At 57.3% G+C, this 218969-nt stretch overlaps 3 protein-coding genes across 8 annotated transcripts; 1 reads left to right on the forward strand and 2 right to left on the reverse strand.

Annotated features, from left to right (window-relative positions):
* Nucleotides 1-13358: 13358 nt before the first annotated feature.
* On the forward strand, nt 13359-65599 carry DENND3 (DENN domain containing 3). Of its 2 annotated transcripts, none has more exons than XM_048212411.2 (23): nt 13359-13597; nt 20124-20382; nt 21294-21409; nt 23616-23758; nt 26710-26821; nt 30959-31078; nt 31434-31652; nt 34996-35111; nt 37167-37322; nt 38300-38396; nt 40209-40312; nt 40797-40996; nt 42702-43223; nt 47080-47339; nt 47991-48161; nt 49290-49419; nt 51824-51931; nt 55114-55253; nt 57586-57740; nt 58955-59088; nt 63438-63556; nt 63638-63775; nt 64009-65599. In XM_048212411.2, exons 1-23 carry the CDS (start codon nt 13496-13498, stop codon nt 64207-64209), a joined length of 3822 nt encoding a protein of 1273 aa, XP_048068368.1. In that variant the 5' UTR covers nt 13359-13495; the 3' UTR covers nt 64210-65599. The 2 variants fall into 2 exon arrangements, with proteins under 2 accessions (XP_048068368.1, XP_048068369.1); XM_048212412.2 differs by having other exon boundaries at nt 63641-63775.
* Nucleotides 65600-78821: 13222 nt separating this feature from the next.
* Nucleotides 78822-152099, reverse strand: SLC45A4 (solute carrier family 45 member 4). Of its 5 annotated transcripts, none has more exons than XM_057307923.1 (9): nt 127980-131179; nt 114514-114620; nt 110843-111494; nt 86932-87120; nt 84861-85040; nt 83273-84309; nt 82537-82636; nt 81252-81463; nt 78822-79246 (listed from the first exon to the last, which is right to left on the reverse strand). In XM_057307923.1, exons 3-9 carry the CDS (start codon nt 111093-111095, stop codon nt 78887-78889), a joined length of 2331 nt encoding a protein of 776 aa, XP_057163906.1. In that variant the 5' UTR covers nt 111096-111494; nt 114514-114620; nt 127980-131179; the 3' UTR covers nt 78822-78886. The 5 variants fall into 5 exon arrangements, with proteins under 5 accessions (XP_057163906.1, XP_057163908.1, XP_057163907.1 ...); XM_044380380.3 differs by lacking the exon at nt 78822-79246 and adding an exon at nt 79259-79434 and having other exon boundaries at nt 127980-131180; XM_057307925.1 differs by lacking the exons at nt 114514-114620; nt 127980-131179 and adding an exon at nt 152026-152099.
* Nucleotides 152100-187427: 35328 nt separating this feature from the next.
* GPR20 (G protein-coupled receptor 20) lies at nt 187428-200993 on the reverse strand. The gene is made up of 2 exons (XM_026489310.4): nt 200915-200993; nt 187428-190316 (listed from the first exon to the last, which is right to left on the reverse strand). Exon 2 carries the CDS (start codon nt 190288-190290, stop codon nt 189217-189219), a length of 1074 nt encoding a protein of 357 aa, XP_026345095.1. The 5' UTR covers nt 190291-190316; nt 200915-200993; the 3' UTR covers nt 187428-189216.
* Between the last annotated feature and the right edge of the window lie 17976 nt (nt 200994-218969).

Below are 218969 nucleotides of genomic sequence, written 5' to 3' on the forward strand. Positions count from 1 at the left end.
AAGAGAAGGGGAGGCCCCATACTCACTCGTTCATGTAAGACCACCACCCAGGCCCAAACCTGCTGTCTCACGTGACTCACACTGAAGCCCACCCAGTGGGGCTCTCACTGTCCGATGGGGCCCACGTGTACAGGGTCTGGGAGGGTGTGTAGAATTGGGTGGGGAGCACCCAGCTCTGAGCTCACTGGGAGTTTTCAGTGACCTGGTCAATAACAAGGGCCCATGGCAAGGTCCCCAGCCTGTTCGCCTGATGGTCCTGCCTCTGAGCCATGAAGGGGCCTCCACGAGGACATTTTGGATGGAGGGGATCCTGGGGAGTGGGGCTCTCAGTGCAGGAACAGTCCTGGGTAAGCCAGGCGGCAGGCAGCCCAGCTTCTGCTCACATGCCCCCCCCACCCCGCCCACTCCAGGGGGCCCCTCCCTGCCTGGCAACACGCTGGCGACCTCACTTAGCATCTTGTTTTGGGTGAACTGCTTCTGCGTCCGTTTGCTGGGCCAGCAGTTAAGCTGTCTCCCCTTGGTGCCTCCGTGATCTGGCTCCGTCCGTGTCTGAGTGCCTGCCATCCCTAGACCCCGACTTAGCACCCTGTTCTCAGAGTCACTCCTTCTAATTACAAAGTGGGATAGGACACGGGCCGGGGTGCACCTGCTGGGTAAGCCAGGGCACTTCCAAGGAGGAGGCTTGCTGCCTGGGGACGTGGGGAAGGGAAAATGGCATGGACGGGTCTGGAAGGGCCTGGAGAATTAGACGCTGCCGAGCCTCTTCTAGTTGAGAGGCAGTTGGGTGTGTGGGGAGCAGGAGTTGAGACCGCACAGGCCAGCCTTGCATGGGCCACGCCGAGGGCTGCAGGCCATCTTGAGGGCACCAGGGAGCCATGGAGCACCCTAGGCGGGGAGGTATAGGACAATCCGATCGTGGGCAGAGCAGCTGGACAGCCTTGCCAGACTCTGGGTGCCACCCCCAGCCTTCTGCTCAGCTCGGCCTGCACCAAGGGCCACGTCCCACGGCAGGCAGCAGTGAGAACTGGACCCTTCTGCCAGCAAGCGGCTGTCCAGCAGGGCAACTGCTATTAGGGGGCCTGGCGGGCTCCCTATGGCCATAGCGTCCGCTCAGGAGGGCAGTCAAGGTCAGGCCAAGGCCCCAGCTGGGGGCAAAGGCGGCTCCACCAGGCCAGGCTGGGGACCTGAGAGCCAGGCTGGACAAGGAGGGCAGCCCGGGGTGGCCACCAGTAGCCCTGGCTAGGAGGCAGGTGGGGGACATGCTGGAAGTCAAGGATAACAAAGATGCCCTGAGTTAAGGTGCTGGTGCGTGATGGGGATCAGATTTGGTGGCAAAGGATCGATGCTCCACTCCGCTGTGCCCCGAGGGCTCACCGGGCCTCTGGGGATGGACAGACACGTGGGCCTGGCTCCCAGCTCCAGAGCTGCCTCGGGATGCCTCCACGCCTGACTTTTCTGAAGTAGGTCTAACGGGAGTCCTGGCCCAGAGCATGCTGTGGGGTGGGGGTCAGTGGGAGAGGCTTGACCAGAGACCCTCGAAGAGAGCAGGCATCCAGGAACCCTCGGCTCCAATAATCACCAGCTGTAAGATGCTGGGCAGCTCTAGCCCCCAACGTTCTGTGGTGTGAAATGGGATACTCGTTCTTATCTCAAGAAATGTGGTGAAGATACGATAATAAAGTCCGTAGATAACGCTACGATTTGACAGATGGCACTATCGTCACCCTGCGGGTCTCTTCAAATGCCGAGATTTTAGGAAGAGCTCTGCTAAGGTTTGCAAGCGTAAAGGATCTGAGAGCGTCGCGGCACGTGTCTTTCATGTGTTTCCCTGGGTGGATTTTTTCCCACAGAATCATCAGCTGAGCATTCGTCCAACACGTCAAACACAGATAAACCAGGAAGTTAAGCCAGGGCGCCGACGCGGTGAGGGCAGGTGCTTAGCCTTCGTGCTACGCTGGCAAAACTCAGGGTGAGAACAAACTGCTTTCGGGAAGACTGGACCCCGGAGCCGGCTGCCGCCAGCACGGGGAAGTGGTGAGGCGGCCTCCTGACCCGTCTGGGGGTTGGGAAGACAGATGCAGAGATCAGGGCAGCACTTGGTCTGTTGGAGGAGAGGTTATTTTACATCGATGCACTTTTGACTAAAGAAAGGTTTCACAGTAAGGGAAAGAGCAGAATTACGGGTCGACTCGGCACTTCCATTTATGATTCTTTAAAAAGCATTTCATTAGAACCGGTTCCAAATGGTTGTAGGAAAACCCCCACAGTACCCACGAATCCAGAGTCCTCTTCCTGTTTGAGGCAGGGTGCCATGGCGTTGGGGAGGGTCGCCCCGTCTGACTTAGATCCCTGCAGTGGCACGAGACGGTCACTCGGTCACTCAGCTGGGGAGCAGTGCAGGGGGGGCCACGCCCTGCTGCTTCCAAGCTCTGTGCTTCTCTGTGCCTGGCACGGGCTGAATGGCTGTCTCTGAGAAGGAAGGACTGACACCAGGCTTAGCAAGCCTCCTAGCACCCCTGGGGGCAAGCATGCAGAGCAGGGGCCCTAGACCCGGGCCTGAGGCCTGCCTCCCCACCGCCTTGGAGCGTGGCCTGGAGCAGGGCCCTGGCACTGTGGGGAGGTCTGGGGGTGCGGGCACCTGCTGACTTGTCTCTGCATCCCCGACACACAGTGGACGCTCAGTGAACACCATTGTAGGTGCATTGGGGAATCTGTCTCTAGATCCCCTTTCAGAGACTCATTAAATACGGGCCAACACTGTGCACGAAAAACAGAAGGGCAGCTGTCCTCAGGTCGGGTTTAGGGCCTGCCCTAATCCAGGATGACCTCGTCCGAACGTGGCTTCACATCTGCAAAGATGCTATTTCTGAGTAAGGTCACGTTCCGAGGCTCAGGGGATGTGGATTCCGAGGGACCCTTTTCCCTCCGGCCGAGGGTCTGATGGGCGCCCCTGCTTCTTCCCCGTATTATCTCACAGTTGTCCCCTGATACAGTCCCATGTGAGGTCTGCTTCTCAGGGGCACAGGGCTGACGCACAGAGCTGTGGGGCGAGATGCTGGGGCTCGTCCAGGGGTGGGGTGGGTGAGTGGCATCCAGAGTGGCTCCCACAGGCCCAAGACTGGCTGCCAGCTGGACAGGCGTCTGGGGGGGTGGTGGGGGCTCTGTGGGGGCAGGTTTGGAGGAAGGAGAGACACCGGGTGGTACTGAGAATGCTCAAGGACAAGTCCTGGGGCCCAGAGGTCATTGCAGGAGGCTGGCCTGGCCCCTGACCTCCTCAGTCCCCAATCTGGTTGCTAGGGTGAGGGACACGGAGGGGCCCTGAGGGTGTGCCACACCCCCACATGCAGGGGCTGCCTGGGAGGGCAGACCTGGTTCCGTTGTCCAGGGAACCCGGGTCATGGTGCTGACCTGAGGCTGGGCACTGAGGCCCAGGTCAGAACCAAGAATGGCCAGTCCAGGAGGGGATGCGGCCAGAGAGGAGCAGAGGAGGGGTGGGGGTCAGTGTGGGATGCTGCAGGTGAAGGCTGCGGGCAAGTTCTGGGTGGGGGGGCGAGGTGCAAGATGACCCTAGGTTCCTGTGCCCCCTCTCCTGGGTTTCCAGTCCCTGATTGAAAGGGGAGCAGGTAGACACCATCCTGCCTGCAGCCCCCTGTCCGGCGGGGGAGGAGCTGTCTCCTTCTCCAGGGTCTGATCCCCAGTAGGAGCGGAACGAGCTCTTAAACCCACTCGCAGGTCAAGGGCTGTGTTTCAGGTAATGAAAATGCCTGGGGCCCAAAGCCTGTGTTGCTTTTAACAAAACGCACCTTGGCTGACTCTCCCGGCCAGGCCCTTCCAGACCATTTGATGTCAGCGTCCCCAGTCCTCCCATGCAGGGTGGGGTGTCTCTCCCATGGAGCCCCTGCTCAGTGCCTGCGGCCTCCACCCTCTTAGCAGGAATGTTCCTAGATGCGTAGGGGGGAAGTGGGAGGGGCTCCTTCCTTCCGTAAAGCCCCAAGCTGAGCTGAGTGTAGGCCTTGGAAGGGCTCCAGTACTTGATAAGGACTAAGGACGTCTCTGGGTCAGGGGTGAACGGAGGAGGGGGTGACCCGGGTCCCAGGGATAGCTGTCCACCAGATAGCTCTCGGTCTCCCTCCTCCCAGGTGTGCACGTGCAGAGGCAAACACACAGGTGTAAGTGCACACCTGGAAACGTCGGAACCAGCTGGGGAAGGAGGGTTGGGGCTAGGCAGCAGGGGGGCCTCCAGGCCTCTGCCCCTCCCTGACCCTGGGGTCAGCCTGGCTTTGGCTTTGGAGGTAAAGAGGGACAGAGATGGGACAAGAGAGCCCCACTGCCACTCTGACCTGAGCTGGTCCAAGGGACCCAGCTCCTGGCTGGGGCCCAGGCAAGCCCAGCACTTCTGAGGGTTCTCTGTGGGTGGGAGAAAGACCACCCTCCTGGGCTGGTGAGAGAGAGTGTGACCTGCATGGACTGGCCTCCACAGGCTCCCTCAAGAGCCCTGAGAGAATGAATCCCCTCTCTTTTGGGAAGGTGGTATTTCCAGTCTGGCCTTGGAGGCCCTCCTCTGGGTTCCTGAGGCCCTGTTCTGTCCTCTCTGAGCTTCATTCAGGACCCAGCTAAAAACACTGCCCTGGGTCGTGGGGAGACAGGGAAGCCACCAGGCCACCCCAGTGTCTATGCCAACATGCACTGTGTGTGCGGAGACAGGTCCCAGTGGATTTACAGAGCACTGTGAGGTGATGGCCTTGAACTCTCACGGTCCTGGAGCTATAGATTTGATCGACTTTGGCCAAATGGTCTGAAAATCCCTACTAATACAGTATTCCAGTGAGGGAGCTATTGTTAACTGCCAAGCGAATGCTAGAACCCCCTGAAGAGGAGCCGAAGGACCCACGGGGTGAGCCTGTCCAGCCGGGGAAGGCTCCAACCACGCACAGAGAAGCAGGTCGGCCTCGGGCAGGGGCCTGGGCTTTGGGGGCAGACTGACCCAGGTGCGTATCCTCACACTGCCCACCGTACGTTCCTGGGTCAACAGCTGACCGGGTGAGCCTCGGTCCTGATCTACCAGATGGGGTGGCACATTGTCGTCGCGTTGCAGGGACAATCGATGAGAGAAGGCCTGTGTATGCATCAGGCACTGAGCAGCGATTGGGCGAGCAGTCCGCAGACTTTGCCGTCATTACCACGCCTGCCCCTCACCTCCGTCGAACCCGGACAGGCTGGGTAGCACTGCAGACGGTCCCAAGGAGGGGTGAGTCCAGGGCAGGGTGGAGCAGGAGCGTCTGACTTTTCCTGAGGGTCCACCTATCACTCATGCCAGCCTCGTGGGGTCTGCCTGGCCCTCCCCCCTTGCAGCTGGTGAAGGGTTGAGGGTGGGCTTGTAGGGGTCATTCTGCCTCTAATGCCCATGCTCTTTGCACCGGACGGGATGTAGGGCAGCACCCTGTCTTCTGAAAAGTGCCGTGTGAGAGGGGCTGAACCGAGGCTCCGGAGCCAGGAGCCAGTGAGGGGGAGGCTGGCCAGTAGGTCGGAAGCCCAGGGGCAGGCACAGAGGACATGAGCCTCATGGTCAGAGGAGCGTGACGAGGGACTGAGGGGTGTGTTGGGGTACAGAGGGTCGCCCTAACTTGGGAAGCAGGGAGGCAGGTGCAGGGGGCTTCCTGGAGGAGGTGGTATCTGAACGAATGAAAGGTAGGTCAGAGTTATCAGGGAGGGAAGGGGAAAGAGCGTTCTAGGGCAACAGGAACAGCAGGTGCAGAGGAAAATTACCTTGAGTCACCTTGGGCCTCTCTCAAGTGCAGGTTAGCGCCTGACTTCCTCTTTTCCCCCCATTTACTGTTAGCTGTCTATTTTTACTTGTCTTAATTCCTGGTCTGGATGGGTTAAGATAGTTCTCGCATCTGTCCTCTCCTCCCGCCTGAGCACCCGGCGGCAGCCGACCACAGCGGCAGCCAACGACCCGTTGGGCAGGGCCGGCTTCCCTGTTTCCTGTGGAAGTCACCTTTTGTCCCCATTCTCTCAGCCTGCCCGCTGTCTCGGGGCGTCTGGGACAGGTGCGCGGTGTCTGAAGTGGGGAAGTACCCTCCATGCAACTGCATTGTTTCAAACACAATGGTGCTCCAGAAATAGACGAGACCGTTGGCTTTCTCTTTCTTCATATATACAAAGTATTTTGTATTTACAAAGAATATGTCTAATTGTAACACGGGCACCGCTGGCCCACCCGCTGAACCCTCAGACGGCCACTGCGCCCGGCCCGCACTCAGCGTCAGCACCCCGCTCTGCCTCATACTCTTACCAAGGTGTGTCCTGTCCACGCTTGGACTTTGTTAAATGATGCCATAGCGGGTGTTCTCCTGTGACTTTATCCTTTTACTCAGTATTAGGCTGGGGAAATCCCTGCTGAATGGCAGGCACCCTGCAGCCCAGCTGGACCCTAACCAGTGGACAGGGGGACTTTGTTCTTCTTTTCATCAAATACTCCTTGAACCCCTATTACTCTGTGCCAGACGAAGAGCCGGGACCTGGGAACTAACGTGCCCAGAGCACAAAAAGCCTGCCTGGGGGCCCCTAGCCTGCTGGAGCCGGGCTGGGTCCATGTCGGGACAGGTCCAATTTCAACGACACTACGCCCTGGAACGGCCAGGCACAATGGCGGCCCGCACACAGTAAACACTCAATAAACGTTTGTTGTGCAGATTGAATGTTGCTCTTTAGGGGAGGGAAGTACTCTTGCTTCATTTCGCCACTGACGACATAGAGCATTGACCCTGTGCTTGTGAGGCCTGGCTGGACCCAGGCATGGCCTCGATCCCTGCAGGACCACAGGGCCCGGCCCGACACATGGCCCTCCACCGCTCGTGGGGTGTCTGGCCGAGGGCTTGTTGGTCCCGAGGCCAGGGTGAAGGGCCTACCTTTGGACCCGTCCAAACCCTGTGAGATGCTGAGCTCAGAGATTACGCAGTCTCCGAGTGAACCAGCGGTTAGCATTTACCAACACATGGCTTCCTCTTATTTACGAATATTTGAAAGAGAAAACTACTTTCGACAGCGGGGCTCTAGCTGCTTAGGGTGGGCTGTCTGGGCAGGTCGGAGGCATTTGGCAAGGCGGCCCCCCCCTGAGGCGTGGCGGCCCCGCGGCTTTGCTTCGACCCCATCTCTCCGGGTGGCGCTCGGGCTTCGTCGGCTGTGCAGCCGTTCCGCGTCCCCTCTGCTGGAGCTGCGCCCTGGCTCTCTCGCAATCCCCGTCCTTCCGCACCGTGGGAGCGGACGAAAGAGGCCCAGCCCGAGGCACAGGAGTACACGAGTTGCTCACCACACGTGCACACACATGCACACACACACCCAGCCCCCAGGATGCCCCATTTAGATGCTCACAAGCCCGTCAAGGTCATCAGTCCCTCTGAGGCTCCTCTGCCCCACTCACCCGCCTGGTCCCGACAAGAGAGATCTTCCTGTGCGATCACTGTGCTGGGCTCCAAGGGAGTGGGCATCTCAGCCACAGTCCCTGCCCTGGGAGTGGACGGACCAGCACGAGGGCAGAACATCAGGCCTCTAGAGGATGGTGTTGTCCACGCTGGGGAGGTGGCACGGGGGCCCGTCATCTGTGGGGCCACAGAGGAGAAGCCTGGACTCACACCTCCCCCCCAGCCCCCTCCCTGTCCTGCCATCCTGCCTCCCAAGGGTTCCTCACTCTGGGCGCTCCCCATTCTGCACCCACTGCTCACTCGGACCCCTCGCTCACCAGCCTGATGACTGTAGAGCTCAGATCCCACTTCCGGCTGACCCTGCAGCCTGGGTCAGTCTCCTCAAATACCTCACTGGCCCCATGTCTTTCCTGGGCCAAGTCCTCAGCCTCTTGTCACCATCCCCAGGACAGTTGCCAGCCTCCCGAGCATGGCGCCTGAGCCTTCCCAACCTGGCCCCCGCCCCCTCTCCCGCTGTCTTCATCCCTCCCCAGTGTGCGCTGGAGCCCATGCACTGGACCCTGTTCCGGGGCCAGGGCAGAGCCAACGGCAGGACAGACCTCCCCACCAGCTCCTCAGCTGCGGGACCCAAGGACTTGCTTGTGGGGCTCTGCACACGCCACACCGTCCCCTCTGCCTTGCCTGCCGTGCTCTCCAGGCCTTTTCTCCCTGGAATATGCCTCTTCATCTTCCTGGCTGGTCTCAGGGCTTTCTCCTCTTGCCCGAGCCCCCCGCCGGAGCCCTGCTCTGATTCCTTAGCGCCTCTGCCCCCCTCTCTTCCCTGGGTATGCACTTGCTGCCCAGGGAGCTCTGGGGGGAGGGCCGGGGAGGGCTTGTATTTTATTCTTTGCGGGCCCAGCTATTATCACAGGACCAGACGTATAGTAGGTGCTCAGTAAACATCCCAACAGAAACGAGCAGGCGAAGGCTCAGGAGGGGAAGCGGCTTCCCAGCGAGCGACTTCGGACAGCTTGGGTCTGGGAGCGGTCACGTCTGACTTCTTCATAGCAAACATTTTCTCCTGATGTGCTGGTCCTCTTATTTCCCAGAGAAAATCTTTATTCAGACTCATGTTTTTCTTTGTTTATGGATATGTAAACTTTACCAAGAAAAGTCAAAGCCTGGCTTATATTTTCAGGTGGAAAACCAGCTAGCCCTCAGCTCAAGACTTCTGTGAGGAAAAAATAATTTAACTGTTTAAAGACCAGCTGTAGTGCTGTTCCGTGTTGCTGGAGAAGGAGAGAAGTGCCCTGGATCCTTCCAGAACACTTGTTCTCCTGGGCCCTGGGGGAGGAAAATGCTCTGGATCCCTGCAGGATTAATTTATTCCAAAGAAATAACAGAAGAATGCTCGATAGGCGAACATCGGATGAAGTGCCAAAGGCCAAGACAGCCTGTCCTCCGGAAGCTATGCCCTGGGAGCAGAAGGAGGTCACACAGAAAACCTCTGGGGAGGGCGGACCCAGCCTGGCCACGGGTGGAAAGAGGACACGCCCCTGGGGCATTTGGACCCTGGAGAAAGGACAAGAGGAGTAGCTGAGCCCGAAAGGCTTAGGGAAGAGAGAAGAGTCAGAAACAAGTTTGTGTTGGTGCCTCGTAGGCCAAGACACTCCCTCAGCTGTCCTCACCGTGTGTGCTCTAGGCCTTGAGTTCCTGCTTTGCCTCATGTGAAAATCTGGCCCCTGATTTCTTTCTGTTAGCGTTTCTGGTGTACCCCTGACCTTTGTTTTACTCTAATCATCTGGTGGAATTTCGTGTTAGGTCCTTTCCTTGTTACCAGCATCGCACTGGATTTTGTATTTTGACCTGTTTTCCAGGTCTGTTTTTCAACTGGAAGGTTTCACACATCTGCGCGAAAGTATATTCATTCCAGATTGTAAAGCAAAACACAACAGATTACACAGCAGTCTGTTTAGTATCAGCTCACAAATGTAGGACTAAATCCCAAACTGTGTGGGCGGAGCATGTGTGTGTATGGACGTACATCAAAAACTTAACTGCTTATCCCGGGTGGTGTGAGCTTTTTCTTTTTGCTTAAATGTATTTTTTCATGAACACGTGTCACACACACACAAAGGATTAAAGTTTCATAGGTTAAGAGTCAAATAATTTGCAACCAGATTTAAGGGCAATGGGGCACCTCAACTCTTGATGGAAGAAACTCACATTACCTCTGGAGCTCTCGGCCAGAGGAGTAAAAAGGGCAATGATTTGAGGACAAAAAACACTGGCTGGAACATGGTGACGAGCACCCGAACGCCGCAGTGGGCATTTCGGGTCTGTCGTGTGTGGACGCTTACGGTTATACATGGCAACATGACCCAGTGTCCACTTACCATTAAGTCAGAGGACGGGCCCTGTAGATGATTCCTATAAACCATGAGAGCAGAAGGTCATGCTGATCGCACCTGACCATCGACCGTGGTGTATGTGACGCTGGACCCTCAGAACAACCCTGCAAAGTAGGTAGTACTATTCCATCTTACAGACAAGAAACTGAGGCCCAGAGAGAGAAAGTCACTTGCCCAAGGTCAAAGACAGCACATATTGGAATCAGGATTTGCAGCAGGGGTATGAGAATGAGGAGGCCGGAACCCTGAGTTCAGGGTTGTAGCTTGGAGGGAAATAGCCCCTCCCACTGGGGGAGGAGGTGGGAGAACGCAGGTGCAGGTGCAGCCCTCGCTGAGGTGTGTTCTGGGCAGCCCTGCAGGGAGGCGGAAAGCACCATGCATTTGGTGGGGGGGCCCTGACCAAGTCTGGGTAGTGCAGGACAGGCTCAGGGAGGGGTGGGGCTGGCAACACGGGGGCCCAGACTTCGAAAGGCCCATATGCCTCCTGGGTCGGACTTGTAAATATTCAAATGTCCCCGCTCTCTGCACAAGGCTCTTCCACAGTCACCGGTAGGTTCAATTTTTCCAACAGCCGGTGAGGTGGGGGTCATCCCTGTTTTACAGATAAGGGAACAGGCAAATATTTGTCCCATTCGGTGGATTGCCTTTTCATGCTCTTAATAGAATCCTTTGATGCACAAAAAGGTTTTAATTTTGATGAAGTCAGTTTCTCTCTCTTTCATTGGCTGTGTTTTTCTGTCATATGCAAGAAATCATTGCCAAATCCAACGTCATGAAGCTTCCCTCTATTCCCTATATTTAAAAGAATTTTAACACCTAAACCACTGCTAAAATGCACAAGGCGTGCTGCTATATACCAGTTTGAGACCGGGTCCTCCTAAACTCCGTTAGAGGGATGCCTGGGTGGTGCAGTCGGTTGGGCGTCAGACTCTTGGTTTTGGCTCAGGTGGGGGTCTTGGGGTTGTGGGATCCAGCCCTACGGGAAATCTGCTGGAGATTCTCTCCTTCTTTTTGCCCCTCCCCCACACTGCACGCGCTAAGTAATAAACCTTTAAAAAAAATAAATTCCATTAAAAAATAATTTATTGAGGTGAAACTCCATAGCATAAAATTAACCTTTTCGAAGTCAACAGTTTGGTGTTGTTCAGCATTACTCACAACGGTGTGCCCATCCCCCTATTTTTGCCTCTGTCCTTTACGGTTTACAAACAATTTTCATATCTATTTTCTCCTTTGCTCTTCACAGTAATCCTGAGAGTGAGACAGAGCAGCAAGGCTAGCCCCTGTAACAGCGAGCTCTGCAGCCAGTCCGACCTGTCCCTTCCCTGGCTCCAGCGTGGGGCGGTGTTACGCCCTTGCAGGTGGCCCCGTTAGCCAGGCTCTGCATGCTCCCGCTTCTCCCTTGCCTGCAGCGTCTGCCTCTAGATGACCGTTACGTGGCTTTTCCACCTGCGCCTTTGGTGGCTGGTTATCTGCACTTCTGTGTCCAATCCCATCAGCACTCAAGGACAGGGCAGGCGTCTGCAGCATGAGCACTGGGGACTCACCGAAAAGCACAGGGTAAAGAAGGAGCCCTGTGGAGGACCTGTGGCCTTCTCGGGTGTTAAGGGTGAAGCCCAGAGAAGCAGAACCTCGCAGGCCCCGTGCACGGCGGGAGCCAGGCCCGGACCCGTTCCTACCCGGAGCTCCCTTCCTCAAACCCACCCTTGCACTTCTTGGAGGAAAAGGGACACTGCTCTCGCCTGAGCCTCACTTAGGTCTTCTTGACAGCCGCCAAGTGTTTACCTCCCCGAATCCTGAACACACCCAGCAGCATTTGAACAAACAGGCAGCCGCCGAGGCTTAGGGCCAGCGAAGAGCTTGGCTTTCCCACAGCTCGCACAAGAGCCAGGCTCCAGCCCAGGCCCCTAGAGCCCAGGGCTTTGCTGCCTTCCTGGAGTGGCTCATGCCTCCAAGCCGCATCAGTGAGCCTTTCCTGGGCACTGGGGGTTCATGGGTATCTCCACTCTGCCCTGTGCTGAGGCCACCAACAACGAAAACACCACGGAGAGAGCCAGACAAGTATGAGCAAAATCTGTCCTGCTTTGCAAGTCAGTGACTGTAACTACTTGTCTCATTGGTAACTACCAATGAGATCGCGGATGCCAGGAGGCCTCCAGACCTAAGTGAGAACCAGCAGTGACCCACAGCCAATAAATAGGTGACTTAGTAAGTGAAACTCGGAACCCATGAGTCAGGCTGTGGGCAGTGAGGGCCTCACCAGGCTGGGAAGGTTGGAGGAATACTGCACTCCCAGGTCCAGGCCCACCCATCCCCCTTGTGATTCTGACATTGCTTTGTTCCTTTTCATCTTAGGCTGATGACAGATGTTTGACATTATTATTAAACATTCATGGTTTTTAAAAAATGAATCATGGATTATTAGAACTAGAAAAGTTCCTTTCGTATCATTTCCCGCTTTTTTTTTTTTAAGATTTTATTTATTTATGTATTTGAGAGAGCTAGAGTGAGAGAGCACAAGCAGGGGGGGCAGTAGAGGGAGAAGCAGGCTCACCTATGAGCAGAGCTCTCAATGTGGGGCTCAATCCCAGGACCCCAGGATCATGACCTGAGCCCAAGGCACACACTTAACCCACTGAGCCACCGAGGTGCCCTACCCGCTCGGTTTTATAGATGCTTATGCTGGCCTGCAGAGAGGGATAGGGATGTGCCAAGGTTGGCGGGCAGGCAGAGTTGGGACTGGGACCAGCCACGAAAGCCAGCCTCCTGGGCCCAGTCTGTGGCTGGGGGAGGCCCACGGTCCCCCGGGATCAGGTCAGTCTGGAGCTGGCCAGGTACGGGCCCTGTCTCCTCTCAGACCCTCCTCATCACTGTGCTCCCAGGCTCCATCCATTCCAGCGGTGCCCACCCCGTGGGGTTTCCTGCCGAATGTTGCTCAACCTCTCACTAGACAGGGCCAGCAAGGTTAACCGGGTTAACCAGGAATGGATCTTTCTACCCCTTCCCCGCCAGCCTTTTCTGCCGTCCACTCCCGACCAACTCCGCAGTCCAGGGCACAGGAGGGCTTCCAGGAGGCAGCGAGAGCCGGGGTCGCGCCCGGCCTAGGTCTCTCCTCGCCCTGTAGAGCCGGCACGGGGCTCGCCAGAGCAGGTGACTTTCAGGCCCTCGGCCCCGGGGGCTGGGCGCCCTCGCCTGCTACCTGGGGACTCCGCCCACTTTCCTCCGTTCCCCGGGAAGGGGGCTGCCGGTGGGGCGGGGCCAATGGGGGGTAATGCGCGCGCACAGACACGGCGCACGCGCCAGGACCCGCGAGCCGGTAAGGAAATGACGACCTGGCGCGGGGCCCCGAGGCCGCCCCTGCCAGACCCCGCCCCTGTAGGGGCGCCGCCGCGGGGAGGCCCCGCCCCGCCAGGCCCAGTTAGGGCTCCGCCGGCCCCGCCCCCACAGAGGCCCCGCCCCCACCGGACATAGCGTGCGGCAGCCGGCCACGCCCCCATGGAGGCCCCGCCCCCGGGGAGGTTCCGCTCCACCGACCGCTCATTGCTCCGACCCGGCGGCTGGCTGTGGGGCGCCCGGGTGCTGTGCAGGCGGCGCTGCGCGGGGCGCCGGGCTGGGGTCGGGGTCGGCGGCCCCAGGCGCCCGAGTGGGGTACGCCCAGCGGGCCGCAGCCGCCAAGCAGCCATGGCGGAGGCCGCAACGCAGCATCTGGCGCTGCCCTCAGGGCTGCTGGAGTTGTGCGCGCTGCTGGGGCCCTCCCGGGACAGCCTCCGCGGCCCCGAGCAGGTAGGGGCCGGTGGGGAAACGGAGGCGGGGCGCGGCCGGGCGGCGGCTACGGTCGGAGCGCGGGTCTGGCCCCGGCATCTCGGGCGTCTGCGGGGCGGGGGCGGTGCTCGGGGCTCCGGCCAGGCCCCCCCTCCACCGCAGCCCGCCCGGTGCGGGGACCGTGGCTGTCCTGGCCGCGGAGGAGTCTCGGGGGTCTGCGGACTGGGGAGCGCCCGCCGGAGAGGAGCGCGCCCGCCAGAGTGGAGCGCGGGCTCGGAGGACGCCCCTCCAGGTGCTCCGCCTTCGGCCGCTCGGTCTTCGGGAAGCACACCTGGGCAGGGTGAAGGCGGCTGATGGGGGGAGGCGGGGGTGCGCCGGGGCGCCTGGGGTTACGTGGCGGAAGAAAGGATTTCATTCATTATCCCGGACTTACTGTCTCCTCGGTGGTGGGTGCTGTGCCAGGCACAGCATCGTGAGGTTTGGGGTTTTAGATGTAAGGGGCACTTTCAAATGTTCTGCATTTAGTCATTTTGCGATGAAACGTAGCTGTTTTTCTCGCTTGCAGAAAAGGCTGCCTACTCCCCCGCCCCGGGCCCTTTTCTCTTTCTCTGTGCGCTAGCAGCCAGAGTGACAAACCCTTTTCCCGGAAAGCAGTTTTGGACACTCATTCTCTGTGTTTCTTTACTGTGCCCCTGCTTTTTCTTGGTTGTGTAACCCAGGCTTTCTTTTGAATTGGTTTGTGGCCCTCTTTTTCTCTTGGTCCAGGATGTCCATATGACTCTATCTGTGGCATTTTTCTCTGGTTAGTGGTGATGCCCAGAGTACTCCGAGATTCCGGCTCTACCGCCCAGTTACCTGGGCAAGTCCTCATCTCATTCTGGACGACAGCAGTGAGAGGCACAGGAAGGCACCCGAGTATTTAGGAGTGCAGCGTAAAGGGTTGAGGTCATCAGGAGAAGCTAGATATTGCTAAAATTAACTGGATAAATGTCTCTTAATGTCTTGGTAGTCGCCTTAGCTTTTTTTTTTTTTTAAGATTTTATTTATTTGAGTGAGGGAGAGAGAGATAGAGCAGGAGAGGGGGTAGGGGCAGAAGGAGAAGGAGAAGCAGACTCCCCACTGAGCTGGGACCCACGACGACCCCGGGATCATGACCTGAGCAGAAGGCAGATGCTTAACTGACTGAGCCACCCAGGCGACCTGTCTCCCTTAATACAGAGCCAACTTCGATGGGTTCTGCATTTCCCTCCTCCTTTCTTACTCCCCAAATCCCGGTGATGTCTGCATCCCCTTTTGACTCTGTCTCCTCTGACCCTCATCGACTGAGTTATCTCCCTGCCTCTAATTTGCCAATGGCATTTCCTCCTTTTTCTTCTGATAGGAAATGACCTGGTTTCAGTTGCTTCTTGGGTGATTTCAACATGCGTGTTGGTTGCCCCAGTGTGAGACGTGTCTCGAGAGCAGGGTGAATAGCACGGTGGTGCTTTCCTGCCCCAAACAGGCCACGGCTTTCCCAGGCAAGTGGCAGTTTGCTACTCTGCATTTTAGTGATTACCCTTTTTATCCTACACGCTGATTCTGTTAGGGGCTCAGCAAGAGGTGGAGAGCAAATATTTGGAGTAGGAAAAAGGCAGCCTTTCGGGATGGATCCAACTTCCTGGACTGAGTCTCCTTTAAGGCCGATGTTGACGTTACAGTTAACTAAACATATGACTTCACTTGGCTACTTTGCTGTTATGGCAGTTCTATTTCTAACGTCTGAGGCTTTTTTTATAACTCTGAAAATCACCATTTCTCTGTCGTTGAGGCATTCCTGCTCGGTGACAGATGAAAACAAGCCTGGAGGTATGAGAAACATTCCACTTACTGGTAGGGTAGTAAGGAGTCCTAACTTTCCATTTCATTTCTTAGATGGGTGGTGTTTTGTGAGGGTAGTGACAAAGACTTGGAGAATACGTCCTCCCCATGGGAGGTTCTGGCTTGGTTACATCTCTCTCTACTCCGTGGTTGCCGTGGAGACGAGGCGTGGGGTGTGGAAGGATCCACCACTAACCCTCCGAGTGGGCCGAGAGCTCCGTGCCTCGAGTAGCTCACTGGCGTAATTCTTGGTGTGAAGGCAACATTGTAGCGGTTCTTGGTGGACAGCGCCCGGCTTTCGGTTTCTAGAGCAGCGCTGTCCACCAGAACTTTCTGAGTGATGACGCCAGTGTTCCTCATCTGTGCCATCCGTGTGTCGGCCACTAGCCACACATGGCTACCAGGTGCTTGAGGCATGGCTAGTGCCCCTGAGGAACTGGATTTTACACTTCATTGAATTTTAATTTCAATATCAATAGCCACGTGGCTATTAACGGTGGTGGACAGCAAGTTCTAGAGCGCTAAACAAATCTGTTTTCTGTTTTATTTCACGAATGATGGCCCATCCTGTGTGAAGATCAGTGCCGCTCTATAATCTAACAGAAATAATCTGTGGGTGCGCCTGGGTGGCACAGCGGTTAAGCGTCTGCCTTCGGCTCAGGGCGTGATCCTGGCGTTCTGGGATCAAGCCCCGCATCAGGCTCCTCCGCTGGGAGCCTGCTTCTTCCTCTCCCACTCCCCTGCTGTGTTCCCTCTCTCGCTGGCTGTCTCTATCTCTGTCAAATAAATAAATAAAATCTTAAAAAAAAAAGAATAAGAAATAAATCTGTGATGCTATCAATCAGGGTGCGTGTGTCTCACTTTTTTAATTAGCTCTGGTTTTTTGGACTGAAATGGTTGTTCCCGGGGAGGGGTTAGTAAATCAGTGTGGGCGAGAGAAGAGCAGGAGTGACTGTCCCCAGGCTGTGAGAACAGACCTTGTCTTGCCCGTAGGGGAGGGGCCGTTGCAATGCTCTGGGATCCAGGACTGTGCGTTCAGGAACTTACTCTGATGACACAGTCGGACACGTGCACGTATGTATGGCAGACACTGTTCACCGCTGCCTTTGCTCAGGTTGTGTGTGTGACGAAGAAGAGATCACGCCAGCTGTCCCTCGGTAGGGCTGTTACTGAGTCGTCCCCGTGTGGCACCATACAGCTGTGACAGGGAATCAGCCACCCCATATGCTGAAGTGGAGAAAAAAGCTAGTGGAACCAGTAAAAGGAGATGATTGTATGTAGGGGGTCAAATCATATTGATATATACGCACGTAAGAAACGGGAAGGCTGTAATCTACGCTGTGCATAGTATTACCCACCCTTTCGTGGAATTAGGGGGAAGGCCTTTCCTTTCTATTCTTATTTATTTTATTCTTCCTGTATTGTCGTTAGCTTTTAACATGAGACTGTATTGCTTATCCAACCAGAAAAGACGCAAGGACATACGTTCGGTGGAAAAACAGATGTGTGATGTATGGCCAAATGCCAAGTTGGCTGAATTTAGGCCATCTTACTTTAAGGGACTAGATAAATGGCGGGGCGAGAGGTAGTCTCCTGCCGTTAGCATGACGACCGCATTCCCTGCGGCATCCGGACTGCTGCGCTCTAAGAGGTCGCGGAGCGCGAGGATGTGAATGGATGAGCAACCTCCGCTGAGAGCCGTCTGCTGGCTGAATGTGGGGACACAGGGAGACCACACAGTCCCCGGCCCAGCCCGCCAACAGCTCTGAAGGTGATAGAGTACAACGTGGAAGGCATCAGTGCTCTAGGTGCTGAGCCAGGGCAGGGGGAGGCGGAAGGAGGTGCTCTAGGAGGTGAGGAGGGAGGAGGCAGAAGGAGGTGGGGGAGGTGGAAGGAGGTACTGTAGGAGGTGAGGAGGGAGGAGGTAAAGGGGAGGTGGAAGGAGGTCCTGTAGGAGGGAGGAGGTGAAGGGGAGGTGGAAGGAGGTGAGGAGCCAGGGGCTTGATGGTCTAGAAGAGGCGCCTTGTCCTGGCTGCAGGTGAGGAAAGTCTCCCTCCAGGGGGGGTGGAGGGGGGGTCCCTGGTGAAGAGGAGGAGCGGGGAGGGGGTGGGCACGTGTCAGGTGGAGTGGAGAGCAGGGAAAAAGCACAGCATTGGACCATCGGCGCTTGTGTCTGGAGACCGAGAGGTTCAGCGGGGCACGGCTTTGGGGGCACCCTGGCTTTGGAAGCAGGCTGGCCTGCTGCTCAGGCGTACGATGCGGGTCGTCGTCCTGCCCTGTGACGTAGCACACGTGTGCCACATACATGGAATACGTGGTAATAACGGTAATGTATGGAAACAGATTCCGTTTTCATTCTGGTGGAGGGACGGAGATGGTGTGTGAGGCTGCTTTGGACCCATCGAAAGGTCTGCAGGGGTAAAAAGCTGGTGCCAGGTGGCAGGAGCCACTGCCCATTGGGGCAGGTGATGAGGTCACATATGTTCTGTTTTTTAAGATTTTTATTTATTTATTTGAGAGAGAGTGAACAGAGCAGGGAGAGGAGGGGGCAGAGGGAGAGGGAGAAGCAGGCTCCCCGCTGAGCAGGGAGCCTGACCTGGGGCTCCATCCCAGGACCGAGATCATGACCTGAGCCGAAGGCAGACGCTTCACTGACTGAGCCACCCAGGCGCCCCCCCTTTGTGGAATGGACAGTGCGGGTGGGGCGCCCTGGGCCGGGTGGGAGGAGGCGATGCCATTCTCATGGCAGAACCCTTGAAGGATTAGTTTGTGGAGTCTGTAGCTGCTCTAAGTCCCGGGGTGGGTGGCTGCTTGGTCTGCAGGTGTGCAGCTGGGCTGGCACTGGGGCTGCTTTCAGAGACCTTTCTGCGGTTGGTGGCTCCGAAGACCCGAGGGTCACTGTCTTTATCACAGGCAAGCATATGGGCGGAAGCTTGGGTTTCAGGGAAATCAGCAGGAGCTTAATTTTTGAAGCTGTGAGTTTAAGGGACCCGCCAGGTATGTCTGGAGGCAGCTGGGTGCGGTCTGGGACTGGCAAGAGGTCTGAGCTGGCAGTGGGACTCTGGGCGCCGTCCCTAGGTGAGGACACCATGTGAGTGTGGAGACTGCCAGCCAGGCGGGGCACTTGAGGAGGGGCAAGGAGTCAGCCCTGGGGGGGTCACAGCCTGGAAGGAGGGGTCTGCCGGGGCCCTACCCAGGAGCGTCAGGGCAGAGGGGAAGAGCAGAGGGGGGTTTGCAGGCAAGGGGCCGGCTCCACGCTGTGCTCACCGATGTGATGTTTGATGTGAGGAAGGAGCGGACGTGCATACTTTCATAGTTAAGTAGGTCCGAACTGCTGGATGGTGATAAAGTTTTAGAAAGGTTTTATAGAACTCAAGACGTGGTTTCCTTTCATGCCTGATACACAAAGATGTAAACATTATCCAGTACTATGGATTTCCCATGTTTGGTCTTTGTTCCCACTGGTACTAAACTTTTTTCCAAATATAAAGAAATTATTGCCTGAATTTAAATTATACAGAATAAAAATACGCTTTTTGAGTTTAGAGAGTGTATTTACTGATGGGAGTTCCTTGTATGAATCCTCTCAAGGGTAAGAGTTCCCCTTTGGCTCCACGATTCTTACTGAAACGGTGATGCTGGCTGTCCCTTCCCTGCCGGTGACAATTCCATTTCTCCTCGTGACAACGATGTCCTTCCTGATGCCCTCTCTGAGTCCCTCAGAGATCTTTGATTCCGCGCTGCCCACCCCACCCCGGCGTCCTCCCACCTTCCCACACGCTTGCCACCCAGCGAATCCTGCCCTTGACTTCTGTTTCTCCACTAGCTTGGAGCTGACCTGCCCGTTTCTCTGTCACGGCCTGTTGACCTCTTCTGGGAGCTCGGGGAGCAGCCCGGCAACTGCCTCTGCGGAGTGGCCCGTCTCAGGCATCGTAGCTAGACAGAACGGAGGTCGGAGGCAGAGCCCGTGCTCTTTATATTATCTGGGGGAAGACTGAAAAGACAAAAGGTTTTGTAAAAATCGGGTTACCAAGTTAAAGTTTGAAAGTGTTCAGGCTGAATGACCCTGTTGTGTAGACCTGGGGTGACCGTTTGGTTGCTGGAGGAAGGGTGTGTCTCTTCTCTCTGAGGCCTGCAGTCCTTCTTCTCACCCCTCGGTCCGTGTCCCCAGGTCAGTGGCAACAGGACCACTGGCATGGGGCATGACGCCAGCACCCCATCTGTACTGGGCTGGACAGTATGCGGCCCCCCTCAACCTGGGAGGGCACTGGGGCCTCTGGTGTGGGGGCTGGGGTTGAGCCTTTGACCTGCGACCTTGCCCGCTTGAGAGGGAAGCTCAGGGATGCGGCGTTCGCTGCTGCAGTCCAAGCAGAGCTGGATGTGAACTGAGGTCTGCCTGTCAGTCCTGGGCTGGCAACTGCTGGGCTGTGTGCCCAGGGGCAGCCGGAGAGCCAGACCCTGTGCTGTGGGTGACTTGCCTGAACGCATGGCCTGATGGGTCCCTAAAAGCAGCTTCTGTGCGGTCCTTCCTGTCCTGGGCCACTGGTGGGTGAGGCCACACACACACGTGGGTGCGGAACCGGCACTCTGGCGGGTGGAAGGGGAACAGAGCGACAGTGGGTGCTTGGACAGAAGGTGCACAGCGGAGCAAGGGTGAGCGCTGTTGGCTTACGCGTATTACTCCCTTTAGGTGTCCCTGAAGCAGGGGGTCAGCAGCCCCTCTTCTCTCGATCCGGAGGTCCTGTCGGTTTTTGTGCCTCCTTTCGTCAGTAAGGAGGACAGTCCGACGGCTGGTGCCCCCTCTGCGACTCTGAGCAAGACCAGAAGGCGCTCCTTCAGAAAGAAGAGGGACAAGCCCAAAACGGAGCCCTGGAAGGGCCTCCCTCCTGAAGACATTAGTGTCCCCAACGGTGTGGACCTGCTTGCCCTGCCTCAGCTCTGCTTCCCAGGTATCCCCCGCCCTGCTTTCCCACCTCCCCCATGGTGCTTTCTAGAAACCAAGTCAAGAAAGGGTGACAGACGGGGGGCTGGTTACCCCTGGCAGCCCCGAGGCCAAACTGCAGGTCTCAGTTCTCTTAATCGTGGGGGTTTGGGAGCTGAAGGACGCGCAGCCCAATAGTGCAGCCCCCGTGTTTTGGAGAGCGAATCCCAGACGAAGGGCTGTCGGGATCGCCAGCACGGTTGGTAGAGTGCTTTCCAAGGATTTTCACTTCTGATTGACAGGCCTGTCTTCCAGAGGTCCGGCCAGTGGGTCAGGATGAGTCCAGTTAGCCTGCAGCATCTCCCCCCAGAGTGCACTTCCGTCTGGGCTCCCTGGCCCCTGTTTTCTGGGGACCCCGGGGCCTGCAGCCCGGGCTCACATGCTTTCCCCACCTGGCCTGTTCCCGGCAGTGGGTGGCCCTCATGTTTTCCACTGGTCTTTGAGAAACGCTGAGTGGCTGGTGTAGAAGACTGAGACTAGGGACTTCCCGTCCGTCATTCCCTGTCTGGGAGGTTCCATCGGGAATGCCTGCTGTCTCCCGGTCTCAGGGATTACAACCCGGGGACAGCTGGGACAACCCCTGCACCTGCCATGCTCAGAAATGGTCGCCTCCCCCAGGCACACCCCAGAGGGTTTGTCTGCGGTTGTTCTTATGTTCCTTCGCTAAATTCTGCAGAGCACAGAGGGTGGCTGAGAAATGGGCACCCACGGAGGGACAGAGGGGGCCACGGCTGGCTGGCGGCCCGACCCCCCAAGTGCCACAGCTGGCAGGGCGAGGACAGGTTCTGTAGGCCGCAAAGTGGGCTCACGGAGAGCCCAGCCTCGGAGGTGGATGCCACGGGGCCGTGCCGAGATTTCCTCTCCTTTCTCTACCCGCAGGGGGCGTGTACGTGGCCTCCGAACCGAAGGAGGACTGTGTCCACTTCCTGGTGCTGACCGATGTCTGCGGGAACAGAACGTATGCCGTGGTTGCCCAGTACTCCCGACCCCTGCACGTACGTGACCGCCGTGAATTCCCTCTGAAATCTGCTGGTGTTTATTTTTGCTGAAACACGCTTCTCGCAATCACCGCGATTGTAATCATTTTAGCGTGTGTGGGTCAGCGGCACTAAGTACACTCCCGCTGGCGGGCAGCCCCTGCCGCGTCTGGTTGCAAAAGACGTTCATCACCCCGGAAGTCCCGCCCCCGGCCCCCGGCCCCCGTTCTGCCCACATGGGTTTGCCTGCTTCGGACACCTGGTGTCAGTGGACTCAGGCTGCATGTGGCTTCTGTGTCTGGCTTCGTGCACTCAGTGGATGGGGTCAGAGTTCATCCACGTTGGGGCAGCAGCGTCTCTGTCCTTACGGCCGAGTCCTACCGCCCAGTGTATGTGAGCCACAGCTTGTTTCCCACATGTCCGTGGAGGGACATTTGTGTTCTTGTATGCGGGGTGACGACTTTGGGCTTCCAGAGCATGACTCGGCCCTCCCCCGCCCGGAGGGCCACGAGTGCGAGCCAGCCGGCCTCTCGGGAGCTCGCAGGGCCCGCCGTGCACCTGAAGAGGCGGGGTGACCCACGGCCTGTGTCCAGAGGGTTTCCAGAAGCGGCGGTGCTTTACCCCGGGGAAGTCCAGGAATCCCACACCGAGGGGGAGGTGGCTGCCCGGATGTTCCTCCCCACTCTGCCGTCAGAGGCTGGGCCAGCTGTGCTGGGAGAATTATCCCTAAGTGTCACCGGCATAAGGCTCAACTCGATGGGCTCTGTCCCTTCACGCCTATGGATGTGCCTCAGAAATCTGTGGCAGCCCAGCATTCTGCTGACGTCTGAGTGCGCGACCTCCGTGTCTGGACTACGCGTCCCCTAGACCCCTGGACTAGGGTGGGCAGCGGGCAGCGCGGGGAGGCCACCCCTCATGGCCGCGTGTGCGGGCTGCTGGGCCTGCAGTGTTGGCGGTCTGCCTGCTTGCCTGGGTTAGGTAGGGGTGGGAGACGAGACGGGGGCCGAGTTCCTGCCCCTCCCTGGCCAGCGCTTCCGGCAGAGACAGGATGGGAGGCTGGATTATTCAGGAAGGTGCTTGGGAGCCTGTCTGTGAAGTGATCGCTATGAGAAGTACATGTTATTTCTCTTATCCTTAAATACATTTTAAAAAGGTCACAGCCTCTGCTTTGCCTGTGACTCCCCCACTACACCTGGCTGCTGGGGTGTGCGTGGCCCCTCGCCCATCCTCTCAGTGCCTGCGTCGTTTCGGGGTGACTCCGGGCCCTACATGCTGGCCTCCCCACCTCCCCGCGTGCCCAGTGACCAGCCACGCCCTGTCCTGCGCTCCTGTCTTTCCGTGGACTGCACGCGCAGCCCCGCCCGGAGTGCAGACGGCACTGTGGTCCTCATATGCCAGCTGCCCGTGTGCTCAGCCCGGTGCCGACGACCCTCCTGCACAGTCGTTCATTTAATCCACAGCGAACGGGGCTGGGAACTCTCAGCATCATCCCCGTTTTACCGCTGAGGGAGCAGGCAGTCGCACAGGGAGGTGAGGGGACTTGCCTGGGGGCCCAGCACACTGACTTGAGGGCCTTGGTTCAATGTTGGTGGGTAGACGAATGGCGTGCCCACTGCTTGCCGGGCTCTCCCCGTCTTGCAAGACCCTCGCGTTCACACCATCCCCAGGTGGAGCTGTTATCACGGTCTGCCATCCCTACTGAAAAACCCCAAACAACCTTCCACGGGGGCCAGACTGTGGCCCTCAGTGATGCGCCACTCGTAAGCTCTGCAGTGGTCTGTGCCTTCTGGAATCTCGGTGCCGGTGGTTTTCTCCAGCTGAGAACCCCCCCTCCCCCCCGCCGACACACACACACATATGGCCCAGTGCTGGAGGTTTTTTCCTGTGTAAGCAGAGCCCATGGCCCCTTCTGTGTCTTACTGTGTTTTCACTGTGTTCCCATCTGGGGTCGGGACGTGTCATCGTCTCTGCCACCTCAGCACGTCACACACTGGGGGAGGGGGGCATCAGCGAGGACTGGGACTCCCAGTGACACAGAGGGGGCATCCACGCTGACTGGGACTTGCGGTGACACCGGAGGGAGCGCCGGCCGGGCGGTGGGGGAGCAGGATGCTGTCTGGGCCCCGGCCCTCTCGCTTCTGTCTGCAGAGGCCCACACTGCTGAGGATAGAAGCTGGGACCAGCTGGATCGGAGGGTGACACGGGCCTGTTGCTGTCTCTCCAGGACGAGTCGTGTTTCTACAACGGCAAGGCGCACTGGGAGCCATCCTGGCCGACCGCGGGCGTGGCTGGCTGCTTCGTACCCTTCGCGGTGTGCGTGGTCTCCAAGCTCCCCTACTACAACGCCCTCAAGGACTGCCTGTCCTGGTGAGCCCGTGCGGTGCCCGCGTGTCTGCGAGGCCACGCCTGGCGCTGGCGGTGGTGGGCGGGCTCTGGTTTGGTGATGGGAGCTCCTGTGAAGGCCCAGAGGCTTCCCAAGGTGGTAGCCTGTGGGGAAGGTCAGCCAGACAAGGGAAGATGAAACCAAACTGTGGGAAGTAAAATTAGTATGGAGGATTTTATGTTGTTTGGTTTTTTAAAAAAGACGTCCATCAGAAATAGCTCTTCTCCTGTTATCTGAGAAAATCAGGCTGCCGCTGCTGTCAGTCCTGTTAAGTTCATGACAGTTAACGAATTATCTTTTCTTGGGGTGGAATCTTGAAGTGCCTTAATGCTGATGATATTGAGTAGAAAGCCTGAGGACGTAGAGAAGTTTTGAAAACTCTAGAGAGAATCGCGTCGGGCGCACTTGCCGCCTGTCGTCGGGGGATGATTGTGGCGTGTGGACACGGTCCATCCCCCGGCCACACGCGCCCTGGCCGCCTGGTTTTCGTTCTCACAAAGTTCTAGTCTTGGAATTCTCAGTGGTTTGGTTGACGACAGAGGCGGCCAACGGAGGTTTGCCTTAATGTCGTAATACCCACCCTCCACCCCTGGCAAGTCGCAGACTTCTGGAAAGACCGTCATTTTGGTTCTCACACTGTGGTCAGAGGGACGAGCAGGAATCCTTCCTGACCAAACTCATGACCTTCGGAGCTCAAGTTCCAGCGCCTTAATGTTTTAGTTTTCAAAATGTGGCTGGTGTTTGCCCATAGTTTGGGTCTAGCCCGCGTTTTATTGCCCCCGACACAGAACAGAGCGCTCGCCGGGTCTCCCTCCGGGACTGCGTGCTCAGTAGGGCATGTCTGCCCGGGCGTGGGCAGTGATAGGATGATAAATTAGGACAGGGTCCCTTTTCGTTAACTGGTAATCTTCAGCACCTGAGGGTAGGTGGCTTGTGCACCCATCTCGTTTCCTCTTCTGTGAATTGGGGGTGGTGATGCCACCCTTTCTCGAACAGAACGGGTTCGGGCCTGCGGGGAGGACAGCACCTGCTTCACGTTCTCGGCCTTTGTACGCGTGATCATTCACGTGTGACTGCCAACAAATACCATCCTGCTAGACGTTAATGCAAAGGAACATTTAACTCGAAAAACGTGTTTAGTTTCCCTGCTCCTCGAGTTTTCTGTCTACTGATGGTCGTTGCTAAATGACCCGAACTAGAAAACAGAAAAACAGATGACAGAAATGCAAAAGGCAGTTTATAAATACAGATTTATGGATTTTTAAAATCTGTTTTTCTGCTATAATGGTAGCGTGTATAGGCCTCTGTGTGGACAGAAATTGGGAGAGAATGCTTAGTTGTATTTGGGGAATTAGATTATGGAGAGTCTGTTTTTTTTTTTTTAACTCGATACTATTCTTTGACAATAATTAAAATATGGAAGAATATTGAATTTTCTCCATTTCCTGACACTAACCTCAGGAAGAGCTATTATTATTTTTAAAGATTTATTCATTTATTATTTTTAGAGAGAGAGAGAGAGCAGGGAGGAGGGACAGAGGGAGAGAGAGAAGCTCAAGCAGTCTCCATGCTGAGTGCAGAGCCTGACACGGGCTTGATCTCATGACCCTAAGATCGCGACCTGAGCTCAAATCAAGAGTCAGATGCTTAACTGACTGCGCCACCCAGGCGCCCTGACTGACCCCAGGCCGACTTATGATTTGTTGCTTAAAGTAACAGCGTAAGCGCTTGGCTTGCGGGACACGCATGGGCCCTGCTGTGGCGAGTGAGTCCGGGGACCGCCCCAGGGCACGGAGGCGGGGTTTCCAGGTCAGTTGGCTGAATTTTGCCTAATGTAGACACCATGTCACCACCACTGCCATTAAGACAGAGAACATTTTCACCACGCCCCAAAGTTCCCTTACACCTGTGGTCGCTTCCCAGCCGCCTGCCCCCAGGCACCTGCTGGTCCGCCATGCGTTTCAGTCACTTGCCGCTGTGCCTTGAACAACGCGGTTTGAACTGTGCGCGTCCACGTACACCTGGATTTTTTTCAACAAATACAGTACAGTCCTGTATATGTATTTTCTCTTCCTCAGGATTTTCTTAAAAACATTTCCTCTTTTCTAGCTTACTTTATTCTAAGAATACAGGATAAAATGCATATTACATGCAGAATACCTGTTAATCGATCGTTCGTGTCATCGGTAAGGCTTCAGGTCAGCAGCGGGCTATCAGCAATTAAGTTTTTTGGGGGGTTGAGAAGTTCTATGCAGGTTTTCAACTGCGTGGGGGAGAGCACCTTTAACCCCTCACATTGTTCAAGGGCCAACCGTACTTCAAAAGTCAGAATGCATTTGGGAAACAAACGTGGCCAAGCACTTTCCTTTGAGATGTTTACTCGCTGCTGAAGTATGACCCAGACAGAAAATTGCATGAATTTCAGCTGAGTAACCAGCACCCACAGCAAGAAACAGAACATGACCAGCCCCCATCCCCCCACGCCCCACCTCTCCTGTGCCCCCCTGCAGGCAGGTCCTGACCCTGGGCAGCCTCGCCTTGCTGTCTGAGGCCTAGGGTTGTCGTCAGTGTCCTCCCGCCGCCTCCCCCGCCCCCAGCCTGGAAGGCCCTGGGGCTGCCCGCACTGGCAGACAGGTCAGCGCTGATTAGAAATGCTAAGATGTCCTCCAGTCCCCTTCATGTCACTGCAATGTTGTGTAATCGTTCTTTCTGATGGCTGAGTAATATTCCATTGTGATGGGTAGTAAGGAGGGCACTTATTGCATGGTGCACTGGGTGTTACACGCAAGTAATGAATCATGGAACTTTATATCAAAAACTAAGGATATACTGTATGGTGACTAACATAATAAAAAATTATTATAAAAAAAAGAAATGCTAAGATGACAATTGGATACTCATACTTATTTTGTGATTTGACTTTTTTTAATTTTAGTTTATTGACTCATCTGAAGCTCTGTAAAGATTTTGAAGTTGACAATCACATAAAAGATTTTGCTGCAAAACTGTCTTTGATACCTAGCCCGCCGCCTGGACCGCTTCATTTGGTAATTAAATCTGGAATTTTGTCTTTTCTTTATGAATAGTGAAAGTCATATGACGATGATGGTTTTAATGTTTTAAACTGTTTCTTACGTTCCAGGGTGTTTAAATTATGCTTCTCAGGTTCCTTACAGAATCATCTAATTACGCTGTTTCTAGAGATGCGTTTGCCAGGCGGCCCGTGATACGTGGTGTGGAGCTGGTGATGGGCCCCCTTAGTGCTTAACACACCGGTTCATTTGGTTTATTTGTCTGGAATATTGGGTATTGTATTAAACTGATTCATGTTTTCTCCTGTCCGGGGTGATTAACGAAAAGTACCTGGCTTCCTATTTTTTGATTTTTCCCAGTGCCACTGTGTTGTTGAATGAGTGGCCAAGTGTTTCCGTGGGTCTGGGTTCCCTGGCACGCTCGTCCTGAGATGTTGTTGGCTCTTTCACCAGTCGAGGGTTTCGGGCTAAGGACAGTTGCAGAAAGGCAGCCCACGTTCCCCCTTTGCCGAGTAATGGGCCAAGACGGCTGAGCTGTGATGACACCTGTCTGGCTCGGCATCTTCCAGACTGACGCAACCACCGGGCGCTTCCTCGTTCTCAAACAGGCACCTGCCAGATTAGTGTCCGGAAGAAGGTCATAGATGTCGGCTCTGCTTCACTCAGTCCTTTCTGGAAGATTAGACATAGAGATCTCGGTTCTCTATGTATTTATTATTCACAGTTGAAAAATTAATTTTATTTCGCAGGAGACATGTGATCATGAACTTAAAATGTATATTTTTAATATCACACTACAGTGTGTGGGATGGGGGAGGAAACCCTGCCAGATGCATTCCAGGCCCAGAGACAGAGCAAGTTGCCCCAGTACCTTGGTTCCGCTCCCAGAAACCTTTGTAGGGACGTTTATTGGGTTCTTGTTTTGTGCAAGGCTCTCATCTTTATCATGTGAATAATTGGTATTTTTTTATGGTTCAGTGAAGTCATCAAAGTTTCTGTTCTTGCTCTAATCACTCAACAAGTGTTCCCTGAGGACCAGCTAAGCAGTGAACAAAGCCGAGTTCAGGGCAGTTTGAGGGTTAACCGTATGTACTATGTTCCGCCTTTGAGCATGAGTAATGCACGAACCGCACCCATACCCATCTTCTGTACCTCGGAGTCTTGGATGAGCTCATATTTGGTTCTCCGACTTTTACCACCCCCGCGAGAAAGTTTCCTGGGGGTCGTTCTTGATGCCTCTTCTCTTCACCCTGCATTCCATCCATGGCTCATCCCTGACCGGCCAGCTCCCCGCGTTTGCCTCTAGTTGGCCACGGCCACCACCCCACGCAGGGCCACTGGGTCCCACCTGCGTGACTTGGGGAGCCATTGGTCTGGCCACGTCCATTCTTGACCCTTCATTCAGTTCATCCTTTGCATAGTGGCTGCAGGGCCACTGGGTCCCACCTGCGTGACTTGGGGAGCCATTGGTCTGGCCACGTCCATTCTTGACCCTTCATTCAGTTCATCCTTTGCATAGTGGCTGCAGGGCCACTGGGTCCCACCTGCGTGACTTGGGGAGCTATTGGTCTGGCCACGTCCATTCTTGACCCTTCATTCAGTTCATCCTTTGCATAGTGGCTGCAGGGCCACTGGGTCCCACCTGTGTGACTTGGGGAGCCATTGGTCTGGTCACGTCCATTCTTGACCCTTCATTCAGTTCATCCTTTGCATAGTGGCTGCAGGGACTGTTAACATCTATCCATTGGACTCTCCTCTTGTGCGTAAAAGCCCACAATGGCTTCTCGCTGCGTAGCTGCCGCAGTCCTGCATCCCTAGCCCCTGTATCAGTGTCCTGCTCTGTCTCATGTCCTCACTCCCTTGCTGACTGTTGTCCAGCCACACTGGATTTCCCTCAGTCCCTCGCAGGTGCTGCCCCTAGGCCCTTGCATATGCTGTTCCTGGAAGTCAGGTTCTTCGGGATGGCCTCTGTGTGACCTCCCACCCGTCTCTCTGTGCCCTGCTCCCTTCCTGCAGAGCCCAGCATGGTCTGCAGTTAGGGCCCGCACACGTGTGTGTTTTGTTCAATGTCCATCTTCTCCATCGGCCTCCAAGCTGCATGAGGAAAAGGCCCCGTTCAGAGCTGCGTTTGCGATGCTGTTACCGTGCCTGCTGCTCCCACAGCTGTCGAGTGAATGAATGAACGGATGGGTCGTGTTTCGGTGTTAGCCTGTCCTGTTCACAGAGCAGGGCCTGCGTCTTGGTTCTTGCGCATTTGTCCGAATGAGCCGAGCCTGGCTCAGACTTGCTGCTGTGATCCCCCTCGTACGGCCTCACCAGCTCCAGGGTCCCCGTTGATACGTGGCCCTGACCCATCTTCGGGAGTGTTGAACCACTGTGGCTGTTCCTTGTTTTGGAAAAACGCAAGGCCAAGGTTCTTCTCTAACCCCGGAGCTGATTCAGCGTGGAATTCCAGAACCCACTACAAGCAAACATTGATGGAGAGGCTGTGTAGCTAGTGGTCGGGAGCTGTGGTTCCTGTGAATCAAGTGTGTGGGTGCCGGGTGGGGCATCTCCTGTCTGCGTCAGGGGCGGCGGCGCCCAGCCTCCACCGGGCCTGGCTTGGTGCCCTTTCGTGGACGGCGCCTGGACCACCGGCCCGAGAGCAGCAGACACCCCGCGTCCCTGGGCCCGCTCTGCCGCTTCTCTGCCCACCAGCGGGTCTGATTTTATGTGCTTTCAGAGCACGGGCCAAGTCGCTGGGTGTGCACGCGAAATGCGCCTTTTCCGTCTCACTCTACCTGACTCACTTCCTGTGTCGCTTTGTGTGCGGATCCTATTGTCTGTGTGGGGCTACAGTCAAAGCTGAACTTTGGAAAGTGTTTCCCCGAAATCTCTCTCCCTCCTCAGTCTCTTCAGCTGTGAGGTGGGGTGGACAGCAGAGCCCAGCTCAGAGGGTGTGGGTCTCACGCACGTGAGGTCGCTGGCATCCCGGGGGCCCAACAGCGTCCCTGGTAGAATGACTGGTGTTTGTATTAGTTTCTACCTGTAGTAGGGAAGCTGGTCGATACGTTTATTTTTTGAAATATTGAGGGGAATTTTTCATATAAACTTTACAATGATTCATAGTTCATCACCGCTGGGAGCATGTAACTCTGCTCTGCCGTGTTTTGTTTTAAATAAAAAGGATGTTACTGTCCACACAGCGCGTCCGCCTTGACTCTGACATGTCTTGCTTCTGTGGGCCAGTGGGTGACAAGACGGTGCCGTCGGGGGGCCCTTGCAGAAAGAAGGCTTCTCCTGCCCTCAGGTTCTTTGCACGAGCGTTCACACAGAGCCGTGGTGACGCAGGTGTGAGCACGTGTGGAAGGCGAACATTTGTTCTCCAGCCAGTGCTCTGCATCTCCCCGTGTGTCCTCCTTCCACACTTTTCCTGGCGGGAGCTTCTCTGTGCTCAGATTCGAATCTTCTCTGTGCTTGCGGCCCGGTGCTCCTCACACTTGGGTCACTCCGTTCTGCTGGTCCCCAGGGCTCCAGGGACGCTCCTGGGTGCCCCCCAAAAGGCTGACACCCACGGTCAGGAACGAACTTGCCAATGAGCTGGAAGGCTTCTCGGTGGAGGGGCCCCTACCGTCCCCCTCCGTCTACCGCATCCTTTTACACAGAAGGGGCATTCTGCAGATACTGAATTTGAATCGAAGTGTAATTTTGAAATACCATCATTGGGAAAAATAAATTCTTTCTCAGCGATTTCTTAAAGTGCATGTCTTTAAGGAGCTTTGACAATTACGTTGAAAATACTAAGAGAATTTGTAATATGCAGTAAGTGTTCTGAGATTAACCCGATCGTGTTTGACTTAGAACCTGTGCTGATGGGGACAGATGTCCAGGTGTCAGTTTATCTTTGCCGATGGGCAGTCTGCTAATGAAGTAAAGAGTTTAGGGAAGTTTGGCCGAAAAAGACATTCAGCACTTGATTCACGTCTGAGCCTTGCTCAGCAGTTCTGTGTGTCTCTGGACTGTTTGGTTCTGTGACATATACGGGGATAGCGTGAGTCTTCAAACACGTATCCTAGGTCAGACACCCTCGGTGCCAGAACGGACAGTCTCAGTGCATTTTGGCCTCTCCTGGAAGCGGCTCTCTGAACTAATTACGGAACTTGGTCGTCACAGATATTTAACATGAAGCCACTACAGATCGTGTTTCCCTCCCGCGCGGACCCTGAGAGCCCGGTCATCGACTTGGACCTTCACCTGCCCTTGCTGTGCTTCAGGCCCGAGAAAGTGCTGCAGGTAAGCGTCCCTCCGGACTGGGGCATCCGTGCTGGTTGGCTTGGTGGGGCATCTAAGCTGTCGTCATCTGGAGGGTGATTCCAGGGCACGTGTGTTCCAGAACATTCCAGAATGTTCCGGAATGTTCCACAACGCACTGGGAATAGTTGCTTTTTGGCTTCAAGCAGACATTCAGGACTGTGCACACCATTTACAAGCAGTGCTTTTGGGGGTTAAAGGGGCTTTCGTTTTGGCAAACAGCAGGGAAACCAGGTGAGACCTAGGCTCCACGTGGTTTTGGTGGCGCGTTCACACGCATGTTCAGTGCATGGCGTGTGGTCAGAGGTGTGTACACAGTGTCGTTGATCTCCCCCAGATCCTAACGTGCCTCCTCACGGAGCAGCGGATCGTGTTCTTCTCCTCCAGCTGGGCGCTGCTACCGCTGGTCGCTGAGTGCTTCCTGGCCTACCTGCACCCCCTGCAGTGGCAGCACACGTTCGTGCCCGTCTTGTCGCGCCAGATGCTAGACTTCGTCATGGCACCGACGTCCTTCCTCATGGGCTGCCACCTCGACTACTTTGAAGAAGTCAGCAAGGTTAGGCCTTGGCCATTTGCTGTAGAATGTCAGATCCTTGTGACCCCTGTGGGGACTGGTGGGGAGGGGCTTCGAAAGGGCCCCGCAGGGAGGGCCACGCGCCCCGGCCACAGGGAGAGGGTGGGCATTCCTGTCCCTGGGGCTCATGCTCTGGGCTCCACGCACGTGGGGTGCTGTCGTGCGTCTGCACCATCCTCCTGCAGTCCTCCAGGTGTGTTCGAGGCCGTGGGGTTCTGGGCGCCGGGACCCCGTGTCACGTGCCAGTCCCCTTAAATTCCTGGGGCTCCAGCGAGGAGAGTGTGGGTGTCGGCACTGATGGAGCCTGCTAACCGGCCTGGCTGTGGCTGCTTTCTAGTTTTGTGGCCTCGAGTGAGGTGCCAGCCCTTACTGAGCCTCAGCCTCCTTGGCTCTAAAGTGGGCATGTCCTCCTGGGCCGGGCTCTGTGTGGGGACCACCCTGCACCCGCCAGCACAGGGGAGGGGCTTGGCAGACCGCAGCAGCCAGTGTCCCGGTCCAGATCTTGTGTTTCTCTGGTTAAGCTTCTGTTGTTCAGTAATGCTGTGGACCCTCCTACTGGAAGACGCCCGTCCACGCAGCGTGTCACCCACAGCATTAGTGGGTGCGTAGGCCTTGCTGCACCCGCTTGCTCGCCGTGCCTGACCCGCGGCAGAGCGTTCGGCCCTCTTGTGTCCTAGTCGTAAAAGGCAGAGGTTAATGGGATACTTCGGTCGTCAGGGCCAGGGTCCCCAACAAGAAAGCGAAAACAAAACCGCACTAACATCCTGCTTTACAGTGTAGACGAGACCACAACGCATCTTGTCTAGCAGCCTCTGCGGGAGTGACTTTTGCAAAACATCCTGAAACAAAACAATTAACTGTAAAACATTGGTCACTGTCACAGGTTGAGACAGTCTTCAGATGTCAGTCCAAAAGACCAACACGTGAACAATGACCCGCTAGGTAGACAGGGGCACGATCAGAGCCCTGACTGGTACATCGTAGCGGCCAGTCCACGGGGGCCCACACTCAGGATGCTCGTGATCGTTTCTCAAAAGAGCTTATAAAACCCCCTAGATTTGAACGGTAGAATGGCAGCCCTCTTGGGTCCCCTCCCTCTCGGGGAGCTTTGTACTGTCGCTCAATCAACTTTGGCCTGCTGCCCACCACCCTTCGTCTGGTCGACCTCTTCATTCCTCGAAGTGGTCTGACCAAGAACCGCGGGCACGAAGGGAACAAAAATCCTGTAACAGCAGTAAGTGTGGTGGCCTCATTATCGTGGCAGGGATCAGAGGAGCCAATAGCACAGCACTTGGCATACAGTAAGTGTTTAATAACGTACGTGTAGATGGTGAGCTGACGCGAATTTGTAATACACTTGATATTGTTGGCGGGCAGAGCATGTTTGGGTTTTTAAAACACCTTTATTCACATAAGATACCACAGAGTTTACCCTATTAAAATGTGCGATTCAGTGGCTCTTAGTAACCTTACAGAGCTGTGTCAGCTAATTTTAGGCATTTTTAGCACCGCACAGAGAAGCCCCGTATGATCAGCGTCGCCCCACGCTGTCCTCTGCCCGCTCCTCGCCCCCCCACCTACTTCTGTCTCCACGCATTTGCCTGTTCCACACGTGTGGTTCTGGGTCCGTAGCTGGTCTTTCGTGGCTTCCTTCGGTCAGTACAGCGTTTTCTAGGTCCATCCACGCCGTCCATCCACGTAGCTGTAGTTCTGCTGAATAGGATCCCGTCGCGTGAACGTGCCACGGTTTCTTTGTCCGTTCACCGGTCGATGGACGTTAGAGTTGTTTCGACTTTTGACTGTTGTGACCGGTGCAGCTGCGAGCCTTCGTGTGTGTGCGAGCTTCTGTGTGGCCCTGTCTCTCCCCTCCCGTGGGTACACGCCCGCGGCAGACGCTAACCATCCAGCCGCTTGAGAAGAGGCCGGGCCGTGTGCACACGTCCCACCAGCAGCGTGGGGACTGCAGTTCCTCCGCCTCCTCGCCAGCATTGTCCCCGTGTGTCCTTGCCATTCTGGCCGTCCCAGCGAGGGTGACGCAACGTCTCACTGTGGATCTGATGTGCGTTTCCCCAGTGACTAACCCTGGAGCACCTTTGCACGTGCTTACTGCCCGTCTGCTCAGGGCACGTTTCCTCTTGCTGTGGCTGTTTCCGAGTGTGTGCAGACACGAGGCAGGGTCGCGCGTCCCCGGGCACTCCTTCTCGTCCTCAGCGCTCATCCCCTGCAGCCCGCTGCCACGCGGGGCCCAGAGCATTTCAGAGCAAATCTTGGGAAGATGCCCAGGGAGGAGCTCCATGCTCTGTTGGGCCTGGCCGCTCCCAAGGGGGAGGCAGGTTCTTTCCACGGTCTTGTCAAAGCCAGTGACTCACCAAGCGACAACACACTCTGGGGAAAGGCCATTCAGACCTTCATGGGAGGAATGGAAAATGTCTCCCAGTCTGCCTTGCAAATGAGGAAGAAATAGAGCAATGCTCTGAGGCTGAAAATGTGTGTCTTTTTTTTAGTCATTAGGGAAAATACCATCTTGTTTCAGGCCCTTCCCTGGGAAGCTTTGTGGGCACACCCACCTCACAGCTCCCGTCCGCAGTCACGAAGGAAGCCCACTCAGGGATTTACGTGTTCTCGAAGATTTCAGGATAGGCAGCAGGCTGGGGAGCGTGTGTTGGGTTTGGATGTTTTCCTCTGTGGGGCCTGGGCCTCGGACGTGGTCGTGCTGCGCGTGTGTGCGAGAATGCTCACCTTGCCCAGCCAGTGCCGTGTGTTTGCGCTGGAAGACGGCGTGTGCTCGTTTCACGTGCCACCTGGAACACGCATTCAGAGTGGGGCCCAGAGAGAGAGCGGCAAGGCCTTCAGAGAGCCCAGCGCCACATTCCCGGGACTGCCTGGTGCGGACTCCAGTGTGTGACTCAGTGTCTGTGTATCTCATTACACATCAGGCTTTACAGGGAACCCGGGCACGTAGTTCCGAAATCTGAAGTGTGTGTGCTCACTGAGCCCGGGGCCCGGCCCACACTCCAGTTCCGGAATGTTCTCTCCAGGCTGCCTGAAGTGGCCCTCAGAGTGTTTGTACCAGGGCAAGGGAAATCCAGGTGACACGTATGGAATCCTGACTCAGACTGAGGCAGACTTCATCGCATCGAGCTTGTTGACCCGACTCACAGCATATCCTACGTGTTTTGGTAGGGGCAATCTAAGGCGCGGTGTACGTGTTAAATATGGCAGTTTAATCAACGGTGACACTACGTCAGGGAACGCAAAATGTGTTTTTGTGTTTTCGAAGAGGTCTACAATTCAGATTCTTACGTCAGCCTTTTCGAACTTACAGGAAGCTGATGGTCTAATTCTGATCAATATTGATAACGGGAGCGTCACATGCTCGAGTGACGAGGACGTCGATGTCCCTGACATGCCCCTGCTGGCGGCCCAGACGTTTACTCAGAGGTAAAGGTGGGCGTTGTGTGTGCTCGGAACGGCTCTGTCCCACCTCCGTACTTGCCGGCTCTGGGCATCTTTTCCATCTTACGTTCCAGAGCCATGCTTTTTATCTTTATAGTTTGGAAATTATTTGTGAATATTTTAAGGTGAAAGTCATTGGTCCTTATTCTGATCTTGTTTGGATACTGAGGATGGCCCCACCGAGTCAGGTGATGGTCCCGTTACCCAGGAAACCTCCCACCCTGTCTCTGTGCCCCTGTTGTCTGCCTGTGACCTCGGAGCTTCCTTCCCCTCCCACCCGCCTCCTCCCTTCCCTCCCCCCTCCCCCGCCACGAGACAGTATTCAGACCCGTGGGGTGCCCCCGACGTGCGCTGCCCCTGCCGTGCAGCGCAGAGGTGAGCGCCTCACGCCCGTGCAAGACGTCTTCCTGTCTTCACGCCGGCCGCTATTGGCGCTCTCGCTGCCTCCCGCCTTGCTCATGGCTCGGATGGTTTTTCCAGCTCTGCTGCCCCCGACCTTGGCTACCTCAGGCAGCAGCAGCTGCTTCCCGGAAGGGCCAGGTCAGGCTTCGTGGCCTCTGTCGTGGGGGTCGAGGACTTTCTTACCTGAGCTGCTCCTGGGGAGGGTGAAGGAGGGGTCGTTCCCACCTGCCAGGATGCTGGTGCGTCCCGGGGTTGGGGGCATCTGGCCACCGGGGGCGGGACAGGAAGCAGCGCCCTGCCCCCTGAGACGCCCGGCTCCTACTTGCCCTCTGTCCCCCGTCATCCTCCCCTGCATCCGAATGTGTGTTCATGGGGTCCTCCCTGCCGCGCCCCATCCCCCCGCTCTCCCCAGGGCAGGACAGGGACCCAGCTCTCACAGGCGGACTGTCACAGAGTGCCCAGTAGGAGGGACAGCCTTCTCCTCCAGCGGAGGGGTCGTCCCTGCACAGAGCGCGGAGGGGGAGGCCGCCGCCGCAGGCAGCACCATGGCTCTGTATGGAGTCCTTCCCACGGCGCCCCTGTGCTGCCGGGTGTGCGGCCGCTGGGTGTGTGGCCAGCTTATATTCCTTCCGGGTGGCGGGTACCTGAACAGGTCAGCTGGGGTCGGCGGGGCTGGGACACTTGTTTCCAGCAGCAGCTTCTCGTCACATGCAGGGTAAATCCAGAGTGCTCCCTGGCCTGCCCCGGCCTTGCAGACCACTCGGACCGGGTCTCAGCCCTCTCCCCCATGTCCCCATGCCTCCCATGGGGCCTCTGGCCGCTCCCTACCTGCCAGGGCCGTTTGTGTCTGTCTGGCTTTTCACCTTTCAGGTACAAGGTCCTGGAGAGATCCTCTCCAGCCACCAGCCAGGCTCTTGTCTAGCTGTCATGGTCTCTGATCCCTCCTCCCTCCCCCACCCCCACGACCTCCCATTTGGGGTGAGTCTTCTGTTTTTCTCTTTCTTCCCACTTGAGTGTGAGCCCTGCCCTGGAGCTTTGCCTGTGGTCACCACGCAGCCCACACCCAGACGGTGCCTGGTGTGCAGGAGGTGCTCAGGAAACACGGGTGGGATGGGTGTGCGTTGTGTGTATTCTGCATGTAGACCGCAAGCTTGCTGGTTGGTTTCCAAAGCTGCAGTCTTGATTGTGCTGGGGAGGCCGGGTGGTCGAAGGGCAGAGCAGGGGGTACGGGGACAGAGTTCCACCAGGCGGCCGAGAGCCGAGACACACAGGACGTTGGGTGCATCCGATCCTCCCAGGCGGGGTGTGGTGGTGGGAAGTCGCTGGCCAGGAGGCCGCCTGCGCTGGAAACCCTTTGGCCTTCCTGGGGTGGGGAGTGTGTGCGCTCGCCAGGCGGAGCCGGGGGAGGGACGGACTCGGCTCGGGCGAACACGTGCATGGTCCCCAGTGGAGGCCTTCGTGGGTTCCGCACGGACGAGCTGTTTGTATGGAGCAGTGAGTGGACCCAGCCCGGAAGTTGCTGATGGTCTTCTGAGCATCCCGAGTGCTCACGCACCCGGGAGAGCATCCTCCCCCGCCATGGACAGCAGTCCCGGCGCACGGTGTGGGCTGTGGTCAGCGGCCGCCTGTCCTTTTCAGGGTCCAGAGCCTCCAGCTGCACCACGAGCTGGACCTTGCGCACCAGGGCGCCAGCACAGACCTGAACGGGGGGCGTGCCCGCAGGCGGGCCTGGCAGCAGAGACTCAACTGCCAGGTGCAGCATGCGGCCCTGCAGCTGCTCTTCAGTATCTTCAGGTACCGGGGACCGTTTCCGACTCCCTGGCGGCGCAGCCCTGAGCCGACGTGGCTCCAGTCCTCCCCCTCTGGCCCCCAACCACTGGGGGGGTCGCGCCAGCGGAGGGCTTGGGTCTAGCCCGGGGTGGGGACACTCGGGTCACTGCGGGAATGAAGCCCACCATCCAGGCGGCAGCATTCAGGGTCTGTCCCTGTGAGAAAGCCTTTCTCTTTGTCCTCATTCCCGTGGGTGCCACCGTCCTGCGGGGTTTGGACCAGAGCCTTTGTGATTACTCAGCGGCTGTGTTCTTCAGATATGTATTTCCACAGAACGGATAATCGATCAGGAAAAAAGTGAGATCGTGTATTGTAGACAGGTTGCGTTATCTCTGCTCAAAGCAGTGTAATTGGTGTGGACACAAATACGTTATTTTCATTCTGTTTTTTTGAAACAAAATCTTTCACGAACGAGGTTTGTTTTTTTTTTTTTAACACTTTATAAGCTTGATGAATTTGTAAAAAGGCAGAGACTATGAACACAGAGGATCAGACTTCATGTCCCTTACGTAACTTTCTCCCTGATGATGGAAGGAGTACATTGAATGTCCGACACACGGAATGCGGCCTGTGGGCTCGTCGACCCCACGTGTAGACTATGCTTTGGCCGTGGCAGACCGTACGCGTTCACGCGCAGAGTCTGCCTGCCCCAGGGGTCACCCCCCAGTCCACCCTGTGCGTCATCTGCGGGAGGAAGTGGGGGCTGGAAGGGGAAGAAGGCCGTGACGGTCCCTCCTGGGGGGGGAAAGCCGTGCTTGCCTCACTGAGCAGCCGGAGCGGAGGGTATGCCCAGACCCAGCCCTCCCGGGGGCAGGTCCTCTTGCCACGGGACTGGGCTTGCAAAGGGTGCCCTTCTTGTCATTTCTGTGGTGCTAAATCACGACGACTCTCTCACATATTTACACGTATTTCCACACTTAGCCCGTCTTTCTCTTTGTCAGGGAGGTGAAGAACCACCTGAATTACGAGCACCGAGTGTTTAACAGTGAGGAGTTCCTCAAAACCAGGGCTCCGGGGGACCAGCAGTTTTATAGACAGGTGAGGAGCGCGTGTGCGCGTGTGTTCCCTCCTGCGTACATTTCTGTATTTACAGCATTGTTCACGGTACGTTCTTTCAGCATCTGTTAGTATTTTATGAAGTATTAGCGTTTCCAGAAAGTTTGTTTCCGCATGGTTCCTTTGGACCCCTCTCAGTTTTTTGATCTGCTTTTCAGAATATAATTTATCTGTCAGGAAATGCACCCATTTTAAGCGTAGCGGGTGATAAATTTTGACAGACATGGGTGCCTGGGAGCCACCTCCTCGGTCCGGATCGGGACCTCTGCATCAGCGCAGACGGCTCCCACCCCAGGCGCGGGGCCTCTCCGTCCGAGGTGGGAGGCAGCGCTGTGGTTCTGTCCACCCGCTCCAAGCCTGCGGGACGCTTGCGTTCTGTCCGTTAAGAGGAGTCGTATCTGGGGCTTCTAGCTGGCAGGTGGTGCAGCTGGGGCTGACCTTCTGGGTCCTTTAGGGCTGTTCTCACACTTTTCGGGTGGGTGAGAGCAGCCTTTGCCCGAGGGCTAGTTTCCCCCCTCCAGCAGGTGCTGATGCCCCGGCCGTGGAGGGCTCACAGGTCTCCCACTGCACTTCACCCGCCCGCTCCTCTCCGCCTGCTTCTGCGTGCTTCCCCCTCCAGGGCAGGGCCTCCGTGCCCAGCCCAGGTTAGGGGGCCACTGTACAGACTTCTAGAACTCTCCGCAGAGCTGCCTCAGCCCTGAGCTCCAGGCGGGAAGCTGGGCAGCCTGTCGGTGGCGCCCCGTCCAGGTGGTGGCCGGAGGGGTGTCTGAGCCTCACTTCCACGCCGCGGCTCTTCTCATGACTAAGGTGCACACAGGAGTCATTCACACCAGCTGGCAGCCTCTGCCTCTCTCTGGACACGGCCCATGCCCGCGTGTCTGCTCTCTGACATTTGCTGGACATATTCCATGTTCCCCCCATTCGCGGGAGTCCCAGCTGTCGGCTCCCTCTGCACGCACTCCCTGGGACACAGAGCCTGGCCTGCGGGGTGAGGAGACCCGGCCACAAAAGGCACCACTGAGGAGCACAGGGGAGCCCCAGGGATGCACGGGGGGTCAGAGCAAAGCTGGGAGCCCTGTTCACAGCCGGGTCACACCTGTGACAGGTGCCTGGGCCGAGCTCCCTGCCGTCCGCCTCCTTGCCCCATAGGCTCATGGAGAGTATTCCAGTGGTCCCCGTGAGCCTCAGCTGCCACCTCCCATCCTGCTCCTGCCTTCATTCTTCTGCGGGTGTTTTACACATGGGGTTTCCAGCACCTTCCTCGTGGGCCCTGTACCCCTGCAGCCCTCCTGTCACCAGGCTGGGCAGTGGCCTATAGGCCTGCGCCTTGTCCTCTGCAGGCCGCTGGCCCACAGCAGGGAGCAGGGTGGGGACAAGCACCGGCTGCTGGAGGGTCGCCTTGTCCAGCAGCCGGGTCGTGAGAGCCACAGGCGGGTGCCAGACTGTGTGCTTGCTGTGAGAAGGGGGCCGTGGTCCCCAGAGATCTGAAATCAGAGGCCAGAGGGCACTGTGGCTCTTGCCGTCATAAGGGGAGGTGGTTGAGCTTTGAATGTTCGGTGATTTTTCAGACATAGGGTGGCCGACCCTTTGCGACGGCCTGGGGAGGACCTGGAGGCTCGCACTGCAGGTGGATCAGTGAAGACAGCTGCCTGCCTCGGAACTTGTGTCCAAGGAGCCGGGGTCGCGGAGGGGCCAAGGCCGGCGAGGAAGGGGCCGGGCAGCCGCTGCAGGCGCTCCGGCAGCGCGGCGAAGGCCAAGAGCGCAGCGGTAACTGGCCTCCGTGGTCTGTTTCAGGTGTTGGATACCTACATGTTCCACTCTTTCCTTAAAGCCCGGCTCAGCAGAAGGATGGACGCCTTCGCCCAGATGGACCTCCACACACAGTCCGAAGAGGACAGGTGCTGCCCGCAGTGTGCGCGCTCGACTCTGGGGACCAGACACTCGAGTAGCGTGGATTTATTTGGGTGGATGAATGATACATTCGACCAGAAGGTCTCACATTCAGAAACGTAGAACACGTCGGGCTCATCCCCGAGCGTTTCTGTTTGGGGTGGGGGGACACCCAGCATAGTGTGTAGGCCCTGCCGTCCGCTGCTGTCCGCCTTCCCTCTCCCGCTGCATCGCCACCGCCCCCCCATGCTGTTCCAGCTCTTCCCACACTGTTCCCGACAGACTTTGTATGTATGTGTCCCTTCGGGGGTACGGTCTGTCCTCCAGCCACTGGCTACGCCAGGGAGACTCAGACACGGTGCTTCTGCTGTTTTCCACTCGCGTGTGGGAATAGCGGGCACCGGGTGTCGCGTGGGAGAAGAGGCTTAGGCGTTGAGACGTGTTCTGCAGTCGTACTTGAATCTATGAGGTGTTGCTTTTTTCTGACCCCAGATTAAACGGGATGCTGGCAAGTCCAAGAAGACCAACCATTGAGAAGATGGCCTCACGGAAATCCTCGCCACTGCATGTCGCTCACAGGAGAATGGTGGTCAGCATGCCCAACCTGCAGGACATCGCGATTTCTGAGCTGCCAGCCCGGAACTCGTCGCTTCGCAAAGTGGACACCGCGGACTACGGAAGCGGCAGCATAGGTAATAAACCGGCCCCTGTCCTGGCGCTGTTCCCGCCGCTGGGCTCTGACGTGGCAAGTCGCTGGACACAGCCGGGGTCTGTCTCAGGGCAAGGGAAGGGTTTCTTGTTTTTTGTTTTTTAGCAGTTTAATTGTTTGAAATATTTTTAGAATGTTTATTTTGCAAATTTGTTCATTATGGAAAATGACTTCTTACCCGTGTTTTCCATCCGCCAGTCACGCTGCTGTGGCTAGCGGCTCTGCACGGTTTCAGAGTCCCTCGTGTATATGCACGCCCGCGTGTGTGCGTGTATGTGTGTACATATAAAACACACGTTTATACCTATCCCTGTCCGACGGACATGACGACCGTTTGGCCCTAGTGGGCGCCATGCCCACTCTAGATCCTGGGGCACAAAGGACCCGGCGTCCCAGCCTCATGGAGCCGTGCTCCCGGGAGGAAGTCAGACCAGAAGCAGATGAACACAGAGCGTTGGGGTGTGCGGTGTCCCAGCACGAAGGAAGCAGCCTTCTCACAGCAACCCCATGACGGGCTCGGGGGTGGCAGCCACATTTCAGCAGACACAGAGGGAATGACGAGGCCAGACCACCCCAATGGCAGGTGGCAGGAGGACAGACAGCAAGGGCCATGGGTGCCGTGACAGGCAGCAGTTCCGTCTCGGAGGCGGGTCTGTGTGCACAGCCCCGAATGTCAGCCGGGAGTTTCCTTGGCGTGTGAAGTGCCTAGAACACGTGTGCAAGCCCGTGTCTCCCTCCCATGTGAGCTGCAGCAACGCGTGCCACGTGCACCTCGGTATTTACATCCCGGGCCCCTCTCCGCGTGGTTCCATCCACAGCAGCCAGGAGACGCGGGTGAGGCCGGGCGCCGTGAGCTGCGGGGGCCTCGTGGCCGCTGCCCCGGGCCCCGTCGGTGCCTCCTGATGAGCACAGAGCAGAGCGCAGGCTGAGTGAGGGGCCGAGTGCCCGAGAGAAAAGTCCCCAGTGACAGAGCAAGCGTCCTGGAGGCTCCTGCTGGGTCTGAGTCCCCTTACCGCGGCCCCCTGGCTGTGTGACCCCGGGCAGATGGCTTCACCTCTCTGGGCCTGTAGTTCCTCTTCTGTAAAACCCAGTGACGCTTTTCACCCCTGGCCGTGCTCCACTGTGGGAAGGCGCTCTGCCCTCTCTGCCCTCCGAACCTTCACCTGGAGCCCCCCTACCCCTCCCAGGCTCCTCCCTCTCCTCCGGGCTTCACTGGCCTGGTCCTGGTCCCCTGGTGCCACCTGAGAGGCACCTCGGTGACATCTGTGGAAGGAATCGGGGTGAGACACACCTGATTAGGTTGGCTCTGGCACTGAGCGGCTGGGCACCTGGGACGTGCGAAGGCTCAGTTTGCGCGTCTGTACAACGGGTCGATGGCAACGGCTGTCTCACAGAGTAGGCACATCTCGGCTTAGGTCATCAGCTTAACCCTCCCGTGAAGACTCGCTACCACACGTTTCCATTTAGCGCTAGAGTCTTAGCAAATACGATTATCCCTATTCTCAGGGTGCCATAGAAGCGGGGTGGGGGCCCATCCAGCTCGGGGTGTGTGGAGCTCTCTGGAAGAGACGCAGAGGTTCTCGCTTGATGATGCACCCGGGGCCCAGAAACACTGACCCGGACAAGATGACAGGGAGCCGGGTCTGTTTCTCGGGTCTGACTGTGTGCGTGTCTCCTCTCGGCTCTAGTTGTGAGTGTGGCCCCGAAGCCGACGTATACGTTCAAGATCCCGGAGATCCACTTCCCCCTGGTGAGCCAGTGCGTGCAGGCCTACTACTTGGACTGCGTCGCGCTGCTGAGCAAGGCCATGAGCCTTCTGGCCCCCGACAACTCCGCGCTCCTGGCGCGGTACTTCTACCTGCGCGGGGCCGTGCACCTGATGCACGGGCAGCTGCTGGACGCCCTCCTGGACTTCCAGAGTCTGTACAAAACAGACATCAGGATCTTTCCTGCTGATCTCGTTCGGAGGACAGTGGCGTCCCTGTCGGGCCCCCAGCGCGCCCAGGCCGAGCGGGTGCCCGAGCTGCGGCGGCTCATCAGTGAGGTGGTGGACAAGCCCGGAGAGGCCCCCAAGCCGGACGACCGCGTGAAAAACTTCGAGCTGCCCAAGAAGCACATGCAGCTGGACGATTTCGTGAAGAGGGTTCAGGAGTCGGGCGTCGTGAAGGACACCAACATCATACACCGACTGTTTGAGGCGCTGACCGTAGGTAAGAGGCTGGCCGCGGCCCAGGTGGCGGGGTGCAAACACGTGGGGACGAGTCCGCTGATGGTGCTGCGAGCCCAATGTGGGCAGTCACAGGACTGGGGGGGCAGGGCCGCCCTGGGGTCTAGGGGAGCGTGGCCGGAGACCCCGAAGCCACGGTCGGCTCGCTCTGGGCCCCCACTCACTGCGCCATCCCTCAGGCGGTGGGAATGCTTCACGTGACCTGACGGCACAGACGGCAGTGCTGCTGCCTTGTCCCACATTTACTGCCGCTGCCTGGTTCGCTGGGGACCTTTCGCCCCCCCCCCCCCAAAGGGACCACCGTCCCCAACTTGAGCCTGCCCCTCCGACCGTGTCTTTATGTGTTTACTGGACGCGGTACGTAGATGTGTGTGGTTTTAATGACAGGACACATGCGTCCTTCCGCGTCAGTCTGCAGTCGCTCCGTCATTCAGCCTTCTGTCTTCACGACTTACTGTGCTGACGTGTGTGCGTCTGGTTTATTCCCCGGAACTTCCGATGGAGGGGTAGTGGGACAGCACAGTGCCCCTGTCTGGCCGACGGGTGGCGTTCGGGCTTCTTACTTTCCCAGACGCTGACGTAGTGACTTTCACCGCACCTGCTTCCTTAAGTGGCTGTGCACAGGTCTCCCTGGGATTTGTGCCAGGAAGCCCAGTCTGGGCGTGAGCACCGCCATCCTGACGGCGAGCTGCCTCCTTGCCCTTGGGGGCTGCACGGCCCGTGAGACCCTCACGTCCTCCACCGGGTGGCGCCGGTCCTGGATGCTCTGCCGGCTTGATGAGCGCCCGCTCGTGCACTTGCGGCTGCTCTGGTATCGTCTGTCCGTTTCTACATCAGGATGTCCGTCTTTTCCTTACGGCGTGTGGGAGCGCCCCATGTTCCCTGCAGCGGCCGTCCTGTGCCGAACGTGGGCCTGGCAGCATCGCTCCCCAGTCTCGTCCGGGGCTCCACGGGCGGGCTTGGCCGTGCGACACTGTCTTTACACAGACGTGTGCTGCTTCTCCTGCCAGGAGGAATCAGGTGGCTTGTTCGCTGGCCCCAGGCAGTCGGACTGACCAAAGGGCAGGCCAGCCCAGCCCTCACCGGTCACCTCCACGTGCGGGGCTCTGGAGATGCTGTGGAGAAGGGACACCACCTTGGCCCGGGCCGGGCACAGTGGGGCTCGTCTCGCTGGGCATCCAGGAGGCACCCGTGGGGCGGACAGCTTGGGAGGGTGAGCTGTGTCCGAGGGGAGACAGGTGTTCGCAGGGAGCCCTGGGCAGCAGCGCTCGACGGCTGCTGGGAAGGGGGAGCGTGGGCCCCCACGACTCCGGGGAGACCCTGCCCCTTCCCCTTGTGGGGACTTTACATGGACGCCAGGGCCAGCCAGTTCTGTGGCGAGGGCTGAGATGGGAGGGTACGGCCACTGGTGGTCCTGCTCTTGGGGACGACACGTCCAGGCTGTGTCTGGCTGCTCCCGGACGTCACCAGGCTCCCCTGCTCTGGCCTTGGTGCTTCCCGGCACGAGACGCTGATGGCCCCACGTAGCGCTGCTCTCCCGGCAGGAAGAAGAGGGTCTGTCTCCACTCCTGTGGCCAGAAGTGTGTCCCACAGCACGTAGCTGCCTGGGAAGCTTGGTTTTATGGCTGGACACACGGATCGTGTCCAGCATTCCCAGACTTATGCTAGCAGGGACACGGAGGACACCCGGGAGGGCACCGGCAGACATGGCCCACGCTGATGGGACCATCGACGGCCCCGTTGTCACTTCGGTTCCATTCAAATTGCAAAATACATCAGGGAATGGTTCCGACTCTGGGACGTGTGAGCCGCTGGAGGGCAGCGCCAGAGGGACGTTTCGGCCTAACGGCCGCATGTTAGAAAAGCTCTCTTAAGTGAAAGCTGTTACCGTCTTGGAACGAACTGCTCTGGCCTGAGAACACATCTGAGATTTTATTTAGACGATTCCTGTCATTATGTTGTCATTTCACATTTTAATAGACGTTTTGAGGTCTGGTGTTGGCACTGCAGGACCAGTAATTCCCACACCGCAGCCACTCTCTGGGGGTCACAGGGCAGGCAGGCGGACGTGTGCGGGAGCCTGGGGTCCAGTGCCACCGCCTGCACCACGGGATGGGGTGTGTGGGTGACGGGGTACGGGAGGGAACAGCTGGCACCCAGTGCGCGGAACTGGGGACAGATGAAGCGTATGTGACCTGTCCGCACGGCCACGTGCAGGAGCCGTGGCGGTGCATGGTCCCCCCCCCCGCGGTGTGTGCATCGGGCGCGTGGGGAGCTCACAGATGTGCGCGGTGCCCGCAGGCGTGCACCGTCCAGTTCCGTGGCGGCCCCGGAGGGTGTGGTGGCCCAGGCCTGCAGACGGCTGCAGGGACGGCTCAGTTGGGCCAGACTCACTGGTGGCCGTGATATCCAAGTCCCCAGGGCACTGTCCCCCTGACACTGTGTTAACGGAGCCATAGCAGGGACGCGGGGGCACTGGGGCTTCCCGCGTCTTTTGTCCATTTCAGATCCGGTCTCCAGCGGGGCTGGCGGGGGAGGACGCGGCTCCTGCTCTCCCAGCAGCCTCAGCAGGAAGGCACGGCCACCCCCACGCACAGCCGGGGCCCAGCTCCACACTTAACCCCCAGCAACAGCTTTCCTCCCCATGCCTCGGTTTCCTGATTTGTGAACAGCCTGCTAACAGTGCCTGCCTCCTGAGGGGGTGGGAGGATTAAATGGGGCCCCATGTCGTGTGGAGGGGTGCGTGAGTGAAGTGTGTGTGCAGCGTGGCAGCTGCCCGGCCGAGACGAAGGCCTTGGGAGGGAAGGGAGCACGTGCGGTGTTTTATCTGGGTCTTGTGTCCGATGTGTAGAGTTTTCTGGTCCGAGCAGTCTGGACCAGTGTGTGCAGACATGGGCCTATTTCGGAATATACTTGGTATGACTGGAATGTGGGAGCGTGAAGGGCCGGAGGGGCCAGTCCTGGAGGAATTTTGGGCCCGGTGTAGATGAGGAGCCCTGAAGTGTTTGAACGAGAGAGAGGGAGCGCCTGCTTGTATCTGAGGGCGTTCCGGGCGCCCGGTGCAGCAGGCTGCGAGGCCGGGCAGCTCTGCAGGCAGGGCCGTGTGGGAGCTTGTTCCTGTGCAGGACCGGAGGGGCCCCGCTGCATGACCGAGGGATGCGGAGCAGAGGCCAGACCCGGCCAAGGCAGCAGCAGACACAGGGAAACATGGGGATCAGAATGGGCCAGACTTCTCGGCCGTCGGGTGGAGCGGGAGTGGGGTGGTCCTCTTTCCATCGCCTGGATGAGCAAGTGGGTCTGTTACACAGCTCAAAGTCACACTACTAACCAGGAAAGCTGGGCTTCAGACTTGGGTCTCGGACTCCAGAGCCCGTGACTGTTGGGCATTCAGAAAGGTTACTGTATCAAGTTCATCTTGGTTACAATTGATAAAACTTATTTGCTCACGTAACCAAAGAATACTGAGGTAGGGCTAGCTTCAGGCTAGGCTTGATCCAGTGATGGAGGAACGTCACCAAGGATCTGGTCTCTTGAACGTGAACTTTATCTTTGGACTAGCTCCCCTCATGGACCCAGGATGCCTGCCACCAGGTCTAGTGGTGACCCAGGGCTTTGCCACCGTAAAAAGAGTGTCCTGAGAGTTACCGTGGCCACCAAGCTTAGGTCACATGGCAGCCCCCATCCCCTGGATCGAGTGCCCACCCTGGGCGCTGGCGCCACCTGCTGGCCCATGTGGACAGCACACCATGTCTTAACCGGGAGGTGAAAATCCACCCCCCCACCCCTGCGCAGGCTGTGTATGTGGCTGTTAAGAAACCTCTTTTCTTTACAAAACCGAGGACACCAGAAACAGATTGACCCAGAAACATTCAAAGATTTCTACAACTGCTGGAAGGAGGCAGAAGCAGAGGCCCAGGAGGTCAGTCTGCCCTTGTCGGTGGTGGAGCACCTGGATAAGAACGAGTGTGTTTATAAGCTGTCGAGCTCCGTCAAGACGAATCGCGGCGTGGGCAAGATCGCCATGACCCAGAAGCGCCTGTTCCTCCTGACGGAAGGGAGACCGGGCTACGTGGAGATTTCCACCTTCAGGAACATCGAGGTAAGAGTGCAGCCAGCCGGCCCGTGCTGTGTGCTAACTCGAGGTGCCCTTCTAGCGTAAAGGTGGTCATCGTCCCCACTGAGGATGCTCAACTGTGGCCTCATCTTACACCTTATGTTTATTTTCGCGAGGCGTGTTGGACGTGTTAATCCAGCTCTGACTACTCCTGGAGACGGGAGCAGCAGCAGGGTACTCAGCCTCGGTGAACGCTGGCCTGTGGACCCCCCCGTCCTCCAGTCCCCCCCACACCTGCTGAGTGCCTTTGTGTGGATGTGCTAACGGGTCACGCCTGTGGTCAGCCAGGAAGGTTCGTGAGCTCTCGGACACGGGCCAGGGTCCCCGACACCCTGGGACCTATGTCTGACAGCAGGGTCACACGGAGGCCCGTCTCTTGGCCCATCCCTCTCCTCCTGGCTGGGACCAGGCTCCGCCTGGGGCTCCCTGCACCTCACCCCGGCCAGCCCCAGCTCTGCCCCTCGGTCCTGGGCCTGTTTTCGCACTCAGGAGGAGCTGCCGAGCACCCTGGCTGGTGTGGACAGGGCGCGTGTGCGGACAGGGCAGTGGGGATCTCCAGACCGCTCCCCTCACTGACCCAGAGTTCCTGCCAGGGGACATTTCTCAGACCTGCTTCTTCTTCTTCTGCCTCCGTAGGAAGTGAGAAGTACCACCGTAGCTTTTCTGCTCCTGCGAATACCCACTTTAAAAATTAAGATGGCATCCAAGAAAGAAGTGTTTGAAGCTAATCTGAAGACGGAGTGTGACCTGTGGTACCTGATGGTGAAGGAGATGTGGGCCGGAAAGAAGCTGGCTGATGACCACAAGGTCTGGGGACGCGTGCACGTGCTCATTCCACAACTCACGGCTCGTCTCGGGGGCTCGGGCATGGTCCCGTGAGCACAGGTCGGGTTAGACAAGCTCCCGCCAGAGGCACTGGAGATGCCATGGTTTGCATGGCCCAGTGCACGGCAAGCGGCCTCTGGGGACACTGTGGAGGGACAGGGGCTGGACTCGGAGGTCTGAGTTGGGTCCTACGGGCACACCCTGCTCCAGGCTCTCCTCTCTACCTCCCAGGAGTAGGGTTCTGGCAGGGGGCACGTCCTCTGGTAGACTTACGTTTACAGCCTAGGGGTTTGTGTGCTTTCTCTAACTTGGGGCCACATTGGTAGCTTTGAGTACACGGAGTGAGGACTGCGCGGGCTCGAAGGGCACCGTGGACAGAGGCACTGACGGCGCACCCATGGGGTGAGAGGTCTTACTGTTTAGATGGCAGGATAAGCCTGGAAAGCCCACAACCCAATGCGCAGAGCGTGGATGGGAACTCACATAGGGGCAGGTCAGGGGCCACAGAGAGGTGCGCAGGCCACGGTCGTCCGAGGGAAGGTGGGGGAGGCACCCGGCGCCACAGGGGCAAACAGTAAGAACGGACTGTGCATGGTAGAAGCACTGCCTTTGTGAGCAAAGTCGCCAGGCACTGGGGGGCCTAGACCACGGCTACGGAGGGAGTCTGTCTGTCTGGAGCAGGGAGGGGGCCAGGTCCTTTCCAGGGTTCGAATACTCTGTGACTTTCAGACCAGCCGTCTGATTTTATGCCCGCTGCTTTATTTCACACAAACCAGCACAAATAGAGCCCACAGGCCACGGGCCGCCTCTGGCTGTCTTTGAGCCCCGGTCACAGAGCCGAGTGGTTGCCAGAGATCCCAAGGCCCATGGAGCCCGAGGTATTAGCTGCCTGGCCCTTTGCAGAACGCGTTTGCCACCCCTGGTATAAATGATCAGCGTTTGTCTTAACTAAGATGGTAAAAGTCGTTCACGTGACATCAGCTCCAAATGTCAACCATCCGTGTTGCCTTGAAAAAACACGCCTCTTTAAAGGTATTGTTTGATGTAATGTCACAAAGTCTCACAGGCATTTTACTGACCGTGTTGAAATGAGCGCCTTTCCTCCCGCAGGACCCCCAGTACATCCAGCAGGCGCTGACGCACGTCTTGCTGATGGACGCCGTGGTCGGCACGCTGCAGTCGCCGGGCGCCATCTATGCCGCCTCCAAACTGTCGTACTTCGATAAGATGAAGAATGAAAGTAAGAGACGCGTGTACCTGACAGAGCCGTGCTGCCCCGAACGTGTCTTCTATATTTTTATCCGGTTGACGTTAGAACCGATCCCAAATTTCTCACTTTTTTCCTTTTACACTTTTACCATTAATTTTTGAGTAGCCCCTGGGCGCCCTGCACGTACCAGGACCCCTGGGGGGTTTCCTGTGTTTGAGGTCTGAGTAACGTCCGTGCCACAGAGGCCGGGTGCTGTTTGTCGGCATTCTTCGTTGCCAGCAACACATCTCCAGCAGCTGGTTACGTGGAATAGGGATTTGTGGACGGCTGTTGAGTGGCTCGCGGAGTCCCCGGTGAGCTGTGTATGGTCGGCGAGTCGACTGGAGCCCACGTGGGGGCCCCGGGTGGATGGATCTTTTCTTCCCCTTGATGGGGTCGGTTTCCCCAGACAGGAATTCTCTGATCACCTGCGTGCAGATCTGAATCTGGCTCTCACATTCTGGAAGCCACACAGAGACAGGTTGGAAGTGGGCTGTTTTTATTTGGTGGGTGGTGGATTTTTCCAGTCTAGGAAATAGCAAATGGGTGAGAAGAACTTTATGCGCTGCTCTAGCTACTTCTGCTTTGTTTCAACTTTTAAATGATCGAAAGCCAACGGTCTTGTGATTTGCACGAAGGAGAGAATACAGAGAACTGCTTACTGTTACCATCACTCCGAGCCCCGGCTGCCCTGTGCCAGGTCCACAAGCCACACCAGGTTCATGAAACACAGGCGAACCATGTGGGGATGTTTTTAGACCATCTCTAGTCCTGTTTGTATGCACTGTTTTTAAATCGCAGCTTTACTGAGACGGAATTTACGCACGCTGCTCGGGGCGGGCGTCCGACTCCGCGGTGCGAGTGTGTTCACAGACGTGTGCAGCATCAGCAGAGCGGGCTTTAGAACATCTTCATCGCCCGGAAAGAGAGTCCGTGCCACTTAGGAACCACCCCCAGCCCCCAAGCAACCACTGATTCTCTCTCTCTCTCTCTCTCTCTCTCTCTCTCTCTGGATTTGCCTGTTCGGGCATTTTACATACGCGGCTCCTACAGCACCTGTCCTGTGAGTGGCTTCTTTCATTAAGCACAGTGTTTCAGAGTCCGTCCCTGAAGCAGGTGTCCTGTGTCACCCCTTCCTGTGGCTGAGTGACGTTCCATCGTGTGGAGGGACTGTCAGCTGACCGCTTGGGTTGTTTGCACATTTCGCTGTTGCAGATGGCGTGGCTGTGCCCACTCGCGGACAGGTTTTGTTTGTGCCTGCTGTCCTAGCTCCTGGGTACAGAGCTGGAGACTCTGGGTTTTAAAATGTTCCCAATTTAGAAGAAACAAACCTCAGCTAAGTGTTTATTCGCTTTGGCGCATGTTGCTCTTTGCCACGTCTGTCGCTAACTGTGAGCTCTCTGATGCTTCCTGTGTCCCAGACCCTCCTCCGACTGTGTCCTGGAACCCCCCATCCCGGAACCCCCTTTCCTGGGAGCAGGCAGGAGGCTCTGGTCACCACAGCACCAGCAGAAGTGACTGGGAGGGGCTCTTGTCGACAGGCCTGGAGGCAGACGTTGCTTCCTTGTTACTTTTCTCGTTAGGAACAAAATCCTACACTTCAGTTCGGCTGTTTATCTCAGTCCAAGCTCAAGTCTCACCTTTGTCAAGAGTTTCTGCAAAAGACTTCTGATCCCTTCATAAACGAGGCACACTGTCCCCTCGCTGGCTGCCAGCGCCTACCAGCTCATTCTTAAGTGTCACCCACCCTGTTCCCTACGGTGAAGGCGGGCTGTGTAGGCTGTGTCCCTGACCCCTTGTCACCCACAAGAGCTGCTCTCTGGTGAGCAAAGTTTAATGAGGTAAAGGCAGTAATCCAGGATTCAGTAGCCTGGCATCCGCTCACGCCAGAGGTCTGAAAATTAAACTTTATGAAATTCTGCACCCTGTCCCCAGTGGGAGGCATTTGGGAATGCTGGAGACCTCTGTGGCTGTGCAGGGTGCTACCGGCAGCTCCTGGTGAGGCCGAGGCTGTCACTGACTACCCCGCGGCAGCCACAACTGTGTCCTGAGACGTCCACGGCGCCCAGGCTGAGAGACTGCGCTCAGGCTAGTTGTCTTGGTTTTGTCTTGAGAATAATCACTGAGAAATGTTTTAGGTCTTATCTTTGGTGGGTAATCGGAGACGGCTGAGAGCGGACAGAGGTCAGATCACACAGCTTCCTGGTTGGGATGTGAGCGGTCTTGCCCGCAGTCCACACACACAGCAAGGGAGGGAGGCCGCCTGGACGGGGAAGCCTTACTCTGATGTCTGGTGTCAAGCGTATGAAGTTCCTGGTGGGAGCGGCGTGTTCAGGCTGGGGGAGAACACCGGTTTCCCCGAGTCCGCGAGACTAACAGAGTGCTTGCGTTTCAGTGCCCACAGCGTTTCCAAAGACAACCTCGGAAACCCTGAAGCACAAGATCAACCCTTCAGCGGGAGAGACTTTGCCACACGCTGTCGACGTCTTGCTGTATACCCCAGGTGAGGGGAGCTGCTTGCTTGTTGCTGCTCTTTCCAGCACTCGGTGACTTCGGGTTTGTGTTGAGGTCAGCCCCGAAGTGAAGGGGGACAGGATGTGACGGAGGGCGGGTGGGGACCGGGTGGGTTTCTACCTGTTGAGGTGAGGCCCTGAGCAACGAGGTAAAGCTGGGTAGCCATTCGTGGGCTCCACCTTGTGAAGACCAGAGCCAGGGGAGCCCGTGGAGACCCTGTATCGTGGAGGACGGAGCCAGGGTGCCCACGGAGACCCCACATCGTGGACACCCTGCATCGTGGAAGCCAGAGCCAGGGGAGCCCGCGGATACCCCACATCGTGGAGGCTGGAGCCAGGGCGCCCGCGGAGACCCCGCATTGTGGAGTCCAGAGCCAGGGGAGCCCGCAGGCACCCCACATCGTGGAGTCCAGAGCCAGGGGAGCCCATGGACACCCCACATCATGGAGGCCAGAGCTGGGGGAGCCTGTGGAGACCCTGCATCATGGAGGACAGAGCCAGGGGAGCCCGCGGACACCCCACATCATGGAGTCCAGAGCCAGGGGAGCCCATGGACACCCCACATCATGGAGGCCGGAGCTGGGGGAGCCTGTGGAGACCCTGCATCGTGGAAGCCAGAGCCAAGGGAGCCCATGAAGACCCCACATCGTGGAGGCTGGAGCCAGGGGAGCCTGCGGAGACCCCGCATCATGAAGACCAGAGCCGGGGGAGCCCGCGGAGACCCCGCATCGTGGAGGCTGGAGCTGGGGGAGCCCGCGGGGCCTGCTATGGGCAGGACACTCCATGGAGACTCTGCTGCAACCCAGCTGTTCCTCACGTTGCACGGCACTTTGCAGTTTAGAAAGTGCTTGCACTCACATCCTTTCCTTTGGGGCATTTAATCTGCGCCTGCTGTCCTAAGCGACTACACCCGGGATCTCGTCTGAGGAGTGGTAGGTGCGTTTGCGCGTCCGAACGCATGGCAAAACGGGTCCTCTTCATCCGGCGCGGCTGTGCGGCCGTCTTCCCGGCCGCGGACCTCCTGGCTCCCCGCAGCCTCCGGCAGAACGAAGGTCGGACAGGAACGGGAGCTGCCGCAGGTCTAAGCAGGAACGAGGATGCTTTTATTTACGTCTGACTTGTAAAGAATTGCAGCGGGAGGGTTGCTCACTGAGATCGCCGAGTTGGAAAGCAAAGGATTTCGTTTTGGGCAGAAAAGAACCTCACGGTCTGGGCGCTTTGCTTCGGCTCATTGGAGCGTGAGGTGAGCGACAGTGAGCACCATGGATGTGCTCCCCTGTCGCCTTCGCGGTTCTGACCCCACAGCTGTCCCCCAGCTCACTGGTTCCTCATGGGCAAATGGCAGCTCGGTGCCAAAGCTGTTTCCTGGCAGGAGAGGACAGTTTTCTCTCTTCACCGGTCATCCCGAGGACCCCGCAGAGTGACAGACTGAGCGTGAAGGAGGGCAGAGCCCAGCTGGACCTCGCCCCATTAGAGACGGACCAGAGTCCTCCAGTCACGGCTGCTCGTTGACTCTAACACCACAGACAGACAGTTCTCATCGTGGGGTCTGGATAAATGAGTGTCCTTAGACTGAAGTCGGTGTCCTGTATTAACGCTGACTGGACTCCGGCCTCCCGTCGTGGTGGGCTGAGTAGCTCTGAGACCATCTAGAAGGGCCGGATGAAGTATGAAACCACCATGAAGAATTGTGGAGCGCCTTTCTCCTGTGGGTTGTCTGCCAACTCTGGAAGTGGTGTCTGAGAAACTAGGCCAGAGCCGGGGGGCGACAGGGACAAAACTGGTCAGGACCTGCTGAGAAGGGGAGTCCTGGTAAACCCGTTAGTGGGGGCTCCAGACGTCACGGGTTACCCGAGCGTTAAGGAGCCAGCCCTCCGGCACTGAAGCCCAGCCTCAAAGCATCGCAGTCCCTGGTGGGGTTGAGTGTGTATGGTGGTATCTGCCCAAGGGGGCCCGGAGGCCAGTGGAATGAACACCCCAGAAAGATCAACACCTTTACGCGTCCTCGATTTGTGACAGAGGTGATACGACCAAGCAGGGGCTTGAGGGAAAGAGCGTCGTCACCGTAAATGACGTTGGGACATCGTGCATCCATACGGAAAACATGAAGCTTGGCCGCACCTCAGGTCACACACGGTCAGTTCCAAGTGGACGGACAGGTACATGGGAAGGCACTAGCAAGCGTAAATGAATGAAGCGGGCAAGCTTCCAGTAGCTGGCACACAGGAGCACGTTCACGACCTGGGGTGGAGGAGACCATACGGAAGAAGTAGCCGTGAAGGAAAAGCTTGGTGGATTTGACTAAGATGATGGACTTTAAAAAGACAATTTCTGGGCACCTGGGTGGCTCCGCGGGTTAAGTGTCTGCCTTCGACTCGCCCACGGCGGGCTCCCTGCTCAGTGGGGAGTCTGCTTCTCCCTCTCACTCTGCCCCTCCCCCCCAATTCATGGTCTCTCACCTGCTCTCTCAAATAATAAATTAAAAAAAAAAAAAAGGACACTTCAAGAGAGCGAACAGGCAGTCCGGACTCGGACAGGATGCTGGCAACACGGCAGAGCCAACAAGAGGCTCAAGTCAAGGAGAGTAACACCACCTGGTTCAGAAATGAGCAAGAGACAGGACACCTCCCCCCAGAAGATTCCCTCCGCGTGGCACTTAAAGCCGTCAGCCACTTGTGCAGTCGGGGAAATGCAAGCCAGTCACAGTGCAGCGCGAAATGTTCCCACCGTCAGAATGGCCAACACGCAGGCCCGACCCACCGAGTGTTGGTGAGGGTCGGGAGGGGTTGGGGGGCAGGGGGTGTGCGCCGGGGCCACACGGCGGCTCCTGCCCCGGCTCTCTGCACGCCCTCCCTCCTGCTTTCTGTCCCTGCCGCGCTCTGTCCCTGCTGCGCTCCTGCCCGTCTGCTTGGGGCGCTGGTCTTCGGTGACGGCGCAGCCATCCTCCAGACCCCAGCTCGGGGAGCCGCCCAGGCCAGGCGCCCTGCCCGCTGCCTGCGTGGTCCTCTGGTCAGACCAGCGTGTCCCCGCAGGCACGGTGGTTCCCGCCACGCTCCCTCCCGTCCCGGCCGGCTTGGCGCCTGGCACCCGGCAGCGGCTCAGGTGGTACCCGAGTAGCTGGAGCGCCAGAGGGCTTCCCCTGGAAATCACGTCCGCGTGCTTCCTTCTTCAGGGCACCTGGACCCCGCAGAGAAGGTGGCGGACGCCCACCCCAAGTTGTGGTGTGCTCTGAACGAAGGCAAGGTGACCGTGTTTGACGCTTCCTCTTGGACGATTCACCAGCACTGCTTCAAAGTGGGGACTTCCAAATTGGTGAGTAAACCCAGTGCCCTCCGATGCGGCTTCCCAGATCCAGCTGCAGGTTCTGGAGAGACGGACGCATCCACCTGTACACGGCAGTGGGATGCTCGTGACCCCACAGCAGCGCCCCGTGCGGAAAACAGGAGGTTGGATGGTGAGGTTTCTCGCTGGACGGGAACCTGGTCTGTCCCGTGAATGTTCTTATTCTCGAGAGCAGTCAGTGGCTTAGCCACCCCCCCACCCCCGGCCTTGGAACCCGAACGCGGATTTCAGTGACGCGGACGCGGTCGTATCTCATGTCTGCGTCCCCAGTCCCAAGCAGACATGTGCGTGATCTTAACATATTTGGGTTGAGAACCAAGAGAAGTTTAAAGCACATGGGCATGACGTTAAGGTCTGAGCTTGTAAACTGGTGACTTTTTAATTAAATAAAGCAGATCACGTTAGTTCGTGCCAGAATAGCCCCCACCCCCTCAATCCAAGGTCCTGTGTAAGACCCGTGGCGGGCAGTGGGACGCACACTCAGCCCTGCTTCCCCGAGAGCTCTGAAAACCGTTGCTTACGTTCCACGCTGCGTGGCGAGGCGCCCGCAGGCCCCGGGGCCACGCCTGGCACGTTTCACTTGCATCCCGGTGTTCGCAGGTGAGAAGGCGCTGCTGCTCCGGGGCCGCGGCCTGACGTCAGCTCAGTGACCCCGGCGCCTCTCTTCCACACTGTCCCCCGTCTCAGAGTACGTTCCCACCGGCCGTCTGGTGGGAGTCATCTGCTCGGGACGCTCTGAGCGTAGAAAAGCAGCTGCTGTCCCAAGAGGTGTTGCTAGGGAAATCCTCACTCCTTCCTCCTTTACCGTGAAACCTTGTTTGTTCAGGTGTAATGTGAGAACAGTCTAGCGGAGTTAGGTAACTCAGCGTTCAGCATCACTGCGTATCAACCTTTGTGGCCACATTCCATCACGTAAAAGTAATGTGGCCACCTGGGGCAGAGTCGCAGCTCTCAGAACTGCTGTGAACAACAAATACCGTGAATTCAGACGCATGTTGCTGGGGGCTGAGCCCATTCTTCATGCGTGAGCAGCAGACCTCACGTGAGCCGAGAGTAAGAGGTTAAATTATTTACCCCCATAATCCACAGTGAGCCTCAGATGATAAAGTACCAGGATTCAAGATAAAATAGTTACTAAGGTCTAATAATGCCTGAGACCAAACAAAAAAAAAAACAAGGAGAAATTGAAGAAATCATTTTTTATTCTAAATTTAATTTTTTCCTGTTGAATCTTAGTTATGTGTATTTCAGAGATTTTTTTAATAACAGAATAACTTAAAATCCTAGTTAAGATAAAATCAAAAGGCTGCATCATGTGGCCGTCTGTGCTGCTCCCAGCCAGGCCGTAGCATTTAGGTAAAGCAGTGAGTTCTCCCACTTACGCGAGAACACCTTTGTGCTCGTCTCGCTGGGACTCTCTGTACTGTTTAACAAGAAGAAAACCCAGATAATTATCTCAAGAAAATGCTGCATCCTCTGAGATTTGAGGTTCAGAGCAGTTTCTCTCAGACATCTCTGGGTCACTAAAGAAAGACATTTTACTAAAATGATACCAGTTCTCAGGTACATGCCTCAAAAAAAGGGCTTTTTTTTTTTTAATATATACTTTGTTTGGTACCAAACAAGTAAGCTTTTTAGGATTTTATTTATCTGAGAGAGAGAGAACGTGAGCACAAGTTGGGGGGGGGGCGGCAAGGCAGAGGGAGAAGCAGGCTCCCCGCTGAGCAGGGAGCCCGACGCGGGACTCGATCCCGGGACCCTGGCATCATGACCACAGCTGAAGGCACGTTCTTCACCAACTGAGCCACCCAGGTGCCCCAAGAAAGGGCTTTTTCAAACGATTAATTCTGAAATTAGTAAGCTAGCATCCTTTTCTAACTTATGGGAATATTTATTGGTAAAATTAAAACTACCAATTTTTAGGGGTGTCTGGGTGACTCGGTCTGCCCCTCCCCCCACTCATGCTCTCATTCTCTCTCACAAATAAAATCTTTAAAAAGTAAGTAAAACTGGGGCGCCCGGGGGTGCTGGGATCGAGTCCCACGTCGGGCTCCCTGCTCAACAGAGAGTCTGCTGCTCCCTCTCCCTCTGCTGCTGTCTCTCTTTCTCTGTCAAATATATAAATAAAATCTTAAGGAAAACACATAACAAGTTTACATACTGGTCCATGGAGAGCACGTGACCGGGGCTCACAGGATACCCGCGTGTCCCCGGGGCAGAGGGGCGGTGTGGGCAGTAAGCTGTAGGACAGGACTGCGTGGCGGCCGAGACGTGACCGCCGTCTCTCCTTGGCCGCCGTCAGAACTGCATGGCGATGGCGGAGCAGAACCAGGTGTGGGTGGGCGCAGAGGACTCGGTCATCTACATCCTCAACGCCCACAGCATGTCCTGCAACAAGCAGCTGACCGACCACCGCTCCAGCGTCACGGACTTGGCTGTCCAGCACGGGACGCCCAGGTACCGCCGGGCTCCGCTGGGAGAAGGGCTCCTGGGCGGGGGGGGGGGAGCCCCGAGTGGGAAGGGTTCAGTCGTCGTGGGCACCTGCCTGCGGGGCCAGGCCGGCCGTGTAGAGCGAAGCAGGTCTGTCACGAGCCAAGTCAGACGACATTCTTGTTTCTGGTCCTGAGCACAGAGGAGCAGGTCTCTCCCGTAGGCCAACTGCAGGGTAAGTGGGACGGTCAGCGGCAACTGGCAGGTGGCCTTCCTCGCCCGCTCTTGGCGTCTGGGGGTCAGCCTGAAACCTGCGGCCTACAGACATGTCATTCCGGTTCTCCGTCTTCACACGGTGCTTCCTGTGTCCAAATTTCCCTTTGGATACGGACGCCAGTCATACTGGATCAGGGTCCACCCTGATAACCTGAACTTGCTGCCTCTATAAAGGCCCTATTTCCAAGTATTTGCACTTGAGGTCCTGGCGGTTGGGACTCCAGCATTCTTTCTTGGGGGATACAGTTCAGTCCATAAGATGTATTTGCTTCACCCACTGTCTTTGCCGTATGAAGAACATCAGCTCAGAGGCAGGCCCTGTCTGTTCTGTCTTTGCTGTGCGTCCTGTGTTTAGAACAGGGCCTGGCACACAGTGGGTGTCCCGGGGAGACTGGAGAATGCGGAGGGTCCCATTTCCGTCTGTGAAGGAAGCGTAGGCTCCGTGACGCACGAAGGTCACCTACTTCAAACAGGCAGCCCAGCCCAGGGCACGGGTACCCCCAGCTCTGCTGCTCTCCTCCATGCAACCCTCCCCCACCTCCTCGTCCCGAGTTTTAGGGGTGCTGTCCTCAGTGGGGCCTGGCTCAACATAAGGCACTGACCTGGAAATTGCTCACTGTCAGGAGGGGCCACGCGTGGCACTGGCTCACGCACACCCCTCTCCTGTAGCCGCTAGCGGCTGACACGGGGCTCCTTTGTGACCTTGCACTGGGACAGCGTGCTTGCTCTCGCCCTGGGTCACGAGCTCGGCTGGCCTCAGCGGTCGTGCTACAGTTCTCCAGAGCCGGCAGCAAACACCGCGGGGCAAGGAGAGGCACCCTCAGAAAACCATCTTCCCCGTGGCCTCGGTTACGTGCTAACGAACCGCTCCGTGGACGTGGATGGTGTTTGCTTGGATGCTGGACTGTAGGTAACATAACTGTGCTCTTCGAGCCATACTTACTCCTGTGTGTCCACACCGCCAGCAAGGTGTACTCGTGCAGCGCGGACGGGACTGTCCTGGCATGGAACGTGAGCTCCCTGCGCGTGACCAGCAGGTTCCAGCTGCCCGGCGGCAGGCTCTCGTCCATCAGCCTGCATGACGGCCACCTGTGGTGCTGTAAGTCCTCCGTCCCCTGCCGCCCCCTGCCCCAGGAAGAGGGGACTGAACGCAAGCTCACAGCCTATTTCCTTGGCCGCGCACCTTCCCAGCCTTCCAACTCCGACCCCTCCTCTGTGCTCGCTGGCTCCCTGCTCCCCTCCTGTGTTTGCGGCTCCTTGGGCCTCCCTCCTCCCCGGCAGCCGGGACGCCAGCCACCCTTCCACCCGCTGCCTCTCTCTCTCTCCTGCTCACCCTGGGCCTTGCTTGGAGCGGGACTGCAGCCCACGTGCCCCCAGGAGTCATCACTGCTCCTTCCGGGAGCCCTCTGTGGCCCCGGCACTTTGTGTGTGGCCCACGTGCCCCCAGCCCAGGGCGAGCGGGGCAGGGCCTGCAGGGTGCGCCTCCGCACAGACGTGGGGCCAGAGTGCCTGTGGAGCTGGGCTGGGCGTCCTGCCCGGGGCGGGGGCGGGGACAGGGAGGTGCAGCGGCTGGGCCTCGGGCATAGGGCCTGTGTTTGGGAGCATCCCAGAGCGCAAACGTCGTCTGAACTTTCCCGTCTTCCCTGGGCTGTGCCAGATGCCAGGGTGATGGTCGTGAAAGCCATTTTTTAAACTTGAAGCGTATTTTACGTATGGTAAGATGCACAAACTGAGTGTCTTTCATTGGATTTTGACAAAAGCGTACACCACATAACCGCCCAATGACCCGGACATTCCCATCACAGCGGAAAGTTCCTCTGCGCCCCTCTCCAGGCAGCGCCCGCCCAGAGGGCACCCGTGGTGGATTCTGCCGCGTGGGCTGCGTCGCCTGTCCCCGGGCCTTCCCTACACCGACCCCGCCGCAGGGGCTCTGCCGTAGCTGCCCGTTCCCGAGCCTCGTATGCTCAGGGCCACCTGCGCTGTGTGCCAAGTTCTAGTTGGTTATAGGGCTGTACCGCGACGTGGTCCTCCAAGGGTTAACCCCGTGTTTACCCCTTTGAGAAACCCTCCGACTCTTCCGCCACCACCACCGCCACTGTGGGGAGGGTTCCAATTCCTCCGCATCCTCACCAACACCCGGGCTGGGTGCTACCGTGGGCGCCCTCGTGGCTGCGTGCGGTGGCATCCGCGGTGGCCGGGCCGGTGGGCTGTGTGCGCGTCGTCTGCAGAGACGTCGTGCCGGTCTGCTCACTTCTGGCGCTGTCCCCTCCACCCGGCCCTTTGCCACCTGTCCTTCTTTGCTTTTGTCACTCCGTCTAAAAGAAGGCAGCGAAGGAGAATTATCCAATTCATTTTTGTGCGTTTTTTGTTTTACTTTAGTGGTTGCTTGAAGGGTTGCGATGTCTTCTGGCGCCGACCTTAAGCAACACGTCCCCTCACGTGTCCCGTAAGCAGCTCACGGCCCATCAGCCACTCTGTTTACTGCTTCCCGCTCCTTTCGCTACTGCGTTAAAGCACTATTTGAGTCCTACAGCTGTGATAAACCTCAGAAAATATTTTTAAAATTTCTGCATAAGTACTCACTGATTTTTGCCCATACATTTACCATGTCTGGAGAGCCTCGTTCCTGGTTTGCGTCTGGCGTCGTGTCCCTTAGCGTTTCTCACGACCGGGGTCGGCTGTCAGCAGGTTCCAGGCTGATAGACTGTGTTTCCCCCCAACACTTCAGAAATATCTTTCCGTCGTCGGGTAGCTTTGTTTGTTCCTGACGAATCTGCCCTCGTTCCTACTGTTCGGCCGCATGTGTCGTGTCTGGTTTCTGTGGCTGCGTGAAGGGTTGTCTTCGCTTTTCACGAGTCGGACGGCAGCGTGCTCGGCGGGAAGGTCTTCCTGTGTGTCTCGTTGCGGTTTAGTTTCGTGAGTGGGGGAGACTTCTAACCATTATCCCCTCCAGTATTTCTTTTCTCCATTCTCTTCCTCCGTGTCTTCTGGGATTTTAATTGTGTGTGTTATAAAATTATATTAGAATGTAATATATATAATAACATCATATTCTAATGTATGTATTAGGCTATTTGATAAATCCCGCAGGTCTCAGGCACGGCTGTAATTTTTTCCTTCTTTTCCTCTGCTTTAGCTTAGTTAAGACCTGAACCTTTCTTCATCTGTGTCCTGTCTGCTGCAGGACCTGTCCAGCAAATTTTCATTTCAGTTTAAGAATTTCCATTTCTCTTCTAAATTCATGTCCACCCGTCCTCTTTATATCTTCCTGTGAGTTGTTATGTTTATTCGTAATTGTCGGTCTGAAGTCGTCCTCCGCCGGATCCCGGATCATCTGTGGGGCCGCTCTGCGCCCTTCTTCCATTGAGTTCTGGTCGTATCCTCGGGCTTCACGTGTACAGGGGCTCTTATTGTATCCCGGAAGTTGTTGATGACGCATCTAGGAGACTCTGGATTGTGTCCTTCTTTAAGAACCACTAGGTTTTGTCCTAGAAGGTCATTACTGACCGGCCAGTCGTTTTAATCCTGTGTAGACGCTTGGTTTTTGGCTTTCTGGGGTAAATATATCTCACTTTCGGCCTTAGCCCTGGAGCACATAACACCTGGCTCAGGTGCGTGGTCTTCACTCTCGTAGGCATGGCTCTTTCGGTGCCGCAGGGTGCCCGAGGTCCTCACGAAGCCTCTCCAGCTTGAGAAGCTACAACGTCCAGCTGTGCGGTCTTGCCTCCTGTTTACACACAGTTTAGCAGTCGGCCAAGGGTTTGAGCATTTATACATACATTTTTGGGTTCCCTCTTTTGGGGGTATTCCCGCTCTTTCCAGCCACACCGGCGGCCCCCCACCAGATGCTCAGGCAAGGTGGACTGTGACAGCACTGGCACGTTTATTCGAGGACCGGGAAGTACCTCAGCGAAAACCTGGGTGTGTGTGGTTATGAGTCTGCTTTTCTTTCAAGCACCATACGCCTCAGCCTCGGTTGATGTCCAGAGTGTGTGCGTGTGTCCACCCCTGGATGCACTTTGGACGACCGGAGCTGACCGAACGCTGGGCTGAAAGGTGCCTGTTACACAGTGAGGGAGAGAACAGGAGCGCGACCCCAGACCTCCATGTCCCCCGGGGCTGCGCGGCGGCTGCCCTTGCTCGGGCACCCCGTGCCCATGTGCTGGGTCGTTTGCTAGGAGGGATGCTCCCCCTTCCCACACCCCATGGTTCAGGCTGCGGCCTTCAGGTGGGTGCATTCAGTGTGGATCCAGGCTTTGCCGCCAGACAGCTGGTCACTTTGGGAGTCTGTGTCTTCATTGAAACGTGAGACGGAATACCACCCTCCCCCTGCAGAGCCTGCTAACGGCTACGGGATGCGAGAGGCCAAAGCGCCATCGTCCTCAGCGTGCTGAGTGTCGGGGACCGTAGCCCTCCTCTGTTGCTCTGCTGCACGTGCCCCTCTTGGGCCTTGCTCTGTCCGATGCCCTGTCCTATCGGGGCCCCTTCTGGGGCTCTGTGTCCAGTGCAATGAGGGGGGCCTGGGGGCAGAAGTGCCTTCACAGGGCGCGCCCAGTGTTCCCAACCAGCCGCAGCATCCCAAGGGCCTCCCGGGTGAGTCCAAGTGGGTGATGGCGTATCTGGCTAACGGGCCGTCTGCAGGATGACGTTTTGCTTTTGAGGTCCCAGGAAAACCACCTTGACCCGAGCTTAGCAGCAGGAAAGAGACATGTGATGGCCGCTCTCGCTTTCCATGACTGAAAGCCCAGCTGAGCTTCCACGTCCTCTGTGTGGAGGCTGAGTGTCGGGGCCTGTGGCGCGCTGGGCTGCGACACGAAGCCGGAGAGGCACATCCGGGGGCTCCCGCCTACCTCTGCCTCCAGCTGGCGCTTCCCCGAGGCTGCACCCGCCTGTCCCCATGTCTCTGAGGCTGGCGCAGTGGCCTCGCGCTGGGGGCAGGGGGCACGGGCAGGAAACACAGAAGGACAGCCTCGCGGCACGTGTGCCGTTCAGAAAGACGACCCTCGGTCTGCCCTGCAGCCTGGCCTTTCCAGCCTCGCAGCAGCGCCGACGCCGGCCGCCTGCAGCTCTCCAGCTGGGGCGACTCGTGGTTTGCAGGAGGACATTTGAGTGATCCACAGACACCGAAGCACTTGGTGACGTGTGCCACTGTCACCTTTGATGCTCATCCCCGACGGGGCGAGGACTGCCTGTGGCTTCAGGGGATAGGAGAGCCAGAACAACGGGGCGGGAAGGGTTCCCAAAGCTGCCGTGTCCTCGCCGGGGCTGCGGGGGTGGCCTCCTTGTCGGTACCGGCGGGGCTGACGGCCACGGGGGTCGCCAGGAGTGCACGGCTGGCGCCAGTGCGGGCCGCATGTGGAGCTGGGTGCACGGGATGACGTTTCCAGTTGCTTCATCCCTGTGCCCGGGTGCGTCCCCGTCCCTCACGCTAGCCCCTTCGTCCCGCAGGCACAGGGAACAGTATCGTAGTTGTGACATCGAGCGGACTCCTTTGTCAGGAGCTGAAGATCAGCGAGAACTTCAAGGAGACCAGCACCTCCTTCCTCAGTTTCCAGCTCCTCCCCGAGGTACGTGTCCCCGCAGCGCCGTCTGTGCCGGCGCCCCGGAGCCGCGCGCCGCCAGCAGCCACACCGTGACTTCCGTTTCAGCAGGAGCAGCTCTGGACGGCGTGTGCCGGACGCGATAGCATCTACGTCTGGAGCCTGAAGGACCTGACCCAGCGCCCTCAGAGCGTTCACCTTCAGGACTGCTCCGAGGTCAGCTGCATGATCAGGGTGAAGAAGCAGGTAAGGCGAGGAGCCACGCCTCCCCTGGGGCCTCCCCTCCCCTCCCCTCCCCTCCCAGCTCCAGCTCTTGCCCTGGCCTCGTCCACTCGAGGCCTGTCCAGGAAGGACTTGGATTTGGGGGTGCACCATTCCACTCAGTATTCCGGGTAAAGCACACCTACAGGGGGTCTTGTTTCCCGAGCTGGGCTGCGTGTGGCCAACGCCTCCCCTCCCCCACCGTTTCTCCCTGGCAGATCTGGGTAGGTGGCACAGGTGCGTCACAGGGGAAATCCAAAGGGAAAATCTACGTGATCGACGCGGAGAGGAAGACGGTGGAAAAGGAGCTGGTGGCCCACATGGACACGGTGAAGACCCTGTGCTCGGCCGAGGACAGATACGTGCTGAGTGGGTCAGGCAGGGGGGAAGGGAAGATCGCCATCTGGAAAGTTGAGTAGGTGCGGGTGAACGTGCTGAGCAGGCTATGTTCTGCCCCCGCCGGTGCTCTCGGAGGGCGTCGGCTGGGGAGCCGCTCCGGGCCTGGTGGGGGAGGGCCGTGTGTCGGACTTCCCTGACTGAACCGTACCCACAGCGTGTCAGGTTGGGGTGCTTCTCAGGCAGGCGGCTGGATCAACTTGCTAATAGGCTCTGTTGTGAAGTTACCCTGGGTGTTGTCTAGAAAGTTCCAGAACCCAGGACCAGGGGCCAGCACCAGAGCCTGAGGGAAGCGATGTAGCCAAATCACGTATGACCTGCAGACCTCAGGCCTGGTTTGCGTTTCCTCTATTTCATTCATTCACCAAGCGTATAGTAAGCGTCGGGTCTGCAGGAGACCTACAGCCCTAGGCTGGCCCCTTGTTTCCAGCAAAGTTTATGAGAGGAGATGCTTTTTAAATGGCCACTTTGTGGTTGAAGAGATCTGTGCCTGCCCTCGCTGTGCCTGCTCAGAGTGGGGGACGGGGCGGGGACAGCGCTGTGCTCAGGGTGTCTGGACGGCGGCTGGGCGAGCTGACGCCAGCTCTGGGTTTCTTTTCCTTTAACTAATGCCAAGTTTTTAAATGAAGAAACCTAGAGAGACTTTGCTACCAAATATCACCGATGAAGAGTTCCACCTAAAATAGCATTTGTCATCGAGTTTTCTAGTGACGTTGCTGCCACTCACTCACGTAGCACTTCAACCGTCTGCCTCTTGTGCGCAGATAGACCTTCGTAGATGGTGCTTTATTATTTAACCGGAGATGATCTTATCAGCTAAAAACAAGTTTTTGCAAAAAAGACCTTGTACACATTTTTACTATAACATTGAGCTGTTCCTCCCTCGGTGTCCAGCAAGCAGGTTTTGACCTAGTTACCAGATGTGGAAGCAGCAGCCCGAGAGCACCGTCCCCGACAGACCCTCCATGAGCTCAGCCGCCGCGCCAGACCTCACGCGCCCTGAGAGGTTGCGGGGGGGTGTTCGCCAGGCCCCCAGGACAGGCCGACCTTCAGTAGCATCCAGAACCTCCAGACGGAAGGTTTGACCAGGCCCTGGGTTAGGTCGCAGGACCTGAGCATCTTGCAAGGTCCCGATCCCTGACCCACATTCTGGGGTGTTCTGGGAATATGGTGCAGAGAACAGCTGGGCAGCCTCATGTCCCCGACTACGCTTACGAAGAGGGTGTGTTCCTGACTTCTGGAAGGAAGACTCGGCCATAGCAAAGAAAAGGACAGAAGGTTGAATTCTACTTTTGTAAACACATGAAAAATTACGGTCAAATCTTGTCAGAAATACTCCTAAGTTATTTAATGTCAATCCACACGTAACCAGATATTTTCACCTTGTCAATAATAAATTCTTTGTTTCCTAAACGCTGTTGTCCGGCCTCCTTACTTTCCCCACATTCACTCATGGGAGAGAGCTATATAATAATACAAGACCATTTCGGGTTTGCTCTTGACTCATTCTAAGCGCGTATCAAGTTATTTTAATGCAGAATTTTCATTCCTTTTATTCTTGGTGATAATTTCCAAGATCTTATTTGACAGTGATGGAGTGGCCGGTGGCGGTTGTTAAAATGGAAAGGGCACTTTGTGCCTTCGGTGTTTCCTCTGTGCTCTGAGGAGGTTCCGTGAAGAAGGATTTGTCACGGGAAGCCCCAGAAGAGCTGGAATTCGCTACACAGACAATGCCTTCCTCGCCTTGGCTTTAGAAACCTGAATTAAGTTGGTACGAAAAAGAAAAAGTGTTTATCTTGAACAAGAAGCCAGTCTACTTTAATACGATTTCAGCTCTGCAGCTGCGTTTCAAACACAAGAAGAGAAAGCTTGCTGGGGCTGCCGGCACGAGGCTGCAACGCCGACCAAAAGCCTGCCCTGTCCCGGTACTGCCGACGTCGTACAGAGGACCGCTTGGTGCCGTCTTTACGATCTGCTCTCATCAGCCACTCTCAAATGACAACCTCGGAACCATCTGAATTAAAAGTGAGTGCATGACTTCTGTCCATTTCTAGAAGATTCCTTAGGAAGATGAAGGGGCACTTTCTGTGCGTGGCTGGGGAGGGCTGGGATGGAAAGCCAGGCGGAGTTGCCCGGCTGTGTCTGCTGCCTGGAAGGGTCTGTACTGCTTGCCGCACTGCCACGGAATCCCCTGGGTAAGAGGCTCAGACCCTCGGGACCTGGTGTCTCACCTGTGCTGCTACTGCTCGCTACGGCATGACCTTGAGCGTGCACCGGACTCCACAGCTCTGGGTTTCTGCGACTTGGAACAGAGGTGGCCCAGGGCTGTAGGTGAGGCAGAGGACCAGGGACCCTAGTCCAGGCCTAGTGCACGGAGTCCTGGGCTGGTGTGGTGACTAAGAAGGGCACTCCACTGCTGGGCCCAGAAGAGCCCAGATACTGCTCCCGCCAGGCTGCCTGGCTGAGCACTTGTGAAAATACTCAGAGCTTGCAAACGTGCGACAGCCACTGCAGTGGCCCAGAAAGGCCAGTCCGTGTCCTGACCCCAGCGCCTGTGGGGGTGGCCCCAGAGATCTCAAGATGAGGTCATCCTGGATTAGGGCGCACCCTAAATGCAGCGACAGGCGTCCTTGGAAGAAGCCACAGACCAACACACATGTCGTCTACAAGAGATGCACTTTAAATACACCAACCCGGGGAGGCGGGAGGGGGGAGCCGTGAAAGCTGGAACAAGCACGCCAGGCAGACGGCACAGTCGCCGTATCGCTATTCGCGTCAGACAACAGACTCCAACTCCAGTGCGCGGAATGCTAAAAAGGCAGTTCGGTGCCCTGTGATACTGTTATTAATCCTAAGACATAATAACCCTACAGGTATGTGCACTTAACGGAGATTCAAGACCCACGGAGCGAACAAGCCCACACTCGGAGTCAGGAGACTCGCACACCCTTCCTAGATTCAGCTGGCTGATAACTCTCTCTGGTGAGAGAGCCAGTAAACAAAAATTCAGCAGCGACACAGAAGGTTCGACGCCATCTGCCAGTGCGACCCGACATTACAGAGCGCTGCACCCCACAGCAGCTGAGCACCCCTTCTTTTCAAGCGCACATCGTGTTCATCAAGCTAGATCACACGCTGGGCCATAAAGTAAGTGTGAAAAGATTGAAATCTTACAGAATATGTCCTCGGACCACACCAAACTTAACTTAGAAATCAACAGCAACAGGGGCGCCTGGGTGGCACAGCGGTTAAGCGTCTGCCTTCGGCTCAGGGCGTGATCCCGGCGTTATGGGATCGAGCCCCACATCAGGCTCCTCCGCTAGGAGCCTGCTTCTTCCTCTCCCACTCCCCCTGCTTGTGTTCCCTCTCTCGCTGGCTGTCTCTATCTCTGTCAAATAAATAAATAAAATCTTTAAAAAAAAAAAAAAAGAAAATCTCAACTGTTCTACATCTACTAAGGAGGCTGGCTTTAGTCAAAAACCTTCCCGCACAGGAACTCCCAGGCCCTGCGGGCTTCATTACCGAGTTCTAACAAACTCTTAAGGAGGGGCTACTAGAAGCCCACAGAAGTCTTTCAGAAGGATAGGGAGCACTTCCTGACCCATTTAGAAGACCGGCATGATGCCATGCTAAAATCTGACGGAAGATCTTACAGGAAAATAAAAGTACACATCGGTTCCCCTCATGAACACAGACGCAAAATTCCTGAACAAAACATCAGCCAGTTGAATCCAGGAACATCCTGAAAGGGCAAACCGCATGACCGAGTGGGGCTTGCCCCAGGAATGCAAGGTTAATTTAACATTCAACAATCAGTCTGTAAATTCCACATATTAACAGAAGAAAGGAGAAAAGCCACAGTGGTTAACTCAACAGATGCAGGAACAAACTGACAGAATAAAATAATCGTCCACAATAACTATCCCGGCAAACCGCGAAGGGCACTTCCTCAGGCCGACTCGGAGAACCCATCCCACCTGATGGCTGACGTCCCACCTGACGGTTGACGTCCCACCTGTCAGCAGCTGTCTGGCTGCTCCCCCCTAAGACGGAACAGGGCAAGGACGCTCACTTTTATCCCCCATTCCACACCACACCGCAGGTCCTGGCCTTGGCACGAAGGCAAAGATAAATGATTAAAAGACTGGACTAGGAGGACAAACTGTCTTTACTCACAGCCACCATTACTGATTACATAAATCCTAAAGGGTCTTTTAAGGAAGTATTAGAGCAAGCAAATTCAGCAAGATTGTGGGATACAACGTCAATATAGAATAATCATTGCATTTCTCTATTTTAACAGCAAACAATTGGGTAATGTAAAAATACGACTTACGATAGCATTAAAAACACATCAAATAGGAATAAATTTAATGAAAAAGATGTGCTAGACCTGTATACTGAGAACTCAAAAACACTGCTAAGAGAAATTTTAAAAGGCCTAAATAAATGAAAAAGTACACTATGTTTATGGATGAGAAGATTAAATACCGTAAAGATGTTTGTTCTCTCCACATCAACCCAGCAGATTCAATGTAATTCCAATCCAAATCCCAACACAATCTAAAAGTACGTATGTTGACAATTTGACACGCGCAGGTGTGCTCGCACACACAGAAATGCAAAGTTGAACAGTCAAGATAACCTTGGAGAAGATCGGAGCTAGAGAACTCACACTGTGATTTAAAGCTCCCCCCAGAGCTACAGTGATTAAGACGTAAGACTGGGGGCATAAACAGATCCGTGCAACAGAATGGAGGATCCAGAGACCCAAGCGTACAGTCAGTTGATAGTCGACAAAAATTGCAAGACCATCCAGTAAGGAAATCATTTCAACAAATACCCAGTTGCTGCGACAACTGGATAAGTGCATGGAAATAGGAAGAAGCTCAACCCTAATCTCACTTCAAAAAATTTAAGTCGAGGTGGTTCATGTGGATGTAAAGCTATAACTTCCAGAAACTAACAGAATATCTTGGCAACCTTGGTACAGATACAGATGTCTTGGAGCACACACAATAAAAGCTAAACAGGAAAATAATGATAAATTGTACGTCATTAAAATACATCAAGAAATAAGAAGTTGGAAGGAAATATTTACAATGCTGGATCTGACAAGGACTGACGCCCATGACGTACAAAGAGCTTCTACAAGTCAATACAAAGACCAGCAGCCCAGTTAAGAAATGGGCAAAGGATGCTTTACCAATGAGGATACGTAGATGCCAATTTGAAAAGATGCTTAAAATCATTAGTCATTTAGGAAGGACATGAAGCCACGATGAAATCCTACCTGATGGTCATCAGAACAGCTTCTATTGAAGAGTCACAATAATGACCGCGGTCGTCCACTGCTCGGTAAATCGGCATAGCCGCTTCGGGGGAACTGCTGGCCAGTTTCTTTTTCCTTTTTTAAAGATTCTATTTATTTGAGAGTGAGCGAGCGAGTGCACAGCCAGGGGGAGAGGCAGGGGGAGAGGGAGAAGCAGACTCCCCGCTGAGCAGGGAGCTGGACGTGGCGCTCGATCCCAGGACCCTGAGATCATGACCTGAGCCGAAGGCAGACGCTTCACTGACTGAGCCACCCAGGTGCCCCTGTTCGCCAGTTTCTTAATGACAGACCTACCATACAACTCCACAGTTCCACACCTCATTTTTTTTTTTTAAGTTTATTTGAGAGAGAGAGAAAATCCCAAGCAGACTCCCTGTGAACAGGGACTCCAACATGGGGCTCGATCTCACAACGCTGAGATCATGACCTGAGCCAAAATCAAGAGTTGGACGTTTAACCGACCAAGCCATCCAGGTGTCCCCCTCACCTTGTGTTTTACCTGAGAGGAATGAAAACCTGTGTCTACAAAGAGCCTCTTACGTCTGTGTTCACAGCATCTTTCTTTGTGATCACGCTACACCGGAAACACCCATCACCCAGAGAACGGATGTGGCGTGTGCTCACATCAGCGAAGAGAGACCGGCCCACTCTGCACACAGCGGTGCGTACGACTCTCAGGAGCGGTGTGCGGAGTGGGAGCTGCCAGGCAGAAAGGCTACAGCCTCTGTTTCCACTCATATTTAGTCCAAAACAGACAAAACTAATCCACGGTGACCGAATTCATATCAGTGGTCGCCCGATAGCTAATCAGTGTGACTGTAGGGTGCTCAAACTGGAAGGCTTCAAGAGAGAACTTTCTGGAGTGAGAGGATGTTCTGTGCAGAACGTGTGTCCGTTAGTCGGGTGTGCGTGTGTCAGAACTCGCACACTGTGCCTGTCGCCGTAGTCAGTTCACCTCAGTTAAAAACCAGAACAAGAAAATCACTATGGATCCTACAGCTGTTGAAAAAGACGTTAAGGGAATATTTTGAATTTGATGCTAATAAGTTTGACAACTGGGCTGGAATGGTAACATCTGAAAGGCACAAACCAACAAAGCTCATTCCGGAAGAAATAGCCTGAAGAGCCTCATTTCTAATCAAGAGATTTAACCCATAGTTTAAAACCTTCACATGAAGACAATTTCGTAAAGAATTCACCAGCAGGGGCGCCTGGGTGGCTCCGTCCGTTGAGCGTCTGACTCTTGGTTTTGGGTCAGGTCATGATCTCAGGGTCGTCGAGCCCTCGCGCGGGGCTCTGTGCTGAGTGTGGAGCCTGCTTGGGATTCTCGCTGTCCCTCTGCTCTGCGCCCCCCTCACATGTTTTCTCTCTAAAACAAATAAATAAATCTTTATAAAGATTCACCCTCGAACACGTCCAAACACACAAGGAAAACGTGTAAATTCTATGCTAATTTTTTTCATAAAAATAAGGAGTGAACATTCCCGATCTCATTTTATGATACCAATATTACCTTGCTACCAAAACCAGACAAGACATTACAAAGGGAGAAAACAACAACCAGAACCATTTCCCTTCATAAACATAAACATTAAAATCTTTAACAACATTTTAGAAATTCAAATCCAGCAATAAGTAAAAAGGAGACTACCTATGACCAAAGGGAATTCATCCCAGGAATGCAAGACGGGCCCGACGTTCGAGCCCGGGATGTAATTCACCGCGTGAACAAACTCAGAAAGGGAAACGCACTTTCATCTCAACAGATTCGCAAGGAGCCCGGACGGAATCCCGTGTCCGCTCAGGACGGAAGCTCCCGGCCAGCCGCGCACAGCGAGAGCTCCAGCTGCTTCGAGAGCAGCCGCGACAGCCCCGCCGCGAACACCGTACTTCTCGGCCTTTCCCTCTGAGCTCAGAACAAGGCACACGTCTCTCTCTCAGACTAGACTAAACATTTAGCAGGACTTGTATCCTCAAGAACCTAGGAGTAAGAAAAACCCACTAAGAAACAGGACAAAGAGTCCAGTTCGACAGTTCACTAAAGAAGATGGACAAACGGCAGGCACGGAGAGACGCTGGGCCTCCGAGTGCGCCCGGAGCCCCCGGGGTAGCCCTGCCCGAGCGCCGCGTGGCCGGCGTGGCCGGCGTGGCCAACACAGGACAAGCCGGCCCCGCCGGGACGGTGGCGAGCAGGCGCAGCCCCCGGAGCCCTCGCTCGTCGCTGGGGCTGCAGTCATGGGGCCCCCAGGAAAGGCTGGTAGCTTTTTGTCACGTGAACAATGCACGTCGCACGCGACTCAGCGGTCCCTCCCCGGTGGCGACGTATGAGAACGGAACGTGTACAGCTACGCGGGCTCGTGCTCAGTGTTCGCGGCCATTTCAGTGAAAGAACCAGAAGGTGGAAGGACCCGCATGTCAGTCGGCGGTCCTGTGGCTAAACACAGGGTACTGGTCACCCTCAACAACAACAAAGGCGCAAATTCATGATACCTGAGCGCACACGGGCCTCAAAAATGTCGACGCCCCAGGAGAACGAATCACACTGTGCAGGTCTACGTGACACAGAGCAGATCCGTGATCGTCGCGTTGGTACGAGGGGCGAGGGGGGCCTACGGAGGGGCACAAGGGAACTTTTTGGTGGGACGAGATACCCTCCCGTGGGCATGCGTGGTGGACGTTTTTGTGGGAGCGTGAGCGTGTGTCTTCGTTTCCCTCGGGCACACGCCGAGGCGTGAACTGCCCGGCCGTCCGTGTGAGTGTGCGAGTCATTAGAGATCGTGCTTGCGGTGGTGGACACACTGCACACTTGTCCGAACGTATCGCGTTGTGCACTTAAAATTGGTCAATCTCATCACATGTAAATCATACCTCAATAAAGCTAAGTTTTAAAGCAAAAATAATTGAAATCAAAGAAACAAATCACAATCAATCCTCGATTACATACGTTACTGAGGCAGTGTTCCAATTAACAAACGATGCCCATCTCCGCTCCCTCCATACGGTGCAGGCCCAGCCACGTCCAAAGCCTCCGTAGCCGCTCGAGCAGCTTCGAGGGTGAGGGTCGGTCCTGGAGCCGTCCCCTCCTGTCAGAGAGCTACGGGACGTGTTAGTTGCCTGCAAACCTCCTCTCCACGGACCCTCCGTCCCCCAACTCAGTGCCTCCCCAACCCTTTGCAGAAGTACCCTGTGAGCACTTCAGATTGTGTTTCCTTCTTCAGTCTGATGGCTTCCCTTCCTTCCAGGGTCCCTCCTCTTGTCTGAGTGTATGTGTGTTTTCTATCATTTCTCAGAGCCTGGAATAGAACCCTGCGTGTCCGCCTTCCGGTCTCCTAGTGGTTTCCTGATCTAAAAATTGTAACACAGTCTCTTTTCCATTTTGTTGGAAGAACCAAGTAACACAATGGTGTTAAGGAGCCACGTTAGTGGAAGCACAGACAAGACTGATAATTACAACCAATGTGTTCTCCAGACGGAGTCGGAAGCCCGATGTGACCTCTCTCATTAATAATTTAACCGTTTCATAAATAAATTGTTCTTGTCTACATATGTCCTATTTGAGGTGTCCCACTCTTCCCAGGAAAATCCTAAAGCGCATCCCCCAGAAAAATTAAATTAGGGCTGCATTTTTACAAAGATAGAGGAGATATACACAGTAGACAGATAGAAACTTCACTAACAAAAAGCAGAATCCCCCAAAACAAAAACCTCTGTTCATCTTATTAAAAGGATGTAGGAGACGTCTACATGTGTATGATCAAACACTTTGCTAAACAGAACACGTAGACCGCAAACCCATGTGCGGTTCCTGCATCAGCACGTGCGATCTGGCGAGCGGTGGCGGGGCGGGGGGGGGGGGGGGGGGGGGGGCGGTGGCTGGTCTTCCGTCCCGCCCCTAGCCCGGCAGGCGACACCTGCGCCAGGTGAGGCTGGCGGAGGCCGGGCGGGCGGCAGGGGGCGCTGTGGCTCCAGGCAGCAGGAAGGTGAGCCGGCAGGGAGCTCTAGGGGCCTCCAGCCTCCTGCCACCACCCATCCCCAGAGGCCCCACTGAGACCACGCGCCCCCTCCCTTCCTCCCCCCATCCCCGGGCCCAGCCCAGCCTCCTGGGCGCCCCGTCCTGGGTTCGGATATCACTGGCCCTGGGGCCTTGGGCAAACCCCCACCCCCTCTGCTTCCTCCGGGGCCATGGGGGTGGGGGGAGGGGGTGTGTGGCAGCAGCTTCCACCACCCAGGGCCCCACCCAGCCTGAGGCACAGGCACCCCAAACCTCAGGCTTCAGCTGCTTACCTGTGTGGCTGGAGATGCAGGCCCAGCTTCTGAGCAGCTGCCCCCCTTCACAGGAGGGGCTGCCAGACCTGTGGCCACACCTGTCCTGGGGCCCCCGCCCCGGGTCAGCCCTCTGGGTATAGCCAGCGTGCTGGGTGGGTGTCACCCCCAGCCGGCTGGGCCTGAGCTCCCACTGGGGCACCCCTGGACACTGGGAGGCAGGCAGAGCCGTGAGCTCCTCACCTCTGGCCGAAGGAGCTGTCCTGGAGGGGCCTGGGCTGAAGACGGCTTGTGCTGGGGGTTCCAACACGGCCCCCAGGTTTGGGAACTGGGCGGGGGGGCGGGGGGGGGAAGAGGCTCTGGGGAGACTTCATGAGCCCATACTTTGTCTACACTCAGCAGCAGGCCTGGGGGCGCTCTGCCCTCCCGCCATGAGACCGGGGTGGGGGGGGGGCAGGCCTAGGTTCCCCAGCCCAGCCACAGGAAGGCACAGGGAGGGGCTGCGGGGGAAGTGACTCAGACACACCCACGTGGTCACCTGGTAGGGAAAGGTTTATTAAGATTTAACCACAGAGTTACAGCAAAACAGACCCAGGGAGGCCCCGGGGGGAGGCCAGCCTGGCCTCCGTGGGAGACGGAGCACTCCACAAACAGAACCGGGTGCACAACAGAAACAAGGCAGACCCGCAGCTCAGGATACCTGGAAAGAAACAACACCGAGGGCTCCGCGTACAGACACACAGACATCAGGCCACTTTTCATCACCTAATAAAAAAGTTAATATGTGGTATTACTCTTCTTTATAATCCCTTTTCCTCATAAAACATTATGTGTTTAACACACACTTATATCGTTGCTAAAATCAGCAAGAGCTATTACACTGCCCCAACTTAATTAAGTTGATAAAAAAAGTTGTCCTGTGGCCAGTTCACAATGGAACTAAATAGTGTTGTTCCGAGATGCCTGGGGAGTTTCTCTCGTAACAAGAGACATTGCCAACAAATGGGTCCTTCTGCCACCAAGAGACATCTCAGTCAATCCACGGCACAAGGAGGTGCCCGGGCAGCCCGGGGAGAGCCAGGGGACCCAGCAGGTGGGGGCTGGGCACGCAGCTCTCCCGGAGGTCCTGGTGGAAACAGCCGGCTCCCGAGGATGGGCCGGCCACGGGGCCACCTCTTGACTCGGGGTTCGGGCCAGGACGGTGGTGGCTGGCTTCCCGCAAGGAGGTAACGAGCAGCTTTGAGGCTGGGCCCCCAGATGTGACGCGTGTCCAGGGCTGTGCCGCATGGACCCCACGAGTCGCCGCACTCCCACTGCAGGAGGCTCAGAAGCGGGCTTGCAGCCCCCCAGGCCCGGAAGCAGGCAGAAGATGGACGCTTGCAGGGACAACACGGACACAGGTCTGTCTGCAGCAGCGAGCTTCCCCAGAGGCCTGGCTGCCAGCGGCCGGCCCTCACAAAGGGTGGACGGAGGGTGGACAGCGGCTCAGCTAGCAGCAGCCGGACAGCTGGGGGAAGGAATGTTCGGGGGTGTCTCTTCCGAGGCGGGCCTGTGTCTGTGAACGGGTGTTTTACAAACCCGGTCAGTGACGGGTCACCGTCTCCGGCCGCCACAGTAACCATCAGACTCAGAAGGGAACAGTCGGCACCTCCTCGACGAGTTGTCAGACACGCGACGCAAGCGTCACATGCTACTGAGGCGGGGGGCCAGACAGAAAGCCCTGGGCCTCAGCCCGAGCTCAGCTTCCCACCACGTCCTGCTTCCTGCAGCCCCACAGAGAGGTCGCCCTTTGAGGATCTGGGGGTCAGAGACCCACTTCCCCACACACTGGTACCTTTAAGGAACATACCTGAGCACCTCTGAGGGGGGCCTGGCCACCCCAGCCTGCTGCTCACCGGGGCTCCAGGACCTCCCAGGGCGGATGTCGGAGGTGGGGGACAGACGCTGCAGGATGAGACACCTGCCCCCGCTCCAGCCCTCAGCCCCTGGGAAGGTCCCGACGGCGCTCTGCCAACAGAACAGGGACGAAGGGGTGCAGAGGCAGGTGGCCTGGCCTGAAGCGGACGCCTCCCCCCCCCGCCCCGGGCTCCAGCACAGTCCAGACTTCGGCCGCACGGGTCTGGATCATCTCTTTGCGAGATTCTTCACTTAGTTGACTTTTACAGGGAACAAAAGGGCAAATCAGACCCACATCACCCCATGTTGGTAACAAGCCCATTTACAACACCCAGCAACCAACTCAACGGAATCCCTGCCGACCATACTCCCAGCCCACGGACCTGTGCCCACAGACCCCGGGGCCACGTGTCCCGGGCATCGACGCCTGCCAGCCCACCCAGCAGGCACACATGGGCCTGTCACAGGACCCTCCGGCACCAGGCTGCAGATGGCCTGCTCCGAGACATTCTCCTGCGTCCCTGCCGGGTCCACCTGAGCTACCGTGTAAGAAAACACACCCCTCCACCCACCCCCACCGAGCCACAGAGCGCAACCACGTTGTGCAAACGGCCAGCTCCTCCTCGCAGCTCTTAAGACACATGTGAAGACACTCCAGTGTTCAAGTCACTGCGATCCTGAAATCATCTCCCTGCGAGGGGGGGCAGAGGCGCCCTCTGTGCTCACACCTGGAGCGAGGGCCCAGGAAGGCAGCTCCGGAGACCAACCCTGACCTGAGCCACAAGGCACCGCCTCTCCTTGCAGGTCTGCACACTGACCAGACCCACGGAGTAATAAGAAAGACTGGTCAAAACATCCCAGGGCTTCAAAACCTTCAGACATCTACTGAGGCACCCCGCACTTGCTCCTGCGCTGAGGGGCAGAGAGCAGCCCACCCCGGGCCAGCTGTGCCCACGAGGGGGGCACTGTTCCTCTTCTAATGGGGGCTTCAACCAAGTGTCCTCTGGGTCCTTGTTATTTCAGGGCATGGTGACGTGGAAGGCTGGGACATCAAGCGTTAACACGCTTTGTGAATGCCGGTCCCACCGTAAGCCCCTCGTGCCCACACACCAAGTCCCAGCCAGGCCCCGTGCGTCGGGCACACGCAGTGCCCGGGAGCCCTGGCCCTGGGGGAAGGCGGGTTGCCCAGGAAGCTGCGCCCCCCCCCAACCAGAGGCACATGCTCCGTTCACTTCACATCTGGATTTGGGACTGGTCCACCCCCCTCGCATCGTCCACTCTCCTGCTGCCCACCTTTCCGGCTGTAGGGGGAAACCCCTCTGGAGCACGCCGCCCTGACGGGACGCTGTGACCTCAAGGACCCAACTAGGGTCCCGAGACCCAGTGCGGGGGGACCCACAGCCACACAGCCATCAGGGGGATGGGTTGAACTGGACGCAGGGACCTGCCAAGGGTGCCCAGCCCGGCTCGCGCAGGAGCCTGGGGCTTCGTGCCAAGGCCAGCAGCAGCTTCCAGCAGCAGGACGGACTCTCCCTGAGCTCCACGTTCACAAGGCCAGCCTCACGTGTGAGCATACGGAAAACGCGCGCGTCCTGGCGCCCACTCTCTGAGGTCCTGGGCTCCTGAGTGGACGGGGACCGATGCGGACGGGCCCCACTGCTCCTCGGACACAAGACACAACTTGCGTCGCATGCCACCAGCGGCTGGGAGACGGCACGACCAGAGGCCGGCCAAGGACACTAGACAGCCAGTCCTCTGAATACACAGAAAATTCAAGTAATTTATTTAAAAACTGCTTCGTCTCATGTTGAAATATATATGTATATGTATATATATTTGCTTTAGAACGCTCATATTGCAGCATGATTGTTCATGCATCTTAAAGTTCTTTATTTAAAAAAACAACTTGAGGCAGCGAAGTATTACCATCGTCTGCGTCCAGGTGACATCCGGAAGCGGAGACTGACCATTCCCGAGAAGACAAGCAGAAGCTGCCCAGTGACAGAAAGACTGTGGTCTGGAGAGCGTCCCGAGTAGCTGCGGCGGTCCGGGACGGCACCTTCCCCCAAGCCCGAGTTTGGCTTCGATGCTGAGAGCAGAGACACGGCCGGACTCCTCCGGGGGGTGGGCCTTCCTTCGGTCCCAGACACCGGCTTCACGTGGCCACTGCTCCGATTCCAGCGTCAAGTGGGGTGAGCAGGCGAAGAGGTCAGAAGAGGTCAGAAGAGTCCCAGCGGGAGGCGTCCCACACACCCGAGGTAGGCCTGGCGGCAGGAGCCAGGGGGCAAGGCCGCGCCTGGAGCTCTGCCCTCATGATTTCCCCAACAAATGGTTTAAACACGAGTCAAAGTGCAACGAAAGAGTCCACAACCTCTCCGGGAAGCTTCGGACAAAGACGACGGGGCCGGGGGGCCGGGCGTGGACATGTGCGCGCACCTGCCTGGGAGCCATCTGCTCGTTGGGACGCTGCCCGCGTCCCCGCAGGTCACCCTCAGCTCACCCTCTCCCGCCCACGGCGTCCCTGGGACCCTGCCTCCTCCTGGTGCTGGGTGGGGGCGGCCGCCACCTCCCGCTGCCCAGAGGCAGGCCTGCCCCACGCGCCATCTGTCAGAATCTCTGAGGAAAAGAAGAAACGCTGTTTCTTCTAAGAAAACCAGTTTTGAAAGAAAAAAATTTTTTTCTAAAATAATGATAAAGAAAAATACTCTCTGATAACTGCAGCACCAACAAAACGTGAGACCCGACAGCACATGCCTGCAGGCGTCCCGTGAGGTGCAGGGAGGCTCAGTCACTGGCTACGGCTGCCGCCTGAAGGGCTCGGACAGCAGACAGCGAAGGGCAGCACGTACTTCTGTTTTCAATTATAACCTTGGAAATGAAAATCGTATTTTTCTCTAAATTGCTTGTGTCTACTGTAAATCTGGCTTATAATTTAAAAACATGCAGAATAATATACCTGCAGAATAAAAGCTGAAATTAGAAGATCTTTTTCAATTAAAAAAAAATATTTCAAATGATTTTTTTAATTGTGGAAAAAGTAATTAGTGTGGTGTTTTTGCCTAGTGGCTCAGCCCCACCCTACAGCTACCACGCCCCCCCCCCCCCGCCCGCCCCGTGTTGTGGAGGAACTCTGGTTTGTGCTGCCACCAAAGCAACAGTGACCAACCCGCCCCCCCGCCCCCCGGAATGTGTGTGCACAGGGGCGAGGCTCAGACCATGGACTCCGTCTCCACCAGCCCCTGCAGGCCCTCCTTCCGGGACAGCGTCAGGACGGTGGGCTTCTGGCTGCTGTCCCCACCGTCACCTGACGGCTGGGAAGACAGGCCTTTCTGCTCCTCCTTGGCCTCTTCCGACACCTCTGGGTAGATTACCAGGAATGTGGCTGTCAGGAAGCCCAAGAAAGAGCCCACGGAGGCCACCATGGGGATGACGCGCACGGTCCCAACAGCATCAACCACGCCCCCGAGGGCAGACGCTACCAGGATCTGGGAGATGTACACCTGGCAGGACAGGATGGCGCAGTCTATGCCAAAGCCACGCTTGGAGTTCCCAGGGCTGTGGTGGACATACTGCAAGAGAAGAGAGCACAAGAGTGAGCGCCGTGGGTGCGGGCTGAACCATCAGTCAACATTCCCGTGGTTTGAATATTAGCTCAGAAGTCTGGAAACAAAACTTGCCTTCCACTCAGCTGCTTGGCGACCACTCAGCCTGTCTCCCCGACCCCGTCCCACTTCTATTCAACATTGTATTGGAGATTCTGGCCATTGCAATAAGGCAAGGAAAATAAATAAAATGTATTAAGGATTGGAAAAGAAAAAATAAATCTCATTATACACGGATGATGGGATTGTGTATGATGTCCGAAAGATTCTACAGATATGCTCTAAGAATTAGAAGAATGCTATACTATAAAGTACTATACTATACAGTACTATGAAGTTGATAACTCTCCCCAAACTGATCTATATAATCGATGTGTTTCCAACGCAAAAGCCCAGAAACTGATCTAACATTTAGATGGAAAGTAAACGGTCAAGAATACCCAAGACAATCTTAAAGAGGAACAAGGTTGAAGGACATACAGCACCAGGTTTCGGTCTTATTATGAAGCTACTTAGAAAAGAACACTTGTCTGAGGACACATCGGCCAGTGGAAGAAGACAGAGGGACCAGAAATGCCACCCCCACAGACAGGCACCCAACTCGGACAAGGACGGCACAGCAGTGCGGGTGGGGGCCATGTGGCCCTAACAATGAGCGGCACTGGGTCACGCAGCTACCCGGACGTGGGAAAACAATGAAGTCACGCTCTTCTACCTCAAACCACACACACGCACAACATATCCCAGGTGGACTGCAAGCGCACACAGGACAAGGGGGAACCCAATGCCACCATCGGCAGAACGGAGCATAAGCTGTGGCCAGACGGTGAGGTACGAAAGGGAGGGAAGAGCCGCCCTCTGCAAGCACAGGAGGGAAGCACAGGTGTGAAGTCAAAGCAGACATTCCAGTCACATAAGGTTCAAACACAGGCAAGATGCCTACACGGGGTCAGAGGTTAGTACGAGGACCAGCTTTCTGCTGTTTCTGGGTCAGCATTAGTTTTTCCAGTTTGTTTTCCAAAAATCCACTAAGCTGTTCATTTACAGTTTGTGTACTTTTCTGTAACCATGTTATACTCCAACTAAAAAACTTATTTAAAAAATGCTATTACTAGGATTTTCCTTAGTTTGGGATCTGGTCGGCACCTAATCACAGTGGATTTATTTTGCTTCTGTAATTGTGCAAGAGAAGATTAAACATAGTTTAGGTTTAGGAAGAAAGAAATCTGAGTTTTGTGTTTCTTCCTTTCCTTTTAGGGTCTGTGTTTGAAGTTTGAGAACCATGGTCTACACCTGCACTGTGGCTACGGAACACTTTGGAAGGTGGCTGGTCTGAGTCGGGAGGTACTGCAGGCGTAAGATACACACTCATTTCAAGGCTTGGGGAGAATCATCAATATTTTATATTGAGTGTGTTGAAATAATGGTGTTTTGGATTGCAATAAACAGAATATGCCATCGAACTGCTCTCACCTGTCCCCTCCCTCTTTAGATCTAGCTACTCAGAGCATAGACTGACCCTGGTCAGTCATAGGACAGTGCTGGCCGAGCGCCCCTCCTCAGGGGTCTATGAGGGGACAACAGGGGGCAGGTGGTCTCCCACGTGCTCCACCAAAGAGCCCAAGATGCACCCGAAGCCTCCGGGCAGGTGCCAGTGGCCAGGGGTGGTGGCGGCCAGGCCACTGAAGGGGCAGAGCCTTTGCAGCCTTGCAGCCTGTGCCTCAGACTGACCCGGACAGGTGGCAGCTCTGCCGGTCCCTTCAGAACCAAAGACCTAGGGGGATCATTTGCACCCAAATGTCCCCCAAGTGGAAGGTACAGAGCTCTGCCTAGAGAGGAGTGGAGAACGAGCATGGGCTTTGGAGCCAGATGGCTCTGATGATCTGACCTGATGTGCATTTTGGGCTGGTGACGCAGCACTTCATCCACTGCCCCCCGTGTCCTCCCGCGCCTCCCCCCGCCACGGACGCACCTCCTTGATGTCATGGTACTGCCCGAGCAGGGCGTAGGGGCAGTAGGAGATGCTCATGGAGACTACGCCCATGGTGCTGATCATGACCATGGCGACATAGACGTTGGCGAACATGGCCATGACGGCCGTGCCGATGGAGAAGCCCAGCGTCCCCAGCACGTAGATGACCCTGATGCTCAGATCGTAGTTGTCCAAGTACTTCTGTAACAGGGCTGCAGAGAGAACGCGGCCACAGTGACCCACAGGCCCTGTGCTGCGCGCTCACCTCGCTTACCGCCCGCCACCGCCTCCGCTACGCGGAGCCCCACCTGTGCCTTGCGCAACTCCCCGGGGCTCCAGCACCTCAGATGTCAGCCCTCCTGGGTCCCAGAGGCCCGAGCCTGGTCCCATCTTGCAGCTCCCTGGGGCCTCCCTGGCCCAGACCCTTCCCACTAGTCCAGTCCCACACCCAGTCTTGATCTCGAGTTGTGGCTGGTTTCCTCATGGGTAAACCCCTCCATCTACAGAGATAAACTGCTCACCCTTCCTGACCCTGCAGCTTATGTTACCTCCCCCAGGAACCATCTCTGAGGCTTTCCTGAGAACTCCTCTGTCAAACACAGAGGATGCTGGCTAAAAGCTGCTTCATGGCCTTGGCCTTGGCCAGCCTCAAGTCCAAGCCAGGCTGCAAAAAAGCTGACCTTCCCCTCCACGGTTCACGTACAGAATGGGTAAGACCAAGGCCAGACTTGCTTAGGAGACCCGGGACCCTGACTGTGCCCCATTCCCAGAAGGTGCCACAGCATGCTGCCCCCAAGGCTGAAGCCTGTCACCCCGACCCCCGTCCTCAAGGGAGAAACTGCACCTCCAGGGAAAGCCTCTCCTCCGTGGCACACTGCTCCCACAGCCAGCCTGATGGGTGCGGGCCCCGAACACACCTCATGCCCTCACGCTGGCCTTGGGATGCCGGCACCACCTGTCCCTCCTGTCCTTCTGGCTAAGATGCACAAGACCCCTCTCCCAGGCTCACGGGCATGGTTCCTGCAGTCCCACCGTTCCCCTGACCCCGTCCCTGGCCAGAGCCCCTCTGTGAGGAGCCCCCGGGCAGGAACCAGCATACAGAGGACAGCCTGCATGGGGTCTCAGGGTGTCCCATTCCGGACACGCAAGTCTCCATGCTTCTGCCCCAGAGCTACAGCCCTGTTCCAAGTCAGGCCCACCTTCAGAGCAAGATGACCTTGGCCCTATTTCCCGTCACTGCGCAGCTCCCAGGGAGCGCTGCTTCTCCACCACGAGAATCGCTTACCTGAGCAAATGGCACCGGTGGCCGCGTAAATAACCAGGCCCCAGCAGCCCATCTTCACGCCAGCGTTGTAGGCCTGCCAGGCAGTCGAGTTGGAGGGGGCCTGTTCCAGAAATGAGACTGGGGTTCAGGGGGGCAGGGATCACGTGCCCCACCCTTTGGGCAAAGGAAGTGACTTTACATCTCACCTGCGGGCAGGCTGTTTATTTTATAAACAGTGAGGAACGCTACACTAACAGGAGACTCGGCCACAGTATGGCCTGATCTCGGAGCAAGTGGTTTTAACCCCTCCCAGCCTCGCCCCTGCCCTGCACCGGAGCTGGAGGGGAGGGAGGCCAGAGCCTGTGCTGAGGCCACGTGGCCTGGTGTCGTGCAATGCAGCCACAGGTGTAAGCCAGCTGACGGCACGGGGAGAAGCAGATCCCAGCCGAGCTGGGCCACGGGGCAGAGCAGGTCCATCCTCGAGCCGCTGAGCTCTGGGGCAGGCTGGTGCACAGCGGTGGGGCGCTGAAGCAATGACACCACCCCCCCCAGGCTCTGCTCCCGCCTCGTGGAGCTCCTGGCGTTCCCAGCTACTCTCTGTGGCCCTCCAACCATAGCAACAGGGGCACACGCCGGCCACCTGCCCGCTGTGTGCCCGCCCCCTGCAGCCCCCGGGCCCCGGACGCGGCCTCAGGAGCAGCGCCTCTGATGCAGCACGCCAGGCTGTCGCCGCGGCCACGCGCCCCCGGGCTCTCACCTTGGGGTCCCCTTCAAAGATGACCTGGCCCATGAAGTCGGTGTAGAAGACGGCCTCGGCGATGACGGAGAACCAGGTGAGCAGGTGGCAGAGGCAGAGCCGCGTCAGCTCCTTGGGCATCTTTAGCATGGACAGCCAGAGCAGCCGCACGCTGGTCTCGCCCTCGCCCTCCTCGCTCTCTGTGTCCCCGCTCGAGGTGGTGGCCCCGCTCTGGTTGCGATGCCGACAGCGCTGCCGCTGCCGCTTCTGCAGCTCGTACAGGTCGCTCATGCTGCGTGAGGGCTTGATGAGGACCACGGCATTGGCCCGCCGGTAGCGGTAGCGGTGGGACCCGATCTTGCCGTAGTAGGAGAAGGTGCTGGAGGCCTGCCGGCGGAACATGTGCCTTCGCCGCCTCATGGAGCCAGACGCGGCGGAGGGCTTCACGTCTACCCTGGTGTAGCCGACGGGGCCGTCTTTCGGGGGAGAGCCGCTTCCGTTGGGGACTTTGGCTTCGTTCAAGTGATTATCGAGCAGCGTCTCGTCCTCTTTCGTGGTTTCCCTGAGCAGTGAGGCCAGGCGGGGCGGCCTGGCTCTGGTGAGCTCCTGGCTGGTACTGCGTGGGGTGCCGGGGTACGAGCCGTCGTGGAAGATGGAGGGCTCGATGTCGGGCAGGAAGGGCAGCTCGGGCTCCAGGTCCAGGGCGGCGTCGGGCACATGCAGCACGGAGTCGCTCTTGCTGCGCACCATGTCCACGCTCAGGCAGTCCAGCGTGAGCTCGTGCTCCGACTGCACCTCCTCTGGGAACAAGGTGACGCCACCATCCAGGACGTTCCCGCGGGCGGTGGGGGGCAGGGCGTCGGCCGCCTCCCCGGCCCGCTCCTGCTGGGGGCTGTACTGCTCCTCCTCGATGCTGAACAGGTGCAGGGCCACCGACACCACGAAGATGATGGCCGCAAAGAAGAAGAGCACCTGGTTCTGTGTCCGGAACCAGGCACCCAAGAAGGTCTGGGTCCAGTCCAGCCCCCCCAGCACGTAGCCGATGGCCCCGCCGAGGCCTGAGCAGGTGGGAGAGACAGACGGAGCCTGTGAGCGGTGCTGGGCACCTCGACACTCCCTCCCAGAGGGGGAGAAGCTAGGAACTAGGAGAGATCTCGAAGGGCCTTTACCCTTAATCGTGGACCAGGGCCAGCCTTCATAGCTATGTCCTGAGTCAGGACAAGTTTTGGGGATGGAAAATGAGAAAACGGTAGGAAAACAAGATGAGAAACTACAGCTGACCCTGGGTTTGGAGTTCTCACTTAACAGACTCCTGCCTAAGGAATCAGGAGTAGCTATCTGTCAGGATAGGAAACAGATGGTTGCCCATGACTCTGGGCAGCGCTGACCGCCATCCTTTAAGCTCAGGAAGCTGCTGTTCCCAACGGATGTGAACAGTGCCCGAGTACAGGGAGAGGTCAGCAACGGCCTGCCCACCGCCTCGCCGACCAGCACCATCCAGCACGCCCGCCCCGCCTGATGTGGGGAGGGAGGGCCTTGGGAACAGCCTGCCCCACGCTGGTCGTCCCGGGACAAGCCAGGGAAGGGCAGGGGGAGGGCGTACTCTCACCTGCAGAGAAGGCATGGATGTTAAGGGCCATGTCCTGCTCCTCGCTGTCCACCACATCCAGCAGGTAGGCCCGGATGGGGCCCTCGGTCGCATCGGCACTGAAATCCAGGACGACCACCCCCAGCACTGTGAGGACGATGCCAATGGGCTGCCGGTTGGGGACATCGCCAAGGGACAGACCTGACCGAACACACAGGGGCAGTCGGATCTCAGTTCCTGAGAGTAGACCGCCTCCTGCAAGGGGAGATGGCGACACTCTTGCCAACGCCAGAAAGGGGTGTGTTCCCTGGCACAGACTTTCAGTATAGACGACAGGCCTTGTTTTTCCATTTCTGTTATTTGCAGGGTTATTTTTTCTCCGCAATCGCGTCAGCTGTTAGGTGAACCTCAAAGCTTACTTACCTTCACATTTTGTCACTGAGAAAGGAAAACGGTCCTTCCTCCCCAACCTTCACCGGGGAAGGAGGGCCGTGCTGCGAGCACTAAGTGAGCACCAGTGAGAAAAGGGGACGTGAGCCCCGGTCGCGCACACCCAGGTGCACGCGCCGCACTGGGGTTCAAGGTCAGCTCCCGGGCCAGGGCCTGCTGCGGAGCGTGCGCGTCCACCTGGCCCAGGGCCTGCGGGGGCGCCGCCTCGGCGCTTACTGAACACGTGATGGGTCTCGCTGGTCATCCACTGCGGTTTCACACCTTCCAAGGGAAGACTGAATCTGTCCTACCGACGCTACACAGTAAGCGTGTGTTTGTTTTCCAACTCGCTTCACGAAGAACGAAGCTTTCAAGGCCAACGCTGATCACGTTTCGTGTGTCAGACCACACCCGAGGCACCCCACCAAGAACACGGGCCTCCTGTGTGGAGGACCACGGCAGACCTCAGGTGACAGACCACAGGAAATACTCATGACCTCCCCCGGGGTCAAGCGCATTCTCGGAGCGGCCCGGAGTTCCAGAACGGTGTGGCTCAGGAGTGATGGGAATGGCCCCACGTCCAGCAAAATTCGTCCCTCAGCAGGTTGTGAGCACCCGAAGGAAGCGACAATCACACGCCACATCTCACCTGCCTTGAACCCAGAGACCAAACTGGTCCCCCGATGGCTGAGCTACAGCTGGGTCCACGACACTGGCTGGCATCCTGTACCCGCGGATGCGGAGGGGCCGTGGGCACAAGACCCAGGGCTCTGGGGTGGGTCAGCTGCAGCACAGGTGCAGGGGAGGCGCCCAGAAGAAGCGTGAGCACAGCGAGATACAGGGTGCCAAGCAGGGGCCCACCCCCCCAGACAGCCTAGGAGAACGCCCCGGCTTTCTCTCTGGGTCCAACCACTGGGAAGGGACACCTGCTCTGGAGGTTAAAGGGGACAAGCTGAGAGCGCCAGCAGCCCCGTGCCCACAGGTTCCCAGAAAGTGCCCCCCCCCCGGACTTTTGGCCAGCAGGGTGCAGTGGCCTTCCTGGGCCCCAGCCCGTCCCCACACAGGCCTCTGAGACACTGAGGGTGTCTGGGGCCTCTTCGTGAGTGTGGCAACGTCACTGCTTTCCACCGTGCTTGATGCAGACTCGGGGCACGCTGGCGTAGGTCAGCACACAGACGAAGCCTCGGTCTTAGAAAGTCATTTCCAGAAAACAGGGTCTTGTTTTCAATAATTTTGATAGGCTCCCTCAGGGCAAAAACTATTTTCCCACATAGAGTTGCTTTAAAGACAAAACAAAACAACAACAACAAAGGCAGAACAAACCGTGAGTACACGAAACAAAACAACAAGTATGGAACTGGGTCTGGATGTTTTCAATACCAAGTCTGAGAAAAGGAGAAAAAAGAAGGGGGGATTTCTGAAACAACGCTGGAAACAGGACGTGCTGTCAGATACGCATGGAAAACAAGCGGGTCACAACAGGAAGTGCTTCCCTGTGAACAGGTTCCCACGGCGTTCCCACGTGGGGCCCGGCCCCAGCCCTGCCAGGAGCGCCCGGAAGCCCCGCGCCAGCCCACGGCCGGCCAGGCTGACCTCCGTGGCGCCACACGCGCGCTGGGAGCAAAGCTCCTGCCAGGACGCGGCGGGGCGGAGGGACACTTACCGATGGCAGAGCCGTTGAGGAAGAGAGCCACGCCGAAGAGCACGCCGACGCACAGTGCGAGGATGAAGGGCCGCCGGCGGCCCCAGCTCAGGGTGCAGCGGTCGCTGGCGGAGCCGATGATGGGCGTGAAGATGAGGCCGAGGATGGGGCTCAGGAACCAGGTGAGGCTGTAGTACTGCTCCGGAAGGCCTGCGGCAGACACGGCGGCTGTCACGGGCGAGCACGCAGACACACCACCCCGGGGCCGGGGCGCCGCCGGGCACGCACACGGGCCACAGGTACACCCGGGCCGGCAGAGACAGCTCAGGGTCCAAGAGCCTACCTCCGAAGCTGGGAGATTTGAAACCCACCAAAGGCCGACTGGGAAGCATCAGATGGCCGGAGGCCAGCACATGGGCCTTGGAGAGGGCGCCCCCGACAACCAGGCGCCAAGTGTGACAAGCAGCACCCATGGGGCCCTAGCGCTGACCAGAGCCCCACATCTCCGGCTGTTCCACGCCCCCTCACAGGCACCAGGCACCGCGCCCCCATCAGCCCAGAACTGGGGTAGGAGTGAGGACCCACCCTGCCGCCATTCTGGGCCATTCTGGGCCTCACTGGCTGAAACCTACCCCAAGAGTCCCTCTGAGGGGCCGCACAGCCACTGATGTGCTCAACGACTCCCACAGTGGGCTTCTGAGAGGCCACTAAGGGGCCAATGAGAGGGGAGGCATAGGCAGGTGTTCCAGCCGGCACTGGAGGCCCACTCTGCTCTAACCCCCCTCGCTGCGCCCACCGTCCAGATGGGGAATCTCCAGCTCAGAGAGGTTAGGCAACCTGTGCTGGGTCGCACAGTGAGAAGGCAGGAAGACCCCCCTCGCGCTACACGCTGCCACTCTATCGCACAAACCCCGTGCCTGTCGCCAGGGGAACGGTGCACTCTTACACCAGAGCGCTACACAGCAGCTCTGCGCGTGACCGGCCAGACCCCACCCGTGCCGGCCATGGAAGAGCACACACTGTGGCTTCCGCTTACATGAAGTCCAAGTGGCTAACGGAGTCTCTGCCGGCAGAAGCCACGGTGGCCGTGGCCCTTGCGGGGGGGGGGGGAAGGGGGTTTCGGGGCTGGTGTGTTCTCTTCTTGATCTGGACTGGGATCCCTGGTGACCAGTCACCCTGCTGCAGGCTGCCGTTGTGCACCTCTCTGTGTCCTACCTCCGTGAAAAGTTTACTCAGACAATGACAGTGCCCCGGCACGCCAGCGATCCCCCGGCACGCCGCGATCCCCCAGCTACCGCTCTGCACCGCCACGGGCACTGGGAAATGGGGTGCTGGGGTGCGCCACTGGAGCCACACTTGTCTGGCAGAGGAAAGCACCCTGCGGCATCATCGCAGATGTGCCCACGAAAACCCTCCCACACGCGGCCTCTACACCACACAGAACCTTCGGAAGGATGAACCGTGCTCCTGCTGTAGTCAGCAGACTCGGGACATGAGCGGTTTGCTGCGTATGTTCCTGTGATGTGCTACGGCTTCTCCGGCAGGCCTGGGGCCTCGCCTTTCCTCATCAAAGGCAGGGAGAGGGGCGAGCATCAGCCGCCCAGGCCAGGCCCGTGGTGCCCTGGTGCAGGAGCCCATGCCCGGCTCCGTGGGCCTCAGAAAGGTCCGCCAGCAAAACTATGCCACACGTGCAGCATGGTCACCATCCCCGAAAGAACAGAAAGCGTTCTTACTCCCCCGGGGACACGGACTCTTACTTTTGCTGGGGTGGTTAACATGGCACAACTTCACGAAGAAACACTGACCTGGAGGCAGGTGGCTCCCTGCAGAGCTCACACACGCCTGCCCTCTCTCAGGGCCTGGCCTTGCTGCCGGTCTCCTGCTGCAGCTCCCGGGGGGGGCACCCCTCCCCGGGGAGGCCTCCCCAATCACCCAGGCACCACTGCTGCTCTGTTTCCACACCTCCTGAACCACCTGTACGGGCTCCCTCAAGACTGTACATTCCCGACGGTGGTCACTGGTTGGTTTGTCCCTGCGTGGTGTGGGACCCACGGAGGGGCTCACGTTTGTTCAACAACACCAAATCCTGAGACGCACCTACGGGGCCAGCGAGAAGACCCCCCCGCCAACCCTCTGTGAACCCGTCCTTGGGCTGCAGAGGCCAGCCCGTGAACCCCCTCTGGTCCAGCCCTGGGCTGCGCCGGGTTCCCGACAAGCCCCCACTCTCCAGTGAGATGAACTGACTCATCCCAGCGCCGCATGCCCCCTGCACCCTCCCAGCCACAAGCACGCCTCCCGGCTTGACCTCACCGTGGCTCAGGGCTCAGGCCATGCCCACACAGTTGGTCCAGGTGCCGGGGGATCAGCACACATGACCGCCCGGGACCTGTGGGGCCTGCCGTGGGGGTGTGGCAGCGAAACCCTGAATTCTGCTCGTCCTCGTCTTTGAGCCCTGTTTGTCAGGAGCACACATCCCCGTGCTTGCGCCTCGCCACTGACCTTTCACCCTGTGAGCTGCTCCCTTTCTGGCCGGCAGTGCCCGTCTCCACCTGAGGTCCGCGGTGTCTGAGGCAGATATGCTCAGCGCCCCACACGCGGACCTCCTCCTCGCACGACCCATCTTGAGCCATCCGTTTCCAGGCCACTGCGTCACATTCTAAGAGTGTCGCTCTCAGCACATCAGCGGCTCTCCTTCACCCCTGCTGCTGACCCTGCTCCCCGGCACCGTGTCCGCTTCTGCGGAGCGGGACTCCTTCCATGCCACGCTCCTGTCCGCTTTCCCTGTCCCTCCCAGTTTCTCCGCACCTCTTGTTCCTGCTGCTTTTGGCCAAGTTAACGCAACACTGTCTTGCATTCCTTTCAATTTATATATTGGCTTTTTACTATTATTTTGTAAGTGGCTGCTGAAGAGATTTCATTACACACCAACTTTTCAGTCTAGTGGATGAGAAGCCCAGCAACTAAGAACCCTGCCAGTGTCTGTGTCTTTGCCCACGAGCCTCCTCACGCCACATGTGGGACACGCATCACATTTACAGACAGCATGAACCCCGTTCTGGGCTCCGGTCTTTGCTTTAAACAGTCATACGTTTAAGGGACTTAAAAGGAAAACTCCTTTTATTTTTACCTCCCATTTAATCATTTCTTCCTTCCTTCCCGAAGACCCGAGTGTTCACATGGTATCACGTCCTCTGCCCGAAGAACCATCTTTAGTTTCTTCAGCATTTCTTACAGCAATCTGCTGATGGCAAATGCTCTTGATTTTAACTAAAATCTCTTTCACTTTTATTCTAAGGATATGTTTGCTGGATAAAGAACTCTGGGTTAACTCCTCCCTCACCGCCCTCTGGAGCTGTGAGGCTGTATTCCTGTTTCTGCAGAGAAGGCGGTGACATTTCATGTGACTGGAGATGTGAAATGTCTTCCTTTCCTCCGGGTGCTTTCAAGATTTTCTCTTTCTTGTTGGTTTTTAGCAGTTTGACTATGATGAACCTCAGCGAAGTTTTCTTTTTCTTTCTCCTGCTTGGACTCCACTGAGCTCCATGAAGCCATACACACACGTCTTTTGGCACACGAGGGAGATTTTCAGGTAGTACTCCAAATTGTTCACACCCCCTCCTCTAGCTCCTCTCCTCCGGGACCCCAATCACAGGTGCGTCAGACCCACTGACACGGGCGACGGCGTCCCGAGGCCCCGTCCCTTTCTGGTCTCCATCTTTGTCCTCTGATCTTCCATCTTTCTGCCAACCAAGCCTTCAGTGAGCTGCGTCTTTCTTCTGTCATCCCCCATCTCCTCTAATCTTCTCAGACATTACATTTCTCAGTTCTAGAATTTCCATTTGGTACTTCTTCTTCAGTTGTTTCTGTCTGTTGAGACCTCCTACCTCCCAATATGAGCATGTTTTCCTTTACGTCATGAGCATACTTACACACACCTGACGATTCCTACCAGTTACCACCACCCTGGGGTGAGTCACCACTGCTGCCCCTTCTCTGGACTAAGGGTCACATTTTCATCTTCCCTGTTTTTTATCTCGAATAATACTAAGCTGTACCCTACACATTATAAATGATATGTTGTAAAGACTACATTCTGCTATATTCCTTTGAAGAGTGTTGATATTCTCATTTTAACAAGTAACTTGGCTAGACTCAAACACAAAACTCTCCCCTGCAACAGGAGCCCGCAGAAATCTGTTCCATTCTTTTAGCTTTTAGCTCAGCTGCTTAAAATCTGGCCCATAAATCGACATTTCAAAAGCAGCCAGAGGGGCGCCTGGGTGGCTCAGTCGGTTGAGCATCCGACTCTTGGCTTCGGCTCAGGTCATGATCTCAGGGTCGTGGGATGGAGCCCTGCGGCAGGCTCCATGCTCATTGCTGAGTCTGCCTAAGATTCCTTCCCCCTCTGCTCCTCCCCCTGCCTTAGCTTGCGCTCTCTCTCTAAAATGGATAAATAAGGTGCCTGGGTGGCTCAGTCGGTTGGGTGTCTCCCTTCAGCTCAGGTCATGACCTCAAGGTCCTGAGACTGAGCCCCACATCGTGGTCCCTGCTCAGTGAGGAGCCTGCTTCTCCCTCTGCCTGTCACTCCCCCTGCTTGTGCTCTCACTCGACTCTCCCTATCTCAAATAAATAAAATCTTTTTAAAAATTTTTTAAAAAATGGAAAAATGAAATTAAAAAAAAAAAAAAAGCCAGAGATCGGAGCAGAGATGTCCCAGGATATGGGGTTCCCCTGACTCAAACTCTGCCCCAAACTTTGTCCTTGGGTCCTTCCAGTAACAGAGCACGTATCCAGCCATCGTAGCTGCCCACGTTCAGGCTAAAGGTGATAAAATGATGCAAACTTGCCCAGCACCACTCCCCTCTTCTGGTTTCTATTGTTCTCCACGGGCTTCAAGGAGCTGCTTTTATATTCGGCCCACAATTTCTGGTAACGGCAGGAAGCTGTTCCGGTGGGAGCTACTGTGCCCTAGCTTCTGCTTGGTTTTCAAAATGAATAATGCCGACGATCATTTCACTCGATCCTTGCTCACCTCCGTGAGGCCCAGAGTAAGGCCTTTACCGCACCCCATACTCCCACCACCTCTCCTGGCCTGCTTTACCACATGGGAAGCTCTGTGAAGAAAGGGACGAGGCGTGCTCTGTGCCCTCCCGTATCTCCAGCAGGTGCTCAGGAACTACCGGCCGAGGGGACAGCTCCCAATGCCCTGCGGTCACCAGGCCACCCCATCTTCCAGCTTCTCTCGATGTCCCCGACGAGGAAAACCTCGCGAGATAATTTCCAGAGCACAGTCACTGATCCTCACAGGCAGCCAGAGAGCTGGGCACCACTGTACCCGTCCTACTGGCGAGGGACCGAACGCGCAGAGAGGAGACTTGCCTGTACAGATGGTGAGGGACGCTCCGACGCTTGAACCCGGCACTCTGTCACCAGAGCCCACATCCTCCTGCTGCTGGGCCCCACTGAGGACCCTGCTGGGCACATCCAGTGCTCAGGTCTCCTGTGTGCCACGGGCTCCACGGCCAACCAGAGGGCCAGCAGCTGCCCCACACTGGAGTCTCTCAACACCCCGAGGCCTCGGCGACCAGCTCCGCAACCAGCTGCTCCTGCAGGGCGTGGGGGCCTTGGGGCAGGAAGCCAGGTTCGGATGCAGAGGGCAGAATGAGGCAGGTGCAGAGCTCCAGCACACATGCGTGACAAGGAGCACCCTCTGGGCACCACGACGCAGCCACCCAGCGACTGTAGATGGGTGTGCACGCCCCACTGGCGGGTCCTGAACGGTGGGCGCACATGCTCACGGGCATCAACTCCAGTACCCAGGCCCATGGCGCTAACAGGCAGAGAGGACACTGCATGGAAAACGCTCCTGAGACACGTGGCCTCAGCTGGAGAGGCGTAAGCAGTGGCCCAGCACTTCCTTCTGGCCACGCTCGGTCATTCCCAGAGCTGTGACCGAGCGCTGAGAGGCTATGGGGCTGGTCACTAGAGAACTGTGTGCACGTAATCCCTCCTTAACAAACCCCGTAAGCCTCTCCAGGGTGCGAGGCTCCATGCCAGACAGCAGCACCTGAAGACAGAGTGCGTGCAGACCAGCACCTGGGTGCGGCCAATGCCTGGTGTGAGACGAGCCCTGACCCTGTGACCCACCATCCACTGTCCGCTAACCCACGGCCCACTGGCCCCTGGCTCATGGGGGGCCGAGGACAGTGTCCCTAGGAAGTCCTCGAGGCCAGCAAGTATGAGACACAGCAGGGTCTGGCTGACACAAAGCCTGTACTCTTTCCCAGCATAGACTGCAACATGGATGTGGCTTGAGAAACTGGCTGTCAAGAGGACAGGGAAGGGAGCCACTCCACCAAAGGCCCTCTGGAAAACAGGGCTTCCTGTCCCTCCAGGAAAGGGCCAGCAGCATGGGCAGAAGCCCAGCACGGCCCCGGACAGCTCCCCATGCCCAACGGATGCCCAGAAAATGCGCGGTGGTAGCGACTGAGCCCAACGGCATGCTCACGCTGCGGCTCCCGCTCCAGTCCAGGACAGGATGACGGTGGGTGAGCTGGGGAAGTGGTGTGCATGCTCCTGGTGCCCCCGTGCTCTGCACAGGAGCTGATGGTGTTTCCAGCACGTTCCAGCGCCCGGGGGCAGGAGACCCTGCACAGTAGGAGCCCGGCCCGCTCAGCGTGGACTCCCAGAGCCAGCCGAGTTCATCCGTCTGCCTCTGCACAGACCACACGCCGGCCCGCCCCAACGGCTGCTTCCTGCCCTAGGTTTGCTCAAGGCGGCCTTGCCACGCAGGAGCACCGGGACACATGTGGGGGCTTGTGGGAGCCCCGCTTGGGCCATGTCCCGTAGATGCCCAGACGGACTCTGGCCCGCAGCACCACTACAAGGGGAGAAGAACACTGGGAAGGTGCTACTCCTTTCTAAGAACAGGCACATGACCGAAACCAAACGGTCATGTGATTCAAACCCCCGATCTTAGAAATACATGAGGAAACCAACCACAGGGACAGGGGTCAGCAACTCACCCCAAGCCTGGGTAGTCGCACAGAGCGCCGGCTGGCCTCGGCAAAGCGGAGGCCTCGGCAAAGCGGAGGTCAAGACACGGAGCATGGCACATGCCCTGGAGGCTCTATTCCCTGAGAGACAACAGGCTGGGGGTGAGCCACCCAGCAGCCCTACAGAGCACCTGGGACCTGCACGGTGCCGGCTGCCCTCTCGCCCCAGCCTAGATAAAACGCACCGCTCTGTGGCAGGTCATCCTCCCCCTACGGCGCCAATCCCCAAACAAGCTTCTCCCCGCCCCTACCTTGCGTTCACCCTCCACCCCTGGCGGTCCGGCCTACCCCAAAGCCCTCCCAGGTCTGCCCTCTCGCGGGCCACCAGTATCACCGACTTGCCAACAAAGCTGGTCCTTGTGTGTTCCACTCAGCCCAAGCGCCATAAGGGCAGAGTGCTGGCATCGTGCCTGGCATACAGCGGGCACGCAAACCATGTGCCGGATGGAGGCGATGTTGAGCAGCCGTCCCAGGAGCCCCACCCTGTATCCCCCGCACCTGGCCGTGGCTGGCATGCCTCACTCCAGCGGGGCTCTCTTCCCAATGGGGTGGCCTCATGCTCTGCACGTGAACCCCCCAGCCTCCCTGTCCACCTGGACTCCCCACCTCCCCCAGCACAGCTCTGCCCCCCCTTCCTGTGCTGCCAACCCGTCAGGCCTCCCACCTTCTCTCCGACCCCCATGAACTCATCCCCCCGTCCAATCAATACCCAGGGTGAGCTCCTCAAGACACGCCTGGGTGGCAGCCCTCTATCCTCACAAGCCTCTGCCAGTTTTTCACGATCTGAACACTTGGGGTGGGAGGACTGGGCTGGATCCTGCCCCGTCGCACATCCTCAGAGAAGACTCACCAGGCCCAGCAGCTCCCAGGTTTCCTTTCCCATCTGTCCGCTCCAAGTGGGCCCCTGCAAGTGTCCACCCCTTGAGAAAAGTGTCTACAGAGGGGCCCACAGAGCCAAGGCAGCCGGGAGTGCGTGGGAGAAGCCAACAGGACCCGCGGCGGTGCCAGCTCAGTGATGCTCCCCCCAGTCCTCCCCAGTGAACCCCCTGGCTGCACGGCACTTGGGGCCCAGCAGGAAACCTGGTGCGCCCCCACTAAGTGGCCTTGGCAAGGGGACGACTGGGGCGCCCCCCACCCCAAGCTGGGCACGGAGGAAGTGGCAAGGGGCAACGGCTTTCCTGGGCCAGCCCATTGGCGAGAAGCATCAGCATTTCCCATCCCGTCCCCCAGGCAGCCCCAGGCGCGAGCGAGCCAGTCTCCCCACCGCCGCGAGGCCGCCGCTGGGACACCTCCACCAGCGCATTTCCCAGCACGGCTCTCCACAAACACCACGCCGCCTGTAGTAAATAATTTCTGTTTTCTCCCAGGCAGACGCTGAACAACAATGGTGGGACCAGGAAGGCTCCCCGTTCACAGGAAATGCTCAGTGTGTCAGCATCGTCGGAGGGCCGTGTGAGGTCACAGGCAGCGGCCACCACGCTGGTCACGCGCGGCAGCTCCCATTCAATGCGACGACTTTTTTGATAAACTGGTATTTGTGGGGGGAGGGGAGCCAGGGGACCGGGAAAGTGGCCTATAAATGTTTAACAAAAGATCTGAACCAGGAATAGGAACGTACATTCTTTCTTTCAATAGACAAAGCCTTCCACATCAAGATATGTTTGTATTCTGAGACAAGAATTCCATGATAACGCTTAACTCATGAGAACGAGCTGTGAGAAATGCCCACCAGCCTTGAGTGACCTCTGATGAACGTACATCGACGAGCCCTGTGGGGAACCCTGGCGAGGGCCAAGGACACCCCCAGAGACAGCCACTGGGCCTGCAGCACTGGGAGGAAGCCACCGGCTAAGAGCGATGGCCCCAGAGAGGAAAGGGACCCCCACACACAGGGAGGGTCTACACTGGGCAGAGGGGGATGGGCACTCCTTCATCTGCATGGAATGTTCTAGAACCCCAGAGCCACAGGAAGGTAGGGAGTGGGATGAAGAAGAGAGGGAGCAGCATCTGGCATTTTCAGGTGAGGAGGGACAGGCCCCGTGTGGGTGCACACAAGCCCTTCCCAGAGGTCCAGAAGCCCACTGCCAGCTGGGCTGCTCTCCGAGGCGTCCCCAGCACCCGGGCTGTGCTCCCATGTGTTATCCTTCATCTTGGGGCTAAAGAGCGGCTCAGATACCCAGAAGGTGCAGCCCCCAACCTGGGCGGGCCGTGGGGGGGGGGGGCAGGTGCCCTCGAGGTCAGGGACAGAGGAGCAAGTGGTCAGTTGGTTCATGTTCCCTGTGGGTCAAAGATAAACAAGTTTGCCCAAGTGGCTCTCTGGGGCTCACTGTGCCACATCAGAAGGAGCTATTTTGGACAGAGGCAGTTTGGAAATGGTGTCCTTCAAACTTACCGAGGGGCACTGAATTCTGGTGGCTTCTGAATGGTCTTTCTCCTGGTAAACAAGCACTCCCCAGCCCCTGTGTTGGCCTGCAAGCTGGGCTGTTTCCAGGGAACCAACATGCACAGCCCCCACCAGCCCCACACCGCTGGGGGTGCAGGTCCCATTCTAAAGGAGGAGGAGACTCAGCAGTCCGGCTGGATGTACTTGGTGGGTCACTGAGCCTCTGGAAAGCCAGGGCGCAAACCTCCCACTGCCCTGGCGCCAGCTACTGCGGGCTCCTTCCTTCCCGGAACCAGCTGGAGCACCAGCTGCTCTCAGCCCAACCACCAGCACCACCCACCCACCTTACAGCTCGAAAATACACACTGCGACAAGCATCTTCGCGACACCAGCGCCATGTCACCTTAGCGGCACAAGGCATCACAAGGCGCTAGTCCTAACATTCCAGAAGCTTCCTCAAGCGCATAAAATGCATGGCTAATCCCGCGGCCAGGCCTAAGCTCCTGGGTCAGGATGGCTGCAAGTTGCAGTCACCTCTCACAGCCACGCGGCTTCCAGAAGCCAACAGCTGCCCACCAAGAGAACCCAGGCCTTGGAGGAGGATAAAGATTCTTCAAATTCAACATGTGCAGAACCTATATCCTGATTGCAGCTCCAAATCCAAACCCGCTTGGGGGTCCCCTAACTTGTAGAAAAGGCCACCATCCACCCAATCACGCTGATGGAAGCCCAGAAGTCACCTCCCACTCCAAGGACCCGAGTTCAGCACTGTGGGCCCTTCCCCCACACTGCACCCCCCCCCCCCAGGGCCTCCTGCCCCAACCACTCACCCACCCACCCCCCCCCCGCCTTTTTCCTAGTGCCTCCAGCTCCTCTGTGCCCTCGAACAGCTGCACTTTGACAGGCAGGGGTTTGAGTACAACAGACTTCCCCAACTGTCCCGCTTTCCCATGTCTTCCCACCACCTGCCAGTTCGCGGCCAGCAGGCTTCTAAGACCCTAAATGCGTGGATGTCTTGGACTTACAAGCTCCCACAGCTCCCAACACCTGGCCTACGAGGTCCTACCCTACCCACCAGCAGGGCCGGCCCCACACCAGCCCCCCCTTCCCAGGCTCCAGCGACCCCACCCCCCACCTTCTGTTCCTAAGCTCACGTCTAGCTAGAGACCCTGCCCTAGCCCCTGCATGGATGCCCCCCACCCCATCTTTGCAGGGACGGCTCCCTTCATCATTCAGATGTTCCCACCACAGCACCAATCACCATCTCGACACGGCCTGCTCAGTTGTTTTTACCGTCTGCTGGAGTGTGAGCTTCTCGACGGCAGAGCATTTCCACTGCCTGCCACAGAAAGCCCTCAACAAACCTCTGGGAGAGAGGAATGAGCAGCACGCGTCCCACTAGATGGTGGCCCCGTGACCCAGACTGCAGCAGTCTTTCCAGCACACAGGGGTGCAAGCAGCCTCCAGGCCCAGGAGATGGGCGGGGTCCCACGGAGCACCAGAGGGCCATGTGGGCTCTGCAGCCTGAGGCCAGCGAAGCACTTGGCCTTGAACACCCTGGCCCACGTGTAACGTGGACACACTGACAGAGGTGAAAAGATTCAACAAGAAGACATGCGCGCACAGCTCAGCCCCTGGCACGTGGGCTGCTCCACACACGAGCCTCCCTCCCTCCGTCACAGGGGCTGCAGCGCTGTCAAGCTTTCGGTAGGTGGGGAGTTTAAAGCATTGGGGGGACAACCCAACAGCTCAATGAGATGATCAAAAGAAAGTTCTCTGGGCGTCCGTTTGCTCTCAGGAAACGGCATGTGAAAGCCTGCTCACTGGCCATCCACACAGTGCAGGTCATAGCCCACTTCTTGAAGTCAGCCTCCCTGGGAGGTGGGAAGCACAACCCTCGATTTCTGGACCAGAAAGATCCCATAAGCTACACGTGCCCGAAGAGAACATGGGTCCCCAGCAAGCACCCAGCCCTTCATCCGGAAGGCCCGTGGAAAGACCTCAGGTGCCTGGCACTCGCTGGCGGGGCCCACACACCTACAGGACAGACCTCGAGTCACGGACAGACACGGCTGAGGGCAGCTCCCAGGCAGGGGTCCTGACGACGGCGAGAAAGGCCAGCGGCGAGCCTAGCGGAGCAGGGCTGAAGCCAAGCCCTCCTCTGGAGCCACTCACCCCCGAGCACGTTCTTAGATGTTCCATCACAGACCGCATGGGCCCCTCCCTGGGGCTCCACAACCTCTTCTTCCTGGTGAGGTCAGACGCCTGAGAAGTCCCAGGCCCAAGCAACGTGGACGTTGGCACTTTCCTTATTTCCTGGCAGAAACTAGCAGAAGAACGGCGAGGTGGTGATGCCGTGCAGGCAACCAGTGGACGACGGGGACCAGGCACTCCGGTGGGCACCTGCTCCGGGGGGGCGCCCAGGCGGGTCCACTACCTCCCAGAGCCACTCCCCTCGACTGCAGAACAGAGAGGGCTGCCTGAAAGAAGCTACAGCTGCTCCAGGCGGAGACAGACAGACGGCGGAGACAGACGGTGCAGACAGAGGGACGACAGAGACAGTCGGGTGGTCGAGACACAAGGATAGTTGAGACTGACGGGGGAGACAAGATGCTCTCAACAGTTGTTTTAAAAGCAAGAAGAGCCTGTAGCTCAGAGGAGGCTGAGAAGCAGCCCAAGGTCACGGAGCGCAGCCGTCTGCTGGCACACACAATCGCCACAGGCCCACACATCGAGCCCACAGGCAGGGAGGTGGGGACGGCCAGCCTGCCCGCTGCAGCCCTCTCCACCCGTCCAGGCCCAGCTCCCCAGCACCCCCCACCCCAGCAGCCTCCCTGCAGCCTCAGGCCGGCTGGGCCCAGTACAAGCAGGAGGCAGCCTGCTTTGAAGAAAAGGACCAAAGGAAACGGCAGCCCAACCAGACGGCCTCGCCCAGGACCTCCGGGGAGACTGAAAGGTAGCAGGTGAGGCCCGGGCCGGTGTGGAAGGCAGGCTCTGGCGTGAGGGCCCTCCCCATTGTAACATTCGCCTTCTGCTGTCACCCTCAGCATCCCATGGGGCCTGAGCTCCCCACCAGCACCTGCTGTTCACCATGAAAGGCTCCCAGAAGCAGTCAGGGAACATGCCGGCTCTATCTGACCCCTCGGTCCCGATCAGACCGACAGCCTGCCTCTAGAAAATTCCCCTACACACGGCCATGACTAGGGCCTGAGATGACTACCCTCCCTGAGTGGCCTCCATGCTGCCCAGGCCTCGTGACCTGGGAAAGCTGGCACTCCTTGGCCCAGTTACCACACCAGGCTCAGCTCAGCCGCTTCCTCCCGGCAGCTAAGTCCCCAGCAGCTGTCCTAGTGGTGGCCGAGGAACTAGCCATTGGAAGAGTGTGTGCCGTCCCCGAGGACAGGAGGGCTCGTGCTGCCTCACCTCCCCAGAGCCACAGGGGACCTGCACACGCAGGCTGTGCTCACCGGCCCGTGGAGGTGAGAGCCGCCAGGCCCAGGATCCCACCCCACACGGTTCAGGAGACAACCAAGAGCAAAGTCCACTCCTCCGCTCAGACATCACTCCCCTCTCCACGGAGGTGAACAAGCGAGATACAGCAGAGGCACAGAAGCCCCATTTACAAATCCTGAGTGTCACAGGGCTCTGTTGGTGAAGCGTCTGCCTTGGGCTCAGGTCAAGATCCCAGGGTCCTGGGATCGAGCCCCCCATCTGGCTCCCTGCTCAGCGGGGAGTCTGCTTCTCCCTCTCCCTCTGCTCCTCCCCCTGGCTTGCGCTCTCTCTCAGTAAATAAAATCCTTTTAAAATATAATAAAATAAAAACCCTGAGTGTTGAGTCACACGCAGAGAGCAGCCCCTCAAACCCACAACACTGCTGTGTCTACACAGCCTGCAAATTCGGCTGGGCTGTGGTTAAATTCTGCTTTGCTGTCATGATCTGGCAAGGTGAGAGAACATGGGGAACTTAAGGCCTTCCGCTAACCCTGCACAGCTCCCGGGGCGTCTGTACGAGTGAGGAAGGAGCTACAGGCAGCAGGCTGCCCAGGGCTTGGTGTGAGAATGGGGAAGTGTTCCAAGCCCGGGCCTCCGGGGCTGGCGGAAGAGGAAGAGTGTGGGGCACAGCACAAAAGTGCTGCTGGGTCAAAACAGTTACCATCAAAACAGGCAGCAAATCTCCTTAGTCACGCTGTTAAATGACAGCAAAATGTAAGCGGGTGTTAAGTCTAAAAGGAACTTCAAGTAAAACATAACTTGGTTCCAGCGGATGCAAGGGCAGACTTCCCCGCCCCTCTGCCCAGCCCACCTCCTGCTGACAGAACCCTCCAGGGCTCTGGCCACTTTCTGCCCCCAGCTCCCGTGGGGAAACTCAGGCCCAGGTCTCGTCCAAGCCCGTCCACCCGACCTGGACTCGCCCCCTCGCCCAGCCCCAACCACCTCAAACAAACTCGGGTTTCCAGGTCCCCCGTTTTCCATTTTGTGACCCCATCCAGACTGGCAGGTACAGTACTTCTGACAGTTACTCCACATTCTCAATGATAAGGTGAAGTTTTCTTAAAGTTACTCCCTGTGATGTTCCCAAAACCTTTCACAAGCGTTAAGACGCCTCCATATCTAAATGGAGGGCAGACGACCCGCGCTGCGCTCGGACACAAATCCCACCGCCACACTATGGGGTCTACGTGCGTGGATGTTAAGACCCAGATGGTTGATTTTTTTATGACAAAATTACCATCATCTGGAAAATATTTTGCACGTGGACACGTTCTATACCAATTGTTTTTAAAAGAAAAGTTAAGAGAGCATTTGCTCTAAAACTTATCACTTAAAAAACCTTTCTGGGATTCCAATTTTATTTTTGATACATGTTCAAGGAAAATATTAAATATTTACAGTGATTCCTCTGGAACTCTGCCCTTGAACAACACCCTTCTGGAAGGAGCCGGGAAGCCGCACGGCTGTGTTCACCTGAGAGGGGAGCACGTGAGTGCCACAGGTCACCCCAAACGCACACTCAGGTGTCTGGGCTGCCTGGTTATCTAATCACTTCAACACATATTCATAATATTTTGTTACAATTTATTTAACTGATTCTTGGCTTTCATCGTACAGTTAAATGATCTTTCTCTGCAGGAATAATTGACATAATTTTTTCTGTCTTCTTTAATCAAGGACGTGCTGACTCATCCTGGCTTCACTCACTGACATCAACTTACTCTTTACGACAGGGAAGTCCAGCGTCCCCCCTCCTGCACACAGCCTCCCGTCCCCTTCCTGCGCCCAGGTGGGTAGCCTTCTGCCTTGGTTGCTGTTCCCATGCTCGCCTTCAACAGCGGCCACCATTGGTACTGTTAACTGTCCTTCCTAATCTTGCTTCTCCAGACCATCAATCACAACCTTCCCCCTGGTCCTGGCAGGGCCCCCAGCACAGGCACGCCCTCAAGGCAGCTTACTGGATCGATAACCTCCCTGCAGGCCTTCCCTGAGCTGGAATCACACTTGCTCCTTGGACCGAGGGCTCCAGCAGTCCGCACTGACTCCCACACGCTGACTTCACCCAGCCAATTGTCCTGGTCACATGCCCCGTCTCCATCTCCCCTGGAAACCTAGCTGCGGCACCTGGCGCCGTGCCCAGCACCTGGCAGGTAGGTGTTCAGTCAGAGCCCGAGGCAAGAATAACAGGCTTCGTAAGTCCTTGGGAAAAGGGACTACGGCTGACATTTCATTGTTTCTAAAATACAATGATCTGAAACACAAGGAAATCCAGACTTCCCAATCCAAACAAAACAGTCTAACACGAAGTTTTTCAATTATTTTGGTCAAAATTCAGGAGATTTTGACCCAACTCCCGCCTAAATGTGCGCCTCTCCTCCTGGCGCGCTGCCTGTCCCCCACAGTCCATGCTGACCGCAGCGAGGGTCCCCTGACCTCAGTGGGCTCTCCGGTCGGGACGCAGGCTGGGACGGCACGCCCGCGGGCTGCGGAGCTCTGTCCCACTGGATGAGGGCGGCCCGGCAGCCGTCTCCAAGCCCGGGCCACGTGGCACCCTTCAGGCTTCCTTAGTCTCGCGTCAGCAGGAAATCCAGTGTTCAGCTGGATATTCTGGGGGGCCCATCCTATTTTTTTTCACATTTTGAAAACTGTGGTAAAATATACACAACGTAAAATTGGCCACGTCAACCGTTTTTAAATGTACAGTTCAGGGACATCAGATACATTCACGTGGTTGCACAACCATCACCGAGGTCCACCCGGGACACTTTCCCTTGTACAACTGAGACTGTCCCCGTGACACACTGACTCCCCGTTCCCCTCTCCAGCCCCCACCACTCCACTTTGGGTCTCTACGAACCTGACTCCTCTGGGTCCCTCAAAGAAGTGGAATCATACAGGATTGGTCCTTTAGCATCTGGACTGTTTCACTGAGACACATGTCTTCGAGGGCCCCTCTCATTTTGGCCATTTACCATACCCCCCCCCCCCCAGTACCACCAGCCTAGAGCCCGCGCTGCAGGCAATGCTGGGTACACCTGCCTTTTCACTCTCGGAGCTCCCACAGCAGGGGAAGGCACCGAGCCCAGCGCTCCCTACACGGGGAAGCATCAACCACTGGACGATCCTGCCCACAGCCCAGCTGGAAGCAGTCTGCGCACGCCTCCCCCAAAACCAGGCCTAATGTTAGATGCACACGTGGGGCACAATACCCAGGAGACTGTGGGGAACAGGGCAGACCTGCCCCTGCCGTTGGGGCCTTGCAGACAAGCAACCAAAGATAAGCCAAGGGCTGAGCCAAGTGCCAGGAAGGACGGGTGGGTCCTGGGGGAAACCCACCCAAGAGAGTCTGCTGATAAAATTCCCCCAGGCTTGTCCGGCCTCAGTTTCCACGGATCCGGGAAGAAGTGTTAGATAAGGGTCCCAGCCACCTGCGGGGGGAGGGGGGAAGGGGGGGGCAGTCACGCCCGGCCTGCTGTTGAGCTGCTAGAGAAAAACCCGGAGAGGGGAACACAGAATTAAAATCCAGAAACTCCAACCTGCTCCTGACCAAGACAACGACCCCTCCATGCAGGGGAGGGTCCCACACACTGCCCAGGGCTTCCTGGCCACTGTGACACTGAGGGTCCTCATGCTGCCTGAGGAGTGGCCTCAGGTACCAGTACCGTCAGACAGGATACAAAGGTTTCACTGGACCCCCTTGGCAGGCGTCACGGTACACAAAGGGGACTCCCAGAAAGGCGGCAAGAGCATGTGAGTTGCAGAAACCCGTACAGCCCTTGCTGCCCAGATCAACACACCGCTTGGAAGCTCCAAGTGAGAGGCATCTTGCAGGAAAAGCGCTAACTTGACCTCAGAACAGGTCACCTGGTCGACAATGCCCACGCTCCCTCTAGGAGGGCGCCGGCGAGCTACCTGTGCTCAGAGGCGGAGCGCCTCGGGAGCTCATGCACGCACGCACGCACGCACGCACGGAGTCACCAGGAGCACTTCCAGTTCGGACGCAGCGTGACCCTGTTTCTCAATTCTCAGAGACTGTATTCACAGGCGCTGTGCCCTGCGGGCTTCCAGCCGGCCACGGACAGTCAGCTGCACCCGCAGGCAGCGGCCACAGGGCGAGGGCCGGGCCAGCAACCTCCCCCCACCCGACAGAGGGCACGGACCCTACAGAGGATTCGCTGCGAGGCTCCTACCAGCACCGACGGCAACATCACCCGCCCTGAACAGTCCAGGGAGTGGGGCCAAGTGACGAGCGCTTAAGACACTTAGACTTTGAATGTTTTCTTTAAGGCAGGCTGTTCAGGCTGGGTAGGCTTCTCTCACAGGAAGAAAAGGTGAGCTTCAAGTAACAACACACCACAGCCTAGGAACCCTGGTTCACATTAAGCTGCAATGGAAAGGGGGAAAGTCTGGGTTTTGTGTTAACAGACACGCACAAAATGCCCCCAAGCTTTACCCTGCACCCTGGATGAAGCCGGCAAGCTGAAGTCTAAGCTTCCCCACGAATCCGGATCTTACAAAGATAAACCCAGTCCCCATCCGTTAGTCAAACGGAGAGACCACAACAAGACGGCCTCTTTTCTTTTACTTGGCTTTCCTTTCCTTTTCCCTGGAGGATACACCCTGAACCAAGAGGAAACTGGGGGCGGGGTGGGGAGCGGACAGACTTCTCCTTCCCAAGGAAGGGGTGCTGGATGGGACCAGGCCCAGGAGCGGAGTCTGCTCTTTAGAAAGGGCTCTTCAGGGTTCGGAGGCAGTTGCTTCCCCAGGCTTTCTTTGAAGACTGACCCCACGTTTCCACTTGATGCTCACTACCGCCAGATCCACTGGGGGGGGGGGGCATAGGCCCACACGCGGCACTGGTGGAAAGCTCACCTCTGGGGCCAGGCGGCACCCCTCTGCCCTCAGACCACCCAGGCGGGCGGTCCCAGGAGGCGTCCTCTCTGGAGAAGGGCTGAAGCCGCCTTGGCACTAACAAAACAAAAGCTGACACCCGGACTTGGAGGTGCCACTCTGACCTCCTTTATCCCAATCTGTGAGCCTGAGGCCTAAGAACGCAGTTTTAACAGTCTCCTCCAAAAGCTGACCTGTTCAATAAATGGGACTGGGGGTCCAGTGCGCAAGAAGCACAGCCGCTCGGACAGGAGGAAGGGCTGGCAGGGACTCTGAAGGCACAGGGGACAAGCCACAGGGGCGGAGTTGGGACCAGAGATGCCAGCACAGACAGGCTTTCTACTCTGACCCGGTGTCGGGATCCTCATCCGCTTTCGGATGCTCTGCAGGAGCAGCTACTGGGGACACCGATAAGTCCCAAAGCCACTTGTCTTGTGTCTTCCACCTCCAGAAAAAGGTGCAAGAAACTGGCTGCCTCTAGGGATGAACCTGGAAGTTGGGGGCAGGAGACGGATGGAAATCTCACCATCTGAACAGTTGGGACTTCTGAATTCTGACCTTGGTAGAAACGCTACCAATTAAAGAAAACTCAATTTTAAAGACCACTTCCCCTGTGAGCGAGGGTTCAGAAGGGTGGGCGCGGGCTCTGGGCTAAGCTGGGCCTGCTCCAAGGACAGTGTTCAGGGACTGCTGGCGGCATCGTCCACAGAGCACTGGGTGTCCCCTCCATGCCAACGTCCTGCCCCTCTACAGCCAGCCAGAGGCCGGGGGCACACAGCCAGGAAGGAAGGGGACGGCCCCACCACCGTCCCTCCACCTCCTCAGACCCCTCCTGGGCCTGGCAAACTTGCCAGCATCCTTTCCAGCCCCAAGAAATGACGCTCGCTTCTAGTCTAAAGGCTCCTTTCAGAAAAAGAGGCAGTCACTTGGGATCGAGACACCTGATTTCGGGTCCCCACCTGGCCAGGTAAAGCAGGGATGACAGCTTCCCTGTGGAAGAGCTTCCCATGGGGAGGGTGGCCCCGGGTGCCATGGCGCTCTTGACACTTACCTGGGCCAAGCACATCTGCCTAAAGCGTGCGGGGAGTGCACGCTTCACTCGAGTGCCCCCCCCCCACAAATGATTTAGACTTTTTGTATTTAAACTGGCACTAACCAAAAATTTTCACCTCTTGAACCAGTTTGTCAATGGAACACCCTAACAGATCCCGCAGAGCAATGGCCCAAGCTGACAGCAAAGTTTAGCTCCAGGGTCAGAGGCAGCCAGACCCTGTCCTTCCCAGAGCGACACGAAGACAGATGGGCTCCGTCGTTCCCAAAGCATCGAAACAGACCAGTCCCGCCAAGTCTGTTCGTCACCACACGTGCTGCTGACTGAGGATCACAGGAGACAGCGTGCAACCAAAATAAAACCCCCAAGACCCAAGTTTACTGGGAAAGAAAAACCAACCTGCATGGCTAAGAGCGACAAGTAGGAGGACAACTAAAAGATCCAGGCTCTTCCTTCGATCACGCTAGTACAACAAACAGAATTTACAGAATAAAACAAAGTAAATCCTGCAATTATTGTTGTTTTTCTAATTTCTCCAACCGAGGACTGCAAAAGGCCAGCCCAGCTGACCTCCACAGCATACCACACGTGGGCTGGGTCCTGGTCAGGGCGTTTCGACACCGCGGGCCTACAAAGCGCCTTCAGCACAAGAAGAAAAAGCTGCATGGGGCGCCTGGAGGCGCAATCTGTGAAGCGTCTGACTCGTTTCAGCTCAGGTCATGATCTTGGTGTCGTGAGATGCAGCCCTGGGTCGGGCTCCCTGTTCAGCGCAGAGTCTGCCTGGATATTCTCTCTCCCTCTACCCCTTCCCCACTCAGGCTCGCTCTCTCTTTCTTGGATAAATAAATAAAAAAATCTAAGAAAAAAAGAAGAAAGAAAAAAGAAAAGAAAGGAAGGAAATAAAGGGAGGGAGGGAGAGGGAGGGAGGGAGAGAGAAAGAAAAGAAAAGAGAAAAGAGAAGAAAAGAGAAGAGAAGAGAAAAGACGAAGCTGCAGCTATAGCTGTGGGGCCCAGCACCAGAACAGAGCACCGCACTCCACCGTATCAGGAGCCAGGAAGAGAATATGAGGTTCTCGGAAGCACAGAAGTTACCCGGCTTGTCACCTGCTGGAGATCCACGGTGCGGTGGCAAATGCACCAGGTGACTGGCCCAGTTGGAAGCCCCCCATCTGCTGGCTCACACAGTCACTCCCACTCAGCTCACAGGTTGGCCAGGAAGACTCTTGACACCGTCTTCCACTGGAACCTGCAAAACCCGGGCACCACCACCCCCAGGCCCAGCTGACCTACAGATCCGTGCCCTGGGAAGGGGACCGCAATACGGGTCCCCACTATCACTGCTTAATGAACCTAAAACGTGGCCGCAGAGTTAGAGCGTATACAGCAGGCTGCCTGGTCCCAGACCGGGCCACGGGAGCCTCTCCCGAGAGAGGATCCAAGTCCTGGTGGGACGGTCTCCCGAAGCGCCCAACATCTGCCAAGCGCACCCCCCTGGCTGACTTCCGGAAGCTCCAGAGAGTCTACCGATGCACGACGAAGTAACTGTTTCAACCAAACAGAAAGACGCCACTAGTCTCCAGTCAGCCACAGTATCATGTCAATCCTGGAAGACCCAGGAAGGTCGCTCAGGGTGCCCGAGACGGGGAGACTCAGCGAATCAGGGCAGCTGCTGGCTGCTGAGGCAGGCTCTGGGGTCCCCCTGATGGGGCACGGCTCCCCAGAGATGGCAAGAACTCTCCGTTCTTTACCAACCCGGACTTCTGCTCAGTGGGCAGCCAGCAGGGAAGGGACGAGCTCTCCCGCCTCCATGCTGTGTTAGGGACCCCAGTAAAAATTCCCATAGGCTTTGGGATCGCTATTCCCCTGGAGGCCCCTGCACACTCAGTCTGTCCTCTGAGCCCAGCCACCTCTGAGCTGTGGGCACCATGTCTTCCTCCTGTATCCAGAGTCGCCAGCCCTGTGATTCACTAGGGTCCTCCAACACCACGGACCTGCAAGGCCAGATGGAGGGAGGGCCAGGCTCAGGTTAGAGACCCGTGCAAAGGGCTGCGGGGACAGAAGCTGAGATTGCCCGACAGGGATCAGCTCTGCGTGGCACACAGCCCAGGAGCCACAGCAGGGACAAAGAAACAGCCCCCGTGTTAATGGATGACGTCAGGACCACAGACTGGGCAAGGCTGTGGCAAAGCCCACTGCTTCCACCTGTCAGGACAACAAAACAGCTTACCGCCAAGTATGCAGAAGCTCAAAGTGCAGCCAGACGCTGCCCAAGTTTCACGATGCCCCTTTCCCTCCCCAGCAGGTCCACTGGGCCACTGGAGACGTTTGGTCCCTACTCAATCCTAGCGGGCTCCCAACTGAAGCAGGCGTACCCAGGACATCCTAGGGCCACGAGGAGACTCCATTTTGGGTAAAGAAAGGTGCTGACAGTAACACCTAGTTCTTAAAGGCTTCTCCCCTGCGTGCCCTGCGGTTTCACCGGAACGCCACACACACAAGCAGCCAGGCCTCACAGGTGGAGACGGCAGGTGGGGAAAGCCTGTCAACAAGTCACTTCAACACACACACAAGGTGAGCACCTCCTCGGATCCCAGCTCCGTGCCCTCGGATGTGAGGGGTCAGCAGGGGGCCCGTTGGGGTGATGAAAACACACCCGGCCTTGACTGAGCCAGTTACACAAGCAGGTCCGGCAGACGTGAATCAGGAGCACCTAACTGAAGAACGTTATTGTTTCAAAGCAGCTTCATTAAGTACTGATACACAAAACGCAGTGATAAACACCACGCCTCCGGGCACGGCAGACGGCTTCTCTAAGAAAGTCAGACTCCAATCACAGGAAACTCTGATTGCTCCATCGCCCCTGAGTGCGAAGCACATCCCCGGGGAGGAAACTGGGCCTTCTGTTTCTGGACTCGGTGCAAGCCCACCCCATGAAGAACCAGTCCTCTACCGTGCACACCCCGCCCCCAGCCCTGCTCTCCTCCTGAGCCAGCGCCCGCCCTGTAGGGGGTCAGCACCCACCCCTACTCCCGACAGCACCTGTACAGCTCTGCACGCAGCAGACACACCCACGACTTTCCAAAGCTGCCGGCAGCACACAGCACAGGCATTTACGTTTTATAGTAAAATACTCGTGATTATCCCACATTATCCAAAACTGATACTAGTCTCATGTAGTACATTAAATACTCAAACCCAAACAAGGAAATGTGCTAAGTTGCATAGAAACTGAGACTCATAACCTATAAAATGAAACATTCCAAGGAGCTGTTAGTGCCAGGGTTTTACGCCATTAATACATATAACCTATCACAAAGAAAATTTGGGAATAACAGCTCCCAACTCTGTCCTTCTAGAAAAACCTACTTCTCCATCATCAGAGCTTCTGAATTCTGTATTTGTTACCAAAACTACGAGGTGGTCTGGAAACTGGAAAACGGCGCTCCACTTCTAACTTACAGTCACGACTGCTATTGTGAGGGCCTCAACTGTGGTGCCAAACCCAAGTCCTTCCATGTTGAAGGGACCGAAAAAATAAACGTCTGGGAAAATTAACAGCTGCAGGACTCCCTGAGGTCTGGCCACAAAGCCAGTCTTCGTTTCTGAAACTTGCCAAGGCCCTGTGTCCCCGAGTGCCCTCTGCTCGCTCTCCACACTGTCACCCCAGAGCCCCCCGCACGAGGAGGGTGTCCCCCTTGGAGGGTGTGCAGCACTGTGAGCTGTGAAGTGGCTCTCGCTGCCCGGGTCACTCCCCACCTCCCCCGCCAGCGGGAAGCAGCCCGAGCAGAGATGCTCGGTGCCCCGGCGCACCTGCCTGGGCACGGACCGTGAAGAGCGGACATGCAGAGGTGACAAGTACGGAGATGAAGAACAGCGCTGACCTACATCACTCATGCTCCACCGTCCCCAACTCTCCTGAAAAGCTCAATCTTGCCTGAGGTCTCGTGAAATCTTCTCAGGACGTTTGTAAAGATGAAAAATAAAGCACGGGATTACCAAGAGAAACATGTGTGGCTTGACAGTAATCTCGGTACGGAGAGAACACACGAATGCGCTAAGATGCAGGGGTGCGTCCCGTAACTCCTGCGATCTGAAATCATCACAAGCACAAACGGCACTTTCAGACACCTGCCACCACCGAGGTGAGCAATGAAGTCTACTCTCCGGTGATGGCGCCATTCATCACTGAAGGCAAGGCTACGATTTTCAGATCGCTGCACCTCACTAACGGATCCACGGAGCAGTGAGCGCTCACTGAACAGGAAACGCCGTGTTTGGAGAAGAAACATTCCTAAAACAACCAAGATAAGCAGATACTATACGCACATGTGGAATATTCTGGAATGAAACAGAAGATTTTAAAACTTCCTTAGACACCAGGGAAAACAAGACACCGGCAAAATGCACCGGGCCTAAGGCACCCCAGTGGTAATCTGGAGGGGACGTGTGTGTCTTCCGTACGGGGCTGCATAATGCTGACTGAGTAACTCCACGAAGTCCAGTATTTCTGGAAATGCCCGTTACTCAGCTACCTAAAGTCCACACGAAACTCAGATTTAAGTCGTCAACAACAAGGAGCTGGGTAACAAAAAACCACGTTATTCAGGGTTTTCTCGGCCAGGATTCGTTCCAAGCAAATCTTCTGCCATCACCCTCCCCTTCTCGGGAAGGAAACTGAGGGAGAGTCAGGGAGGTTCCCTGGCCTGCCCCAGGAGGATACAGCTGGTGACCGTGTCCACGAGGCAGTAGCAGGGCCGGTACCTCAGGAGAGACGGGCACGCCGGGATTAGAATGTATCGAAGCTGACTGCACACACTCAAGAGCTCAACTACCACCTTGCCAAAACAGGTACTTCCTCGTCGACACCCAAGGCCCCCCCGCCGCCCCCCCGCCCCAGTTTAGAGTAGGTGCAGGAGAGCAAAGACCAGGATGCTGGTTCCCAGGGCTCCCGACACTTTCCAGCGCACGTGACGAACTCCGCGTGATGTCCGCTCGTGTGTTCACACCGCGAACGCCGACGCTCAGTGCTAAGGACCAGGCAGAGGCGCGGACAGCACTTACCAATCTGCAAGAGGATCGGCGTGACCAACGCCGTCTCCATGGCGTAACAGAACTCCCTGCCAAACATCACGGCCCCGTGCATGACCCACAGGCGCACGGGGATCCGGTCTATGGACCCCTCGCTGATGGTCTCATCGTGGGTGTCCGCGCTTCCGGGCTTCTGCAGGTCCGGCAGGGGCACAGGCAGCTCCTGAACTTGCATAGATTCCGAGTCGGCGTTCTGCGGGGCCATTCTCATTACCACCAAAAACATATATATATGTGTATATATATATATATATATATTTCCTCTACCTATATAAATAATACTATCATGTAACTTCAAGGATAAATTAGGACGCCTTCTCTTTCTGCTTCAGCTGTGTTCCTCCGGCAAGTAATGCTTGTATCCCTCTTTGTACAGAGATCTCGCAACTTCTCACAATCGGGCGAGACACGCAGCAAAACAAAATGATTTTTGGTTGGATTTTAAACATATGGCTTGCTGGTTTACTGTGAATTAGAGTTAAAAATCCATAATTGCCATTCAGTTAATACCAGTTTCATCATTATTATTGAAGAGGTGCTGAAGTTATGTTTCTTGCTACAGAGAGGTGGGAAGGTGACACAGAAAGGAGGTCCACCGTTGCTCCCCATCGAGTGACTGGTTGATCTGCAAAAGAGGAAAACAACCCCGGCAGAGAGTCAGTCGGGGGCGGCCGCCGTGTGGCCTCCCACCCCTGGCTGTCCAGGCGCTCCACGGACTGGTCCTCGGCCACCTGGGAGACCCCGACCTCAGACCGCCGCAGCTCTCTGGTGCTGACTCTGGGTCAGCTGCGGAGAAAACAGACCCTGATTCCTGGAGACCCATCTTCTTGTATGGATCTAATCCTGGGGCAGGGTAAAGACAGGACAAGAAGGGGCAGGCAGCAGAGGAGAGCTCGGCTTCTGCTCTTGAGACAGCAAGAATCAGCAAGAATCACCAGCCTCCTGGGAGTGGGGATGGAGAAGCTGGGGAGGCAGGGAGGCTGGATAAAGGCGCAGAGATGCTGCCTAGGAGTGGAAAGCGGGGAGGTGGGTAGAGCAGGGATGGGGTAACTTGCCACCTGAAGGGGGGGGTGTTCCAAGTCCACCTAAGGCAGCTGAATGCATGCTGTGGGCTGTCTACAGCGGTGCACTTTGACCTCGGCAGGTTACAGCCCCTCTCCAGGAGAAAAGTACCTGCATCGCAAACTCCAAATATCCCGTCTAGGGCTCACAGACTCCCGACCCACACACGCCATTCCTAGTGGTGTGGAACTCCTGACCCCAGTCCTACGTTCCCACCGTCCTGGTCCCTCGACTGGCTTTGTGATGCATTCTCTACCCGGGGGAACACACCACAATAAAATGTCTGCTGCCTTGCATCTAACTAGAAATTTCCCCTTAGACAGGTTTTAGGAAAATGCAAGATCAGACCAAGGATGCAGCTCCACCCATGTGCTCTGCTGGACGCAGACCTCCGGGCACTGGGTTTCTCTTCAATCTGACATGCGGTAGAAGAAGGGACCCTAAAAATCACCCAATGGTGTTCCCATCCTATTTTAAGGTAGGTCTGGGAGTTGAAACCTTACCAGAGATTTTCAACAACCGGTTTAATTAACAATATTTCTAGTTAATATTCACTTAACCAAAGATGCTCTTAATTACCTCCTCCTCCATTTTCCCCCAGAACCGATGACCAACCAAGGGCGGCTTTCACACTGAGCGCCTGCTCTGGGAGCCGTGGAGGCGCTGGCGGGGCCCCAGCCTTGGGCGAGGCCGGCTGCTCTCCCTTGAGGTCTACTCTCTCTTGAGGTCGAGTCCTTCCCTCACCACGTCACCATTGCAGGGCTCCCTCACGGCCCCTTCCTGCCGCAACGGGAGTGTCGTTGGGGCCCGCGAGCCCATGTCCTGCCTGCATGTGTGTGCCTCACGCCCCCCAGTGCTGCTACACTTCACAGGGACGATCCCCGTCCTCGAGACTGCTTTCAAATTTTCCAAGTGTCCCCTACCATATGACAGCTTTGCTGTTATATTAAAATCAGGGCTTTGTGGGCACCCGGGTGGCTCAGTCAGTTGAGCATCTGACTCTTGGGGTCAGCTCAGGCCATGATCTCAGGGTCACGAGATCGAGCGTGCTTGAGATTCTCCCTCTGCCTCTGCCCCACCCCCCCGCCCCCCACACTCACGCGCACTCTCTCTCTCTCTCAAAACAACAAAAAACAAAAAAACAAAAACAAAAAACAACCAGGGTTCCTAACCTCAATCTTTTTAGAAAATGTTATGAAACTACTTCTAACATAGAAAGTAAACAAAACTGTTTTAAAAAACCCCAAATCGCCCAGCATTAGCAATTACCAACACCTGCTGTTCCCACTCCCTCCTTACCTTGGGAGTAATCCCTGTCCTAAGAAATGGAAAAGAAATCCATTTGTCAACCTGTCAATCTTATACCAAGATAGGGTCCATGATTTTAATAAATGCCTTTTTCCACCAAATAAGATGGATATTTTTATGGCAGACAGGTTTTCAAAGCCCACACTGATGACCTGGGGTTCTGGGGGCAGGAATGAGAGTCATCATTTTCTAAGAATCCTAGTGACGTAGTTATGAACACACAGCTGTCCAGCTCCATCCCGGCAGCCCTACCCATGGCTGCCGCCGTCCTGACACCCACGCCTGAAAGAAGGCAGCCTCACCGAGGCCATCTCGGCACCAGCGAGAAACCAGGTGCCGAGCTCCACACTAGGTACTGCGAGCTGCTCTGAGACACTGCTTCTCCACCGGGAGCTCTGCACCTCGGAGGACACCAGCCAGTGTCTGGACCCGTTTCTAGTTGTTACAACGTGGGTGGGGGCCCGGATGCTGTTCAGCACGGCCCCCACACTACAGAATGATCCAGCCCCAATGTCGACTAGGTCAAAGCTGAAAACTCTGAAGGTTATTATTAAATGGGAAAAAGTCTTCTCCAGAAATTCTGAAACATTACATTTTACACTATTACATTTTGAATCAATCAACTGGGCCAGATGTGGCCAACTCAACATCACTGCCTCTTTGTGGAACCAAATCAGTCGCTGCTCAAAGTGGATAGGAAAACGCTGGCGGGCTCAAGCCACTCTTCCAGAGCAGGGGGAGATGGCCTCCGGGACACGGTTCGTGGCAGGGAGAAAGGTGCGAGCTATTTCCTCTCGGGAGTGTAAGAACCTCTGGGGAATTCTCCAGAAAGCCCCAGCTCGCCGCCACAGCCTCCCACAACACGTGTTCAGATGACGTCCCTGAAGACCCCTCTCCAGCTCAGCCCTCCCGGGAAGATGCGGCTCTGGCCTGTACTGTGTAACACGGCCCTGGCCCAGGACAGGGAAAAGCTCCCACGGCAGAGGCCGCCACCCATGCCTCCTCAGTCCCCACACCTCCCATGGTGCCTGGCCGCACAGCAGGAGCCCGGGGAGGTCACGGGAAGAACAGATGAATACATGAATGAATGAATGATAGCCGGCTAACCTGCTGACCAGAACGTACTAGGTAGGGCCTGTGTGCGGTGGAAACCACCCCCACCCGCACCAGCTCTCCCGAAGAGTGCCACACCCAGGTGACCCGGGCGGCCAGCTACCAGGGTCAGGCTGCAGGGAAGCCTGCATGAAATGGCATGAGCGTGGCGTGGGGTTTACCTGTCATTCAAGGAGGCTAGGCATTAACACAGCTGGCTTCCCCTCCTCAAGCCGTGCAAACGCAGTGGCACAGTGAGTGTGTTTTACCCAGGAAACTTCACTGTCATCTATATTGATGAAAATGACAAATATCGTTAGCACCTTCAGCGAGTTCCATTTTAAGTAGCAGTTAGTAAATACAAAAGTCCATCCATGTCTCACAGCTCTACGGACTCACCCACGTTAGCATTCTCAAGCCAAGGTGGGAACGCTCACACGGTTAGCACAAATTCCCAGAGTGCAAGCCTCTTTCCAACCGGTACCTTTAAATGAGGCTGAACTGACAAAATCTACTCATGTTAGTGGACACTGGGGTTCCTTAGAGATCTGACCAACCTAGTTCCGAGTCAGGCAACTTGAAGACAACACCCAACTGCTCATCAGCAGGCATCCCTTGGCGGAGCCAGTTTCCAAATGCTCTTTCTGCAAGCTCTGGGGATTTCAGAAGCTTTTAGGGGAAGACAGAAGAGACTTTAAAAATAAAGTTTAGGCATCATGCACTTAGAAACATGAACACTAGGTAGCTAAGATCTAAGCTGAACAGACACCACAGCAACAAAGCCTGGTAGGGGAGAGCCAGTTAAAGGCGGAAGAGCCTGGACAAGCGTATTTGTTCAAGAGCTACAGGGAGGAGCGTCTGGGGGGCTCAGTCAGTTCAGCGTCCGACTCTTGGTGTCGGCTCAAGTCATGATCCCAGCATCAGGCTCCACACTCAGCACAAAGCCTGACTGGGATTCTCTCTTCCTCTCCCTCTGCCCCTTCCACTCATGCTCACGTACTCGCTCTCTCAAATCAATCTTAAAAAAAAAAAAAAAAAAAGAGCCACAGTCGAAGGGTCCACAGTATGTGGGAGGTGTACGAGCCAATTCTGATACACTGGAGAAGAACACAGAGCACGTTCCATAGACTCCTGGTCAGGCTATGCACAGGCTGTACGATTTTCACTCAGCCTATCAGTTCCCAGGGACAATCTGGTGGGGTACATTTTACATCTCGGATCCGTATTCTTGTGTGTGGTGTGAGGTAAGGATGCACCATTCTCTCTTCACAGTGGCCATCGGATCATGTCAACGGGATTTGTTTTTAAGTCCAGTCCCAACACTTTGAGACTCCTCTTTGTCATCCATCCAATTTCCATCAGTACTTGGGTGTGTTGCCAGTTTCCTATCCCGTCCGACCAGCGTGCCTGTCTGCCAGTGCACGTCCAGTGACCCACTGCTGTAAGAACAGAGGGCTCGGGAGCTTTCAGGCTCTGCTGAGGCTGTACCCTCTCGCTGCTTCTTTCCCCAACACTTCCCTATTTCTTCTTGCATGTTTGTTTACAAGTATATGAGCCCTAAGGGCTTGACTAGCTCAGGAAAGAAGATATTTTTCTTGGTAATTCTTATTGTGATTCCATTAATTTATATGTTAGCTGAGGGAGAGGATGGCTTTCTATTTGTCTGAAACTACCTCAGTGCCTCCCAAGAGAATTTCAGAATACTTCTTCGACAGGCTTTGTACATTTCTAGGTAAGTTTCTTTCTAACGATTTTATCTTTTTTTTTTTTTTTTTGTGGCCACCGTAAATGGGATTTTCTCTTCCCTTCTATTCCAACTGTTTAGCCAGTCTACAAGAAGGCCAGTAAGTGTTGTTTGTTCGTTTGCTCGGGTATGACTTACAGGCACAGTGAAAACGTACCACGTTCCATCAGTTCTGACAAACTTGTATCAATACAGAACATGACCAACACTCCGGAAGTCCCCAAGTGTCCCTTTCCCTGTAATGAAGGCTAATGATTTTTGAATGGACACAAAGGCTACCACCAAGTTAACAACAAATCTACCAACCATTACCAAACTACGTATAGTCCCCAACCTGGCATAACGGGGTTATGCTCCGAAGCTCACGTACGCATTGCTCGGAACGTGATCACCAGCTCCTCAGAGACAGAACTCAGGGTCCCTCCCCATCTGAACTGAACTAAATCACAGCACTGCTTGAGGAGCGAGGGACCGGGACCCACGTGGCATATTCCTGCACCTGTCCCGGGCACAAAGCCTTTGAAATAGTCTCCCCTCACTTGATCTACTTCTAGGGACCTTTCCCTCGGGACTCCACGAGAAAAGGAAAGGAAAGAAGCTTTAAGAAAAGGCAAGAGCACCCAGGGCGGGTCCCCACGACTGCCCTCCCAGGAGCCAAGCGCCTGGACGAAGCTGCGTCATCGCACTGAGGGGACCAAGCGGACCCCATAAAACCAGGTTTACACTGCCCACCAATCTTATCGCACGCAAACTGTTTTCTTTAAGGAAGTTGTTTTATATAGACGATAGACCATTAACCAAAGTAACTAAAACCATTAAAAGAAAACATTTTATGAACATTCTTCTGAAGGCTCTAACGTAAAAAGCCGAAGCTAATACCCGACAAGTACACCGAAGCGGCTTAGAGAGAAGACTGGTTTGCTCCTTACCCAAAGCATGGGCAAGGGCATGCTCCTCAGAGCCTCCTCCAGACTTGTTGAAAAACATGAAGTTTAAGCTGAGACCCACTCTAGCGTCTTCTATCCAGAGGGCCCAGAAACACGTTTCGGACAGGTTTTCCCTGGCAGAGAAAACGTGCTTCCCTCTGGGGCCCAGTCCAGGGATTGTCGCCACGTTCAGGGACAGCGACTTGGGTATGATTTGCAGATGCACTTAGACCAGTGAAACTACCATTGTTCCAATCAACAACTTCCTCTATTGTCCTGTTTCTAATTTAAGGGTAACCGATGCCAGAACATGTGACTTCCTACAATTTGCTCTGTGCAAAGCCGGCTGTTAACTGCATGCCATCAAAAAGTGAACTGCAGCGCCATTTCCGACAGGAACCACGAGCTCCGGTTCAACTTGGAGATTCTGCCCCTCTCCTGGAGAATGCTCCGAGAGGAGTTACTGCGTGCTTGCCATGCGACTCCCACACATCCTGCTACTTCCACTCCCAGTCGGCACACATGAGCGCACTAGCAGCGCTCCGGGCACTGGAGGCGCGCGGCAAATGCATTACTATTAACCTCCACTGACCTTGCCGAAGCACTGTCCAGGACAGTGCTCACCATCAGCCTGCCTCCCTCTCTTACCAGATGACCATGGCAAAGAACACGAACCCATGCTCAACACAAAAGCCAGGGAAACCAAACAAAGAGCAGCAGATACCAAGGAAGATCAGCTTTTAGACCAAGAGTATAAAAAGACCTAAAATTAAATCAAGCAAGTTCAACGTATCCTTGATAAGAAAGAAGCATTCCGGCAGATCTGTTTATAAGGTTATTTCCTGAAAAGCATTTAAGAAATCCCACCGACTTCCAACATAAAATCAATGTTGTATCAAGAGACAGACAAGCCACAGATTGAGAGAAAATATTTGCAAAAGACACATCTGCTCAAGGACTGTTCTCCCAAATATACAACACACTCAACAATAAGAAAATGAACAACTTGATTTAAGAAAGGGCAAGACACCCAAAGCAACAGCTCACTAAAGAAGCACAGACGGCAAGTAATCACGTGGGGATGCTCCACACCACGTGGCATCAGAAACCTGTAAAATAAAGTGGATCTCACGACACACCTATGAGAATGGCCACCGTCTGTGCACGGACAACACCAGACGCTGGCGAAGACGCCGAGCAACAGCACTGCCCGCTCACGGCTCGTGGGAACGCAGAATGGTGCAGCCACACGGGAAGACTGGCGTATTCTCACAAACTAAACATGCTCTTCCCATGTGGTCCAGCAGCCCTGCTCCTTGGTATTCACCCAAAGGAGCTGGAAACTTATGTCCACACAAGAATCTGCACGTGGATGTTTAGTTTTATTATTAACTGCCCAAACCTGGAAGCAACCATGGTGCTCTTCAGGAGGTGACTGTTAAATACACTGTGGTCCATCCGGACAATGAAATACTAGCTTAAAACGAAATGAGCTCTCAGCCATGGAAAGACATGGAGGAACCTTAAATGCCCATTGAGAAGTGAGAGAAGCCAGTCTGGAAAGGCTCCACACTGTGTGATTCCAACGACATGACATTCTGGAAAAGACAACACCATGGAGACAGTAAAAAGATCAGTGGTTGCCAAGGGATGGAGTGGAGTGTTGTGGGAGAGAGTAGGGACAGATGAATGGTTGCAGAGCGAGGAGTTTCAGGGCAGTGAAACCCTCTGCAGGATACCATAATGGCAAGATACCCACCATTACACATCTGTCCAAACCCACAGAGTGAACAGCAGCAGGAGTGAACCCTAAAGTAAACTATGAACTTTGGGTGATGATGATGTGTCAGTGCAGGTTTACCAGTGGTTTGTTTTTTTTTTTTAATTTAAGATTTGAATTAAGTTATTTATTTGAGAGAGAGAGCGCACGAGCACAAAAGCAGGAAAAAGAGGGAGAAGCATGGTCCCCACTGGGCAGGGAGCCCGATGTGGGACTCGATCCCAGAACTCTGGGATCATGACCTGAGTCGAAGGCAGACGCTTAACCAACTGAGCCTCCCAGGCGCCCCAGGTCCGTCGGCTGTAACACACGTAGCACTCTGCTGGGGGATGCTGATAACGGGGGACACTGTATGTGCATGAAGACGAGGATATACAGAACGCTGTACTTTATGCTCAATTTTGCTATGAACCTAAACTATTCTAAAAAATAGTTTACTAATTTAAAACAAAAAGTGTCCTTTACATTAAAGAACACACAGCCAAAAACATCTGACAAGAAAGGACTCAAGAAGTGATCAGACTGAATGTTCCGTACCTGGGAATACTTTCTCACATCTGAAAATTAACCTCCTCTAGGTATTATGATTGTCCCCTACAGAAACCCAGGCTGGTCTCCTCTCATCCAATGTACCTAGGAACTGTGGGCTCAAGAAATACAAAATTAATATAAATTTAAATTGGGGGGCGCCTGGGTGGCTCAGTCAGTGAAGCATCTACCTTCGGCTCAGGTCACGATCCCAGGGGCCTGGGATCCATACTCGCGTTGGGCTCCCTGCTCAACAGGGAGTCTGCTTCTCCCTCTGCTCATGCTCCCTCTCCCCCCCAATAGTCTTTTAAAAAATAACTAAGTAGGGGCGCCTGGGTGGCACAGCGGTTAAGCGTCTGCCTTCGGCTCAGGGCGTGATCCCGGCGTTATGGGATCGAGCCCCACGTCAGGCTCCTCCGCTATGAGCCTGCTTCTTCCTCTCCCACTTCCCCTGCTTGTGTTCCCTCTCTCGCTGGCTGTCTCTATCTCTGTCAAATAAATAAGTAAAAATCTTTAAAAAAAAAAAAAAAAATAACTAAGTAAATGAATAAATAAATAAGGTGTGTGACTCTGTGGTATCCCCAAAGCACGCAGCTCCTCAGTGTCTGTGGATGCTGTTTGAAGGTCTGTGCACCTCCCCCCCACCACCAAATTCCTGCACTGCCAGATTAGGAGCTGGGGCCTCTGAGAGGCAATGGGTTGTGAGGGTGGAGCCTTCCTGAATGGGATTAGTGCCCTTATGAAAAACACAGCGGCCCTCCGGCTCCTGCCACCTTCCACCTTCCACCGTGCGAGGTGAGGACACAGCGAGAAGACGTGTCTGAACCAAGAAGCAGGCCCTAGGCAGACAAGTGGTCAATCTGCCAGCACCCTGGGTGCACTTCCCAGCCCCCAGAACTGTGAGAATTAAGCGTGTGCTGGTGAGGACCCCCCCAGCCTGTGGTTGTGTTGTGGAAGCCCCAGTGGCCCAGGACCGCGCGAATCAGCGTCAGTCAGGACAGCCGAGGGGTTCATTTATAAATGTCGATTTAGGGCTCCACCCAGTCCACAGAACCAGATCTTTGGAGAAGGGCCCAAGAGTCAGCATTGCAACACACACGCTTGGCACAGCCCAGTGTGAGACGCTCTCAACGGGTATGAGGACCACGTGTCTCGGTTACGAGACATGGTTATTACCTGCACTGCCTGGCACTCAAGTGTCCGGTTTGGACAGCGTGTTGCCACTCTGGAGATAAATGATCGAAAGCTTAACCAGGGCTTGAACCTTTTCACAACCCAGCCTTTGAGGGTTCTGTGTCACAAGACACAGTCGAGGACACTTCAGAAACCAAACACGACACACGTCAGGCCTAACATCAATTTCAATTCCACTCCTTTGGATCAGCTTGCTGGGAACTTGATGTTGCTGGGCTGGGGCGGGGAGGGGAGGGGTGATGTGTGTGCACACACTATTCTGAATATTAACAGACTGAAGCAAAGGAAATGCGGAAAGAGGCCCCCCTGGGAGCAAGGGGATAAAAACATTGCTACACTGTTAACAAGTCCATCTAATTAAAGTATTTCTCAATGGACTCCCATCCCAGCAGCAAGCAGGAGGGGACTAACCCCTGGACCTCCAGCACTCCTCTGGGATGGCTCTCATGTTGACCACATTGCCCGGCCCTTCCCTGCTGGACAGTGCTGGTTTCTCCTCCCTGGCCCTCTTATACACCTGCCCCCTCGCACACACGCACAGCCCCCTTGCACACACCTCCAGTAGAGAGAGACCTGGGCCAGGCTGCTTCCTCCCAAAGGAGGCCAGGGCATGTGACTGTTCAACAGCACAGCCGCAGCCCCACTGTAAGCTCCCAGAGGTGGGGACGGGCCTGCAGGACGGGAGGGAGAAGCTCCAGCCCACACCTTCCCTGTCCACCTGTGCAACTCAGAGCCCTGCTTCCAAGACACTGGCAAGCACAACGTTCTCTGGGCTGGCCAGGCCCCTCTGCTTTTCCTTCAGGTCCCACCGGACCACCAGGACCAGCTGTCCCCCTGTCCCCCCACCGTGGCCCGCTGGTAAAGGGAGGAGCACTTCCCCCAGGAGACAGGGGGCCTGACCACACAGCAGACGGCAGGCGCCCACCCAAGGGCAGGATGGTTCGGATCACCACTGGGTGGTCCAGCACCTAACCAGTGCAGACACTCAAGATGGCTGGAAAGCAATGGGTTTGTGAGCACTGAAGACAAAGGACCAGACCAACCCATAATGACTCTATTAAAAAAAGAACACCAATTTTTAGAAATCCCTCCCTTTTAGAAGGAAGAGCAAGATAAGCACAGAGCTCAAAGAAAATCCCTTTCTCTTCTGAACAGGAAGCAGACACCAGTGTGTCAACACTAATGAACAGTCGAGACGATTTTAGTGATGCCTTAAAACCGGCATATTGCAGTTCAAGTCAACTTGCAAAATGCACACGCTACTTAAGGTGTTATTTTTTTAAGGTACCACACCCTCCAAATAAACCACGGCAGCTCCCGGTTTCACACGTAGGTAGGATTTCTCAGGAATTCCTATGCTTTAATGAAACACCACGAGTCCTGGGGCACCAGGAGCATAAAACGCCACTTGGCCACCTTTCACATACAGCATCGCCCCCGACCACCCCCCGGCCACCTGCCGGGGCTCTTGGCATGGAGTCTGATGCCCGTACGGTCTAGTGGACTAGTCTTAGACCAGCTGGGAGGTCTTCGCTGGGCCTACATTCTTAGCAGGACATCGTAGACCCCAAAAGGCCTACCCCAGCACAGGGGCTCCCCAGTGTTCCTGTGACAGCTGGCTGGCCACCGTCTAGCTCCACCGTGGCTAGACGCAGCCTCCTGCCCTCGTGTCTCCTGCCCACAGGATTTGTGACCCCAGGGTCACACAGCAAGAGGACAGGTAGAGTCATCTCAGGCGCTGTGCTAAGCAGAGGAAAAGCCCCAGCTGCAGCACGCCCTACAGAGCGTGGGAGCGGCGCGATGACTCACCGGGCTCCCGCCCGTCCTCACCCCGCACAGACTGGCAGGGAGAGGCGGCGGCAGCAGAGCCCTCCGGGAAGGGCAATGCCCTACCGGCCGCAGTGCCACAGAGGGTCACTAGCTACTCTCAGCGCCCCAGAGTTTCTCTGCGGAGCACACCTGATTCCAGAAGCCACTTCCGCGTCTGTAGAGGAAGATGTCAGAGTGCCACCAGAGCTGCGGGGTCCCTACGAGCAGTTGTAGGGCCAGGGGGCCAGGGCACAGCTTCTGGTTCCTCAGGTAGCAGACCTGCCCAGGCATCCAGGAACCACATCTCTTAGGTAACACGCAGCAGGACGAAGGGGTGTAATCAAATCGAGCGAACAGCAAGCACCCCGGGAACTCCCTCCCGACCCCATTCCAGAAGGAGCCGGGGCGCCGCTGGGGAGAACCGTAGTGTGCCTGAACTCCATCACAGGGACACAGCACCGAGGGCACTGCGTTCCAGCTAGATCCGGGGGCCGCGGCCACGCTGCACCTGCCACAAGCACCGGCTCGGTTCAAAGAAGCAAGAAAATACACTCAAGCTAAATCGGCAGACTCCATGGACAGTCTACGCGACAGTAAATATTCTGAATGCTGGATCAAATCATAGTACTTAGTCTTCCTCAATTTCGGGGGGCAAGGCATTAGGACCGACATCAAGCACCCCTCTACACAGAATCCGTCTGCATCTTGTACTAAGACAAGCTGTTACCTCACACGAAGGAGCACACAGCCAGCACCCAACCCTCGGAAAGCAAGCGCAAGGCCGTTTTGGAGGAGATTACGTTGAATGAGGACAAACTGCCCCCAGAGGAGGACAGTCCCTGGAACATATGCCTTCTGCTAAAATACAGAGACTTTCTCCTATAAATACTTTGTACCTCTGACCTTTAGAGAGCTTTCCCAGATTTGCATAATCAACTCAGTGGGATGGGTTTTGTCTGTTAATTAAAAAGCAGCAAGTGGTTTTCTTCCCCCTGCCCTTCTTCTACATGTTCCTAGCAAACCACTGGAGTCCAAGGAAGCTTTGGCTGCCATGGAAACAAGAGCACGGCCGTCCACTGCACAGCTCCGGGAACCCTGGCGAGCGCAGGGAAAGCAAGCCTCCAGACCGCCTGAAATGCCCAGTGGGCAACCACTGCCAACACTTGGAGTACTTCTCTGAACGTGCACCGTCTCCATCTGAGGGCAGAGCCAGGTACAGATGGACTCCTTTCCAGGTCGTGGACGAGAGAGGCAGGCAGGCTGCAAGCTGCTGCAGAACGCTCCTAACCACCCAATGGTAGTAAAACATAAAAATACAAACTCCTCACATTACAAACACATCAGCGAGGACTGACCTCAGAGCTGGCGGCAGAATGAAGGAGAACCACTAGCCACTCTGCCAAGACGCAATGGAACCTTTTGCTGGCATTTACATGTAAAACCAAACCAAAGCAGTTTCCAGGTTCTACATTCATCCTAAGGCAAGAAGGCCACAGAGCCACAGAAGTTAGAAAGTGGAAACGACCGTCTAACAGTATGGAATGACTTGAATTATGGGCCACAGGTCAGGTGAACACAAAATGCCAGTTTTTAAAGAAGGGAAGTGTGAAATATATTTGAGACACAGCACAATCAAAACCAGTTTTCTTAAAAAAGGTAAAGTTTTGGTTAATGAGAAGAACTTATATGTACTTTATATATGGCCTGGAGCTAAATTTACTCTTATTTTTTAGGAAGTACAACGACAGCAACAAAGCCAGCATTCTCTGCTTCCCTCCATGCACCTGAAGCCAGAGATGCAGGTCAGCGACGTTCACAGATGGATGGGTTGTGTCTGCACTCACTGCTGAGCCACTAAAAACGAGACAGCACTCACTGCTGAGCCACTAAAAACGCAGTCTTTTGGGTGTCCACGCCCTTCATAAACCCCTCCATCCCACAAACCCCTCACAGCACCTATGGTTGGTTTTACATCAAGGAAAACGGGGTCCCAGGACCCCGTGGGGGAGCCCCCATGCCCCTCCGCAGGACAAAGTCCAGGACCCCATCCAGGCGCCCAGGGAAGTGGCTGGGAGCAGAGAGCAACTCTTACAGAAGGGGGAAGGGGGGACGGGAAAATGAGACTCTACCTCGCAGACAAGACAGACCCCTTAACCTGGAGGTTCCCCGACTTTCTGTGAGGAAGAAACCCAGTTTGCTACCTGAATGACTAACCCTCCCGCCATCTGCACAAGGTAGATCAGAACCGGGGCTCCCTTGGGACTCTGTGAGCCCAAGTGTTCAAGGGAAGTAGGACTGTCCCCACGCAAGGATGGTCCTGGCGCCACGAAAAGGACTTTGGAAGAACAGAAGCTGTGGTCACTGTGGACCCAACACTTCAAAACGTGAATTTCCCTTGGACTCTAATGCCCTCTGGAACTCGTCTCAAGGAAACAGAGGCACAGGCGTGCGGTGACGCAGCCAGAAACCCTGGAGCATCCGTGCATAAGGTGTCGCGCACCCAGACAGAGCTCTGCTGCGGGGCTCCCAGCTGACGTGGAGCTATACCCAGTATCAAGTGCAAAACCCAGCTTACAAATCAAGTACACAGTATGATCCTAGAAAGTTTTTTTTTAAGGTACGGAAACAAAGAAAAAGGTGTTATATCTGGGTGATTTGTAGTTATAGTCTGCTTCTGTAGGACCTAAATTTGTTTTAAATTTTAAAAGAGGGGTGCCTGGGTGGCTCAGTCGTTAAGTGTCTGCCTTCGGCTCAGGGCGTGATCCCGGCGTTCTGGGATGGAGCCCCACATTAGGCTCCTCCGCTGGGAGCCTGCTTCTTCCTCTCCCACTCCCCCTGCCTGTGTTCCCTCTCTCGCTGGCTGTCTCTCTGTCAAATAAATAAATAAAATCTTTAAAAAAAAAATTTTAAAAAGAAGCAGTAGGGGAGCCTGGGTGGCTCCTGATTTCAGCTCAGGTCACGGTGTCAGGGTCATGAGATGGAGCCCCATGTAGGGCTCCGTGGGAGTCTGCTTGGGAGTCTCCCTCTCCCTCTAGCCACCCCACAACTCTCTCTCACTAATAAATAAATCTTTTTAAAAAACCACAGTAAATTATCTTTAAAAATAAATTTTCTGGTTGTCCTCTCCAAACGCAGATTAAGATCTTGGTGTGTGGGGGGACATGCAGGAGTGTTCTGCAATCACAAAGTCGCATCTCGCACGGCCCAGACGGTGCCAACAGAGGCAGGTCCGCAGAGCCGCCTGTGGATGCAGTGCTGCTGGCCGGTCCCCTTAATCAGCACAGATGCCAAGCTGACGACCAGGACCCATCGCAGAAGCCTCTCCCAACCCGCCCTCGACATCGGAAACACAGACTGTGCCCTAACCCCACCCAGGCAAGCAGCAGACCCGCCTACATGCTTTGGTGCATGGAGGCTATTCGTTCCTATGGGACCCCTGGGTGGCTCTTCACTAGGCATCTACCCCAGTTCCCAAACACAATCACACGGCTTTCCAGCCCACAGCCCCTACTGCCCTCCCCCACCCCCATAACTCAGGTTCACTCTGCTGGACTTAGCCTTCTCCCCACCGGACTGAGGTCAAACACCCGCCTCTAACAATGCCACCTGCTCTGTTCATTACACTCTCCCATTTAAGGGTACTCCCGGGTCAGCCGGACTACCAGACCCTGAGCCCATCAAGGAGAAAGGAGTCACTCTTTCCTCTTCTCTTCAGGTTAAGAGCCGAGACAGAGAAGCCCTGCATCAAGGTCTGAAACAGGCCCCCATGGGATGAAGAAACTAATCTTGTCCAGGTGACGTACGGCACCCTTCCCCGCCTGCAACCCAGACAGCACTGAGCTCCGAGGCCGAAAGCTTCATGTGTGTTTCTCAGCTGACAACACCAACAGGCACCCTTCCTGCTCATTAATCTGTGGGTGCTGACGTCCCCGGGGCCTCTCAGCACTGCCCTCCAGGACTGGATTACCATCTGCGAGCCAGCAGAAGGCTGCCTCCAGCCAGTGCAGAGAACATGGCCAAAAACACAGCACCTGGCTCAAGCCTGGGCCTCCCTGAGCGAGGGGGAAGCCCAGACTCCCCAGAAGTCTGCAATGCAGGAGAGCACCGTGGAGCGAAGCGTACCACCTCCCCCCCACCCCCGACAGTGCACATCCACACACAGGAAGCCCAGTGTGGCCCTCAGGCTCCTCCTGTGCCATCCTGGGAGGTGGGCAAGCTGCACCCAATGCTGACGCAAGTCAGATAATGACTGGAATGTTCAAGCAGGAGGCCCCGGGGAAGTCCATACAGACAGAGAACTACTGCCGCCTTCCCCCAAAAGGAGGAGTACCTGGCCACTAAGCTGGTCAGAAGTTCGTGGGACTGAAGCCCCAGGAACGTTAACTAGAACCAAACTACTCTGGGCACAATGCAGTTCTCAGATACCCAAACGGGTGACATCTGCTTTCCATAAACTCAGCCCGACAGCAGGACCTGAGTGTACAACAAACGGGGTTCAACAAGTCAGATTTTACATCTACTGGAGGAAAATGGCAATTCACGAGAACCTCACCGCCCTACATATAGCACTTTCCACCTGAGATCAGCTCTGCTGCACACAGCCCCATGTGTCCCTCCGGCCAGCCTGGGGACCTTGGTCCCGATAGCCCTAATACTGGACGGCAGCAGCACCCACCACAGGACCTTACTGGTTAAGATGGATTTGCAGATGCATTAAAAATAAATGAAAGGAGGACAGAGTTTCCCTTTGGGAAGATGCAAAAGTTCTGCAGACAGAGGGCGGCGACGGAGCACCGCGTTGAGGACGCAGACCTAACACGGCTGAACAGGACCCTAAAGATGGTTCCCATGGTACATTTCATGTTAGAGTTATTTTGCCAAAATAAAAGTAAATAATGTAAGATGAGGTCTAGAAATGACCTGAAAAGTCCTATCAGCAGGGTAATGGGGTTTCTGCCCCTGTAGGTACTCAGTGCCTCCCCAGACAATTCAGCCAACCACCAATCTTTGACACATTCGAAGCCTACAGGCGCTGGGGCAGATGGGGCTGCAAATTCGCACAGCCACACATTCAGCCCAGCTCAGGGAGTGAGTCAGGAGGGAGGGAGGCAGGCGGAGATACACACGCACACACAGAGACAGAGAGACACAGACAGACAGAGACCAGCAGACAGAGGAGGAATACCAAGTCAGCAGGCTAGCGTGAGTCAGCTGACCCAGAAGGAAGTGCCGGTCCCTAATGTTCCCTGCAGGGCACAAACAAGACTCCACAGGCGCCACTGTGACCTCTGCGAGGCACCCACTGCACATTTCACCACCTCCAGGGCAGCCCACCTCAGCTCCTCTGTCCCCCCCCCGCCGCAACCACAAGGCCAGGTGCACAAAACCCCGCACGGCCTGACGCCCTTGCCCAGGCTCCCCCAACCCCAAGGAGAGGCCTCCGTCTCCAGTCCTGGCCAGCCCCCACCAGCCATGGCTGCATCTGTGTGACACCCTGCAGGACCCAGACTTCTCCGGCACTGCCTCTCACCTCCTCTTGCCCAAGCCCACGCCGGCCCCCACCGCTGGTCCCCGGCACCCTCAGGACCAGGCTGGGGCCAGGGAACGTGCAGCCCTGTGGGAGCCGGGCCCTTCCGCCGCCAACACACCAGGAGGCATTTTACTCACCCAAGAGTCAAAAAGGGCTGCCAGGTGGAGGAAACAGGTTCAGGAGAAGATCCAGGAAGTGACTCCTTTTACTGAAAAGTAACATCCCCCACCCCCCGAAAGATTTTACTTTAGTTTTTAAGAAGTTCACTCTCAGTGTTGTTCTTCCCCAGATCTGAAACCTCCTGACCACGCAAACAATACCACCTGCCCCCACGATCTTGCTCATGGGGAGGCCAGTTTTCGCTCTGGAAGAAGGCACCTCCAGTTTTAAAGAGACAAATCATGAAGAGGTAGGGCTTCAAGCACCAAAGTCCACATTCCTGAAAAGCCTGCTGATCATAAAATGAGTTAACACCTGAATGTATTACAGCCTGAGCCGCCCAGGTCTCCCCTCCCCCAGCACAGGCCAAATGCTCCCAGGAACAAACAAAAACCACACGGATAAAGACCTCTTTACAAGAACAGCCAAAACAACTCCATCTGTTAACAAAAACTAACTGTTGAATTAAAGGTTGCAAGTTCAAACACAATCTGCCTATTGTAAACAGTGCCTCAGTTTATCAATGTCACAATAATGCTCTTTCAAAGATTGATAAAGTTCTCCACAAATACTCGCCCTCCAGCATTTTTAAGATACTTTGCAGGATAAATATTAGCTTGAGACGTGCCTACAGGAGAAGTGAAAGCTGCCAAAGAAGCAGTTCTAAAAAGAAAAAAAAAAAGGGAGCGGCTCCAGCCAGAGGGTAGCAAGCTGCCCCAGCAGACGGGGAGGGGGCTGGGCCCTTGCCCTGCGCTGTGAGCGCTGTGCCGAGGCTGGGCGGCCAAGTCCTTGTTACCCTACCCGTGCTGGGGCCGCCCAGCCTCGGAGGGCAGGGCTATAGCCCTGTCTCCCAATCGGGGGCCCAGTGCCAGGCCCTCCACAAACAAACCGCCCGGCCTACAGAAAGACCTGGAAAATTGAGTTAATTAAAAGGAGAGATTTTAAGATAATTGTTGGGATGGAAAAGAACAAGGAGCATCATAGCTTCAATCTGATTTAAACTTAATTTCCTGGAAGACAGTTAAGTAGCCTGGGTAGCCAAGTGCAGCAGGCGAGGGGATGGCGGACCGGCCATCAGCAGCAGCCGGCCCCCCAGGCCAGGATGGGTGGGCGTGTGGCGTGTTTGTGCTGCCAATTTCCCGACAGACTCCAGATGTCACTTACCCTTCCCTTCACCTGTGGGGGTCTTTTTATGTTAAACACAGTAGCTTGCAACTCAAAAGGAACTGGAAGCAAGCTCGGAACAAAGCCAGCCACCACGCAGGTGACACGTGGGTGACACAGAAGTCTTCCCCAGCAAGGGACGAGCTCAGGGAGACCACTGGGTGCAGGGCTCTGCCGAGCCAGGTGGGCCAGAGGGACTGAGCACCTGCGGAGTGCAGCCTCGCCCACCACGGCCCCTTTAAGACCCAGTTCAGGGACCTTGACTCCCACCCCCTCCATCTTCCAAGGCCACGCTCTGTTCTCCTCACGCTCCTCTGGAACAAAGCAGTGTGCTGCATGTCCTCCCAGCCCCGAGTGAAACAAGTTATGCCTCCTCCCAGGACTGTGGACGGCAGGGTGGAGAGACGGGCCACACGATGTCCCGAATCATTAACACGGTGTTCTCGTGACTGCAGACTCAGACACTCAGCCGTCACCTCCCCATCTACAACGGGAACAACCCCTCGAGACCATGTGGGGGACCAGGCAGTGTGGACGATCGCCAAGGAGCCTAAACCCTGCGGGTTCTCGGGAAAGGGAGCTGCCGTCACCCTTAAACGCTCGCAGTAAAACAGTGGTTACCCCCGATTACATTTGGATAAGAGTGTTGAAAACTCCCTGGGGGAACCAAATCCTTGGTTCAACTACATCACAGTGTGTAGCCCTGAAAGAGAAAAATCACAAGAGCAGAGAACAATCTAACAGAATTTAAGTTACCAAACATGGTCTAATTTTTGCTTGAATGGCTTGAAAAATAAACGAGTAATCTAATATTTACAAAAGTTTCATGAGAACTTTTACCAGAGTTGTCACTAAAAGGGAAAATTTGGAAAAACAAAAATTTAGGTTAAGAAGTGGTTCCACTCAGTTATCAGAAAGTAAGCACAGCCGGCGATTTCGCTGTAAAGGAAGGTTACATGTGCATTAGGTCCAGAATACCATGGACCCCTTTGCACCGGACCTTGCAGCACGACAACGCTGACCACTGAGGACGTGACGGTCAGCTCAGTGACCAGGACTACCCCCTCCGGGCCACCTGTAGGGCGGGCAGGGAACAGGGACACAAGGAAGCCACCTCTGGTCTAGGATAGGGTCCCTCCCTTCAAGGCACCTAAAACCCGGGGAGGGGGGAGGGCTAGTGGGGAGAGAACCTGTGTCACTCAAAGGCACAGCAAGTGAGACCTCCCCCCTCCCCCCAGGATGTCAGGGGGAGGAGGCCCACGTGACAATGGAGGGCAGCAGGCAAGCCTAGACCGACCCTGGGGTGGCTGCACTCAGAGGCCCAGGCACAGTGCAGAGGGTGGGCACAGAGGTTTGAGACTTGTTATCGGCAGGGGCAGGACAGCTGGCTCACTCCGCTGTGGACAGTGCTATGTGCTGGGCATTTTCCAACAGGAGGACCTGACCCTGCAGGGGCTCACCCCAGGGAGACACTCTCAAGGGGCCAGCAGAGCCCAGCGGCGGGTAAGCCTGGGAGTGGAGAGGTGCCGTCCAGGTCTGCAGCAGACGGAAGGCAGCAGGCGCTCAGGGAGGGGGCCACCAGTGCAAAGGGAGCGGCAGGAGCTTCGGCTTGACCTGGGTCAGCCACGGGGGCTTCAGGGAACAAATAAGAGAACAGGACAAGCATCCAGAAACATATCTTGCTGCAGGTCAAAGAGCAACAGGGCTGGTGAGACCCCTGGGGACGGTCCAGCCCCACCCAAACCTCAGAGGAGAAATGGCGCCTGAGAGGCCAAGGGACCCAGCATCGATGACAGTGACTGTGAGCAGAGCTGATCCTGACACACACTTCTCCTGCCCTCCCAGGTGCCCCCTTGCTAAGGCTTCCTCCAGGTTCCTGAAAACCGGCCACAGGTCCCAGACAGGTGTGAAGAACGAGTGTGTGTGCTGCCCGCCATCAACGAGAGGAACCTGCCAGCACTGTGCAGGCAGGCTCTGTGGCCGATGACAGCACTCCTGTCACCTGCTGGCCCCGCTCTCCTGGCCAGAGCCGTCACTGCCTGCCCCTGCAGAGCAGCCCTCCCCCCCAGCTGCACCCTCCTGAACTCGTTTCCGCCCCTCAGTGTTCCCTGCCCCTCAGTGTTCCCTGCTGCTGTATCCCCAGCATGAAGTATGGCCAGAACATTCTGTGCACAGCTCCTCCCGCTACCCACCCCTCAGTGCTTCTCTTCCTGCTCCCTCTGGTCTCGCCTTCCTCACCCCTCAGGCAAAGCAAACCCACACTAGCCCACACTAGTCCTCATTGGTCCGAGGCCCTGACTACAAACCATGGCCTCCCTCTGCCTCAGCCACATTGCCCCTGCAGATGTCACACGAGTCAGCTGTGTCCCCTGGTTTCTGAACAGGTAGCACAGGTCTGAAGGCCTGACCTAGCGTCCTTTCCTCCTCAAGCTCGTTACTTCTCATCTGGGCATGCGGAAGTGGGACAAGCTAGATGAGACAGGAACTAGAGGTGGCAGGACAGGGTCTGCTCGATGGGAGCCAGACACCCTGTCCGGCACAGATCTGCCAGCCCACCTCTGCCTCTTACCCAACGCCACGTGGCCAACAGGTGTTTCTGGCCAAGGGCACTTAACCACCCCAACCACCCCTGGGAAGGCTGCTATTCTACCATTGGCTGTATCCAAAACTCACCAGAAGCCACCACTACTTCTAACTCACAACCTCATCACCAAACGACACCCCACATCCTGGGCCTGCACAGAGCCTCTCAGGAAGGAGTTAAGCCTAAGATGCCCCAAGGCTACCAAAGGGCCTAGGCGCTGGGAGAAGCAAGGGGCACTTAGCTTTCTCTTCCTAGGGATGCCAGCGGCAGCCTGCCTTCAAGCAGGCCAGAGATGAATAGCGCAGCAAGATTCCCCGTCCGCCTCAAAGTGCTAGGCCCATCTACAGCTTCCGGCCCAGCACCCTGCGACAAGCAGGAGAGGAAGGCAAAGTGAAGGGCAAACAAGGGAGCTCTTAACACTGCAGCCCAGAATGTCTCAAACTCTCCAGACATTCCACGCATCAACATCAGCTCGGGCTCTGCCTGCATTTTAGGGCAGTGCCGGGGGCCCAGCAGACAAGGGCACCAAGGGGGCTGCACTCCGTCAGCCGCCCACACGCGGGGCTCCGGGGATCTTCCTGCAATGGCAGTTCCACAGCTGGAAGGCACAAGGGACAGATGACAACAGAGACAAAGGCCACGTCGTGTGTGCACTCCAGTCCAGAAGACCGATGGCACTGTGTGTGCAAACCTGAGTCCCGGGGTTGGAGGACGGGAGGAAAAGGGACAGCCCCAAACACCAGTGCTTCACAGAGTCTCTGTGAGCCCAAGCCCTGCTCTTTTGCATCCCACGCCACGACACATGAACCAGAAAGTCAGACAGGATGTTTTCATGCTCATCTCAACAGTATGGACTTGCTTTAACAATGGCTTAAGTTGGGGCATCTGGGCAGCTCCGTCAGTTGTGTCTGACTCTTGGTTTAGGCTCCGGTCATGATCGGGGTCATGGGATCGAGCCCTCAGGCCCCACGCTGCGGGGGGGGGGGGGGTGGTCTGCTAGAGATTCTCTCTCCCTCTGCCTCCCCCCACCCCACCCCTGCCCTACCCCTCTCAAATAAATAAATAAATCTTTAAACAAAACAAAACCAATGGTTTAAGTCCTATTTTCTTCATTGGTTTTTAACTATACAAGCACTTTACCCTGAAATTCAATTAGGAGGGTGACCTTCGATTGGGTGACCTGCTGCAACTCAACTGTGAAAACGCAGGGGTCTGTGATCCATGAGCGAAGAGTCCCAGCAGAGACTACAACCCCAGGGGAAGCTGGGCAGACAGGGTCCAGGACCTGGGGACGAGGGGGCAGGTGATGCTTTCACTGGGGGAGGAAGGGCCCTGGCTTGGCAGGCGCCAGGCGCCGCACACTGGCCGCAGGCTCAGGAGAGGAGGGGCTGGCCCTCGGCACGCCCCCGCCAGCAGCATGGAAAGTTGGCCGGGGCTGGAATGGACGTCTGGTGTCTATAAAAATGTTCCTCCCAGGGGAGCCTCTGGAAGCAGAGACTCCAAGAGACTTTCATTCTTTTCCTTATTTGCCACGCTGAAAAATAAGTCGTTCTTCCTATTCTGAAATGCAATACGGGTCAAAACCTTCCACAGTGAATAGTGACCCAAAGAAAGAGGTCACCAGATCCAAAATATTTCTCATTTGGCCAGTGGCCCAAACTCTATTCTGTTTACTTGGTTACTCTCCTGGGGGATAAAAACCTAATCCAATATGCCAAGTGGGCCCGTGTTACTCCACGTTCTGTGAGGAGGGCGGGGCTGCAGGAGCTTCTCACACCCTCTGCTGGGTCCTCCCGGGCGCTAGCCCCCTCCCCACCCCAGGGACTCCTCTCTGTCCCCACCGTGGCCTCCCGTGGGAGGAAAGAACCATCCATGTAGTGTCTGTGCTGTGTGCCCACCCCACCCCCACAACCCAGCAAGGCCGACTCTGACACGGTGGGTGGGCTGCTAAGGCCTGCGTGGAACCAGAACCAGGGCTACACGCGGGGTCAGGGTCTGCCGGCTCCGAAGCGGGCTTCCCTCCCCACCGCAGGACAGCTCCTGCTAGGCCTGCCTGCACCCTACCGCCTCCAGTGTGGCCCCCAGTTGGTGGGAAGGAGCCCTCAGCTCCCGCCTGCCCCACATGGCCCTCGGCGTGAAGTCCTCTGTCATGGCAGCCACTGAGCCAGGACCCACACTCAACGTCAGCAGGCCCTCCTCAGGTCACGGCACCTCAAAGGCTTCCAGCTCTCATCTTGAGCACAGAGCTGTGCCCTCACGCTGCAGCCAGCCCTGGCCTGTGCTGGAACACAGGCTGCCCCCCACGCCCCGGGGTGACGGGTGCCTGGCCCGGGCCAGGGCGTGTCCCATTGTTGTGCAGAAGGACGCACACTCCGGGGGCATAAACCCCACGGACGCAGCCTGCCTCCGAGTTCTCTTTCAAACGGTGAGGCCCACACTCCAGTCACTGCACATCCATGCCCACGTTCCCATAAGCTCTTTTCCAAGGACGTGCTCACCCTGGATACAAAAGTACTGCCTCGGACACAAGGCAGAAAGTCCTGGACAGAGGCCGCTACAGTCCTAACGCTGGCCATCTGCGAGGCACTGCTGCTCAGGAAAGCACCAAGGCTGTCAGCGTGAGGGGAGGGTCACAGTGGGGGTCACTCGGGCTCGTGCCCCGGAGTCCGTGGTGGCTCCTCTGTCCCTGACTACGTACGCCGTACCCGGCATGGGCATGCAGATGCGCAGCCTTGGGTTAGCCAGGACTCACTGGGGAGCCCCAATCAGATCCCCCCACTCTGGGGCGAGAGCGGCCTCAGCGGGGCATGAGGGACACAGGCCCAGCACCGGCCCTAAGGGAGCCCTGGCACCAGGCCCCCAACATCTCTGCCTGTGGCCCCACCTAGCTCCCAAGGAGGTGGGGGTCTGAGCTCACGATCCCTCTAGAAACAAGGGACGTAGGGCCAGAGGAGGAGGAATGGCGGAGGTTCCTGGCCTGTCAGCCGGCCCTTACGGAGGCCCTCCGTCTGCGGCCCAGGAAGCACACAGGCTGGAGGCACCCCGCGAGTGCGCGTGTGAGCCCCGGACCAAGGCAGAGCAAGGGAAGCATGCGGCAAGCCTGCAAACACATCTTTCCTGAATCTGTACAAGTGCCTCTTACGTACATTCTCTACTTAAAGCGGCTTCAATCTTTTCCAGAATAAGGAGATAGTATAAGCAGAGTAACAGTTACAGTTCAAAAGCAAGTGTTTCCCGGGGCGCCTGGGTGGCTCAGTCGTTAAGCATCTGCCTTTGGCTCAGGGCGTGATCCCGGCATTCTGGGATCGAGCCCCACATCAGGCTCCACCACTGGGAGCCTGCTTCTTCCTCTCCCACTCCCCCTGCTTGTGTTCCCTCTCTCGCTGTCTCTCTGTCAAATAAATAAATAAAATCTTTAAAAAAAAAGCAAGTGTTTCCCCATCAACGCGCATTTAAAACAGTAGATGGCATTAATCTGCCTCTGAGCTGGGTTCCTGCTCCCGCCGTCCTCACAAGCCTGACCACAGGAGCACGACCCTTCTCCCGCTCACCACGGGACTCTCCTCTGCTTGTCCACTGACTGGTGGCCCTCCCCTCACCACCACTGCATCCTAGCTTGTCCACACCTTCCCCAAGTAAATTGAAGGCTACGGGGAACAGAGAAGGAACTGCTCTTTACAAACCACTCACACCCGCAGCGAAGCCAGCCAAATTCAAGCAAGAGTCTGAGGTCAAGGGAGGGACGGAGAGGGGGGCGCTCACCGTCTGCCACAGGGCTCCGCCCTTAGCTAGTATTTTATCACCGGACCCTACGGGTATCAGGCCCGGCAGCAGAGCAGGACCCCCAGGCCACTGCAGGACCCTGAGAAAGCCGCTTACCTCCCCAGGCCACGGGGAGGTAGGAACCAAGCACCTGTCCCTTCTCTTGCATTTCCACAAGCTTTGATCCTACAATTTAAAACCACACACCAAGGGCAATATCATCACAGGAGAAAGGCCTGCAGGGCCGGCAGGAAGCCTATAATAGACGCGCTATAAACTCCACACACCTCACTCTGTCTTCAAGACTAATTTTAACAGGGAGAAGACATAACCGCAGCGAACAAACCTTTCCTTGCGGATATAATTTACAGCACCATGACTCAGCTGCCCTGACTGCCTGGCAGGTGAGGTCACCTGGATGCACGCTGCTGTTTTCACAAGGCAACAACCCACACCAACGCATGGGGTAGGGAGAGCGGGCTGCTGCCGTCCCCAGCCTCCCTCCTCCAAGGTCCTTCGAAGGCCCCTCATGAACACTTCATGGCACATATGGATTTCCAAATTCCTTCCAGGGAATGCCCCCGGCCAGCTAGGGCGCTGGCCTTCTGGTCTAGCTGGCTGAGCAGCCAGTTAAGGACAGTTAACTACAAATATGAAAGTTACTGATGGATTTGTTTAAAGAGCCTGTCCTTTTAAGTACCTGCTAAGTCTATTAACAACAACAACAACAACAAAAAGAGGTCCACTGTGCCCCCTTTGCCCCACCACCCTCCTCAAGGGCTCCCGCAGGCTCACCAGTACCACCACTCTGCCGGAGCTCAGGTGGCACGCCCAGCATCTCCAGCACCAATGGTAGCAGCAGCCAGACGCCCTCAGGCCTCCCAGGGCACAGGCACCAAGGCCCCTGACTCCCAGGGTTCTCTCCCTGTCTTCTGCCCACACACGGCTCACACCTAGGCTACTCCAAGCCTAGGCTACGTCAGCAGCTCCTTTCTGACCGCCACCCCACCCCCTGCCCCACACTTCCACCTCTCCTACCAGTTCCTGACTTCCTCTCCCAGGCAAGTCCCTAACCCCAAGCTAGCGCCCCCCACAGCACCAGGGGCCCAGCCTGCACACAGGAGGGTCCGACCACGCAGACACCGCGTCCATGAGAACCTCGGGCTCCCGCACAGCTTCGTTCTGATGGCCCCCTTCTGATCCCACTGCACCTGCCAGGACAGGCAGCCGCATGTGCCCCCAGGCCTCCCTCCCCCAGCCCAACTTGGCCCTGCCCCTCCAACATAGGAGTGGACTGCCCCCAGAAAAGAAAGGCAAATTCCAGTTTCCCCCACCCCCTTTCTCTTGGGAACTGCAAAGTCTCCCCAAAGACACGCATCTTCAATTGCTTCATGTGGGGACATAACTAGCTGCAACTCTGAACGTCCTTCCTATGAGCCAATTCCGATTCTAGATGCCACACGCACACACATACACACACTGAGCCCTCACACACTCCAACGCAGGGAATCCTATCATTAGCCCCAATTTGCAGGTGAGGAAACGGCAGCACCAAGTCTAGCACACAGAAGATGCGGGATTAGAAGCGTGGGGAGAACCACGGCCACCGTGGTTCAGCGGCTCGGCCTCGGCACTTCCTCCCAGCGCCAGGTCATCGCTGGGCTGGGAAAAGCAGAGAGGATCAGAGGAGACGCAAGAGCTTCATTCCATGCCTGAGTTCTGGAGGGAACCCTCCCTGTGAGGCAGGCAGCCGGACACAGGCACCCAGAACTGCCTGGCCACGCAAGACATCGGAGTCCATCACCCGGAGAAGCTGGCGCTGGTGGGCCGACCCAAGGGAAGGAGCGCGCGCGCCCACACGGGAACACGCGCACAGGGGCGCGCACAGGCACACCCGCTCTGGGAGACATGGTCTGGAAAGGAGCAGAGCAGCCGCCACTGGGAGGTGTGGCTCTAGGGCTGTACTTGTTTCTTTAACTGAAGAAATTCAAAACCGGCCTGATCAAAAACCTCAGTTTAAAACAGGCCTTTACTGGGGTGCCTGGCTGGGTCAGTTGGTTAAGTGTCGGATGCACAATTTCGGCTAAGGTCATGATCTCAGCTAAGGTCATGATCTCCTCAGGTCATGATCTCAGGGTCGTAAGGTCAGGCTCTGTGCTCAGCGTGGGGTCTGCTTAGGATTCTCTCTCTCCCTCTGCCCCTCCCTCCACCTCGCAAGCACGTTCCCTGAGAAAAAATAAATAAAAATAAAACGGTCCTTTACTGGAGCGCCTGACTGGCTCAGTCGGTAGAGCATGCGACTCTTGATCTCGGGTTGTGAGTTTAAGCCCCAAGTTGGGTGCAGAAATCACTTTTTAAAAAGTAAATACATAAAAAACAAAATCCTTTACTTCAGCTTCCATATATAATACATGACCATTAGAGTAACGTGTGGAGTCACACACACGATATTTGACTCATGGCTTCCCATTAGGACAGGATTCTAATCTTTAGGGCTGCAGATGGGGTTAGCAGATTGCTGAGTATTATCAGTTACTGTTCATACTAACGCCGCATTCTCTGCGTTTGACTGAAGAGTAGGAAGAGGTGATTTTACAAATGGGTACGACTCTGGGCTCTTCCCAGCTCAGAAGAGCTGGCCTATCCTGCCAAGCAGCTGGCTGCCGCCGTGGGGAGAGACACCCTGGAAAAGAGCGTGCATCCTGCCTCGAGGGGAGCAAAGTGGCCATGTGTCAGAGTCCTGCAGGGGCCCAGTGGCTGTGGCCTCTGCAGAGAAAACCCCAGGCCTGGGTCCTCCAGCCTGGCAGGGAAACACGGCACACCAGGCCCCTTGCTGACCCCACAACTACCAGGAGCCAGCCAAGCACCTTCTCTGCCTAGCAGGCCCAGGACATAAGAAAGGGTCCAGAGAATTCCTGGTGGTGCAGCTTCAGACTGGACCATGGTCCTCCTGTGAACCACACTGTCCCGTCACGTCAATGAAAATGAGCTAGTGGTGGGGTGCCTGGGTGGCTCGGTCGGTGAAGAATCTGCCTTTCGCTCAGGTCATGATCTTGGGGTCCTGGGATTGAGCCTTGCATGGGACTCCCCACTCAGCAGGGAGTCGGCTTCTCCCCCTCTCCCTGCCCCTCCCCCCACTCATTCTCGCTCTCTAACAAATAAAATCTTAAAAAAAAAAAAAGAAAGAAAGAAAGAAAATGAGCTAGTGGAGAACTTGAACCAGGTAGCCGGATGTCCTCCCCACCAAGAATTTTAAATAAGTAAAATATACATTATGATGTGACCTTATACTATATAATACAACATTACAATATATCATATGCGACACGCCCTATAACTGTGTCTATTATAGACAATACATATTATATAGCCAAATAAAGAACAGATAATACAATTTACTCTAATACACACACAGAATACATGCTACATTATAATGCAATATCACACCACGTGCAATGAACGTGGATTTTTACGTCCAGGGCACTCTCTAGGCCACAGTACCCATCCGGCCACAGGATGAACAGGTGCCAATGCAGAGGTCTGACCTGGTGGCTCCTCTTCCAGGTCACACGAGCCGCTACACGCCTGATCCTTCCACCTTGGCCTGGCTTGGGGTCAGGAATTCCACAAAGCCACTCCCAAGTTTTATCTCAATGTGACATTGCTTAATTCTTCAGACAACCTTGACTTGACCCTCTCACTGCTAATTTTAGCTACCCTACATTTCCCCACAAAGTAAACTGGAGCATCCCAACGTCACCATCACAACAGTTTCCAACAGGCACTCAGATGGCAGACTGCCATGCGGGTCCTTAGTCGCACTGTGCCCGAGACCAGGCTCTAAGTCCACGGCTGTTGCTGCTCGTCTTGGGCACAGCAAGGAGACACAACAATCACCCTTGGGGTTTACCTCCAGCACACTCCTCGGGCAGAGAGACCAGCCCAAGGCCAGCACCAGCCCCAGCTGCTCGCCTGCTTCCGGAACTACCAAACACAGTCTCGGGCGGACCGCTGGCCAAGCACCCTCCCCCTGGGCTTCCAGACAGACCAGGCAGCCCATGCTGCAGGGTACAGGCGTTCCTTAGCTGAGGCCCAGAAAGGGGTGCTGAGAAGGATCACCCCTGGACAGGTGTTAGGAGATCTCTAAAGTATACACAAAATGGTGTCTCTTCGCATTTTTGTGGGAACGGTCCCTACTTTCACCAGATTTTCAAAGGAATCCATGACCCAAAAAAGGTTAAGCACTACCCCAGTTCTAAGTGGGGGAAGAGGGAAGTATCCATGGTCACACAGCTGGCTAAAGGTATTTCTGCTGTGACAGAGTTACTGCATCAGCTTTTCATAATTTTTAAAGTCGGCCCTCCCTTTTATAGTTTCCTTTAGAATTCAGTTGAACAATTTAGGTTCATACAGCAGGAAAAAAAGGGCAGACAGAAACAAAACTAGAAAGATGATTTCTAAATTCAGGAAAAACTCTAAGGGCCAGCCCAGACTATTCCAGAGCTGAGAATTTTCTAGAGCTCATCAAACATTTGGTGACATCAGAAAGATCAAACCACAATTTCTAGAACTGATCCTAAAGGAATGGACAAAAGTATGAACCACTACAAGTAAAACGGCTGTCATTCTCTCCAATAGTCAGGCCGTGGTGTCTGGAATCGAGTCCTGGATAAATGTTATTTACTTGGCTCGCCAGGGTGATAATGAGCTTGTTTTGAACCTCCTGTATATGGTGTTAGCTCATTCATTTTGAAAAGTAACCCAGGACAGACTGAGCTGGGGAAAGACTGAGCAAGGAAAACCAGGTCAGCAAAACACTGCTCTCACGTTTCATAACCAAAACATGAGCCAGGCTCCAGATAAAACCTTAATCTGATCTGCATGTTGCATTTAGACAAGGGGTCCGGGCATCGCCTCTCTCCCTCCGATCCAGAGCGCAGCTGTGCTCCTTCCGCTGCGTCTGGCTCTAGAGCTAGCTGTCACTGTCGCCAGACACTGGGCCGTGGGATCACAGTTCACAGACTCCCCATCTAACCGAGGCCCCCTCCCTCATCCACCCACTCACCGCGCCCCCACCGTGCACACACCGAGAGGTCCAGACTGCCCTCCAGTTGCTTTCAGGCCACCTGGCAGACAACGGGAAACCAGCCAACCAACCCCAGGAAAAGAGAAAGTGGCCCACGCAGCACGGTCACAGCTACATCCTGGACCCACAAGGCCCACTCGGCCTGCGTTCTCAGCTGCACTGGCCGACTTAGGTCCTTCCTTCTGCCGCCTCACCAAGACCCCAAATTACCATAGACCCATAGGCATCAGCTCCCACCAAGCAGGGAACCACGCCAGGCGGCCAGAAAGTCACACATCCACACACATTCCACCCCAGCAACCAAGCCGGGGCACAGAGGCGCATGCAGTGAAAGCCGGGCCCTAGCCTCCCAAGCCCTGGCCTCCCGGTCTCTCGCCCAGACCAGTCATAACCGCCGGTTGACCAGGCCCCTCCACAGAAAGCCACCCCCCTCTCCTGCATCCCCCCTCTCTCCATGCCCCTGCGCCCAGGGTAGGGTGAAACCTTCCTTGCTGGTGTTCCTTAACCCTGCCCACCCCTCTGTATGGCCCTAACGCTCATCACTCTACCTGCGATGCCCATCTGCTTCCTGCAAACAGGACACGACAGACACAGTGGCCAATGTCCCTCCATGACATGGACACACACGTATGCACAGTCTTCTGTCCCACGGGGGTAGAAGCTGGCAGTAGTAACCCCAACACCTCTGCGTAGTCATGAAGCAGTCGTTCGCAGTGAGTTATCAAATCAAGATGAGAGCCACGGACCTTGAAAGGAATTCTCAGAGGCAAGACAGGATGTGTAAACAGATTCCAGACACTCCAGACCAGAGGCCTGTATGCCCTAAGGACCCCAACTACATATGAATCACCAGAAATGGGTAGGAGACGCCCATATGTGCACTTCCTCCGGGACAGTGCGAAGAAAATGGAACTCAAAGGCAACCCCACATTAAATGGAAACGTGGGCCCTGTCTGGTGCAAATTAGCATCGCGCTGCAAAGACGACGACCTAGTTACCGCGCCCCCGCAGAGTGCTGGGGCAACTCGGCCAGGGAGTGCGGACCTGCTATGGAAGGCATGTGGGTGCTCCCAGGGCTTTCGGACACTCCCAAGCTCCCCGGGTCCTCCAACGGCCTGTGGTGCAGACCCAGGACCCTCTTGCCAGTTTCCGGGTGGGGGCCCTGGGGCTCACAGGTGAAGGAGCGATTCACAAGTCAGAGTGCTGAAGGGAGGCGGGCCTCTGGGTCCAGTCTCTGTGGCACCTGTCCACCTTCCTGCCCCCCAACCTGCAAACCAGCTGGGAGGTATGGACCAAGGGCGCACAACCAGAATTCCTAGGGTCACGGCTTTCCAGGTTATGTGACCAGCAGCCAGTCCTTTGATCCCATCAATAAAGACAAGATCTCATTTTTAAAACGGAGATAACATTTTAAACTTAAAACAGCTCCGTGGTGAGTTATCAGAAGCTGTGTGTGTCAACGACCTGACACTCGGCAGACGGAAGGTCCAAGGGAACACTTTCTTGAAGCCCTCCCACCTGTTATCTTGCAGTGGAATCCAGAAGCAGCTGGTCTGGAGCACCCATCTTCCCTGGTAGCCCCTGCGGGTGTTCAAAGGTGGGGGCTGTACAGGCTTCAACCAGCTGCGACACCCCCGCAGGCCGTCCCTGGTGAGTCGCCGCGGACACCGCCCCGCGAGGCTGGGAAAGCAGCCGGGCAGGCAGGGAGAGCCAGTCCTCCTGCAAGCACGCGCACCTTGATGTACTTAGCGCCTTGTCCCAGGGACCAAGCCACAAGCCGGCAGGACACTCAGGTGGATGCCATTCACAGCGCAGGGCCCAGGCATTGAGCCCCGAGGCGTCTCCCAAGTTGAAAGGCCCTGAGAGAAGTCCAAGACTGCACAGCAGCCAGCAGGGCATCTGGGAGCCCTCGCAGTCCGGCCCTGGCGCTCTGGCTCCAGCACAGAGCCCTCGCCCCCTCCCTGCAGTGCAGGCCATGAGCCCCCGTCAAGGCCACCATCCAAGCTCCACAGTGTCTTTTCCTTGGCTCACGACAAGCGGTAACCCAAGTGCGGTTGTCACTCATTAAAACAGATGCAGCTGAAAGCGTGCCCCACTTCTACTGTCCAAAGCAGCAACCATATCCTCAGGCCCCAGGGTCAGGCTCTGTTTCTCCGTAAGCCAGTTAAATGGGCCTCCACTTCCAAGAAGCCTTCCCTGAGGAGCCCCGCCTGAGAGTGCTACGAATTATGTTTTGTGCTGGATGAGCACTGAGCACCGTATCATCATCACTCCTGTCTATGCGTCATTCTTCAGTGGGGCCTCCCTGCTTAGGCTCAAACTGCTTATGCATCTCCTAGCAGAGCATTCAGTCAGAAGAGAGACTCCCAGGCAGGGTCCGTAAGATCTCTGGGAATCAATTTTCTCACCTATAACATGGGGATACCACTGCTTCCACGCAGAGTGGTCAGAAAATCCCAGAAGCTAACTCTGAGTCTAGGTGGCAATTCACACAGAGCCTGGCCCACGGCCGCAATGGCAGACGCCTGGCCAAGACAAAGATGCCCGTGGGATGGCCGTGGGGCTGCGAGGACTCCATCGGCATGCAGGGAGGACAGAGGAGGCCCACCACCGCAGGACTCAGAGCACAGTGCCAGCACAGTGCCTCTGGGGTCTCGCGGTGACTCAGCTGAACAGCACTAATCACCAGAGTCCCAAGTTTAGCACACTCTATCGGAAACATGCTCCGCTCAGCGATGGCCTCAGTAAGTTCAGATTCTTCTTCACATTCTTCCCCATACAATCCATTTGGTGTTTTACAAAGTTTGAACGTCGCAGCTATCCCCTGCACTTATTGAAACCAAGTGCAGGGGCGCCTGGGGCGGGGGGGCTCAGTCAGTGAAGCATCTGCTTTCAGCTCAGGTCATGATCCCAGGGTCCTGGGATAGAGTCCCCCGTCAGGCTCCTTGCTCAGCGGGGAGCCTTCTTCTCCCTCCACCTGCCACTCCCCCTGCTTGCACACTCTCTCTTCTCTCTCTCTCTCTCTCTCTCTTTACCTCTCGCTGTGTCAAGTAAATAAATAAAATCTTGAAAAAAAATTTAAAAATAAAAATAAGTAAATAAATAAAACCAAGTGCCCCCTGGACTCCTACCGCAAGGGAATGGGATGCCGCAGTGCAGCGAGGCCCGGCCTCCAGCCTCAGAGCCAGCCATGTGGCCAGGGAGCAGACGGTGCTGTGGGGAGGCAGGCCTGGGATCCCAATCCACATCCGACGGGCTCCAAGCCGAGACAGAACTCTGTGGGCAAGAGTAAATCACCAGAAGGACAAGGTTCTGAGAGGATCACGAGGAAATCCATATTAAAATTGTAAGCTCGTTTCCAAAACCATATCAGAAGCAGGCAGAAACCACGGCCTACATTTACTTGGCTCCCACTCTCGCACAGACCCACAAGATTTCATCAAAAACCTACTTGAACTTCACAGCCGCAAACGGACACCGTCCACAGGACTGACGGACTCCTATCGGCACACACACGGCCTCACTTCTGCAGAGGTCGCTCCAACGGTCAGGAATTAGCCGAGGACTGATAGCTGGCGCCCAGAGAAGCTTCCGTTCACCTGCGCCTTCTGGGCTGGTGCACGAAGCACTGTCTGCTCTTGCTTCAGCGGCCAGCGCGCTCGAAAACACGGTCCCCGCTTTATTTTGCATCTGATTAGTGTCAAACACCATCTCATCTTGTGAAAAGCTACTGATGTTTTATACACACTGCAGTGAATACACACTGTGTATCACACAAAAACGTGATACCCCACGCTGCCAAAACATATACTCTTGACACCCCTGTAAACCCAGCTTTTCATATGGGGGAGGCGTGCCTCCTCGGGGGCTCAGTGCTACACAGGAGACCTACAGGCCCAGTACCCCATGTGTGGGCCCCAGGGTTCACCCCCAGGCTCAGCCACTTACTGTGTGGCTTTGGACAAGTGACTTCACCTCTCTGTGCCTCCTTTTCCGCTCTGTAAAATGCAGGTAATAACAGACCGCCCTCACTGGGTTCTGCAGAGAGAATGAGGTGAGTGTTCTGCACAGGACTTGGACTCCTAGATTATTTCTCAGGTCCTGCTAAGTGCCAGGAACAAATACTCATTATGCTTCCCAGATTATAACACAGAAATTGAAGCTCAGAGCAGTGGGTTGCTTCTGGGCCAAGGTCACAAAGCCAGGGATGGCCCAGCCAGGGATGTAAATGGTCCCTGCACCCCAAACAACGCCAGGATCTAGGACACTTCTGCTGCAGAATAAAAGGCCCAGGGCCCCTCCCTATCTTAAGAATTAAAAACACTTTAGACATCTGAATAATTCCAGTACGAGCCAGACACGTTTGAAAGAGCCCTGAGCTTTCCTTAGCTTCCCTGTTCCACTAGGCTCACCGGGCCCACGCTGGTAAAGCAAAGAGCAAGCCGGCTTCAACTCTATAATCCATCCGGAGCACGGAATCAGAGCCCCTGCACATGGCCGTGCTAAAGGACAGAGAGGCCGCCTCGGCAGGCCGGGAGCTCTGGCTCCATCCAGCAGAGGGTGGTGGTGTGCAGGGCCTGATGGGGAAGATTCTGTCCTCCAAGCTTCTCCACTGCAGTTTTACATAAGCAACGTGAAGTACCACTAACAGTTCCCCTGTTATCCCAGCCCCGAGCCGCATGACTGGCTGGCAGTAGACTGGCATGGGAGTCAGGCCCCAGGGGATGGCACGGTTTCTAGAACTGAATTCCCCTGTGTGGGGTCACCTGGGTGCCCCAATGCACCTTCAGCAGCCCAAGCCTTTGTTTTACGAGCTCTGAACGTTGAGCTCGGAACCGTGTCAATGCCCAAAATGCTAAGGAAGTGCACACAAGAGTTTGTGCTTAAGAGATCAATGGTGGGGGGGGGGGTGGTGCCTGGGTGGCTCAGTCCGTGAAGTGACTGCCTCCAGCTCGGGTCATGATCCCAGGGTCCTGGGATCAAGCCTCACATTGGGCTTTCCGCTCAGTGGGGAGCCTGCTTCTCCCTCTCCGGAGCTCTGTGATCTCTCTCGCTTTCACTCTCGCTCAAATAAATAAAATCTTTAAAAAAATTTTTTTAATTAAAAAAAAAGAGATCAATGGAGGGTCCACATGAGGGTTGTCCCACCCCGCTCCCCACCAGGATGAGTCAGGGCTAAGCAGCCTTGCCCAGCACTATTCCACACTGCTTAGAGAAACCACAGGTCTCCTAGAACATGATCTTAGAACTAGCTCCTATCTTCACTTAACCCTAGGAACAAAGGCACCACCTCACAATCTGAGGACCCGACTTGTTCCCAAATATTTACAAATCGACATTCATGGTGAAGCATTCTTAAGTGGATTCTTAACAGCCAGCCCTGAGGACAGAAGACAGATAAAACTTCAAGCTGACACACATTACCAAAATCTCAGGAGCTGGGCAAGCGGCTTGCTTTCTTCCCCCACAAAGCTGGACGAAGCCAGAGACCCCTTGTTACTTGGAGCCTCCCTGTACGTCATAAAACCATCTGTCATAAAACCATCCCATAATACAAAGTTCTACAGTTCTCAATCCAAGGCGCTTTCTGTTTCTGAGCTAACGACACGACCGCTCATGCTTTCAGAGTATCTCCAGCTTGCCTGAGAGAGCACCAGCCCAGGACTTCCCAACAGTCTGAGGGAGTTCCCGGGTATGTCCGGGCTTCTCAGGGAGAGGCCCCACCTCTGCAAACCCCAAGCAGTCAGGCTCCTCTGCAACCCCTGGGGCCTCTCACCCACCCCAAGAGCCCTCACCACAGAGGGAAGCCAACAACATACCCTTCTCCTCCTGCCAGAACACACTGTGTTGCTCTGAGAAGCTTCCAGAAAGGAGACCAGCACAGCAGGCTCACTGGATTCCTACATGACAAAAGCCTCTTTGGAATCCAACACCCAGCGAAGCAGTCTTGTCTGCTTTTAACACATCATTCTGGAAAATTAAAATGTAACTCAAGGCACAATCCTATAGGCTTAAATTTTAACCCAACCAAATAGAAATCCATTGCCCCTTGACTAAAACATACATGTTTACAAGATCTATTGTCTTCTGCCCTTTAACACGTAAATCTAGCAAACGTGCAAGTACATGCTAAAGGACACATGGGTCAGCACTTAATGTTACCATTTAACGAAGTGGCAAATGCTCTTTACCCCTCCACCCGCTGAGCACAGTAACACAACAGGGCAGAAGCACTTGCGGGGTCTCAGGTGGGATGCCTGAGAGACTGAATTGATGTATCTCCGTGTCCCAGACACGACCGCCTGAGCTCTGGCCAGTGCGGGAAGCCCCAGCCTTCACTCTCCCTTCCTGGCCAACAGGAGGCACTCCTTTCAGGGAATGTTCCAGCAGCAAGGGTGTGTCCGAGGCACCAGGGGCAGATCTGTAATTCCTGTAATTGGACCACCTCTCAGCTCTTCCAGACCTGCCTTTCCAATGTATTTTTACATTGCGCACTTAGTAATTATGAAGATCGACGACGCACTTACGCTTCTGTGATCAATTTTGTATTGGTAATTACAATGACAAAAAATGCTTCTGGATGGGGTAACACAGCCTTACGATCACAGGAATGCTTTGAACTCCAATTTATATACACTTGTGTCACGAGTGTGAAGGATGATCAATGAAAGACTCTGATGCATAAAAGCGTGTGACATTAGAATAAAACTCCACGAGGGAAAAATGGAGCAAACATCCAAGTTCAAGAAGAAGAAAGATGCACGTGTTACCACCATTAACAGTCTGCTCGGTTTCTAAAGGGTGGTCCTGGTTATCCAATCAGTAGCACACTTAGTACTGGATCCTTTCAAGAGCAGTCTAACTGTGAATTTCAATGTCCACATACACACTACAGAAGAAATTACATCTAATTCTCAGCTATTTAAAATTAGCAATAAGCTCGATGTCCACTTAGAAATGCACCCGTAGTATTCAAAGTTATTTTACAGAACATGAGCAAAAACGTCTGAACATCTCAGCTGGAAGGCAATAAAACCCTAGAAGACCCATAATCTAACCAGTCGCCTTAAGACGGCAAAACCCCCCCCTCAAAATAATTGGTGGGAAAATATTTCCTTCCCATTTCAAACCAAAAAAATCATACTTTGGATAAATAGATTGTCCTACAATGATGACTACACTGCTGGCAATGAGAAGCGTATGTGTTGTCTCCTGGCCTTGCAATGTCCAACTGATGGCTCCATGTGGCCAGATAAGATTTGTATGTGAAGTACAGTGACGGCTCCTGGAGCGCGCCACCACGCTGTCCTCCCTTCCCTCTGTCAGCTGTTTCAAGGGTCTGCTATTTTGCACTCTACACTTTCCTGTCTTTACAATGTCTTTACAACTGGCATTTAGTTGCCAATTGGGATTCAGAGGCAGAACCCCAAGAGAGACCCTGAGGCAAACCCCTAAAAAACGTGGGGAGAAGGAGCCACACCACCTAATCCCAGGTCATTTCTGAATGCAGCAAAAGAAAGCACCCTCGGGCACTGGTTCAGGAATGCAGTTTTCCTCTCCGCCAGCAAAATCCTTCAACAGGTTTGGGAGGATGAAAACACCAACGACCTCGGTCTGAACAATGCTTCCCTCACCTGGGCTCTGGGCCAAGCAGAGGTGGGAGGGCAAGGTAGCCTCGCTCAGTAACTAGAAAAGGCTCTGCAAACCCCTCCAGCTGCTGCGGTGTCCCGAGGCATCCCACCTCAGGATGGCGGGCGCTCCCCTGCCCAGGACAACGTGCACCCTCATCGGGGGTCCCCTACAAAGTCTGCCACTGACCCTGTGCACCCGCCGGCTCACCTAGGGCCCCAAGTTAGTGAAACAACACTCAGAGCCCTCCTCGCCCGACTTGGTGGTTTCATGTCCTTTCCCACAGCCTCCCTCACTCTGCCTGCCCGTGGGCGAAGGTGGGGGACACCACCAGTCCCCCGCAGCAGCGGAGGGGGCCCCGCAGGAGCGCCAAGCTTCAAAGGAACTCTATTCGTGCCATGAAAACAGTAAGTGGATTACGCTGTTGCCCTCGAAGTCTGTGGACGTTTTAATCTTCTTAAAATGTCTCCTCTAAAAGTCACTTGCCAAGGAAGAAGGCTCACAGACGCTGTTAGGCCCCCACTAAGTGTTTCCAATGTTACCGCTACCCCAACGGCAGCGGGTTGGAAATAACTCTCGTGCAGACTGGTGAAGTCGGACTTTTGGCAAGCTTCCTTCTGATTTAGGGCCGGGAAGCTTCCTTTGCACACAGTGAAAAGATCCACAATCCCCCAGTTCGCTCCAAGTGCCTTATTTCACAAAGGCTTAGCATTTGATACCTTTAATTTAAAAAAAAAAAATACTCGAAGCACATTTTGAAAAGTTTCATGTTTAAAAAGATCCTTGTTCATTGATTTTGGTGGGGTAATTAAGCTAATCTAAACAAGGGGGCCTTGTCTGGGTGCCTGTGGGGGAGGGGCGGTGGGCCTGCCTTCGCCAGTGAGCCCCCTGCAGACACTGGCTGCTCGGGCTCCAGGGTCCTCTCCCACCCCCTCCCCCTCTCTATATGGCTGCTCTTCATCTGGGAGGCTTTTTCCCTCTGGTCAGATTTCCAGTCAGCAAAGCTAAAATGCTCTCATGTTTCCTGCCTTGGAGTGGAAGCAACCCTCCTAATGGTGTTTCACTGAGTGCACCTTCATCCCCAGAACTGGGTTGTGACAGAGAAAGCTGGGGAGCCAGAGGCAACAACTGCGGAGCGGCCTCGTCCCCAGCAACACAGCTTCCAGCGCATTCCGGCTCCGCAAATTACAGCCAGGGCTCTGCCATGGGTGTTCCCGAGGAGGGCACTGACAATTTGGGGTTGTCCACCACCTATGGCGTTAGCCGGCCACCCTCCCTCTGTGCCAGGCCGCGAGGCTGCTAGTCCTGAACCACCCCTAATGGCTCCGCGGGGCTGGGCTTCGGGGGCTCGCGGGACAAGCGAAGAAGGCAGAGAGGGCACAGGGTGCAGACGGGCGATAGGGACCAACAGGCACCACAGTCGGAAAATAACAGCAGAGCCCAGACCCCAGCGCAGCCCTCGGCTCTTCTCCCCACCATCCCTCTGACAACACCGATAAAACCAGTCCAACAGCAAGCAACCTAATCGCTGGCCAAAATACCTTCTTGGACTCCTTTCCTCCATTGGGGATGGGGGAGCTGCCGTTGCCGCAGCCCCTCCTCCCCCGCAGCCCCTCCTCCCCCGCAGAACTGCAGGGCGGGATCTCCGGGCTCAGAGAGGGCAAGGCCCCCTTCCCAGGCTCCTCCCGCCCCCTCCCAGCTCCCCCCCCCCCCCTCCAATAAGCAAAGTTGGAGAACAGAGAGAGCCCCAGGATGTTAAAAGCTGCAAGCCACCTTGGAGCTCACCCAGTCCAATCTCTGCTCTGCTTCCCCCCAACCCCATGCTACAGGGGCCAAGGCTGCAACGCCCCTCTCCGCAAGGGAAGCAGGCCACCCGCTCACTGGTCCCCCCAGAGGGGGTGGGCAGCCTCCCCTGGGGGGCACCCGGGCCAGAAAAACCACCACTAAATACCTAATATACATTTCAAATGCATCCCAAAAGATCCACCTCTTTCCTTTACAGCTGCTGCCCATAAAAACAATTAGCCTGCAAGGGACTGAAATTCCTGATTTCAGACAACCTATTTCCCCACCCTCTCACCCAAGAGCACTTGAGATCTTGATCAAGCCCGGGTCTTTCCACCTGGGGCCTGCAGAGCTCCAAGTCACAAACGCAGCCCCTAGTCAACTTCAGGCAGAGTCTGCAAAATCTCTCCCAAGCCTTAAATAAACTCTCTTTCTTTTAATACTTAATTCAGATCTAGCAAAAGAGCAAGGAAATTATTCATATTTTTTAAAAGAGGTTAGGGATTACTGTTTCTGATACCCAACCATTTATTACACTTCTTAATCAATAAACCAATCCTCCAGCTTGCTTTTTTCTTCCCTCTTTTTTCAAGCATAAAATAATAGAGATGACAGATTCCCCCTGTGCCCTACCTGTCTGTCCATGGCCAGAGAGTGGTGTGAAGCGGTCGTAGTCAAAGAAAGTGCAGGGCACATACACATAACCTTGCCAAGAGCCGACCTGGGTCTCCCCAGCAGAAACAGGCTTCAATTCTGACAATCATTGGACCCCACAACTGCTTTAGTCACTCATCTTCCAAACCCTCCTCCCTTCCCAGGACCTAGGGCCAGGAGATCCCCCAATAACCAGGAGCTCCAATCCAAGGCCCCTTTTGCTGGAGTCAGCTGAGGTATCCAATGGAGCTGGCGCAGTCTGACCCATCAGTGCCCCCACTGGAAAAACAAAATCTCACACTCCACAGGAGATCAAGTCCCCCTTTCCACTCCTCCCTAGCAACCCTTCCCTTCCACCCACCCCCAGCACTTTCTAGAATCATTATAGATAGCTAACCAAGAAGCTGGGCTTTTTCCAAACCACCCACCCCCACCATTTTGATATACCTCCCCTGGAAAAGCCCCCAGCTGGAAACTGCTCCCCAATAACCCAATCAAAATCAACACACCTTGGGGAGGAATGGGTTAAATTCGAGAGCTCCAGGAGGAGGAGCTGCCCGGGAAAGGGAAGCAGTGCTGAGATGCAGAGAAATGTGCAGGGCAAGGGCTCCGGACCTGGATGAACTGGCCCCTCTCCTCCAGGGACAAGACTGGCCACAGGAAATAAAGGTGTCTTCAAAAGGACAGACCAGAGGACAAGCATATAAGACACAAACACAGGCACAGCCCAGGGGGCATCTTGGAGCTGGAGGTGTGGAACACTGGATGGGCGTGCTGAGCGCGCTTGTGTGTGTGTGTGTGTGTGTGTGTGTGTGTGCGCGCGGGCGCGCGCTTGGGGGTGGGGTGGGGTGAAGGCAGGCAGAGGGGACAGGCAGGGGCTGAACCCTCAGAAGTTGAGGGACAGATGTCAGGCCGAGGAGGCCGGACGGGGTCGCAGCCGAGGGGTCGAGGCTCCAGATTCCCCTCCGGGCAGAGAAACCTGAGGAAACGGGGTGGTGGGATGCTGTGGGGCGCGAAGAGGGTGCCGGATCCGTGGGAAGGTGCACACCGCGGGGAGGGGGCCCGGGATGCTCCAGTAGGCTGCCGGGACGACGGTGACGAGAGGCAGGTGCAGCCCGGGTAGAGAAGTGGGGAGGCCAAGGACGGGGCGGGAGTCCCGGCGGGAGTCGCGCCCGGCCAGGTCATGGGGGGAGTCGGGGGGAGGGTCTCCTCCCCGGGGACGAGATGTCCGGGCAGGCTGGGAGCGGGACCAGGAGCTCGAGGCCGGGCCGCGCGGAGGTGGGGTGGGGAGGCGGGAAGCGGCAGGTGCCGGAGCCCAGGTGGGGGCCCTGGGCGGCGGGCGGGCGAGGCGGCCGCTCACCTGTCTCCTCCGGCCGGGGCCGCGGGGGCGGCGGCGCGGCGGGGCGGCCGGGCCGGGCCGGGCGGAGGCGGCGGGGGCGCGGGGCCCCGGGCGCTGGGGGGCGGCGGCGGCTGCGAGGGCGGCGGCGGGGCCCGGCGGCGGCTGCTCTCGGCCGGCCGGCCGGGCGGTCAGTCTGCGAGCGACGCGGGCGCGGACAGAGCGCTGCGAAGCTGCGGCCGCCGCGCGGGGACAACGCCGCTTTATCGGGTCGGAAACAGCCGCCGCGCGCCGCTTCCGCTGACGCAGCGCCGGCCTGCGCTCATGACTATGCAGCAGCCGCCGCGGGAGGCCGGGGCGGGGGCTGGTTTCGCGCGCGCCCATTGGCCTCAGTTCGCCCCGCCCACCTCCCCGCCCCGCCCCGTCGCCCCAGGCCCCGCCCCGATCCGGCCCCGCCCCTCGCTGCGTCCCACCTCTCTCTTCGGGGGAGGGGCGACCCGCGCGCCCCCATCCCCAGCTTCCGCGCGCTGGAGCCCCCGCCCCTCCCCCGCTCGCCCCCTGCCTCCTTCCCTCCGAACACAGAGGGGCCCCCACCAGGCTATCCCCTCCAGGAGCATTCTCCTCCCCTCACCCCTCCCACCCACACCCCCGCCGGCACCTAGCAGGGTGGGCTCCGCCCCCAGGTGCTGCGGAGGGCGGAGGGCGCTTTCTTGGCCTCCTCTCTGGGTCTCCTTCCCCGAACCCCCTACCTGGCGATGGGCCATCCCCCCACCCCAACCCCCTGCGCTCTGTGCCCCCTCTGGGTAGCTGGGCAGGACCCGTGCCAGCCAGGGACACTGATCCCGTAGCACCCCTCAATCAGAAAAGCTACAGTCCCAAGGACGGGCCTTCCCCCCACGCGGGAGTCCAGGGAAACAAGGTGGGGGGAGGCAGCCTGACAAACAGATGATATAACGGGCTGAGGTCAGACAGCCATGTGCCCTCGCCAGGGTGGACGTGGCTGTGAACGAACCGCTTCACCTCTCAGCGCTGGGTGACCCCATCTGTAACACAGATCATCAGACCCATCTCATGGGGCCACTGAAGGGACTTAGAAATAAAGGGTGTGCCGCACAGCTTCCAGAGCAGTTAGGATGGGAAAATCTGAGAATATCAAGTGTTGGCAAGGAAGTGGAGCAACTGGAACTCTCTCGCACTGGTGGCGGGGGTGCAAAGGGATGCAGCCCCTGAAAGTCTCTTTCCAAGTATTTGATTGTATGCAAACCCTATGACTGTGCAGTCCCTTCTAGATGCACACCTTATGTGATCATCTTTCTGTTCACAGCAGCACTGTTCTTAGTAACCAAACGTGGGAAGGGACCCAAATGCCCATGGGCCGTGGAACAGGTGCATGGACAGCACTCTCCTACAGGTGCAGTGCAGTGATAGCATGGCCATGAATAATCTACAACCACACACGACACGGATGACTCTCACCCATGATTTTGAGGTAAGAAAAGCCAGACTTCAAAGCATATAGGGTGTGTGTATATATATATATATATATATATATATATATATATATATATATATATATATATGCATATATATAAAAATAAATATATGTAGAAGTCAGGATAGTGGTTAGCATTAGAGGGAGGGGTGCCAGAGCCAGGAGGGGGGAGACAGTGTTTGGGGTGCTGGTAAGATTCCATTTCTTGATCTGGGTGTTGGTTACATGGGTGTGTATGTCCTACTTCAATGAGGGGTTGATAAGAACGTCAGTGGCATGCGCAGAAAGAGCCCAAAGTGGCCCCCAACACATCGTGGGTACCTTATAACTGTCTATGTACCTCCTCTGTTGGGTTTTCGGCTCCTATGGCCAGAGAATGGAGACAGAGGCCATACCAGATATGCTGTGACCTTGGGCACCTTTCTTCATCTTTCAGAGCCTTCATCTGTAAGTGAGACTTCTAATAACACCTACCTCACAAGTTGTCATGGGGATTAAATAACGCTTTTTAAAAACAACTTGATACAGTAAGGAGCACAGAGTAAGGACTTAATAACTTTATTCACTACACATCAAATGCTGCAATTCATCAAATCCATTTTCATTCATTCAGCAACCAACTACTGAGCACCTACTATATGCCATGTACTCTGCCAGATGCTGGGACTAGAGCTGGCAGCAAGATCCGCTCTCCCTCCTTAAGGATCCTGTAGCAGAATGGGTAACAAGTATGATAAAGGAATGCTTGCTAACCACTGCAGCCGGGGAGCCCAGCATAGGATCTGCTCATAGTAGGTCCTGCATAAATGTTTCTGAAAAAGCAAATAAATGCATGTATAAAAGTGTATGTGTAAGGTTTCATGTGAGGAAAATTTAAACATCAGATTAAGTTACTTCTACAGTCTGGAGTTCGACACAGAGAATGGACAGAGAGCAAGGTCACCGCGCATGTGTGTGCACAGGTGTATGCCTGTGGGTGCGCACGTGTGCCTGAGGGCTTGGGGCAGAGCCGCTCTGCCTGCTCTCCGTTCCAGCCCAGCCAGCTGGGGCCTCGTCCAGCGGCCACCACCAAGAAGGGTGCTGCAGAAGGCATGTTTGTGTTCCCCTAAAATTCACGTTGAAGCTCTCACCCCCAGCGGGATGACTTTGGGAGGTCGCGCTCTTGGGAGTAATTAGATTATGAGGGTGGAGCCCTACTGGAGGATGAGTGTCCCTACAAGAAGAGACAAGAGAAGCTCCTTTCCTCTCTCTTTGCATGCCAGGGCCGAGGCAGGCCGTATGGGGAGGCGGTCCCCCAACCCAGCCATGCTGGCACCCTGATCTCGAATTTCCAAGGGTCCAGAACTGTGAGAAGTAAGTATTGGATGTTTGAGCTGCCCAGTCTGTGGTATTCTTGTTATAGCTGCCTGAGCTGATTAAGACAGAGGGTGAGACATGCCTGCCGCTCGTGGCCCCACTGTCCAACTGCCTGGGGGAGCCTGCAAAGCCATACAGCTCCTCCTCACTCCCTCCTTAAATGACAGGGCCCCCAGGCCTGAGGAGGGAGCTTGACATGTGAGAAGCCCTCTTGCCCCAGAGTCAGAAAGACCCGGACTCCAGAGCAGGGCATGCCTGGGCACTTACCTGTCACAGGTGTGTGACCTCAGAGCCGCTCCATGCCTGGTTGACAGCTCTGCCGTGACTATCTTTAAATTCTTCAAAATTTCTGGGGTGCCTGGGTGGCTCAGTCAGTTAAGCATCCGACTCTTGGTTTTGGCTCAGGTCGTCATCTGTGGGATGGATACACTCCCCCCATCCCACCCCCCTGGACTGGGCTCCCATTCAGTAGCAAGTCTGCTTCCCCTCTCCTTCTCCTCCCCTGCGCCCCCGCCCTGTTCTCTGAAATAAATATATAAATCTTTTTTAAAAAGTCTTCATAATTTCTAACAAATTACGGAGCCCATGCTATATCCTCATTTGTAAGCACGTTGACCTCCTGGGACACTTGAAGGGACCCCGGAGCATGACGACGTCCCCATCACTGCTTGTGTAGCCTTGCCTTCTCCCCACCTCACCTGGGGTCCCTTGGAGCAGAGTTGTGTCCTCGTCCATGGACCTGCAGGGCCTAAGAACTAGTAAAACTATAACCTTGACCATTTCCAGAGACATGCCAGGAATTTCCCTCCTCCAGAAAGCCCTCTGGACGTCCTGCCTTACAGGAGTGAGTGGCCCCCTCCCATGAGTTAGCTGCCCCTTCACAGATCATTCCCGACTGTAACTGGGCATGTCTGTCTCTCAAGTGGTCTGCAAGCCCTGTCCAAGGGGCCGGTCCCAGCTCAGGTTCATTGCTGCATCCCAGAGGCTACCCACAACGGGGCTGCAGACATGTTTGCTTGTCAGGGGGACAGAAAGAAAGAGAAAAGGAATCTCTTAGTGGGGACCTATGGAGAGAAGCTGAGGGATCCACACACTCCAAAACAATGTGAACCAACCTTAACTCGGTACTGGAAGGCCAGACCCAGCATTCCGTGTGTCCCCTACAGTCCCATGCCTCTGTGGGTCAAGAGCTTTCATCTATGCGGTATGACCCCACCAGGTTGAGGACACCTGCAGATGGCATGAGGTCCTGCCCCTGGTGCCAGGAGGCAGAGAGGATGGGAGTGCCGGCCTGGGAGGGGCAGGATTTGGGGCAGGTCGGGGTTGGGGAAATGAAGGGGCAATCAGCAGACAGGTTTGGGGGTGGGGTCACAGGGCTTGGGTTTGAACTTTGACCTCAGCAGAGGCTGCAGGCTGTACACTGGGGGTGAGGCCAGGGGGGCTCGTGGAGGGAAGAGAGTGTAGAAGCCAAGACTGTGGCCCTCGGTGGATGCTTCCTCTGATCATTTGCAAAGCTGTCCTTCGTTTTTAAGCAATAACACTTTCTATTTTTTTTTAAAGATTTTATTTATTTATTTGACAGAGAGAGAGGCAGCACAAGCAGGGGGAGTGGGAGAGGGAGAAGCAGCCTTCCCACTGAGCAGAGAGCCCGATGTGGGTCTCGATTCCGGGACCCTGGGATCATGACCTGAGTCTGAAGGCAGACGCTTAAGGACTGAGCCACCCAGGTGCCCCTGTATTTTTTTTTTTTTTAAGATTTATTTATTTAAGAGAGAGATCCTGTGTGGAGGCCGGTGCGGGGCGGGGGGGGGGGGGGGAGCAGAGGGAGTGCAGACCCTGAGGAGGGGCTCTGTGGAGCTCGGTCTTAGGACGCTGAGATCATGACCTAAGCTGAAAGGAAGAGTGGAAGAGCCAAAGAGCCTACTGCGCCTCCCGGGCGCCCCTGAGCATAACACTTTCTAAAACAAACTCTTGCAAAACCCAGCGTTTCAGTTACTGAGCCCAGTTATCACCAGGTATTTCTGAGCACCTGCTCGGAGGCAGGCCTAATTCCGCGTGTTCTCTGGGTGCTGATTTCCAGCTGTGTCTACCTGAGGGCAGCCTCTGTCCCTGCCTCTGGTTTCCTTGTGAGTTTGGGGTGACGGAGAGAGCAGAGCGCCCAGGGGCAGAACTTCCCACTGAGTGACCTAGGGGAAAATGCCTGATCTCTGTGAGTCCCAAGGCAAAATGGAGAGGATGGGCCCTCCCAGAGTGTGGGGTGCAGATTTCTGGAGACTCAGGGTAGGTGGGTCCACACCCTACAGGTCCCAGGTCTTAAAGCAAGGCCAAGCTCCCCAGTTGCCCAGGATGGGACATGAGGCCTGCGAGGACGAGGCCTGCTTGGGCATCCTGAGCAGTGAGTGACCTTTAGAGTAACCTCAGTTCCAGGGGGGACAAAGGCATGGCAGGACCTCCAGGTGCTGGAGTTGGCAAGAGAGCAGCAGGCTCCCTGGGGTGTAGAAGTGCCTGGGGTCATATGGCTTCTCAGAAATAAAGATACCTCAGGCCATATTGTCACTCCGGGTCATACAGCTGTCCAGGTCCCGCAGCCACCTGAGTTCATTCGGACACTCAAGGTCATATAGATCCCAGGGTCATAAGCCACTTGGAGTCATACAGCTTCCTGGGGTCATATGCCTATCCGGGGTCATACAGCTTTCCAAGGTCATATGGCTTCTTGGGGTCATATGGTTACCTGGGATCATATGGCTGCCCAAGGTCATACAGCTTACCAGGGTCATGTGGCTTCTTGGGGTGACACAATTGCCAGGAGTCATATGCCTATCTGGTCATAGGGTCCCCCAGGATCATATGTCCATCTAGGGTCATACAGCTACTGGGGTCATATGGTCACCTGGGGCCACAGCGCAACTTTGGAAGAGGTTCAGGCTTCTTCTAGGCTGTTCTACTGCTCCTGTGTCCTGGGTGAGCCCCACCCCCTCCTGCCTTCGTTTCCTTATCTGTGCGGTGGACAGGACATTTGTGGCTGGAGGACAGGCTGCTGGTGTCCAGCATGAGGAAAGGCTTGCACAGAGCCCACACAGGCACCTAGACCGTGCTCCATGAGTGGCTGTGACACTGGGGAGACAAGCTGTGGCCCTCAGCACAGCCCTCACCTTCCCACCCTGGGCAGACCTGAAAGGTTTCCGCAAGAGAGTGAGGCTTTCCACCCAGAATGGGGGAGGGCTTCCAGCCTGGGAGCGGCAGATACTAGAAAAGCCCTGGCCAGCTTGTTTGGGACCAGATGAGTGAGGTAGGGTGGGTAAAGGCCACCTGTGGAGGAGATGAGCTGAAGGGGGCAGCAGAAGCCCCCCCCCCCCCCCCAGCCCCGGGAGTCTGGAGAGCAGGCACAGGTTAAGTCTCTGGGCCTTCCCTTTTTCCGTAGTGGTCTTATATTCTACAACTAAACTGTAGAATAAATAAATAGAACATTAGAATAAGAAACGGATTCAGCCAGGCTGGAGGATCTCAGATGCTGGGCTATGGGATTCGGCCTCTTTCCCGAGGGTGTGAGAGCCTGAGGAGGTCTGGAAGCAGCTGGATGGGAGAACCCAGTGAGGCCGTGGCTGTCCCATGCCCGTGAGGGGCCGTGGGCTGGGCTGGACAGGGGAAGGAAGCAGGATGCGGGACTGCCTGACCTTTGAGACGGGGTCTGCACCCCACAGCAGGTGCCGGCCCTCTGAAATCCCTAAAGACCGTGTGGGTCCTGTTCCCCGGGTGCTACCCCCTCATCACCCCTCCTGGCCCCCCGCAGAGCCTTGGAACAAATGGCTGCCTCTCCCTCTCCCCTCCTCCCTCAGGGTTTCGTGCTTCTTAAAAAGAGGGCGCTGTCTACCCCCAAAGGAATACATTGCTGAGGCTGGCTTGTTAGGCACCGTGGTCCATGAGGAAGTGTACTTGGGGATGGGGGAGCCCTACTGAGGGTTCACGAGGCCGGAAAGCAGGCGCATACACGGTCACGCACACACAGGCACAGACACACACAGGCACACGCCATGGTGTCACGGCTGGAACACTCACCTCTCGATCCCTCCTTGGCCTGGGCCTGAGGAATGACTGGTGACCAGGCCTTCCTCCTGAGTCCCCGTAAGACCTACAGTTGCTGGAGAAAGGGGGACCAGTGCCAACAGGCCTTCTTTAAAGGGGACCTAGAAGTCCTGGAGTGGGGACAGCTGGGCGCCAGCCTGCTTGGGTTCAAGTCCCAGCTTCACCCCTTCCTTGAGGGCTGCACACAGGGCCCCTCACTCAGAAGGGCCCACATTTGGTTTAATGCTCTGTCATTGCTGTTTTGCAATTACTAATAGCTTATGAACAAGGATCCCCATTTTTTCATTTGACACTGAGCCTAAAAATTCCACAGCTGGTCCTGGCTGTGAGTGAGTCTCTTTGCTTCTCCATGCCTTGGTTTCCTCATCTGCAAAATGGGTGCATGAGTTCAGTGCTAATGCTTGCCTGGCTTGACTCGAGCACCCGGGTCATGAGGGACGGGCGCTGGGAGGTTCTGAACACCAGCTAAGCCCTGCCCACAGCCCTTGGGTGCACTCCTGCTAGAAGAGGAACCTGAGGCACCGGGAGAGAAGGTGGCAGGTAGTGGGTAAGTAGCCAAGCTGGGACTTGAACCCAGGCTGCCCGGCTCTGCGTCCCTGTGCCCTCCGCCCAAGGTTGGGGGCTTGCGAGGAGCTCGGGGACCGTCGGAGTGGGGAGGAGCTGCAGCGTCTGCTCTGCACTGCGAGCACACTTGCCAGGACAGCGAGGGAGGGAAGCCAGGCTGCCTTCAGCCCAGCCGGGAACCAAATGACCAGGGTGACCTGAAGAGGAGGCAGGGAGCCAGCTGCCCTGGCAGGTGGCAGGGTGGGGCGTCTAGCAGAACTCAGAATGAAGGGTGAAGGCAGGTGATGCGTGGGGCCACCCCACCCACGGCCCGAGGCACAGGCCCCACCTGCTGACGTCAATAAGGGCAGAGTGGGCCTCTGGGGTGCTCCAGCCCAGTGGCAGCCCTCAGCCAGGCCTCGACTCAGAACTCCCACTGGCACTCCTGCTTGGATGGCAGCCCCCTCCCACTGCCCTCTGGGTCAACTCTCTGTCCTCCTGCCTTTGCTCACACTGCACTATTCCTCTTGCCAGCAGTGCCATTTCTCCTCCTTGGGTCTTCTGTCCCAGGGGCACCTCCTCCAGGAAGCCCTTCCAGACCACGCAAGTGCATGGTAATTCCTGCCTCCCCCCACACACACCAAAAATAAAGGTGGGCTTTGATTGGGCCTAGAATCACCATTTACAGAGCAATCGACACTTTACAAGGTATTTTCCTGCCCATGTCTCACTGAACCTCACAGGAACCCTATAGGGTCAGATGGATTTCGTCCCCATTTTGCAGATGGGGACCCCAGAGGCAAGGGGAGGATGTGAGCTCACATGGGGACGCAGTTGCACCAATGGCTAACACTTACTGAGAACTTCCTGGGTGCCAAGGGCTGCCCTGTGTTTCCATTCGGTTACTTACTCACTCAACAACCACTGACTGAGCACTACTCTATGCCAGCCACTGTCAGAGGTGCTGTGCCAGCAGCACGAAGAAAACAGACGAACGCAGTCCCTTCTCCTGCAAGCTGCATCCCCGCGAGAGGACAGAGAGTGAGCAGGTCATACACAGTAAGTCGGGTGGTAAATTAGGTGGTGACAGATTCTGAGCAGAGCAGGAAGTGGGGAGAAGTGCTGGGTTGGGGGGCAGGGAAGGGGGTGTCAGGCAAAATCACTTGCGAAGGGGACTTCGAGAAAACTGAAGGAGGGGAGGGGACAGTCCCAAGGATGTCCACCCAGGAAGCCAGCCTGGTCTCCCACTGGGGGCTGGACATGCCCCTCTGTCCTCCACCCCCAAACACAGAGGGGCCTCCTCAGGCCCCCTCACTGCAGATCTCCCTGGCCTGCCTCGTGAGCCCTCGCTGTGGCCCCAGCCACCGATCCCGCAACCCTCTCAGCCACACAGGATAGTCTCTGCCCTGCTTCATCGGTCTCTGGGGCACGGGTTCGCTGGGCTGAGCCCAGCCCACATCCACACCTGGCACAGTGCAGGAAGAAGCATGAACGAGAGAACACAGGGGCCACAGACAGGTACTGGCCCTGCTCACAGATGCCCCTTTTCCGGGTTGCAGGGGTCAGGTGCGTTAGAGGAGGGAGGCCCCCTCCCCAGGCCACGCGGGGAATAGCACACCCTCTAGAAATGAACTCAGATGGGCAGCATCCTGGTTCTGCTGCCCTCCTGTCTGTTCACACATCCGTGCCTGCATTCACACCGTCGTTCATTCAGCAAATAGTACAGATTGCCTACAAGGTGCCCGGCTCTCACTGAGTGTGTGTGATGCAAACATACCAAGTCCTCGCTCTCAAGGGGCTTAACATTCTGGTGGGGAGACATAGCAACCAATAAACAGTAGGAGTCTATGGTCATAAACACTATCAAGAAAAAGAAAGGTGAGGAAGGAGGACAGAGAGGCGTGCTGCCACCTACAGCGAATGGTGTACAGGAGTGAGGAAGAAGGAGAGAAGGAAGAAGGCCGCCTGAGTGGGTATGGGAGTGAGGAAGGTCTGGTGGAGGAGGGGGGAAGCAGGGCAGGGGGCCCGCGGGGTGCTTCTGTGATGGTGCGGGGGAGAGCTGATGGTGACAGTGAGTGGAGCAGAGGCTCATGATTCTGGATAAACACCCAAGCCACAGGACTGACTGCTGGATGGGCCATGGGCCATGGGAGCAGAGTCATTACTAGCTGTGAAAGTGTGGCTAAGCCCCCTTAAGCCTCAGTTTTCCCACCTGTGAAATGGTGTGCTAGGACCTCACTGCCCAGGTTCTGGTGAGAAGCCCAGGAAAGCGTGAGAGGGGAGTCAGCCTTCATTCGTCCAATGAAGCCTGCTGTGGCCCAGTCAATACTTGCACTGGGCTAGGCTTGGGGGACACAGCCTGTAATAGGTGCTTCCCAAATTGTGGTTTCTTTAAAAAAAAAAAAAAAAGTGGGAGGGAGCAATCCTGCAGCCCAAAGCAATCAAGTGCTAACAGAACTGAGGCCATTGAAATTGGGCAGAGGCAAGTCATTTGAATCAAGGTATTAGGTGGCTGCCTGTGGCAGGGTAGGTATTGTCTGACCTTGAGGTGGGAGAGCCCAAGAGAAGTTGCTGGGGGTAACAGGAGTCCAGAGCCAAGAACGGCAGGCTGCAGAGAGGGCTGACCCCATTTTCTGAGGCAGTGGTGCCAGGAGGCCTGTTTTCCATGGTGTTTACTGACTGACTCCTCCAGCTCCAAGGAGCTCTGAGTGTTTGGGCTATGTTCCCAGGGTCATCCCCCCAACAGCACGCTGGAGGTAAGGAAGGAGCAGTGGGGGTGGCTGGGCCAGCCGGGAAGGGTGGAGACAGCAGGTGACAGGAGAGAAGTGCATGGCTCAGCCCCTCCCTAATCTGTAGTCCTGGGAAACCACTCCCAGGCCCACCTCTGATTTGGGTTCAGAGCTGGGGGCCAGGGTGGAACTGAGCTGAGACCTCTTTCTTCAGGCTGCCTGGTAAGGAAGGGGTGGAGCAGAGAGATGTAAAGGGGTCATGACTAGTAAACAGGATCAGGTTCTGTCATGGAGCAAATAGGGTTACGGTTCAGTCAGTAAAATTAGAGCCAGTGATACATTGAGGGTAGGATCAGTGCTTAGTCAGGATTCAATGTCTGACCAAGGTTATAACTCCAAATGTGAATAAGGATCAGGGCTCAGTATGTGACTAGGATCAGGGCTCAGTGTGTGATCAGGGTCAGCATCAGTGTGTAACCAGGATTGGGGCTCTGTGTGTGATGGGAATCAGGGCTCAGAATATGATCAGGGTCAAGGCTCACTGTGTAACTAGTTGGAGGGCTCAGTATGTGACTAAGATCAGGACTCAGTATATGATCAGGATCAGGGCTCAGTATGGATTAAGATCAGTGCTCAGTGTGTGGTCAGGATCAGAGCTCAGTGTGTGATCAGGATCAGGACTCAGTGTGTGACTAGGGTCAGGGCTCAGAGTGTGACCAGGAAGAGGGCTCAGAGTGTGATCAGAGTCAGCATCAGTGTGTGACCAGAATCAGGTTTCAGTGTGTGACCAGGATTAGGGTTCAGTATGTAACTAGGATCAGGACTCTCTGTGTGATCAGGGTCAAGGCTCACTGTGTAATCAGGATCACAACCCAGGCGTGTGCAAGGTCAGAGTTCATTCTGGGACTAGGATCAGAGTTTAGTATGTCACTAGATTCAGAGTTCAGCGTGGATCAGGGGTCAACCTGTGGTGGGATCAGGATTCAGCACAGGCGGGTGCTCTTAAGGCTGGTGGGGCAGCTACAAGCCTGCGGTGAGCTCAGGGCTGATAGGTCTCTCCGCACAGTTCAGTCCCATTCATCTTTCTCTCTCTATTTATGAATCATGTGCTCTGTGCCAGGCACTGTACTAGGTGCTCCGGAATCAAGGCTCACTCAGCAGCAGTCCCGGCCCTGAGGGACCCCCCATCTCCCAGTTGGTTCAGTCAAGTCTGCATTGTACATGATACTCCCCGGGAGGGACCAGGGACATATTTCTACCCCAGGAGTGGAGAGAAGGCTTTGTGGCCGGGTTCCTTTGAGGGAGTGGACGGGAGGGCCCTCCAGGCGGACGGTGCTGCTTGAGCAGAGGCCTGGAGGCTGGACGCTCAGAGCAAGGGAATCTGGTTGCCAGGGTGAGCACCTGGCCGGCATCAGGCCATACCATGGTCTGTGGACAAACAGCCCTCAGTTATCAGAAAGCACCTTTCAGGCTAGCCTCATGGGGACAGGGAGCCAGGGGTGGGCGGGCCGGAGTTCGGCCCCAGCCTATTCCCCCCCGGTGACAGTGATTGCTTTGGTGAGCACTCCCTGCCCCAGAGGCCACCCACCTTGGGTGGACCAGAATGCGGCAGACACGGGGAAGGAATGAGTGCTTGAGGCTGACAAGCATGGCTAGTGGGAAGGGGGCTGACAGGTGACAGAGGGCGGGTGGGGGCCAGGGTGGCAGAGTGGGTGAGGGTGCACACAGCCCGAGGAAGACCACGATCAGCAGGGGACCTGCGGTGGGGCCCTGGCACACGGGTAGGACTCTGCAGCAGGGCTCCTGGCTGGCGACGCCTCTGAGTGCTTGACCCACTGGCCAAGTCACTGCAGCCTCCAGCCCCTCACCCCACCCCACCTCATGCCTGCAGGCTTTGGCCTTGGCCTTGGGGACCCTCTGCTATGCCATCTGTGCAGGGGTGTGCAGGACAGGGTCCCTTGCCTGCTGGACCCAGGCTTCCCACTGGCCCCAGACCTTGGCTTTGGCATCGGTCTAGCCCACTTCACGCCCCCCTCCACAGAGCTGAAGAGTCACCTTTCTCAAGCACAGTGGGACCAGGTCCTGCCCCTGCTGAGCCCCCTTCCATTCTCCTGCTCCCCGTCCCTGGACCAGACCACCGGCTTACTGCAGCACTGTCCCACAGCCTGGTTCACATGAGCCCCATCCCACCTCAGGGCAGCCGCTGGTGAGGCTGGGCTCTGGAAGTGACAGCCAGGTTGTCAGAGGGGGCAGGGGCTGCCTCCCAGACTGCCTACTGAAGGGGAGGGGGAGCTCTGAGGCCCAACAGCAGGAGGCCAGGGGTGCAGGCACCATCTGGGAAGGCAGTGGGCTCAGAGGAGGAGGCCTGAGCCTGCAGACAGGACAGGGAGGCTGGGGGTGCAGGGAGGCTGGGGGTGCAGGCAGGGCTGGGGGTACTTTGGGCCAGGGCTGCACAACCATGACAGCTCATTCAATCCTCCAAGAGCCCATTTTGTTGGACCAGGTGACCATTATTCCCTTTGCTCAGAGGAGGAAACTGCCCCAGAGCAGTTCAACAATGGCTTGAAAGCCTCCAGCCAGTGGGCAAAGCCAGGGCTGGTCTCCAGACTGGTGACCCCAGTGTTGGAGCTCCGAAGCCCAGGAGCTGTCAGGACCAAGGACGGAGGCTGGCGTTGTGCCAGGGGCCTGATGTGGGGTGCTCTGCGTCTGAATTCAGAGTGACTGGGCACCTGGGGGGCTGGCAGGTCCTGTCCCAGCGCTCTCTCAGGCCCCCAGAGGGCCTTGCTTGCTGCCCCCACTCCTGCTTGAGCGCCGCACACTCGTATGACCTGTCACTCTCATAGACACAGCGTGTTTATTGAGCATTTACTCTGTGCTGAGCCCTTTCCATCCCCTGTTCATCACCCTGCCATCTGAGGACCACGGACTGGATTGCAGAAGGAAGACCATTCTGCAGGAGATATTCTGATCTCCACGGACTGATGCAGAAGGATCTGGAGGCTGAGGACTGATGCAGTGGTGGCCTGGCCTTGCTGCAGGTGACAGCAGGGCCCTGACCCCTCTGTTCATTGCCCCAGGCTGTCCTCAGGGCCAGGAGTAGGGTTACCACCTCCTGCAGGGGTGGGGCGCAGGGATGGAAGGAGGCCCACCCAGTTCCCGCCCAACCTGCTGGGTTGGTTTGGCCCTGCCAGTGCCCCACGCCTGGGGAGCCTGCCCAGTGCCCTCTTCGCTGGCTCTCTCCAAAAGCAGGGACTTTCGGAGTCTGCTGCGGCCATGGCCACAGTCCTGGCCATGGTGGGTGCAGGGCCTTGGGACACCATCCTTGGTGTCCAGAGGGCCCCGGGCTTGAGAAGCTGTTCTGGGCTTCAAGCCTGCCAGCCCTGTGGGTGAGCGCGAGTGTTCAGTGACGGGGACCCAGGGCCCGCACAGCCCTGAAGCAGGTGTGTGGCCAGGAGCCCCACTTGGGATGCAGACTGTCATGTTGCTGGCCAGGGTTTTGGTCTCCACATCTGCAACTTTAGAGAAGCCAGGCGGGAGACTGGAGTGGTGGCTCCGAGTGGCGGCCTAGCACCTGGCCCCCATGGGGCTTCACTCCCTAGTTCGGGGGGGGGGGGTGGTCAAAGGGCATGGGCTGAAATCAGATGCAGACATTCATTCCAGTCCCTTCCATACTCTGCTAGCTGTGGAGTCAGACAACCTACTTCCCTCTCCATGCCTTGGTTTCCCCACCGTAACAGCACATGGCCCTCCCACAGACGGTTGGAAGCATTCAGTTCTCTGATTTCATGGAGAGTCTTGTGGCTCGTCCGGGGGGACCCCTGGGAGCCTGAGATGGGGATCGTGCTCACATGCACACACTCTGCCCTCAGACCGGCAGGTAAACACACTCACACGTGCATGCACAAGCATGTGCACACCCACACGCTATCCTCAGCCAGGCCGCACACTCACCTCCATGTGCCCACAGATCCAGCCTGGATGCCACGCCCCTCGGGGATCCCCTGCAGCCTCCCACCACACGTAGGGTGCACACACCTGTCCTCTCCTTCGCTCACACGCACAGGCTCTCTGGCCTTCCACACCCGAGTCCCCAGGCACACCTCAGAGCTGGCACGGGCATCTCCTTGGCCTTGCTTTTTGTCCTCTGCCCCTTTTCTGGGTGCCTGCTTCTGGAGTTCACGTCTCCTGAGAGTCAGCCCCAGGCCCAAGGGGTCAGGCAGCTTCAGAAACACAGGAGCTGGCGAGGCCCCTCCTTCCTGCTATCCCCGCCTGGGTCCCGATGGGGGTCCCCACACGCTGAGGTCACTCCTGTCCATTCTCCACCCGTGAGCCGTGCAGAGCGCACACTGGCACGCTGATGCTCAGTGTGCCCGCACCTGGCGCCCTGTGCTCCCCTGGGCCTGGCAGCAGCCCGGGGGGAGTCTTCAGGGGTCCCTCCTTTCAGGGTGCCAGGCTGCTCCTCGGCAGGGGACTGCCCAGCCATTTGCCCCTTTTGCCACCTGGAATCCTGGTTCTAACACCCCCACCTCCTGGGCCACAGGACTGGAGGGGAGGGTGTATGGGCTGTTGACAGAAACGCCTTCCCCCCCATCCATGCGCTAACCAGGCCCGACCCCGCTTAGCTTCTGAGATCAGATGAGACTGGGCGTGTTCAGGGTGGCATGGCCGTAGACAGACGAAATCAGAGAGGGAGACAAACCAGAAGAGACTCTTAACTCTAGGGAAGGAACGGAAGGTTGCGCTAGGGGAGAGGGGTGGGGTCACGGGGTGCTGGGCACGAAGGAGGACACGGGATGGAATGAGCACTGGGTGTTACATGCAACTGATGAATCACTGAACTCTACCCCCGAAACTAATAATACACTATTTGTTAATTAATTGAATTTAAATTAAAAATACAAAAACAAAAACACCACACTAAAACGAGAGAACAAAACAAAATAAAAGAAATGCTTTCACTGAAGGAAGATGGTGACAGAGACCAGGGATGAGACCCACATTCTTCATGCCCTTGAGACATGGTCTGCAGTGACCCAGCCTCAGGAGCCACAGGCCCGCGCTGGGTGGGTGGGTGTGCGCGCATGTGGGCGCACATGTGTGCAGTTCTTGCTCCCAGCTCCTGGGGGCCGGCGGGGTCTTGTGCAGCATGGAGCAGGCCTGCATTGCTGCACTCAGAAGAAAAGCCCAGAGGAAATGACAGCAGCCCCGCGATGTGCTCCCCAGGAGCACCTGAGACCCCACTTTTCAGAAGAGATGTTGAAGCCCCACGGCTGAGCCAGCTGCCTCGGCCCCACGTTGGCTGCCACAGCCTGGCTTGAGCCTCACACACTGTGGCCCACCTCCCGTGGCACAGCGTGGGACCCTCCACCGACCAGGATGCCATCCCATGGGCCCCACTGACCCTCCAACCCTCCCGGCAGGAGGAGCCCAGCAGCAGGCTCCAGGAAGTGAAGGACTCAAAGAGAAAGGCTCCGGGGCCTTGTGTGAGTTCCTGTGGGCTCTTGGTTCTCCGTGCCTCAGTTTCCTCATCTGTGAAATGGGACAGGGTTGTGGTGTGTGGGCAAGGGTGCAGCCAGAGCGTGCTGCTGTTTGTGCTAACGGAGACCAGGGCTCAGGGAGGCCTCCTGGTGTAAGTGGTGTGTGAGCCTGGCAGTAAGGAAGGGCTGCTCTATTAATGGGCAAGGAAAAGCATTCCAGCAGAAGGAACAGCAGGTGCAAGGATATTGAGGCCTGGAGGTCTGCTCCAGTCCAGGCAGCCCTCTGGGAGGGCTGGAGCCCGAGGGGGGTGGGCAGCACAAGGGGCACTCTTGAGGGCCAGCTGTCTGCGCTCGGCCACACTCCCAGCTGTTGCATATGCTGGTTCCTTCTGCCAGAAGGCCACCCAGCCCTGCCCATGCTCTCCCCACCATCCAAACTAAACTAAGATGCAACCTTACTCACAAGGGCTTTCCTCGCTGTCACTAAGACCAGCTCAAAATACGCTTTTGCCTAGAGAGCTCCTGAGAGAGGGCTCCCTGGGGGAGGTGACTCAGCAGCTGGGACCGGGGGGCAAGGAAGGGCAGAGGAGGTGAGGATTTTTAGCCAGGCTTGAGGTCCAGCCCCGCCCTGAGCCTGCTCTTCTCTGCTGGAGGCAGTCAGGGAGCCCCCTCCCCCTGGAGTTTCTGGGACTGGGAGAGAGATGGGGGGGTCAGCAGAGCTGGAGGATGGCCCACGGGGGGATTTCCCGCTGCTGGCTCTGCACAAAGCTTCCTGGGGCCCTTACTGTGGAGTTCCCTGTTCCAGGGGCTTCAGGGGCTCTAATCAGGCCTCTTCACAGCCCATTTTCCAGACGGGCACACTGAGGGGACCCGAGGCCTGCCTGGGTCACTGCCGGGAGGAAAAGAGCATCCTGGCCCCAGGGTGGGGCAATCAGGAAGGAAGTGCCAAGACTGCTCCGCGGGCAGGGCGAGACCTGCACCCGTCTGTGGGAACTGTCACCCCGGACCCGGAGAAGAAACCGATACCGCCCTGGGCGCCCACAGCCAATTAGTCGAGGAGGAGGAAGGCTGTTGCAAGGGCCCCGATGTTGAAATTGGACTGTGATAACCACCCTGGTGAACTCGAGTCACTCCCAGCCAGGGATCCGCCTTCTCCGGAGCCCAGAGACTCCCTCCCTACAGGGGTCCCTCTCGCCCCGGTGGGGTCCTGGCCCGCTTCGTCGCCACCAGGGTCTCCTGCATCTGTGACATAGGGTGGTGAGGCTCTCCTGGGAAGGTCAGAGGTTGAATTGTACCTCCATCCCCAAATTCATAGGCTGAGGTCTGAGCCCCCAGCACCCCAAGACGGGGCCTTTATGGAGGTGATGGTGTTGGTGAGCCATACGGGTGGGCGCTAATCCACCATGACCGGTGTCCGTGGAAGATGGCACATGTGGACACAGGTACGCAGGGAGAACGCAGTGTGGACATGGGGCGACTGTCCACTAGCCAAGGAGAGGAACAGATGCTCCCTCACAGCCCTCAGAAAGAGCCACCGGGCCGGCGTCTTGACCTTGGACTTCTGGCCTCCAGACGGTGAACAGTAAACAGTGGCCTTGCGGCCGCTGCGTCTGTGATGATTGTTACAGCAGCCCGAGCGAACTAACACGGACGTGGCTCCGATCCTTTAGATTAATGCATATGAGGCGCCACTTCAAAGTCTGGCAGGCGTGGGCCTCCAAAGAAGTGTGGGCGATTACATTAATATTAAAAAGCGCATCACACTCCTGACAAAACAAAACAACTGCCAAGACCCAGGGCTCCGCAGCTGGGGAAGCAGCCCTTGCGGTTTACCTCTGAGCCCTGGGGGGATGGGCCGGGGAGCACTGTGCAGCCCAGCGGTTGGGAGCACCGACAGCCACAGCTGGGAGGCACCACGCAGGATCGGAGCTCAGCACAAGACTTGGGCTCCAGAAACGTTTCTGAAATTCACTGTCTCCATTCAGAAGCCTCACTGACCTCCATACTTCTACGCCTCCAACCAAACCTCTTCAAGCCAGGGCAGCGGGGTGCAGTGGGAACCATGGGACTGGCTGGGGGATGTGGTCAGAGGAGTGTTGAGGAAGAGGTGATGCTCCAGATGAAGGGGAGAGCAGGGATCAGGGAAGAGAGAATGGCTTATGCAAGGTCTCCCAAGTGCAAGGAGATGGGAGCAGTTGGGGCAGAAGAAAGGTAGGGCCAGCATGAGAAACAACACTGAGTCAAAACAAAAATCCACTGGGCATGAAGCATGTTCTCTGAGGGCAGTGGGAGCCACAGACGAGCTTTGAGCAGGAGAGGGGTGGATCTGATTTAGATCTGGAATGATCCCTCTGTCAATGGTGTAGACTGTGTTCTCCAGAGGGAATCAATACCAGCCACAGATGTCACTTTAAAGTCTCTGGTGGTCTCATGTTATAAAAGCAAAAAAGAAATTGTTGCAATTTTTTTTTAAGATTTATTTATTTTTGAGAGAGTGAGAGAGAGAATGAGTGGGAGGGGCAGAGGGAGAGGGAGAGAGAGAACCTCAAGCAGACTCCATGCTGAGCGTGGAGCCTGACACAGGGTTCAATCTCAGGACCCTGAGATCATGACCTGAGCTGAAAACGAGAGTCAGATGCTTAACCGACGGGGCCACCCAGGCGCCCCAGTGCAATTTATTTTAATGCTATATTTTATTTACCTAATAAATCCAAAATATTATTCAAAATGTCATTAATACAAAAATTACTGAGATCAATTGAAATACCTTACATTATTTTTCTCATCCTTGGGCTTTGAGATTGGGTGCATGTTTCATACAGCGCGTCCCAATTTGGACCAGCAGCACTTCAAGAGCTCACAAGAGGCCATGGCTACCATCTTGGACAGCACAAGTGTGGGGACTGGAGTGGAGGTGGGGAGGCTGGTGGGAGGCCACCGTCTGTCCGGGGAGAGCTGTGGCAGGCTCTGGGCTCCCCGTCCAGGTGCCAGCCCAGGCGAGGCACACAGGAAGGACTTGGAATGTCCGGTCCCAGCTTGCACGGAAGGCAGTGCCGAGTGTCCAGCGGGCAGGTCGCAGAGTAGCAGAACTGCTCGAGTTGGTGTCAGCACAGACGGCTAGCATCCTCAGCCCTGCGGCCTCTGTCCACCCCAGACTCCAGACTAATGTGAGGCTTCCTGTCGCAGCTGGAGGGTGACCCGAGGCCTGACCCCTGAGGCCCCGGCGGATGAGCCCGGAAGGAAGGCCTCCTCCTTGATGCACTCCGCAGCAGGCGTCTGGCAGGGGCTTCCCCGGGGAGTCCTCGGGAAGCACTTCACACGCTGGTGGGCGCTCAGCCAGGGCGGCCCCCAGCAGCTGCAGGAGGCCAGAGCCTCAGGGGAAGGGAGGGCCAGCACCTGGGTCGCACCCCGGTCACACCTGGGTCGAGGAGTGTGCCAGGGCTACCTTCATGAGATAGCTGGAGCTCTGAGGGAACGCGACAGCAAGCTGGCAGGCCTGCTTCCTCCCCAGCCCAGACCCCTGCCCCACGACTCAGGGTAGCAGAGAGTGAGTCAGGAGCATGTCCTAGCCGTGTGGCCTAGGTGAGGCACTCCCCTCCCTGAGGCTCCAGCCGCTTCTCTGTGAAATGGGGGCATTGAGACGCTTCTCTCATGGGCCAGGGTGAGAACTCGATGAGCTCATGTGTGTGTGTGGGGGGGTGTCCCCACGAGAGAGCCAGGTATGGCCATGTGGTGAAAAGTTTCTGGCCCTGGCTCCTCATTTCTGATGCATGGCCTCCTCTCTGGAGCTGAACTCCCAGCATGTAAATTCTACCCTGAGCTGGGAGTTAACTCACTCGTGCTCCTTGTTCCTCTTCCTTCAGAATAAGTACTTGGGGTCCCGCAACTAGTCCACAAGGACTGACCTTGGAGGTGTCCATCTCTTTCCTCCCTCCTGTCCTCCACAAGTATTTAGTGAGCACCCGCTAAGAGCCAGGCACCACGTGAGGCACTGGAGATTTAGCTGGGAACAAAGGAGACAAAACCTGCTTTCTTGGAGCAGACATTAATCACGGAAAAGGATAGCAAATGCACAATTGTGACTGTCTTCAGTCCTGTTTGGCATCAGGAGGGCAAAGAGCAGAGGCATGGGAGACAGAGAACTAAGAGAGGCATGAGGAAGCAGGTGGAATTGGGAGGTGTGTGGGGGGGGATTGGGCAGCAGGTGCAAATGTCCTGTAGCAGGTGCTGTGCTGTGACAGGAGGCTGGGGACAAGGGCAGCGACACTGCAGGTAGGCCTCCTGGGGTAGGCTGGAGACGTTGGTCCTCTCAGTCAAGAGCAGTGGGAGCCCGTGGAAGAGGGCAAAGCTGGGGTGGTGTGCTGCGGTCTAAGAGATCAGCCTGGCTCCTGGGAGAGAGCTCGGACAGGGGCGGAGGCGCAGAAAAGAGAAGTGGTAGCTGTGACACACACGAGGAACCACCCGCCAGGTCTTCTGACAAGTTGGCCGACAAGGCAGCTGAGCGCGGGGCTCGGCAGTCGGCAGCTTCGCGCACGTGGAGGCCACTCTCCCGGGTACTGCTGGCCGGTCGCCCCCTCCCGCCTCCTCTGATTGGTGGATCTGGGAGGAGGCCTTGCGCATGCTCAGCTCGTGAGCCCCGCCCTCAGGCGGTGCACTCTTTGCGCATGCCCAGCCCCGGGAGCCCGGCCTGCGGGCGGTGCGTCCTCTGCGCATGCCCAGCCCTGGCAGCCCCTCCCGCGGGCGGCCTGCTCTCTGCGCATGCCCGGCTCCGGGGGCCCTGCCCGCAGGCAGCACACCCTCTCCGCGGTTCGTTGAGCCACTGAGTCACGCACGGGTCGCCCCTGATTCGTCTTTTGCCCGCAAGGGAGCCAACTGTGGCTGTACACCTGAGCGCCCCCTCTTAGTATCCTCTGACTGTCCATATGCCTTACTCTTATTTGCTCATTGAGGATTAAATTGGGGGAAGGAGGGTTGGAATCACCTGCTGGGCACAGGTGGGTCGTGGTGGGGAGGAGCCAAAGTCTGGGGCCGCACCTGGGCGGCAGGTGGGCTGAAGGGAAGCACGACGGCAGGCTGGGGGTTGTTCTCCAGGCCTGGTTGTCCACCTCTGGTTCCAGAATTCATGCCACACGTCGGGATTCGTGCACTTGGTGAATGCATATTGGTGTGTCACCCCGCCTTCCCCACTGTCCTCACTGCCCCACCCAAGCTCTGGGGACTGGGATTTTTGCTTCCAATTTCAAATGCATCAGACTTTATTCCATTTGCATTCCCCTGTCCTAGCTGTCTGCTGCCAGACTGGCCCTTTGGAGGAGAGAAAGCAGAGCATGGATCCACTGTCCACCAGAGCAGCATTTGCTCAGCCTGCATGGCCAGTGTTTGACAGGAAGAGGGGGACAGGGGCTCCCGCCGAGCCTGCCGAGTCTCTCTGCAGCTGGGCTGTGGGCACAGGCAGACGGGGCTGAAAGCTTAGGGAAGGAGAAGGGGCCCCGTGGGCCTTTCCTCCTGTGCCTGTGTGGCCAGGAGCACCTCCTTCACCCTCCAAGCCTCACTTTCCCCACCTGTTGCAGAAGGAGAACAGCCCCCACTCTGCAGAGCTAGACTAGCTCAGTCTTCAAGTGTGGGTTCTGGGTCCATATGAAGGGGCTCTGTGGCCAAGGACCAGGGTAGTCATGACCAGGCATGGGGACAAAGCACTGGGACTGGAGGTAAGATGGGGAGCAAGTGGTGGGCTCTGAGCGGGCACCTGCTCCTGTTCCCAGTATCAGGACTCTATTGTAACAGCAGTCATCGGGCTGTGATGATGTTCACATCCCAGGTTCTGGACACAGGTGTCCAGCGGGACAGGCCAGTGCCTAGCAGAAATGAGAGTTCATTATCAATTCCCTGAGCAGAGGGCAGAGTCTGATCTAGTAGGATGGGTGGAAAGAGGGAGACCTGTCTTGAGGGCCCCATAATCTCCTTAACCAGCTTCCTGGTAACCTACCAGCCAGCGAGGGGCCATGACATGGGCCTCAGGGGCCTTTGTAGGGCTCCCCTTCCCCAAATGCAGACACAGTACCTGAAACCCCATCATGGGTCACATGGCTTTGATCCCGTAACACTCCTGGATTTCCCAGTGTTGAGCAAACATTCATGAGATGCTGCTAGCAGCTGACACTGATTAAGGGTGTCCTGTCTAGCAGACTTTGTGCTGAGTTTTGGTTTTTTTCTTTTTTTTCATTATCTTTTATTTATGCAGAAAATAAATCCTCTTAACAGCCCATTTATAGACTAGGAATAGTAGCTCAGGGAGGTTAGGTAACTTGCCCAATGTCACTGAGCTCCTGGGTGGCAGAAACAGTATGGAACCCAGCCTACATGTTTATGGGGTGGGGAGGACCCTGATTCCTCTTTAGAACTCCCACTCCAACCCTGGCAGGGACAGCAAGACCCTGGGACAGGCTGAATGAAGCTGATTAGCCAGGAAGCTGGGAAGGAAAGATAGGGAAGCTGCTCTCGGGCTCCCACAGTCCTGGATTCAAACTCTGCTCTGCCATGAATGAGCTGTGTCTCCTCGGTCAAGTTCCTTCACCTCTCTGAGCCTCAGGGTCCTCCCCTATCAAACAGGATACTAAGATATCATTACAAAATAAGTTGTGAGAATTCAGTGGGGAAATCCTGCCAGAGTCTGGAGCCTCTTTATTTAGGGTGACGATAACTAGTTGCACTAGCCTTTATGTTGCTTTCTAGCAGGAAGGGGCACAGAGCAGGGAGTGGTGTTCTGGGAGGGCCAAAGTGGGGTCCTGGGCATTTGGGAGGCTGTGTCAGGGCCCACCTCCAGGTTTATAGCCCTCCCTGTGAATTAGAACAAGGCTCCTAGAGCAGATACAGGTCCTCGAGCCCACAAGCATGGCCCCTTAAAAGAGTACCAGTTCTCCTCTTTTCTAGGTCCAGAAGGATTGCATTTCCCTTCTACCCCTCCCCCATTCCTGAACTGGCCAGACCCCATGACTGTTTCTGGCCAATGGGTTTGTGAGCAGTGTTAGGGCTCAGTGTGTGACCGAAGTCAGAGCTAGTATATGACCAGGATCGAAGCCCAGCAAGTGACAGATCGGAGCACGCCCTAAAGCTAGACGTCTCAGTGCAGTCCTCTGAAGTTGCCACGTGTTGGCCTGGAACCAGCTCTTGACCCCCGTGGGTGCAGGCAGCCTGAGACCCCCAGGGGAGCAGGGTCAGCCATGCGTTGGGTGCTTTGCTCGTACCCGTGTTCGTAACCTCTTGCTGGTAAGGATCTGGGCACGAGGATTACAACACAAGTTCCTGCTCAAAGTCAGAGCCCTTTCCACTCTGTCAGCTGTCTTGCCTGTGTGCCTGACCCTGACCCAGCCCAATTTACAAAGTCTTCCTGCTGCCTCCCCAATCCCAGCCCTCATGCACACACCCAGGCCATGATGTGGGCAGACCCAGCTGGAGAGGGTGTTCGGGGGACCCAAGAAGCATATGCATGTGTGCACATGTGGACCTGAGCACTCATGCCAACTTCGGCATTGGGAGACTAGAAGCTGCAGCACCGTGGGGTGAGGTGGGGTGAGGGTGGGGCAGTGGTCCTCTGCCAGAGTGGGAGTCCAGTTTGTCATTAACTTGGTGCTGGGGAGTGGGGTCAGGAGAGGCTGTGAGGCATCCTGTGGGTTTCCCCATTTGCAGCAGGGGATAAGAGAGCAGCCTCTCCCCAGGGGTCTTGTGTGGATGATCAAAGATCAGCCTGGGAGTGGTGTCCACACTTTCCACAGCCTGAACCCACATCCCAGCTCATGGCACCTCCTCCCAGGAGCCCACGCTAGAGGCTTCCACATTCTGTCCCCGAGCCTTCACGAATAGCTCCTCTGGGCAGGCCCTGTATCAGCTGTGTGGGAGCAAAACCACCAGAGGTGGGCCCTCACCCATGGAGCTCACAGGGCTCTGGAAGAGATGAGCGTGAACCTGCTTGGTGACCATCCAGCATGGCCAAAATTGCAATGGAGGCGAGGTGAGGGACACAGGAGCTGTCTGCTCAGAGAGGTCCAGAGTGAGAGAAATCTTCCCAGGTAAGATGGCCGCCAGGCTATCTTGAAGGATGAAGAGCTCATCAAGGAAAAGGCATGTGAGGCAGAGGGAACAGCAAGTGCAAAGGCACAGTGCAGAAGTGACTGGGGTGGAACATCAGGGTGGGGTGGAGATCAGGAAGAGGTGTATCAAGCAGGCAGCCCCCTACTCCCCCTGCGCTGGCCCCAGCCAGACAGGGAAGGGCCTCCGTCCCTGCTATACAGGTGGCCGACTCTAAGGACTACTCTTTTTCTGCAGGGAAAGAGCTGAGCCCAGGCAGGGCACCAGCTCATGCTAGGTCACACAGCAGAAGCAGCTCAGTGAGATGGCAGGAGGCACATTCTGGACCTGTCTTCAGCATTATGGCAGCGACCGATCAAGGCGACTCCTCGTACAGCAGGCTCCAGGCTCGTACCACACACAGAGCCCCCCAGCTGGGGGGTGTCATGGTGATATCACTGGCATGCTGGGGGCTTCTGGGGACCCCCCCCCCATGGAATATTTCTGCTTTTGAAGTGGAGGGCAATGACTCTCGGGCCCAAGAGTCAGCTGGTCCTTGGCAGGATTTCCCGTGGCCCAGGCGTACCAGCTCCTGTTTACTCACATCTCACGACTGGAAAACAGCCCCCACCTCCTGCCCGCTGAGCCAGGCTTGCCTGGGCAGAGCAGAGGTGAGCCGAATGGCGATAAAGGGCACCCTGAGATCTGTGAACAATGGAGAGGTCTGTAATGAACATCTCAGCAGCAGCGATAACATCGTTTCCCATCTCAGCCCCTCCCTGTCCCGGTTTGTCCACTCCCCGGTCTGTAGCGCTGCTGTGCCCCGAGTCACACCTTGATTCGGAGGGAGACACCACTCCCTCCCTCTCTCTTCTGTGACCTATCCTCTCTGCTGCCGAATGCCCAGGAGCTTTGAATTCAAAAGGTGATCACACAAAGTTGGCTAAAAATAACCCTGTCAAACATTGGTAAGGTCAGTGTGCTATTGCGGATCTCAAATATTGGTTAAAATTGAGAGCATACCCCAGAGATTTTCATAGAATATGAATTTTTTAAAATCCAGTTTTCAGTCTGCAAAATGTCCTGAAAGACCCAGGTCCCTGGTGGTCTGGGGGGCCTAGGGGAGCTGTCTCCCACCTCCATCTCAGGGTAGGGAGAAGCAGAGGGGGACTCTGGGACCAGCCAGAGCTGGCTTCTAACCCCTGAGCTGTCCCTTTGGGGCTGACCAGCTGAATGAGGGCTTCTGCCCACATGGGGTCCAGCCCCTGGGGCAGTGGTTTTCCCTTTCCCCTGACCCCGGGAGCCCTGTGTGCAAGCCACGGTTCTGCCTGTTTTATGGAGGGGGAGATGCAGGCTCTGTGTGTCCCTGCCAAGGCCCAGAGCAGTGTCTGAGCTGAGACTGACCAACCCCCAGCATTCCCCTCACCCCTGAGACCCTCCTCCTGCTCCCTACACCAGCAAACCTCACCCCTGCCACAGCTGAGCATATCTTTGTGCCTTGGACCATACTGGGCAGTCTGCTCACACAGCCCTTCTCCCTTCCAGCCCAGGGAGGGCTGCAGGCCCAGGCCCACCCAGCTGCAAGGCCCTTGAGGGCAGGGGGCAAAGGAGCCTAGGGGCTGTCCAGGGCTGGGGAGTCTCTCTCCACCTCTCTCTCGGATTCCTTGTGTGGGTCTGTCTCCTAGACCATGGGGTCCCCAAGGTCCCCTGGCTTGGGAAGCTGGGGGCTGGTTCTCTCCTAGGCTCTTTTAAGATGAGCACCCACAGCTGGTCCTCAAGGGCACCCCAGGCCCAGAAGTCTGAGCTGAAGCTTCCCTTCCAAGGAGGGGATGGGACGTGAGTGAAAGGAGTGGGAGTGGGGAGGCAGGGGAGAGGCTGACGCAGGCACCAGCTGGGGCCAGGAGGCAGCCTCCAGGTTAGTGGCCGGGTTAGTGGGCCCTCCCCTGCTTGGCCTATTTCTTCCTGCCTCCTCACAGGGCCTGAACAAGATCGCAGGCGGCCCTGGGCGCTGAGGACAGCGCCGGGGCAGCTGTGACGCAGGCTGCTGGTGGCTTCTTAGGCTCACGGCCCTGTGCTCCCTGGGCGAAGGGCTGCTCCCTGGCAGGCCAGGGGCCGGCAACCATTGGCAGGGGCCTTGGTGTTCTCATCCGTGAGTCAGCGGCCATGGGAACATTAATTTATTTGAGTGGTTGGCGTGGCCAAGGCCTTGGAACACAAGAAGACTTTGCCAAGGTGGGGCCAAGGGCGCCAGAGTGGGTGCCGGGAAGATGCCTAGGACACTCTTTGTGGGCACCTGGCTGATGTCCCTAGGGTGTGCTGGGCACCAGACCCTGGGCCCGGCCCTGGCATAGGGGAGCATGGCCCCAGAGAGCTGCGCTCAGGGAGCAGCAGTCTGCCAAGCAGGCAAGGGGGAGGTGACTCACTATGATGGGGCCCCAGGGTGGGCGGGCAGGGTTCTTGGCCTGTGTGGGCCCCTAGGGAGCTGGAGCTTTCCCGGCCGGAAGGGGCAGAAGGCACAGTGCGGTCCAAGGCGTGGAGGAATGGAGGGACAGAGGGGCTGGAAGAGGTGAGGTGAGGGACTCTGCCCTGGAGCCGCCAGAGGGAGCTGGCCCTGCTGGCCCTGTGATCCTAGGACTTCTGACCTCCATGACGGGGAGACAATAAATGTGTATTGTTTTAAGCCCCTATATTTGTGGTCTAGTAGCCTAAGGAGACTAAGACAGGTTTTCTGGGGCCAGAGGCCAGCCAAGGCTCCGGGCTCATGCTGGCTGGAGCCCTGCCCGGCTGCCACAGGGAGCAGGGCTGGGGCAGGCCAATCCTAGAACCTCAGTGGCCGGCCCCCACCCACAGACACGGGCAATTGCGATGGGAGCGCTTGGGCTCAGACTGCCACACAGGCCTGTGACATGCACCCTGTGGGGGGCTCTTCTAAAGGCAAATGGCCCGTGGCACTCCCATCTCAAGTGGCAGTGGGGTCCCTATGGGATGGCAAGGGTGGGGGTGACACAGAAGGTGGTGGAGTCTACTGGCCAGGGTCTAGGGTCATTTAGGGTCTCCCTGGAAGCATCTAGAGCCAGTGGTGAGGGTCCCCATGACCGCACTTCCCTGTGGCGGCTCCTGTTCTCTCCCCTTACCTGCCCTTACCAAGCACTTGGCTTGAGGGTGGGGGGCAGTGCGTCACATGGTACAAATAGTACTTTTGGTTAATCCCTTCAGCAATCCTGTGGGGGTGGTATTAGCCCTGTTTCTTAGATAAGGACTTTTTATTTTATTTTCTTTAAAAACATTTATTTTTATTTTTATTTTTTACATAATTTCTACACCCAACATGGGGGTCAAACCCATGACCCCAAGATCAAGAGTCACACGCTTTTCTGACTGAGCCAGCCACGCAATCTGATAAAGACTTTGTAAATAGGTTTTTTTATTGAGGCAAAATTCACGTAACGTAAAATTAACCATGTTAGAGTGAACAATTCCGTGGCAATCAGCACACTCGTGGTGCTGAGTGACCACCACCGCTGTCTCGTTCCAGAACATCTCCATCACCCCAAAAGGAAGCCCCAGATCCACCGAGCAACCACCGAGGCCCTCCCCGCAGCGCCCGGCCACCCCTCACGTGCCCCCCTCTCTGTGGGCGCACCCGCCCTGGACCACACGCTCCGCGCCTGTTGTACGGGGCTCCTTGCGCTCAGCCCCGCATCCTCCAGGTTCATCCACGTCGTAGTGTGTGCCCGGGCTTCACCCCTCTGCAGGGTTCAGGGGTACCCCGCTCCGTGGTTGTGGATCCACTCATTGGCCGGCTGGCCTTTGGGCTGCCTCCGTCTGCGGCCGCCCCGAGTGGTCACAGGGAAAGATTCCAGAGCAGAGAGTGGAGGGGCCAGCAGGGACCCCGGAGCCCATGTGGGCTCGAACTCCTCTTTGTGGGGTCCTTGCTATGCTCTCTCCTGCACCCTTCTCTGCTCCAGGCCTGCCCTCCCCTTGGGACTGGAGGCCTTGACGTGGTGGCTCGTGTCCCCCAGCAGGCTGGGTGGGGGGCGGTGGGGGGGGGTTGGCCAGAATATGCCAGCTCCCTGCGGGCTGCAGGAGCTCGTGGGCTCTTCTGCAGGTACCTTCCTGCCCGATGTTCCCAAATCGGCAAGTGCTGCAGTTCCAAGTTCTCAGAACCGTGGAGTCTGAAGATCTCAAACACCGAGCTTCCAAGGCTCCGGAAGACAGAGTTCTGAGCAGAATCCAGATCCCCACTGCACGCTCCCCAACAGCAGACACCACTAACAGAGCCTCAGCAGCCCGAGGACCCCTGCAAGGGCCTGTGGCAGCTACTGCCTTGTGGGTGTGGTGAGGTCTGCTGGTCCCCACCTCGTGCCAACTATCCGTCTCCAGCCAACTCCACCCTCCCTCCTGGCCTCTCGTTCTGCATCCGTTTCCACACCCATAGACCCTTCCCTGCTCCCTCCTAGCCGGCCCCAGAGGGCCCCATCTTTCCTGCCACCCCCGCCCCCACCCCTGGTGAGGCCCCTGAACAGCTGGGAAGGGCCCTGGAGGGAGGATCCTATGGGGGAGATCCTGCAGGGAGGGCCCCTCGGGAGGGGCCCCAAGGGATACCCTTCTGGGAGGGCCTGCAGGGTCTCAGAGTGGGGAGAGGTGGTGGGGACTGGGCTTTCTGGAGGGGTGAGAGAGGCTGCCTAGGCTGTCCAGGCTTCTCGGAAGGGAGCAGAGTCCCTGGTAGGAGGACAGGGGCCCCTGTGGGCCCTCTGTGGTTCCAGGAAGCCCCCAGACAGCTGGTGTGCAGGACAGGTGGCATCCCGCACTCCAGTCCCTCCCCTCCTTGCCCACCTTGTCCTCCCCGCGTCAACATCCCGGGCCAGTAGTCTGGATAGGTAATGAACCGGAGGGGGTGAGGTGGATGCGGGGTGGCCAGGGAGGAGCCGTTGTCACCATGGCAACAGAGAGGCTCAGCTGCAGGCGGGCAGCAGGCCGTCAGCAGCATGGCCGTTTCCGGGCAGGCAGTGATGAGATCATTCATGTTGGTAAACGCTTCTTGTCCCCTTCCCCTGACATCTTTTGGGCCTCGGTCCCACCGCATCTGGAAAAGGGGCTCGGAACTGGAAGTGTGTGCCTCAGGGGGTTCTCAGACTGGGCTCTTGCTGCCCTGGACTCCCCAGGGGGAGGGGAGTGCTCAGCCTGCTTCTGCCCCATCAAGGGGGTCTCTGCTCTTCTTCCTAGAAGACAGGCTCTGTTTCTGCTCCCCGTGCCCCCTACCCCTGTCCTCCCACCGTGGCCCGGGAGCAGGGAGTCCTCTGTGGGAAAGGACGAACTCTGGGCCTGGAAATAGCTAAGTGTGGACAGAAATAACCCTGGCCTCAAAAAAGAGCATGGAAAATTAAATAGGGAACATTAGCATTCGCCTGGCACTTTCCACAGCCATCAACTCATAGGGGAGCTGGTGTTTTCATCCTCATTTTATAGACAAGGGAATGGAGGCCCAGAGGGAGAAGCGACCTGCCCGAGGTCCCTCTCCCATTCAAGCAGGCCTTTGAGCCCTGGCCTGCACCTGCATACCTCCGAGCCTCGACCCCCACGGTGTCTGCTGCTAGAGATGCCCTCCCTTGTTTCTCTCAAAGACAAACTCCTATTCATCCTTCAAAACCCAGCGAAACATCACTACCTCAGCAAAGCCTTCCCCAGCCCTCTGGCAGGCCGCTGAGCCCGCCAGGACCCCGCCACGCTAGCTTAGAGCAGTGAGCTCTTTGAGACAGGGACTGGGCCTCATTCATCCCTGCATCCTCCAATTCTATGCCAAGCCGCAGAGCAGGTGCTCAGTAAATGCTTGTTGAGTGACTGATCGATGGACCAATCTCACTCACATATGAGTGGCTGTAAGTGGAAGGCCTGTCTCTTTCCCTGTCTCTTTTCCTCACAACCATCAAGTAGTTAGCAGGGCTCTCCAGGAATCCAGGCCCCGGGCAGAGCTGGCTGGAGTTGGCCTTGTACCCACCCCACTCAGTCCTCCGCTGAGCTGGGATGGGGGCTGCGGCCTGCCTCAGTGAGAACCACTGTGCGGGTGGGTGGTGAGGGCGGAGATGTGCGCAGGGAGGGTCAGGCCAGCTGTCGGGCTAGGGTCTACTGGACGCTGGCTCCCTCTGTGTCCAATACAGACAGGGCCTGTGCCTCGGCCTGACTGGAGAGCCCCGGGACCACCGAGTCACTTGTAGCCAGTCGGGTCTCTCCCCAGCATCCGTTTGTCTGTCTGTCTCCCGCTTCCTCGCTGCCCGGCTTTGGGGCGGGTGCCAGCACTGTTGTTGGAGATGCACAACACACTTGTCAAGCCATCCCAGCCCTCGGGTCTGTTTCTCTCTCCTGCCCACACAGCGGGAGCCACTGCCAGGCTGTGTGACTCAGGGTAGCTGTCTGACCCTCTCTGGGCTCGCGAGATAGTGAATGAGGGTCTTCACCTGGGGACCACGTATGGCCTTAGGGGCCTCTCAGCTCCCCTGAATCACCAGCACAGGGCAGCCTGTGCAGCAGGAGGGGAGGCAGAATCTGGGGAAAGGGGCTGCCCACGGAGCCCCTGTCCTTTGTGTCCTGCGACGTAAGCCTCATTCCACAGCCCTGAGCAGTGCTGGCTTACCAGCCACCCTTTCCCCTCTGTGGCCACCTCGCTGAGCCTCCCCGTTGTTGGGGAGGGGAGGCTGTTTGGGGGCCTGGGGCGAGGGGCTGCCTCGAAGGTGGCCAAGGCAGAGGGTTCAGGGGCCTCCTGACTCAGTGTCACGCTTCAGACACCGCAGCTCCTCCAAGCAGCCTTCCGGTGTTACCAAGTCTGGGACCATCCCTCTGCGGGTCAGATGGCAGAGGTGATCGGGAGGGTCACCGCCGCCTGGGAAGTCCCGCGGGTGGCAGACGACTCGGCCGCTTCTACCGGGCTAGCAGCGCCACCTCGTGGCCCCCAGGCCCGGACGCCTTTGTCTGCGTGGCCTTCCCCACACAGCTCCGCGGAAGGAGCTGGGGCCAGTCTGGGAGGGGCTCACTCAAGACCACTGGCAGAGCCCGGGAATCTCGCACCCGGGACGGAGCCCAGATTGTGCCCCCTTAGCCCTGAGCCCGTCTCACCGCTCCCCTACCCACCGCGTGCGCGGGTTCCAGGGAAGCTCAAAGGCAGGGCTTTCCCCAGAGGAACCAGCGAGAAGGGTCGGGTCTCAGTCACCCTCGCCATGTGCTGCGTGGGGGGGCAGGTGTCCCTTGGGGAGGGAGACCCTCGGTCACACAGGGTGCAGGGAAGGTAAAGGCTGCTGTGGAGTGAATGAATGTGCTGGGGGCCTTAGGTCCTTCATTAGTTCACGTTAATCACTAATTCCTGAGTGCCGAGCACCACGGGAAGGACCACACAGCCACGCAGATATGCACATACACAGAGACACACAACACACACGCATACAAACAAGTACACACGACACACACACATGCACGCAACATACATGTACACACAGGCACACACTCACACACACAGGTGCACGCAGCCACACACCAACACGCGTGTACACACAACACACACATAACATGCATGCACATAAACACACAGCACACATACACACACGCACACACACGTGCACAATTCTCACAATGGCGCCTAAAGGCGGAGGGTGTCAATTCCCCTCTGACAGAAGAGGGAACTGAGGCCCAGAAATGGCACATGACTCACTCAGGGTTGGGGAGGCTGGGGTGGCCCAAGGGACCTGGCCTGTGGGACACCCAGTTACCTGCCTGGGCTCTGTTCCTGGAGGCACGTTCTGGGCTGGGCTGCGCTATGACACCCTCTCTGTGGGCCTCTGGTGCTAGGGTCCCAGAGCTGCTCCCAGACCTGCCCCCCGTGGCTTGCTCTAGGGAAGACAGGTTGCAGCAGGGGTCAGAACACTGGACCTCAGTCCCTTAGACTAGAGCTTGACCTTCAACCCCCCCCCAGCAGGCCACTAGCAGAGGCACCCAGGGTGGATGGGGCAGGAAGACCCTCACGGGCCCCAGGACTGCTCTATGAGGCAGGTCCCAAAGGCCACTGGTACAGTCTGGACACTTGGGGCACACAGGGGCTCAGATGCCCTTCGCCCCCCGAGTCCCTAGATATGAAGGACTGTGGCACCCCGTGACGCCTGGGGACATACTGATGCCTGGGTCCTGACTGTCCAGTGCAGGGCAGGTGACTGGGCCCCTGGCTCACTCCTCCCACCAAGTTCATGCCCCACCCCACTTCTGTCTAGGACCCGCGTCAGGAGCTCCCACGCTGGCATATGGCGCCCTGGGAAGGCCTCCCTGGATTGGGGTACGCTTGGGGACCCCGTGCCTTGTGCGTCCACCTTTCTGCTCAGGACACCCGCTCTCCCCAGCCAGAGCACTGGAAGCTGAGGGGCAGCGGGTGTGGGGGAGGGAGGGAGGCCGAGCCTCAGGCTAGTTTATAAACACATACGGTGAGTGCTTCTCCCATGTAAGTCCTTTCTGTCAGCTAGACCCCAGGATCTAACACCAGGCTGGGAAGCCATTTGTTCTGAGCTCTGGGTTACAGCTGAGGAAACAGGCCTGGAGAGGGGCAGGGATGAGGCTGAGGTCTCGGGGGTACTCGTAGGGATGCCGGCCTTGCCAGGCTCCACTGCCCCCTTGTCTGCCACTTTGGCACGGACCAGGGCTGCCTCGTCTGGGCAGCAGGCTCCTCCTCACAGACAGTGGGGTCAAGGCGCAGGGGGGTCCTGGAGTTAGTGCAGCAGGGGACTGTGCGTGGTTCTAGGGCCTCACTTTCTTCATCTGTAATGTGGGGGTGAAATGCCCTGGTCCTACCAGCCTACCAAGGCTCCGGGGGCACTTGGTGCTTGAAAACCTCCCAGTACCACAACCTCAAGGAGAGGCCCAGCCGGGAGGGGGGTGGCAAGCCAGGTGGGGAGGGTGAGGACTGGGAGGCAAGGGCCTCAAACTTCCTCTTCCAAGAAGCCCTCCTGGATGCCACTGCCTGGCTGGTCCCATCGGCTGGCAGAGGACTCTGAGCACCCCAGCTGTGCCCCAGGCTTAGCACTCCCAGGAACAGGACTCCCAGGGGCCCTGCAGAGTCCCTGAGGGCTCAGCAAAGGGCCAGGCCTGATGGTCAGGTGGGGGGCTGGTCCTGAGGGATGGCTGGGCCAGGTGGTCTGTCCTGGGCTGGGTGGGAAGGATTCCAGAAGGCAGATGGTCAGGGCTGGAGCTGGGCAGACACTGCATAGAAAGGGAAGGCCCCAGGGGAGGGTGTGTGGAGCCCTGAGCGCAGGGAGGGAGAAGGGCCTGTCTGGGAGGTCTGGGGAGGCTCCACACGGTAGGGAGTCATGTGGTATGGGGGGCAAGGTGATGACACAAGCCAGGGAAATAGCAGGGGAGTGAGGCTGGGGGAGCCATTTCCCCAGGCTTGTCCCTCCCCCCTTCCCTCCACCTTCCCCATTTTGTTCTTCCCTCCACCTTCCCCGTTTTGTTCTGCCCTCCTCCTTCCTCCTGCACCAGGGCATACCCTCCTTTCCAGACACTCAGCTCAATAGCCCACAGCTTCCCTGGCTCCTGCCGTGGTCAGGGGTGGGGGTGGCCTTGGCCCTGGGACCAGGGAGGTCTGGGTGGGCAATGCTCCTCCCGGGTGGCACTGGGCAGCCTTGCATGGGTCCCATCACATTTCCAAGCCTCAGTGTTCTCCTCTGTGAACTGGGAACACAGACCCTGTGTGAAGGCTGCCCCTGGCCCGTTGAATGTCCTCTCCTCCTTGGCACCTGCCTCCTGGGCCCCTGGGAGTGGCTCAGAGAGCCTCCTGAGGGAGGGGAGGGGATGTGAGAAGGCAGGGGGAGTGCAGGGTCTTATTCAGGGTGTGTGTGTGGGGGGGGACATCCATCTCCCACAGGGCTCTCCACGCCTGCCCCAGTCACCGGAGGCCCCCAGGAAGCCGGGGCGGGCGCCGCAGTGACATTTTCTGCTATTAATGGAGCTTAATCTAAACAGGCCCTAATATTTACCTCCGGCCGCCTCCGGCCTCAGAGGGCGCCAGACAGCAGAGTGATGAGCCCCGTCCAGCCACGCCCCTTCCCACCCAGGGCTCCCCGGCAGGGGACTGAGGTCCCGCATTGTGAAGCAGGAACCCAGGAACCAGGTGTCCAGGGGCCCAGCCCATCCTGGACGCCCAGAGCCTCCCTTTCCCATCTGTAAATCAGGGATGACAATCCCCGCCTCCCAGGCTTCTGGGCAGGTTCAGAGAACACAGCAACTCCGTGGCACTTTGTAAGCCCACAAGTAGTGCCGTGGTCCCCTTTCCCCCTCTGCCAACTGACCCATGCTCCCCCACCAACCCCTGACCCTCAGATGGCACCTGGGTGATATGATGGGACGCTGTGGGCGTGCTGGCTTGCCCTGTCCACACCCACGGCCTCTCCCTGGGTGGGCAGGGTTGGGACGCATCGTTCTGCTGGCCTTCGCCCCGACCCCAGCTGCTGTGCCCACCCCTGCCCCAAACCCCTCTGCCTGTGCTCCTTCCATCCCCCGCCCTTCACAGGCGCGGGGCCCCAGGCCCCTAAGACCCATCAGGATGGCGCAGGCACACACCTGCAGCCTGTCCCTGGCGAGTGGGCTGGGGGATGTGTGGGCTCCCGCCTGGCTCAGCGCCCCATGGCAACCCCGGCCTGCCCCGTGCTCACTGAATTGAGAGCACGAAGGGAATAAACAGGTTTAATTCAGGATGAGGACTTCTCGTTAAGGAGATTGTTTACATCAGATATAAATACACATGCCATGTCATGTCACTTGGGCTTTTTGAAAATTAGGGAAGGGAGGCCATGGGGAGGGGGTGCAGAGACCTTACACCCTGGCCTCCATGGGAACAAGGACAGTCTGGGTCGTCCTCCGGAGGCCCTGGGGCTCAGTCCCGACAAGGAGGCAGGAGCAGGAGGGAGCCAGCCATCAGGAGGTGGGATCGAGCCTCTGAGAGAGCTGTGGGGTGATTCCCCAGCCCCCTCTCCTCCAGCTGCAAGGCCAAGGAGAGGAGAGAGAGCAGTGGAGACTGGGGGAAACTGAGGCCACCTAGAGAGAGCTTGGTATGGGGGGCTGTCAGAATGAGTCCTCGGAGGTGTGAGGTCAGCACCCAATTCCCACCCCAGCTGCAGAAGACAGGTGGCCACCCTCTCAAGCTCAAGTGGTGGAAGGCTCCCCCTGCGCCCTGGGTGGCCCTGAGAAACCCAGGTTGGGTGTGGGATTTCAGGCTTGGGGACAATGGGAGGGGCCTCGGGCGCCTTCCTGGATGCGAATCCCAGCGCTGCCCATGGCTCTTCCTTCCAGACACGGTGGGGATTAAGGAGACCACAGCTGTGAAACAGGGCGGGACAGACCCCGTCAGGTCACGGTTCCCCAGATCCGCACTAGCTCACCTACTTCAGAGACCCCTCCTCCTAGAGGAAGGGATCGTTCCAGAAAAACTGCAACTCCTCCACCCCCAAACACAGCAGTCCCTCAGCGTCAGCTGCTCACTCTTGAGCAGATGAGAATGAGAAGCAGGGGAGGCTGACCCTGCAGGAAGAGGGCCTACAGGTGGCGCTCCCCTGGGGCAAACACCCGACGCTGACCCTCCCTCCCTCCAGCCCTCCACCCCACGCCTGCCCAGGGCTGGGGACAGACGAAGCTCTGTGGGGGCTTCCCTGCCTGAAAACACACCACTCATGAAGGTCCCCCGGCTCAGCATCCCTCTTGCCAGGGCCTCCCAGGTCCCTGCTGCCCCGTGCAGCTCTGGGTCCCTGGTGAGCCACAGCCCTGCTCTGAGCGAGGCAGGGGAGAGGCTCCTATATCATGCCTGGTACCAGTCAAGGCCAAGGACGTCGATGCTTGTGATGCTGACCACCATGCCCACTGCTGCTCAAGCCTCCAGACCCAGGAAGCAGCCCGGCTGGGGGCTCAGCAGCATCACCCGCCTCTGAGTGAGCCTTGGACTCCCTTGGCCTCCGGCAGGGAGGCAGTGGCCTGATGTGTCCTGGGGTCGGAGGAGTGGCTCACGGGGGGCTCCAGCAGGGGCTGGCAAAGACAGAGCTGGCCTTGCAGTGCTTGGTGCTCGCTCCGACCCTGGCCGGGCCTTTCCCTCTTCAAGACTCAGTTTTCTCATCTGTAGCGTAGGGATTTAAATGGCCTTCCTGCTTCCCATGAGGGCCTCCCTCTAGGGGCCTGAACTTGGAGGATGGAGCACTGTTCCTGGAGCCACTGAGCATGTAGGATTCTTCTCTGTGAGGCCGGGCAGATCTGAGGCCAGATTCTATCTCACCCTGCTTCCGTGGCTGTGGCTGAGTGCCAGGGTGGGGCCTGGGAACTGGAATGCCCCAACCGGCCCCTACCCCGACAGCAGTCTACAAAGGGCTCAGGGAGCTTGGCCGCTCCACAGAAGGCTTGCGGAGGCAATCCCAGAGTGCAGCTCAGAGGAGGCCATCGGAGACCCAAGCCAGAAAAACGGTCCCCCCCAAGAAAGACAGGGGAGAAACGACAGCCAGGCAGAGCCGCTGGTCAGAGCTCTCTGCCCCTGGAAGAGAACAAAGGGCTCCGTATGTCAGCAGATGGGAGACTCAGGCTGGTAGGCCTGGCTGCATGTTGCCCTCAATCTTTGCTCTTGGTTTTCTCATCCATAGGATGGGGCCATGAGCCCTGCTGCCCTCCTGGGACAGCGGGCAGGGTCTTCTGAGGTCATTGCTGGAGTGGGGGCTTTGGGTAGATTGGAGCTGCCTCCATGGGGCCGGTGCTGGGGTGTGGCAAGACGTGGGGCAGGGTATCGGTTCTCACGTGGCTGTGGCCCAGCCGTGGCACCTGTCCGTGCTGCTTAACCCCTCCCGCACCAGATGGGGGTCAGGACGCAACCTCTCCTTTGTGCGGCTGCTGCAGGTTCAAACACCAGCCCAGACGTCACAGCACTTCCAGCAAAGCGCCGCATGGCCGTCATGCTGTCTTACTGGGTGATTCACAGGGGCCTCAGGCAGCGGTCTTCCAGAGACAGGAACACCTCCTGTCTGCTCACGTGACATTTGTGTCCCCTAACTTTTCCTTTCTGTCCTTGTTCTTCTCTCTGCAGGGGACAGGCATGGGGGGAGGGAAAGGGAGGGGCAGGAACCTCATTGGGATGCCTAGTCCCTGTTTCCGAGGAATCCCTTGTCGGCTGAGGATGGACTAGCAGCTACCCCCTGAGTGTTCCCTGGACACAGCATGTGCCCCGGGAGGGGAAGCGATCAGCATTCAGACTAAAACTTCCCCTGTGGGGCTGGTGGCAGACATCGCTAGCTACCCACAATGCCGTGCGGCCTTACGCTCTTTCTCCCTGCAGCGCACCGGGCAGCCACCCCCAGTCAATGAACGGGAACCCGACCGACCCCCCAGGCAGAGCGGAGGTCTCTGCTGTCCTCGACCTGGCCTGCCCCGCCCCGTCCTGACCTCTGGTCCCCTCGCAGAGTCCCGCAGACTAAGCGTCAGGCCCGTTGGCCAGGTCCTGGGTGAAGGCGCTGGGGATGGCGCCCAGGATGTGGTTGTGGCCCGAGCCTCTGGAGCTCTTGTGCATGCTGACCATGTTGCTGCTGTTGGGCTCGTAGCCGGCTCCATGGCGGCGGAAGAGGCCTCGGACGGTGGCCTGGAAACCGCTGGTGACAAAGCAGTAGACGATGGGGTCCATGCAGCTGTTGAGGCTGCTGAGGGTCACGGCCACGTGGTAGGCCACGAGGCTGGTGTGGTGCGGCACACCAGGCCACAGCGCCACGGCCACCTGGCGGGCGTGGAAGGGCGTGAAGCAGACGAGGAAGATGACAAGCACGGTGAGCAGCAGCTGCATGGCCCGCACGCGGCGCTGGCGGCCCTGGCGCAGCAGGCCCGGCCGCGACAGCGCGCACACGATGCGGCCCGTGAACACGCTGATGACCAGCAGCGGCAGCAGGAACTCCAGCACAGTCAGCGCGAACACGCGGCAGCAGGGCCGACCGCCGGCCGTCACGCCCAGCACAGACAGGGTCACGGTGCCCGCGGCCAGCCACACGAAGGCGCACGTGGCCCTGGCGCAGGCCGGCTGGCGCCAGCGGCGGGAACCGTCGGGCTGCACGATGGCCAGGTAGCGGTCCACGCAGATGCAGGTGAGGAAGAGGATGGAGCAGTGCATGTTGAGGAAGTAGCCGAAGACGTGCGGGAAGGCGCACTGCAGGCAGCCGCGGGTGCCGTAGAAGACGGCGAAGCGCGTGGGCAGGGACAGGCCCACCAGCAGGTCGGTCACCACCAGGTTGATGGTGTAGATGACCGATGGCGTCTTGGCCTGGGTGCGGCAGCAGAAGACGTACAGCGCCAGCCCGTTGAGCACCAGCCCCGCCAGGAAGATGACGCCGTGCACGGCCATCAGCGCCAGCCACAGGCCCGGGAAGGCGGCGTGCAGCTCCTCGTCCAGCCGGGCAAACACGTGGAACAGGGGCTTCTCCGGCGTGCTGACGTTGGCCTCCGCCGCTGTGGCGTTGGGGGCCGCCGGGGCCCAGGACCCCACCGGAGACACAGAGGGCATGACGGCGGCCGGCACGCACCGGGGGCCTGGAAGAAAGGAGATGGGTTACCGCTGGGGGATGGGAGCTGGGCCTGGAGGCTGGTCCTGCTTGGGTTGCGGGCTCACGAGGGCCCCAGCATTCCCGTCTTGGTGCCTTTGCCGGGCCAGCCCTGAACTGCCTGCCCTCTCCATTCCGAGTGGCCCCGCGCTTGCCGGGGTGGAGCTCTGGCACAATGTTAATGGTCTGAGGCACTCCTTGATGCAGCAGGAAGTGTAATCCTCTCTGTGCAGGACCATCCCAGGACTAATGGGGAAGACAAAGGCTGTGGCATAGGTAAGCTATGGAGCCAAGTGTTTGGGGTTTGAACCCAGGCTCCAATCCCGGTTCCTTCCTTACTCGCTGTGCAGCCTCAGGCACATCACTTAACCTCTCTGTGCTTCACATCCTAACCTGTACGGCTGGGGTGGTGGAGCTGCTAGGACGATTAAATGAGCACAGCACTGCCCAGCACACAGTTTGTGCTGGAGAAACCATAGTGTAGTTGCTCCCGGATAAACCACCGTTCTGCTCACAAGAGAGCAGCCCGTGATGGGCCCGCCTGGCTGCCCCCACACCCATGCGTCGACCCCATCCTCCAGCCCACCCATCTGTTCTTGCCTCCCTAAGGCTGGTGGGGGGTCAATGCCCCGGGCTCGGGTCCTCATAAGGAAACTCACCCAAGCGCTAGTGCCCCCCCACCCCCCGCGGCTTCCGGCTCTAGAAGTGAACACCCTAATCGCCTGGGAGGCTTGAGGCGGCACAGGGTGGCTCGCTGGGGCCTGAGCCTGGAGCCCGGTCCCAGCAGCGGTGGGGTGGGTGTGAGTTAAATAAACGGCGCTCCCTGCAGCAGCGTAAGGGGCCCGCCCACTCTGTTTACGTTCCTGCACCGCTGTGTTTAACTTGCTGAGATTTATCTCTGTTTACACATGAAGGGTTAACAGGCCCCCCACCCTCATCCTGGGCCGGGCTGATGCGCCAAATAAGGACATTTCTGGCTTTTTCTGGAGAAAGGAGATGACTTTGGGGAGAAGCAGGGAGGAAGGGTGAGTACGTGGGACATCCCTGCCCCACACTGTGCCCTCCCCCACCTGCAAGGGGAAAGGAAGACGCTGCCCTCCGCCCCCCGTGGCCCACGGACGTGGGGCATCTGCTGTGCGCAGACCAGACGCTGCCCACTCCCCGTGGCTGCCTGCCTGGCCTTGGGCAACAGGCTCACCCTGTGGACTGGGGTACTGAGTTCTGCCTGCTGGGGGCCGGGCACCAAATGCCCAGGCTGGTGGGGGAGGCACAGCAGAGGAGTCCTTGCTCACTAAGGCTGAGGCTCTACTGTGGCCTGGAGGGAGACCCGGGCAGGGCAGTAGGCCACCCCTATCCTTGGGCTCAGAGAGGCCAGCACCTGCCTGAGGTCACTCGGCTTTGCCTCTGCCTCTGGGACCGCAGCCCTGGGCATCTGCTGACTCCCACGGCTGCTGGGAGGAGTCAGCTGCTGTCCAGGCCCATGGCCACACCCACGGCATGTGGGCCTGGGTCTCAGCTCACCAGTGCTTTGGGGCTGGGCTGCTCTCTGTTTGGTACCCCCAGCCCCTAACACGCAGGGTTGATGGATGTGTTTGTCGAATGATAACTCAGGCCTCAGGGGAGCACAAGGGACATCTAGGGCAGGGAGAGACGTTCTGGGGGCATGAGCAGGAGTGAAGGGAGGCCGCGAGGCTGGGGCACGGGGCTGGGAACCTGGAGCCCCAGGCAGTGGGAGACCCCAGAACACCCCCAAGAAGGAGAGGGCTGCCTCCCAGCCTGTCTCTCTACTGTGAAAACAAACGGCCTTGGCCAAGCGTGGAGGAGTGCTGGGCTCTGGCTCCAGGCACACGGCAAACAATTGTCTTGGATTCCCTTCCACATGCTTTTTGGTTTTCCAGTGTCTGCACTAGGTTCGAGTCCATGTCACAGGGGGAGACAGATAATAAACATAACAGAACGTTTCCTCTGGGAGATAGTCCCAGGATGACGGGGCCCGGGGATCCTGCCCTTCCAGGAAACTCCCCAGGGCCAGCCTCACATGCTGGCCAGCTGCTGGCTCAAAGTGCTGGAGGGTCCAGGCCAGGGCTGGGGGGCCTGGCGCCTCTGCAGCAGGGGGGACGGGCAGGATGCTCAGGACACCCCAGAGGCCTGACAGGTGAGGAGAGATGGAGCTGTCTGCAGAGCACACCGTGATTCCCAGCTCCGAGAGTCTGAACCCTGAGCCCAAACAAAGCTGAGCCCCGATGTCAGCCCCACAGGATCCCAGGGACCTCGATCCTGCCATACACTGAGTCTGGACCCAGATCTTACTCTGAGCCCTGACCCAGGTCACATTCTGAGCTCCGATCCTGGTCACACACTGAACTTTTACCCTGGTCACACGCTGAGCCCTGATCCTGGTCACAGCCTGGGCCCTCATCCCTGACTTTCTACATGTATCATCTCTTCCCCTGGCTGTCTCTGTCTATGTTATAAGACAGCCCACTCCCCACATGCCCCGCTTGCCTCACTTCTCGCAGTGGCTATGTACTGACATTCTCATTTAACGACCCCTCTCTAGGGTATCCGTTCATTTTGCTTTGAACAATGAAGAACTCACCGGTGGGCCTCCAGCCCCAGTGCTGGGCCCATGGAGGCGGGCCTTCTGGGCGGTGGCTAGCTGATGGCCTCCTGAATCTGCCCACACGGCACCCGGCCCTCTCTGGGGCAGGGGAGCAGCTGGGCTGGGAGCTTCCGGGCTGAGCAGCCCCCTCTCTCCTCCTCCTTCCCCATGGCCTCAGGAAGGACTTTTGCTCTCCGGGCCTCAGTTTCCCCGCTGGTCTTCACCACCTCAGCTCCCACTGCTCCTTGACGGTCCGCTGGGTGGCTTCCCCTGCCAAGCCCCAAGCCTGCTCTGGTCAAGGAGGCGACCCTCAGCAGGGCGTTCTGCCCACCCAACATGCTCCCAGCACCCCTGCGCTCCTGTCGCCTAGTGGCACGGCTCCCTCTCCCCTCCCCAAGCCCTCTCCTGCATGCTCTCACTGTGCACTCGCAGGGCCCCCACCCTGCTGGCCAGCAGGACGCTTCCACGGGAAGATGGGACTCAGGGCCGGGGGGGGGGGGCGGGGGGGGCAGGGGGGGGTGTCACAGCGGGCGATGGCCAGAGCGCTGGTGTCATGGGAGCATCTGCACAGTGGCCAATGGAGGCTACTGCCCACGCACCACCAGCCACTCTGGGTTGTCGAGAAAGCTCTCTGAGCCTCGGTCTCCCTGCCTGCACAGCCGTGCCACAGCAGAGCCTTCCTCCCTCTGTTCCTGCTGGATTCGTGGTGCGGTTGCTGTGAAGAGCTGGGGGCAGAGTCACTGTCCCGGCCTCCGGGCCTCCTGCACTCGCACTCGAGAAACCAAAGCTCTGGGAGGGACGGGCCAGGACTTGAACCTGGGCCTGCCTAGGGTGAGCCCACAGCCAGACCCTTGGTCCTCAGGGGCGTCGGGGGCACCCAGGCAAACGACCCCCTCTGCCGGCAGGCGCACCGCACCCACTCCCCACGTGCCTGCCTCTCTGCTTGGCCTCTAAATATAGCCTGGAATGAGGGGAAAGGAGAGAAGGTTCTGCTCCTCTGTGGGGACAGCCTGGCCCCAGGCCCGCCCACCCAGGCTGAGGGGGGAGGCACAGACCTGGCCTTCAGACAGGCCCTGGATGGTGAGCAAGCAGAGGAGTTCCGGGTTCCAGTCCTGCTCTGCCACTCCCTCGCCCGGGGACCTCAGCCCTGTCAGCGAGCCTTGCTCTCTTCATCTGCTAAATGGGGTCACTAGTGCCTTCCACAGCCTGAGCAGGGAGGCGTGGCTCTGTCCTGGGAGCCAGTCTGAGGGGGGCGGCACAGCCCTGTCCCCTCCCCCTTCCTGGCAGGTGTCCTGGGCCTGGCTGAGGTGCAGTAGACCTCACAGCCTTGGCCAGCTGGCTGGAGCCCAGTGGGCAGAGGCCACGTCCTCGTAGTGCCTGGCGTGGCGCAGGGCCCGGGGCCTAGAAACTGTTGGAGGGCGACCATCCTGGGCTTGGAGCCTTTGCCCTGCCTGCTGCCCCAGACTGCTCGCCTGCCCGCGTTCGGGCAGAGCGGAGGGCTGCAGGCTGCTCTCCAGGGGCTCGGGGTCAGTTGGGAAGACACACAGCAGGGTGGGGGGCCTGGAGCTTAGCCCATCCCAAACCGTCCACAACCTCTTCGAACAGGCCTCAGTGTCCTCACCAGTGACGTGGGCAGAGCTAGAACCCACCTTGGGCGGCGCCAAGGTGTGGCAGGACGTGGCACCGGACGGACGGGCCCGGAAGGGATTTGGTGGCTGAGGGAGGGGAGACAGGGCCAAGTATGCACACAGGGAGGGTTAGGAAAAGGGGTCCCGTTGGAGAAGGGCGGCAGGAGGCGGTGGGGCTCTTTGGGCAGCCCCAGGCCCCAGGTGTGAGTCCCGGTGCTGGGTGGGAGCAAACAGCTGGTATGCGCGGCGGTCAGGGAGGGGGCAGCTGGAGAGCCGGGGCGTTTCTCTCCTGCACTTGTTCCCAGCTCTGTGGAGCCTCTCTCTGCCTCTTTTCTTCCTTCCCTCTTTCTGGTCCTGCCTGTCTCAGAGAAAATGAGCAGTCTCAGAAGGGGCCAGGCGTCCCTCCATCCTGCCTGGCCCTCCCAGGCCCCTTGCACGCCTCAGTCTTGCCATCTGTACAGTGGGCAACTGCAGCTCTGAAACGCTGAGAACATGTCTGCGTCTTCTGGAATGTCTGTGCCCACCTGGCAGCACCGCTGTCTCTGGACCGCTCTAGAGGGCTCTTCTAGGGAGTAGGGCAGAGGACTGATGGAGGCATCCTGGGGGCTGGGGGACTGGGGGCTGGGGCAAGATCCAGGCCCAGGTCTTCCAGGGGTCGGAGGAGGGCCTTGCACACCCCTGGGCAGGATGGCTCAGCCTCCCTTCACCATTTGCGGGGTAAAGTCCCTCAGTGGCTTGGTCCTGCTCCAGTTCCTGACCTGTTCTGGGGCTCCTGCAGCACGGAGCCCCAGACTACCCCCAGTGATGAGCTGCCCTGGGCTACAGTGGGTGGGTCCGCCATGGCCAGACCCGGGGACTTTGAACAACAGCTCTCTGCATCCCGGTGTTGTGAGACTCGAGCTGCGGGTGGCCACCGGGGGAAGCAGGACCAAGAGCAGGGACCAAGTCCTGAGGAGGTGGCTCAAGTGCCTGGATCCAGCCCTGCCTAAAGCTAGTCTCCTGGGACTTGTCGGTTAAATGAAGCTCTTATCTCCCTCTTTGGCTTCCACTATTTTGAGCTGAGTTTCCATCACTTGTGACTAAAATAATCCTACCTATACATTCTCGTTCACATTCTGGCTCTCTTCAGTTCAGATGCCTCCTCCTTCAGAGAGCTCTCTCTGATTGCCTCAAGTAGATTTGTGGCCTCTTTAGGCTCTCAGAGCACTGTGGCTCTGTTGTTGCCTGGCCACTTGTCTGGTCTCCTGACTAGTCCGTGAGTTTCTGCAGAGGAGAGACTGTGGAGTCATATTCAGTACACGTCGAGTGGATGAGTGAGTGAATTCATGAGAGCTTAGCTGGCACTCCTCTGAGAATGGGGACCTCGCCCAGGTTAGCCTGCTGCATTGTAAGGCTGCTCTGAAGATAAAGAAAGTCTTTCTATATTGAAGCCCAAAGTGGCTCCCTCTGAGCCCAGCCTCCGGCCCCTGACCTCTCCGTTTGTCATGTCTTGCTCTCGCTTGCCCCCTGCCCCTGGGGGCCCTGTGGTGGGGAGCAGGTGGAAAGGGACATCTGGATTCCTCCTATTATCAGGAGGGGGTCTGATCCATATTTTAAAATGAGGACACGGGACACAGAGAAGGGGGCTTCAGCAACTACACTGGGGTCACCCAGCTGGGCCCTGGGGCTTGTCCCTGGTTGGGCTGACCCCGAACTGCATGCTTTCACAGGCAGAGAGCACTCGCCGGGTGTTTCCCTGGGGCCTCGGGCGGACGCTTGGGATTTGCTCTCCTTGACCCAGGCTTCTGGGAAGCCAGGCTTGCCACTTTCCAGGTGAGAACCTGAGGACCAGGGGGAGGGGGAGCCCCATACTGAGCAGGGACAGGGTCCAGTTTAGACCCAGGACTGACTGTCCTGTCCACCGTCCCCCCATTCACCCTTGGTTCCCTTACGGATCTGATATCTGTGGGGTGTCTTGGGTGGAGAAGATAGACCCCCACCTAAATGCTGGCAGGGTGACCGGGAGGCACAGGAAGGTGGAATCAGGGAAGGCTTCCTGGAGGAGGCAGTGAATCCACAGGTGTGGAAGCCTGGTTGAGCAGCCTAGGAGGCTGAGGCCAGGAGCCACCCTCACAGGGCCTTGAACACGGTGCAAGTTGCTGGGCCCGATCCAGGTCCCTGGGAGGCAGGCTTCTGGCCAGAGGTGACCTCGCAGGCCTCCCTCCCAGGCTCCTGCACCGTGTACTGCCCCAGCCAGCCTTGGAGGTGGGCTCTGACCAGAGCACCTGGTGCAGGTATGGCCAGAGGTGGAGGGTGGGGGGAAGGTGGCGGTGCATGCAGTATTTCTTCCCAACACCTCCAGGTGGGGAGACCCAGAGGCCTGCACATCACAGGCCTTCCAGAGCTTTGCTGAGACCCTCCGGGGAGGCATGTGGGTAAAGGGCGATGCCCTTGGTAGGGGCCCTCCCTGGGAGGGACCTGAGGCCCTGGATAGGCTGGGGGGGCCCCCTCTCCAGTCTCACAGCACCCCGAATGTCTGATGACACTCCATGCACCCTCCAACCTCGAGATTTTGCCCAGGCTGTTCCTCCACCAGGACTCTTCCTGGGCTCCCCTCCACAGGAAACCCTCCCAGTGGGGGCGTCTGGAGGGTGGGGCTAGTGGGGAAGGGGTTGGGGGCAGTGCTCCAGTCTGTTCCTCCAGCCCCCGGGACAGCCCAGCACAGGGCTGGCCCCTCCTCTAGGAAGCCCACCCAGTTACCCTGTGGGGTCCACTTATCCCTGTCATCCTCACCCTGCCCCTGGTGCTTGTCAGCAGGGCTCAGCTTGAGTTCTGGAGCTTAGTTCCCTCACGTGTGATGCCGGGCATCGTGTTTGTTTAGTGCCGAGGCTCCTGGTTTCCCCGCCTGAATGACCGGTCATCCAGGCGCTCAGAGCACGGCTTCTCAGAGCCTTTGTGAAGCAGGGAATGAGCATCTTTCCCCAGGCCATTTGCCTCTGTCCTCTCCAACAAGTGATGAGAGGCTGCATGCGACCGCTTTTGTTCACAGCTCGCTGGGTCCCTGCCTTGTGCCCAGCAACGCCAGGCTCAGGAGCTGGTATCTGCCCACGGACCCCAAGGGGGTCCCCTCCTTGGCAGGGGTGGGCGTGTCCTAACATCTTGGCTCCTCTCGAAACTGCCCCCCGCCCCGTCCCTGTGCGTTCTCTTGCAGCTGTCCAGCTGCCCCACGGACACCAATCCTGTAGCCTGGCTGCCTACCGCCCTGCCACGTCGGGCACCAGGGCAGGTGGGGAGCCCGGCCTCAGCTCTGGGCCAACAGGTGGCAGCCTGGAGTTCGGTCTGTGCTAGAGGCCAAGAGGGGCAGGCATGGAGGACAGGCCCAGTCTGTCCCTGACCAAGGTGCTAAGAGCACCTGCTGTGGGCCAGACACGGGCAGGACACTTGAAATCCACACGGCAGTTTACAGATGAGGAAGCAGAAGCCCAGGGCAGTGAGCCACATGCCCTCGGTCACACAGCATGAAATGGGTGGAGCTGGGACTCAAACCCGGGTCTAGTGCATCTGGCCCCGGCAGGGGTAGGACCAGGACAGGGGGCTAGCATCTCTGGACCTGGGGTTTGTGCACAAGGGCATTGCGGGGCGGAGAGCACCTGTGCTTGCCCAAGCTGCTGGTGGGTGACCCTCATAGCCTTCCAAGGCCAGAACAGCCATTATTGGGGGAACCATCTGCCTGTTTATTTTTACGATTATTCTTGGTTTCATGGCATCTGCTTTAGAACATCGCCTGCTGTTTTTGGCTGGTCCAAGCCTCTCTGCTCATTCCATCCAGGGACTGCTGGGTCCCTACTGAGGGCCCCAAGAGGGGCCAGAGTGGCCCCGGGTCACCTAGCAGGTCCTAGGTGGCGTCAGCCAGAATCTCTCCCATCCTGGCCTGGCTGCCTCCACCCAGCTCAGGGACAGGGGTCGTGGGAGGGTGTGGGTTGAGCGCGGTCGAGAAGGGCACCTGGACTCCATCAGGCTGGACCCTGCCCCCAGTCCTCCCTCTGCGCCCTCAGCCCTGGGGGACGTGCACGTTTCTCCATTCTGCAGGGGCTCACAGCAGCTGCCCCCACCCCCCAGCCTCTCTCGGGGCGAGCCAGGACCGGACCGGCTGCAGAGCCTGCCTGGCACACGTCTCTGCCGTGTCACCTGCTGAAGGTCCCCAGCTCACAAGGTCCTCCCTCAGCCCCTGGACATCCCTCCACCGAGGGAGAGCTGTGACCCCACTATTCCTGGGGTCCTCGAGACGACCCCTCCTAGGTTCCCGCTGACTCCTCCCAAGATACCCCTGTTCTGTGTGGCTGGCCGGATTTTGCCTGTGAGGACGCTGAGGTCCCGGATGGTTAAGTGGCGTGTCCGGGTCACTCAGCTGGGGGTGGAGACGCTGTGGTTTGAACTCTGGCCCGCGGAGCCCCTTGCCGATCCCACGCCCCTGAAAGCTTACGGCAGCCCACTAAGCAGATCAGGAACTGGGCCCCGGATCAGGGCCAGCAGCTTGGCCCAGGCCACACAGCCTGGTGTTGGGGTCAGAGGCGTGGTTAGGACCCTGTGCTTCGGAGGCATCAGACCTGACCTTGAGCCCCCAGTGGTGCAGGTGCAGAGGCCACAAGGCTCCCAGGCCGGTGTGGCTCCACCTTACAGAGCTCACGGCTGGGGATGAGGTTGGGGGGGGGGGGCAACGGGCAACAGGAGCGGGAGGGGCCTCAGGAGGCTCTGGGGGCACAGGCGTTCCAGGCAGTAGGGGGAGTGTGGCAGAGGCTCTGCGGTCAGGACCCTCGAGAGGACTGTAGGGCCGGCTGGATGAGGGATAGCTTTGCCTTGACTTGCTGTGGGGCAACCCCCCTGGGCGGGGCAGGGTCTGCGGAGGGAGTTCTTCAGATCCCAGTGTGCCTCCTCAGGGAGGCCCTCCCAGATCTCCCAGCTCCCTGCACTACCTTCTCTTTACTGGCTTTGTTCTTTTGCTGCCCTCCCACCCCCTGGCAGCTTGGTGGTTCTTTGCTTTCCCCACTGGCAGTCCCGTGAGGGCAGGGCCTCGGATGGCCCTGCAGGGCTGCAGCTGAATGACCAGATGAATGATTTTTAAAGGGACCACTCTGGCCCCTTTGAGCCTTAGTTTCATCATCTGTGAAGTGGACGCGTTGAGACCCAGCCCCCCTCACATCAGGTCCCCCGGGACAAAATGAGACCAGCGCGCAGGTGCTCGGAGAACTCCAATCCCCCTCCCCACACAGACCGGGGCTCTAGAAGCAGCAGCCACCCTCCTCCCCCCTGCTTTTGCCAAGGCTCAGAGAGGGGCGGTGACTTGCCCATGGCCACACCGTGGGGAAGCCCCTGGAGGGGTGGGGGTGGCACCCTGAGCGGCCCTCTGGCTGGGAATGACCAAACGTGGCAGGAGAATCTGGGAGCCCACGGGCAGGTCCATCCGCCGGCCAGAGGGCTGTGAGCTGCCACCACCGTCCCGCCATCCCTCCATCCCCAGTCTTGCCGAGGTCGCACAGCTGCTCCTTGTCTGTCCCGCCCGGCACCCTGGCCACCGGCCAGTTCCCAACCCGCCTGCCCCCCTCGGGACCCTGTTCCTGCTGCCCTTCTCCCAGGCTGCTCACCACCAGCTGGAGCCAGGCAGGGGCAGTGCCAGCTCCGAGGTTCATGCTAGGGGCTGGGTGGGCCAGCTGTCCCGGGCCTCAGTTTCCCCGCTGCTGAAAGAGTGGGCAAAGGGCCAGGGCTGGAACATAGAGCCTGAGCTGTGGGGTGGCACAGCTAGGAGCCTGTCCACACGAATCCCTCAACCCCTGGCCCTGCCCCAGCCTGGGGGACAGTGATGGCCAAGATCCCAAAGGTGGTCAAGCACCCAATCCCTTCCTTACCCTGGCTTCTGGGGCCACCCTAGTGCCTTGACAGGTGGGAAAATCACGGCACGTCTTTGGGCACCTTGCAGGTGATCAGTGAGAATGCTGAATGAATGAATGAATGAGTGAGTGAATGAAAGAATGAATGAAATCCAGGGGAAGGGGGGGTGGGAGCAGCACGGGTGGGGCTCTGGGGTTAGGAGGGATGCTCCCACAAGCCCCAGGGAGCCCTCCCTTCCCCTTTCTTTGCCCAGCCTGGCCAGCTGTGACCATCCCCTCGCCCTCAGGGTCTCTGTTTTCCCACCTGTACAATGGGTCCCGGCAGGGTGGGACCTCAAAGCCCTTTCAGGCTCTGAACTCAACCCTCCCCGGGTGTGGGAGCAGTTTCTCAGTCCCTCGGCCCCTGTGCTGCCTGCCTGGCTGGGGAGTGAGGACATCCAGGCACTGTCCAGCTCCTGGAGGCTGGGGACAGCTCTTGGGGGACTCACCGTACCTTCGCCTACTCCGGCGGCTTGAGGCAGAGCCGGCACAGCCTAAGACTGGACGACCTCCCGGGGCAGCTCTGTGGGCCACTCAGTCCGGCAGCCCGACCCGCCTTCCTGGGGCCTGACGTCAGGCCCGAGCTGGGGCTCCTTTTGGGCAAAGGCGGAGGGGTGGGGGCGGGGTGGGGGCGGGCTCCTTCCCTGGCTGGCCAGCCCCCTGGAGGAGCCTGATTCCAGGGCCCCAGGGGAGGGAGCCTAGGGGCAGCAGAGTTTGCAGCTCAGCCCTGGCCAGACAGAGGAGGAAACTGAGGCACAGAGGGGCGGAGCCAAAGCTGCACCACCCAGGTGGGGGGGGTGAAGTGTGGAGAGGGAGGGTGGCACTGGCCCTGGCTCTCTGTCCCCCTAGCGCCTTGTCTGGGGGAGGCTGCAGGGCCCCTGAGAGCATGGCTTGCGCTCATGCATGCTGTGGGAGGTGGGAGCAGTACGAGGGGATCCAGGGACAAATGCGTGGTGGCTACGTGTGCCCACAGTGGCTCTTTGGGTCCCTAGCTGCTATGTGGGTTTTCTGTGTTTCGCATGTTCCGAGCCTGGGGATGTCTGTGTGTCTGTGTGTGCCCGTGACCTAGAGCCTGCATATTCGGTGTCTGGGCCTCCGTTTGTGCCCCCTCACGAGTGTCCCTGGGGCACACGCAGGCCTGAGTGTGTCTGTGGGGTCAGCACCAGCCTGGGGCCCATCCGGGACCTGGTGTGACCTCTGTGAGTGCTAGTGACTCCGGGGACACGTGGGGCTGGCTGCATGGGAGAGACCTGGATGTGACCAGGGTCGGTGGGATGGGGCAGGGGCCGTAAATCTAGGTCGCCGGGCCTGATCTGGGAGCGCTGGCTGGGAGGGACATCCCTCTCTAGACAGCCTGCCCAGGGTGGTGGCTTGTGGGCAGCCTGGGCCAGTCCGGGTTTCGGGAGGGTGGCTGCGGTCGGGGGCAGGGAGGGCTCAGGGTCAGGTCTTTGCTATCTGCTCTGCCGGAGTGCCCTCTCTGGTCTCCTGCCCCTGAGGTGCTCCTCACTCCTGCGGTGGAATCACCCAGCACCCTCCACTACGCCCTGCTGAGCTGGACCACGCTGGGCACAGAGAACAGGGACACTGCCCAAGATGAGGCCCCTGGCCCCTGAGGTCTCAGTCTGGTGAGGGACACCGTTGCAACCAACAGCCTGCTGGGGAGGGACAACACAGGAGGTGGGCCCAGCCTGGCTGGGCAGACGGAGGGCGGAAGGAGGGGAGGCCGTCTGGGCTGTGGGAACTGCATGTTGGGTCCTCAGTGGAGGGAAGGGATAAGCAGTGAAGTTGGAGTGAACGGAACCCCCCACACTGGGTCTTAGCTACCCTGAGGGAACCAGAGTGGTAGACTTGACCCTGAGGGCAGTGGGGAGCCATTGAAGATTCTGGGGGAGGGTGGTCCCTGGAGCAGCTTCCCGGCTAATACAGGGCTGAGCCCACAGGCTACCATTGATTGTCTCCTTAGAATATTGTGCTGTCTGTCTCAGAAGGGGAAACCGAGACCCAGGAATGTGATGGTGTCTTTGGGCCACCGCGGCCCTGCCCCCGGCGGGCACCGGCTCCAGGCTGGCAAGGCAGGGCACCAGGATCTTGCTGAGGGAGTGTCGACTCTGTTGTTTCTGTACAGGGCAGCCTGGAGGCGGCCAGGATGTGGGCGGGGGCCAGAGGGCCGAGCCAGGGGAGGCTCAAATTTTATGAGCTGGAGACTGCGGCTGAGTCACGGGCAGGGCCCGCCAGGCACACACAGGCTGGTTCCCAAAGAAATCTTGGGGAGATCCTCTAGGACAAACACATGCCGGTGGACTGCCTGGGGAGCGGGGTGACAGCCTGGGGCGGCTTCCGGAACCCCTCTCCTCTCTGTAGGACCCAGAGGGTCCTGGGGGTGGTGGGGGGTGCTGGAGCCCACGAGCCTCGGGGTGACCCTCCCCTTGCCCGCAACAGAGACAATTTTGCCCTGTCACCTCCACAGGCTGGGTCAGGCCCTGCTGTCCGTGGCTGGGACCCAGCCTGCTGGAGAGCCCTCTGCGAGCCCGCAGAAGCCCCTCACTCTCTCAGCAGGAGCTGTGCAGTTCCGGGGCTCCGTCCCCAGGACTCATAGTGACCCTCGCAGTGCACAGCTTGCCCTGTCACTACTGGAGTCTGCCCTTCGGAGGGATTCAGCCACAAATAGCAACTGAGCAGCCGAGTAGGGGCGGAGGGGGAGGCAGGGGATGCTTGGTGACAGCCGGGCAGGTCCTGTCACTGTCCTGGTGCCTGCGACTCCAGACCTCATTCATCCTGCCGTGCGGTCCTTGTCTTGGTGCCACTCGAGGATGTAAACAGTGCTGGGGCCCTGGCCACGTGTCCCTTCTGGGCTCTGGAGCCCCTGGCAGGGACCGGTCACCCATGGGGAGGGCCAGGTGGGTGTGGCCTTTTTATTTCTCTGGGGAAGGTGACCTCGAGTGTCCGAGGTGGGGGCCTTGGGAGGTTAGGAACATGGGGGCCCTTGGGCAGCCCTGGATTCAAGCCTGGCCGGACTGCGTGCATATGCGCTTTGGCCCTCAGTGTCTGCCCAGAAAGTGGGGACACCATGGCCCAGGAAAGGCCCCAGGCCAGGTCCCCCTTGTCCCAGGAAGCACCTCGTCCGGCTCTGCCACAGGGATACTCACCCCCAGCAGGTGAGGGGAAACAGTCCGGGGGTGGGGACTCCCCCTAAGCCCGCGGTTTCAGCCCACGGAGCAGGAGAGCTGGAGACACAGGGCCCTCTGGAGGGAAATGAGGCTCAGGTGGGGCGGAGTTCTCGAAGAGAGCCAGGACGGGGTGGGCTGGGAGACGCTCTGGGAAGGATGGGGCTGGTTTGGGCTGCACAACTAGATCTCGGCCACGACCCCCTTGTGGAGCAGCGTCTGGGGCACTTAGCAAGGGCCGAGTGCATAGTTCTCTTGGGAATGCACGCTCCAAAGCTCTGGGAGCATCCCAGGGTGATGACAGGGACCACCACCCCTGGGCTTTACCCCCCAATTCCCTGGACCACTCTCCATGTCCCATTTGTCATCCAGGAGCCCCTCAGCGCTCATCTTGTCCCACCTTTCATTTTTACAGGTGGAGAAATTGAAGTTCAGAGAGGGATAGAAACTGCCCAATGCCACACAGCAAACAGGTCACTGCAGATCCTGGTGGCAACTGGGCCTGGGCTTCCAGGCTCCCCTCAGCAGCCACATGGCAGCCCTGACTCTTGGGCCCATAGGCCACCCGGGAGACCAGGCAGTGTTGTTCAACCTCTCATTAAACTCAGTGTCTGGGACCATGAGAACAGTCATCCTCGTGGGTTCAGTGAGACTGTGGCCCTGGTTCTTGGTGGGCCTAGGGTGGGACGCAGGGTGGGCTTTTGGTGCCGGCAGGGGTCCTGAGGCCCTGCGGAACAAAGGGGAGGGCCCCTTGAGGAGTGACAAGGAGGTACAGAGATGCTGGGCTTGGCTATGAGAAGGCTGAGGTGGAGACCCAGGTCTCTGAGGAGTGGGTCCAATCCAGGAGGGCCTGCTGGAAGAGTCTCACCCCGCCCCTGCTGGGCACGTACACAGCAGCTGGCCCTGCTCCAGACCCTGTATGTTTGCACACGCGTGCATGACACACACATGTGCACACACAGGTGTGCATGCACGCCACTGTCCGGCCTTACGGTTAACATCGAGTCCTCCTGGGGGTGCATGCTAGCTGGCCCCTCCTGTGGACCCAGCCGGGCCATGGCGTTGGGTGGAGGAGACACTTGGAAACAAGAGGAGATGGCTCGGGTGACATTGAGTCTTCCCTGGGCCAGACCTCCTAACCTGGCTTGCCCAAGGGGCGGGAGCTCCTCATTGGCCCCACAGACCATCCCAGGATTCACCCTGGCTCTGCCTGGCATGACAGCAGAGCCCACCGAGTCGGCCCTACCTTTTACAGGTGAGCAAACCAAGTCCAGGAGCGGGGCTCTGCTTTCCAAATTCAGAAGCTGCTTCAGCCCCCTCTGAGCCTCCCCATAGTCTGGGCAGGTGCTCCCCCTGTGTGTCCCCATGCCCCCCTTGGCCTGGCCCCTCACCTGTTGCTAGCCAGTTGGGGTGGGGGTGCGTATTGATGGTTCCTGGGCCCAGAGAGCCCATCCAGGACCAGCTTGGAGATGTTGGGAGAACGGCCGGTTTCCCCTGGGGCAGAGAGGACGATGGGATGTGGCTACCAGTTTGGGGGCTTCCCGTGTGCCCCACTCCAGGTTTGTGCCTGGACCAGCTCAATTCATCTGCCCCATCCCTGCAGGTGGAGGAGGCTGAGCCCCCCACCTCCCCTGGGTTCACACAGCGCTCCCAAGGGCTCAGGATGGGGACTGGGAGCTCTCGGGCCGGAGGTGGGTGCTCCCACCACCTGGGACCTTCTACACCCGGGCTTGAGGAGGGGGCAGGACCGGTGCAGGGGCTACTGGGGCCATGTGGGCTCTAGGGACAGGTGAAAGGAGGCCTAAGCCCCAGTCCCTCCCCACAGCATCCTGGGGTCTGGGGACATGGTGGGAGGGCGCTGCTCATCCCCCAGTAAGTCCTGGGCGCTGCGAGAGGCAGTGCCAGTCGTGACCCCGCTCAGCTGACCCCCTGCAGGGGCATGACCTGTGGTTTGGAAACAGAGGTCCTAGGGTCGGTCACGTGGCAGCAGTGGCCGAGGCACAGCAGTGGGGCTGTTTATCGAGCGGTTGCCGTGTGCAGGGCACTTCAGGTGTCCTCCAAACTACCCTTGGTGGGGCGCCCTTGTCCCCACCCTTGTTTGCCGGAGAGGACCCGTGAAGTCCCCTGCCCAAGGTCACAAGCTTGGAGGGGGTTGGCCTAGGCCAGGCCTGCAGAGCCTTCTCTCAGAAGCTTCAGGAACCCACTCTGGGCACGGTGTTGAAGGCACTACCCCCACGGCAGACAGCGCCCGGTCTGAGGGGTCTTGCAGGTCCAGGCCCCTGTCCTCGGACAGCTGGATGCGCAGGTGCTGGAGGCCAAGAGCCAGGCTCCCCAGCTGCCCAGAGCCGGGCTGGGCGGGGCGGTGGCTTCCTCAGCAGAGCCAGACCGGCCCACCCAGGCCATGAGCCGGCCACGTCCCCTGCAGGGCCTCGGGACCTGCTTTCTATTTCAGCCCTTCCTGGCCTCTGGACGGCCCCGTGGGACCGGAACTGCTGCGTCTGTGTGTGTCTGTCTGTTCAGCAGGCCTTGGCGGCACGGCCCTGGACGCCCAGGGAGTCTAACCGACCTTAACTGCCTTGCTGAGGCTTCTGTGGGAGCAGGGACAGGGATGGGCGGTGTGCAAGCAGGGACGCTGCCACAGCAGCCATGGTTCTCATACAGCCCTGTCCACCTTCCCTCCCAGGAGGTAGTGAGCTCCCCGTCACCGTGAGTGACCAAAACAGAGCCCAGATGGGCACAGCCCAGAGCTGCTGCATGGGAATTGGTACTGGGTGGGCAGGAGGACTCATGACCTCTTAGGTGTGGGGACACAGAGACCCCAGGCTCTAAATGGCACTGGTTCTCAGATTCTGTGACTCCAACCTTCTAAGATCCTGGGGCCTGGGCCCCCGGCTCCACTCCCAACTGCAGACAGAAAATCAGACCCTGGGGCATTTCCTCACTCCCTGGGGAGGCCAAGTCCCTTCTGACCTCCACACATTTACCCCTACTGTTCTCCACCTTGAATGCCCTCCCACTTCTTTCTAGATCCAAGCCCACCCTTGCTTCAAGGCCGCCTCTTCCCTGAAGCCCTGCCTGCTGACTTCTCTCGGCCAATATCCTGAGGGCGGTACGGGCCTGCATCGCTTGCCAAGTCTGTTCCCAACTGGATGTTCAACTCCTCCCACGCAGGGCCAGAATTTTACTTGTTTCTCCCTCTCTGACACTCAGCGCTTGCGTGGGTATACAGTAGGAGCTCAATAAATGCAATTGCTCATTCATTTAAAAAATGGGCAGGTAGGGCTGGGCTTTAGGCTACCATGGCCCCATCATGGGCACTTGGGCCTCTCTCTTGCCTTTACAGAATTCCCCAGAGAGCCTTCCTGGGGGGGGGGGTTGAGCAGGAAGTTCTTCCTAGCGTCTAACCACATTCTCTCCTGCTGCAGCTTTGTCTTATCTTGCTGGGTTTTAGGGCTGCTCCTCCTGCCGTTGCTTCTGAAGTGCCAGGCAGCCCCCTCTTGGTTGGGTGGGGTGGGACGCCTGGTCAATCTTGCCCTCCTCGTTATTGGTGGAACAAAGGCTCAGAGAGGGCAGGGACCTGAGGCCACCCAGCTAACGGGTGGCGGAGTCAGAATTTGAATCAGGCACTGGGCAGACGTGGGCCCCCATGTCTCTGCACGGAGCCCCTCCTGCAGCTGAAGAGGCACGGGGGGTGGCAGGAGCCCAGGTGGACCCCTGCCTCCTCCACACGGCTCACTGCCCAGCAGGTGGGAATGGGCAGGGATGCTATTTCTGTTGGCCAGAATGGTGGCTTTCCGGAAAGCTGGTGCCAATTCTCCGGGTCGGCTGGCGTGGAGTGTCAGGCAGCGGGCAGGCACCAGCCAACGGGCAGCCTGGGCTGAGGTGCAGGCCGGATCCCATTGCCCCCGCAGCCACCCACCCCTCCCCGGGATTCTGAATCCAAACTGCTGTGAGATGGGTAAGTGTGCCGGTCCATCGGACACGAAGCCTCTGTGACATCCGCAGACTGGAGCCAGCCTGAGGGTATTTGGAAACTTCAGGATTCCCACTCAGTGTGATCCCGATACGTCCCACAGCGGGATGGTCAGTGTGCTTGGTGGAGGGGGCTCTCCAGCGCGTGGGGGTGTTCGGCTCATACAGTGTGTACATTTACTGTCTTTGGAAAATCTGAACCCCAGAAATGCATGAGCCCCGGGAGGCTCACTGAAGCAGCTGGGCTCTGGTTGTCTCCTGCACGTTAGAGAGATGCGACCTGCCATTGGGAAGGCCCATCCTGGGAGTTGGGATGTCTGCTCCCCACCACACCAGGATCCGCAGCCTTGCTGATGGGGTGCTGGGTGGGGTCCTTCACCACGAAGGAAGTACCTGCCCCCCAAATCATTTGTTCTGTTGAGCCGTTTTCCTAGAGGCCTCCTGGGAGGTTGGCCGCCCCACCCCTGCCAGGCATCAGCCTCTGTCAGTGATGGGGACAGGGCCTCTCCACCCCGGCCCCAGGCCCTTGCTTAGGAGAGGCTGCCCTCTCTCTCCTGTGGCCCCTCCAAGGCCCTTGTCAGGTCCTCAGAAGCTTTGGTGAGAGGGCTCCAGGGCCAGACTCAGAGTCCAACACCTGGACTCAGGTCCCACTTTGGCAACTGGCCAGCTGTGGGAGCCAGGGCTGGGGCTTCAAGGCCTGGGACCTCAGCTTGCTCACTGGGCCTAGGGAGTGACAATCCCTCAGCCCTGCCAAACTCATGGGGCCGTGGGTGGGGGGTCAGGTGGGGAGGGGTCAGGGCTCAGAGTGGGACCAGGATCAAGGCTCAGTGATGCCCAGGGTCAGAGCTCAGTGTAACCAGGATCAGATTCAGTCTGTGAAGAGGATCAAGGCTCAGCGTGTGACTAGGGCTCATTCGCTGGTGGGAATCAGCAGTCAGGGTACCCAGCCTGGGCACGCGCCACCCTACCATCAGACCCTGGCACCTTTTAAGAAGGGATCTCACACATCACAGCTGGCCCCATGACCTCTGGGTCCTGCCCTGACTCTGCCCCGGGGAGGCTTCTCTTCCTGGTGGGGAATAGGGAGGTGCTAGAGGTCCTACCTGAGGCCCTGCCCAAGCTGTCTTCTTTCTTCCCGTGATGCTGCTGGCGCCTGGGATCGGCCTGTGGAAGGCCTGCCGGAGGACGGAGGCCAGCCCCGGACGGTGGTCAGGTGGGCAGAAGGGCTGGAGAGGGTTGAAGCCTGGGGCAGCGTGAGAGACAGGGTGGGGCCAGGTCCTGTTTGCAGGCTGTCTGGAGGGCTGCCCATGGTCAAGGGTGCCTTTTCACGGCCAGCAATCTGGTTCCCCTCCCTACCTGGGTGACTGGGGCTAGTCAGTGGGGGGAATGAGGATTGGGCTGCTGGAGCGGACTTGGGCTCTGGCCCCTCCCCATCCACTTTCCAGAAATGAGCCTCGAGTCCTGTCCATGGGGTGCCCCCCCCAAGTCCCTGCCCTCCAGGCCCTTCTCTGGGGGAGGGGGTGGGCACGGAGGCCTTGGATCTGGCCGGGAGATTGGTCAGCGGATGCATGGACTCTAGTGGGCGTGGTGGCGATGGTGACAGTGGGGGTGGTGATGGGGAGGGTGGCTCCAGCACAGCCCCCCGATGCCACCGCCCCCCCCCCAGCGCCCCGCAGTGCCGGGGCTGCTAACAGGGCAGAGCCTGTGCTGCCAACCAGCGGTGGGGGGGAGGGGGAGGGAGGGGAAGCCCCAGGGGTGGCTGGAAGGAGCATGGGGGAGTGATGGTCACCCCCAGGCAGGGATGGGACCTGGCCTGATTCAGGAACAGCTCTTCTTGGCTGACTTAGGACAGGAGGCCCCAGAAGACAGGCCCTCAGAGACCCTGCATCAGTGCTTGGGTATTGGAACTGACTCTTCACCCCGTCCCAAGTGGGCAGGGGACCCCACAGCCCCCAAAGCTCGGACATCAGAGTGTTTTGTCTGAAGAAATTGCCCTGCGGACCCCACTGCGGGAAACAGAAAAGGGACTGCCTTGGAGGCCCTGGGGGAGGGGACCAGAGCCCCACATAATCCCTTCCCAGCCTCCCCACACCCACCAGTCAGCCGGCTGCAGCCCGTGGGACTGTGGCCTGTCCCTCCTGGGGAGACCCCGCTGGTGAGGTGGGCGAGGGAGGAGTAGGACTCAGCAGGAGTCACAGCTGATGGCCAGCTCTGGGGGTGGGGGGCTCCTGTCCTCTGAGGCAGGGAGAAAGGTGGGGGGGGTGGGCTCAAGGAGGTGTCCTGTCTAGAAGCAGATGGCGTCTGGGAAAGGGGCAGGCTGGGCATGGCATGGGCAGGGAGGTGGGGTGCCTCTCTTAGACCACAGAAAGGACCCCTGGGTCCTGGCCACTGGCCGGCCTCTGCCTGGATCTGTATGTGTGGGCAGGTGGGCCATCAGGTAATTCAAAAACATTCTCCCCAGGAGGAAGTTCTTAGAACCTTCCATTCTTTCAGCTAGGAGGCCTGTCCAGCATCCTCTCATTCAGGGGTCTGGATCTGGGGTCTTGGGTGGTTTCAGTGGCTCTGTGACCCCCCAGAATTTGTGCGTGAGATTGTGTTTGTGTTGTGAGGGTCTGCCAGGGCCTTCAAGGATCTGAGACCCTGTATAGGTTAGAGGCATGGTGCGGTCCTGTCCCCTCCCTGCGGATGGTCAGGCAGCCTCTGCTGTCATACAGAGTTGGGGGCTCAGTGGCCCCTTCTCCAGGTGCCTCTCTGCCCCCATTCCCTGGGCCCTCCTTCTGGGGCCAATTTCTCTTTCTAGCCTGGTCCCTGGAGGCTGGAGAGACTGGGATGGAGCCTCAGGTGAGGTGATGGGGATATTTTAGGATGACAGATTCCGATTCAAATCCTGGCCCTGCTGTCTCCTATCTGCTGCGAGTCACTCAGCCTCCCCGTGCCTCCCTTTCCCTTCATCTGTATGACGTGGACTGTGCTTGGTGCCGCAGTGAGGAGTAAATGAGAAAACAGGTGTTTCAGGGTCCAGCTCACGGCCGTGGGGGGTCGAATGCATAGGCGTGTATCAGCATCACCTGGGAAGTTGATCAGCTACACATGCGTAGACCCCGGAGAGGCAGATTCAAACGGTCTGGGTAAGAGCCTAGGAACCAGCATTTAACCAAACCTCCCCAGTGATTCTGTAGCCGGGGGTGACTGTCACTGGGCTGACCTTGGTTCCTGCCAGCACACTGGGATGCTGGTCAGAGTGGACACCGGCTTATCAGCCTGCGGAGATCCCAGTCTCCAACCTAGAACCTGGCTGATGCTTAGTCCCTGCCTGACATTAGTCTCAGCTGGGCGTCATCTCTGTCCCTCCATCCTCCGTCCCTCCATCCTCCGTCCCTCCAACCTCCCATCCTCCCATCCTCCCATCTTCAAAACAAATGGACTTTACTTTGTCCGAGGCCTTGTAGATAATTATTTTTCCCCTCTGTAAATCAAATCCTGTTTAAATCCTGCTTCGGTCCATCCAGCCAGAGCCCCCCCTGCCCGCGGCCTGCACCTCATCTCCGGCAAGCGGCTTTGTTTAAGGCCGGCTGACACTTCTCCCGTTGCCTCCATGTGTTTACAGTGTCAGCGGAAACTCCAGGTGTGGGAGGGAGGCCTCTGAGTTTATTCTGACCAGAGAGAGTGTGGGGACCGCGGGGGGGATTTCAGGCCTCCTTTCTGCACGGGGTCTCAGGAGGCACTGTCCCCAGCCCTGACAGTGTCCGCATTTCATAGGTGAGACCCCAGATTATTTCCTTGGTGGCTCAGAGGGGACCCTGCAGGCCAGAGACAGGCCTGAGATGTGGCCCCAGCTTCCAGGTGGGCTCCCCCCGCCCCCAGAGGAGGAGCCCAGGAAGGCTTCTCGGAGGAGGTGACATCGGAATCGGTTGTCTGTGAAGACTGAGGAGGAAGAAACCAGTCGGTGGTGGAGAGAAAGGCATCACCAGCAGGGGACAGCCTGGGCAGTGCTGTCCAGGGAGGGGTGTGGCCGGAGTGCAGGCAGTGTGGGAGGCGAGGGAGGTTCTGGGTGGCTACCTGGGTGAGAATACTGGCTCTACCACTTAACTGCTGTGTGGCCTTGGGCACATCACCTAACTTCTCTGGGTGTCCGTTTCCTCGCCTGTAGAGTAAGGACTTCTCAGGGTCATTGTAAAGAGGGAATCATGTAGGAGCACAGGTGGGAGCTGTGCTCAAGAATTTGGACCCTACCCTGCAGGCATAGAGAGCCATGGCAGGTGACTGGACAGGACCACAGGCGGACAGATTCCCGGGGCTCTTCCTGGTTTCCAGAGAGCGCTGAGCTTCCAGGCTCTTTTTTGCAGGGCTGGGTTGGGGGATTTACCCCACCACTCTCTGACCAATCAGAGACCACCCCCGCCCCCCCCCAAGCCAGTGTTGGTTCCCAGGTGGGCAAGTCTAGCCTGATTTAGGCCAGGTAGACTCTACCAGAGGCAGCCTGTGGGTTCTGTGCTTTCTCCCATCCCTACATAACCAGGCAGCCTTTTTGTGACCATGAGGGAAACCCATCGAGAATGAGGGTGTAGAATCTCAGAGAAGCACAACCTGAGTCCAGATGGTTCTGTGCCTGGAGCCCACCCTCCCTTTGTGCTTCCTGATGTGTGAGATCATAACTTCCCTCCCAGGAAGCCAGTGTGGTCCTGGTTTCTTTTCCTTGTTCCTGGAAGTGCCCATTCCCCACATGGCCTGGAGCATCTTCCCGGAGCTTAAATCCAACTGTGCCAGTCCCTGCTTGAGGCTGCTAGGGGCTCCCAGCCCTTTACAAGGACAACCTTTGTTTCCTGGAGGTCTGGTGGCCCCATGGGTGCAGGGGGTCTTCCACTGTGGGCTTGGGTCCACCCACACTGGCTCCTTGACTGTCCCTGAACTCCCTGGGCACACATCCGCCCCGGGGGCCTTGCTCTGGCTGCTCCCTTAGCTGGGATGCTCAGGCCACCCTGTCTTGCCCGTGGCCCCGCCGAGAGCCCTGCTCACACGTCATCTGTGTGGGGTGGTGAGCGCTCAGGACTGCCAGGGACACGCTGCACCCACACGGCCCTGACTCTCGGTGGCCTGAACGGTGAATCCGTGTTTCTCGATCCAAACTGCTGTGAGATGGGAAAGTGTGCCGGGAAAGTGTGTCTATTGCACGTTGGGGAGGAGTGCGAGTGGGGGTGCTTGCTTCCTGTTGTCCTGGGCACCCCAAGTGACAAAGCCTCGGCCACCACATGAAGCTGCTATGCCTCAACACGAGGTGTCAGGTCACTGCTGTGGGGGAGACGGCCTGGAGGTGCCCTGCGGCTTCCGCTCGGTTCCAAGGGCTAATGTCCGGGGCATAGCCACGCCCTAGTGTCAGGGGTGGGATGGTGACCGAGAACCTGGGAGGGAGGAGTCACACACAGTGGCACGACCAGGGGCTCCCAGGCCGTCCGCCACCCTGCCCACATCATCGCCCTGTTTTTGTTCAGGAGAAACTTACGTCCATCAAACGACCCTTTATACCGCGGTGCGCTCATCCGCTCTGTGTCGGTGGAGCCGCCTGTCCTGCTGCTGCACGTGAACGCCGGCCTGGGAGAGCCGCCCCCGTGTCTGACCGCTCGGATCAGCAGCCTGCTTGCCAGGCGGGCCCTGCCCCCCACGTCCCAGCTGCGGCCGCCTGCCCTGGACGGACGCGTGGCCTTGGTGTCTCCTCCCCTCGGTGGTGGACCCCAGGTGGCTTCGGCCGTGGGCGGTCGTGAGCCGGGCTGCCTGGCACGCGCGTGGGCAGGGTTGGTTGGCATCCTGCTTTCAGGCTTTGGGGCACACGCCTACCCCTGGGCGCCTCCCTGCTGAGCTCTGTCACCCGCCGGTCTGTCACCTGTGACCCTCGCCTCCCTTCCTCTGGCCCCCTCCCCCCCCACCTGAGCAGGTCATCCCCTCACGTCCTCACGAGAAGAGCCAGGACCGACCACCGGCCCTTCCCATTTATACTCGTGATCGGGCTTAGTCTCTTTCTGCGCCTGCATGTAAGTCAGGCCAAGGCCCCCAGTGCAGCCGGAGCCCCTGGGTGGTGCCGAACCCCGACTGTGCTGTGCTTCCTCCTGTACGTACGTTCCTGCGAGAAGGTCTAATTAAAGGGGCTCCTGTACACGGATTGGGGGGCTCCTGTACACTGATTAGGGGGCTCCTGTACACGGATTGGGGAGCTCCTGTACACTGATGGGGGGTCTTGTACACGGTTATTCTCTGCAGCTGGTTGTTCCTGAAGTCTATTTCCCCCACAGAGAACTGGGGGTGTAAACAATCAGGGGGTGTCAGATGATGAGGTGTGTTTTGTATGGAGGGACCTGACACCGCTGCCCTCAGTTATGCTCACCGAGCTCCCTGGCCTCTTCCTGTCACGGTCCCCTTCCTGATCCAGGGAGGGGGACTGGCACAGGCCAGGCACACAGTAGGTGCTCAACTGAAGCTCATGGAATCGTGAATAAATTCAGAGCAATAACCTGGGCTTCCCTGGGGTGTTCTGTTTGCAAAGAGAAATCTGCTGCTAAAGAATTTTACAAGTGTGATGTGTACCACAGCGTGCTGCTCCGTTCCAAACACTCCCGGGGCCCAGGTGGGGGGGCTGTCTACCCCGGGGGGGCCCTCCCCCTGGGCCTGGAGCCAGGTGAGGGCGCCCACTGTAAAATGCTGTGTTTCGGCAGAGGCGAGGTGGGGCTGGGCAGCACCTGGTCCCTCCTCTTCCCTGTAAACCGATTCTGAAGAACATTCTCCAAGAGCAGTTTTGAAGCTGCAGTGCTCAGGGCAGTAGGCTGGCCTCGTCTCCAGCGGGGGCACCCCTGAAGCTGGAGGAGCCCCCAATAGGGCTTGCTTACCTCCAAGAACAGGGTGCTCACCACCTTGCCAAGAGTGGGGTCCACTCTTGACTGTTCTTCTCTAAGTCCTGGGGAAATGTGGGAGCCCCACCCCCACTGTTCTTCTCTAAGTCCTGGGGAAATGTGGGAGCCCCACCCCCACTGTTCTTCTCTAAGTCCTAGGGAAATGTGGGAGCCCCACCCCCACTGTTCTTTGCTAAGTCCTGGGGATATGTGGGAGCCCCCACCCCCACATCCCATCCTGAGCTCACTTGGGTCTTCGCTCTCCTGGGCCATTGCCCTACCTTGGTTCCCCCTCCCCCATGGGGTGCCCCCCGAATGTGTCTTCAACACCCAGGCAGGGGATGGCTAAGAGCATCAGTACTGGGGGGTTTGGGTTTGCCCTGGCTCCTCCGTTTCGTTGCTGTTCACTTTGGACACGTTCCTCCCTCTGCTGAAGCTCGGTTTGCTTGGCTGTTAAATGGGGATAAGGAGACACAGCAGGAAACGTGCTTGGCGCAGGGCCTGGCTGAGTTCTCAGTAGCTGCCCGCTGCAACCCTGGAACCACCGCTAAGAAGCCGAGGCCTGAGCCCTTGAAGGACATCCTGTGCGCACAGAGTGAAGCCTGCACACGTCTGCATGGTGTCCGAGGCCCTCTGCTGTCCAGGCACAACGACTCAGTGCTCGCCCCGATTCTGGTGGCACCAGGCTGCCTACATGCCCCCAATGTGCCATGTGTTTCTGCACCTCTAGCTTCGTATGCACCGTTCCCCTGTCTGGGCTGCCCTGCCCGCCTTGGGGGCCTGCAGTATCCTGCAAGCCCCATGCTAATGTCACCCAGACCCCGAGTGTCGGCCTGCCCTGGAGGGCAGGGCCCATGGCTTACCTGCAGAACCTGCAGACGGGGACCTGGAGGGCTGGGGCCACTCGGGGTGTGTGCCCAGTGGACGGTGGGCACTCTTCCAGGCCAGGGAGCTGTAACCAATGTCCTTGTGGGCTCTCCTGGTAAGTGGTAGTGCAGGGTGCAAACTCATGAGCTCGTGTTTGCTCGTAGAATATTTGGACACTCCCGTGACAGGGAACTCACTACATCGTTAGGTCACATCTGCAGCCATGGCAGCTTCCTGGGAATGAAGGCTCGGCCTCCCTACAAAGTCTACTGTGCAGGGGGGGGGGTAGGGGGTCAGCAACCCAAGGCGGTGTGAGGTGGTGGGTGTGATAAGTCGTGGGTTCCCCACCTCTGCAGAGGGACCACCGCAAGCTGGTGCTCCGGCAAGCCATGCTGCCCCCTGGTGGCCACCGCCTGCCAAAGCTTTCTGAGGTCTCTGCATCTTGGGGCGGGGGGAAAGGGGTGCGCGCCTCTCCTCGGGACCCTGAACGTCTGCCTCTGGGGATGCAGCGGACCCGGGACCTGGGCAGTGAGTGGACCAGAGATCCCGAGGAGACAGACACACACACACAAATGTGGAGGATGGTGTCTTCTGGCTTGGGGAGGCCTGACGGTGGCCTCTGCAGTCCCAGGGCTCATGCAGTCCCTGTCCCATGGATAGAGGTGGTCAGGGACCCCCAGTCCCATCTGAGTTCCCTGGCCTGGACCCACTGTTGCCAGGAAGTGTTGACCTTCCAGATCTCACACCCGCGCTGCCCGCTCTTCCCACAGACACCACGAGAGGGTGTCCGTGAGGCGTGCTGGAGCCCAGAGAGGCCCATGGCAAGCCTTCCAGCTCCTGCTGCCCCGGGGGGGCATCGGGAACGCGGGCATTGTGGCTGTCTGGGCCTGTTCACTGGCGGGAGCCCTCGTCAAGGGGGTCCCTCCAGCCTCTGATGGTCTCCTCTGCACCATCCTTGGTGGAGGACGTGGCTTGTGCCAAGTCGGGGATGTGGGCTTGGCCTGCTGCACTAGGGGCCTAGGTATAGAATTGGAAGCCCACCAGGTGCAGCAGCGGGCACAGATGGGCCCAGGCCCTCAGGGTTGGGTGGGGGTCGCACCTGGCTGTGGCTGTCCTCAGGGAGGCCCTCGCATACCCTGGAGCGCTCCTCCTGACTCAATGGGCTGACTCTGCCTGGCGTGCAGCCTCCTCGAAATTCTGATGCCCAGCACACCCCCTTCCCGATTCCCAGACCTGGTGGGCCTCCCCAGGTGCTCCGGGCTGCTGTCACTGGGGAGCTGTCGGGGTGGGCTCCCTGGCTCCAGTCTGCAGCCCCCAGGGCAGTCTGGCTCCAGCACTCACCAAGTGTGGGTCAGAGGCAGGGTTTTAAGACAGCACAGGGCGGAACAGCTGGAACTTCCTGGTCTAGCTGGGGACTCTCCCCCAAGGAGGGACTGCAGCTCACACGGTCCCCTGCCTCCCCTGCCTCCCCTGCAGGGACCTGAGTTCTTCCTGCCCTTGCCCCCTGGTCAGTGGCCCTGCCCTTCCCACACGGACTCGGGGCTGGCCTGCGTGACCGATGGGAGATGGCCACGTGTGACTCCGGAGGCTGGTGACAAGTGCACGGCAGCCACCACCGTGCTCCCTGGGATCGCTCAACCTGGGGAGCCAGCCACGGTGCTGTGAGGACTCCCCCAGCACAGGCAGGGACCGGGCCACTAGCCAGCACGGGGGGCCAGCCAGGATGGCGAGCCAGCCTGAAAGTAGGTCCTCTCACCTCGGGTGGGACTTCCGAAGGTGCAGCCCCAGCGCCCCAGCTGGGACTGCTGCACACGGGAGAGCCTGAGCCAGGACCGCAGGACCGCCCCGCCAAGCTGCTCGGAGCCCATGCACCCCCCAGTGAGAAAGGCCGGTGACGACTGGTGGCTCGGGCTGCCGGGTCTGAGCTGACTTGTTAACCAACGCCTAGCTAATACCCAAAGAAAATTTGTCATCATTTAAGTAACGTGATAGTACGACCGGAAATTGGGAACGAGAGAAACAAACATGGCTCGCGCTGCTCCCTCACTCACAAGCCTGTGCTCCCCGCGTCTGGCTTCCTCTTCCTACTTGGAACACGGCGGCTCCTTCGCTGGCCCTGGCGGCAGAGTCTGCGGTGGGGCCTTGGGGTGCAGGAGTATTGGGGTGATGCCCGGTGGGGAGCGGCCCGGGACAGCCGACACACAGGGGCATTGCGGAGACGTCTCACGGCTTCTGGGGCCTTCTGAGGAGTGTTCCAGATGCCGCCGTGAAGATTCACCCGCAGACCGGAAGCTGGGGTGTGTGCCCACTGGTAAGGCCTGTCCTGGGTGTTCACACCTTTAGGGCTCGGTGCACCCAGGGGGTCAGGCGCTGTCGGGGTGCACTCAGAATGGGCCACTGTGGCTGAGATGGCAGGGGGCAGAGGGGTGTGACACGGCCACCGGGGCGTCAGCTCCTGAGGCCCTTCTCTTGTTGCACGCATATACCTCGCACCTGCATGGAACTTTTGCTTTCTCCTGCCTTGGCATTAAACCACAAGCTCTTTGAGGATGGCTCTCGAAGGACAGTCATGAGAACGCTTACTGAGGACCTGCTCAGGGCCACACAGAACTAACCTGGCACCGACTAACAAGCCCCGTGCTACCCTCTGAGGCTGGAGCGATCGCTGTGGCCCCACTCTCTGCGTAAGGAAGCCGAGGCAAGCAGAGGTTAAAGCATACAGCCCCTGGCGGAGGCTCACACGTCGAGGCCGAGGCCCGCGGCTCACCTGCGGTCCCTGGGGCTGGCTCTCGGCCCCTCCTTGTGGCCCTGCTGCTTCTGGGGTCAGGCCTGCTGGGCTGGAGGCTGCTTTCTGGAAATCCACTTAGCACTGACCTCATCTTTGTCCTCCTCGGAGCTAATCTGCTAATCCTGCCCGCCCCATGGGCCCCTGTGCAGTCTGGAGCCTCCACGACAGTGCTGCCCCTCCCCAGCAGGGGGGCCTCCTCTCCACTGTGCTTGGCAGGGAGTTGGTGGGGATGGGATCTTTTCCATGCAACATTCCCCGTCCCAGGGAGGACTTTGGAGTCTGGCATTCAGGCCTGGATTCTTTTTTTTTTTTTTTTAATTTTTGTTTTATTTATTTATTTTATTTATTTATTTTATAATAATATTTTTATTATATTATGTTAGTCACCATACAGTACATCCCTGGTTTCTGATGTAAAGTTCGATGATTCATTAGTTGCGTATAACACCCAGTGCACCACGCAATACGTGCCCTCCTTACTACCCATCACCGGTCTATCCCATTCCCCCACCCCCCTCCCCTCTGAAGCCCTCAGTTTGTTTCCCAGAGTCCATAGTCTCTCATGCTTCATTCCCCCTTCTGATTACCCCCCCTTTCTTTATCCCTTTCTTCTCCTACCGATCTTCCTAGTTCTTATGTTCCATAGATGAGAGAAATCATATGATATTTGTCTTTCTCTGCTTGACTTATTTCACTTAGCATTATCTCCTCCAGTGCCGTCCATGTTGCAGCAAATGTTGAGAACTCGTTCTTTCTGATGGCTGAGTAATATTCCATTGTATATATGGACCACAAATTCTGAATCCAGTCATCTGTTGAAGGGCATCTCGGCTCCTTCCA

The sequence above is a fragment of the Ursus arctos genome, unplaced genomic scaffold, assembly GCF_023065955.2.
Source record: "Ursus arctos isolate Adak ecotype North America unplaced genomic scaffold, UrsArc2.0 scaffold_6, whole genome shotgun sequence".
In the NCBI taxonomy this organism is placed as follows: Eukaryota; Metazoa; Chordata; class Mammalia; order Carnivora; family Ursidae; genus Ursus; species Ursus arctos.

Excerpts from the sequence above, each read along its gene's own strand:
- DENND3 (XM_048212411.2), top strand. The coding sequence starts at position 13,496 with ATGGCGGAGGCCGCAACGCAGCATCTGGCGCTGCCCTCAGGGCTGCTG. Across the intron at positions 26,822-30,958 it reads CGCCTGGACCGCTTCATTTG|ATATTTAACATGAAGCCACT; the intron begins GTAATTAAATCT and ends TGGTCGTCACAG. Across the intron at positions 47,340-47,990 it reads CCACCTTCAGGAACATCGAG|GAAGTGAGAAGTACCACCGT; the intron begins GTAAGAGTGCAG and ends CTGCCTCCGTAG.
- SLC45A4 (XM_057307925.1), bottom strand. The coding sequence starts at position 111,095 with ATGTTTTTGGTGGTAATGAGAATGGCCCCGCAGAACGCCGACTCGGAA. Across the intron at positions 85,041-86,931 it reads CCTCAACGGCTCTGCCATCG|GTCTGTCCCTTGGCGATGTC; the intron begins GTAAGTGTCCCT and ends GTGTTCGGTCAG. Across the intron at positions 81,464-82,536 it reads CACCGGTGCCATTTGCTCAG|CCCTGTTACAGAAGTACTTG; the intron begins GTAAGCGATTCT and ends TTCTCTCTGCAG.
- GPR20 (XM_026489310.4), bottom strand. The coding sequence starts at position 190,290 with ATGCCCTCTGTGTCTCCGGTGGGGTCCTGGGCCCCGGCGGCCCCCAAC.